This window comes from Protomyctophum bolini (genome assembly GCF_963924005.1).
Source record: "Protomyctophum bolini genome assembly, chromosome: 19".
Lineage (NCBI taxonomy): Eukaryota > Metazoa > Chordata > Actinopteri > Myctophiformes > Myctophidae > Protomyctophum > Protomyctophum bolini.
The window spans coordinates 32,839,011-33,127,368 of NC_137880.1; the positions used below are offsets into that span (position 1 = coordinate 32,839,011).

At 38.6% G+C, this 288,358-nt stretch overlaps 8 protein-coding genes across 14 annotated transcripts in view; 4 read left to right on the forward strand and 4 right to left on the reverse strand.

The window, feature by feature from the left end:
• Positions 1-128,930: 128,930 nt before the first annotated feature.
• Positions 128,931-129,815, reverse strand: LOC308334682 (hatching enzyme 1.2-like; the record flags this gene model as incomplete). The annotated part of the gene is made up of 1 exon (XM_080791487.1): positions 128,931-129,815. One exon carries the CDS (start codon positions 129,813-129,815, stop codon positions 128,931-128,933), a length of 885 nt encoding a protein of 294 aa, XP_080647613.1.
• Positions 129,816-131,512: 1,697 nt separating this feature from the next.
• LOC308334683 (hatching enzyme 1.2-like) lies at positions 131,513-132,391 on the forward strand (the record flags this gene model as incomplete). Its single annotated transcript, XM_080791488.1, has 1 exon — positions 131,513-132,391. One exon carries the CDS (start codon positions 131,513-131,515, stop codon positions 132,389-132,391), a length of 879 nt encoding a protein of 292 aa, XP_080647614.1.
• Positions 132,392-135,440: 3,049 nt separating this feature from the next.
• On the forward strand, positions 135,441-136,319 carry LOC308334684 (hatching enzyme 1.2-like; the record flags this gene model as incomplete). Its single annotated transcript, XM_080791489.1, has 1 exon — positions 135,441-136,319. The coding sequence occupies one exon, from the start codon at positions 135,441-135,443 to the stop codon at positions 136,317-136,319; it is 879 nt and encodes a 292-aa protein (XP_080647615.1).
• A 3,053-nt stretch (positions 136,320-139,372) lies between these two features.
• Positions 139,373-140,251, forward strand: LOC308334685 (hatching enzyme 1.2-like; the record flags this gene model as incomplete). The annotated part of the gene is made up of 1 exon (XM_080791490.1): positions 139,373-140,251. One exon carries the CDS (start codon positions 139,373-139,375, stop codon positions 140,249-140,251), a length of 879 nt encoding a protein of 292 aa, XP_080647616.1.
• Positions 140,252-144,294: 4,043 nt separating this feature from the next.
• cep128 (centrosomal protein 128) lies at positions 144,295-209,268 on the reverse strand. 4 transcript variants are annotated; one of them, XM_080790175.1, is made up of 28 exons: positions 209,160-209,268; positions 208,428-208,656; positions 207,212-207,298; positions 206,495-206,651; positions 205,763-205,899; positions 204,689-204,780; positions 203,628-203,700; positions 202,305-202,400; positions 195,540-195,620; positions 195,223-195,297; positions 193,708-193,873; positions 192,335-192,474; positions 189,994-190,065; positions 188,084-188,269; positions 185,512-185,700; positions 177,265-177,630; positions 176,833-176,970; positions 172,756-172,803; positions 172,585-172,701; positions 170,796-170,963; positions 165,544-165,603; positions 162,001-162,262; positions 155,292-155,341; positions 153,690-153,713; positions 151,401-151,478; positions 147,598-147,711; positions 146,671-146,779; positions 144,295-145,362 (listed from the first exon to the last, which is right to left on the reverse strand). In XM_080790175.1, exons 2-28 carry the CDS (start codon positions 208,635-208,637, stop codon positions 145,274-145,276), a joined length of 3,384 nt encoding a protein of 1,127 aa, XP_080646301.1. In that variant the 5' UTR covers positions 208,638-208,656; positions 209,160-209,268; the 3' UTR covers positions 144,295-145,273. The 4 variants fall into 4 exon arrangements, with proteins under 4 accessions (XP_080646301.1, XP_080646300.1, XP_080646298.1 ...); XM_080790174.1 differs by having other exon boundaries at positions 172,585-172,803; positions 176,833-176,961; XM_080790172.1 differs by having other exon boundaries at positions 172,585-172,803.
• Positions 209,269-209,928: 660 nt separating this feature from the next.
• Positions 209,929-241,705, forward strand: tshr (thyroid stimulating hormone receptor). Its single transcript, XM_080790849.1, has 13 exons — positions 209,929-210,242; positions 217,558-217,629; positions 218,881-218,955; positions 224,869-224,943; positions 225,748-225,822; positions 226,905-226,982; positions 228,066-228,134; positions 229,449-229,526; positions 235,643-235,831; positions 236,745-237,258; positions 237,685-237,932; positions 238,435-238,741; positions 240,524-241,705. Exons 1-13 carry the CDS (start codon positions 210,031-210,033, stop codon positions 241,076-241,078), a joined length of 2,547 nt encoding a protein of 848 aa, XP_080646975.1. The 5' UTR covers positions 209,929-210,030; the 3' UTR covers positions 241,079-241,705.
• Positions 241,706-249,026: 7,321 nt separating this feature from the next.
• On the reverse strand, positions 249,027-267,769 carry gtf2a1 (general transcription factor IIA, 1). Of its 4 annotated transcripts, none has more exons than XM_080791227.1 (10): positions 267,531-267,769; positions 265,462-265,563; positions 263,349-263,607; positions 262,658-262,722; positions 260,011-260,086; positions 258,709-258,833; positions 255,937-256,044; positions 254,339-254,641; positions 252,505-252,594; positions 249,027-251,157 (listed from the first exon to the last, which is right to left on the reverse strand). In XM_080791227.1, the coding sequence occupies exons 1-10, from the start codon at positions 267,558-267,560 to the stop codon at positions 251,050-251,052; spliced, it is 1,266 nt and encodes a 421-aa protein (XP_080647353.1). In that variant the 5' UTR covers positions 267,561-267,769; the 3' UTR covers positions 249,027-251,049. The 4 variants fall into 4 exon arrangements, with proteins under 4 accessions (XP_080647353.1, XP_080647352.1, XP_080647351.1 ...); XM_080791226.1 differs by having other exon boundaries at positions 258,691-258,833; XM_080791225.1 differs by having other exon boundaries at positions 265,462-265,590.
• Positions 267,770-272,182: 4,413 nt separating this feature from the next.
• ches1 (checkpoint suppressor 1) overlaps positions 272,183-288,358 on the reverse strand; it is a 101,531-nt gene continuing 85,355 nt past the window's right edge. Inside the window, exons 5-7 of the mRNA XM_080791491.1 lie at positions 280,518-280,565; positions 279,328-279,440; positions 272,183-277,475 (exon numbers count right to left, since the gene is read on the reverse strand). Of these exons, the coding sequence (XP_080647617.1) occupies positions 276,719-277,475; positions 279,328-279,440; positions 280,518-280,565 (918 nt within the window). The 3' untranslated portion in view covers positions 272,183-276,718. The remainder of the gene's footprint in view (positions 277,476-279,327; positions 279,441-280,517; positions 280,566-288,358) is intronic.

A 288,358-nucleotide genomic window follows, 5' to 3' on the forward strand; every position in this document is an offset into this window, starting at 1 on the left:
TTGGGAGGCAAATTATTTAAATTATTTACACTTTTGGTTATTGAGAAACAGCTCCTAAAACATTATTTGACACTTTTGGTTGTTGAAAAACAGCTTCTAACCATTATTTGACACTTTGGTTGTTGAGAAACAGCTCCTAAAACATTATTTTACACTTTTGGTTATTGAGAAACAGCTCCTAAAACATTATTTGACACTTTTGGTTGTTGAAAAACAGCTTCTAACCATTATTTGACACTTTGGTTGTTGAGAAACAGCTCCTAAAACATTATTTTACACTTTTGGTTGTTGAGAAACAGCTCCTAAAACATTATTTGACACTTTTGGTTGTTGAAAAACAGCTTCTAACCATTATTTGACACTTTGGTTGTTGAGAAACAGATCCTAAAACATTATTTTACACTTTTGGTTGTTGAGAAACAGCTCCTAAAACATTATTTGACACTTTTGGTTGTTGAAAAACAGCTTCTAACCATTATTTGACACTTTGGTTGTTGAGAAACAGCTCCTAAAACATTATTTTACACTTTTGGTTATTGAGAAAGAGCTCCTAAAACATTATTTGACACTTTTGGTTGTTGAAAAACAGCTTCTAACCATTATTTGACACTTTGGTTGTTGAGAAACAGATCCTAAAACATTATTTTACACTTTTGGTTATTGAGAAACAGCTCCTAAAACATTATTTGACACTTTTGGTTATTATTATTGGTGATTATTATTATTTTGGGAGGCAAATTATTTTGGGAGGCAAATTATTTTGGGAGGCAAATTATTTTGGCAAATTATTTTGGGAGGCAAATTATTTTGGCAAATTATTTTGGCAAATTATTTTGGCAAATTATTTTAGGAGGCAAATTATTTTGGCAAATTATTTTGGGAGGCAAATTATTTTGGGAGGCAAATTATTTTGGGAGGCAAATTATTTTGGGAGGCAAATTATTTTGGGAGGCAAATTATTTTGGCAAATTATTTTGGCAGGCAAATGATTTTGGGAGGCAAATTATTTTGGAAGGCAAATTATTTTGGCAAATTATTTTGGGAGGCAAATTATTTTGGCAAATTATTTTGGCAAATTATTTTGGCAAATTATTTTGGGAGGCAAATTATTTTGGCAAATTATTTTGGCAAATTATTTTGGGAGGCAAATTATTTTGGGAGGCAAATTATTTTGGCAAATTATTTTGGGAGGCAAATTATTTTGGGAGGCAAATTATTTTGGGAGGCAAATAATTTTGGCAAATAATTTTGGGAGGCAAATAATTTTGGGAGGCAAATTATTTTGGCAAATTATTTTGGGAGGCAAATTATTTTGGCAAATTATTTTGGGAGGCAAATTATTTTGGGAGGCAAATTATTTTGGGAGGCAAATTATTTTGGCAAATTATTTTGGGAGGCAAATTATTTAAATTATTTACACTTTTGGTTATTGAGAAACAGCTCCTAAAACATTATTTGACACTTTTGGTTGTTGAAAAACAGCTTCTAACCATTATTTGACACTTTGGTTGTTGAGAAACAGCTCCTAAAACATTATTTTACACTTTTGGTTATTGAGAAACAGCTCCTAAAACATTATTTGACACTTTTGGTTGTTGAAAAACAGCTTCTAACCATTATTTGACACTTTGGTTGTTGAGAAACAGCTCCTAAAACATTATTTTACACTTTTGGTTGTTGAGAAACAGCTCCTAAAACATTATTTGACACTTTTGGTTGTTGAAAAACAGCTTCTAACCATTATTTGACACTTTGGTTGTTGAGAAACAGCTCCTAAAACATTATTTTACACTTTTGGTTGTTGAGAAACAGCTCCTAAAACATTATTTGACACTTTTGGTTGTTGAAAAACAGCTTCTAACCATTATTTGACACTTTGGTTGTTGAGAAACAGCTCCTAAAACATTATTTTACACTTTTGGTTATTGAGAAACAGCTCCTAAAACATTATTTGACACTTTTGGTTGTTGAAAAACAGCTTCTAACCATTATTTGACACTTTGGTTGTTGAGAAACAGATCCTAAAACATTATTTTACACTTTTGGTTATTGAGAAACAGCTCCTAAAACATTATTTGACACTTTTGGTTATTATTATTGGTGATTATTATTATTTTGGGAGGCAAATTATTTTGGGAGGCAAATTATTTTGGGAGGCAAATTATTTTGGGAGGCAAATTATTTTGGGAGGCAAATTATTTTGGGAGGCAAATTATTTTGGCAAATTATTTTGGGAGGCAAATTATTTTGGGAGGCAAATTATTTTGGGAGGCAAATTATTTTGGCAAATTATTTTGGGAGGCAAATTATTTTGGCAAATTATTTTGGGAGGCAAATTATTTTGGGAGGCAAATTATTTTGGCAAATTATTTTGGGAGGAAAATTATTTTGGGAGGCAAATTATTTTGGCAAATTATTTTGGGAGGCAAATTATTTTGGCAAATTATTTTGGGAGGCAAATTATTTTGGCAAATTATTTTGGCAAATTATTTTGGGAGGCAAATTATTTTGGGAGGCAAATTATTTTGGGAGGCAAATTATTTTGGGAGGCAAATTATTTTGGCAAATTATTTTGGGAGGCAAATTATTTTGGGAGGCAAATTATTTTGGGAGGCAAATAATTTTGGCAAATAATTTTGGGAGGCAAATTATTTTGGGAGGCAAATTATTTTGGCAAATTATTTTGGGAGGCAAATTATTTTGGCAAATTATTTTGGGAGGCAAATTATTTTGGGAGGCAAATTATTTTGGCAAATTATTTTGGGAGGCAAATTATTTTGGGAGGCAAATTATTTTGGGAGGCAAATTATTTTGGGAGGCAAATAATTTTGGCAAATTATTTTGGGAGGCAAATTATTTTGGGAGGCAAATTATTTTGGGAGGCAAATAATTTTGGCAAATAATTTTGGGAGGCAAATTATTTTGGGAGGCAAATTATTTTGGCAAATTATTTTGGGAGGCAAATTATTTTGGCAAATTATTTTGGGAGGCAAATTATTTTGGGAGGCAAATTATTTTGGGAGGCAAATTATTTTGGGAGGCAAATTATTTAAATTATTTACACTTTTGGTTATTGAGAAACAGCTCCTAAAACATTATTTGACACTTTTGGTTGTTGAAAAACAGCTTCTAACCATTATTTGACACTTTGGTTGTTGAGAAACAGCTCCTAAAACATTATTTTACACTTTTGGTTATTGAGAAACAGCTCCTAAAACATTATTTGACACTTTTGGTTGTTGAAAAACAGCTTCTAACCATTATTTGACACTTTGGTTGTTGAGAAACAGCTCCTAAAACATTATTTTACACTTTTGGTTGTTGAGAAACAGCTCCTAAAACATTATTTGACACTTTTGGTTGTTGAAAAACAGCTTCTAACCATTATTTGACACTTTGGTTGTTGAGAAACAGCTCCTAAAACATTATTTTACACTTTTGGTTGTTGAGAAACAGCTCCTAAAACATTATTTGACACTTTTGGTTGTTGAAAAACAGCTTCTAACCATTATTTGACACTTTGGTTGTTGAGAAACAGCTCCTAAAACATTATTTTACACTTTTGGTTATTGAGAAACAGCTCCTAAAACATTATTTGACACTTTTGGTTGTTGAAAAACAGCTTCTAACCATTATTTGACACTTTGGTTGTTGAGAAACAGATCCTAAAACATTATTTTACACTTTTGGTTATTGAGAAACAGCTCCTAAAACATTATTTGACACTTTTGGTTATTATTATTGGTGATTATTATTATTTTGGGAGGCAAATTATTTTGGGAGGCAAATTATTTTGGGAGGCAAATTATTTTGGGAGGCAAATTATTTTGGGAGGCAAATTATTTTGGCAAATTATTTTGGGAGGCAAATTATTTTGGGAGGCAAATTATTTTGGGAGGCAAATTATTTTGGCAAATTATTTTGGGAGGCAAATTATTTTGGCAAATTATTTTGGGAGGCAAATTATTTTGGGAGGCAAATTATTTTGGCAAATTATTTTGGGAGGAAAATTATTTTGGGAGGCAAATTATTTTGGCAAATTATTTTGGAAGGCAAATTATTTTGGCAAATTATTTTGGGAGGCAAATTATTTTGGCAAATTATTTTGGCAAATTATTTTGGGAGGCAAATTATTTTGGCAAATTATTTTGGCAAATTATTTTGGCAAATTATTTTGGGAGGCAAATTATTTTGGGAGGCAAATTATTTTGGGAGGCAAATTATTTTGGGAGGCAAATTATTTTGGCAAATTATTTTGGGAGGCAAATTATTTTGGGAGGCAAATTATTTTGGGAGGCAAATAATTTTGGCAAATAATTTTGGGAGGCAAATTATTTTGGGAGGCAAATTATTTTGGCAAATTATTTTGGGAGGCAAATTATTTTGGCAAATTATTTTGGGAGGCAAATTATTTTGGCAAATTATTTTGGGAGGCAAATTATTTTGGGAGGCAAATTATTTTGGCAAATTATTTTGGGAGGCAAATTATTTAAATTATTTACACTTTTGGTTATTGAGAAACAGCTCCTAAAACATTATTTGACACTTTTGGTTGTTGAAAAACAGCTTCTAACCATTATTTGACACTTTGGTTGTTGAGAAACAGCTCCTAAAACATTATTTTACACTTTTGGTTATTGAGAAACAGCTCCTAAAACATTATTTGACACTTTTGGTTGTTGAAAAACAGCTTCTAACCATTATTTGACACTTTGGTTGTTGAGAAACAGCTCCTAAAACATTATTTTACACTTTTGGTTGTTGAGAAACAGCTCCTAAAACATTATTTGACACTTTTGGTTGTTGAAAAACAGCTTCTAACCATTATTTGACACTTTGGTTGTTGAGAAACAGCTCCTAAAACATTATTTTACACTTTTGGTTGTTGAGAAACAGCTCCTAAAACATTATTTGACACTTTTGGTTGTTGAAAAACAGCTTCTAACCATTATTTGACACTTTGGTTGTTGAGAAACAGCTCCTAAAACATTATTTTACACTTTTGGTTATTGAGAAACAGCTCCTAAAACATTATTTGACACTTTTGGTTGTTGAAAAACAGCTTCTAACCATTATTTGACACTTTGGTTGTTGAGAAACAGATCCTAAAACATTATTTTACACTTTTGGTTATTGAGAAACAGCTCCTAAAACATTATTTGACACTTTTGGTTATTATTATTGGTGATTATTATTATTTTGGGAGGCAAATTATTTTGGGAGGCAAATTATTTTGGGAGGCAAATTATTTTGGGAGGCAAATTATTTTGGCAAATTATTTTGGGAGGCAAATTATTTTGGGAGGCAAATTATTTTGGGAGGCAAATTATTTTGGCAAATTATTTTGGGAGGCAAATTATTTTGGCAAATTATTTTGGGAGGCAAATTATTTTGGGAGGCAAATTATTTTGGCAAATTATTTTGGGAGGAAAATTATTTTGGGAGGCAAATTATTTTGGCAAATTATTTTGGGAGGCAAATTATTTTGGCAAATTATTTTGGGAGGAAAATTATTTTGGCAAATTATTTTGGGAGGCAAATTATTTTGGGAGGCAAATTATTTTGGCAAATTATTTTGGCAAATTATTTTGGGAGGCAAATTATTTTGGCAAATTATTTTGGCAGGCAAATGATTTTGGGAGGCAAATTATTTTGGAAGGCAAATTATTTTGGCAAATTATTTTGGGAGGCAAATTATTTTGGCAAATTATTTTGGGAGGCAAATTATTTTGGCAAATTATTTTGGCAGGCAAATGATTTTGGGAGGCAAATTATTTTGGCAAATTATTTTGGGAGGCAAATTATTTTGGCAAATTATTTTGGCAAATTATTTTGGCAAATTATTTTGGCAAATTATTTTGGGAGGCAAATTATTTTGGGAGGCAAATTATTTTGGCAAATTATTTTGGGAGGCAAATTATTTTGGGAGGCAAATTATTTTGGGAGGCAAATTATTTTGGCAAATTATTTTGGGAGGCAAATTATTTTGGGAGGCAAATTATTTTGGGAGGCAAATTATTTTGGGAGGCAAATAATTTTGGCAAATTATTTTGGGAGGCAAATTATTTTGGCAAATTATTTTGGGAGGCAAATTATTTTGGCAAATTATTTTGGGAGGCAAATTATTTTGGCAAATTATTTTGGGAGGCAAATTATTTTGGGAGGCAAATTATTTTGGCAAATTATTTTGGGAGGCAAATTATTTAAATTATTTACACTTTTGGTTATTGAGAAACAGCTCCTAAAACATTATTTGACACTTTTGGTTGTTGAAAAACAGCTTCTAACCATTATTTGACACTTTGGTTGTTGAGAAACAGCTCCTAAAACATTATTTTACACTTTTGGTTATTGAGAAACAGCTCCTAAAACATTATTTGACACTTTTGGTTGTTGAAAAACAGCTTCTAACCATTATTTGACACTTTGGTTGTTGAGAAACAGCTCCTAAAACATTATTTTACACTTTTGGTTGTTGAGAAACAGCTCCTAAAACATTATTTGACACTTTTGGTTGTTGAAAAACAGCTTCTAACCATTATTTGACACTTTGGTTGTTGAGAAACAGATCCTAAAACATTATTTTACACTTTTGGTTGTTGAGAAACAGCTCCTAAAACATTATTTGACACTTTTGGTTGTTGAAAAACAGCTTCTAACCATTATTTGACACTTTGGTTGTTGAGAAACAGCTCCTAAAACATTATTTTACACTTTTGGTTATTGAGAAACAGCTCCTAAAACATTATTTGACACTTTTGGTTGTTGAAAAACAGCTTCTAACCATTATTTGACACTTTGGTTGTTGAGAAACAGATCCTAAAACATTATTTTACACTTTTGGTTATTGAGAAACAGCTCCTAAAACATTATTTGACACTTTTGGTTATTATTATTGGTGATTATTATTATTTTGGGAGGCAAATTATTTTGGGAGGCAAATTATTTTGGGAGGCAAATTATTTTGGGAGGCAAATTATTTTGGCAAATTATTTTGGCAAATTATTTTAGGAGGCAAATTATTTTAGGAGGCAAATTATTTTGGCAAATTATTTTGGGAGGCAAATTATTTTGGGAGGCAAATTATTTTGGGAGGCAAATTATTTTGGGAGGCAAATTATTTTGGCAAATTATTTTGGGAGGCAAATTATTTTGGCAAATTATTTTGGCAGGCAAATGATTTTGGGAGGCAAATTATTTTGGAAGGCAAATTATTTTGGCAAATTATTTTGGGAGGCAAATTATTTTGGCAAATTATTTTGGCAAATTATTTTGGCAAATTATTTTGGGAGGCAAATTATTTTGGCAAATTATTTTGGCAAATTATTTTGGGAGGCAAATTATTTTGGGAGGCAAATTATTTTGGGAGGCAAATTATTTTGGCAAATTATTTTGGGAGGCAAATTATTTTGGGAGGCAAATAATTTTGGGAGGCAAATAATTTTGGCAAATAATTTTGGGAGGCAAATTATTTTGGGAGGCAAATTATTTTGGCAAATTATTTTGGGAGGCAAATTATTTTGGCAAATTATTTTGGGAGGCAAATTATTTTGGGAGGCAAATTATTTTGGCAAATTATTTTGGGAGGCAAATTATTTAAATTATTTACACTTTTGGTTATTGAGAAACAGCTCCTAAAACATTATTTGACACTTTTGGTTGTTGAAAAACAGCTTCTAACCATTATTTGACACTTTGGTTGTTGAGAAACAGCTCCTAAAACATTATTTTACACTTTTGGTTATTGAGAAACAGCTCCTAAAACATTATTTGACACTTTTGGTTGTTGAAAAACAGCTTCTAACCATTATTTGACACTTTGGTTGTTGAGAAACAGCTCCTAAAACATTATTTTACACTTTTGGTTGTTGAGAAACAGCTCCTAAAACATTATTTGACACTTTTGGTTGTTGAAAAACAGCTTCTAACCATTATTTGACACTTTGGTTGTTGAGAAACAGCTCCTAAAACATTATTTTACACTTTTGGTTGTTGAGAAACAGCTCCTAAAACATTATTTGACACTTTTGGTTGTTGAAAAACAGCTTCTAACCATTATTTGACACTTTGGTTGTTGAGAAACAGCTCCTAAAACATTATTTTACACTTTTGGTTATTGAGAAACAGCTCCTAAAACATTATTTGACACTTTTGGTTGTTGAAAAACAGCTTCTAACCATTATTTGACACTTTGGTTGTTGAGAAACAGATCCTAAAACATTATTTTACACTTTTGGTTATTGAGAAACAGCTCCTAAAACATTATTTGACACTTTTGGTTATTATTATTGGTGATTATTATTATTTTGGGAGGCAAATTATTTTGGGAGGCAAATTATTTTGGGAGGCAAATTATTTTGGGAGGCAAATTATTTTGGGAGGCAAATTATTTTGGCAAATTATTTTGGGAGGCAAATTATTTTGGGAGGCAAATTATTTTGGGAGGCAAATTATTTTGGCAAATTATTTTGGGAGGCAAATTATTTTGGCAAATTATTTTGGGAGGCAAATTATTTTGGGAGGCAAATTATTTTGGCAAATTATTTTGGGAGGAAAATTATTTTGGGAGGCAAATTATTTTGGCAAATTATTTTGGAAGGCAAATTATTTTGGCAAATTATTTTGGGAGGCAAATTATTTTGGCAAATTATTTTGGCAAATTATTTTGGCAAATTATTTTGGGAGGCAAATTATTTTGGCAAATTATTTTGGGAGGCAAATTATTTTGGGAGGCAAATTATTTTGGGAGGCAAATTATTTTGGGAGGCAAATTATTTTGGGAGGCAAATTATTTTGGGAGGCAAATTATTTTGGGAGGCAAATTATTTTGGGAGGCAAATTATTTTGGGAGGCAAATAATTTTGGCAAATAATTTTGGGAGGCAAATTATTTTGGGAGGCAAATTATTTTGGCAAATTATTTTGGGAGGCAAATTATTTTGGCAAATTATTTTGGGAGGCAAATTATTTTGGCAAATTATTTTGGGAGGCAAATTATTTTGGGAGGCAAATTATTTTGGCAAATTATTTTGGGAGGCAAATTATTTAAATTATTTACACTTTTGGTTATTGAGAAACAGCTCCTAAAACATTATTTGACACTTTTGGTTGTTGAAAAACAGCTTCTAACCATTATTTGACACTTTGGTTGTTGAGAAACAGCTCCTAAAACATTATTTTACACTTTTGGTTATTGAGAAACAGCTCCTAAAACATTATTTGACACTTTTGGTTGTTGAAAAACAGCTTCTAACCATTATTTGACACTTTGGTTGTTGAGAAACAGCTCCTAAAACATTATTTTACACTTTTGGTTGTTGAGAAACAGCTCCTAAAACATTATTTGACACTTTTGGTTGTTGAAAAACAGCTTCTAACCATTATTTGACACTTTGGTTGTTGAGAAACAGCTCCTAAAACATTATTTTACACTTTTGGTTGTTGAGAAACAGCTCCTAAAACATTATTTGACACTTTTGGTTGTTGAAATACAGCTTCTAACCATTATTTGACACTTTGGTTGTTGAGAAACAGCTCCTAAAACATTATTTTACACTTTTGGTTATTGAGAAACAGCTCCTAAAACATTATTTGACACTTTTGGTTGTTGAAAAACAGCTTCTAACCATTATTTGACACTTTGGTTGTTGAGAAACAGATCCTAAAACATTATTTTACACTTTTGGTTATTGAGAAACAGCTCCTAAAACATTATTTGACACTTTTGGTTATTATTATTGGTGATTATTATTATTTTGGGAGGCAAATTATTTTGGGAGGCAAATTATTTTGGGAGGCAAATTATTTTGGGAGGCAAATTATTTTGGCAAATTATTTTGGGAGGCAAATTATTTTGGGAGGCAAATTATTTTGGGAGGCAAATTATTTTGGCAAATTATTTTGGCAAATTATTTTGGGAGGCAAATTATTTTGGCAAATTATTTTGGGAGGCAAATTATTTTGGGAGGCAAATTATTTTGGCAAATTATTTTGGGAGGAAAATTATTTTGGGAGGCAAATTATTTTGGCAAATTATTTTGGGAGGCAAATTATTTTGGCAAATTATTTTGGGAGGAAAATTATTTTGGCAAATTATTTTGGGAGGCAAATTATTTTGGGAGGCAAATTATTTTGGGAGGCAAATTATTTTGGCAAATTATTTTGGCAAATTATTTTGGGAGGCAAATTATTTTGGCAAATTATTTTGGCAGGCAAATGATTTTGGGAGGCAAATTATTTTGGAAGGCAAATTATTTTGGCAAATTATTTTGGGAGGCAAATTATTTTGGCAAATTATTTTGGGAGGCAAATTATTTTGGGAGGCAAATTATTTTGGCAAATTATTTTGGGAGGCAAATTATTTTGGCAAATTATTTTGGGAGGCAAATTATTTTGGCAAATTATTTTGGGAGGCAAATTATTTTGGGAGGCAAATTATTTTGGCAAATTATTTTGGGAGGCAAATTATTTTGGCAAATTATTTTGGGAGGCAAATTATTTTGGGAGGCAAATTATTTTGGCAAATTATTTTGGGAGGAAAATTATTTTGGGAGGCAAATTATTTTGGCAAATTATTTTGGGAGGCAAATTATTTTGGCAAATTATTTTGGGAGGCAAATTATTTTGGGAGGCAAATTATTTTGGCAAATTATTTTGGCAAATTATTTTGGGAGGCAAATTATTTTGGCAAATTATTTTGGCAGGCAAATGATTTTGGGAGGCAAATTATTTTGGAAGGCAAATTATTTTGGCAAATTATTTTGGGAGGCAAATTATTTTGGCAAATTATTTTGGGAGGCAAATTATTTTGGGAGGCAAATTATTTTGGCAAATTATTTTGGGAGGCAAATTATTTTGGCAAATTATTTTGGGAGGCAAATTATTTTGGGAGGCAAATTATTTTGGGAGGCAAATTATTTTGGCAAATTATTTTGGGAGGCAAATTATTTTGGCAAATTATTTTGGGAGGCAAATTATTTTGGCAAATTATTTTGGGAGGCAAATTATTTTGGGAGGCAAATTATTTTGGGAGGCAAATTATTTTGGGAGGCAAATTATTTTGGCAAATTATTTTGGGAGGCAAATTATTTTGGCAAATTATTTTGGGAGGCAAATTATTTTGGCAAATTATTTTGGGAGGCAAATTATTTTGGGAGGCAAATTATTTTGGGAGGCAAATTATTTTGGGAGGCAAATTATTTTGGGAGGCAAATTATTTTGGCAAATTATTTTGGGAGGCAAATTATTTTGGCAAATTATTTTGGGAGGCAAATTATTTTGGCAAATTATTTTGGGAGGCAAATTATTTTGGGAGGCAAATTATTTTGGCAAATTATTTTGGGAGGCAAATTATTTTGGCAAATTATTTTGGGAGGCAAATTATTTTGGCAAATTATTTTGGGAGGCAAATTATTTTGGGAGGCAAATTATTTTGGGAGGCAAATTATTTTGGGAGGCAAATTATTTTGGCAAATTATTTTGGGAGGCAAATTATTTTGGCAAATTATTTTGGGAGGCAAATTATTTTGGCAAATTATTTTGGGAGGCAAATTATTTTGGGAGGCAAATTATTTTGGGAGGCAAATTATTTTGGGAGGCAAATTATTTTGGCAAATTATTTTGGGAGGCAAATTATTTTGGCAAATTATTTTGGGAGGCAAATTATTTTGGCAAATTATTTTGGGAGGCAAATTATTTTGGGAGGCAAATTATTTTGGGAGGCAAATTATTTTGGGAGGCAAATTATTTTGGGAGGCAAATTATTTTGGCAAATTATTTTGGGAGGCAAATTATTTTGGCAAATTATTTTGGGAGGCAAATTATTTTGGCAAATTATTTTGGGAGGCAAATTATTTTGGCAAATTATTTTGGGAGGCAAATTATTTTGGGAGGCAAATTATTTTGGCAAATTATTTTGGGAGGAAAATTATTTTGGGAGGCAAATTATTTTGGCAAATTATTTTGGGAGGCAAATTATTTTGGCAAATTATTTTGGGAGGCAAATTATTTTGGGAGGCAAATTATTTTGGCAAATTATTTTGGCAAATTATTTTGGGAGGCAAATTATTTTGGGAGGCAAATTATTTTGGCAGGCAAATGATTTTGGGAGGCAAATTATTTTGGAAGGCAAATTATTTTGGCAAATTATTTTGGGAGGCAAATTATTTTGGCAAATTATTTTGGGAGGCAAATTATTTTGGGAGGCAAATTATTTTGGCAAATTATTTTGGGAGGCAAATTATTTTGGGAGGCAAATTATTTTGGGAGGCAAATTATTTTGGGAGGCAAATTATTTTGGGAGGCAAATTATTTTGGCAAATTATTTTGGGAGGCAAATTATTTTGGCAAATTATTTTGGGAGGCAAATTATTTTGGCAAATTATTTTGGGAGGCAAATTATTTTGGGAGGCAAATTATTTTGGGAGGCAAATTATTTTGGCAAATTATTTTGGGAGGCAAATTATTTTGGCAAATTATTTTGGCAAATTATTTTAGGAGGCAAATTATTTTGGCAAATTATTTTGGGAGGCAAATTATTTTGGGAGGCAAATTATTTTGGGAGGCAAATTATTTTGGCAAATTATTTTGGGAGGCAAATTATTTTGGCAAATTATTTTGGCAGGCAAATGATTTTGGGAGGCAAATTATTTTGGAAGGCAAATTATTTTGGCAAATTATTTTGGGAGGCAAATTATTTTGGCAAATTATTTTGGGAGGCAAATTATTTTGGGAGGCAAATTATTTTGGCAAATTATTTTGGCAAATTATTTTGGCAAATTATTTTGGGAGGCAAATTATTTTGGGAGGCAAATTATTTTGGGAGGCAAATTATTTTGGCAAATTATTTTGGGAGGCAAATTATTTTGGCAAATTATTTTGGGAGGCAATTTATTTTGGGAGGCAAATTATTTTGGGAGGCAAATTATTTTGGCAAATTATTTTGGGAGGCAAATTATTTTGGGAGGCAAATAATTTTGGCAAATAATTTTGGGAGGCAAATTATTTTGGGAGGCAAATTATTTTGGCAAATTATTTTGGGAGGCAAATTATTTTGGCAAATTATTTTGGGAGGCAAATTATTTTGGCAAATTATTTTGGGAGGCAAATTATTTTGGGAGGCAAATTATTTTGGCAAATTATTTTGGGAGGCAAATTATTTAAATTATTTACACTTTTGGTTATTGAGAAACAGCTCCTAAAACATTATTTGACACTTTTGGTTGTTGAAAAACAGCTTCTAACCATTATTTGACACTTTGGTTGTTGAGAAACAGCTCCTAAAACATTATTTTACACTTTTGGTTATTGAGAAACAGCTCCTAAAACATTATTTGACACTTTTGGTTGTTGAAAAACAGCTTCTAACCATTATTTGACACTTTGGTTGTTGAGAAACAGCTCCTAAAACATTATTTTACACTTTTGGTTGTTGAAAAACAGCTCCTAAAACATTATTTGACACTTTTGGTTGTTGAAAAACAGCTTCTAACCATTATTTGACACTTTGGTTGTTGAGAAACAGCTCCTAAAACATTATTTTACACTTTTGGTTGTTGAGAAACAGCTCCTAAAACATTATTTGACACTTTTGGTTGTTGAAAAACAGCTTCTAACCATTATTTGACACTTTGGTTGTTGAGAAACAGCTCCTAAAACATTATTTTACACTTTTGGTTATTGAGAAACAGCTCCTAAAACATTATTTGACACTTTTGGTTGTTGAAAAACAGCTTCTAACCATTATTTGACACTTTGGTTGTTGAGAAACAGATCCTAAAACATTATTTTACACTTTTGGTTATTGAGAAACAGCTCCTAAAACATTATTTGACACTTTTGGTTATTATTATTGGTGATTATTATTATTTTGGGAGGCAAATTATTTTGGGAGGCAAATTATTTTGGGAGGCAAATTATTTTGGGAGGCAAATTATTTTGGCAAATTATTTTGGGAGGCAAATTATTTTGGGAGGCAAATTATTTTGGGAGGCAAATTATTTTGGCAAATTATTTTGGGAGGCAAATTATTTTGGCAAATTATTTTGGGAGGCAAATTATTTTGGGAGGCAAATTATTTTGGCAAATTATTTTGGGAGGCAAATTATTTTGGCAAATTATTTTGGGAGGCAAATTATTTTGGCAAATTATTTTGGGAGGCAAATTATTTTGGGAGGCAAATTATTTTGGCAAATTATTTTGGCAAATTATTTTGGCAAATTATTTTGGGAGGCAAATTATTTTGGGAAATTATTTTAGGAGGCAAATTATTTTGGAAAAATTATTTTGGGAGGCAAATTATTTTGGGAGGCAAATTATTTTGGGAGGCAAATTATTTTGGCAAATTATTTTGGCAGACAAATGATTTTGGGAGGCAAATTATTTTGGAAGGCAAATTATTTTGGCAAATTATTTTGGGAGGCAAATTATTTTGGCAAATTATTTTGGGAGGCAAATTATTTTGGGAGGCAAATTATTTTGGGAGGCAAATTATTTTGGGAGGCAAATAATTTTGGCAAATAATTTTGGCAAATAATTTTGGGAGGCAAATTATTTTGGGAGGCAAATTATTTTGGGAGGCAAATTATTTTGGCAAATTATTTTGGGAGGCAAATTATTTTGGCAAATTATTTTGGGAGGCAAATTATTTTGGGAGGCAAATTATTTTGGCAAATTATTTTGGGAGGCAAATTATTTAAATTATTTACACTTTTGGTTATTGAGAAACAGCTCCTAAAACATTATTTGACACTTTTGGTTGTTGAAAAACAGCTTCTAACCATTATTTGACACTTTGGTTGTTGAGAAACAGCTCCTAAAACATTATTTTACACTTTTGGTTATTGAGAAACAGCTCCTAAAACATTATTTGACACTTTTGGTTGTTGAAAAACAGCTTCTAACCATTATTTGACACTTTGGTTGTTGAGAAACAGCTCCTAAAACATTATTTTACACTTTTGGTTGTTGAGAAACAGCTCCTAAAACATTATTTGACACTTTTGGTTGTTGAAAAACAGCTTCTAACCATTATTTGACACTTTGGTTGTTGAGAAACAGCTCCTAAAACATTATTTTACACTTTTGGTTGTTGAGAAACAGCTCCTAAAACATTATTTGACACTTTTGGTTGTTGAAAAACAGCTTCTAACCATTATTTGACACTTTGGTTGTTGAGAAACAGCTCCTAAAACATTATTTTACACTTTTGGTTATTGAGAAACAGCTCCTAAAACATTATTTGACACTTTTGGTTGTTGAAAAACAGCTTCTAACCATTATTTGACACTTTGGTTGTTGAGAAACAGATCCTAAAACATTATTTTACACTTTTGGTTATTGAGAAACAGCTCCTAAAACATTATTTGACACTTTTGGTTATTATTATTGGTGATTATTATTATTTTGGGAGGCAAATTATTTTGGGAGGCAAATTATTTTGGCAAATTATTTTGGGAGGCAAATTATTTTGGCAAATTATTTTGGGAGGCAAATTATTTTGGGAGGCAAATTATTTTGGCAAATTATTTTGGGAGGCAAATTATTTTGGGAGGCAAATTATTTTGGGAGGCAAATTATTTTGGCAGGCAAATTATTTTGGCAAATTATTTTGGGAGGCAAATTATTTTGGGAGGCAAATTATTTTGGGAGGCAAATTATTTTGGCAAATTATTTTGGGAGGCAAATTATTTTGGGAGGCAAATTATTTTGGCAAATTATTTTAGGAGGCAAATTATTTTGGCAAATTATTTTGGGAGGCAAATTATTTTGGGAGGCAAATTATTTTGGCAAATTATTTTGGCAGGCAAATGATTTTGGGAGGCAAATTATTTTGGAAGGCAAATTATTTTGGCAAATTATTTTGGGAGGCAAATTATTTTGGCAAATTATTTTGGGAGGCAAATTATTTTGGCAAATTATTTTGGGAGGCAAATTATTTTGGGAGGCAAATTATTTTGGGAGGCAAATAATTTTGGCAAATTATTTTGGGAGGCAAATTATTTTGGCAAATTATTTTGGGAGGCAAATTATTTTGGCAAATTATTTTGGGAGGCAAATTATTTTGGGAGGCAAATTATTTTGGGAGGCAAATTATTTAAATTATTTACACTTTTGGTTATTGAGAAACAGCTCCTAAAACATTATTTGACACTTTTGGTTGTTGAAAAACAGCTTCTAACCATTATTTGACACTTTGGTTGTTGAGAAACAGCTCCTAAAACATTATTTTACACTTTTGGTTATTGAGAAACAGCTCCTAAAACATTATTTGACACTTTTGGTTGTTGAAAAACAGCTTCTAACCATTATTTGACACTTTGGTTGTTGAGAAACAGCTCCTAAAACATTATTTTACACTTTTGGTTATTGAGAAACAGCTCCTAAAACATTATTTGACACTTTTGGTTATTATTATTGGTGATTATTATTATTTTGGGAGGCAAATTATTTTGGGAGGCAAATTATTTTGGGAGGCAAATTATTTTGGCAAATTATTTTGGGAGGCAAATTATTTTGGGAGGCAAATTATTTTGGGAGGCAAATTATTTTGGCAAATTATTTTGGGAGGCAAATTATTTTGGGAGGCAAATTATTTTGGCAAATTATTTTGGGAGGAAAATTATTTTGGGAGGCAAATTATTTTGGCAAATTATTTTGGGAGGCAAATTATTTTGGCAAATTATTTTGGGAGGCAAATTATTTTGGCAAATTATTTTGGCAAATTATTTTGGGAGGCAAATTATTTTGGCAAATTATTTTAGGAGGCAAATTATTTTGGGAGGCAAATTATTTTGGGAGGCAAATTATTTTGGGAGGCAAATTATTTTGGCAGGCAAATGATTTTGGGAGGCAAATTATTTTGGAAGGCAAATTATTTTGGGAGGCAAATTATTTTGGGAGGCAAATTATTTTGGGAGGCAAATTATTTTGGGAGGCAAATTATTTTGGCAAATTATTTTGGGAGGCAAATTATTTTGGGAGGCAAATTATTTTGGGAGGCAAATTATTTTGGGAGGCAAATAATTTTGGCAAATAATTTTGGGAGGCAAATTATTTTGGCAAATTATTTTGGGAGGCAAATTATTTTGGCAAATTATTTTGGGAGGCAAATTATTTTGGGAGGCAAATTATTTTGGGAGGCAAATTATTTAAATTATTTACACTTTTGGTTATTGAGAAACAGCTCCTAAAACATTATTTGACACTTTTGGTTGTTGAAAAACAGCTTCTAACCATTATTTGACACTTTGGTTGTTGAGAAACAGCTCCTAAAACATTATTTTACACTTTTGGTTATTGAGAAACAGCTCCTAAAACATTATTTGACACTTTTGGTTGTTGAAAAACAGCTTCTAACCATTATTTGACACTTTGGTTGTTGAGAAACAGCTCCTAAAACATTATTTTACACTTTTGGTTAGTGAGAAACAGCTCCTAAAACATTATTTGACACTTTTGGTTGTTGAAAAACAGCTTCTAACCATTATTTGACACTTTGGTTGTTGAGAAACAGCTCCTAAAACATTATTTTACACTTTTGGTTATTGAGAAACAGCTCCAAAAACATTATTTGACACTTTTGGTTGTTGAAAAACAGCTTCTAACCATTATTTGACACTTTGGTTGTTGAGAAACAGCTCCTAAAACATTATTTTACACTTTTGGTTGTTGAGAAACAGCTCCTAAAACATTATTTGACACTTTTGGTTGTTGAAAAACAGCTTCTAACCATTATTTGACACTTTGGTTGTTGAGAAACAGCTCCTAAAACATTATTTTACACTTTTGGTTATTGAGAAACAGCTCCTAAAACATTATTTGACACTTTTGGTTGTTGAAAAACAGCTTCTAACCATTATTTGACACTTTGGTTGTTGAGAAACAGCTCCTAAAACATTATTTTACACTTTTGGTTAGTGAGAAACAGCTCCTAAAACATTATTTGACACTTTTGGTTGTTGAAAAACAGCTTCTAACCATTATTTGACACTTTGGTTGTTGAGAAACAGATCCTAAAACATTATTTTACACTTTTGGTTATTGAGAAACAGCTCCTAAAACATTATTTGACACTTTTGGTTATTATTATTGGTGATTATTATTATTTTGGGAGGCAAATTATTTTGGGAGGCAAATTATTTTGGGAGGCAAATTATTTTGGCAAATTATTTTGGGAGGCAAATTATTTTGGCAAATTATTTTGGGAGGAAAATTATTTTGGGAGGCAAATTATTTTGGCAAATTATTTTGGCAAATTATTTTGGGAGGCAAATTATTTTGGCAAATTATTTTGGGAGGCAAATTATTTTGGGAGGCAAATTATTTTGGCAAATTATTTTGGCAAATTATTTTGGGAGGCAAATTATTTTGGCAAATTATTTTGGCAAATTATTTTAGGAGGCAAATTATTTTGGGAGGCAAATTATTTTGGGAGGCAAATTATTTTGGCAAATTATTTTGGGAGGCAAATTATTTTGGCAGGCAAATGATTTTGGGAGGCAAATTATTTTGGAAGGCAAATTATTTTGGCAAATTATTTTGGGAGGCAAATTATTTTGGCAAATTATTTTGGCAAATTATTTTGGGAGGCAAATTATTTTGGCAAATTATTTTGGCAAATTATTTTGGGAGGCAAATTATTTTGGCAAATTATTTTGGCAAATTATTTTAGGAGGCAAATTATTTTGGCAAATTATTTTGGGAGGCAAATTATTTTGGGAGGCAAATTATTTTGGGAGGCAAATTATTTTGGGAGGCAAATTATTTTGGCAGGCAAATGATTTTGGGAGGCAAATTATTTTGGCAAATTATTTTGGCAGGCAAATGATTTTGGGAGGCAAATTATTTTGGCAAATTATTTTGGGAGGCAAATTATTTTGGCAAATTATTTTGGCAGGCAAATGATTTTGGGAGGCAAATTATTTTGGCAAATTATTTTGGGAGGCAAATTATTTTGGCAAATTATTTTGGCAGGCAAATGATTTTGGGAGGCAAATTATTTTGGGAGGCAAATTATTTTGGCAGGCAAATGATTTTGGGAGGCAAATTATTTTGGGAGGCAAATTATTTTGGGAGGCAAATTATTTTGGGAGGCAAATTATTTAAATTATTTACACTTTTGGTTATTGAGAAACAGCTCCTAAAACATTATTTGACACTTTTGGTTGTTGAAAAACAGCTTCTAACCATTATTTGACACTTTGGTTGTTGAGAAACAGCTCCTAAAACATTATTTTACACTTTTGGTTATTGAGAAACAGCTCCTAAAACATTATTTGACACTTTTGGTTGTTGAAAAACAGCTTCTAACCATTATTTGACACTTTGGTTGTTGAGAAACAGCTCCTAAAACATTATTTTACACTTTTGGTTGTTGAGAAACAGCTCCTAAAACATTATTTGACACTTTTGGTTGTTGAAAAACAGCTTCTAACCATTATTTGACACTTTGGTTGTTGAGAAACAGCTCCTAAAACATTATTTTACACTTTTGGTTGTTGAGAAACAGCTCCTAAAACATTATTTGACACTTTTGGTTGTTGAAAAACAGCTTCTAACCATTATTTGACACTTTGGTTGTTGAGAAACAGCTCCTAAAACATTATTTTACACTTTTGGTTATTGAGAAACAGCTCCTAAAACATTATTTGACACTTTTGGTTGTTGAAAAACAGCTTCTAACCATTATTTGACACTTTGGTTGTTGAGAAACAGATCCTAAAACATTATTTTACACTTTTGGTTATTGAGAAACAGCTCCTAAAACATTATTTGACACTTTTGGTTATTATTATTGGTGATTATTATTATTTTGGGAGGCAAATTATTTTGGGAGGCAAATTATTTTGGGAGGCAAATTATTTTGGGAGGCAAATTATTTTGGGAGGCAAATTATTTTGGCAAATTATTTTGGGAGGCAAATTATTTTGGGAGGCAAATTATTTTGGCAAAATATTTTGGGAGGCAAATTATTTTGGGAGGCAAATTATTTTGGGAGGCAAATTATTTTGGGAGGAAAATTATTTTGGGAGGCAAATTATTTTGGCAAATTATTTTGGCAAATTATTTTGGGAGGCAAATTATTTTGGCAAATTATTTTGGCAAATTATTTTGGGAGGCAAATTATTTTGGCAAATTATTTTAGGAGGCAAATTATTTTGGTAAATTATTTTGGGAGGCAAATTATTTTGGGAGGCAAATTATTTTGGGAGGCAAATTATTTTGGCAGGCAAATGATTTTGGGAGGCAAATTATTTTGGAAGGCAAATTATTTTGGCAAATTATTTTGGGAGGCAAATTATTTTGGCAAATTATTTTGGGAGGCAAATTATTTTGGGAGGCAAATTATTTTGGGAGGCAAATTATTTTGGGAGGCAAATTATTTTGGGAGGCAAATTATTTTGGGAGGCAAATTATTTTGGGAGGCAAATTATTTTGGGAGGCAAATTATTTTGGCAAATTATTTTGGGAGGCAAATTATTTTGGGAGGCAAATTATTTTGGCAAATTATTTTGGGAGGCAAATTATTTTGGGAGGCAAATTATTTAAATTATTTACACTTTTGGTTATTGAGAAACAGCTCCTAAAACATTATTTGACACTTTTGGTTGTTGAAAAACAGCTTCTAACCATTATTTGACACTTTGGTTGTTGAGAAACAGCTCCTAAAACATTATTTTACACTTTTGGTTATTGAGAAACAGCTCCTAAAACATTATTTGACACTTTTGGTTGTTGAAAAACAGCTTCTAACCATTATTTGACACTTTGGTTGTTGAGAAACAGCTCCTAAAACATTATTTTACACTTTTGGTTATTGAGAAACAGCTCCTAAAACATTATTTGACACTTTTGGTTATTGAGAAACAGCTCCTAAAACATTATTTTACACTTTTGGTTATTGAGAAACAGCTCCTAAAACATTATTTGACACTTTTGGTTGTTGAAAAACAGCTTCTAACCATTATTTGACACTTTGGTTGTTGAGAAACAGCTCCTAAAACATTATTTTACACTTTTGGTTAGTGAGAAACAGCTCCTAAAACATTATTTGACACTTTTGGTTGTTGAAAAACAGCTTCTAACCATTATTTGACACTTTGGTTGTTGAGAAACAGCTCCTAAAACATTATTTTACACTTTTGGTTATTGAGAAACAGCTCCTAAAACATTATTTGACACTTTTGGTTGTTGAAAAACAGCTTCTAACCATTATTTGACACTTTGGTTGTTGAGAAACAGCTCCTAAAACATTATTTTACACTTTTGGTTAGTGAGAAACAGCTCCTAAAACATTATTTGACACTTTTGGTTGTTGAAAAACAGCTTCTAACCATTATTTGACACTTTGGTTGTTGAGAAACAGATCCTAAAACATTATTTTACACTTTTGGTTATTGAGAAACAGCTCCTAAAACATTATTTGACACTTTTGGTTATTATTATTGGTGATTATTATTATTTTGGGAGGCAAATTATTTTGGGAGGCAAATTATTTTGGCAAATTATTTTGGGAGGCAAATTATTTTGGCAAATTATTTTGGGAGGCAAATTATTTTGGCAAATTATTTTGGGAGGCAAATTATTTTGGCAAATTATTTTGGGAGGAAAATTATTTTGGGAGGCAAATTATTTTGGCAAATTATTTTGGGAGGCAAATTATTTTGGCAAATTATTTTGGGAGGCAAATTATTTTGGCAAATTATTTTGGGAGGCAAATTATTTTGGGAGGCAAATTATTTTGGGAGGCAAATTATTTTGGCAAATTATTTTGGGAGGAAAATTATTTTGGGAGGCAAATTATTTTGGCAAATTATTTTGGGAGGCAAATTATTTTGGCAAATTATTTTGGGAGGCAAATTATTTTGGCAAATTATTTTGGGAGGCAAATTATTTTGGGAGGCAAATTATTTTGGCAAATTATTTTGGCAAATTATTTTGGCAAATTATTTTGGCAAATTATTTTGGCAAATTATTTTAGGAGGCAAATTATTTTGGCAAATTATTTTGGGAGGCAAATTATTTTGGGAGGCAAATTATTTTGGGAGGCAAATTATTTTGGCAAATTATTTTGGGAGGCAAATTATTTTGGCAAATTATTTTGGCAGGCAAATGATTTTGGGAGGCAAATTATTTTGGAAGGCAAATTATTTTGGCAAATTATTTTGGGAGGCAAATTATTTTGGCAAATTATTTTGGGAGGCAAATTATTTTGGCAAATTATTTTGGCAAATTATTTTGGGAGGCAAATTATTTTGGCAAATTATTTTGGCAAATTATTTTAGGAGGCAAATTATTTTGGCAAATTATTTTGGGAGGCAAATTATTTTGGGAGGCAAATTATTTTGGGAGGCAAATTATTTTGGGAGGCAAATTATTTTGGCAAATTATTTTGGGAGGCAAATTATTTTGGCAAATTATTTTGGCAGGCAAATGATTTTGGGAGGCAAATTATTTTGGAAGGCAAATTATTTTGGCAAATTATTTTGGGAGGCAAATTATTTTGGCAAATTATTTTGGGAGGCAAATTATTTTGGCAAATTATTTTGGGAGGCAAATTATTTTGGGAGGCAAATTATTTTGGGAGGCAAATTATTTTGGGAGGCAAATAATTTTGGCAGGCAAATTATTTTGGGAGGCAAATTATTTTGGCAAATTATTTTGGGAGGCAAATTATTTTGGCAAATTATTTTGGGAGGCAAATTATTTTGGGAGGCAAATTATTTTGGCAAATTATTTTGGGAGGCAAATTATTTAAATTATTTACACTTTTGGTTATTGAGAAACAGCTCCTAAAACATTATTTGACACTTTTGGTTGTTGAAAAACAGCTTCTAACCATTATTTGACACTTTGGTTGTTGAGAAACAGCTCCTAAAACATTATTTTACACTTTTGGTTATTGAGAAACAGCTCCTAAAACATTATTTGACACTTTTGGTTGTTGAAAAACAGCTTCTAACCATTATTTGACACTTTGGTTGTTGAGAAACAGCTCCTAAAACATTATTTTACACTTTTGGTTAGTGAGAAACAGCTCCTAAAACATTATTTGACACTTTTGGTTGTTGAAAAACAGCTTCTAACCATTATTTGACACTTTGGTTGTTGAGAAACAGCTCCTAAAACATTATTTTACACTTTTGGTTATTGAGAAACAGCTCCTAAAACATTATTTGACACTTTTGGTTGTTGAAAAACAGCTTCTAACCATTATTTGACACTTTGGTTGTTGAGAAACAGCTCCTAAAACATTATTTTACACTTTTGGTTATTGAGAAATAGCTCCTAAAACATTATTTGACACTTTTGGTTGTTGAAAAACAGCTTCTAACCATTATTTGACACTTTGGTTGTTGAGAAACAGCTCCTAAAACATTATTTTACACTTTTGGTTATTGAGAAACAGCTCCTAAAACATTATTTGACACTTTTGGTTGTTGAAAAACAGCTTCTAACCATTATTTGACACTTTAGTTGTTGAGAAACAGCTCCTAAAACATTATTTTACACTTTTGGTTAGTGAGAAACAGCTCCTAAAACATTATTTGACACTTTTGGTTGTTGAAAAACAGCTTCTAACCATTATTTGACACTTTGGTTGTTGAGAAACAGCTCCTAAAACATTATTTTACACTTTTGGTTATTGAGAAACAGCTCCTAAAACATTATTTGACACTTTTGGTTGTTGAAAAACAGCTTCTAACCATTATTTGACACTTTGGTTGTTGAGAAACAGCTCCTAAAACATTATTTTACACTTTTGGTTGTTGAGAAACAGCTCCTAAAACATTATTTGACACTTTTGGTTGTTGAAAAACAGCTTCTAACCATTATTTGACACTTTGGTTGTTGAGAAACAGCTCCTAAAACATTATTTTACACTTTTGGTTATTGAGAAACAGCTCCTAAAACATTATTTGACACTTTTGGTTGTTGAAAAACAGCTTCTAACCATTATTTGACACTTTGGTTGTTGAGAAACAGCTCCTAAAACATTATTTTACACTTTTGGTTAGTGAGAAACAGCTCCTAAAACATTATTTGACACTTTTGGTTGTTGAAAAACAGCTTCTAACCATTATTTGACACTTTGGTTGTTGAGAAACAGCTCCTAAAACATTATTTTACACTTTTGGTTATTGAGAAACAGCTCCTAAAACATTATTTGACACTTTTGGTTGTTGAAAAACAGCTTCTAACCATTATTTGACACTTTGGTTGTTGAGAAACAGCTCCTAAAACATTATTTTACACTTTTGGTTGTTGAGAAACAGCTCCTAAAACATTATTTGACACTTTTGGTTGTTGAAAAACAGCTTCTAACCATTATTTGACACTTTGGTTGTTGAGAAACAGCTCCTAAAACATTATTTTACACTTTTGGTTATTGAGAAACAGCTCCTAAAACATTATTTGACACTTTTGGTTGTTGAAAAACAGCTTCTAACCATTATTTGACACTTTGGTTGTTGAGAAACAGCTCCTAAAACATTATTTTACACTTTTGGTTAGTGAGAAACAGCTCCTAAAACATTATTTGACACTTTTGGTTGTTGAAAAACAGCTTCTAACCATTATTTGACACTTTGGTTGTTGAGAAACAGATCCTAAAACATTATTTTACACTTTTGGTTATTGAGAAACAGCTCCTAAAACATTATTTGACACTTTTGGTTATTATTATTGGTGATTATTATTATTTTGGGAGGCAAATTATTTTGGGAGGCAAATTATTTTGGGAGGCAAATTATTTTGGGAGGCAAATTATTTTGGGAGGCAAAAATTATTTTGGGAGGCAAATTATTTTGGCAAATTATTTTGGGAGGCAAATTATTTTGGCAAATTATTTTGGGAGGAAAATTATTTTGGGAGGAAAATTATTTTGGCAAATTATTTTGGGAGGCAAATTATTTTGGCAAATTATTTTGGGAGGCAAATTATTTTGGCAAATTATTTTGGGAGGCAAATTATTTTGGGAGGCAAATTATTTTGGGAGGCAAATTATTTTGGGAGGCAAATTATTTTGGCAAATTATTTTGGGAGGCAAATTATTTTGGGAGGCAAATTATTTTGGGAGGCAAATTATTTAAATTATTTACACTTTTGGTTATTGAGAAACAGCTCCTAAAACATTATTTGACACTTTTGGTTGTTGAAAAACAGCTTCTAACCATTATTTGACACTTTGGTTGTTGAGAAACAGCTCCTGAAACATTATTTTACACTTTTGGTTGTTGAGAAACAGCTCCTAAAACATTATTTGACACTTTTGGTTGTTGAAAAACAGCTTCTAACCATTATTTGACACTTTGGTTGTTGAGAAACAGCTCCTAAAACATTATTTGACACTTTTGGTTGTTGAGAAACAGCTCCTAAAACATTATTTGACACTTTTGGTTGTTGAAAAACAGCTTCTAACCATTATTTGACACTTTGGTTGTTGAGAAACAGCTCCTGAAACATTATTTTACACTTTTGGTTGTTGAGAAACAGCTCCTAAAACATTATTTGACACTTTTGGTTGTTGAAAAACAGCTTCTAACCATTATTTGACACTTTGGTTGTTGAGAAACAGCTCCTAAAACATTATTTTACACTTTTGGTTATTGAGAAACAGCTCCTAAAACATTATTTGACACTTTTGGTTGTTGAAAAACAGCTTCTAACCATTATTTGACACTTTGGTTGTTGAGAAACAGCTCCTAAAACATTATTTTACACTTTTGGTTATTGAGAAACAGCTCCTAAAACATTATTTGACACTTTTGGTTGTTGAAAAACAGCTTCTAACCATTATTTGACACTTTGGTTGTTGAGAAACAGCTCCTAAAACATTATTTTACACTTTTGGTTAGTGAGAAACAGCTCCTAAAACATTATTTGACACTTTTGGTTGTTGAAAAACAGCTTCTAACCATTATTTGACACTTTGGTTGTTGAGAAACAGCTCCTAAAACATTATTTTACACTTTTGGTTATTGAGAAACAGCTCCTAAAACATTATTTGACACTTTTGGTTGTTGAAAAACAGCTTCTAACCATTATTTGACACTTTGGTTGTTGAGAAACAGCTCCTAAAACATTATTTTACACTTTTGGTTATTGAGAAACAGCCCCTAAAACATTATTTGACACTTTTGGTTGTTGAAAAACAGCTTCTAACCATTATTTGACACATTGGTTGTTGAGAAACAGCTCCTAAAACATTATTTTACACTTTTGGTTATTGAGAAACAGCTCCTAAAACATTATTTGACACTTTTGGTTGTTGAAAAACAGCTTCTAACCATTATTTGACACTTTGGTTGTTGAGAAACAGCTCCTAAAACATTATTTTACACTTTTGGTTAGTGAGAAACAGCTCCTAAAACATTATTTGACACTTTTGGTTGTTGAAAAACAGCTTCTAACCATTATTTGACACTTTGGTTGTTGAGAAACAGCTCCTAAAACATTATTTTACACTTTTGGTTATTGAGAAACAGCTCCTAAAACATTATTTGACACTTTTGGTTGTTGAAAAACAGCTTCTAACCATTATTTGACACTTTGGTTGTTGAGAAACAGCTCCTAAAACATTATTTTACACTTTTGGTTGTTGAGAAACAGCTCCTAAAACATTATTTGACACTTTTGGTTGTTGAAAAACAGCTTCTAACCATTATTTGACACTTTGGTTGTTGAGAAACAGCTCCTAAAACATTATTTTACACTTTTGGTTATTGAGAAACAGCTCCTAAAACATTATTTGACACTTTTGGTTGTTGAAAAACAGCTTCTAACCATTATTTGACACTTTGGTTGTTGAGAAACAGCTCCTAAAACATTATTTTACACTTTTGGTTAGTGAGAAACAGCTCCTAAAACATTATTTGACACTTTTGGTTGTTGAAAAACAGCTTCTAACCATTATTTGACACTTTGGTTGTTGAGAAACAGCTCCTAAAACATTATTTTACACTTTTGGTTATTGAGAAACAGCTCCTAAAACATTATTTGACACTTTTGGTTGTTGAAAAACAGCTTCTAACCATTATTTGACACTTTGGTTGTTGAGAAACAGCTCCTAAAACATTATTTTACACTTTTGGTTGTTGAGAAACAGCTCCTAAAACATTATTTGACACTTTTGGTTGTTGAAAAACAGCTTCTAACCATTATTTGACACTTTGGTTGTTGAGAAACAGCTCCTAAAACATTATTTTACACTTTTGGTTATTGAGAAACAGCTCCTAAAACATTATTTGACACTTTTGGTTGTTGAAAAACAGCTTCTAACCATTATTTGACACTTTGGTTGTTGAGAAACAGCTCCTAAAACATTATTTTACACTTTTGGTTAGTGAGAAACAGCTCCTAAAACATTATTTGACACTTTTGGTTGTTGAAAAACAGCTTCTAACCATTATTTGACACTTTGGTTGTTGAGAAACAGATCCTAAAACATTATTTTACACTTTTGGTTATTGAGAAACAGCTCCTAAAACATTATTTGACACTTTTGGTTATTATTATTGGTGATTATTATTATTTTGGGAGGCAAATTATTTTGGGAGGCAAATTATTTTGGGAGGCAAAAATTATTTTGGGAGGCAAATTATTTTGGCAAATTATTTTGGGAGGCAAATTATTTTGGCAAATTATTTTGGGAGGAAAATTATTTTGGGAGGAAAATTATTTTGGGAGGCAAATTATTTTGGCAAATTATTTTGGGAGGCAAATTATTTTGGGAGGCAAATTATTTTGGGAGGCAAATTATTTTGGGAGGCAAATTATTTTGGCAAATTATTTTGGGAGGCAAATTATTTTGGCAAATTATTTTGGCAAATTATTTTGGCAAATTATTTTGGCAAATTATTTTAGGAGGCAAATTATTTTGGCAAATTATTTTGGGAGGCAAATTATTTTGGGAGGCAAATTATTTTGGCAAATTATTTTGGCAAATTATTTTGGCAGGCAAATGATTTTGGGAGGCAAATTATTTTGGAAGGCAAATTATTTTGGCAAATTATTTTGGGAGGCAAATTATTTTGGCAAATTATTTTGGGAGGCAAATTATTTTGGCAAATTATTTTGGCAAATTATTTTGGGAGGCAAATTATTTTGGGAGGCAAATTATTTTGGGAGGCAAATTATTTTGGGAGGCAAATTATTTTGGCAAATTATTTTGGGAGGCAAATTATTTTGGGAGGCAAATTATTTTGGGAGGCAAATAATTTTGGGAGGCAAATTATTTTGGGAGGCAAATTATTTTGGCAAATTATTTTGGGAGGCAAATTATTTTGGCAAATTATTTTGGGAGGCAAATTATTTTGGCAAATTATTTTGGGAGGCAAATTATTTTGGGAGGCAAATTATTTTGGCAAATTATTTTGGGAGGCAAATTATTTAAATTATTTACACTTTTGGTTATTGAGAAACAGCTCCTAAAACATTATTTGACACTTTTGGTTGTTGAAAAACAGCTTCTAACCATTATTTGACACTTTGGTTGTTGAGAAACAGCTCCTAAAACATTATTTTACACTTTTGGTTATTGAGAAACAGCTCCTAAAACATTATTTGACACTTTTGGTTGTTGAAAAACAGCTTCTAACCATTATTTGACACTTTGGTTGTTGAGAAACAGCTCCTAAAACATTATTTTACACTTTTGGTTGTTGAGAAACAGCTCCTAAAACATTATTTGACACTTTTGGTTGTTGAAAAACAGCTTCTAACCATTATTTGACACTTTGGTTGTTGAGAAACAGCTCCTAAAACATTATTTTACACTTTTGGTTGTTGAGAAACAGCTCCTAAAACATTATTTGACACTTTTGGTTGTTGAAAAACAGCTTCTAACCATTATTTGACACTTTGGTTGTTGAGAAACAGCTCCTAAAACATTATTTTACACTTTTGGTTATTGAGAAACAGCTCCTAAAACATTATTTGACACTTTTGGTTGTTGAAAAACAGCTTCTAACCATTATTTGACACTTTGGTTGTTGAGAAACAGATCCTAAAACATTATTTTACACTTTTGGTTATTGAGAAACAGCTCCTAAAACATTATTTGACACTTTTGGTTATTATTATTGGTGATTATTATTATTTTGGGAGGCAAATTATTTTGGGAGGCAAATTATTTTGGGAGGCAAATTATTTTGGGAGGCAAATTATTTTGGCAAATTATTTTGGGAGGCAAATTATTTTGGCAAATTATTTTGGGAGGCAAATTATTTTGGGAGGCAAATTATTTTGGCAAATTATTTTGGGAGGAAAATTATTTTGGGAGGCAAATTATTTTGGCAAATTATTTTGGGAGGCAAATTATTTTGGCAAATTATTTTGGGAGGAAAATTATTTTGGCAAATTATTTTGGCAAATTATTTTGGGAGGCAAATTATTTTGGGAGGCAAATTATTTTGGCAAATTATTTTGGGAGGCAAATTATTTTGGGAAATTATTTTGGCAAATTATTTTGGGAGGCAAATTATTTTGGGAGGCAAATTATTTTGGCAAATTATTTTGGCAGGCAAATGATTTTGGGAGGCAAATTATTTTGGAAGGCAAATTATTTTGGCAAATTATTTTGGGAGGCAAATTATTTTGGGAGGCAAATTATTTTGGGAGGCAAATTATTTTGGGAGGCAAATTATTTTGGGAGGCAAATTATTTTGGGAGGCAAATTATTTTGGGAGGCAAATTATTTTGGGAGGCAAATAATTTTGGGAGGCAAATTATTTTGGGAGGCAAATTATTTTGGGAGGCAAATTATTTTGGGAGGCAAATTATTTTGGGAGGCAAATTATTTTGGGAGGCAAATTATTTTGGGAGGCAAATTATTTTGGCAAATTATTTTGGGAGGCAAATTATTTTGGGAGGCAAATAATTTTGGGAGGCAAATTATTTTGGGAGGCAAATTATTTTGGCAAATTATTTTGGGAGGCAAATTATTTTGGCAAATTATTTTGGGAGGCAAATTATTTTGGCAAATTATTTTGGGAGGCAAATTATTTTGGGAGGCAAATTATTTTGGCAAATTATTTTGGGAGGCAAATTATTTAAATTATTTACACTTTTGGTTATTGAGAAACAGCTCCTAAAACATTATTTGACACTTTTGGTTGTTGAAAAACAGCTTCTAACCATTATTTGACACTTTGGTTGTTGAGAAACAGCTCCTAAAACATTATTTTACACTTTTGGTTATTGAGAAACAGCTCCTAAAACATTATTTGACACTTTTGGTTGTTGAAAAACAGCTTCTAACCATTATTTGACACTTTGGTTGTTGAGAAACAGCTCCTAAAACATTATTTTACACTTTTGGTTGTTGAGAAACAGCTCCTAAAACATTATTTGACACTTTTGGTTGTTGAAAAACAGCTTCTAACCATTATTTGACACTTTGGTTGTTGAGAAACAGCTCCTAAAACATTATTTTACACTTTTGGTTGTTGAGAAACAGCTCCTAAAACATTATTTGACACTTTTGGTTGTTGAAAAACAGCTTCTAACCATTATTTGACACTTTGGTTGTTGAGAAACAGCTCCTAAAACATTATTTTACACTTTTGGTTATTGAGAAACAGCTCCTAAAACATTATTTGACACTTTTGGTTGTTGAAAAACAGCTTCTAACCATTATTTGACACTTTGGTTGTTGAGAAACAGATCCTAAAACATTATTTTACACTTTTGGTTATTGAGAAACAGCTCCTAAAACATTATTTGACACTTTTGGTTATTATTATTGGTGATTATTATTATTTTGGGAGGCAAATTATTTTGGGAGGCAAATTATTTTGGGAGGCAAATTATTTTGGGAGGCAAATTATTTTGGCAAATTATTTTGGGAGGCAAATTATTTTGGGAGGCAAATTATTTTGGCAAATTATTTTGGGAGGCAAATTATTTTGGCAAATTATTTTGGGAGGCAAATTATTTTGGGAGGCAAATTATTTTGGCAAATTATTTTGGGAGGAAAATTATTTTGGGAGGCAAATTATTTTGGCAAATTATTTTGGGAGGCAAATTATTTTGGCAAATTATTTTGGGAGGAAAATTATTTTGGCAAATTATTTTGGCAAATTATTTTGGGAGGCAAATTATTTTGGGAGGCAAATTATTTTGGCAAATTATTTTGGGAGGCAAATTATTTTGGGAAATTATTTTGGCAAATTATTTTGGGAGGCAAATTATTTTGGGAGGCAAATTATTTTGGCAAATTATTTTGGCAGGCAAATGATTTTGGGAGGCAAATTATTTTGGAAGGCAAATTATTTTGGCAAATTATTTTGGGAGGCAAATTATTTTGGGAGGCAAATTATTTTGGGAGGCAAATTATTTTGGGAGGCAAATTATTTTGGGAGGCAAATTATTTTGGGAGGCAAATTATTTTGGGAGGCAAATTATTTTGGCAAATTATTTTGGGAGGCAAATTATTTTGGCAGGCAAATTATTTTGGCAAATTATTTTGGGAGGCAAATTATTTTGGCAAATTATTTTAGGAGGCAAATTATTTTGGCAAATTATTTTGGGAGGCAAATTATTTTGGGAGGCAAATTATTTTGGGAGGCAAATTATTTTGGCAAATTATTTTGGGAGGCAAATTATTTTGGCAAATTATTTTGGCAGGCAAATGATTTTGGGAGGCAAATTATTTTGGAAGGCAAATTATTTTGGCAAATTATTTTGGGAGGCAAATTATTTTGTTTGGCAAATTATTTTGGCAAATTATTTTGGGAGGCAAATTATTTTGGGAGGCAAATTATTTTGGCAAATTATTTTGGCAAATTATTTTGGCAAATTATTTTGGGAGGCAAATTATTTTGGCAAATTATTTTGGGAGGCAAATTATTTTGGGAGGCAAATTATTTTGGCAAATAATTTTGGGAGGCAAATTATTTTGGGAGGCAAATAATTTTGGCAAATAATTTTGGGAGGCAAATTATTTTGGGAGGCAAATTATTTTGGCAAATTATTTTGGGAGGCAAATTATTTTGGCAAATTATTTTGGGAGGAAATTATTTTGGGAGGCAAATTATTTTGGGAGGCAAATTATTTAAATTATTTACACTTTTGGTTATTGAGAAACAGCTCCTAAAACATTATTTGACACTTTTGGTTGTTGAACAACAGCTTCTAACCATTATTTGACACTTTGGTTGTTGAGAAACAGATCCTAAAACATTATTTTACACTTTTGGTTATTGAGAAACAGCTCCTAAAACATTATTTGACACTTTTGGTTGTTGAAAAACAGCTTCTAACCATTATTTGACACTTTGGTTGTTGAGAAACAGCTCCTAAAACATTATTTTACACTTTTGGTTATTGAGAAACAGCTCCTAAAACATTATTTGACACTTTTGGTTGTTGAAAAACAGCTTCTAACCATTATTTGACACTTTAGTTGTTGAGAAACAGCTCCTAAAACATTATTTTACACTTTTGGTTAGTGAGAAACAGCTCCTAAAACATTATTTGACACTTTTGGTTGTTGAAAAACAGCTTCTAACCATTATTTGACACTTTGGTTGTTGAGAAACAGCTCCTAAAACATTATTTTACACTTTTGGTTATTGAGAAACAGCTCCTAAAACATTATTTGACACTTTTGGTTGTTGAAAAACAGCTTCTAACCATTATTTGACACTTTGGTTGTTGAGAAACAGCTCCTAAAACATTATTTTACACTTTTGGTTGTTGAGAAACAGCTCCTAAAACATTATTTGACACTTTTGGTTGTTGAAAAACAGCTTCTAACCATTATTTGACACTTTGGTTGTTGAGAAACAGCTCCTAAAACATTATTTTACACTTTTGGTTATTGAGAAACAGCTCCTAAAACATTATTTGACACTTTTGGTTGTTGAAAAACAGCTTCTAACCATTATTTGACACTTTGGTTGTTGAGAAACAGCTCCTAAAACATTATTTTACACTTTTGGTTAGTGAGAAACAGCTCCTAAAACATTATTTGACACTTTTGGTTGTTGAAAAACAGCTTCTAACCATTCTTTGACACTTTGGTTGTTGAGAAACAGCTCCTAAAACATTATTTTACACTTTTGGTTATTGAGAAACAGCTCCTAAAACATTATTTGACACTTTTGGTTGTTGAAAAACAGCTTCTAACCATTATTTGACACTTTGGTTGTTGAGAAACAGCTCCTAAAACATTATTTTACACTTTTGGTTGTTGAGAAACAGCTCCTAAAACATTATTTGACACTTTTGGTTGTTGAAAAACAGCTTCTAACCATTATTTGACACTTTGGTTGTTGAGAAACAGCTCCTAAAACATTATTTTACACTTTTGGTTATTGAGAAACAGCTCCTAAAACATTATTTGACACTTTTGGTTGTTGAAAAACAGCTTCTAACCATTATTTGACACTTTGGTTGTTGAGAAACAGCTCCTAAAACATTATTTTACACTTTTGGTTAGTGAGAAACAGCTCCTAAAACATTATTTGACACTTTTGGTTGTTGAAAAACAGCTTCTAACCATTATTTGACACTTTGGTTGTTGAGAAACAGATCCTAAAACATTATTTTACACTTTTGGTTATTGAGAAACAGCTCCTAAAACATTATTTGACACTTTTGGTTATTATTATTGGTGATTATTATTATTTTGGGAGGCAAATTATTTTGGGAGGCAAATTATTTTGGGAGGCAAATTATTTTGGGAGGCAAATTATTTTGGGAGGCAAAAATTATTTTGGGAGGCAAATTATTTTGGCAAATTATTTTGGGAGGCAAATTATTTTGGCAAATTATTTTGGGAGGAAAATTATTTTGGGAGGCAAATTATTTTGGCAAATTATTTTGGGAGGCAAATTATTTTGGCAAATTATTTTGGGAGGCAAATTATTTTGGCAAATTATTTTGGGAGGCAAATTATTTTGGGAGGCAAATTATTTTGGGAGGCAAATTATTTTGGGAGGCAAATTATTTTGGCAAATTATTTTGGGAGGCAAATTATTTTGGGAGGCAAATTATTTTGGGAGGCAAATTATTTAAATTATTTACACTTTTGGTTATTGAGAAACAGCTCCTAAAACATTATTTGACACTTTTGGTTGTTGAAAAACAGCTTCTAACCATTATTTGACACTTTGGTTGTTGAGAAACAGCTCCTGAAACATTATTTTACACTTTTGGTTGTTGAGAAACAGCTCCTAAAACATTATTTGACACTTTTGGTTGTTGAAAAACAGCTTCTAACCATTATTTGACACTTTGGTTGTTGAGAAACAGCTCCTAAAACATTATTTGACACTTTTGGTTATTATTATTGGTGATTATTATTATTTTGGGAGGCAAATTATTTTGGGAGGCAAATTATTTTGGGAGGCAAATTATTTTGGGAGGCAAATTATTTTGGGAGGCAAAAATTATTTTGGGAGGCAAATTATTTTGGCAAATTATTTTGGGAGGCAAATTATTTTGGCAAATTATTTTGGGAGGAAAATTATTTTGGGAGGCAAATTATTTTGGCAAATTATTTTGGGAGGCAAATTATTTTGGCAAATTATTTTGGGAGGCAAATTATTTTGGCAAATTATTTTGGGAGGCAAATTATTTTGGGAGGCAAATTATTTTGGGAGGCAAATTATTTTGGGAGGCAAATTATTTTGGCAAATTATTTTGGGAGGCAAATTATTTTGGGAGGCAAATTATTTTGGGAGGCAAATTATTTAAATTATTTACACTTTTGGTTATTGAGAAACAGCTCCTAAAACATTATTTGACACTTTTGGTTGTTGAAAAACAGCTTCTAACCATTATTTGACACTTTGGTTGTTGAGAAACAGCTCCTGAAACATTATTTTACACTTTTGGTTGTTGAGAAACAGCTCCTAAAACATTATTTGACACTTTTGGTTGTTGAAAAACAGCTTCTAACCATTATTTGACACTTTGGTTGTTGAGAAACAGCTCCTAAAACATTATTTGACACTTTTGGTTGTTGAGAAACAGCTCCTAAAACATTATTTGACACTTTTGGTTGTTGAAAAACAGCTTCTAACCATTATTTGACACTTTGGTTGTTGAGAAACAGCTCCTGAAACATTATTTTACACTTTTGGTTGTTGAGAAACAGCTCCTAAAACATTATTTGACACTTTTGGTTGTTGAAAAACAGCTTCTAACCATTATTTGACACTTTGGTTGTTGAGAAACAGCTCCTAAAACATTATTTTACACTTTTGGTTATTGAGAAACAGCTCCTAAAACATTATTTGACACTTTTGGTTGTTGAAAAACAGCTTCTAACCATTATTTGACACTTTGGTTGTTGAGAAACAGCTCCTAAAACATTATTTTACACTTTTGGTTATTGAGAAACAGCTCCTAAAACATTATTTGACACTTTTGGTTGTTGAAAAACAGCTTCTAACCATTATTTGACACTTTGGTTGTTGAGAAACAGCTCCTAAAACATTATTTTACACTTTTGGTTAGTGAGAAACAGCTCCTAAAACATTATTTGACACTTTTGGTTGTTGAAAAACAGCTTCTAACCATTATTTGACACTTTGGTTGTTGAGAAACAGCTCCTAAAACATTATTTTACACTTTTGGTTATTGAGAAACAGCTCCTAAAACATTATTTGACACTTTTGGTTGTTGAAAAACAGCTTCTAACCATTATTTGACACTTTGGTTGTTGAGAAACAGCTCCTAAAACATTATTTTACACTTTTGGTTATTGAGAAACAGCCCCTAAAACATTATTTGACACTTTTGGTTGTTGAAAAACAGCTTCTAACCATTATTTGACACATTGGTTGTTGAGAAACAGCTCCTAAAACATTATTTTACACTTTTGGTTATTGAGAAACAGCTCCTAAAACATTATTTGACACTTTTGGTTGTTGAAAAACAGCTTCTAACCATTATTTGACACTTTGGTTGTTGAGAAACAGCTCCTAAAACATTATTTTACACTTTTGGTTAGTGAGAAACAGCTCCTAAAACATTATTTGACACTTTTGGTTGTTGAAAAACAGCTTCTAACCATTATTTGACACTTTGGTTGTTGAGAAACAGCTCCTAAAACATTATTTTACACTTTTGGTTATTGAGAAACAGCTCCTAAAACATTATTTGACACTTTTGGTTGTTGAAAAACAGCTTCTAACCATTATTTGACACTTTGGTTGTTGAGAAACAGCTCCTAAAACATTATTTTACACTTTTGGTTGTTGAGAAACAGCTCCTAAAACATTATTTGACACTTTTGGTTGTTGAAAAACAGCTTCTAACCATTATTTGACACTTTGGTTGTTGAGAAACAGCTCCTAAAACATTATTTTACACTTTTGGTTATTGAGAAACAGCTCCTAAAACATTATTTGACACTTTTGGTTGTTGAAAAACAGCTTCTAACCATTATTTGACACTTTGGTTGTTGAGAAACAGCTCCTAAAACATTATTTTACACTTTTGGTTAGTGAGAAACAGCTCCTAAAACATTATTTGACACTTTTGGTTGTTGAAAAACAGCTTCTAACCATTATTTGACACTTTGGTTGTTGAGAAACAGCTCCTAAAACATTATTTTACACTTTTGGTTATTGAGAAACAGCTCCTAAAACATTATTTGACACTTTTGGTTGTTGAAAAACAGCTTCTAACCATTATTTGACACTTTGGTTGTTGAGAAACAGCTCCTAAAACATTATTTTACACTTTTGGTTGTTGAGAAACAGCTCCTAAAACATTATTTGACACTTTTGGTTGTTGAAAAACAGCTTCTAACCATTATTTGACACTTTGGTTGTTGAGAAACAGCTCCTAAAACATTATTTTACACTTTTGGTTATTGAGAAACAGCTCCTAAAACATTATTTGACACTTTTGGTTGTTGAAAAACAGCTTCTAACCATTATTTGACACTTTGGTTGTTGAGAAACAGCTCCTAAAACATTATTTTACACTTTTGGTTAGTGAGAAACAGCTCCTAAAACATTATTTGACACTTTTGGTTGTTGAAAAACAGCTTCTAACCATTATTTGACACTTTGGTTGTTGAGAAACAGATCCTAAAACATTATTTTACACTTTTGGTTATTGAGAAACAGCTCCTAAAACATTATTTGACACTTTTGGTTATTATTATTGGTGATTATTATTATTTTGGGAGGCAAATTATTTTGGGAGGCAAATTATTTTGGGAGGCAAATTATTTTGGGAGGCAAAAATTATTTTGGGAGGCAAATTATTTTGGCAAATTATTTTGGGAGGCAAATTATTTTGGCAAATTATTTTGGGAGGAAAATTATTTTGGGAGGAAAATTATTTTGGGAGGCAAATTATTTTGGCAAATTATTTTGGGAGGCAAATTATTTTGGGAGGCAAATTATTTTGGGAGGCAAATTATTTTGGGAGGCAAATTATTTTGGCAAATTATTTTGGGAGGCAAATTATTTTGGCAAATTATTTTGGCAAATTATTTTGGCAAATTATTTTAGGAGGCAAATTATTTTGGCAAATTATTTTGGGAGGCAAATTATTTTGGGAGGCAAATTATTTTGGCAAATTATTTTGGCAAATTATTTTGGCAGGCAAATGATTTTGGGAGGCAAATTATTTTGGAAGGCAAATTATTTTGGCAAATTATTTTGGGAGGCAAATTATTTTGGCAAATTATTTTGGGAGGCAAATTATTTTGGCAAATTATTTTGGGAGGCAAATTATTTTGGGAGGCAAATTATTTTGGGAGGCAAATTATTTTGGCAAATTATTTTGGGAGGCAAATTATTTTGGGAGGCAAATTATTTTGGGAGGCAAATAATTTTGGGAGGCAAATTATTTTGGGAGGCAAATTATTTTGGCAAATTATTTTGGGAGGCAAATTATTTTGGCAAATTATTTTGGGAGGCAAATTATTTTGGCAAATTATTTTGGGAGGCAAATTATTTTGGGAGGCAAATTATTTTGGCAAATTATTTTGGGAGGCAAATTATTTAAATTATTTACACTTTTGGTTATTGAGAAACAGCTCCTAAAACATTATTTGACACTTTTGGTTGTTGAAAAACAGCTTCTAACCATTATTTGACACTTTGGTTGTTGAGAAACAGCTCCTAAAACATTATTTTACACTTTTGGTTATTGAGAAACAGCTCCTAAAACATTATTTGACACTTTTGGTTGTTGAAAAACAGCTTCTAACCATTATTTGACACTTTGGTTGTTGAGAAACAGCTCCTAAAACATTATTTTACACTTTTGGTTGTTGAGAAACAGCTCCTAAAACATTATTTGACACTTTTGGTTGTTGAAAAACAGCTTCTAACCATTATTTGACACTTTGGTTGTTGAGAAACAGCTCCTAAAACATTATTTTACACTTTTGGTTGTTGAGAAACAGCTCCTAAAACATTATTTGACACTTTTGGTTGTTGAAAAACAGCTTCTAACCATTATTTGACACTTTGGTTGTTGAGAAACAGCTCCTAAAACATTATTTTACACTTTTGGTTATTGAGAAACAGCTCCTAAAACATTATTTGACACTTTTGGTTGTTGAAAAACAGCTTCTAACCATTATTTGACACTTTGGTTGTTGAGAAACAGATCCTAAAACATTATTTTACACTTTTGGTTATTGAGAAACAGCTCCTAAAACATTATTTGACACTTTTGGTTATTATTATTGGTGATTATTATTATTTTGGGAGGCAAATTATTTTGGGAGGCAAATTATTTTGGGAGGCAAATTATTTTGGCAAATTATTTTGGGAGGCAAATTATTTTGGGAGGCAAATTATTTTGGCAAATTATTTTGGGAGGCAAATTATTTTGGCAAATTATTTTGGGAGGCAAATTATTTTGGGAGGCAAATTATTTTGGCAAATTATTTTGGGAGGAAAATTATTTTGGGAGGCAAATTATTTTGGCAAATTATTTTGGGAGGCAAATTATTTTGGCAAATTATTTTGGGAGGAAAATTATTTTGGCAAATTATTTTGGCAAATTATTTTGGGAGGCAAATTATTTTGGGAGGCAAATTATTTTGGCAAATTATTTTGGGAGGCAAATTATTTTGGGAAATTATTTTGGCAAATTATTTTGGGAGGCAAATTATTTTGGGAGGCAAATTATTTTGGCAAATTATTTTGGCAGGCAAATGATTTTGGGAGGCAAATTATTTTGGAAGGCAAATTATTTTGGCAAATTATTTTGGGAGGCAAATTATTTTGGGAGGCAAATTATTTTGGGAGGCAAATTATTTTGGGAGGCAAATTATTTTGGCAAATTATTTTGGGAGGCAAATTATTTTGGGAGGCAAATTATTTTGGGAGGCAAATAATTTTGGGAGGCAAATTATTTTGGGAGGCAAATTATTTTGGGAGGCAAATTATTTTGGGAGGCAAATTATTTTGGGAGGCAAATTATTTTGGGAGGCAAATTATTTTGGGAGGCAAATTATTTTGGCAAATTATTTTGGGAGGCAAATTATTTTGGGAGGCAAATAATTTTGGGAGGCAAATTATTTTGGGAGGCAAATTATTTTGGCAAATTATTTTGGGAGGCAAATTATTTTGGCAAATTATTTTGGGAGGCAAATTATTTTGGCAAATTATTTTGGGAGGCAAATTATTTTGGGAGGCAAATTATTTTGGCAAATTATTTTGGGAGGCAAATTATTTAAATTATTTACACTTTTGGTTATTGAGAAACAGCTCCTAAAACATTATTTGACACTTTTGGTTGTTGAAAAACAGCTTCTAACCATTATTTGACACTTTGGTTGTTGAGAAACAGCTCCTAAAACATTATTTTACACTTTTGGTTATTGAGAAACAGCTCCTAAAACATTATTTGACACTTTTGGTTGTTGAAAAACAGCTTCTAACCATTATTTGACACTTTGGTTGTTGAGAAACAGCTCCTAAAACATTATTTTACACTTTTGGTTGTTGAGAAACAGCTCCTAAAACATTATTTGACACTTTTGGTTGTTGAAAAACAGCTTCTAACCATTATTTGACACTTTGGTTGTTGAGAAACAGCTCCTAAAACATTATTTTACACTTTTGGTTGTTGAGAAACAGCTCCTAAAACATTATTTGACACTTTTGGTTGTTGAAAAACAGCTTCTAACCATTATTTGACACTTTGGTTGTTGAGAAACAGCTCCTAAAACATTATTTTACACTTTTGGTTATTGAGAAACAGCTCCTAAAACATTATTTGACACTTTTGGTTGTTGAAAAACAGCTTCTAACCATTATTTGACACTTTGGTTGTTGAGAAACAGATCCTAAAACATTATTTTACACTTTTGGTTATTGAGAAACAGCTCCTAAAACATTATTTGACACTTTTGGTTATTATTATTGGTGATTATTATTATTTTGGGAGGCAAATTATTTTGGGAGGCAAATTATTTTGGGAGGCAAATTATTTTGGGAGGCAAATTATTTTGGCAAATTATTTTGGGAGGCAAATTATTTTGGGAGGCAAATTATTTTGGCAAATTATTTTGGGAGGCAAATTATTTTGGCAAATTATTTTGGGAGGCAAATTATTTTGGCAAATTATTTTGGGAGGAAAATTATTTTGGGAGGCAAATTATTTTGGCAAATTATTTTGGGAGGCAAATTATTTTGGCAAATTATTTTGGGAGGAAAATTATTTTGGCAAATTATTTTGGCAAATTATTTTGGGAGGCAAATTATTTTGGGAGGCAAATTATTTTGGCAAATTATTTTGGGAGGCAAATTATTTTGGGAAATTATTTTGGCAAATTATTTTGGGAGGCAAATTATTTTGGGAGGCAAATTATTTTGGCAAATTATTTTGGCAGGCAAATGATTTTGGGAGGCAAATTATTTTGGAAGGCAAATTATTTTGGCAAATTATTTTGGGAGGCAAATTATTTTGGGAGGCAAATTATTTTGGGAGGCAAATTATTTTGGGAGGCAAATTATTTTGGGAGGCAAATTATTTTGGCAAATTATTTTGGGAGGCAAATTATTTTGGCAAATTATTTTGGGAGGCAAATTATTTTGGGAGGCAAATTATTTTGGCAGGCAAATTATTTTGGCAAATTATTTTGGGAGGCAAATTATTTTGGCAAATTATTTTAGGAGGCAAATTATTTTGGCAAATTATTTTGGGAGGCAAATTATTTTGGGAGGCAAATTATTTTGGGAGGCAAATTATTTTGGCAAATTATTTTGGGAGGCAAATTATTTTGGCAAATTATTTTGGCAGGCAAATGATTTTGGGAGGCAAATTATTTTGGAAGGCAAATTATTTTGGCAAATTATTTTGGGAGGCAAATTATTTTGTTTGGCAAATTATTTTGGCAAATTATTTTGGGAGGCAAATTATTTTGGGAGGCAAATTATTTTGGCAAATTATTTTGGCAAATTATTTTGGCAAATTATTTTGGGAGGCAAATTATTTTGGCAAATTATTTTGGGAGGCAAATTATTTTGGGAGGCAAATTATTTTGGCAAATAATTTTGGGAGGCAAATTATTTTGGGAGGCAAATAATTTTGGCAAATAATTTTGGGAGGCAAATTATTTTGGGAGGCAAATTATTTTGGCAAATTATTTTGGGAGGCAAATTATTTTGGCAAATTATTTTGGGAGGAAATTATTTTGGGAGGCAAATTATTTTGGGAGGCAAATTATTTAAATTATTTACACTTTTGGTTATTGAGAAACAGCTCCTAAAACATTATTTGACACTTTTGGTTGTTGAACAACAGCTTCTAACCATTATTTGACACTTTGGTTGTTGAGAAACAGATCCTAAAAAATTATTTTACACTTTTGGTTATTGAGAAACAGCTCCTAAAACATTATTTGACACTTTTGGTTATTATTATTGGTGATTATTATTATTTTGGGAGGCAAATTATTTTGGGAGGCAAATTATTTTGGGAGGCAAATTATTTTGGGAGGCAAATTATTTTGGGAGGCAAAAATTATTTTGGGAGGCAAATTATTTTGGCAAATTATTTTGGGAGGCAAATTATTTTGGCAAATTATTTTGGGAGGAAAATTATTTTGGCAAATTATTTTGGCAAATTATTTTGGGAGGCAAATTATTTTGGGAGGCAAATTATTTTGGCAAATTATTTTGGGAGGCAAATTATTTTGGGAAATTATTTTGGCAAATTATTTTGGGAGGCAAATTATTTTGGGAGGCAAATTATTTTGGCAAATTATTTTGGCAGGCAAATGATTTTGGGAGGCAAATTATTTTGGAAGGCAAATTATTTTGGCAAATTATTTTGGGAGGCAAATTATTTTGGGAGGCAAATTATTTTGGGAGGCAAATTATTTTGGCAAATTATTTTGGGAGGCAAATTATTTTGGCAAATTATTTTGGGAGGCAAATTATTTTGGGAGGCAAATTATTTTGGCAGGCAAATTATTTTGGCAAATTATTTTGGGAGGCAAATTATTTTGGCAAATTATTTTAGGAGGCAAATTATTTTGGCAAATTATTTTGGGAGGCAAATTATTTTGGGAGGCAAATTATTTTGGGAGGCAAATTATTTTGGCAAATTATTTTGGGAGGCAAATTATTTTGGCAAATTATTTTGGCAGGCAAATGATTTTGGGAGGCAAATTATTTTGGAAGGCAAATTATTTTGGCAAATTATTTTGGGAGGCAAATTATTTTGGCAAATTATTTTGTTTGGCAAATTATTTTGGCAAATTATTTTGGGAGGCAAATTATTTTGGGAGGCAAATTATTTTGGCAAATTATTTTGGCAAATTATTTTGGCAAATTATTTTGGGAGGCAAATTATTTTGGCAAATTATTTTGGGAGGCAAATTATTTTGGGAGGCAAATTATTTTGGCAAATAATTTTGGGAGGCAAATTATTTTGGGAGGCAAATAATTTTGGCAAATAATTTTGGGGGGCAAATTATTTTGGGAGGCAAATTATTTTGGCAAATTATTTTGGGAGGCAAATTATTTTGGCAAATTATTTTGGGAGGAAATTATTTTGGGAGGCAAATTATTTTGGGAGGCAAATTATTTAAATTATTTACACTTTTGGTTATTGAGAAACAGCTCCTAAAACATTATTTGACACTTTTGGTTGTTGAACAACAGCTTCTAACCATTATTTGACACTTTGGTTGTTGAGAAACAGATCCTAAAACATTATTTTACACTTTTGGTTATTGAGAAACAGCTCCTAAAACATTATTTGACACTTTTGGTTATTATTATTGGTGATTATTATTATTTTGGGAGGCAAATTATTTTGGGAGGCAAATTATTTTGGGAGGCAAATTATTTTGGGAGGCAAATTATTTTGGGAGGCAAAAATTATTTTGGGAGGCAAATTATTTTGGCAAATTATTTTGGGAGGCAAATTATTTTGGCAAATTATTTTGGGAGGAAAATTATTTTGGGAGGCAAATTATTTTGGCAAATTATTTTGGGAGGCAAATTATTTTGGCAAATTATTTTGGGAGGCAAATTATTTTGGGAGGCAAATTATTTTGGGAGGCAAATTATTTTGGCAAATTATTTTGGGAGGCAAATTATTTTGGGAGGCAAATTATTTTGGGAGGCAAATTATTTAAATTATTTACACTTTTGGTTATTGAGAAACAGCTCCTAAAACATTATTTGACACTTTTGGTTGTTGAAAAACAGCTTCTAACCATTATTTGACACTTTGGTTGTTGAGAAACAGCTCCTGAAACATTATTTTACACTTTTGGTTGTTGAGAAACAGCTCCTAAAACATTATTTGACACTTTTGGTTGTTGAAAAACAGCTTCTAACCATTATTTGACACTTTGGTTGTTGAGAAACAGCTCCTAAAACATTATTTGACACTTTTGGTTGTTGAGAAACAGCTCCTAAAACATTATTTGACACTGTTGGTTGTTGAAAAACAGCTTCTAACCATTATTTGACACTTTGGTTGTTGAGAAACAGCTCCTGAAACATTATTTTACACTTTTGGTTGTTGAGAAACAGCTCCTAAAACATTATTTGACACTTTTGGTTGTTGAAAAACAGCTTCTAACCATTATTTGACACTTTGGTTGTTGAGAAACAGCTCCTAAAACATTATTTTACACTTTTGGTTATTGAGAAACAGCTCCTAAAACATTATTTGACACTTTTGGTTGTTGAAAAACAGCTTCTAACCATTATTTGACACTTTGGTTGTTGAGAAACAGCTCCTAAAACATTATTTTACACTTTTGGTTATTGAGAAACAGCTCCTAAAACATTATTTGACACTTTTGGTTGTTGAAAAACAGCTTCTAACCATTATTTGACACTTTGGTTGTTGAGAAACAGCTCCTAAAACATTATTTTACACTTTTGGTTAGTGAGAAACAGCTCCTAAAACATTATTTGACACTTTTGGTTGTTGAAAAACAGCTTCTAACCATTATTTGACACTTTGGTTGTTGAGAAACAGCTCCTAAAACATTATTTTACACTTTTGGTTATTGAGAAACAGCTCCTAAAACATTATTTGACACTTTTGGTTGTTGAAAAACAGCTTCTAACCATTATTTGACACTTTGGTTGTTGAGAAACAGCTCCTAAAACATTATTTTACACTTTTGGTTATTGAGAAACAGCTCCTAAAACATTATTTGACACTTTTGGTTGTTGAAAAACAGCTTCTAACCATTATTTGACACTTTGGTTGTTGAGAAACAGCTCCTAAAACATTATTTTACACTTTTGGTTATTGAGAAACAGCTCCTAAAACATTATTTGACACTTTTGGTTGTTGAAAAACAGCTTCTAACCATTATTTGACACTTTGGTTGTTGAGAAACAGCTCCTAAAACATTATTTTACACTTTTGGTTAGTGAGAAACAGCTCCTAAAACATTATTTGACACTTTTGGTTGTTGAAAAACAGCTTCTAACCATTATTTGACACTTTGGTTGTTGAGAAACAGCTCCTAAAACATTATTTTACACTTTTGGTTATTGAGAAACAGCTCCTAAAACATTATTTGACACTTTTGGTTGTTGAAAAACAGCTTCTAACCATTATTTGACACTTTGGTTGTTGAGAAACAGCTCCTAAAACATTATTTTACACTTTTGGTTGTTGAGAAACAGCTCCTAAAACATTATTTGACACTTTTGGTTGTTGAAAAACAGCTTCTAACCATTATTTGACACTTTGGTTGTTGAGAAACAGCTCCTAAAACATTATTTTACACTTTTGGTTATTGAGAAACAGCTCCTAAAACATTATTTGACACTTTTGGTTGTTGAAAAACAGCTTCTAACCATTATTTGACACTTTGGTTGTTGAGAAACAGCTCCTAAAACATTATTTTACACTTTTGGTTAGTGAGAAACAGCTCCTAAAACATTATTTGACACTTTTGGTTGTCTAAAAACAGCTTCTAACCATTATTTGACACTTTGGTTGTTGAGAAACAGCTCCTAAAACATTATTTTACACTTTTGGTTATTGAGAAACAGCTCCTAAAACATTATTTGACACTTTTGGTTGTTGAAAAACAGCTTCTAACCATTATTTGACACTTTGGTTGTTGAGAAACAGCTCCTAAAACATTATTTTACACTTTTGGTTGTTGAGAAACAGCTCCTAAAACATTATTTGACACTTTTGGTTGTTGAAAAACAGCTTCTAACCATTATTTGACACTTTGGTTGTTGAGAAACAGCTCCTAAAACATTATTTTACACTTTTGGTTATTGAGAAACAGCTCCTAAAACATTATTTGACACTTTTGGTTGTTGAAAAACAGCTTCTAACCATTATTTGACACTTTGGTTGTTGAGAAACAGCTCCTAAAACATTATTTTACACTTTTGGTTAGTGAGAAACAGCTCCTAAAACATTATTTGACACTTTTGGTTGTTGAAAAACAGCTTCTAACCATTATTTGACACTTTGGTTGTTGAGAAACAGATCCTAAAACATTATTTTACACTTTTGGTTATTGAGAAACAGCTCCTAAAACATTATTTGACACTTTTGGTTATTATTATTGGTGATTATTATTATTTTGGGAGGCAAATTATTTTGGGAGGCAAATTATTTTGGGAGGCAAATTATTTTGGGAGGCAAAAATTATTTTGGGAGGCAAATTATTTTGGCAAATTATTTTGGGAGGCAAATTATTTTGGCAAATTATTTTGGGAGGAAAATTATTTTGGGAGGCAAATTATTTTGGCAAATTATTTTGGGAGGCAAATTATTTTGGCAAATTATTTTGGGAGGCAAATTATTTTGGCAAATTATTTTGGGAGGCAAATTATTTTGGGAGGCAAATTATTTTGGCAAATTATTTTGGGAGGCAAATTATTTTGGCAAATTATTTTGGCAAATTATTTTAGGAGGCAAATTATTTTGGCAAATTATTTTGGGAGGCAAATTATTTTGGGAGGCAAATTATTTTGGGAGGCAAATTATTTTGGGAGGCAAATTATTTTGGCAAATTATTTTGGGAGGCAAATTATTTTGGCAAATTATTTTGGCAGGCAAATGATTTTGGGAGGCAAATTATTTTGGAAGGCAAATTATTTTGGCAAATTATTTTGGGAGGCAAATTATTTTGGCAAATTATTTTGGCAAATTATTTTGGCAAATTATTTTGGGAGGCAAATTATTTTGGGAGGCAAATTATTTTGGCAAATTATTTTGGGAGGCAAATTATTTTGGGAGGCAAATTATTTTGGGAGGCAAATTATTTTGGCAAATTATTTTGGGAGGCAAATTATTTTGGGAGGCAAATAATTTTGGCAAATAATTTTGGGAGGCAAATTATTTTGGGAGGCAAATTATTTTGGCAAATTATTTTGGGAGGCAAATTATTTTGGGAGGCAAATTATTTTGGGAGGCAAATTATTTTGGCAAATTATTTTGGGAGGCAAATTATTTAAATTATTTACACTTTTGGTTATTGAGAAACAGCTCCTAAAACATTATTTGACACTTTTGGTTGTTGAAAAACAGCTTCTAACCATTATTTGACACTTTAGTTGTTGAGAAACAGCTCCTAAAACATTATTTTACACTTTTGGTTATTGAGAAACAGCTCCTAAAACATTATTTGACACTTTTGGTTGTTGAAAAACAGCTTCTAACCATTATTTGACACTTTGGTTGTTGAGAAACAGCTCCTAAAACATTATTTTACACTTTTGGTTGTTGAGAAACAGCTCCTAAAACATTATTTGACACTTTTGGTTGTTGAAAAACAGCTTCTAACCATTATTTGACACTTTGGTTGTTGAGAAACAGCTCCTAAAACATTATTTTACACTTTTGGTTGTTGAGAAACAGCTCCTAAAACATTATTTGACACTTTTGGTTGTTGAAAAACAGCTTCTAACCATTATTTGACACTTTGGTTGTTGAGAAACAGCTCCTAAAACATTATTTTACACTTTTGGTTATTGAGAAACAGCTCCTAAAACATTATTTGACACTTTTGGTTGTTGAAAAACAGCTTCTAACCATTATTTGACACTTTGGTTGTTGAGAAACAGATCCTAAAACATTATTTTACACTTTTGGTTATTGAGAAACAGCTCCTAAAACATTATTTGACACTTTTGGTTATTATTATTGGTGATTATTATTATTTTGGGAGGCAAATTATTTTGGGAGGCAAATTATTTTGGGAGGCAAATTATTTTGGGAGGCAAATTATTTTGGCAAATTATTTTGGGAGGCAAATTATTTTGGCAAATTATTTTGGCAAATTATTTTAGGAGGCAAATTATTTTGGCAAATTATTTTGGGAGGCAAATTATTTTGGGAGGCAAATTATTTTGGGAGGCAAATTATTTTGGGAGGCAAATTATTTTGGCAAATTATTTTGGGAGGCAAATTATTTTGGCAAATTATTTTGGCAGGCAAATGATTTTGGGAGGCAAATTATTTTGGAAGGCAAATTATTTTGGCAAATTATTTTGGGAGGCAAATTATTTTGGCAAATTATTTTGGCAAATTATTTTGGCAAATTATTTTGGGAGGCAAATTATTTTGGCAAATTATTTTGGCAAATTATTTTGGGAGGCAAATTATTTTGGGAGGCAAATTATTTTGGGAGGCAAATTATTTTGGCAAATTATTTTGGGAGGCAAATTATTTTGGGAGGCAAATTATTTTGGGAGGCAAATAATTTTGGCAAATAATTTTGGGAGGCAAATTATTTTGGGAGGCAAATAATTTTGGGAGGCAAATTATTTTGGGAGGCAAATTATTTTGGCAAATTATTTTGGGAGGCAAATTATTTTGGCAAATTATTTTGGGAGGCAAATTATTTTGGCAAATTATTTTGGCAGGCAAATGATTTTGGGAGGCAAATTATTTTGGAAGGCAAATTATTTTGGCAAATTATTTTGGGAGGCAAATTATTTTGGCAAATTATTTTGGGAGGCAAATTATTTTGGCAAATTATTTTGGCAAATTATTTTGGGAGGCAAATTATTTTGGCAAATTATTTTGGCAAATTATTTTAGGAGGCAAATTATTTTGGCAAATTATTTTGGGAGGCAAATTATTTTGGGAGGCAAATTATTTTGGCAAATTATTTTGGGAGGCAAATTATTTTGGCAAATTATTTTGGCAGGCAAATGATTTTGGGAGGCAAATTATTTTGGAAGGCAAATTATTTTGGCAAATTATTTTGGGAGGCAAATTATTTTGGCAAATTATTTTGGGAGGCAAATTATTTTGGCAAATTATTTTGGGAGGCAAATTATTTTGGGAGGCAAATTATTTTGGGAGGCAAATTATTTTGGGAGGCAAATAATTTTGGCAGGCAAATTATTTTGGGAGGCAAATTATTTTGGCAAATTATTTTGGGAGGCAAATTATTTTGGCAAATTATTTTGGGAGGCAAATTATTTTGGGAGGCAAATTATTTTGGCAAATTATTTTGGGAGGCAAATTATTTAAATTATTTACACTTTTGGTTATTGAGAAACAGCTCCTAAAACATTATTTGACACTTTTGGTTGTTGAAAAACAGCTTCTAACCATTATTTGACACTTTGGTTGTTGAGAAACAGCTCCTAAAACATTATTTTACACTTTTGGTTATTGAGAAACAGCTCCTAAAACATTATTTGACACTTTTGGTTGTTGAAAAACAGCTTCTAACCATTATTTGACACTTTGGTTGTTGAGAAACAGCTCCTAAAACATTATTTTACACTTTTGGTTAGTGAGAAACAGCTCCTAAAACATTATTTGACACTTTTGGTTGTTGAAAAACAGCTTCTAACCATTATTTGACACTTTGGTTGTTGAGAAACAGCTCCTAAAACATTATTTTACACTTTTGGTTATTGAGAAACAGCTCCTAAAACATTATTTGACACTTTTGGTTGTTGAAAAACAGCTTCTAACCATTATTTGACACTTTGGTTGTTGAGAAACAGCTCCTAAAACATTATTTTACACTTTTGGTTATTGAGAAACAGCTCCTAAAACATTATTTGACACTTTTGGTTGTTGAAAAACAGCTTCTAACCATTATTTGACACTTTGGTTGTTGAGAAACAGCTCCTAAAACATTATTTTACACTTTTGGTTATTGAGAAACAGCTCCTAAAACATTATTTGACACTTTTGGTTGTTGAAAAACAGCTTCTAACCATTATTTGACACTTTAGTTGTTGAGAAACAGCTCCTAAAACATTATTTTACACTTTTGGTTAGTGAGAAACAGCTCCTAAAACATTATTTGACACTTTTGGTTGTTGAAAAACAGCTTCTAACCATTATTTGACACTTTGGTTGTTGAGAAACAGCTCCTAAAACATTATTTTACACTTTTGGTTATTGAGAAACAGCTCCTAAAACATTATTTGACACTTTTGGTTGTTGAAAAACAGCTTCTAACCATTATTTGACACTTTGGTTGTTGAGAAACAGCTCCTAAAACATTATTTTACACTTTTGGTTGTTGAGAAACAGCTCCTAAAACATTATTTGACACTTTTGGTTGTTGAAAAACAGCTTCTAACCATTATTTGACACTTTGGTTGTTGAGAAACAGCTCCTAAAACATTATTTTACACTTTTGGTTATTGAGAAACAGCTCCTAAAACATTATTTGACACTTTTGGTTGTTGAAAAACAGCTTCTAACCATTATTTGACACTTTGGTTGTTGAGAAACAGCTCCTAAAACATTATTTTACACTTTTGGTTAGTGAGAAACAGCTCCTAAAACATTATTTGACACTTTTGGTTGTTGAAAAACAGCTTCTAACCATTATTTGACACTTTGGTTGTTGAGAAACAGCTCCTAAAACATTATTTTACACTTTTGGTTATTGAGAAACAGCTCCTAAAACATTATTTGACACTTTTGGTTGTTGAAAAACAGCTTCTAACCATTATTTGACACTTTGGTTGTTGAGAAACAGCTCCTAAAACATTATTTTACACTTTTGGTTATTGAGAAACAGCTCCTAAAACATTATTTGACACTTTTGGTTGTTGAAAAACAGCTTCTAACCATTATTTGACACTTTGGTTGTTGAGAAACAGCTCCTAAAACATTATTTTACACTTTTGGTTAGTGAGAAACAGCTCCTAAAACATTATTTGACACTTTTGGTTGTTGAAAAACAGCTTCTAACCATTATTTGACACTTTGGTTGTTGAGAAACAGCTCCTAAAACATTATTTTACACTTTTGGTTATTGAGAAACAGCTCCTAAAACATTATTTGACACTTTTGGTTGTTGAAAAACAGCTTCTAACCATTATTTGACACTTTGGTTGTTGAGAAACAGCTCCTAAAACATTATTTTACACTTTTGGTTATTGAGAAACAGCCCCTAAAACATTATTTGACACTTTTGGTTGTTGAAAAACAGCTTCTAACCATTATTTGACACATTGGTTGTTGAGAAACAGCTCCTAAAACATTATTTTACACTTTTGGTTATTGAGAAACAGCTCCTAAAACATTATTTGACACTTTTGGTTGTTGAAAAACAGCTTCTAACCATTATTTGACACTTTGGTTGTTGAGAAACAGCTCCTAAAACATTATTTTACACTTTTGGTTAGTGAGAAACAGCTCCTAAAACATTATTTGACACTTTTGGTTGTTGAAAAACAGCTTCTAACCATTATTTGACACTTTGGTTGTTGAGAAACAGCTCCTAAAACATTATTTTACACTTTTGGTTATTGAGAAACAGCTCCTAAAACATTATTTGACACTTTTGGTTGTTGAAAAACAGCTTCTAACCATTATTTGACACTTTGGTTGTTGAGAAACAGCTCCTAAAACATTATTTTACACTTTTGGTTGTTGAGAAACAGCTCCTAAAACATTATTTGACACTTTTGGTTGTTGAAAAACAGCTTCTAACCATTATTTGACACTTTGGTTGTTGAGAAACAGCTCCTAAAACATTATTTTACACTTTTGGTTATTGAGAAACAGCTCCTAAAACATTATTTGACACTTTTGGTTGTTGAAAAACAGCTTCTAACCATTATTTGACACTTTGGTTGTTGAGAAACAGCTCCTAAAACATTATTTTACACTTTTGGTTAGTGAGAAACAGCTCCTAAAACATTATTTGACACTTTTGGTTGTTGAAAAACAGCTTCTAACCATTATTTGACACTTTGGTTGTTGAGAAACAGCTCCTAAAACATTATTTTACACTTTTGGTTGTTGAAAAACAGCTTCTAACCATTATTTGACACTTTGGTTGTTGAGAAACAGCTCCTAAAACATTATTTTACACTTTTGGTTGTTGAGAAACAGCTCCTAAAACATTATTTGACACTTTTGGTTGTTGAAAAACAGCTTCTAACCATTATTTGACACTTTGGTTGTTGAGAAACAGCTCCTAAAACATTATTTTACACTTTTGGTTATTGAGAAACAGCTCCTAAAACATTATTTGACACTTTTGGTTGTTGAAAAACAGCTTCTAACCATTATTTGACACTTTGGTTGTTGAGAAACAGCTCCTAAAACATTATTTTACACTTTTGGTTAGTGAGAAACAGCTCCTAAAACATTATTTGACACTTTTGGTTGTTGAAAAACAGCTTCTAACCATTATTTGACACTTTGGTTGTTGAGAAACAGATCCTAAAACATTATTTTACACTTTTGGTTATTGAGAAACAGCTCCTAAAACATTATTTGACACTTTTGGTTATTATTATTGGTGATTATTATTATTTTGGGAGGCAAATTATTTTGGGAGGCAAATTATTTTGGGAGGCAAATTATTTTGGGAGGCAAAAATTATTTTGGGAGGCAAATTATTTTGGCAAATTATTTTGGGAGGCAAATTATTTTGGCAAATTATTTTGGGAGGAAAATTATTTTGGGAGGCAAATTATTTTGGCAAATTATTTTGGGAGGCAAATTATTTTGGGAGGCAAATTATTTTGGGAGGCAAATTATTTTGGGAGGCAAATTATTTTGGCAAATTATTTTGGGAGGCAAATTATTTTGGCAAATTATTTTGGCAAATTATTTTGGCAAATTATTTTAGGAGGCAAATTATTTTGGCAAATTATTTTGGGAGGCAAATTATTTTGGGAGGCAAATTATTTTGGGAGGCAAATTATTTTGGCAAATTATTTTGGCAAATTATTTTGGCAAATTATTTTGGCAGGCAAATGATTTTGGGAGGCAAATTATTTTGGAAGGCAAATTATTTTGGCAAATTATTTTGGGAGGCAAATTATTTTGGCAAATTATTTTGGGAGGCAAATTATTTTGGCAAATTATTTTGGCAAATTATTTTGGGAGGCAAATTATTTTGGGAGGCAAATTATTTTGGGAGGCAAATTATTTTGGCAAATTATTTTGGGAGGCAAATTATTTTGGGAGGCAAATTATTTTGGGAGGCAAATAATTTTGGGAGGCAAATTATTTTGGGAGGCAAATTATTTTGGCAAATTATTTTGGGAGGCAAATTATTTTGGCAAATTATTTTGGGAGGCAAATTATTTTGGCAAATTATTTTGGGAGGCAAATTATTTTGGGAGGCAAATTATTTTGGCAAATTATTTTGGGAGGCAAATTATTTAAATTATTTACACTTTTGGTTATTGAGAAACAGCTCCTAAAACATTATTTGACACTTTTGGTTGTTGAAAAACAGCTTCTAACCATTATTTGACACTTTGGTTGTTGAGAAACAGCTCCTAAAACATTATTTTACACTTTTGGTTATTGAGAAACAGCTCCTAAAACATTATTTGACACTTTTGGTTGTTGAAAAACAGCTTCTAACCATTATTTGACACTTTGGTTGTTGAGAAACAGCTCCTAAAACATTATTTTACACTTTTGGTTGTTGAGAAACAGCTCCTAAAACATTATTTGACACTTTTGGTTGTTGAAAAACAGCTTCTAACCATTATTTGACACTTTGGTTGTTGAGAAACAGCTCCTAAAACATTATTTTACACTTTTGGTTGTTGAGAAACAGCTCCTAAAACATTATTTGACACTTTTGGTTGTTGAAAAACAGCTTCTAACCATTATTTGACACTTTGGTTGTTGAGAAACAGCTCCTAAAACATTATTTTACACTTTTGGTTATTGAGAAACAGCTCCTAAAACATTATTTGACACTTTTGGTTGTTGAAAAACAGCTTCTAACCATTATTTGACACTTTGGTTGTTGAGAAACAGATCCTAAAACATTATTTTACACTTTTGGTTATTGAGAAACAGCTCCTAAAACATTATTTGACACTTTTGGTTATTATTATTGGTGATTATTATTATTTTGGGAGGCAAATTATTTTGGGAGGCAAATTATTTTGGCAAATTATTTTGGGAGGCAAATTATTTTGGGAGGCAAATTATTTTGGGAGGCAAATTATTTTGGCAAATTATTTTGGGAGGCAAATTATTTTGGGAGGCAAATTATTTTGGCAAATTATTTTGGGAGGAAAATTATTTTGGGAGGCAAATTATTTTGGCAAATTATTTTGGGAGGCAAATTATTTTGGCAAATTATTTTGGGAGGAAAATTATTTTGGCAAATTATTTTGGCAAATTATTTTGGGAGGCAAATTATTTTGGGAGGCAAATTATTTTGGCAAATTATTTTGGGAGGCAAATTATTTTGGGAAATTATTTTGGCAAATTATTTTGGGAGGCAAATTATTTTGGGAGGCAAATTATTTTGGCAAATTATTTTGGCAGGCAAATGATTTTGGGAGGCAAATTATTTTGGAAGGCAAATTATTTTGGCAAATTATTTTGGGAGGCAAATTATTTTGGGAGGCAAATTATTTTGGGAGGCAAATTATTTTGGCAAATTATTTTGGGAGGCAAATTATTTTGGGAGGCAAATTATTTTGGGAGGCAAATAATTTTGGGAGGCAAATTATTTTGGGAGGCAAATTATTTTGGGAGGCAAATTATTTTGGGAGGCAAATTATTTTGGGAGGCAAATTATTTTGGGAGGCAAATTATTTTGGCAAATTATTTTGGGAGGCAAATTATTTTGGGAGGCAAATAATTTTGGGAGGCAAATTATTTTGGGAGGCAAATTATTTTGGCAAATTATTTTGGGAGGCAAATTATTTTGGCAAATTATTTTGGGAGGCAAATTATTTTGGCAAATTATTTTGGGAGGCAAATTATTTTGGGAGGCAAATTATTTTGGCAAATTATTTTGGGAGGCAAATTATTTAAATTATTTACACTTTTGGTTATTGAGAAACAGCTCCTAAAACATTATTTGACACTTTTGGTTGTTGAAAAACAGCTTCTAACCATTATTTGACACTTTGGTTGTTGAGAAACAGCTCCTAAAACATTATTTTACACTTTTGGTTATTGAGAAACAGCTCCTAAAACATTATTTGACACTTTTGGTTGTTGAAAAACAGCTTCTAACCATTATTTGACACTTTGGTTGTTGAGAAACAGCTCCTAAAACATTATTTTACACTTTTGGTTGTTGAGAAACAGCTCCTAAAACATTATTTGACACTTTTGGTTGTTGAAAAACAGCTTCTAACCATTATTTGACACTTTGGTTGTTGAGAAACAGCTCCTAAAACATTATTTTACACTTTTGGTTGTTGAGAAACAGCTCCTAAAACATTATTTGACACTTTTGGTTGTTGAAAAACAGCTTCTAACCATTATTTGACACTTTGGTTGTTGAGAAACAGCTCCTAAAACATTATTTTACACTTTTGGTTATTGAGAAACAGCTCCTAAAACATTATTTGACACTTTTGGTTGTTGAAAAACAGCTTCTAACCATTATTTGACACTTTGGTTGTTGAGAAACAGATCCTAAAACATTATTTTACACTTTTGGTTATTGAGAAACAGCTCCTAAAACATTATTTGACACTTTTGGTTATTATTATTGGTGATTATTATTATTTTGGGAGGCAAATTATTTTGGGAGGCAAATTATTTTGGCAAATTATTTTGGGAGGCAAATTATTTTGGGAGGCAAATTATTTTGGCAAATTATTTTGGGAGGCAAATTATTTTGGCAAATTATTTTGGGAGGCAAATTATTTTGGGAGGCAAATTATTTTGGCAAATTATTTTGGGAGGAAAATTATTTTGGGAGGCAAATTATTTTGGCAAATTATTTTGGGAGGCAAATTATTTTGGCAAATTATTTTGGGAGGAAAATTATTTTGGCAAATTATTTTGGCAAATTATTTTGGGAGGCAAATTATTTTGGGAGGCAAATTATTTTGGCAAATTATTTTGGGAGGCAAATTATTTTGGGAAATTATTTTGGCAAATTATTTTGGGAGGCAAATTATTTTGGGAGGCAAATTATTTTGGCAAATTATTTTGGCAGGCAAATGATTTTGGGAGGCAAATTATTTTGGAAGGCAAATTATTTTGGCAAATTATTTTGGGAGGCAAATTATTTTGGGAGGCAAATTATTTTGGGAGGCAAATTATTTTGGGAGGCAAATTATTTTGGCAAATTATTTTGGGAGGCAAATTATTTTGGGAGGCAAATTATTTTGGGAGGCAAATAATTTTGGGAGGCAAATTATTTTGGGAGGCAAATTATTTTGGGAGGCAAATTATTTTGGGAGGCAAATTATTTTGGGAGGCAAATTATTTTGGGAGGCAAATTATTTTGGGAGGCAAATTATTTTGGGAGGCAAATTATTTTGGGAGGCAAATAATTTTGGGAGGCAAATTATTTTGGGAGGCAAATTATTTTGGCAAATTATTTTGGGAGGCAAATTATTTTGGCAAATTATTTTGGGAGGCAAATTATTTTGGCAAATTATTTTGGGAGGCAAATTATTTTGGGAGGCAAATTATTTTGGCAAATTATTTTGGGAGGCAAATTATTTAAATTATTTACACTTTTGGTTATTGAGAAACAGCTCCTAAAACATTATTTGACACTTTTGGTTGTTGAAAAACAGCTTCTAACCATTATTTGACACTTTGGTTGTTGAGAAACAGCTCCTAAAACATTATTTTACACTTTTGGTTATTGAGAAACAGCTCCTAAAACATTATTTGACACTTTTGGTTGTTGAAAAACAGCTTCTAACCATTATTTGACACTTTGGTTGTTGAGAAACAGCTCCTAAAACATTATTTTACACTTTTGGTTGTTGAGAAACAGCTCCTAAAACATTATTTGACACTTTTGGTTGTTGAAAAACAGCTTCTAACCATTATTTGACACTTTGGTTGTTGAGAAACAGCTCCTAAAACATTATTTTACACTTTTGGTTGTTGAGAAACAGCTCCTAAAACATTATTTGACACTTTTGGTTGTTGAAAAACAGCTTCTAACCATTATTTGACACTTTGGTTGTTGAGAAACAGCTCCTAAAACATTATTTTACACTTTTGGTTATTGAGAAACAGCTCCTAAAACATTATTTGACACTTTTGGTTGTTGAAAAACAGCTTCTAACCATTATTTGACACTTTGGTTGTTGAGAAACAGATCCTAAAACATTATTTTACACTTTTGGTTATTGAGAAACAGCTCCTAAAACATTATTTGACACTTTTGGTTATTATTATTGGTGATTATTATTATTTTGGGAGGCAAATTATTTTGGCAGGCAAATTATTTTGGCAAATTATTTTGGGAGGCAAATTATTTTGGCAAATTATTTTGGGAGGCAAATTATTTTGGGAGGCAAATTATTTTGGCAAATTATTTTGGGAGGCAAATTATTTTGGCAAATTATTTTGGGAGGCAAATTATTTTGGGAGGCAAATTATTTTGGCAAATTATTTTGGGAGGAAAATTATTTTGGGAGGCAAATTATTTTGGCAAATTATTTTGGGAGGCAAATTATTTTGGCAAATTATTTTGGGAGGAAAATTATTTTGGCAAATTATTTTGGCAAATTATTTTGGGAGGCAAATTATTTTGGGAGGCAAATTATTTTGGCAAATTATTTTGGGAGGCAAATTATTTTGGGAAATTATTTTGGCAAATTATTTTGGGAGGCAAATTATTTTGGGAGGCAAATTATTTTGGCAAATTATTTTGGCAAATTATTTTGGCAGGCAAATGATTTTGGGAGGCAAATTATTTTGGAAGGCAAATTATTTTGGCAAATTATTTTGGCAGGCAAATGATTTTGGGAGGCAAATTATTTTGGAAGGCAAATTATTTTGGCAAATTATTTTGGGAGGCAAATTATTTTGGCAAATTATTTTGGGAGGCAAATTATTTTGGCAAATTATTTTGGCAAATTATTTTGGGAGGCAAATTATTTTGGGAGGCAAATTATTTTGGGAGGCAAATTATTTTGGCAAATTATTTTGGGAGGCAAATTATTTTGGGAGGCAAATTATTTTGGGAGGCAAATAATTTTGGGAGGCAAATTATTTTGGGAGGCAAATTATTTTGGCAAATTATTTTGGGAGGCAAATTATTTTGGCAAATTATTTTGGGAGGCAAATTATTTTGGCAAATTATTTTGGGAGGCAAATTATTTTGGGAGGCAAATTATTTTGGCAAATTATTTTGGGAGGCAAATTATTTAAATTATTTACACTTTTGGTTATTGAGAAACAGCTCCTAAAACATTATTTGACACTTTTGGTTGTTGAAAAACAGCTTCTAACCATTATTTGACACTTTGGTTGTTGAGAAACAGCTCCTAAAACATTATTTTACACTTTTGGTTATTGAGAAACAGCTCCTAAAACATTATTTGACACTTTTGGTTGTTGAAAAACAGCTTCTAACCATTATTTGACACTTTGGTTGTTGAGAAACAGCTCCTAAAACATTATTTTACACTTTTGGTTGTTGAGAAACAGCTCCTAAAACATTATTTGACACTTTTGGTTGTTGAAAAACAGCTTCTAACCATTATTTGACACTTTGGTTGTTGAGAAACAGCTCCTAAAACATTATTTTACACTTTTGGTTGTTGAGAAACAGCTCCTAAAACATTATTTGACACTTTTGGTTGTTGAAAAACAGCTTCTAACCATTATTTGACACTTTGGTTGTTGAGAAACAGCTCCTAAAACATTATTTTACACTTTTGGTTATTGAGAAACAGCTCCTAAAACATTATTTGACACTTTTGGTTGTTGAAAAACAGCTTCTAACCATTATTTGACACTTTGGTTGTTGAGAAACAGATCCTAAAACATTATTTTACACTTTTGGTTATTGAGAAACAGCTCCTAAAACATTATTTGACACTTTTGGTTATTATTATTGGTGATTATTATTATTTTGGGAGGCAAATTATTTTGGGAGGCAAATTATTTTGGGAGGCAAATTATTTTGGGAGGCAAATTATTTTGGCAAATTATTTTGGGAGGCAAATTATTTTGGCAGATTATTTTGGGAGGCAAATTATTTTGGGAGGCAAATTATTTTGGCAAATTATTTTGGGAGGAAAATTATTTTGGGAGGCAAATTATTTTGGCAAATTATTTTGGGAGGCAAATTATTTTGGCAAATTATTTTGGGAGGAAAATTATTTTGGCAAATTATTTTGGCAAATTATTTTGGGAGGCAAATTATTTTGGGAGGCAAATTATTTTGGCAAATTATTTTGGGAGGCAAATTATTTTGGGAAATTATTTTGGCAAATTATTTTGGGAGGCAAATTATTTTGGGAGGCAAATTATTTTGGCAAATTATTTTGGCAGGCAAATGATTTTGGGAGGCAAATTATTTTGGAAGGCAAATTATTTTGGCAAATTATTTTGGGAGGCAAATTATTTTGGGAGGCAAATTATTTTGGGAGGCAAATTATTTTGGGAGGCAAATTATTTTGGCAAATTATTTTGGGAGGCAAATTATTTTGGGAGGCAAATTATTTTGGGAGGCAAATAATTTTGGGAGGCAAATTATTTTGGGAGGCAAATTATTTTGGGAGGCAAATTATTTTGGGAGGCAAATTATTTTGGGAGGCAAATTATTTTGGCAAATTATTTTGGGAGGCAAATTATTTTGGGAGGCAAATAATTTTGGGAGGCAAATTATTTTGGGAGGCAAATTATTTTGGCAAATTATTTTGGGAGGCAAATTATTTTGGCAAATTATTTTGGGAGGCAAATTATTTTGGCAAATTATTTTGGGAGGCAAATTATTTTGGGAGGCAAATTATTTTGGCAAATTATTTTGGGAGGCAAATTATTTAAATTATTTACACTTTTGGTTATTGAGAAACAGCTCCTAAAACATTATTTGACACTTTTGGTTGTTGAAAAACAGCTTCTAACCATTATTTGACACTTTGGTTGTTGAGAAACAGCTCCTAAAACATTATTTTACACTTTTGGTTATTGAGAAACAGCTCCTAAAACATTATTTGACACTTTTGGTTGTTGAAAAACAGCTTCTAACCATTATTTGACACTTTGGTTGTTGAGAAACAGCTCCTAAAACATTATTTTACACTTTTGGTTGTTGAGAAACAGCTCCTAAAACATTATTTGACACTTTTGGTTGTTGAAAAACAGCTTCTAACCATTATTTGACACTTTGGTTGTTGAGAAACAGCTCCTAAAACATTATTTTACACTTTTGGTTGTTGAGAAACAGCTCCTAAAACATTATTTGACACTTTTGGTTGTTGAAAAACAGCTTCTAACCATTATTTGACACTTTGGTTGTTGAGAAACAGCTCCTAAAACATTATTTTACACTTTTGGTTATTGAGAAACAGCTCCTAAAACATTATTTGACACTTTTGGTTGTTGAAAAACAGCTTCTAACCATTATTTGACACTTTGGTTGTTGAGAAACAGATCCTAAAACATTATTTTACACTTTTGGTTATTGAGAAACAGCTCCTAAAACATTATTTGACACTTTTGGTTATTATTATTGGTGATTATTATTATTTTGGGAGGCAAATTATTTTGGGAGGCAAATTATTTTGGCAAATTATTTTGGGAGGCAAATTATTTTGGGAGGCAAATTATTTTGGCAAATTATTTTGGGAGGCAAATTATTTTGGCAAATTATTTTGGGAGGCAAATTATTTTGGGAGGCAAATTATTTTGGCAAATTATTTTGGGAGGAAAATTATTTTGGGAGGCAAATTATTTTGGCAAATTATTTTGGGAGGCAAATTATTTTGGCAAATTATTTTGGGAGGAAAATTATTTTGGCAAATTATTTTGGCAAATTATTTTGGGAGGCAAATTATTTTGGGAGGCAAATTATTTTGGCAAATTATTTTGGGAGGCAAATTATTTTGGGAAATTATTTTGGCAAATTATTTTGGGAGGCAAATTATTTTGGGAGGCAAATTATTTTGGCAAATTATTTTGGCAGGCAAATGATTTTGGGAGGCAAATTATTTTGGAAGGCAAATTATTTTGGCAAATTATTTTGGGAGGCAAATTATTTTGGGAGGCAAATTATTTTGGGAGGCAAATTATTTTGGGAGGCAAATTATTTTGGCAAATTATTTTGGGAGGCAAATTATTTTGGGAGGCAAATTATTTTGGGAGGCAAATAATTTTGGGAGGCAAATTATTTTGGGAGGCAAATTATTTTGGGAGGCAAATTATTTTGGGAGGCAAATTATTTTGGGAGGCAAATTATTTTGGGAGGCAAATTATTTTGGGAGGCAAATTATTTTGGGAGGCAAATAATTTTGGGAGGCAAATTATTTTGGGAGGCAAATTATTTTGGCAAATTATTTTGGGAGGCAAATTATTTTGGCAAATTATTTTGGGAGGCAAATTATTTTGGCAAATTATTTTGGGAGGCAAATTATTTTGGGAGGCAAATTATTTTGGCAAATTATTTTGGGAGGCAAATTATTTAAATTATTTACACTTTTGGTTATTGAGAAACAGCTCCTAAAACATTATTTGACACTTTTGGTTGTTGAAAAACAGCTTCTAACCATTATTTGACACTTTGGTTGTTGAGAAACAGCTCCTAAAACATTATTTTACACTTTTGGTTATTGAGAAACAGCTCCTAAAACATTATTTGACACTTTTGGTTGTTGAAAAACAGCTTCTAACCATTATTTGACACTTTGGTTGTTGAGAAACAGCTCCTAAAACATTATTTTACACTTTTGGTTGTTGAGAAACAGCTCCTAAAACATTATTTGACACTTTTGGTTGTTGAAAAACAGCTTCTAACCATTATTTGACACTTTGGTTGTTGAGAAACAGCTCCTAAAACATTATTTTACACTTTTGGTTGTTGAGAAACAGCTCCTAAAACATTATTTGACACTTTTGGTTGTTGAAAAACAGCTTCTAACCATTATTTGACACTTTGGTTGTTGAGAAACAGCTCCTAAAACATTATTTTACACTTTTGGTTATTGAGAAACAGCTCCTAAAACATTATTTGACACTTTTGGTTGTTGAAAAACAGCTTCTAACCATTATTTGACACTTTGGTTGTTGAGAAACAGATCCTAAAACATTATTTTACACTTTTGGTTATTGAGAAACAGCTCCTAAAACATTATTTGACACTTTTGGTTATTATTATTGGTGATTATTATTATTTTGGGAGGCAAATTATTTTGGCAGGCAAATTATTTTGGCAAATTATTTTGGGAGGCAAATTATTTTGGCAAATTATTTTGGGAGGCAAATTATTTTGGGAGGCAAATTATTTTGGCAAATTATTTTGGGAGGCAAATTATTTTGGCAAATTATTTTGGGAGGCAAATTATTTTGGGAGGCAAATTATTTTGGCAAATTATTTTGGGAGGAAAATTATTTTGGGAGGCAAATTATTTTGGCAAATTATTTTGGGAGGCAAATTATTTTGGCAAATTATTTTGGGAGGAAAATTATTTTGGCAAATTATTTTGGCAAATTATTTTGGGAGGCAAATTATTTTGGGAGGCAAATTATTTTGGCAAATTATTTTGGGAGGCAAATTATTTTGGGAAATTATTTTGGCAAATTATTTTGGGAGGCAAATTATTTTGGGAGGCAAATTATTTTGGCAAATTATTTTGGCAAATTATTTTGGCAGGCAAATGATTTTGGGAGGCAAATTATTTTGGAAGGCAAATTATTTTGGCAAATTATTTTGGGAGGCAAATTATTTTGGGAGGCAAATTATTTTGGGAGGCAAATTATTTTGGGAGGCAAATTATTTTGGGAGGCAAATTATTTTGGGAGGCAAATTATTTTGGCAAATTATTTTGGGAGGCAAATTATTTTGGCAAATTATTTTGGGAGGCAAATTATTTTGGGAGGCAAATTATTTTGGCAGGCAAATTATTTTGGCAAATTATTTTGGGAGGCAAATTATTTTGGCAAATTATTTTAGGAGGCAAATTATTTTGGCAAATTATTTTGGGAGGCAAATTATTTTGGGAGGCAAATTATTTTGGGAGGCAAATTATTTTGGGAGGCAAATTATTTTGGCAAATTATTTTGGGAGGCAAATTATTTTGGCAAATTATTTTGGCAGGCAAATGATTTTGGGAGGCAAATTATTTTGGAAGGCAAATTATTTTGGCAAATTATTTTGGGAGGCAAATTATTTTGTTTGGCAAATTATTTTGGCAAATTATTTTGGGAGGCAAATTATTTTGGGAGGCAAATTATTTTGGCAAATTATTTTGGCAAATTATTTTGGCAAATTATTTTGGGAGGCAAATTATTTTGGCAAATTATTTTGGGAGGCAAATTATTTTGGGAGGCAAATTATTTTGGCAAATAATTTTGGGAGGCAAATTATTTTGGGAGGCAAATAATTTTGGCAAATAATTTTGGGAGGCAAATTATTTTGGGAGGCAAATTATTTTGGCAAATTATTTTGGGAGGCAAATTATTTTGGCAAATTATTTTGGGAGGAAATTATTTTGGGAGGCAAATTATTTTGGGAGGCAAATTATTTAAATTATTTACACTTTTGGTTATTGAGAAACAGCTCCTAAAACATTATTTGACACTTTTGGTTGTTGAACAACAGCTTCTAACCATTATTTGACACTTTGGTTGTTGAGAAACAGATCCTAAAACATTATTTTACACTTTTGGTTATTGAGAAACAGCTCCTAAAACATTATTTGACACTTTTGGTTATTATTATTGGTGATTATTATTATTTTGGGAGGCAAATTATTTTGGGAGGCAAATTATTTTGGGAGGCAAATTATTTTGGGAGGCAAATTATTTTGGGAGGCAAAAATTATTTTGGGAGGCAAATTATTTTGGCAAATTATTTTGGGAGGCAAATTATTTTGGCAAATTATTTTGGGAGGAAAATTATTTTGGCAAATTATTTTGGGAGGCAAATTATTTTGGGAGGCAAATTATTTTGGCAAATTATTTTGGGAGGCAAATTATTTTGGGAAATTATTTTGGCAAATTATTTTGGGAGGCAAATTATTTTGGCAAATTATTTTGGCAGGCAAATGATTTTGGGAGGCAAATTATTTTGGAAGGCAAATTATTTTGGCAAATTATTTTGGGAGGCAAATTATTTTGGGAGGCAAATTATTTTGGGAGGCAAATTATTTTGGGAGGCAAATTATTTTGGCAAATTATTTTGGGAGGCAAATTATTTTGGCAAATTATTTTGGGAGGCAAATTATTTTGGGAGGCAAATTATTTTGGCAGGCAAATTATTTTGGCAAATTATTTTGGGAGGCAAATTATTTTGGCAAATTATTTTAGGAGGCAAATTATTTTGGCAAATTATTTTGGGAGGCAAATTATTTTGGGAGGCAAATTATTTTGGGAGGCAAATTATTTTGGCAAATTATTTTGGGAGGCAAATTATTTTGGCAAATTATTTTGGCAGGCAAATGATTTTGGGAGGCAAATTATTTTGGAAGGCAAATTATTTTGGCAAATTATTTTGGGAGGCAAATTATTTTGGCAAATTATTTTGTTTGGCAAATTATTTTGGCAAATTATTTTGGGAGGCAAATTATTTTGGGAGGCAAATTATTTTGGCAAATTATTTTGGCAAATTATTTTGGCAAATTATTTTGGGAGGCAAATTATTTTGGCAAATTATTTTGGGAGGCAAATTATTTTGGGAGGCAAATTATTTTGGCAAATAATTTTGGGAGGCAAATTATTTTGGGAGGCAAATAATTTTGGCAAATAATTTTGGGGGGCAAATTATTTTGGGAGGCAAATTATTTTGGCAAATTATTTTGGGAGGCAAATTATTTTGGCAAATTATTTTGGGAGGAAATTATTTTGGGAGGCAAATTATTTTGGGAGGCAAATTATTTAAATTATTTACACTTTTGGTTATTGAGAAACAGCTCCTAAAACATTATTTGACACTTTTGGTTGTTGAACAACAGCTTCTAACCATTATTTGACACTTTGGTTGTTGAGAAACAGATCCTAAAACATTATTTTACACTTTTGGTTATTGAGAAACAGCTCCTAAAACATTATTTGACACTTTTGGTTATTATTATTGGTGATTATTATTATTTTGGGAGGCAAATTATTTTGGGAGGCAAATTATTTTGGGAGGCAAATTATTTTGGGAGGCAAAAATTATTTTGGGAGGCAAATTATTTTGGCAAATTATTTTGGGAGGCAAATTATTTTGGCAAATTATTTTGGGAGGAAAATTATTTTGGGAGGCAAATTATTTTGGCAAATTATTTTGGGAGGCAAATTATTTTGGCAAATTATTTTGGGAGGCAAATTATTTTGGGAGGCAAATTATTTTGGGAGGCAAATTATTTTGGGAGGCAAATTATTTTGGCAAATTATTTTGGGAGGCAAATTATTTTGGGAGGCAAATTATTTTGGGAGGCAAATTATTTTGGGAGGCAAATTATTTAAATTATTTACACTTTTGGTTATTGAGAAACAGCTCCTAAAACATTATTTGACACTTTTGGTTGTTGAAAAACAGCTTCTAACCATTATTTGACACTTTGGTTGTTGAGAAACAGCTCCTGAAACATTATTTTACACTTTTGGTTGTTGAGAAACAGCTCCTAAAACATTATTTGACACTTTTGGTTGTTGAAAAACAGCTTCTAACCATTATTTGACACTTTGGTTGTTGAGAAACAGCTCCTAAAACATTATTTGACACTTTTGGTTGTTGAGAAACAGCTCCTAAAACATTATTTGACACTGTTGGTTGTTGAAAAACAGCTTCTAACCATTATTTGACACTTTGGTTGTTGAGAAACAGCTCCTGAAACATTATTTTACACTTTTGGTTGTTGAGAAACAGCTCCTAAAACATTATTTGACACTTTTGGTTGTTGAAAAACAGCTTCTAACCATTATTTGACACTTTGGTTGTTGAGAAACAGCTCCTAAAACATTATTTTACACTTTTGGTTATTGAGAAACAGCTCCTAAAACATTATTTGACACTTTTGGTTGTTGAAAAACAGCTTCTAACCATTATTTGACACTTTGGTTGTTGAGAAACAGCTCCTAAAACATTATTTTACACTTTTGGTTATTGAGAAACAGCTCCTAAAACATTATTTGACACTTTTGGTTGTTGAAAAACAGCTTCTAACCATTATTTGACACTTTGGTTGTTGAGAAACAGCTCCTAAAACATTATTTTACACTTTTGGTTAGTGAGAAACAGCTCCTAAAACATTATTTGACACTTTTGGTTGTTGAAAAACAGCTTCTAACCATTATTTGACACTTTGGTTGTTGAGAAACAGCTCCTAAAACATTATTTTACACTTTTGGTTATTGAGAAACAGCTCCTAAAACATTATTTGACACTTTTGGTTGTTGAAAAACAGCTTCTAACCATTATTTGACACTTTGGTTGTTGAGAAACAGCTCCTAAAACATTATCTTACACTTTTGGTTATTGAGAAACAGCTCCTAAAACATTATTTGACACTTTTGGTTGTTGAAAAACAGCTTCTAACCATTATTTGACACTTTGGTTGTTGAGAAACAGCTCCTAAAACATTATTTTACACTTTTGGTTATTGAGAAACAGCTCCTAAAACATTATTTGACACTTTTGGTTGTTGAAAAACAGCTTCTAACCATTATTTGACACTTTGGTTGTTGAGAAACAGCTCCTAAAACATTATTTTACACTTTTGGTTAGTGAGAAACAGCTCCTAAAACATTATTTGACACTTTTGGTTGTTGAAAAACAGCTTCTAACCATTATTTGACACTTTGGTTGTTGAGAAACAGCTCCTAAAACATTATTTTACACTTTTGGTTATTGAGAAACAGCTCCTAAAACATTATTTGACACTTTTGGTTGTTGAAAAACAGCTTCTAACCATTATTTGACACTTTGGTTGTTGAGAAACAGCTCCTAAAACATTATTTTACACTTTTGGTTGTTGAGAAACAGCTCCTAAAACATTATTTGACACTTTTGGTTGTTGAAAAACAGCTTCTAACCATTATTTGACACTTTGGTTGTTGAGAAACAGCTCCTAAAACATTATTTTACACTTTTGGTTATTGAGAAACAGCTCCTAAAACATTATTTGACACTTTTGGTTGTTGAAAAACAGCTTCTAACCATTATTTGACACTTTGGTTGTTGAGAAACAGCTCCTAAAACATTATTTTACACTTTTGGTTAGTGAGAAACAGCTCCTAAAACATTATTTGACACTTTTGGTTGTCTAAAAACAGCTTCTAACCATTATTTGACACTTTGGTTGTTGAGAAACAGCTCCTAAAACATTATTTTACACTTTTGGTTATTGAGAAACAGCTCCTAAAACATTATTTGACACTTTTGGTTGTTGAAAAACAGCTTCTAACCATTATTTGACACTTTGGTTGTTGAGAAACAGCTCCTAAAACATTATTTTACACTTTTGGTTGTTGAGAAACAGCTCCTAAAACATTATTTGACACTTTTGGTTGTTGAAAAACAGCTTCTAACCATTATTTGACACTTTGGTTGTTGAGAAACAGCTCCTAAAACATTATTTTACACTTTTGGTTATTGAGAAACAGCTCCTAAAACATTATTTGACACTTTTGGTTGTTGAAAAACAGCTTCTAACCATTATTTGACACTTTGGTTGTTGAGAAACAGCTCCTAAAACATTATTTTACACTTTTGGTTAGTGAGAAACAGCTCCTAAAACATTATTTGACACTTTTGGTTGTTGAAAAACAGCTTCTAACCATTATTTGACACTTTGGTTGTTGAGAAACAGATCCTAAAACATTATTTTACACTTTTGGTTATTGAGAAACAGCTCCTAAAACATTATTTGACACTTTTGGTTATTATTATTGGTGATTATTATTATTTTGGGAGGCAAATTATTTTGGGAGGCAAATTATTTTGGGAGGCAAATTATTTTGGGAGGCAAAAATTATTTTGGGAGGCAAATTATTTTGGCAAATTATTTTGGGAGGCAAATTATTTTGGCAAATTATTTTGGGAGGAAAATTATTTTGGGAGGCAAATTATTTTGGCAAATTATTTTGGGAGGCAAATTATTTTGGCAAATTATTTTGGGAGGCAAATTATTTTGGCAAATTATTTTGGGAGGCAAATTATTTTGGGAGGCAAATTATTTTGGCAAATTATTTTGGGAGGCAAATTATTTTGGCAAATTATTTTAGGAGGCAAATTATTTTGGCAAATTATTTTGGGAGGCAAATTATTTTGGGAGGCAAATTATTTTGGGAGGCAAATTATTTTGGGAGGCAAATTATTTTGGCAAATTATTTTGGGAGGCAAATTATTTTGGCAAATTATTTTGGCAGGCAAATGATTTTGGGAGGCAAATTATTTTGGAAGGCAAATTATTTTGGCAAATTATTTTGGGAGGCAAATTATTTTGGCAAATTATTTTGGCAAATTATTTTGGCAAATTATTTTGGGAGGCAAATTATTTTGGGAGGCAAATTATTTTGGCAAATTATTTTGGGAGGCAAATTATTTTGGGAGGCAAATTATTTTGGGAGGCAAATTATTTTGGCAAATTATTTTGGGAGGCAAATTATTTTGGGAGGCAAATTATTTTGGGAGGCAAATAATTTTGGCAAATAATTTTGGGAGGCAAATTATTTTGGGAGGCAAATTATTTTGGCAAATTATTTTGGGAGGCAAATTATTTTGGCAAATTATTTTGGGAGGCAAATTATTTTGGGAGGCAAATTATTTTGGGAGGCAAATTATTTTGGCAAATTATTTTGGGAGGCAAATTATTTAAATTATTTACACTTTTGGTTATTGAGAAACAGCTCCTAAAACATTATTTGACACTTTTGGTTGTTGAAAAACAGCTTCTAACCATTATTTGACACTTTGGTTGTTGAGAAACAGCTCCTAAAACATTATTTTACACTTTTGGTTATTGAGAAACAGCTCCTAAAACATTATTTGACACTTTTGGTTGTTGAAAAACAGCTTCTAACCATTATTTGACACTTTGGTTGTTGAGAAACAGCTCCTAAAACATTATTTTACACTTTTGGTTGTTGAGAAACAGCTCCTAAAACATTATTTGACACTTTTGGTTGTTGAAAAACAGCTTCTAACCATTATTTGACACTTTGGTTGTTGAGAAACAGCTCCTAAAACATTATTTTACACTTTTGGTTGTTGAGAAACAGCTCCTAAAACATTATTTGACACTTTTGGTTGTTGAAAAACAGCTTCTAACCATTATTTGACACTTTGGTTGTTGAGAAACAGCTCCTAAAACATTATTTTACACTTTTGGTTATTGAGAAACAGCTCCTAAAACATTATTTGACACTTTTGGTTGTTGAAAAACAGCTTCTAACCATTATTTGACACTTTGGTTGTTGAGAAACAGATCCTAAAACATTATTTTACACTTTTGGTTATTGAGAAACAGCTCCTAAAACATTATTTGACACTTTTGGTTATTATTATTGGTGATTATTATTATTTTGGGAGGCAAATTATTTTGGGAGGCAAATTATTTTGGGAGGCAAATTATTTTGGGAGGCAAATTATTTTGGCAAATTATTTTGGGAGGCAAATTATTTTGGCAAATTATTTTGGCAAATTATTTTAGGAGGCAAATTATTTTGGCAAATTATTTTGGGAGGCAAATTATTTTGGGAGGCAAATTATTTTGGGAGGCAAATTATTTTGGCAAATTATTTTGGGAGGCAAATTATTTTGGCAAATTATTTTGGCAGGCAAATGATTTTGGGAGGCAAATTATTTTGGAAGGCAAATTATTTTGGCAAATTATTTTGGGAGGCAAATTATTTTGGCAAATTATTTTGGCAAATTATTTTGGCAAATTATTTTGGGAGGCAAATTATTTTGGCAAATTATTTTGGCAAATTATTTTGGGAGGCAAATTATTTTGGGAGGCAAATTATTTTGGCAAATTATTTTGGGAGGCAAATTATTTTGGGAGGCAAATTATTTTGGCAAATTATTTTGGGAGGCAAATTATTTTGGCAAATTATTTTGGGAGGCAAATTATTTTGGCAAATTATTTTGGGAGGCAAATTATTTTGGCAAATTATTTTGGGAGGCAAATTATTTAAATTATTTACACTTTTGGTTATTGAGAAACAGCTCCTAAAACATTATTTGACACTTTTGGTTGTTGAAAAACAGCTTCTAACCATTATTTGACACTTTGGTTGTTGAGAAACAGCTCCTAAAACATTATTTTACACTTTTGGTTATTGAGAAACAGCTCCTAAAACATTATTTGACACTTTTGGTTGTTGAAAAACAGCTTCTAACCATTATTTGACACTTTGGTTGTTGAGAAACAGCTCCTAAAACATTATTTTACACTTTTGGTTGTTGAGAAACAGCTCCTAAAACATTATTTGACACTTTTGGTTGTTGAAAAACAGCTTCTAACCATTATTTGACACTTTGGTTGTTGAGAAACAGCTCCTAAAACATTATTTTACACTTTTGGTTGTTGAGAAACAGCTCCTAAAACATTATTTGACACTTTTGGTTGTTGAAAAACAGCTTCTAACCATTATTTGACACTTTGGTTGTTGAGAAACAGCTCCTAAAACATTATTTTACACTTTTGGTTATTGAGAAACAGCTCCTAAAACATTATTTGACACTTTTGGTTGTTGAAAAACAGCTTCTAACCATTATTTGACACTTTGGTTGTTGAGAAACAGATCCTAAAACATTATTTTACACTTTTGGTTATTGAGAAACAGCTCCTAAAACATTATTTGACACTTTTGGTTATTATTATTGGTGATTATTATTATTTTGGGAGGCAAATTATTTTGGGAGGCAAATTATTTTGGGAGGCAAATTATTTTGGCAAATTATTTTGGGAGGCAAATTATTTTGGGAGGCAAATTATTTTGGCAAATTATTTTGGGAGGCAAATTATTTTGGCAAATTATTTTGGGAGGCAAATTATTTTGGGAGGCAAATTATTTTGGCAAATTATTTTGGGAGGAAAATTATTTTGGGAGGCAAATTATTTTGGCAAATTATTTTGGAAGGCAAATTATTTTGGCAAATTATTTTGGGAGGCAAATTATTTTGGCAAATTATTTTGGCAAATTATTTTGGCAAATTATTTTGGCAAATTATTTTGGGAGGCAAATTATTTTGGCAAATTATTTTGGCAAATTATTTTGGGAGGCAAATTATTTTGGGAGGCAAATTATTTTGGGAGGCAAATTATTTTGGCAAATTATTTTGGGAGGCAAATTATTTTGGGAGGCAAATTATTTTGGGAGGCAAATTATTTTGGCAAATAATTTTGGGAGGCAAATTATTTTGGGAGGCAAATTATTTTGGCAAATTATTTTGGCAAATTATTTTGGGAGGCAAATTATTTTGGCAAATTATTTTGGGAGGCAAATTATTTTGGGAGGCAAATTATTTTGGGAGGCAAATTATTTTGGCAAATTATTTTGGGAGGCAAATTATTTAAATTATTTACACTTTTTGTTATTGAGAAACAGCTCCTAAAACATTATTTGACACTTTTGGTTGTTGAAAAACAGCTTCTAACCATTATTTGACACTTTGGTTGTTGAGAAACAGCTCCTAAAACATTATTTTACACTTTTGGTTATTGAGAAACAGCTCCTAAAACATTATTTGACACTTTTGGTTGTTGAAAAACAGCTTCTAACCATTATTTGACACTTTGGTTGTTGAGAAACAGCTCCTAAAACATTATTTTACACTTTTGGTTGTTGAGAAACAGCTCCTAAAACATTATTTGACACTTTTGGTTGTTGAAAAACAGCTTCTAACCATTATTTGACACTTTGGTTGTTGAGAAACAGCTCCTAAAACATTATTTTACACTTTTGGTTGTTGAGAAACAGCTCCTAAAACATTATTTGACACTTTTGGTTGTTGAAAAACAGCTTCTAACCATTATTTGACACTTTGGTTGTTGAGAAACAGCTCCTAAAACATTATTTTACACTTTTGATTGAGAAACAGCTCCTAAAACATTATTTGACACTTTTGGTTGTTGAAAAACAGCTTCTAACCATTATTTGACACTTTGGTTGTTGAGAAACAGATCCTAAAACATTATTTTACACTTTTGGTTATTGAGAAACAGCTCCTAAAACATTATTTGACACTTTTGGTTATTATTATTGGTGATTATTATTATTTTGGGAGGCAAATTATTTTGGGAGGCAAATTATTTTGGGAGGCAAATTATTTTGGCAAATTATTTTGGGAGGCAAATTATTTTGGGAGGCAAATTATTTTGGGAGGCAAATTATTTTGGCAAATTATTTTGGGAGGCAAATTATTTTGGCAAATTATTTTGGGAGGCAAATTATTTTGGCAAATTATTTTGGCAAATTATTTTGGGAGGAAAATTATTTTGGGAGGCAAATTATTTTGGCAAATTATTTTGGGAGGCAAATTATTTTGGCAAATTATTTTGGGAGGAAAATTATTTTGGCAAATTATTTTGGGAGGCAAATTATTTTGGGAGGCAAATTATTTTGGCAAATTATTTTGGCAAATTATTTTGGGAGGCAAATTATTTTGGCAAATTATTTTGGCAGGCAAATGATTTTGGGAGGCAAATTATTTTGGAAGGCAAATTATTTTGGCAAATTATTTTGGGAGGCAAATTATTTTGGCAAATTTTTTTGGGAGGCAAATTATTTTGGGAGGCAAATTATTTTGGCAAATTATTTTGGGAGGCAAATTATTTTGGCAAATTATTTTGGGAGGCAAATTATTTTGGGAGGCAAATTATTTTGGGAGGCAAATTATTTTGGGAGGCAAATTATTTTGGGAGGCAAATTATTTTGGGAGGCAAATTATTTTGGCAAATTATTTTGGGAGGCAAATTATTTTGGGAGGCAAATTATTTTGGGAGGCAAATTATTTTGGGAGGCAAATTATTTTGGCAAATTATTTTGGGAGGCAAATTATTTTGGGAGGCAAATTATTTTGGCAAATTATTTTGGCAAATTATTTTAGGAGGCAAATTATTTTGGGAGGCAAATTATTTTGGGAGGCAAATTATTTTGGGAGGCAAATTATTTTGGGAGGCAAATTATTTTGGCAAATTATTTTGGGAGGCAAATTATTTTGGCAAATTATTTTGGCAGGCAAATGATTTTGGGAGGCAAATTATTTTGGAAGGCAAATTATTTTGGGAGGCAAATTATTTTGGGAGGCAAATTATTTTGGGAGGCAAATTATTTTGGCAAATTATTTTGGGAGGCAAATTATTTTGGGAGGCAAATTATTTTGGCAAATTATTTTGGCAATTTATTTTGGGAGGCAAATTATTTTGGCAAATTATTTTGGGAGGCAATTTATTTTGGGAGGCAAATTATTTTGGGAGGCAAATTATTTTGGCAAATTATTTTGGGAGGCAAATTATTTTGGGAGGCAAATAATTTTGGCAAATAATTTTGGGAGGCAAATTATTTTGGGAGGCAAATTATTTTGGCAAATTATTTTGGGAGGCAAATTATTTTGGCAAATTATTTTGGGAGGCAAATTATTTTGGCAAATTATTTTGGGAGGCAAATTATTTTGGGAGGCAAATTATTTTGGCAAATTATTTTGGGAGGCAAATTATTTAAATTATTTACACTTTTGGTTATTGAGAAACAGCTCCTAAAACATTATTTGACACTTTTGGTTGTTGAAAAACAGCTTCTAACCATTATTTGACACTTTGGTTGTTGAGAAACAGCTCCTAAAACATTATTTTACACTTTTGGTTATTGAGAAACAGCTCCTAAAACATTATTTGACACTTTTGGTTGTTGAAAAACAGCTTCTAACCATTATTTGACACTTTGGTTGTTGAGAAACAGCTCCTAAAACATTATTTTACACTTTTGGTTGTTGAGAAACAGCTCCTAAAACATTATTTGACACTTTTGGTTGTTGAAAAACAGCTTCTAACCATTATTTGACACTTTGGTTGTTGAGAAACAGCTCCTAAAACATTATTTTACACTTTTGGTTGTTGAGAAACAGCTCCTAAAACATTATTTGACACTTTTGGTTGTTGAAAAACAGCTTCTAACCATTATTTGACACTTTGGTTGTTGAGAAACAGCTCCTAAAACATTATTTTACACTTTTGGTTATTGAGAAACAGCTCCTAAAACATTATTTGACACTTTTGGTTGTTGAAAAACAGCTTCTAACCATTATTTGACACTTTGGTTGTTGAGAAACAGATCCTAAAACATTATTTTACACTTTTGGTTATTGAGAAACAGCTCCTAAAACATTATTTGACACTTTTGGTTATTATTATTGGTGATTATTATTATTTTGGGAGGCAAATTATTTTGGGAGGCAAATTATTTTGGAAAAATTATTTTGGGAGGCAAATTATTTTGGGAGGCAAATTATTTTGGGAGGCAAATTATTTTGGGAGGCAAATTATTTTGGCAAATTATTTTGGCAGGCAAATGATTTTGGGAGGCAAATTATTTTGGAAGGCAAATTATTTTGGCAAATTATTTTGGGAGGCAAATTATTTTGGCAAATTATTTTGGGAGGCAAATTATTTTGGGAGGCAAATTATTTTGGGAGGCAAATAATTTTGGCAAATAATTTTGGGAGGCAAATTATTTTGGGAGGCAAATTATTTTGGCAAATTATTTTGGGAGGCAAATTATTTTGGGAGGCAAATTATTTTGGGAGGCAAATTATTTTGGGAGGCAAATTATTTTGGCAAATTATTTTGGGAGGCAAATTATTTAAATTATTTACACTTTTGGTTATTGAGAAACAGCTCCTAAAACATTATTTGACACTTTTGGTTGTTGAAAAACAGCTTCTAACCATTATTTGACACTTTGGTTGTTGAGAAACAGCTCCTAAAACATTATTTTACACTTTTGGTTATTGAGAAACAGCTCCTAAAACATTATTTGACACTTTTGGTTGTTGAAAAACAGCTTCTAACCATTATTTGACACTTTGGTTGTTGAGAAACAGCTCCTAAAACATTATTTTACACTTTTGGTTGTTGAGAAACAGCTCCTAAAACATTATTTGACACTTTTGGTTGTTGAAAAACAGCTTCTAACCATTATTTGACACTTTGGTTGTTGAGAAACAGCTCCTAAAACATTATTTTACACTTTTGGTTGTTGAGAAACAGCTCCTAAAACATTATTTGACACTTTTGGTTGTTGAAAAACAGCTTCTAACCATTATTTGACACTTTGGTTGTTGAGAAACAGCTCCTAAAACATTATTTTACACTTTTGGTTATTGAGAAACAGCTCCTAAAACATTATTTGACACTTTTGGTTATTATTATTGGTGATTATTATTATTTTGGGAGGCAAATTATTTTGGGAGGCAAATTATTTTGGGAGGCAAATTATTTTGGGAGGCAAATTATTTTGGCAAATTATTTTGGGAGGCAAATTATTTTGGGAGGCAAATTATTTTGGCAAATTATTTTGGGAGGCAAATTATTTTGGGAGGCAAATTATTTTGGCAAATTATTTTGGGAGGCAAATTATTTTGGGAGGCAAATTATTTTGGCAAATTATTTTGGGAGGAAAATTATTTTGGGAGGCAAATTATTTTGGCAAATTATTTTGGGAGGCAAATTATTTTGGCAAATTATTTTGGGAGGCAAATTATTTTGGGAGGCAAATTATTTTGGCAAATTATTTTGGCAAATTATTTTGGGAGGCAAATTATTTTGGCAAATTATTTTAGGAGGCAAATTATTTTGGGAGGCAAATTATTTTGGGAGGCAAATTATTTTGGGAGGCAAATTATTTTGGGAGGCAAATTATTTTGGCAAATTATTTTGGCAGGCAAATGATTTTGGGAGGCAAATTATTTTGGAAGGCAAATTATTTTGGCAAATTATTTTGGGAGGCAAATTATTTTGGCAAATTATTTTGGGAGGCAAATTATTTTGGGAGGCAAATTATTTTGGGAGGCAAATTATTTTGGCAAATTATTTTGGGAGGCAAATTATTTTGGGAGGCAAATTATTTTGGCAAATTATTTTGGGAGGCAAATTATTTTGGGAGGCAAATAATTTTGGCAAATTATTTTGGGAGGCAAATTATTTTGGGAGGCAAATTATTTTGGCAAATTATTTTGGGAGGCAAATTATTTTGGCAAATTATTTTGGGAGGCAAATTATTTTGGGAGGCAAATTATTTAAATGATTTACACTTTTGGTTATTGAGAAACAGCTCCTAAAACATTATTTGACACTTTTGGTTGTTGAAAAACAGCTTCCAACCATTATTTGACACTTTGGTTGTTGAGAAACAGCTCCTAAAACATTATTTTACACTTTTGGTTATTGAGAAACAGCTCCTAAAACATTATTTGACACTTTTGGTTGTTGAAAAACAGCTTCTAACCATTATTTGACACTTTGGTTGTTGAGAAACAGCTCCTAAAACATTATTTTACACTTTTGGTTATTGAGAAACAGCTCCTAAAACATTATTTGACACTTTTGGTTATTATTATTGGTGATTATTATTATTTTGGGAGGCAAATTATTTTGGGAGGCAAATTATTTTGGGAGGCAAATTATTTTGGGAGGCAAATTATTTTGGCAAATTATTTTGAGAGGCAAATTATTTTGGGAGGCAAATTATTTTGGGAGGCAAATTATTTTGGGAGGCAAATTATTTTGGCAAATTATTTTGGGAGGCAAATTATTTTGGCAAATTATTTTGGGAGGCAAATTATTTTGGGAGGAAAATTATTTTGGGAGGCAAATTATTTTGGCAAATTATTTTGGGAGGCAAATTATTTTGGCAAATTATTTTGGGAGGCAAATTATTTTGGGAGGCAAATTATTTTGGGAGGCAAATTATTTTGGCAAATTATTTTGGCAAATTATTTTGGGAGGCAAATTATTTTGGCAAATTATTTTAGGAGGCAAATTATTTTGGCAAATTATTTTGGGAGGCAAATTATTTTGGGAGGCAAATTATTTTGGGAGGCAAATTATTTTGGCAGGCAAATGATTTTGGGAGGCAAATTATTTTGGAAGGCAAATTATTTTGGGAGGCAAATTATTTTGGGAGGCAAATTATTTTGGGAGGCAAATTATTTTGGGAGGCAAATTATTTTGGCAAATTATTTTGGGAGGCAAATTATTTTGGCAAATTATTTTGGGAGGCAAATTATTTTGGGAGGCAAATAATTTTGGCAAATTATTTTGGGAGGCAAATTATTTTGGCAAATTATTTTGGGAGGCAAATTATTTTGGGAGGCAAATTATTTTGGGAGGCAAATTATTTTGGGAGGCAAATTATTTAAATTATTTACACTTTTGGTTATTGAGAAACAGCTCCTAAAACATTATTTGACACTTTTGGTTGTTGAAAAACAGCTTCTAACCATTATTTGACACTTTGGTTGTTGAGAAACAGCTCCTAAAACATTATTTTACACTTTTGGTTATTGAGAAACAGCTCCTAAAACATTATTTGACACTTTTGGTTGTTGAAAAACAGCTTCTAACCATTATTTGACACTTTGGTTGTTGAGAAACAGCTCCTAAAACATTATTTTACACTTTTGGTTAGTGAGAAACAGCTCCTAAAACATTATTTGACACTTTTGGTTGTTGAAAAACAGCTTCTAACCATTATTTGACACTTTGGTTGTTGAGAAACAGCTCCTAAAACATTATTTTACACTTTTGGTTATTGAGAAACAGCTCCTAAAACATTATTTGACACTTTTGGTTGTTGAAAAACAGCTTCTAACCATTATTTGACACTTTGGTTGTTGAGAAACAGCTCCTAAAACATTATTTTACACTTTTGGTTAGTGAGAAACAGCTCCTAAAACATTATTTGACACTTTTGGTTGTTGAAAAACAGCTTCTAACCATTATTTGACACTTTGGTTGTTGAGAAACAGCTCCTAAAACATTATTTTACACTTTTGGTTATTGAGAAACAGCTCCAAAAACATTATTTGACACTTTTGGTTGTTGAAAAACAGCTTCTAACCATTATTTGACACTTTGGTTGTTGAGAAACAGCTCCTAAAACATTATTTTACACTTTTGGTTGTTGAGAAACAGCTCCTAAAACATTATTTGACACTTTTGGTTGTTGAAAAACAGCTTCTAACCATTATTTGACACTTTGGTTGTTGAGAAACAGCTCCTAAAACATTATTTTACACTTTTGGTTATTGAGAAACAGCTCCTAAAACATTATTTGACACTTTTGGTTGTTGAAAAACAGCTTCTAACCATTATTTGACACTTTGGTTGTTGAGAAACAGCTCCTAAAACATTATTTTACACTTTTGGTTATTGAGAAACAGCTCCTAAAACATTATTTGACACTTTTGGTTGTTGAAAAACAGCTTCTAACCATTATTTGACACTTTGGTTGTTGAGAAACAGATCCTAAAACATTATTTTACACTTTTGGTTATTGAGAAACAGCTCCTAAAACATTATTTGACACTTTTGGTTATTATTATTGGTGATTATTATTATTTTGGGAGGCAAATTATTTTGGGAGGCAAATTATTTTGGAAAAATTATTTTGGGAGGCAAATTATTTTGGGAGGCAAATTATTTTGGGAGGCAAATTATTTTGGGAGGCAAATTATTTTGGCAGGCAAATGATTTTGGGAGGCAAATTATTTTGGAAGGCAAATTATTTTGGCAAATTATTTTGGGAGGCAAATTATTTTGGCAAATTATTTTGGGAGGCAAATTATTTTGGGAGGCAAATTATTTTGGGAGGCAAATAATTTTGGCAAATAATTTTGGGAGGCAAATTATTTTGGGAGGCAAATTATTTTGGCAAATTATTTTGGGAGGCAAATTATTTTGGGAGGCAAATTATTTTGGGAGGCAAATTATTTTGGGAGGCAAATTATTTTGGCAAATTATTTTGGGAGGCAAATTATTTAAATTATTTACACTTTTGGTTATTGAGAAACAGCTCCTAAAACATTATTTGACACTTTTGGTTGTTGAAAAACAGCTTCTAACCATTATTTGACACTTTGGTTGTTGAGAAACAGCTCCTAAAACATTATTTTACACTTTTGGTTATTGAGAAACAGCTCCTAAAACATTATTTGACACTTTTGGTTGTTGAAAAACAGCTTCTAACCATTATTTGACACTTTGGTTGTTGAGAAACAGCTCCTAAAACATTATTTTACACTTTTGGTTGTTGAGAAACAGCTCCTAAAACATTATTTGACACTTTTGGTTGTTGAAAAACAGCTTCTAACCATTATTTGACACTTTGGTTGTTGAGAAACAGCTCCTAAAACATTATTTTACACTTTTGGTTGTTGAGAAACAGCTCCTAAAACATTATTTGACACTTTTGGTTGTTGAAAAACAGCTTCTAACCATTATTTGACACTTTGGTTGTTGAGAAACAGCTCCTAAAACATTATTTTACACTTTTGGTTATTGAGAAACAGCTCCTAAAACATTATTTGACACTTTTGGTTATTATTATTGGTGATTATTATTATTTTGGGAGGCAAATTATTTTGGGAGGCAAATTATTTTGGGAGGCAAATTATTTTGGGAGGCAAATTATTTTGGCAAATTATTTTGGGAGGCAAATTATTTTGGGAGGCAAATTATTTTGGCAAATTATTTTGGGAGGCAAATTATTTTGGGAGGCAAATTATTTTGGCAAATTATTTTGGGAGGCAAATTATTTTGGGAGGCAAATTATTTTGGCAAATTATTTTGGGAGGAAAATTATTTTGGGAGGCAAATTATTTTGGCAAATTATTTTGGGAGGCAAATTATTTTGGCAAATTATTTTGGGAGGCAAATTATTTTGGGAGGCAAATTATTTTGGCAAATTATTTTGGGAGGCAAATTATTTTGGCAAATTATTTTAGGAGGCAAATTATTTTGGGAGGCAAATTATTTTGGGAGGCAAATTATTTTGGGAGGCAAATTATTTTGGGAGGCAAATTATTTTGGCAAATTATTTTGGCAGGCAAATGATTTTGGGAGGCAAATTATTTTGGAAGGCAAATTATTTTGGCAAATTATTTTGGGAGGCAAATTATTTTGGCAAATTATTTTGGGAGGCAAATTATTTTGGGAGGCAAATTATTTTGGGAGGCAAATTATTTTGGCAAATTATTTTGGGAGGCAAATTATTTTGGGAGGCAAATTATTTTGGCAAATTATTTTGGGAGGCAAATTATTTTGGGAGGCAAATAATTTTGGCAAATTATTTTGGGAGGCAAATTATTTTGGGAGGCAAATTATTTTGGCAAATTATTTTGGGAGGCAAATTATTTTGGCAAATTATTTTGGGAGGCAAATTATTTTGGGAGGCAAATTATTTAAATGATTTACACTTTTGGTTATTGAGAAACAGCTCCTAAAACATTATTTGACACTTTTGGTTGTTGAAAAACAGCTTCCAACCATTATTTGACACTTTGGTTGTTGAGAAACAGCTCCTAAAACATTATTTTACACTTTTGGTTATTGAGAAACAGCTCCTAAAACATTATTTGACACTTTTGGTTGTTGAAAAACAGCTTCTAACCATTATTTGACACTTTGGTTGTTGAGAAACAGCTCCTAAAACATTATTTTACACTTTTGGTTATTGAGAAACAGCTCCTAAAACATTATTTGACACTTTTGGTTATTATTATTGGTGATTATTATTATTTTGGGAGGCAAATTATTTTGGGAGGCAAATTATTTTGGGAGGCAAATTATTTTGGGAGGCAAATTATTTTGGCAAATTATTTTGGGAGGCAAATTATTTTGGGAGGCAAATTATTTTGGGAGGCAAATTATTTTGGGAGGCAAATTATTTTGGCAAATTATTTTGGGAGGCAAATTATTTTGGCAAATTATTTTGGGAGGCAAATTATTTTGGGAGGCAAATTATTTTGGCAAATTATTTTGGGAGGAAAATTATTTTGGGAGGCAAATTATTTTGGCAAATTATTTTGGGAGGCAAATTATTTTGGCAAATTATTTTGGGAGGCAAATTATTTTGGGAGGCAAATTATTTTGGGAGGCAAATTATTTTGGCAAATTATTTTGGCAAATTATTTTGGGAGGCAAATTATTTTGGCAAATTATTTTAGGAGGCAAATTATTTTGGCAAATTATTTTGGGAGGCAAATTATTTTGGGAGGCAAATTATTTTGGGAGGCAAATTATTTTGGCAGGCAAATGATTTTGGGAGGCAAATTATTTTGGAAGGCAAATTATTTTGGGAGGCAAATTATTTTGGGAGGCAAATTATTTTGGGAGGCAAATTATTTTGGCAAATTATTTTGGGAGGCAAATTATTTTGGCAAATTATTTTGGGAGGCAAATTATTTTGGGAGGCAAATAATTTTGGCAAATTATTTTGGGAGGCAAATTATTTTGGGAGGCAAATTATTTTGGCAAATTATTTTGGGAGGCAAATTATTTTGGGAGGCAAATTATTTTGGGAGGCAAATTATTTAAATTATTTACACTTTTGGTTATTGAGAAACAGCTCCTAAAACATTATTTGACACTTTTGGTTGTTGAAAAACAGCTTCTAACCATTATTTGACACTTTGGTTGTTGAGAAACAGCTCCTAAAACATTATTTTACACTTTTGGTTATTGAGAAACAGCTCCTAAAACATTATTTGACACTTTTGGTTGTTGAAAAACAGCTTCTAACCATTATTTGACACTTTGGTTGTTGAGAAACAGCTCCTAAAACATTATTTTACACTTTTGGTTAGTGAGAAACAGCTCCTAAAACATTATTTGACACTTTTGGTTGTTGAAAAACAGCTTCTAACCATTATTTGACACTTTGGTTGTTGAGAAACAGCTCCTAAAACATTATTTTACACTTTTGGTTATTGAGAAACAGCTCCTAAAACATTATTTGACACTTTTGGTTGTTGAAAAACAGCTTCTAACCATTATTTGACACTTTGGTTGTTGAGAAACAGCTCCTAAAACATTATTTTACACTTTTGGTTAGTGAGAAACAGCTCCTAAAACATTATTTGACACTTTTGGTTGTTGAAAAACAGCTTCTAACCATTATTTGACACTTTGGTTGTTGAGAAACAGCTCCTAAAACATTATTTTACACTTTTGGTTATTGAGAAACAGCTCCAAAAACATTATTTGACACTTTTGGTTGTTGAAAAACAGCTTCTAACCATTATTTGACACTTTGGTTGTTGAGAAACAGCTCCTAAAACATTATTTTACACTTTTGGTTGTTGAGAAACAGCTCCTAAAACATTATTTGACACTTTTGGTTGTTGAAAAACAGCTTCTAACCATTATTTGACACTTTGGTTGTTGAGAAACAGCTCCTAAAACATTATTTTACACTTTTGGTTATTGAGAAACAGCTCCTAAAACATTATTTGACACTTTTGGTTGTTGAAAAACAGCTTCTAACCATTATTTGACACTTTGGTTGTTGAGAAACAGCTCCTAAAACATTATTTTACACTTTTGGTTAGTGAGAAACAGCTCCTAAAACATTATTTGACACTTTTGGTTGTTGAAAAACAGCTTCTAACCATTATTTGACACTTTGGTTGTTGAGAAACAGATCCTAAAACATTATTTTACACTTTTGGTTATTGAGAAACAGCTCCTAAAACATTATTTGACACTTTTGGTTATTATTATTGGTGATTATTATTATTTTGGGAGGCAAATTATTTTGGGAGGCAAATTATTTTGGGAGGCAAATTATTTTGGGAGGCAAATTATTTTGGCAAATTATTTTGGGAGGCAAATTATTTTGGCAAATTATTTTGGGAGGCAAATTATTTTGGCAAATTATTTTGGGAGGAAAATTATTTTGGGAGGCAAATTATTTTGGCAAATTATTTTGGGAGGCAAATTATTTTGGCAAATTATTTTGGGAGGCAAATTATTTTGGCAAATTATTTTGGGAGGCAAATTATTTTGGGAGGCAAATTATTTTGGCAAATTATTTTGGCAAATTATTTTGGGAGGCAAATTATTTTGGCAAATTATTTTGGCAAATTATTTTGGCAAATTATTTTAGGAGGCAAATTATTTTGGGAGGCAAATTATTTTGGGAGGCAAATTATTTTGGGAGGCAAATTATTTTGGCAAATTATTTTGGGAGGCAAATTATTTTGGCAAATTATTTTGGCAGGCAAATGATTTTGGGAGGCAAATTATTTTGGAAGGCAAATTATTTTGGCAAATTATTTTGGGAGGCAAATTATTTTGGCAAATTATTTTGGGAGGCAAATTATTTTGGCAAATTATTTTGGCAAATTATTTTGGCAAATTATTTTGGGAGGCAAATTATTTTGGCAAATTATTTTGGCAAATTATTTTAGGAGGCAAATTATTTTGGCAAATTATTTTGGGAGGCAAATTATTTTGGGAGGCAAATTATTTTGGCAAATTATTTTGGGAGGCAAATTATTTTGGCAAATTATTTTGGCAGGCAAATGATTTTGGGAGGCAAATTATTTTGGCAAATTATTTTGGCAGGCAACTGATTTTGGGAGGCAAATTATTTTGGCAAATTATTTTGGGAGGCAAATTATTTTGGCAAATTATTTTGGCAGGCAAATGATTTTGGGAGGCAAATTATTTTGGCAAATTATTTTGGGAGGCAAATTATTTTGGCAAATTATTTTGGCAGGCAAATGATTTTGGGAGGCAAATTATTTTGGCAAATTATTTTGGGAGGCAAATTATTTTGGCAGGCAAATGATTTTGGGAGGCAAATTATTTTGGCAAATTATTTTGGGAGGCAAATTATTTTGGGAGGCAAATTATTTTGGGAGGCAAATTATTTTGGGAGGCAAATTATTTTGGGAGGCAAATTATTTAAATTATTTACACTTTTGGTTATTGAGAAACAGCTCCTAAAACATTATTTGACACTTTTGGTTGTTGAAAAACAGCTTCTAACCATTATTTGACACTTTGGTTGTTGAGAAACAGCTCCTAAAACATTATTTTACACTTTTGGTTATTGAGAAACAGCTCCTAAAACATTATTTGACACTTTTGGTTGTTGAAAAACAGCTTCTAACCATTATTTGACACTTTGGTTGTTGAGAAACAGCTCCTAAAACATTATTTTACACTTTTGGTTGTTGAGAAACAGCTCCTAAAACATTATTTGACACTTTTGGTTGTTGAAAAACAGCTTCTAACCATTATTTGACACTTTGGTTGTTGAGAAACAGCTCCTAAAACATTATTTTACACTTTTGGTTGTTGAGAAACAGCTCCTAAAACATTATTTGACACTTTTGGTTGTTGAAAAACAGCTTCTAACCATTATTTGACACTTTGGTTGTTGAGAAACAGCTCCTAAAACATTATTTTACACTTTTGGTTATTGAGAAACAGCTCCTAAAACATTATTTGACACTTTTGGTTGTTGAAAAACAGCTTCTAACCATTATTTGACACTTTGGTTGTTGAGAAACAGATCCTAAAACATTATTTTACACTTTTGGTTATTGAGAAACAGCTCCTAAAACATTATTTGACACTTTTGGTTATTATTATTGGTGATTATTATTATTTTGGGAGGCAAATTATTTTGGGAGGCAAATTATTTTGGGAGGCAAATTATTTTGGCAAATTATTTTGGGAGGCAAATTATTTTGGGAGGCAAATTATTTTGGGAGGCAAATTATTTTGGGAGGCAAATTATTTTGGGAGGCAAATTATTTTGGGAGGCAAATTATTTTGGCAAATTATTTTGGGAGGAAAATTATTTTGGGAGGCAAATTATTTTGGCAAATTATTTTGGGAGGCAAATTATTTTGGGAGGCAAATTATTTTGGCAAATTATTTTGGCAAATTATTTTGGGAGGCAAATTATTTTGGCAAATTATTTTAGGAGGCAAATTATTTTGGCAAATTATTTTGGGAGGCAAATTATTTTGGGAGGCAAATTATTTTGGGAGGCAAATTATTTTGGCAAATTATTTTGGCAGGCAAATGATTTTGGGAGGCAAATTATTTTGGAAGGCAAATTATTTTGGCAAATTATTTTGGGAGGCAAATTATTTTGGCAAATTATTTTGGGAGGCAAATTATTTTGGGAGGCAAATTATTTTGGGAGGCAAATTATTTTGGGAGGCAAATTATTTTGGCAAATTATTTTGGGAGGCAAATTATTTTGGGAGGCAAATTATTTTGGCAAATTATTTTGGGAGGCAAATTATTTTGGGAGGCAAATTATTTTGGCAAATTATTTTGGGAGGCAAATTATTTTGGCAAATTATTTTGGGAGGCAAATTATTTTGGGAGGCAAATTATTTTGGCAAATTATTTTGGGAGGCAAATTATTTTGGGAGGCAAATTATTTAAATTATTTACACTTTTGGTTATTGAGAAACAGCTCCTAAAACATTATTTGACACTTTTGGTTGTTGAAAAACAGCTTCTAACCATTATTTGACACTTTGGTTGTTGAGAAACAGCTCCTAAAACATTATTTTACACTTTTGGTTATTGAGAAACAGCTCCTAAAACATTATTTGACACTTTTGGTTGTTGAAAAACAGCTTCTAACCATTATTTGACACTTTGGTTGTTGAGAAACAGCTCCTAAAACATTATTTTACACTTTTGGTTATTGAGAAACAGCTCCTAAAACATTATTTGACACTTTTGGTTGTTGAAAAACAGCTTCTAACCATTATTTGACACTTTGGTTGTTGAGAAACAGCTCCTAAAACATTATTTTACACTTTTGGTTAGTGAGAAACAGCTCCTAAAACATTATTTGACACTTTTGGTTGTTGAAAAACAGCTTCTAACCATTATTTGACACTTTGGTTGTTGAGAAACAGCTCCTAAAACATTATTTTACACTTTTGGTTATTGAGAAACAGCTCCTAAAACATTATTTGACACTTTTGGTTGTTGAAAAACAGCTTCTAACCATTATTTGACACTTTGGTTGTTGAGAAACAGCTCCTAAAACATTATTTTACACTTTTGGTTAGTGAGAAACAGCTCCTAAAACATTATTTGACACTTTTGGTTGTTGAAAAACAGCTTCTAACCATTATTTGACACTTTGGTTGTTGAGAAACAGCTCCTAAAACATTATTTTACACTTTTGGTTATTGAGAAACAGCTCCAAAAACATTATTTGACACTTTTGGTTGTTGAAAAACAGCTTCTAACCATTATTTGACACTTTGGTTGTTGAGAAACAGCTCCTAAAACATTATTTTACACTTTTGGTTGTTGAGAAACAGCTCCTAAAACATTATTTGACACTTTTGGTTGTTGAAAGACAGCTTCTAACCATTATTTGACACTTTGGTTGTTGAGAAACAGCTCCTAAAACATTATTTTACACTTTTGGTTATTGAGAAACAGCTCCTAAAACATTATTTGACACTTTTGGTTGTTGAAAAACAGCTTCTAACCATTATTTGACACTTTGGTTGTTGAGAAACAGCTCCTAAAACATTATTTTACACTTTTGGTTAGTGAGAAACAGCTCCTAAAACATTATTTGACACTTTTGGTTGTTGAAAAACAGCTTCTAACCATTATTTGACATTTTGGTTGTTGAGAAACAGATCCTAAAACATTATTTTACACTTTTGGTTATTGAGAAACAGCTCCTAAAACATTATTTGACACTTTTGGTTATTATTATTGGTGATTATTATTATTTTGGGAGGCAAATTATTTTGGGAGGCAAATTATTTTGGGAGGCAAATTATTTTGGGAGGCAAATTATTTTGGCAAATTATTTTGGGAGGCAAATTATTTTGGCAAATTATTTTGGGAGGAAAATTATTTTGGGAGGCAAATTATTTTGGCAAATTATTTTGGGAGGCAAATTATTTTGGCAAATTATTTTGGGAGGCAAATTATTTTGGCAAATTATTTTGGGAGGCAAATTATTTTGGGAGGCAAATTATTTTGGCAAATTATTTTGGCAAATTATTTTGGCAAATTATTTTGGGAGGCAAATTATTTTGGCAAATTATTTTGGCAAATTATTTTGGCAAATTATTTTAGGAGGCAAATTATTTTGGGAGGCAAATTATTTTGGGAGGCAAATTATTTTGGGAGGCAAATTATTTTGGGAGGCAAATTATTTTGGCAAATTATTTTGGGAGGCAAATTATTTTGGCAAATTATTTTGGCAGGCAAATGATTTTGGGAGGCAAATTATTTTGGAAGGCAAATTATTTTGGGAGGCAAATTATTTTGGCAAATTATTTTGGGAGGCAAATTATTTTGGGAGGCAAATTATTTTGGCAAATTATTTTGGCAAATTATTTTGGCAAATTATTTTGGGAGGCAAATTATTTTGGCAAATTATTTTGGCAAATTATTTTAGGAGGCAAATTATTTTGGCAAATTATTTTGGCAAATTATTTTGGGAGGCAAATTATTTTGGGAGGCAAATTATTTTGGGAGGCAAATTATTTTGGGAGGCAAATTATTTTGGGAGGCAAATTATTTTGGCAAATTATTTTGGGAGGCAAATTATTTTGGCAAATTATTTTGGCAGGCAAATGATTTTGGGAGGCAAATTATTTTGGAAGGCAAATTATTTTGGCAAATTATTTTGGGAGGCAAATTATTTTGGCAAATTATTTTGGGAGGCAAATTATTTTGGCAAATTATTTTGGGAGGCAAATTATTTTGGGAGGCAAATTATTTTGGCAAATTATTTTGGGAGGCAAATTATTTAAATTATTTACACTTTTGGTTATTGAGAAACAGCTCCTAAAACATTATTTGACACTTTTGGTTGTTGAAAAACAGCTTCTAACCATTATTTGACACTTTGGTTGTTGAGAAACAGCTCCTAAAACATTATTTTACACTTTTGGTTATTGAGAAACAGCTCCTAAAACATTATTTGACACTTTTGGTTGTTGAAAAACAGCTTCTAACCATTATTTGACACTTTGGTTGTTGAGAAACAGCTCCTAAAACATTATTTTACACTTTTGGTTAGTGAGAAACAGCTCCTAAAACATTATTTGACACTTTTGGTTGTTGAAAAACAGCTTCTAACCATTATTTGACACTTTGGTTGTTGAGAAACAGATCCTAAAACATTATTTTACACTTTTGGTTATTGAGAAACAGCTCCTAAAACATTATTTGACACTTTTGGTTATTATTATTGGTGATTATTATTATTTTGGGAGGCAAATTATTTTGGCAAATTATTTTGGGAGGCAAATTATTTTGGGAGGCAAATTATTTTGGCAAATTATTTTGGGAGGCAAATTATTTTGGGAGGCAAATTATTTTGGGAGGCAAATTATTTTGGCAAATTATTTTGGGAGGCAAATTATTTTGGGAGGCAAATTATTTTGGGAGGCAAATTATTTTGGCAAATTATTTTGGGAGGCAAATTATTTTGGGAGGCAAATTATTTTGGCAAATTATTTTGGGAGGCAAATTATTTTGGGAGGCAAATTATTTTGGCAAATTATTTTGGGAGGCAAATTATTTAAATTATTTACACTTTTGGTTATTGAGAAACAGCTCCTAAAACATTATTTGACACTTTTGGTTGTTGAAAAACAGCTTCTAACCATTATTTGACACTTTGGTTGTTGAGAAACAGCTCCTAAAACATTATTTTACACTTTTGGTTATTGAGAAACAGCTCCTAAAACATTATTTGACACTTTTGGTTGTTGAAAAACAGCTTCTAACCATTATTTGACACTTTGGTTGTTGAGAAACAGCTCCTAAAACATTATTTTACACTTTTGGTTAGTGAGAAACAGCTCCTAAAACATTATTTGACACTTTTGGTTGTTGAAAAACAGCTTCTAACCATTATTTGACACTTTGGTTGTTGAGAAACAGCTCCTAAAACATTATTTTACACTTTTGGTTATTGAGAAACAGCTCCTAAAACATTATTTGACACTTTTGGTTGTTGAAAAACAGCTTCTAACCATTATTTGACACTTTGGTTGTTGAGAAACAGCTCCTAAAACATTATTTTACACTTTTGGTTATTGAGAAACAGCTCCTAAAACATTATTTGACACTTTTGGTTGTTGAAAAACAGCTTCTAACCATTATTTGACACTTTGGTTGTTGAGAAACAGCTCCTAAAACATTATTTTACACTTTTGGTTATTGAGAAACAGCTCCTAAAACATTATTTGACACTTTTGGTTGTTGAAAAACAGCTTCTAACCATTATTTGACACTTTGGTTGTTGAGAAACAGCTCCTAAAACATTATTTTACACTTTTGGTTATTGAGAAACAGCTCCTAAAACATTATTTGACACTTTTGGTTGTTGAAAAACAGCTTCTAACCATTATTTGACACTTTGGTTGTTGAGAAACAGCTCCTAAAACATTATTTTACACTTTTGGTTATTGACAAACAGCTCCTAAAACATTATTTGACACTTTTGGTTGTTGAAAAACAGCTTCTAACCATTATTTGACACTTTGGTTGTTGAGAAACAGCTCCTAAAACATTATTTTACACTTTTGGTTGTTGAGAAACAGCTCCTAAAACATTATTTGACACTTTTGGTTGTTGAAAAACAGCTTCTAACCATTATTTGACACTTTGGTTGTTGAGAAACAGCTCCTAAAACATTATTTTACACTTTTGGTTATTGAGAAACAGCTCCTAAAACATTATTTGACACTTTTGGTTGTTGAAAAACAGCTTCTAACCATTATTTGACACTTTGGTTGTTGAGAAACAGCTCCTAAAACATTATTTTACACTTTTGGTTAGTGAGAAACAGCTCCTAAAACATTATTTGACACTTTTGGTTGTTGAAAAACAGCTTCTAACCATTATTTGACACTTTGGTTGTTGAGAAACAGCTCCTAAAACATTATTTTACACTTTTGGTTATTGAGAAACAGCTCCTAAAACATTATTTGACACTTTTGGTTGTTGAAAAACAGCTTCTAACCATTATTTGACACTTTGGTTGTTGAGAAACAGCTCCTAAAACATTATTTTACACTTTTGGTTAGTGAGAAACAGCTCCTAAAACATTATTTGACACTTTTGGTTGTTGAAAAACAGCTTCTAACCATTATTTGACACTTTGGTTGTTGAGAAACAGCTCCTAAAACATTATTTTACACTTTTGGTTATTGAGAAACAGCTCCTAAAACATTATTTGACACTTTTGGTTGTTGAAAAACAGCTTCTAACCATTATTTGACACTTTGGTTGTTGAGAAACAGCTCCTAAAACATTATTTTACACTTTTGGTTGTTGAGAAACAGCTCCTAAAACATTATTTGACACTTTTGGTTGTTGAAAAACAGCTTCTAACCATTATTTGACACTTTGGTTGTTGAGAAACAGCTCCTAAAACATTATTTTACACTTTTGGTTATTGAGAAACAGCTCCTAAAACATTATTTGACACTTTTGGTTGTTGAAAAACAGCTTCTAACCATTATTTGACACTTTGGTTGTTGAGAAACAGCTCCTAAAACATTATTTTACACTTTTGGTTAGTGAGAAACAGCTCCTAAAACATTATTTGACACTTTTGGTTGTTGAAAAACAGCTTCTAACCATTATTTGACACTTTGGTTGTTGAGAAACAGATCCTAAAACATTATTTTACACTTTTGGTTATTGAGAAACAGCTCCTAAAACATTATTTGACACTTTTGGTTATTATTATTGGTGATTATTATTATTTTGGGAGGCAAATTATTTTGGGAGGCAAATTATTTTGGGAGGCAAATTATTTTGGCAAATTATTTTGGGAGGCAAATTATTTTGGGAGGCAAATTATTTTGGGAGGCAAATTATTTTGGCAAATTATTTTGGGAGGCAAATTATTTTGGGAGGCAAATTATTTTGGGAGGCAAATTATTTTGGGAGGCAAATTATTTTGGCAAATTATTTTGGCAAATTATTTTGGGAGGAAAATTATTTTGGGAGGCAAATTATTTTGGCAAATTATTTTGGGAGGCAAATTATTTTGGCAAATTATTTTGGGAGGCAAATTATTTTGGGAGGCAAATTATTTTGGGAGGCAAATTATTTTGGCAAATTATTTTGGCAAATTATTTTGGGAGGCAAATTATTTTGGCAAATTATTTTAGGAGGCAAATTATTTTGGTAAATTATTTTGGGAGGCAAATTATTTTGGGAGGCAAATTATTTTGGGAGGCAAATTATTTTGGCAGGCAAATGATTTTGGGAGGCAAATTATTTTGGAAGGCAAATTATTTTGGCAAATTATTTTGGGAGGCAAATTATTTTGGGAGGCAAATTATTTTGGGAGGCAAATTATTTTGGGAGGCAAATTATTTTGGGAGGCAAATTATTTTGGGAGGCAAATTATTTTGGGAGGCAAATTATTTTGGCAAATTATTTTGGGAGGCAAATTATTTTGGCAAATTATTTTGGGAGGCAAATTATTTTGGCAAATTATTTTGGGAGGCAAATTATTTTGGGAGGCAAATTATTTTGGGAGGCAAATTATTTTGGCAAATTATTTTGGCAAATTATTTTGGGAGGCAAATTATTTTGGGAGGCAAATTATTTTGGCAAATTATTTTGGGAGGCAAATTATTTTGGCAAATTATTTTGGGAGGCAAATTATTTTGGGAGGCAAATTATTTTGGGAGGCAAATTATTTTGGGAGGCAAATTATTTTGGGAGGCAAATTATTTTGGGAGGCAAATTATTTTGGCAAATTATTTTGGGAGGCAAATTATTTTGGGAGGCAAATTATTTTGGGAGGCAAATTATTTAAATTATTTACACTTTTGGTTATTGAGAAACAGCTCCTAAAACATTATTTGACACTTTTGGTTGTTGAAAAACAGCTTCTAACCATTATTTGACACTTTGGTTGTTGAGAAACAGCTCCTAAAACATTATTTTACACTTTTGGTTATTGAGAAACAGCTCCTAAAACATTATTTGACACTTTTGGTTGTTGAAAAACAGCTTCTAACCATTATTTGACACTTTGGTTGTTGAGAAACAGCTCCTAAAACATTATTTTACACTTTTGGTTATTGAGAAACAGCTCCTAAAACATTATTTGACACTTTTGGTTGTTGAAAAACAGCTTCTAACCATTATTTGACACTTTGGTTGTTGAGAAACAGCTCCTAAAACATTATTTTACACTTTTGGTTAGTGAGAAACAGCTCCTAAAACATTATTTGACACTTTTGGTTGTTGAAAAACAGCTTCTAACCATTATTTGACACTTTGGTTGTTGAGAAACAGCTCCTAAAACATTATTTTACACTTTTGGTTATTGAGAAACAGCTCCTAAAACATTATTTGACACTTTTGGTTGTTGAAAAACAGCTTCTAACCATTATTTGACACTTTGGTTGTTGAGAAACAGCTCCTAAAACATTATTTTACACTTTTGGTTAGTGAGAAACAGCTCCTAAAACATTATTTGACACTTTTGGTTGTTGAAAAACAGCTTCTAACCATTATTTGACACTTTGGTTGTTGAGAAACAGCTCCTAAAACATTATTTTACACTTTTGGTTATTGAGAAACAGCTCCAAAAACATTATTTGACACTTTTGGTTGTTGAAAAACAGCTTCTAACCATTATTTGACACTTTGGTTGTTGAGAAACAGCTCCTAAAACATTATTTTACACTTTTGGTTGTTGAGAAACAGCTCCTAAAACATTATTTGACACTTTTGGTTGTTGAAAAACAGCTTCTAACCATTATTTGACACTTTGGTTGTTGAGAAACAGCTCCTAAAACATTATTTTACACTTTTGGTTATTGAGAAACAGCTCCTAAAACATTATTTGACACTTTTGGTTGTTGAAAAACAGCTTCTAACCATTATTTGACACTTTGGTTGTTGAGAAACAGCTCCTAAAACATTATTTTACACTTTTGGTTAGTGAGAAACAGCTCCTAAAACATTATTTGACACTTTTGGTTGTTGAAAAACAGCTTCTAACCATTATTTGACACTTTGGTTGTTGAGAAACAGATCCTAAAACATTATTTTACACTTTTGGTTATTGAGAAACAGCTCCTAAAACATTATTTGACACTTTTGGTTATTATTATTGGTGATTATTATTATTTTGGGAGGCAAATTATTTTGGGAGGCAAATTATTTTGGGAGGCAAATTATTTTGGCAAATTATTTCGGGAGGCAAATTATTTTGGCAAATTATTTTGGGAGGCAAATTATTTTGGCAAATTATTTTGGGAGGCAAATTATTTTGGCAAATTATTTTGGGAGGAAAATTATTTTGGGAGGCAAATTATTTTGGCAAATTATTTTGGGAGGCAAATTATTTTGGCAAATTATTTTGGGAGGCAAATTATTTTGGCAAATTATTTTGTGAGGCAAATTATTTTGGCAAATTATTTTGGGAGGCAAATTATTTTGGCAAATTATTTTGGGAGGAAAATTATTTTGGGAGGCAAATTATTTTGGCAAATTATTTTGGGAGGCAAATTATTTTGGCAAATTATTTTGGGAGGCAAATTATTTTGGCAAATTATTTTGGGAGGCAAATTATTTTGGGAGGCAAATTATTTTGGCAAATTATTTTGGCAAATTATTTTGGGAGGCAAATTATTTTGGCAAATTATTTTAGGAGGCAAATTATTTTGGCAAATTATTTTGGGAGGCAAATTATTTTGGGAGGCAAATTATTTTGGGAGGCAAATTATTTTGGCAAATTATTTTGGGAGGCAAATTATTTTGGCAAATTATTTTGGCAGGCAAATGATTTTGGGAGGCAAATTATTTTGGAAGGCAAATTATTTTGGCAAATTATTTTGGGAGGCAAATTATTTTGGCAAATTATTTTGGGAGGCAAATTATTTTGGCAAATTATTTTGGCAAATTATTTTGGCAAATTATTTTGGGAGGCAAATTATTTTGGCAAATTATTTTGGCAAATTATTTTAGGAGGCAAATTATTTTGGCAAATTATTTTGGGAGGCAAATTATTTTGGGAGGCAAATTATTTTGGGAGGCAAATTATTTTGGGAGGCAAATTATTTTGGCAAATTATTTTGGGAGGCAAATTATTTTGGCAAATTATTTTGGCAGGCAAATGATTTTGGGAGGCAAATTATTTTGGAAGGCAAATTATTTTGGCAAATTATTTTGGGAGGCAAATTATTTTGGCAAATTATTTTGGGAGGCAAATTATTTTGGGAGGCAAATTATTTTGGGAGGCAAATTATTTTGGGAGGCAAATAATTTTGGCAGGCAAATTATTTTGGGAGGCAAATTATTTTGGCAAATTATTTTGGGAGGCAAATTATTTTGGCAAATTATTTTGGGAGGCAAATTATTTTGGGAGGCAAATTATTTTGGCAAATTATTTTGGGAGGCAAATTATTTAAATTATTTACACTTTTGGTTATTGAGAAACAGCTCCTAAAACATTATTTGACACTTTTGGTTGTTGAAAAACAGCTTCTAACCATTATTTGACACTTTGGTTGTTGAGAAACAGCTCCTAAAACATTATTTTACACTTTTGGTTATTGAGAAACAGCTCCTAAAACATTATTTGACACTTTTGGTTGTTGAAAAACAGCTTCTAACCATTATTTGACACTTTGGTTGTTGAGAAACAGCTCCTAAAACATTATTTTACACTTTTGGTTAGTGAGAAACAGCTCCTAAAACATTATTTGACACTTTTGGTTGTTGAAAAACAGCTTCTAACCATTATTTGACACTTTGGTTGTTGAGAAACAGCTCCTAAAACATTATTTTACACTTTTGGTTATTGAGAAACAGCTCCTAAAACATTATTTGACACTTTTGGTTGTTGAAAAACAGCTTCTAACCATTATTTGACACTTTGGTTGTTGAGAAACAGCTCCTAAAACATTATTTTACACTTTTGGTTATTGAGAAACAGCTCCTAAAACATTATTTGACACTTTTGGTTGTTGAAAAACAGCTTCTAACCATTATTTGACACTTTGGTTGTTGAGAAACAGCTCCTAAAACATTATTTTACACTTTTGGTTATTGACAAACAGCTCCTAAAACATTATTTGACACTTTTGGTTGTTGAAAAACAGCTTCTAACCATTATTTGACACTTTGGTTGTTGAGAAACAGCTCCTAAAACATTATTTTACACTTTTGGTTAGTGAGAAACAGCTCCTAAAACATTATTTGACACTTTTGGTTGTTGAAAAACAGCTTCTAACCATTATTTGACACTTTGGTTGTTGAGAAACAGCTCCTAAAACATTATTTTACACTTTTGGTTATTGAGAAACAGCTCCTAAAACATTATTTGACACTTTTGGTTGTTGAGAAACAGCTTCTAACCATTATTTGACACTTTGGTTGTTGAGAAACAGCTCCTAAAACATTATTTTACACTTTTGGTTGTTGAGAAACAGCTCCTAAAACATTATTTGACACTTTTGGTTGTTGAAAAACAGCTTCTAACCATTATTTGACACTTTGGTTGTTGAGAAACAGCTCCTAAAACATTATTTTACACTTTTGGTTATTGAGAAACAGCTCCTAAAACATTATTTGACACTTTTGGTTGTTGAAAAACAGCTTCTAACCATTATTTGACACTTTGGTTGTTGAGAAACAGCTCCTAAAACATTATTTTACACTTTTGGTTAGTGAGAAACAGCTCCTAAAACATTATTTGACACTTTTGGTTGTTGAAAAACAGCTTCTAACCATTATTTGACACTTTGGTTGTTGAGAAACAGCTCCTAAAACATTATCTTACACTTTTGGTTATTGAGAAACAGCTCCTAAAACATTATTTGACACTTTTGGTTGTTGAAAAACAGCTTCTAACCATTATTTGACACTTTGGTTGTTGAGAAACAGCTCCTAAAACATTATTTTACACTTTTGGTTGTTGAGAAACAGCTCCTAAAACATTATTTGACACTTTTGGTTGTTGAAAAACAGCTTCTAACCATTATTTGACACTTTGGTTGTTGAGAAACAGCTCCTAAAACATTATTTTACACTTTTGGTTATTGAGAAACAGCTCCTAAAACATTATTTGACACTTTTGGTTGTTGAAAAACAGCTTCTAACCATTATTTGACACTTTGGTTGTTGAGAAACAGCTCCTAAAACATTATTTTACACTTTTGGTTAGTGAGAAACAGCTCCTAAAACATTATTTGACACTTTTGGTTGTTGAAAAACAGCTTCTAACCATTATTTGACACTTTGGTTGTTGAGAAACAGATCCTAAAACATTATTTTACACTTTTGGTTATTGAGAAACAGCTCCTAAAACATTATTTGACACTTTTGGTTATTATTATTGGTGATTATTATTATTTTGGGAGGCAAATTATTTTGGCAAATTATTTTGGGAGGCAAATTATTTTGGGAGGCAAATTATTTTGGCAAATTATTTTGGGAGGCAAATTATTTTGGGAGGCAAATTATTTTGGGAGGCAAATTATTTTGGCAAATTATTTTGGGAGGCAAATTATTTTGGGAGGCAAATTATTTTGGGAGGCAAATTATTTTGGGAGGCAAATTATTTTGGCAAATTATTTTGGGAGGCAAATTATTTTGGGAGGCAAATTATTTTGGCAAATTATTTTGGGAGGCAAATTATTTTGGCAAATTATTTTGGGAGGCAAATTATTTTGGGAGGCAAATTATTTTGGCAAATTATTTTGGGAGGCAAATTATTTAAATTATTTACACTTTTGGTTATTGAGAAACAGCTCCTAAAACATTATTTGACACTTTTGGTTGTTGAAAAACAGCTTCTAACCATTATTTGACACTTTGGTTGTTGAGAAACAGCTCCTAAAACATTATTTTACACTTTTGGTTATTGAGAAACAGCTCCTAAAACATTATTTGACACTTTTGGTTGTTGAAAAACAGCTTCTAACCATTATTTGACACTTTGGTTGTTGAGAAACAGCTCCTAAAACATTATTTTACACTTTTGGTTAGTGAGAAACAGCTCCTAAAACATTATTTGACACTTTTGGTTGTTGAAAAACAGCTTCTAACCATTATTTGACACTTTGGTTGTTGAGAAACAGCTCCTAAAACATTATTTTACACTTTTGGTTATTGAGAAACAGCTCCTAAAACATTATTTGACACTTTTGGTTGTTGAAAAACAGCTTCTAACCATTATTTGACACTTTGGTTGTTGAGAAACAGCTCCTAAAACATTATTTTACACTTTTGGTTATTGAGAAACAGCTCCTAAAACATTATTTGACACTTTTGGTTGTTGAAAAACAGCTTCTAACCATTATTTGACACTTTGGTTGTTGAGAAACAGCTCCTAAAACATTATTTTACACTTTTGGTTATTGAGAAACAGCTCCTAAAACATTATTTGACACTTTTGGTTGTTGAAAAACAGCTTCTAACCATTATTTGACACTTTGGTTGTTGAGAAACAGCTCCTAAAACATTATTTTACACTTTTGGTTATTGAGAAACAGCTCCTAAAACATTATTTGACACTTTTGGTTGTTGAAAAACAGCTTCTAACCATTATTTGACACTTTGGTTGTTGAGAAACAGCTCCTAAAACATTATTTTACACTTTTGGTTATTGACAAACAGCTCCTAAAACATTATTTGACACTTTTGGTTGTTGAAAAACAGCTTCTAACCATTATTTGACACTTTGGTTGTTGAGAAACAGCTCCTAAAACATTATTTTACACTTTTGGTTAGTGAGAAACAGCTCCTAAAACATTATTTGACACTTTTGGTTGTTGAAAAACAGCTTCTAACCATTATTTGACACTTTGGTTGTTGAGAAACAGCTCCTAAAACATTATTTTACACTTTTGGTTATTGAGAAACAGCTCCTAAAACATTATTTGACACTTTTGGTTGTTGAAAAACAGCTTCTAACCATTATTTGACACTTTGGTTGTTGAGAAACAGCTCCTAAAACATTATTTTACACTTTTGGTTGTTGAGAAACAGCTCCTAAAACATTATTTGACACTTTTGGTTGTTGAAAAACAGCTTCTAACCATTATTTGACACTTTGGTTGTTGAGAAACAGCTCCTAAAACATTATTTTACACTTTTGGTTATTGAGAAACAGCTCCTAAAACATTATTTGACACTTTTGGTTGTTGAAAAACAGCTTCTAACCATTATTTGACACTTTGGTTGTTGAGAAACAGCTCCTAAAACATTATTTTACACTTTTGGTTAGTGAGAAACAGCTCCTAAAACATTATTTGACACTTTTGGTTGTTGAAAAACAGCTTCTAACCATTATTTGACACTTTGGTTGTTGAGAAACAGCTCCTAAAACATTATTTTACACTTTTGGTTGTTGAGAAACAGCTCCTAAAACATTATTTGACACTTTTGGTTGTTGAAAAACAGCTTCTAACCATTATTTGACACTTTGGTTGTTGAGAAACAGCTCCTAAAACATTATTTTACACTTTTGGTTATTGAGAAACAGCTCCTAAAACATTATTTGACACTTTTGGTTGTTGAAAAACAGCTTCTAACCATTATTTGACACTTTGGTTGTTGAGAAACAGCTCCTAAAACATTATTTTACACTTTTGGTTAGTGAGAAACAGCTCCTAAAACATTATTTGACACTTTTGGTTGTTGAAAAACAGCTTCTAACCATTATTTGACACTTTGGTTGTTGAGAAACAGCTCCTAAAACATTATCTTACACTTTTGGTTATTGAGAAACAGCTCCTAAAACATTATTTGACACTTTTGGTTGTTGAAAAACAGCTTCTAACCATTATTTGACACTTTGGTTGTTGAGAAACAGCTCCTAAAACATTATTTTACACTTTTGGTTGTTGAGAAACAGCTCCTAAAACATTATTTGACACTTTTGGTTGTTGAAAAACAGCTTCTAACCATTATTTGACACTTTGGTTGTTGAGAAACAGCTCCTAAAACATTATTTTACACTTTTGGTTATTGAGAAACAGCTCCTAAAACATTATTTGACACTTTTGGTTGTTGAAAAACAGCTTCTAACCATTATTTGACACTTTGGTTGTTGAGAAACAGCTCCTAAAACATTATTTTACACTTTTGGTTAGTGAGAAACAGCTCCTAAAACATTATTTGACACTTTTGGTTGTTGAAAAACAGCTTCTAACCATTATTTGACACTTTGGTTGTTGAGAAACAGATCCTAAAACATTATTTTACACTTTTGGTTATTGAGAAACAGCTCCTAAAACATTATTTGACACTTTTGGTTATTATTATTGGTGATTATTATTATTTTGGGAGGCAAATTATTTTGGCAAATTATTTTGGGAGGCAAATTATTTTGGGAGGCAAATTATTTTGGCAAATTATTTTGGGAGGCAAATTATTTTGGGAGGCAAATTATTTTGGGAGGCAAATTATTTTGGCAAATTATTTTGGGAGGCAAATTATTTTGGGAGGCAAATTATTTTGGGAGGCAAATTATTTTGGGAGGCAAATTATTTTGGGAGGCAAATAATTTTGGCAGGCAAATTATTTTGGGAGGCAAATTATTTTGGCAAATTATTTTGGGAGGCAAATTATTTTGGCAAATTATTTTGGGAGGCAAATTATTTTGGGAGGCAAATTATTTTGGCAAATTATTTTGGGAGGCAAATTATTTAAATTATTTACACTTTTGGTTATTGAGAAACAGCTCCTAAAACATTATTTGACACTTTTGGTTGTTGAAAAACAGCTTCTAACCATTATTTGACACTTTGGTTGTTGAGAAACAGCTCCTAAAACATTATTTTACACTTTTGGTTATTGAGAAACAGCTCCTAAAACATTATTTGACACTTTTGGTTGTTGAAAAACAGCTTCTAACCATTATTTGACACTTTGGTTGTTGAGAAACAGCTCCTAAAACATTATTTTACACTTTTGGTTAGTGAGAAACAGCTCCTAAAACATTATTTGACACTTTTGGTTGTTGAAAAACAGCTTCTAACCATTATTTGACACTTTGGTTGTTGAGAAACAGCTCCTAAAACATTATTTTACACTTTTGGTTATTGAGAAACAGCTCCTAAAACATTATTTGACACTTTTGGTTGTTGAAAAACAGCTTCTAACCATTATTTGACACTTTGGTTGTTGAGAAACAGCTCCTAAAACATTATTTTACACTTTTGGTTATTGAGAAACAGCTCCTAAAACATTATTTGACACTTTTGGTTGTTGAAAAACAGCTTCTAACCATTATTTGACACTTTGGTTGTTGAGAAACAGCTCCTAAAACATTATTTTACACTTTTGGTTATTGACAAACAGCTCCTAAAACATTATTTGACACTTTTGGTTGTTGAAAAACAGCTTCTAACCATTATTTGACACTTTGGTTGTTGAGAAACAGCTCCTAAAACATTATTTTACACTTTTGGTTAGTGAGAAACAGCTCCTAAAACATTATTTGACACTTTTGGTTGTTGAAAAACAGCTTCTAACCATTATTTGACACTTTGGTTGTTGAGAAACAGCTCCTAAAACATTATTTTACACTTTTGGTTATTGAGAAACAGCTCCTAAAACATTATTTGACACTTTTGGTTGTTGAGAAACAGCTTCTAACCATTATTTGACACTTTGGTTGTTGAGAAACAGCTCCTAAAACATTATTTTACACTTTTGGTTGTTGAGAAACAGCTCCTAAAACATTATTTGACACTTTTGGTTGTTGAAAAACAGCTTCTAACCATTATTTGACACTTTGGTTGTTGAGAAACAGCTCCTAAAACATTATTTTACACTTTTGGTTATTGAGAAACAGCTCCTAAAACATTATTTGACACTTTTGGTTGTTGAAAAACAGCTTCTAACCATTATTTGACACTTTGGTTGTTGAGAAACAGCTCCTAAAACATTATTTTACACTTTTGGTTAGTGAGAAACAGCTCCTAAAACATTATTTGACACTTTTGGTTGTTGAAAAACAGCTTCTAACCATTATTTGACACTTTGGTTGTTGAGAAACAGCTCCTAAAACATTATCTTACACTTTTGGTTATTGAGAAACAGCTCCTAAAACATTATTTGACACTTTTGGTTGTTGAAAAACAGCTTCTAACCATTATTTGACACTTTGGTTGTTGAGAAACAGCTCCTAAAACATTATTTTACACTTTTGGTTGTTGAGAAACAGCTCCTAAAACATTATTTGACACTTTTGGTTGTTGAAAAACAGCTTCTAACCATTATTTGACACTTTGGTTGTTGAGAAACAGCTCCTAAAACATTATTTTACACTTTTGGTTATTGAGAAACAGCTCCTAAAACATTATTTGACACTTTTGGTTGTTGAAAAACAGCTTCTAACCATTATTTGACACTTTGGTTGTTGAGAAACAGCTCCTAAAACATTATTTTACACTTTTGGTTAGTGAGAAACAGCTCCTAAAACATTATTTGACACTTTTGGTTGTTGAAAAACAGCTTCTAACCATTATTTGACACTTTGGTTGTTGAGAAACAGATCCTAAAACATTATTTTACACTTTTGGTTATTGAGAAACAGCTCCTAAAACATTATTTGACACTTTTGGTTATTATTATTGGTGATTATTATTATTTTGGGAGGCAAATTATTTTGGCAAATTATTTTGGGAGGCAAATTATTTTGGGAGGCAAATTATTTTGGCAAATTATTTTGGGAGGCAAATTATTTTGGGAGGCAAATTATTTTGGGAGGCAAATTATTTTGGCAAATTATTTTGGGAGGCAAATTATTTTGGGAGGCAAATTATTTTGGGAGGCAAATTATTTTGGGAGGCAAATTATTTTGGCAAATTATTTTGGGAGGCAAATTATTTTGGGAGGCAAATTATTTTGGCAAATTATTTTGGGAGGCAAATTATTTTGGCAAATTATTTTGGGAGGCAAATTATTTTGGGAGGCAAATTATTTTGGCAAATTATTTTGGGAGGCAAATTATTTAAATTATTTACACTTTTGGTTATTGAGAAACAGCTCCTAAAACATTATTTGACACTTTTGGTTGTTGAAAAACAGCTTCTAACCATTATTTGACACTTTGGTTGTTGAGAAACAGCTCCTAAAACATTATTTTACACTTTTGGTTATTGAGAAACAGCTCCTAAAACATTATTTGACACTTTTGGTTGTTGAAAAACAGCTTCTAACCATTATTTGACACTTTGGTTGTTGAGAAACAGCTCCTAAAACATTATTTTACACTTTTGGTTAGTGAGAAACAGCTCCTAAAACATTATTTGACACTTTTGGTTGTTGAAAAACAGCTTCTAACCATTATTTGACACTTTGGTTGTTGAGAAACAGCTCCTAAAACATTATTTTACACTTTTGGTTATTGAGAAACAGCTCCTAAAACATTATTTGACACTTTTGGTTGTTGAAAAACAGCTTCTAACCATTATTTGACACTTTGGTTGTTGAGAAACAGCTCCTAAAACATTATTTTACACTTTTGGTTATTGAGAAACAGCTCCTAAAACATTATTTGACACTTTTGGTTGTTGAAAAACAGCTTCTAACCATTATTTGACACTTTGGTTGTTGAGAAACAGCTCCTAAAACATTATTTTACACTTTTGGTTATTGAGAAACAGCTCCTAAAACATTATTTGACACTTTTGGTTGTTGAAAAACAGCTTCTAACCATTATTTGACACTTTGGTTGTTGAGAAACAGCTCCTAAAACATTATTTTACACTTTTGGTTATTGAGAAACAGCTCCTAAAACATTATTTGACACTTTTGGTTGTTGAAAAACAGCTTCTAACCATTATTTGACACTTTGGTTGTTGAGAAACAGCTCCTAAAACATTATTTTACACTTTTGGTTATTGACAAACAGCTCCTAAAACATTATTTGACACTTTTGGTTGTTGAAAAACAGCTTCTAACCATTATTTGACACTTTGGTTGTTGAGAAACAGCTCCTAAAACATTATTTTACACTTTTGGTTAGTGAGAAACAGCTCCTAAAACATTATTTGACACTTTTGGTTGTTGAAAAACAGCTTCTAACCATTATTTGACACTTTGGTTGTTGAGAAACAGCTCCTAAAACATTATTTTACACTTTTGGTTATTGAGAAACAGCTCCTAAAACATTATTTGACACTTTTGGTTGTTGAAAAACAGCTTCTAACCATTATTTGACACTTTGGTTGTTGAGAAACAGCTCCTAAAACATTATTTTACACTTTTGGTTGTTGAGAAACAGCTCCTAAAACATTATTTGACACTTTTGGTTGTTGAAAAACAGCTTCTAACCATTATTTGACACTTTGGTTGTTGAGAAACAGCTCCTAAAACATTATTTTACACTTTTGGTTATTGAGAAACAGCTCCTAAAACATTATTTGACACTTTTGGTTGTTGAAAAACAGCTTCTAACCATTATTTGACACTTTGGTTGTTGAGAAACAGCTCCTAAAACATTATTTTACACTTTTGGTTAGTGAGAAACAGCTCCTAAAACATTATTTGACACTTTTGGTTGTTGAAAAACAGCTTCTAACCATTATTTGACACTTTGGTTGTTGAGAAACAGCTCCTAAAACATTATTTTACACTTTTGGTTGTTGAGAAACAGCTCCTAAAACATTATTTGACACTTTTGGTTGTTGAAAAACAGCTTCTAACCATTATTTGACACTTTGGTTGTTGAGAAACAGCTCCTAAAACATTATTTTACACTTTTGGTTATTGAGAAACAGCTCCTAAAACATTATTTGACACTTTTGGTTGTTGAAAAACAGCTTCTAACCATTATTTGACACTTTGGTTGTTGAGAAACAGCTCCTAAAACATTATTTTACACTTTTGGTTAGTGAGAAACAGCTCCTAAAACATTATTTGACACTTTTGGTTGTTGAAAAACAGCTTCTAACCATTATTTGACACTTTGGTTGTTGAGAAACAGCTCCTAAAACATTATCTTACACTTTTGGTTATTGAGAAACAGCTCCTAAAACATTATTTGACACTTTTGGTTGTTGAAAAACAGCTTCTAACCATTATTTGACACTTTGGTTGTTGAGAAACAGCTCCTAAAACATTATTTTACACTTTTGGTTGTTGAGAAACAGCTCCTAAAACATTATTTGACACTTTTGGTTGTTGAAAAACAGCTTCTAACCATTATTTGACACTTTGGTTGTTGAGAAACAGCTCCTAAAACATTATTTTACACTTTTGGTTATTGAGAAACAGCTCCTAAAACATTATTTGACACTTTTGGTTGTTGAAAAACAGCTTCTAACCATTATTTGACACTTTGGTTGTTGAGAAACAGCTCCTAAAACATTATTTTACACTTTTGGTTAGTGAGAAACAGCTCCTAAAACATTATTTGACACTTTTGGTTGTTGAAAAACAGCTTCTAACCATTATTTGACACTTTGGTTGTTGAGAAACAGATCCTAAAACATTATTTTACACTTTTGGTTATTGAGAAACAGCTCCTAAAACATTATTTGACACTTTTGGTTATTATTATTGGTGATTATTATTATTTTGGGAGGCAAATTATTTTGGCAAATTATTTTGGGAGGCAAATTATTTTGGGAGGCAAATTATTTTGGCAAATTATTTTGGGAGGCAAATTATTTTGGGAGGCAAATTATTTTGGGAGGCAAATTATTTTGGCAAATTATTTTGGGAGGCAAATTATTTTGGGAGGCAAATTATTTTGGGAGGCAAATTATTTTGGGAGGCAAATTATTTTGGCAAATTATTTTGGGAGGCAAATTATTTTGGGAGGCAAATTATTTTGGCAAATTATTTTGGGAGGCAAATTATTTTGGCAAATTATTTTGGGAGGCAAATTATTTTGGGAGGCAAATTATTTTGGCAAATTATTTTGGGAGGCAAATTATTTAAATTATTTACACTTTTGGTTATTGAGAAACAGCTCCTAAAACATTATTTGACACTTTTGGTTGTTGAAAAACAGCTTCTAACCATTATTTGACACTTTGGTTGTTGAGAAACAGCTCCTAAAACATTATTTTACACTTTTGGTTATTGAGAAACAGCTCCTAAAACATTATTTGACACTTTTGGTTGTTGAAAAACAGCTTCTAACCATTATTTGACACTTTGGTTGTTGAGAAACAGCTCCTAAAACATTATTTTACACTTTTGGTTAGTGAGAAACAGCTCCTAAAACATTATTTGACACTTTTGGTTGTTGAAAAACAGCTTCTAACCATTATTTGACACTTTGGTTGTTGAGAAACAGCTCCTAAAACATTATTTTACACTTTTGGTTATTGAGAAACAGCTCCTAAAACATTATTTGACACTTTTGGTTGTTGAAAAACAGCTTCTAACCATTATTTGACACTTTGGTTGTTGAGAAACAGCTCCTAAAACATTATTTTACACTTTTGGTTATTGAGAAACAGCTCCTAAAACATTATTTGACACTTTTGGTTGTTGAAAAACAGCTTCTAACCATTATTTGACACTTTGGTTGTTGAGAAACAGCTCCTAAAACATTATTTTACACTTTTGGTTATTGAGAAACAGCTCCTAAAACATTATTTGACACTTTTGGTTGTTGAAAAACAGCTTCTAACCATTATTTGACACTTTGGTTGTTGAGAAACAGCTCCTAAAACATTATTTTACACTTTTGGTTATTGAGAAACAGCTCCTAAAACATTATTTGACACTTTTGGTTGTTGAAAAACAGCTTCTAACCATTATTTGACACTTTGGTTGTTGAGAAACAGCTCCTAAAACATTATTTTACACTTTTGGTTATTGACAAACAGCTCCTAAAACATTATTTGACACTTTTGGTTGTTGAAAAACAGCTTCTAACCATTATTTGACACTTTGGTTGTTGAGAAACAGCTCCTAAAACATTATTTTACACTTTTGGTTAGTGAGAAACAGCTCCTAAAACATTATTTGACACTTTTGGTTGTTGAAAAACAGCTTCTAACCATTATTTGACACTTTGGTTGTTGAGAAACAGCTCCTAAAACATTATTTTACACTTTTGGTTATTGAGAAACAGCTCCTAAAACATTATTTGACACTTTTGGTTGTTGAAAAACAGCTTCTAACCATTATTTGACACTTTGGTTGTTGAGAAACAGCTCCTAAAACATTATTTTACACTTTTGGTTGTTGAGAAACAGCTCCTAAAACATTATTTGACACTTTTGGTTGTTGAAAAACAGCTTCTAACCATTATTTGACACTTTGGTTGTTGAGAAACAGCTCCTAAAACATTATTTTACACTTTTGGTTATTGAGAAACAGCTCCTAAAACATTATTTGACACTTTTGGTTGTTGAAAAACAGCTTCTAACCATTATTTGACACTTTGGTTGTTGAGAAACAGCTCCTAAAACATTATTTTACACTTTTGGTTAGTGAGAAACAGCTCCTAAAACATTATTTGACACTTTTGGTTGTTGAAAAACAGCTTCTAACCATTATTTGACACTTTGGTTGTTGAGAAACAGCTCCTAAAACATTATCTTACACTTTTGGTTATTGAGAAACAGCTCCTAAAACATTATTTGACACTTTTGGTTGTTGAAAAACAGCTTCTAACCATTATTTGACACTTTGGTTGTTGAGAAACAGCTCCTAAAACATTATTTTACACTTTTGGTTGTTGAGAAACAGCTCCTAAAACATTATTTGACACTTTTGGTTGTTGAAAAACAGCTTCTAACCATTATTTGACACTTTGGTTGTTGAGAAACAGCTCCTAAAACATTATTTTACACTTTTGGTTATTGAGAAACAGCTCCTAAAACATTATTTGACACTTTTGGTTGTTGAAAAACAGCTTCTAACCATTATTTGACACTTTGGTTGTTGAGAAACAGCTCCTAAAACATTATTTTACACTTTTGGTTAGTGAGAAACAGCTCCTAAAACATTATTTGACACTTTTGGTTGTTGAAAAACAGCTTCTAACCATTATTTGACACTTTGGTTGTTGAGAAACAGATCCTAAAACATTATTTTACACTTTTGGTTATTGAGAAACAGCTCCTAAAACATTATTTGACACTTTTGGTTATTATTATTGGTGATTATTATTATTTTGGGAGGCAAATTATTTTGGCAAATTATTTTGGGAGGCAAATTATTTTGGGAGGCAAATTATTTTGGCAAATTATTTTGGGAGGCAAATTATTTTGGGAGGCAAATTATTTTGGGAGGCAAATTATTTTGGCAAATTATTTTGGGAGGCAAATTATTTTGGGAGGCAAATTATTTTGGGAGGCAAATTATTTTGGGAGGCAAATTATTTTGGCAAATTATTTTGGGAGGCAAATTATTTTGGGAGGCAAATTATTTTGGCAAATTATTTTGGGAGGCAAATTATTTTGGCAAATTATTTTGGGAGGCAAATTATTTTGGGAGGCAAATTATTTTGGCAAATTATTTTGGGAGGCAAATTATTTAAATTATTTACACTTTTGGTTATTGAGAAACAGCTCCTAAAACATTATTTGACACTTTTGGTTGTTGAAAAACAGCTTCTAACCATTATTTGACACTTTGGTTGTTGAGAAACAGCTCCTAAAACATTATTTTACACTTTTGGTTATTGAGAAACAGCTCCTAAAACATTATTTGACACTTTTGGTTGTTGAAAAACAGCTTCTAACCATTATTTGACACTTTGGTTGTTGAGAAACAGCTCCTAAAACATTATTTTACACTTTTGGTTAGTGAGAAACAGCTCCTAAAACATTATTTGACACTTTTGGTTGTTGAAAAACAGCTTCTAACCATTATTTGACACTTTGGTTGTTGAGAAACAGCTCCTAAAACATTATTTTACACTTTTGGTTATTGAGAAACAGCTCCTAAAACATTATTTGACACTTTTGGTTGTTGAAAAACAGCTTCTAACCATTATTTGACACTTTGGTTGTTGAGAAACAGCTCCTAAAACATTATTTTACACTTTTGGTTATTGAGAAACAGCTCCTAAAACATTATTTGACACTTTTGGTTGTTGAAAAACAGCTTCTAACCATTATTTGACACTTTGGTTGTTGAGAAACAGCTCCTAAAACATTATTTTACACTTTTGGTTATTGAGAAACAGCTCCTAAAACATTATTTGACACTTTTGGTTGTTGAAAAACAGCTTCTAACCATTATTTGACACTTTGGTTGTTGAGAAACAGCTCCTAAAACATTATTTTACACTTTTGGTTATTGAGAAACAGCTCCTAAAACATTATTTGACACTTTTGGTTGTTGAAAAACAGCTTCTAACCATTATTTGACACTTTGGTTGTTGAGAAACAGCTCCTAAAACATTATTTTACACTTTTGGTTATTGACAAACAGCTCCTAAAACATTATTTGACACTTTTGGTTGTTGAAAAACAGCTTCTAACCATTATTTGACACTTTGGTTGTTGAGAAACAGCTCCTAAAACATTATTTTACACTTTTGGTTAGTGAGAAACAGCTCCTAAAACATTATTTGACACTTTTGGTTGTTGAAAAACAGCTTCTAACCATTATTTGACACTTTGGTTGTTGAGAAACAGCTCCTAAAACATTATTTTACACTTTTGGTTATTGAGAAACAGCTCCTAAAACATTATTTGACACTTTTGGTTGTTGAAAAACAGCTTCTAACCATTATTTGACACTTTGGTTGTTGAGAAACAGCTCCTAAAACATTATTTTACACTTTTGGTTGTTGAGAAACAGCTCCTAAAACATTATTTGACACTTTTGGTTGTTGAAAAACAACTTCTAACCATTATTTGACACTTTGGTTGTTGAGAAACAGCTCCTAAAACATTATTTTACACTTTTGGTTATTGAGAAACAGCTCCTAAAACATTATTTGACACTTTTGGTTGTTGAAAAACAGCTTCTAACCATTATTTGACACTTTGGTTGTTGAGAAACAGCTCCTAAAACATTATTTTACACTTTTGGTTAGTGAGAAACAGCTCCTAAAACATTATTTGACACTTTTGGTTGTTGAAAAACAGCTTCTAACCATTATTTGACACTTTGGTTGTTGAGAAACAGCTCCTAAAACATTATCTTACACTTTTGGTTATTGAGAAACAGCTCCTAAAACATTATTTGACACTTTTGGTTGTTGAAAAACAGCTTCTAACCATTATTTGACACTTTGGTTGTTGAGAAACAGCTCCTAAAACATTATTTTACACTTTTGGTTGTTGAGAAACAGCTCCTAAAACATTATTTGACACTTTTGGTTGTTGAAAAACAGCTTCTAACCATTATTTGACACTTTGGTTGTTGAGAAACAGCTCCTAAAACATTATTTTACACTTTTGGTTATTGAGAAACAGCTCCTAAAACATTATTTGACACTTTTGGTTGTTGAAAAACAGCTTCTAACCATTATTTGACACTTTGGTTGTTGAGAAACAGCTCCTAAAACATTATTTTACACTTTTGGTTAGTGAGAAACAGCTCCTAAAACATTATTTGACACTTTTGGTTGTTGAAAAACAGCTTCTAACCATTATTTGACACTTTGGTTGTTGAGAAACAGATCCTAAAACATTATTTTACACTTTTGGTTATTGAGAAACAGCTCCTAAAACATTATTTGACACTTTTGGTTATTATTATTGGTGATTATTATTATTTTGGGAGGCAAATTATTTTGGCAAATTATTTTGGGAGGCAAATTATTTTGGGAGGCAAATTATTTTGGCAAATTATTTTGGGAGGCAAATTATTTTGGGAGGCAAATTATTTTGGGAGGCAAATTATTTTGGCAAATTATTTTGGGAGGCAAATTATTTTGGGAGGCAAATTATTTTGGGAGGCAAATTATTTTGGGAGGCAAATTATTTTGGCAAATTATTTTGGGAGGCAAATTATTTTGGGAGGCAAATTATTTTGGCAAATTATTTTGGGAGGCAAATTATTTTGGCAAATTATTTTGGGAGGCAAATTATTTTGGGAGGCAAATTATTTTGGCAAATTATTTTGGGAGGCAAATTATTTAAATTATTTACACTTTTGGTTATTGAGAAACAGCTCCTAAAACATTATTTGACACTTTTGGTTGTTGAAAAACAGCTTCTAACCATTATTTGACACTTTGGTTGTTGAGAAACAGCTCCTAAAACATTATTTTACACTTTTGGTTATTGAGAAACAGCTCCTAAAACATTATTTGACACTTTTGGTTGTTGAAAAACAGCTTCTAACCATTATTTGACACTTTGGTTGTTGAGAAACAGCTCCTAAAACATTATTTTACACTTTTGGTTAGTGAGAAACAGCTCCTAAAACATTATTTGACACTTTTGGTTGTTGAAAAACAGCTTCTAACCATTATTTGACACTTTGGTTGTTGAGAAACAGCTCCTAAAACATTATTTTACACTTTTGGTTATTGAGAAACAGCTCCTAAAACATTATTTGACACTTTTGGTTGTTGAAAAACAGCTTCTAACCATTATTTGACACTTTGGTTGTTGAGAAACAGCTCCTAAAACATTATTTTACACTTTTGGTTATTGAGAAACAGCTCCTAAAACATTATTTGACACTTTTGGTTGTTGAAAAACAGCTTCTAACCATTATTTGACACTTTGGTTGTTGAGAAACAGCTCCTAAAACATTATTTTACACTTTTGGTTATTGAGAAACAGCTCCTAAAACATTATTTGACACTTTTGGTTGTTGAAAAACAGCTTCTAACCATTATTTGACACTTTGGTTGTTGAGAAACAGCTCCTAAAACATTATTTTACACTTTTGGTTATTGAGAAACAGCTCCTAAAACATTATTTGACACTTTTGGTTGTTGAAAAACAGCTTCTAACCATTATTTGACACTTTGGTTGTTGAGAAACAGCTCCTAAAACATTATTTTACACTTTTGGTTATTGACAAACAGCTCCTAAAACATTATTTGACACTTTTGGTTGTTGAAAAACAGCTTCTAACCATTATTTGACACTTTGGTTGTTGAGAAACAGCTCCTAAAACATTATTTTACACTTTTGGTTAGTGAGAAACAGCTCCTAAAACATTATTTGACACTTTTGGTTGTTGAAAAACAGCTTCTAACCATTATTTGACACTTTGGTTGTTGAGAAACAGCTCCTAAAACATTATTTTACACTTTTGGTTATTGAGAAACAGCTCCTAAAACATTATTTGACACTTTTGGTTGTTGAAAAACAGCTTCTAACCATTATTTGACACTTTGGTTGTTGAGAAACAGCTCCTAAAACATTATTTTACACTTTTGGTTGTTGAGAAACAGCTCCTAAAACATTATTTGACACTTTTGGTTGTTGAAAAACAGCTTCTAACCATTATTTGACACTTTGGTTGTTGAGAAACAGCTCCTAAAACATTATTTTACACTTTTGGTTATTGAGAAACAGCTCCTAAAACATTATTTGACACTTTTGGTTGTTGAAAAACAGCTTCTAACCATTATTTGACACTTTGGTTGTTGAGAAACAGCTCCTAAAACATTATTTTACACTTTTGGTTAGTGAGAAACAGCTCCTAAAACATTATTTGACACTTTTGGTTGTTGAAAAACAGCTTCTAACCATTATTTGACACTTTGGTTGTTGAGAAACAGCTCCTAAAACATTATCTTACACTTTTGGTTATTGAGAAACAGCTCCTAAAACATTATTTGACACTTTTGGTTGTTGAAAAACAGCTTCTAACCATTATTTGACACTTTGGTTGTTGAGAAACAGCTCCTAAAACATTATTTTACACTTTTGGTTGTTGAGAAACAGCTCCTAAAACATTATTTGACACTTTTGGTTGTTGAAAAACAGCTTCTAACCATTATTTGACACTTTGGTTGTTGAGAAACAGCTCCTAAAACATTATTTTACACTTTTGGTTATTGAGAAACAGCTCCTAAAACATTATTTGACACTTTTGGTTGTTGAAAAACAGCTTCTAACCATTATTTGACACTTTGGTTGTTGAGAAACAGCTCCTAAAACATTATTTTACACTTTTGGTTAGTGAGAAACAGCTCCTAAAACATTATTTGACACTTTTGGTTGTTGAAAAACAGCTTCTAACCATTATTTGACACTTTGGTTGTTGAGAAACAGATCCTAAAACATTATTTTACACTTTTGGTTATTGAGAAACAGCTCCTAAAACATTATTTGACACTTTTGGTTATTATTATTGGTGATTATTATTATTTTGGGAGGCAAATTATTTTGGCAAATTATTTTGGGAGGCAAATTATTTTGGGAGGCAAATTATTTTGGCAAATTATTTTGGGAGGCAAATTATTTTGGGAGGCAAATTATTTTGGGAGGCAAATTATTTTGGCAAATTATTTTGGGAGGCAAATTATTTTGGGAGGCAAATTATTTTGGGAGGCAAATTATTTTGGGAGGCAAATTATTTTGGCAAATTATTTTGGGAGGCAAATTATTTTGGGAGGCAAATTATTTTGGCAAATTATTTTGGGAGGCAAATTATTTTGGCAAATTATTTTGGGAGGCAAATTATTTTGGGAGGCAAATTATTTTGGCAAATTATTTTGGGAGGCAAATTATTTAAATTATTTACACTTTTGGTTATTGAGAAACAGCTCCTAAAACATTATTTGACACTTTTGGTTGTTGAAAAACAGCTTCTAACCATTATTTGACACTTTGGTTGTTGAGAAACAGCTCCTAAAACATTATTTTACACTTTTGGTTATTGAGAAACAGCTCCTAAAACATTATTTGACACTTTTGGTTGTTGAAAAACAGCTTCTAACCATTATTTGACACTTTGGTTGTTGAGAAACAGCTCCTAAAACATTATTTTACACTTTTGGTTAGTGAGAAACAGCTCCTAAAACATTATTTGACACTTTTGGTTGTTGAAAAACAGCTTCTAACCATTATTTGACACTTTGGTTGTTGAGAAACAGCTCCTAAAACATTATTTTACACTTTTGGTTATTGAGAAACAGCTCCTAAAACATTATTTGACACTTTTGGTTGTTGAAAAACAGCTTCTAACCATTATTTGACACTTTGGTTGTTGAGAAACAGCTCCTAAAACATTATTTTACACTTTTGGTTATTGAGAAACAGCTCCTAAAACATTATTTGACACTTTTGGTTGTTGAAAAACAGCTTCTAACCATTATTTGACACTTTGGTTGTTGAGAAACAGCTCCTAAAACATTATTTTACACTTTTGGTTATTGAGAAACAGCTCCTAAAACATTATTTGACACTTTTGGTTGTTGAAAAACAGCTTCTAACCATTATTTGACACTTTGGTTGTTGAGAAACAGCTCCTAAAACATTATTTTACACTTTTGGTTATTGAGAAACAGCTCCTAAAACATTATTTGACACTTTTGGTTGTTGAAAAACAGCTTCTAACCATTATTTGACACTTTGGTTGTTGAGAAACAGCTCCTAAAACATTATTTTACACTTTTGGTTATTGACAAACAGCTCCTAAAACATTATTTGACACTTTTGGTTGTTGAAAAACAGCTTCTAACCATTATTTGACACTTTGGTTGTTGAGAAACAGCTCCTAAAACATTATTTTACACTTTTGGTTAGTGAGAAACAGCTCCTAAAACATTATTTGACACTTTTGGTTGTTGAAAAACAGCTTCTAACCATTATTTGACACTTTGGTTGTTGAGAAACAGCTCCTAAAACATTATTTTACACTTTTGGTTATTGAGAAACAGCTCCTAAAACATTATTTGACACTTTTGGTTGTTGAAAAACAGCTTCTAACCATTATTTGACACTTTGGTTGTTGAGAAACAGCTCCTAAAACATTATTTTACACTTTTGGTTGTTGAGAAACAGCTCCTAAAACATTATTTGACACTTTTGGTTGTTGAAAAACAACTTCTAACCATTATTTGACACTTTGGTTGTTGAGAAACAGCTCCTAAAACATTATTTTACACTTTTGGTTATTGAGAAACAGCTCCTAAAACATTATTTGACACTTTTGGTTGTTGAAAAACAGCTTCTAACCATTATTTGACACTTTGGTTGTTGAGAAACAGCTCCTAAAACATTATTTTACACTTTTGGTTAGTGAGAAACAGCTCCTAAAACATTATTTGACACTTTTGGTTGTTGAAAAACAGCTTCTAACCATTATTTGACACTTTGGTTGTTGAGAAACAGCTCCTAAAACATTATCTTACACTTTTGGTTATTGAGAAACAGCTCCTAAAACATTATTTGACACTTTTGGTTGTTGAAAAACAGCTTCTAACCATTATTTGACACTTTGGTTGTTGAGAAACAGCTCCTAAAACATTATTTTACACTTTTGGTTGTTGAGAAACAGCTCCTAAAACATTATTTGACACTTTTGGTTGTTGAAAAACAGCTTCTAACCATTATTTGACACTTTGGTTGTTGAGAAACAGCTCCTAAAACATTATTTTACACTTTTGGTTATTGAGAAACAGCTCCTAAAACATTATTTGACACTTTTGGTTGTTGAAAAACAGCTTCTAACCATTATTTGACACTTTGGTTGTTGAGAAACAGCTCCTAAAACATTATTTTACACTTTTGGTTAGTGAGAAACAGCTCCTAAAACATTATTTGACACTTTTGGTTGTTGAAAAACAGCTTCTAACCATTATTTGACACTTTGGTTGTTGAGAAACAGATCCTAAAACATTATTTTACACTTTTGGTTATTGAGAAACAGCTCCTAAAACATTATTTGACACTTTTGGTTATTATTATTGGTGATTATTATTATTTTGGGAGGCAAATTATTTTGGCAAATTATTTTGGGAGGCAAATTATTTTGGGAGGCAAATTATTTTGGCAAATTATTTTGGGAGGCAAATTATTTTGGGAGGCAAATTATTTTGGGAGGCAAATTATTTTGGCAAATTATTTTGGGAGGCAAATTATTTTGGGAGGCAAATTATTTTGGGAGGCAAATTATTTTGGCAAATTATTTTGGGAGGCAAATTATTTTGGGAGGCAAATTATTTTGGCAAATTATTTTGGGAGGCAAATTATTTTGGCAAATTATTTTGGGAGGCAAATTATTTTGGGAGGCAAATTATTTTGGCAAATTATTTTGGGAGGCAAATTATTTAAATTATTTACACTTTTGGTTATTGAGAAACAGCTCCTAAAACATTATTTGACACTTTTGGTTGTTGAAAAACAGCTTCTAACCATTATTTGACACTTTGGTTGTTGAGAAACAGCTCCTAAAACATTATTTTACACTTTTGGTTATTGAGAAACAGCTCCTAAAACATTATTTGACACTTTTGGTTGTTGAAAAACAGCTTCTAACCATTATTTGACACTTTGGTTGTTGAGAAACAGCTCCTAAAACATTATTTTACACTTTTGGTTAGTGAGAAACAGCTCCTAAAACATTATTTGACACTTTTGGTTGTTGAAAAACAGCTTCTAACCATTATTTGACACTTTGGTTGTTGAGAAACAGCTCCTAAAACATTATTTTACACTTTTGGTTATTGAGAAACAGCTCCTAAAACATTATTTGACACTTTTGGTTGTTGAAAAACAGCTTCTAACCATTATTTGACACTTTGGTTGTTGAGAAACAGCTCCTAAAACATTATTTTACACTTTTGGTTATTGAGAAACAGCTCCTAAAACATTATTTGACACTTTTGGTTGTTGAAAAACAGCTTCTAACCATTATTTGACACTTTGGTTGTTGAGAAACAGCTCCTAAAACATTATTTTACACTTTTGGTTATTGAGAAACAGCTCCTAAAACATTATTTGACACTTTTGGTTGTTGAAAAACAGCTTCTAACCATTATTTGACACTTTGGTTGTTGAGAAACAGCTCCTAAAACATTATTTTACACTTTTGGTTGTTGAGAAACAGCTCCTAAAACATTATTTGACACTTTTGGTTGTTGAAAAACAGCTTTTAACCATTATTTGACACTTTGGTTGTTGAGAAACAGCTCCTAAAACATTATTTTACACTTTTGGTTATTGAGAAACAGCTCCTAAAACATTATTTGACACTTTTGGTTGTTGAAAAACAGCTTCTAACCATTATTTGACACTTTGGTTGTTGAGAAACAGCTCCTAAAACATTATTTTACACTTTTGGTTGTTGAGAAACAGCTCCTAAAACATTATTTGACACTTTTGGTTGTTGAAAAACAGCTTCTAACCATTATTTGACACTTTGGTTGTTGAGAAACAGCTCCTAAAACATTATTTTACACTTTTGGTTATTGAGAAACAGCTCCTAAAACATTATTTGACACTTTTGGTTGTTGAAAAACAGCTTCTAACCATTATTTGACACTTTGGTTGTTGAGAAACAGCTCCTAAAACATTATTTTACACTTTTGGTTAGTGAGAAACAGCTCTAAAACATTATTTGACACTTTTGGTTGTTGAAAAACAGCTTCTAACCATTATTTGACACTTTGGTTGTTGAGAAACAGCTCCTAAAACATTATTTTACACTTTTGGTTATTGAGAAACAGCTCCTAAAACATTATTTGACACTTTTGGTTGTTGAAAAACAGCTTCTAACCATTATTTGACACTTTGGTTGTTGAGAAACAGCTCCTAAAACATTATTTTACACTTTTGGTTGTTGAGAAACAGCTCCTAAAACATTATTTGACACTTTTGGTTGTTGAAAAACAGCTTCTAACCATTATTTGACACTTTGGTTGTTGAGAAACAGCTCCTAAAACATTATTTTACACTTTTGGTTGTTGAGAAACAGCTCCTAAAACATTATTTGACACTTTTGGTTGTTGAAAAACAGCTTCTAACCATTATTTGACACTTTGGTTGTTGAGAAACAGCTCCTAAAACATTATTTGACACTTTTGGTTATTGAGAAACAGCTCCTAAAACATTATTTGACACTTTTGGTTGTTGAAAAACAGCTTCTAACCATTATTTGACACTTTGGTTGTTGAGAAACAGCTCCTAGAACATTATTTTACACTTTTGGTTATTGAGAAACAGCTCCTAAAACATTATTTGACACTTTTGGTTGTTGAAAAACAGCTTCTAACCATTATTTGACACTTTGGTTGTTGAGAAACAGATCCTAAAACATTATTTTACACTTTTGGTTATTGAGAAACAGCTCCTAAAACATTATTTGACACTTTTGGTTGTTGAAAAACAGTTTCTAACCATTATTTGACACTTTGGTTGTTGAGAAAAGCTCCTAAAACATTATTTTACACTTTGGGTTATTGAGAAACAGCTCCTAAAACATTATTTGACACTTTTGGTTGTTGAAAAACAGCTTCTAACCATTATTTGACACTTTGTTTGTTGAGAAACAGCTCCTAAAACATTATTTTACACTTTTGGTTGTTGAGAAACAGCTCCTAAAACATTATTTGACACTTTTGGTTGTTGAAAAACAGCTTCTAACCATTATTTGACACTTTGGTTGTTGAGAAACAGCTCCTAAAACATTATTTTACACTTTTGGTTATTGAGAAACAGCTCCTAAAACATTATTTGACACTTTTGGTTGTTGAAAAACAGCTTCTAACCATTATTTGACACTTTGGTTGTTGAGAAACAGCTCCTAAAACATTATTTTACACTTTTGGTTATTGAGAAACAGCTCCTAAAACATTATTTGACACTTTTGGTTGTTGAAAAACAGCTTCTAACCATTATTTGAAATTGTTTGGTAGCAACAAAGAAAAGCATGTTCTCAAGTTATAAATGGTACATTAAAATGTTTTACATAAATGACATTGATCAAATGTAAAACAATTATTTGAATACCTTTTATTTTTTAGTGTTGGCTACCGCAGCGTAACCTCACCTGTTTCAACAAATTATCCACTTTGTCTGGAAGATGCTGTAGTGGTGACAACTCCTTCAGCTGAGCTTGGAGTTCTCCCTCTTTGTCATGGCAAACAGTCAGCTCCTTCTTGAGGTTAGTCACCTCTCTCTCAAGGGTCATGCTGTCAATGAGGTCTGGGAAAAATATCATTAATTACGGTACTTTATTTTGTCCAGACTCCATAGATAGTACTGCAGTGGTTAATTTAACATGCTACTGGTCTGGAGTAAAAATAAATATATAATTTGTAGAGTAGGCCCTTCCCGCAAACTTAAGTTATGAAACATGATAAATCTGAATTATGCAAGTTGTTTAACATACTGTAGAGATAATGTGTTGAGAGTGTTGACAAAATCTGTAGGAGTAACAGCAAACAGTTTTTAAGAAATACAATCCACTTATGGTTGCAGAGTTATAGGCCAAAACATGAGGGTTATTATAACCACAAGGTTAAAACAAATTGTGGTGTCTTCCTTGGCAAAATAACACTTACTTTTGGGCACTTTGCCATTCAACAGAGTGGTGAGTTATGTGTTCTCCTCGAAGGCCATGTTCAGTTCTCTCTGGAGGTCAGCCTGCATCTTCTTGTAGCGTGATTTCTCAGTCTCCATCTGGTGGTGCAGGCCACTGACCCCAGCCTCCATCTTCTCATAATTGGCAGTTTGTGCCACCTGGAAAACAGGTTCCATAGGACATAACACTAGTACTTTTGTTCAATAATGGCAATTACATCAGCGAAATACAAATATGAGATCACATATTCCCACGCCGATTATACACATACAATGTCTAAAGTCATAACTAGGTGTGTGTACACTGGTAACTCACATCTCTCTCATTCAGACTGATATTTTGACTGCGCAGAATGGCCCATGTGATTTTTTACAAAAATAAAGAAAGGAAATGTATAGAAAAGGTTCGGAGTATGTGCTCACTTACTGTGTACCAGAGTGCAGGTTAACAAGCAAATGCAGAGTCAGACCGGTAGTCAGAGTGTATGTGAAAGTGGGCCCTATATATAGGGCTGGAAAGAGATTTTCTACAAATGTAGGTGGAGCGAATAGTTCAAATGAGCTGTTGTTGATGGCTCAGTTGATAGCAATTAGTCCTAATGATCTCTTTGTTCAGTTTCAGAGATACAGTCTGATTAGTGTGCCAACTAAAACACAGACAGAAGACAAAACAGATAGTACAAAAATAAATAAAGGAAATGTATAGAAAAGTTCAGAGTATGTGCTCACTTACTGTGTACCAGAGTGCAGGTTAACAAGCAAATGCAGAGTCAGACCGGTGACCCATGTGTCGTTTGTGGAAAGAGGACTTGCCTCAAACTCCTGGCATTTGTACTCAGCAAGAGCTGAAGAGGGACATTTCTTCCTTGAGAGCACGCAAGTATAGTGAGTGAGCGTCACAGAACATCATTTTATGGCTTGAAATCACATATCATTGAATGGTTGATCAACAACCATTTACAAAACGAGCTTAATGTGGAGGAAAGAAACAAATTGATATTATACACGTTAATTGTTTCATTTTAAAACACTGAAGATAGCAGATCTACAAGTTCATTGCATCATGATGCAAGCTTATAGATGGGCTTTTTCTGTATGACACCGTTTGACACCGTTAGTTGATGTAGGTTCTCATTATTAAGCTTAACCTCATGCACGTCTTTTTCTAGAGAGTTAAACTCTTCCAGGTCTCTCCTCAAAGTTATTCTGACTATTAAGCAGCATGTAATTAACAGGTGTTGGTTTAACAATCGTAGCGATCCTAGTCAGGAGGAAACATTTTTTTGTCTGGTTCATTCAAAAGTTGACCAATTACGTTACATTACCTGATTAGAAACCAGGCTGTCAAACAGCTGCATGGTATCATCAGAACGTTTTTGTATCTGAAAGAAAACTGGGTTACTTTGCTTCACAGATGTTTTATACATGCAAAGTACCATTTATGTAAAGTGACGTGATTAAAAAGGGGGAGGTTGACCTCATCAGCTTTACTGGTTGAGTCAGTCCACTCCTGAAGCTGTCTCTCGAGATCGGCGACTCTCAACTCCAACATCACAACAGACTCCAGCTTCTGCTGAGTCTCCACTTTCAGCTGGAGGTTAAGCTCTACTGCTGCGTTTTCGGCTGCCGCCATCTTCTCCATGGCACCATGGGTCTGCAGAGCTTCAATCGCCAGTAGAGCATCCAACTCCTCAACTCTCCTATGGAGTGTTTCAGCCTTTGCCAACGCCTCCGCTTTCTGATGGGTCTCCGCCTTGAGCCGACACTCCGCTTCCTCCTTCTGGTCGATCTCCGCCTTGAGCCGACTCTCCGCTTCCTCCTTCTGGTCGGTCTCCGCCTTGAGCCGACTCTCCGCTTCCTCCTTCTGGTCGGTCTCCGCCTTGAGCCGACTCTCCGCTTCCTCCTTCTGGTCGGTCTCCGCCTTGAGCCGACTCTCCGCTGCCTCCTTCTGGTCGGTCTCCGCCTTGAGCCGACTCTCCGCTTCCTCCTTCTGATCGTTCTCCGCCTTGAGCCGACTCTCCGCTTCCTCCTTCTGGTCGGTCTCCGCCTTGAGCCGACTCGTCGCTTCCTCCTTCTGGTCGGTCTCCGCCTTGAGCCGACTCTCCGCTTCCTCCTTCTGGTCAAGGACTGTATAAAGAGGACAGGAAGCGAAGAACGTAAGGGCGCCGCCATGTTGATCACATGGTGCTCCATGGAAGGAAAGAAACATGCGCAGTTGAGACCAGGAAGTTGGACATGCATATGGCACAAATGGCCCAGCAGATGGCGTGAGGTGATTAAAGACCTTGCTGAAAGTAGGGACGCTTGTATCTCACACTTCTGCCAGCCTATATGCTGAAGCCAGCTTGGCTCAGTGCTCACCATGAACGGACTGACTGAGACAGCCGTGTCATGATCAGTGCAACTATAATATATCTATATAATTTGTATGTAATACAGTGGTTTTCAACTTTTGCCTGTTGATCAGTCCGTTCATGGTGAGCACTGAGCCAAGCTGGCTTCAGCATATAGGCTGGCAGAAGAGTGAGAAATAACAAGCGTCCCTACTTTCAGCAAGGTCTTTAATCACCTCACACCATCTGCTGGGCCATTTGTGCCATATGCATGTCCAACTTCTTGGTCTCAACTGCGCATGTTTCTTTCCTTCCATGGAGCACCATGTGATCAACATGGCGGCGCCCTTACGGTCTTCGCTTCCTGTCCTCTTTATACAGTCCTTGCTTCTGGTCGGTCTCCGCCTTGAGCCGACTCTCCGCTTCCTCCTTCTGGTCGGTCTCCGCCTTGAGCCGACTCTCCGCTTCCTCCTTCTGGTCGGTCTCCGCCTTGAGCCGACTCTCCGCTTCCTCCTTCTGGTCGGTCTCCGCCTTGAGCCGACTCTCCGCTTCCTCCTTCTGGTCGGTCTCCGCCTTGAGCCGACTCTCCGCTTCCTCCTTCTGGTCGGTCTCCGCCTTGAGCCGACTCTCCGCTTCCTCCTTCTGGTCGGTCTCCGCCTTGAGCCGACTCTCCAGCTCGGACACTTTGATGGATATTTGAGGGCTGGGAAAAAAAAAAGATAGACCAAAAGTTCTCAAGGAAGTCTGGTTAGTGGGGCATTCCATCCCTACAAGTATTTAAACAAAGAGAGAAATGTGTTCTCTACACCTGCAGGGTAAAATTCACCTGTCTCCAAAGGTGGAAAAAGAGTTTTGGTTCATCTCTGAGCAAAAAGACGACTCATAATGACTTTCCCAACGAGACTCAAATTGTGCATGCGGATAAGAGGCATTATAATGCATATGTCATTTAAAAAACGTAAATACGAGCGTTTCCATGGTCCTCCCAATTTTGGATCTTGTGCCGGTTGTACCTTATTACTGGCGACAAAAGATGTACTGGTGACAAGGAGTCTAGTGAGGTTGCGGATCTTGTCAGTCTGTTCTATGCGGAGCTGTTCCTTCTCCTGTAGGAGTAGAAACAGGGACTCTTTCTCCGTTGCTGTCGTCTGGGTAACCGATGAAACCTGCCATGGGAGAGGTCAATTAATTTGCACACAGGTCAACACTGCTGTCCGGGTGTGGAACAGCCTACAAGAGCATGTACTGTAGTTAATTAAATGACAAACATAAAACGGCCTTCAAGCATTAAAGTTCATAGACATCTCCTCATTCTTCTGACCGCCCACAATGACTGTTTAGCTGCTTTTTGTAGAATTAGATAGCATTTGATACAGAATTATAGCATGTTATGTAGACAGCACTAGAATTGCATTGCATGTAGTGATAGCACTTCATAGTACATATATACTGTACTATGCTATACATATGTAGTGTCATTATATAAATATTCCACTGTTACGTTCTTAGCTTACGCATGTTTCATGATAACTACTTTTTACTCTGGATTAAAAGAGTCTGCTAAATGCTGAAATTGTCAATTGTACGATTGGCCAATGGATACCATCTTACTTTGCCATTTTGGGGGGAAAATTGGGTTATACAATAAAGTTTAATAGATTCCTTTATAACCTAGGGGTAAGATCATTGTGCACAGCACCTTCAAGCAGCTAAGACAACGGTCACACTTATCGTTTTCTTGTTGTAAAAATGTATGTTTATTATTAGTGATGTTGCAACAATGCCTTGAAAAAAACGGTTACTATCATTACCAATGTTGCAACAATGCCTCAAGAATGAAAACAATTTGTTCGATTGTTCTGCATTATGCAAGACCTATAAATATAAAATAGCGCAAGGATGTAAACAATGATTGTTTTTTATCATCCATCATCTCCAATCCCAGAAAAATGTTACTTGCCTCCTGAAGCCGTGGCTTCAGGTCAACGATCTCATTGCGATACCTCTTCAGCAGGGCCCCATCATCAGAAACCTCTGTGACGTGAGGATCGTTCTTCATGCATTTTGCTGTACTAGCGAACTAAATAATAAAAATAAAAGTACAGGTGAAGTGAGGCTACAAGAAAAGGGCAACATGCACATCCCCAACCCAAGTTTGGGCAGGTTATGAGCGACGAACAGTATGCACAAACTACAAAACATATAATGACAGATACAGGTATGATGCAACTCCTCATACAGAAGTTGAAAATGAATTTGTCACCAAGTCACTAGTATAGAGCATTGCAGTCCTGCCTCCTTCGAGGGCACACAGTAAAGGATTCCACCCACCTGAAGGGTGCTGAGGGTTTCATCCAGTGTTGCAGGAGTGATGGTACAAATGATAACCGTTTTGGCGTTTCCACCCAAGGAGTTCTGGAGGATGCGGGTGAGTTTGCTGTCTCTGTAGTTTGTGAAGCCACTGTGTGGAAAGAGCATAATTTACAGAAACAATTCTTCTTTAATTTAATGATAAAACCATCAGTAGGGCGGTTATGGAGCTATCCAAGTATCTGAACATATGTGACCAGATTTGACTGAGTGGCTGCCATGATGCAGCTTTTCACCAGAGGAGAAAAACGACATTTATTTTTTTATCCAAAATGAGTAAAGCACAGGCAGATGTAGCTCAAACTGGTTTTCTCAACTCGCCATTTACTGAAAGTCATTACTCTAGAAGTCATATTCCAAAACGAACAAATATATCAATTTTAAAAAAATCCAATGGCAGCCCCTCAGTCAAATCAGGTCCTGTCAGGTCGTATATAAACTTAAAGCACATCGCCTGAAGGGAACAAAGTAAAGGAGAGCATCATGTAAAGGGGAATATTGTCGGCCCAAACAGACAAGGAAAGCGTGCTTTCCCCCCACTAGAATAAAACGTGAGAGTCGTTCACTCACCGCTGGTTCTCCTCAGAGAGCTTTTTGATTACTTGTCCAAGCGTGAAGAGACTTTTATTGATGTTACACGCCTCAATGAAGCGCGCACCTAAGAAATCAAATTATCCTCGTTTGACCATTATGTTATATTGCATGATGCATATAAGTATTACGTTGAATATATCAATGTTATGCTTTTGATGCAAGATTTTGAGATGTTTGAATTTAATGAACATGTAAAGATGCAGTCAGATTTTTAAATTTGTTAGGAATTCCCCAGGCACAATTTGGCTTACCATGCGGAAAATGGTGTGTGACCGACTGCTCCGCTGGTTAATTTTTGTCTTTTCATAATGCCGGTTTTCTGCACAGATGAGTTGAGTAAAACACATACAAATTAAATTCTGTTTCAACAGCTGTGCAAAGAATAGTCTTTACTTTTGTTAAGACCTCTCACTTTCTCCTTTTCTAATCCAGGCCAGGGCTTGAGCAGGGTTTATCACTAGTTCCTCAGTCAGATCAGCCACATACACGGTTTTCTGTCAAGACAATGGATTTGCGAATACACAAGTTAACGCAACACAAAACAATGCACATCTCTTTGCAAACAAAAGCTAAAATGAATCTATGCCACTTACATGGGAGTCCTCACGGACTTCCAACGGCTTCCTCTTCCAGTTATCGACCAGCAAATCAGCTACCGTCTCATTATAGATCTCCATATAGGATACCCTGAGAAGGAACTCCTTCTTAGGATACTACAATGAAGATTTGGCTGCCCCTTGTCCATTACCTGAGTAGAAACGATTAATAGACAGGATACCATTGATATGGTTGACTGTACGCCATTTTCTTTTCAGATGTTTTCCACAAGATTTCTATCATCTTATTATTATAGTATGCAATGTCACTGAGCAGTATGGGTGGGAGGGTTAAGGGATTTCTTTATCTTTTTTGTCTTTATCTTTTCTTTCATTTTGTTTCATAAAAAAAGTATTTCATATTATAATGTTTGTAATAATTTATCTGTTCAATAAAAACATATTTGACAAAAAAAAACCATTCATTTTTGATTAACATCAATGAGGTTTGCACCAGTGTACTGATAACAACCCAAGATTAGAACACCATTTCTAATATTATATGAAAGACTTTTCACCTTGATCTTGATAGTCTTCCAGACATCTTCCATGGCCAGGGGTATCACTCCTGGTGTACCGTCACTGCCCATCATGGTAAATGTCTTGCCAGACGAGGTCTGCCCATAAGCAAATATGGTTCCTAGTGATAAGACAATATGGACAGAAATATATAAGCATTATATACTTTTTGTAAGTGGGTTCTAGGTTGGGGCTAACTTGGGGGTTAAACAACAAACAGTGTAGGGTTTTGTGAGGCAGATCTCAATATGCCTTTCCCCCCCACACACATACCATTGTATCCTTGAACCGCAGATGCAACCAGAGGCATCGCGATATCGTGATAGAGCTGAGCAGTTGATTCGTTAGCTCCAAACACACGATCTGTTGAATACATCAGAGAAGTTAGTAAGACAAACACTTGATTACTTATTATAATAAAACTATGGCTATTCAAATAGAATCATTGACATTTGCCTAAAATATACAGTAACTAAAATACAAAAAACATCAATAATAGCTCAGAGTTATATAGCGCTTTTCTAAATACCCAAAGTTGCTTTAGAAAGAAAGGTGATGAACCAACTTTAAGAACATAAATAAGAAAGATAAGTGCTAGATAAAAAAGGATAAAGGGTTAAGCACAACAAGCAGTCGTTTGTTTATTCAACACTTTTACTACTAGGGATTAAGAGAAATCATGATGCTAGATTTAGATATATACACACTACAGAGTGATCACACAGAAGATTGCTAGACTAGACACGGCTGCCAGTTCCAACAGGAATTTCCTTTGGGATAATAAAACAGTTTCTACAAATGGGTGAACAAATAAAATACCATAATAAATTCAAGGCAAGCAGACATTTATGTCTACTTTGGAATTCCTACCAAAAAGCACAGGCTTTTGGCTCATGAAGCAACAAATGGTGCATTTATAAGACGCCTGTACATAGACCGTGCATTACATTCACCCACACATACACCGATGGCGGAAGAAACCATGCAAGGCACCAACTAGCACATCTGGAGCAATTAGGGGTTCAGCTTGCTCAAGGACACTTGACACCCGGGTTCGAACTGGCAACCTTGCGGTTACCATCCAGCCACATTAACCCTGAGCCGCCACCACCACCACCACAAACTAAGTTGTGGTAGCAGGGCGAGGGAGGAATGCTGGAAACAGGCATTTTGGGGGGATCAAATGCTTTAAAAGTCTGGATGGGTTTAAGTTTCAGAAGGCTGACATTTAAGACTACATCAGACTGACAAAACATAATGGTAAGTTGGTAACATGCAGCTGAGCATATCCTTAGCTCTGGTCCATACTCCATAACTCTAATGCCACCACTTATAAAATGCACGCTGTCCAGAATGGGATTTTTTTCTCACCGGAAGAAAACTACTTTTAGTTACTCCGCTGCACTGCACTCTACAGATATTGAAAATATATTGACGAGAGTAGCATAGCTCTAATGCAAAGGCATTAGAGCCGTGTATGGACCAGAGCTAGCATATCTTCTACCTTGGCTCTGCTTAACTTGACAATGCACAATATAGGTATGGCTTAGTTAAAACATACCAAAGTTAAAACACTTTGTCGCATCAACGCAGTTCTGCACGGATTTATCGTCAGTCTTCCAATACAGCACCGGCTTGGTGCCTTCTTTAGCTGTTGCCTCTTCCCTGGTGAAACATAGCAGAAACGATATTTCAGAATGCAACAAAATATCAGCCATTTGGAAATAGCAATCTAACTTACAAGCTCACAACACATGCAAAATGTGACACAATTTGAACAACTTGTGTGGGGCCAGTCTTGCACCAAATATTTTCGGATCGGGTCCGCACCAAATACACATCAGAGCTTGGCATTAAATTTGAGGCAATTTCCCCTGTCACTTGTCCGGACACAAAAGTCACTTGTCCAGAGCACGAGCACACACAACACATTCATTTTAAATCAACTAACTAAGTTAATTTGGTGAATAAATGTTTGAATTAGGGCTGTCAAATTACACATTTAAATCAGATTAATCACAGCTTCAAAATGAATTAATCACCATTAGAACCATGTCCAAAATATGCCATGTTCTTCTGTATATATTGTTGTGGGAATGGAAGATGGAAGATATTAAATGTCAGCAGGTGGATATACATTTAACATGCGTATGTATGTATATTTGTATTCTTTATAACAAATCCAGTGTGGTAGGATGGTGTCTGTCTCTCACCCTGTAACCAATGTTGGTTATTGCCATGCAGATAAGGCTAGATAGTGCAGAGTCAATAGGATGTATGGGGCGGGGCATCCAAGCATGGATCATCTAATTACTTTCACAAGCCCTGGCCCTGCGCATATACATTTGGAGATCCGATTCCTTGTCTGGCATGTTTGACAACGGTTGAACCACTGTACATAAGCCACTACTATCCTAAGCCTGAGATTTAGAGTAAATAATTTAATGATTTAGACTAGACTTTAGATGATTTTAATCTAATTTCAGGGCTAAGACAGGTGAATGACAAAATACATAGGTCCACAATGGAAACGAGTTGCTGTAGGACGTTTGTGTAACCCGTTTTATTTCAAATGTCCGACTGTACATCGTGCTGTCACACTGCCGTCCAAATTAAAAGTATTCAATCAAGAGTTCAATACTCTTGGTCAGTTTACTGAACCAAACGTGGATCAAGAACGTCTCGGAGTCTTGAATAAAGGCTAATGATAGCATGCTAGCCGCTAGCTAACTTGAACTTCAAAAAAAATAAACTTAAAATAACTGGCACAGTGAGTTCAAGTTGTTTCTGTGAAAAGTAAAAGGTGTACTTAATAGTTCCCATTAAACACTGAAAGCAGCTAGCGCAGGCAACACTTTAAGAGTTGTTAGTGTACAGTCGGTTTGTTAATGTTGGTTGACACGGATGCAGACCTTTACTGCCGATTCCTCCGCCATCATAAACAGTTGCTATATCTTCTGAAATAATAAACGGAGGTACGGACAGTGGGCTATGGAGCCGAACTCTAAAGAGAGGAACTCTGAGGAGATGTTGTTAGAAGATGACCAAAGTAACAAACTCTCGAAGACGCTGCTAACTACCGTGTGAGAATTACAAACAAACACAGTGACAGGTGGCACTGGCAATGCTCTGATTGGCTGCTGATTCATCAGTGTTGCCAGTTTGAGAGAGAAATAAGGAAAAGGGGCGGGGGGTGTGACATATTTTTAACACATTTTAATTGATTGACTGTTGAAATGTTTATTTCACAGTAGGCGGCGGCCTATGTAGAATTTTTCTACTTTCCCTTTGTACTGTAATTCTCCAATCTGTAAAGACGGCTGTGTTCAGATTACCACACCTGAAACCCACTTTTAATAGTGTCTACCAATACAACAGTAATACATAATATAGTTACAAGTTCCTTTCTAATGAAATATCTAAAATGTGCTGTGATATTTAGTTAGTGTTGAATAGTCCTATTTATTTTGATGGTTATAAAATTCTAGTGTTTTTTCAGTAGAAGTCTGCCTGTATCTTCAACTCTTTTTTCCTAAAATGCAACATTGCTTTCTCACTCAACAGTAAACAAACTGACATAAAAGCTCAAAAAGATGCAACACATTGTGAGCTTGTAGATCTGCTATTTTCAAAAGATTCTTTTATATATTTGAAAACTTGAAACGGAACATTCTGCATAATGTAATGAGTAATGAGTACTTTTGCTACTTTAAGTAGGCCTACAGTTAGATGTCAATACTTTTGTACCTACTCATTTTTTAATTCCAGACTTTTACGTAACAGAGTAGGCCTACTATATATTGCAGTATTGGTACAGAATGTGAGTATTCTATCCAGCTCTAGTGGATTTGATGGACTGTGATCTGCAGATCTGTTATTTTCGGAATATACTGTACCTACTACTGTAACTCGTCTCTATGTCATGCTTTAGAGATGTGGTTGAATACATTCAGAATGTTTAAAAAAATGCTGTCCATTTCTGTGATTTTGAGAGTAGGTATATGTATGTGGATACATATATATATATATATATATATATATATATATATATATATATATATATATACTATATATTATTATTATATTGGTATAATTGATTTTATAAATGAAACTTAACTGAGTTTAAATCAAATGAACAGTATTCAGGAGTTAGACAAGATGATTAATAATTTGTTGGTCTCAGGAATACGAATAATATGACACAATTACACTTTGTAAAGTCTATGAACCAAACTTTATTATAGCGACTTGTTGAGAGAAAGCTATATGAGGTAGAAGAGAGGTCAGCTCACATTGCAGTAGATTTGTTTCAATGTAAGTACAGTATCAGACACAGTGTACAGTATGAGAAATGTGATCAGAGAGACAAATCAAACAATCTGGACATGGAATTTGATTCAGCCTTTTCTGCTTTTTTCTTGTCCAGGTTTCCCTGTTTCGCGATTTCCCTTTGCTCAAGGAAGTCTTTGCATTCGTACAGCTTGTTAATCCTCAGGATGTCGATATCAGACATGCCGTCTCTCTGGCCGATCTGCACGTTGGCGTTTGGGAAGGGGGTGATGCTGTCTTTGCCGGACTGGATAGAGAAGGCCGTTTTACCGTAGTGCATGATGGAGGAGTAGTCATAGGGGGTGTCCAGGTTGTTGGTGTTCTGCTTGTGGAAGTTGTATTTCATGTCGTCGTTGATGTTGTCCCAGTTGATGAGGACGTAGTTGTCACGGTCGCTCCTGGTCTGCTCGTGCTGGAAGCCCAGGGCATGGTTGATCTCGTGCTGGATGACGCCATGCCTCATGCAGCTCTTACGGTTGATAGAGATCACTTGCTTGCCTCCTACTCTGCCTAGATCAGACCAGCATCCATCACTGTTCTCAAAGCTGAGATAGTCTTCCTCGTCCTGACGTGGCTCAAAGCGGACACAGGTGCTGTCGGTGAAGGTCTGCATGGCTCTTTCAATCTTCTTCTTGTCCCATTTGTTATAGTCGCTGCTCACGGTGTAAGGGATCGTCACTGAGCCATCAAAGAAGTCTTTGTCCCACAGGCACTTGTAATAGAAACAGTACATGGCGTTTCTGGTTCTGGGAGCGACCATGTCTCCCTCCACAAGGAGCTGCCTGGAGCCGTTGTTGGAAGTCAGAATGATGGTGCTGATGTCTGCCTGGACTCCAGATTCACTTCTTTCTTCCAGGATGGGATGGGCCTGGGAGAGGCCCAGCAGTAGCAGGAGGCTGAAAAAGATCTTCATCTTCTGGGTCCTTCAGGGGTCTTTCTTGGTCCCTGATGGCGCTGGAGAGTCTGTGGAGAGGATGCTGGGAGCTTGGTGAATGAGTCTTCTGAGTCCGTAGCTTTTATACTGACCTATAGGACTGTAGGTGTGTCTGCTGGAGGATTAAGGGTTGTGTCCAGACCACTAAAGCCTAAACAAACCCGATTTTTTATCCTCCCCCATCCATCCTTCCTCTTCGATGTCTCCCTTTTGACTGATACCTGTCCATTTAAACTCTAGACGGGCCTGCCCCAAAGTTATTAGTGCAGCCGTGCCCGGCAGCCGGCGAAAACTAGAGTTCTCAACAGGAAAATGAAGGCCTGCCCCTAGCTGAGCTATCCGGTCTACTGACTCCTTTTAACGATGCCATGGGTGATGGGGCCTTCGCAGCCCGGGCACCAGAACTATGGAAGGCCCTACCACAGAACCTGAGGGACGCAACCTCAGTGGCTGTCTTCAAAACACTTTTAAAAACCTTCCTTTTAACACAGGCTTTCCCACAGATAGCCTGTTTATTGTTTATTATGTGCATGGTGTTGTTTTATTATATTGTCTGTTTAATGATGTTTTGTTGTTGTTTTATGCCACCAAATGCCTTTATTGTACTGCATTTTATATGCAATGTAAAGCGCTCTATAAATGAAGTTTATTTAATGTATTATTAATGTGCCCTCCCCTCATCAAACCCTGTACACTCAAGACACTGCCCCCGCTGCTGCCTGACCTGGCTCCGGGGAGCATTTTTTGTTTTGTTTTCCCACAGCTTCATTTGATTGGTTGATTTAAATGATATATTTGTTGTTGATTGCAGCCGTGCCAAACATGCAAAGCTATTATTACAAACTGAAAGCAAATTAATAATGATTGGTATGCTTGGTACATACAGTAATTACTAATTAGGACGAAAAGAGCTGTGATCTGACCTTATCTGTTTGTACCAGATACTTGGCAGCAATAATATGATCTAATTTTAGTATTTTGAAAAACACAGTCTCAGTTTAAGGTCATACTGACACAGTTAATGTTACACTATGGAAAACTAAACTAAGAGAGTTGTTTAATAACACTTAAACATACTTACGAACGATAAAAAATAGAAGCACACAATACAATTCTATTCTATTTACTAAGTGTAGTAAAAGTAAATGTTCATTGTTTGCTGTATGTCGTTTATTTCTATTATTAAACTTGCAGATTGTTGCTCACTTGGTTGTGTCTGTCATATTAGTAACATGGGATATACTTTTATATACTGTTGTTTTACTTTTGTGTTGGCTAAATCGATAGTCCTACTTCAATTCATGAATGCAACAGTCATGTAAAATATTATGGATATATTAAAATGTTAAAGCAAAATGTAGTTTTCAAATTCAGAGTCAGCTCAATGTCTAAGATGTAATGCAAACCTTCCCACCCCATTAACCAACAGTAGTTGTCCCTGTAATGACTGGGGAATACAGACCCTGTTGAAACAACAGGTTGGTCTGAGGAGTTCTGCCTTCACAGGTTTGTTTAGGCTTTAGTGGCCTGGGCACAACCCTTAATCCTCCAGCAGACACACCTACACCGGTCAGTATAAAAGCTAAGGACTCAGCAGACTCATTCACCAAGCTCCCGGCATCCTCTCCACAGCATCGCCATCAGGGACCAAGAAAGACCCCTGAAGGACCCAGAAGATGAAGATCTTTTTCAGCCTCCTGCTACTGCTGGGCCTCTCCCAGGCCCATCCTATCCTGGAAGAAAGAAGTGAATCTGGAGTCCAGGCAGACATCAGCACCATCATTCTGACTTCCAACAACGGCTCCAGGCAGCTCCTTGTGGAGGGAGACATGGTCGCTCCCAGAACCAGAAACGCCATGAACTGTTTCTATTCCAACTGCCTGTGGGAGAAAGATTTCTTTGATGGCTCAGTGACGATCCCCTACACGGTGAGCAGCGACTATAACAAATGGGACAAGAAGAAGATTGAAAGAGCCATGCAGACCTTCACCGACAGCACCTGTGTCCGCTTTGAGCCACGTCAGTACGAGGAAGACTATCTCAGCTTTGAGAACAGTGATGGATGCTGGTCTGATCTAGGCAGAGTAGGAGGCAAGCAAATGATCTCTCTCAACCGTAAGGGCGGCTGCATGTGGCAAGGCATCATCCAGCACGAGATCAACCATGCCCTGGGCTTCCAGCACGAGCAGACCAGGAGCGACCGTGACGACTACGTCCTCATCAACTGGGACAACATCAACGACGACATGAAATTCAACTTCCACAAGCAGAACACCAACAACCTGGACACCCCCTATGACTATTCCTCCATCATGCACTACGGTAAAACGGCCTTCTCTATCCAGTCCGGCAAAGACAGCATCACCCCCTTCCCAAACGCCAACGTGCAGATCGGCCAGAGAGACGGCATGTCTGATATCGACATCCTGAGGATTAACAAGCTGTACGAATGCAAAGACTTCCTTGAGCAAAGGGAAATCGTGAAACAGGAAAACCTGGCCAAGAAAATAGCAGAAAAGGCTGAATCAAATTCAATGTCCAGACTGTTTGGCTGAATCAAATTCAATGTCCAGACTGTTTGGCTGAATCAAATTCAATGTCCAGACTGTTTGAAGTGTCTCTCTGATCACGTTTCTCATACTGTACACTGTGTCTGATACTGTACTTGCATTGAAACAAATCTACTGCAATGTGAGCTGACCTCTCTTCTACCTCTTATAGCTTTCTCTCAACAAGTCGCTATTTTAATAAAGTTTGCTTCATAGACTTTACAAAGTGTAATTGTGTCATCTATTCGTATTCCTGAGACTAACAAAATATGTTCAATTATTGATCATATTGTCCAACTCTCATGCTGTTCATTTCATTAAAATATTTACACTCAGTTAAGTTTAATTTATAAAAGCAATTATACCAATATGCATGCATGCATGTACATACATACAATCATACATATTTCAAAACCTGTCTGTCTCTGCAAATTATACTCTCTACTCTCAAAAACACAAAAGGACAGCAAATTAAAAAAATCTAGAAAACATTCTGAATGTATTCATCCCCATCTCTAAAGCATGATGTATAGTAGTAGTAGGTACAGTATATTCCAAAAGTAACAGATCTACAGATCACAATCCATCAAATCCACCAGTGCTGGATAAAGTACTCACATTTTGTACTTAAGTTAAAGTACCAATACCAGCGGTGGGACAGTCGGTATAGTGCTGTCGCCTCATAGCAAGAAGGTCCTGGGTTCGATTCCCGCTGGGGACGCTGTGGGCACTGGGGGCATGTTCCCTCCTCCGCGTCATCAGTGCCCATACCCGAGGCGGGGTTGGTGAAAGGGCCTTTCTGTGTGGAGTTTGGAGTCTCCCCGTGTCCCCTAGGGTAGGTACCCTAAAAAAAAAAATGCTGTAATCCTGGACTCTAAACTACCTCCCCCTGGCCAGCCAGGGTGCCTGATAGAGGGGAAAAGAACTGGTCGGAATAACGCGTTCCTTCCACGCGCTACGTCCGGCCAGGGAAACTCTCCCCCGTCAGGTGAAAAGAAGCAGCTTGGACTCCTTATATGCATAGAAGGAAGCATGAGTACCAAAAGTAAAAGTGCTCATTATGCAGAATGTCCCGTTTAAAGTTTTCAAATATATACAAATCTTTTGGAAAATATCAGATCTACAAGCTCACAATGTGTCGCATCGCAATTTGCGGCACATTGTGAGCTTGTAGATCTGATATTTTCAAATGGCCTAAATGTATGGGCTGAAGTGGTTAACTACAAAGTAACTAGTAAGTTTAGTAACTAAAGTTTTCAAAAAAATGTAGTGGAGTAAAAGACAAATTACATTTGTATCCGAGATGTACGTGGAGTAGAAGTAAAAGTGGAAATTCTCAAGTAAAGAACAAATAGCTCAAAGTTGCAGTACTTTTTATTGGAGGGTCAGAGAAGAGTTGTTTAATAATATAGTTAATGGTCAACCGTTTAGCCTATTTGAAAAATATCTATTTATATTGGCAAACTATCTAGAAAAAGTCTGGGACCTGAGGATAAAAGCCATTTACAGCGATTAAGGGATATGTATGTTTAGCTATGCTTTGCTTTGTTTTGTTTAGCTTTAATTTGAATTTATGTTGGTTGTAGGCGATCAGGAATGCCGGTAACCAGTGTAATAAGAAGTGTATATCTGAATAATTGTAACTGTATGAAAAAGGTGTCATATAATCCCATGAGGGATGGGCCACGAGGTGGCATTACACTTAAATAAAATAATTCATTCTTTCATTGTACTTATAGTTACTTTAGACACCACTGAAATCCACAACACGCTGTAAACTTGTAGAGGGTCTGTTTTCGGCGCATGACACCAGCGTACGACGTTGCATAAATGTGGCATCCTGTTGTAATACTGTATGTACAGGCATGACAGAGTGGAATGGAGCCGGACTAACGGAAATATAGGAATGTCTCCGGTGGGAGCTGCAGGACTTTATAAATAAAATGTATTATTATTATTATTATCTATGGGCCTGCATGCTTTAGCAACCTGAAATGCAATGTAAAGCGCTCTATAAATGAAGTTTATTTAATGTATTATTAATGGGCCCTCCCCTCATCAAACCCTGTACACTCAAGACACTGCCCCCGCTGCTGCCTGACCTGGCTCCGGGGAGCATTTTTTGTTTTGTTTTCCCACAGCTTCAATGCTTCATTTGATTGGTTGATTTAAATGATATATTTGTTGTTGATTGCAGCCGTGCCAAACATGCAAAGCTATTATTACAAACTGAAAGCAAATTAATAATGATTGTTATGCTTGGTACATACAGTAATTAGGAAGAAAAGAGCTGTGATCTGACCTTATCTGTTTGTACCAGATACTTGGCAGCAATAATATGATCTAATTTTAGTATTTTGAAAAACACAGTCTCAGTTTAAGGTCATACTGACACAGTTAATGTTACACTATGGAAAACTAAACTAAGAGAGTTGTTTAATAACACTTAAACATACTTACGAACGATAAAAAATAGAAGCACACAATACAATTCTATTCTATTTACTAAGTGTAGTAAAAGTAAATGTTCATTGTTTGCTGTATGTCATTTATTTCTATTATTAAACTTGCAGATTGTTGCTCACTTGGTTGTGTCTGTCATATTAGTAACATGGGATATACTTTTATATACTGTTGTTTTACTTTTGTGTTGGCTAAATCGATAGTCCTACTTCAATTCATGAATGCAACAGTCATGTAAAATATTATGGATATATTAAAATGTTAAAGCAAAATGTAGTTTTCAAATTCAGAGTCAGCTCAATGTCTAAGATGTAATGCAAACCTTCCCACCCCATTAACCAACAGTAGTTGTCCCTGTAATGACTGGGGAATACAGACCCTGTTGAAACAACAGGTTGGTCTGAGGAGTTCTGCCTTCACAGGTTTGTTTAGGCTTTAGTGGCCTGGGCACAACCCTTAATCCTCCAGCAGACACACCTACACCGGTCAGTATAAAAGCTAAGGACTCAGCAGACTCATTCACCAAGCTCCCGGCATCCTCTCCACAGCATCGCCATCAGGGACCAAGAAAGACCCCTGAAGGACCCAGAAGATGAAGATCTTTTTCAGCCTCCTGCTACTGCTGGGCCTCTCCCAGGCCCATCCTATCCTGGAAGAAAGAAGTGAATCTGGAGTCCAGGCAGACATCAGCACCATCATTCTGACTTCCAACAACGGCTCCAGGCAGCTCCTTGTGGAGGGAGACATGGTCGCTCCCAGAACCAGAAACGCCATGAACTGTTTCTATTCCAACTGCCTGTGGGAGAAAGATTTCTTTGATGGCTCAGTGACGATCCCCTACACGGTGAGCAGCGACTATAACAAATGGGACAAGAAGAAGATTGAAAGAGCCATGCAGACCTTCACCGACAGCACCTGTGTCCGCTTTGAGCCACGTCAGTACGAGGAAGACTATCTCAGCTTTGAGAACAGTGATGGATGCTGGTCTGATCTAGGCAGAGTAGGAGGCAAGCAAATGATCTCTCTCAACCGTAAGGGCGGCTGCATGTGGCAAGGCATCATCCAGCACGAGATCAACCATGCCCTGGGCTTCCAGCACGAGCAGACCAGGAGCGACCGTGACGACTACGTCCTCATCAACTGGGACAACATCAACGACGACATGAAATTCAACTTCCACAAGCAGAACACCAACAACCTGGACACCCCCTATGACTATTCCTCCATCATGCACTACGGTAAAACGGCCTTCTCTATCCAGTCCGGCAAAGCCAGCATCACCCCCTTCCCAAACGCCAACGTGCAGATCGGCCAGAGAGACGGCATGTCTGATATCGACATCCTGAGGATTAACAAGCTGTACGAATGCAAAGACTTCCTTGAGCAAAGGGAAATCGTGAAACAGGAAAACCTGGCCAAGAAAATAGCAGAAAAGGCTGAATCAAATTCAATGTCCAGACTGTTTGGCTGAATCAAATTCAATGTCCAGACTGTTTGGCTGAATCAAATTCAATGTCCAGACTGTTTGAAGTGTCTCTCTGATCACGTTTCTCATACTGTACACTGTGTCTGATACTGTACTTGCATTGAAACAAATCTACTGCAATGTGAGCTGACCTCTCTTCTACCTCTTATAGCTTTCTCTCAACAAGTCGCTATTTTAATAAAGTTTGCTTCATAGACTTTACAAAGTGTAATTGTGTCATCTATTCGTATTCCTGAGACTAACAAAATATGTTCAATTATTGATCATATTGTCCAACTCTCATGCTGTTCATTTCATTAAAATATTTACACTCAGTTAAGTTTAATTTATAAAAGCAATTATACCAATATGCATGCATGCATGTACATACATACAATCATACATACATATTTCAAAACCTGTCTGTCTCTGCAAATTATACTCTCTACTCTCAAAAACACAAAAGGACAGCAAATTAAAAAAATCTAGAAAACATTCTGAATGTATTCATCCCCATCTCTAAAGCATGATGTATAGTAGTAGTAGGTACAGTATATTCCAAAAGTAACAGATCTACAGATCACAATCCATCAAATCCACCAGTGCTGGATAAAGTACTCACATTTTGTACTTAAGTTAAAGTACCAATACCAGCGGTGGGACAGTCGGTATAGTGCTGTCGCCTCATAGCAAGAAGGTCCTGGGTTCGATTCCCGCTGGGGACGCTGTGGGCACTGGGGGCATGTTCCCTCCTCCGCGTCATCAGTGCCCATACCCGAGGCGGGGTTGGTGAAAGGGCCTTTCTGTGTGGAGTTTGGAGTCTCCCCGTGTCCCCTAGGGTAGGTACCCTAAAAAAAAAAATGCTGTAATCCTGGACTCTAAACTACCTCCCCCTGGCCAGCCAGGGTGCCTGATAGAGGGGAAAAGAACTGGTCGGAATAACGCGTTCCTTCCACGCGCTACGTCCGGCCAGGGAAACTCTCCCCCGTCAGGTGAAAAGAAGCAGCTTGGACTCCTTATATGCATAGAAGGAAGCATGAGTACCAAAAGTAAAAGTGCTCATTATGCAGAATGTCCCGTTTAAAGTTTTCAAATATATACAAATCTTTTGGAAAATATCAGATCTACAAGCTCACAATGTGTCGCATCGCAATTTGCGGCACATTGTGAGCTTGTAGATCTGATATTTTCAAATGGCCTAAATGTATGGGCTGAAGTGGTTAACTACAAAGTAACTAGTAAGTTTAGTAACTAAAGTTTTCAAAAAAATGTAGTGGAGTAAAAGACAAATTACATTTGTATCCGAGATGTACGTGGAGTAGAAGTAAAAGTGGAAATTCTCAAGTAAAGAACAAATAGCTCAAAGTTGCAGTACTTTTTATTGGAGGGTCAGAGAAGAGTTGTTTAATAATATAGTTAATGGTCAACCGTTTAGCCTATTTGAAAAATATCTATTTATATTGGCAAACTATCTAGAAAAAGTCTGGGACCTGAGGATAAAAGCCATTTACAGCGATTAAGGGATATGTATGTTTAGCTATGCTTTGCTTTGTTTTGTTTAGCTTTAATTTGAATTTATGTTGGTTGTAGGCGATCAGGAATGCCGGTAACCAGTGTAATAAGAAGTGTATATCTGAATAATTGTAACTGTATGAAAAAGGTGTCATATAATCCCATGAGGGATGGGCCACGAGGTGGCATTACACTTAAATAAAATAATTCATTCTTTCATTGTACTTATAGTTACTTTAGACACCACTGAAATCCACAACACGCTGTAAACTTGTAGAGGGTCTGTTTTCGGCGCATGACACCAGCGTACGACGTTGCATAAATGTGGCATCCTGTTGTAATACTGTATGTACAGGCATGACAGAGTGGAATGGAGCCTGACTAACGGAAATATAGGAATGTCTCCGGTGGGAGCTGCAGGACTTTATAAATAAAATGTATTATTATTATTATTATCTATGGGCCTGCATGCTTTAGCAACCTGAAATGCAATGTAAAGCGCTCTATAAATGAAGTTTATTTAATGTATTATTAATGGGCCCTCCCCTCATCAAACCCTGTACACTCAAGACACTGCCCCCGCTGCTGCCTGACCTGGCTCCGGGGAGCATTTTTTGTTTTGTTTTCCCACAGCTTCAATGCTTCATTTGATTGGTTGATTTAAATGATATATTTGTTGTTGATTGCAGCCGTGCCAAACATGCAAAGCTATTATTACAAACTGAAAGCAAATTAATAATGATTGTTATGCTTGGTACATACAGTAATTAGGAAGAAAAGAGCTGTGATCTGACCTTATCTGTTTGTACCAGATACTTGGCAGCAATAATATGATCTAATTTTAGTATTTTGAAAAACACAGTCTCAGTTTAAGGTCATACTGACACAGTTAATGTTACACTATGGAAAACTAAACTAAGAGAGTTGTTTAATAACACTTAAACATACTTACGAACGATAAAAAATAGAAGCACACAATACAATTCTATTCTATTTACTAAGTGTAGTAAAAGTAAATGTTCATTGTTTGCTGTATGTCATTTATTTCTATTATTAAACTTGCAGATTGTTGCTCACTTGGTTGTGTCTGTCATATTAGTAACATGGGATATACTTTTATATACTGTTGTTTTACTTTTGTGTTGGCTAAATCGATAGTCCTACTTCAATTCATGAATGCAACAGTCATGTAAAATATTATGGATATATTAAAATGTTAAAGCAAAATGTAGTTTTCAAATTCAGAGTCAGCTCAATGTCTAAGATGTAATGCAAACCTTCCCACCCCATTAACCAACAGTAGTTGTCCCTGTAATGACTGGGGAATACAGACCCTGTTGAAACAACAGGTTGGTCTGAGGAGTTCTGCCTTCACAGGTTTGTTTAGGCTTTAGTGGCCTGGGCACAACCCTTAATCCTCCAGCAGACACACCTACACCGGTCAGTATAAAAGCTAAGGACTCAGCAGACTCATTCACCAAGCTCCCGGCATCCTCTCCACAGCATCGCCATCAGGGACCAAGAAAGACCCCTGAAGGACCCAGAAGATGAAGATCTTTTTCAGCCTCCTGCTACTGCTGGGCCTCTCCCAGGCCCATCCTATCCTGGAAGAAAGAAGTGAATCTGGAGTCCAGGCAGACATCAGCACCATCATTCTGACTTCCAACAACGGCTCCAGGCAGCTCCTTGTGGAGGGAGACATGGTCGCTCCCAGAACCAGAAACGCCATGAACTGTTTCTATTCCAACTGCCTGTGGGAGAAAGATTTCTTTGATGGCTCAGTGACGATCCCCTACACGGTGAGCAGCGACTATAACAAATGGGACAAGAAGAAGATTGAAAGAGCCATGCAGACCTTCACCGACAGCACCTGTGTCCGCTTTGAGCCACGTCAGTACGAGGAAGACTATCTCAGCTTTGAGAACAGTGATGGATGCTGGTCTGATCTAGGCAGAGTAGGAGGCAAGCAAATGATCTCTCTCAACCGTAAGGGCGGCTGCATGTGGCAAGGCATCATCCAGCACGAGATCAACCATGCCCTGGGCTTCCAGCACGAGCAGACCAGGAGCGACCGTGACGACTACGTCCTCATCAACTGGGACAACATCAACGACGACATGAAATTCAACTTCCACAAGCAGAACACCAACAACCTGGACACCCCCTATGACTATTCCTCCATCATGCACTACGGTAAAACGGCCTTCTCTATCCAGTCCGGCAAAGACAGCATCACCCCCTTCCCAAACGCCAACGTGCAGATCGGCCAGAGAGACGGCATGTCTGATATCGACATCCTGAGGATTAACAAGCTGTACGAATGCAAAGACTTCCTTGAGCAAAGGGAAATCGTGAAACAGGAAAACCTGGCCAAGAAAATAGCAGAAAAGGCTGAATCAAATTCAATGTCCAGACTGTTTGGCTGAATCAAATTCAATGTCCAGACTGTTTGGCTGAATCAAATTCAATGTCCAGACTGTTTGAAGTGTCTCTCTGATCACGTTTCTCATACTGTACACTGTGTCTGATACTGTACTTGCATTGAAACAAATCTACTGCAATGTGAGCTGACCTCTCTTCTACCTCTTATAGCTTTCTCTCAACAAGTCGCTATTTTAATAAAGTTTGCTTCATAGACTTTACAAAGTGTAATTGTGTCATCTATTCGTATTCCTGAGACTAACAAAATATGTTCAATTATTGATCATATTGTCCAACTCTCATGCTGTTCATTTCATTAAAATATTTACACTCAGTTAAGTTTAATTTATAAAAGCAATTATACCAATATGCATGCATGTACATACATATTTCAAAACCTGTCTGTCTCTGCAAATTATACTCTCTACTCTCAAAAACACAAAAGGACAGCAAATTTAAAAAATCTAGAAAACATTCTGAATGTATTCATCCCCATCTCTATTCCAAAAGTAACAGATCTACAGATCACAATCCATCAAATCCACCAGTGCTGGATAAAGTACTCACATTTTGTACTTAAGTTAAAGTACCAATACCAACGGTGGCACAGTCGGTATAGTGCTGTCGCCTCATAGCAAGAAGGTCCTGGGTTCGATTCCGGCTGGGGACGCTGTGGGCACTGGGGGCGTGTTCCCTCCTCCGCGTCATCAGTGCCCATACCCGAGGCGGGGTTGGTGAAAGGGCCTTTCTGTGTGGAGTTTGGAGTCTCCCCGTGTCCCCTAGGGTAGGTACCCTAAAAAAAAAAACATGCTGTAATCCTGGACTCTAAACTACCTCCCCCTGGCCAGCCGGGGTGCCTGATAGAGGGGAAAAGAACTGGTCGGAATAACGCGTTCCTTCCATGCGCTACGTGAAAAGAAGCAGCTTGGACTCCTTATGCATAGAAGGAAGCATGAGTACCAAAAGTAAAAGTGCTCATTATGCAGAATGTCCCGTTTAAAGTTCAAATATATACAAATCCTTTGGAAAATAGCAGATCTACATCGCAATTTGCGGCACATTGTGAGCTTGTAGATCTGCTATTTTCAAATGGCCTAAATGTATGGGCTGAAGTGGTTAACTACAAAGTAACTAGTAAGTTTAGTAACTAAAGTTTTTAAATAAATGTAGTGGAGTAAAAGACAAATTACATTTGTAAAAAGTCTGGGACCTGAGGATAAAAGCCATTTACAGCGATTAAGGGATATGTATGTTTAGCTATGCTTTGCTTTGTTTTGTTTTGCTTTAATTTGAATTTATGTTGGTTGTAGGCGATCAGCAATGCCGGTAACCAGTGTAATAAGAAGTGTATATCTGAATAATTGTAACTGTATGAAAAAGGTGTCATATAATCCCATGAGGGATGGGCCACGAGGTGGCATTACACTTAAATAAAATAATTCATTCTTTCATTGTACTTATAGTTACTTTAGACACCACTGAAATCCACAACACGCTGTAAACTTGTAGAGGGTCCACTTTAAGAGCCAGTGGAATTCGGATCTCAAATCTGATGAACTAACAAGCTGAGCTCCCCGCTCTGTAGTGGGAGTGAAAGTGGACAGTGTGGAGGTGGATGGTTTCGGAGGGAAGGGTGAGGAGACAGGGTGAGGAGACAGGGTGAGGAGACAGCTGCAGAGACCCCTCCCCCCGCTTAGTCCACTAAAATCTTATGATATTTAGTCAACTAAAACTAGACTAACACTAAAACATTCCAGGTGACTAAAATGTGACAAATGAAAACTATATTCAAAAGACTATGACTAGAACTAAAATCAAAATTTGCTGTGAAAAACAAATGTTCGCCATTTCATTGTTTGACATATACTGTACAAGCAGAAAGCAGTGACATATTAAAAATACCCTCTTTGTGTAAACCCAGCCATAATTGTGCTCTGAAGAGTGCATTCTTGCAACATTCCGTTCAATAGAGAAGACCATTTTGATCACTGCAGCCCTCGGCCTAACCCGACCTGATCGCTGCAGCCCCGGCCAGCACACGATGTTGACAGTCATTTTAGCATGAATGTATGACTTTAATTTCTATGGCACGCAATCAAAAACAGACTGGTTTGTTTAGAGGATCAGCGCAGCCAAACGCTTTACCGTTTGATTTCACTGGGGTGTTCAACTGATGTTGACATTATCATGTTTTTCTCTCCATTTGAAAATGCGGCTACGCAGATTTCATATTCAGCACATGAAGTACGTAAAGTAAATCTAAATCCACAAAATGTCATGAAGAAGAGGTCTGATTATTGGTATTTAAATACAGTAAGAGATGATTCACTTCTTTCAGTAAATTATGGGCCGCAGTACAAAAGAAATTCAAGGCAGGATTACATAACTGAGGATTTGGCACTGTGCACTTGGCTTTAAATGTGTTAAAAAAAAATCACTTAATGTACAAAAGGAAAGTATTTAAGGGCCAAAAAACGAAAGCTGCCAGATGTGTTTGACAGTTTCCAGTCCAGTAATTGTTAAAAAAAAAAAAAAAGAGAGAGAGATTTCAGCATGGGATTACTCCAAATAGCATAATAGCACTTGATCAAGTTCTTCACTCTGTCCAAGGCATGATTACCTTGAGATCACCATCACAGGCCCTACAACTGAACAACTAAAAGGAACACTCACCACTTTTCAACCTATATGATTGGTCCTCAGAAAAAAAATCGAGAATTGAAAAAAAAAGAAAACCCTGATGAAAATCATGAAGAAACTACATATAGTTCATGGTTTTCAAACAACATACTATACAACTATAATATGTAGTTTTTCATGATTTTCGACGATTCTAAAAAATGAGGAAAATCATGAAAAACGACATTTTCATCTTTTTTTAATCTCTAAAAAACATAAGGCTGTTTTTAGCTGGGGGTTTATTCCATCAGGGCTCGGTCACACAGCACTTTTATTCTACCTATGAGGGCGGATTTCATGCATTTCAATGGGGAATTGAGCAGTTTGCTGCCATTTGCAGATTTAAAAAAAAGTACACTCCATTCCATTAAAACAGACTCCCCCTGGCCAGCATGATGATGGTGTAAGGAACTGCTTGGAATAATGTGTTCCTTCCTTCCTACATCCAATCGGGGAAACCCCTCCCCCGTCAGGTGAACATTACTTCATTCAATGCTTCCTTCACTGCATAGAAGGAAGCATGAGGTCAGTCCGTTGCTCTCCACAGGTTGGCAGAGGTAGTGTAGCGCCCAGGAATACATACTTACATAGACAATTGACACTGGGTGAATAAATGGGTTACACAAATTTAAATTTTGTTTAAAAAATAAAAAAATAAAAATAAATGCATTGGTCCTAACCGTAGCCCTCATAAGTAGAATAAAAGTGTGGTGTGACTGTGGCCTCAGGGAATAGACCTTAAACCGTTTGACCGCCAGGATTAATTGATCTATCTATTGCACATTGCCAATGTTTTATCGCGCTCAACCCTTATTTTGAAGAGACAAATGAAAATGCTGTGTGCGGTGTCTTGACCGGTTGTTGTTCTCTCGGTCGGTGGTGAAAAAACCAGACCGTGCGTATCACAGCGCCTCCTGCTGTCGGCCGTTGAAAAACCTTGTTTTCACCAGAAACGACATTCATTGTGCCGATTTGGAGATACAGGCCATTGAAAGCAGCACATAGAGTGCAAGTGGATGCGCGCGCATCTTCCAAATGGCCGCGGCCACTTTCCCACTTTGACGGTTATGCTAACGAGCGGCAGCTAACGATTCGATCGGATCAAAACATGGATTAAAGAATACGGTATAAACCCTGGAAAACGTTTAATCCTACGGTTACTACGGTTCTGGCGGGCTCCGTGTTAAGTAACCGATTACCTTCCAGCAGGTTACTCAATACTAACCCTACCGGCGCTAACCATAACCGCACGCGGAAGCCACGGGTGAGTCTTAACCAGCCACACACTGTATGTCAGACTAAGGGGATGTCGGACTAATGCGTAGTCCACAGCAAACCGTCCTCTTTGAAAAGAACGGGACAAACATACTTGTAAAACACACATTTTGCTGCATTTATTTTGTAGTGCATATATTTTCTCTAGATTTCATAAAAAAGATATGTTTGTGCTTGGTAATATATAGATTTTTTTTTACAAATACATGTTGTGTTAAGCACACATTATTCACTCACAGTATAAATGATGAAAAAACATGATAAAAAAATAAACAAAACTATAAATGTGGAAAACGTTAAAAAAAAACTAAAACTAAAATAAATGATATCATGACATGTAGGCCTACACAGTGTTAAAAATGTATGCATTGGGTATAAGTTCAAAAGGCACCATACAGTAGTAAACTCATGTAAAGTTGTAGCATAGCTGCAATTCCATTAAATCAATTCAGCAAATACATTGGCGTGCTAATATCATATGCACCAGTTGAATAGTACACTAAAACATACTTTTGGAGTGGCTTACTGTAACTATTAATGAAATAAAAAAAGCCCTATTGCTACTATTTTGGCTTTCACATGGAGTAACGTTTAAGGTCAAACCCAATTTGTTAATAAATACATTCATTTATTTGTAATAAATAGTATAATAACTAAAATGTATTGGACAGCCAACTAGTGCTACACGATTCTTCACGATCCTTCACGATTCTTCACAAAATGAGATTGCATACGTAAGTGTAAATCTCGATCTTTTTTTCGATTCATTGTGCAGCACTACTTAAAAGTGTCGCTGGAAGTTAGGCTTGATTTAAGCGTATTTGTGCGCGGGGGTGTCGCACACCGAAAACAGCCCCCAACGCGTAACAGCATAAGCGTAACTAAAGCAGGCTTTATTAGTGCTCGTTGGACACCTGTAGGCCAAGCCCTTTTGCGCTGTAGCACCTTCAATGCTTGCCTTGTTGAGGTAGTGGAGAAGGGTTGCAAGGCCTGCGTTTTTGCCTTGGACAAATAAAGCACAGGTAGAGTTCAGTCTAGCTGAGAGCACCATAAGGCTTACACTGCAAATGGCTTCACTTGAGGCTGAGGCGCTCCGAGGGAGTCATGGCCCCGTTCACAGTGGAGACGTCCACGTCGGAGCTGGACGGACACTTCTGCGGAGCTGAGAGAGAGAGAGAGAGAGAGAGAGAGAGAGAGAGAGACAGAGAGAGAGAGAGAGAGAGAGAGAGTATTGAACATATTGAACCCGACAAAATGGCAAGAAACAAAATAGAACAGAAAGGCAGAGAACAACAAAACGTTAAAGGGACACTTCACCCTTTTTGCAAAAAAATATATGTTAATGACGTTTAGAAGCTTTAGATCACTTTCCTGGGGGTATTTATGTGTGTAATATGTGGTTTTAGATATTTTAGATTGTAGCAGTGAGCCTGTTGTCTCTGATGTCATGGACACTGGTCTCACTACCTTCCTGGACTACAATTCCCATAATTATTTGGTGCACTGCTCCTCCTTGTGGATAGGGGGGAGAGCTGTCTTACTGAGACAACATGTAGTCCAGGAAGGAAGTGAGCCCAGTGTCCATGACATCAGAGACAACAGGCTCACTGCTACAATCTAAAATATCTAAAACCACATATTACACACATAAAGACCCCCAGGAATGTGTTCTAAAGCTTCTAAACGTCATTAACATATATTTTTTTGCAAAAAGGGTGAAGTGTCCCTTTAAAACAAAACATAAAAAACAGGAGAGACAGAGACAGACAGAAGAAAGAAAGAAATAGAAAGGTTGTACAACATGTTTGATTCACTGCCACAGATACACACCCCATAGAAAGTACTCGGTTGCTTGGAACAAGTTAACCACTTAAAACCCCATTTAAAAAAAAGGATATAAAAGAAATAGCTGATCTACAAGCTCACAACTTTCCCTAAAATAGGGATGCCAAGTTGAAAGATGTTGCTGCAACCCCCTGCAGCACGTACCAAGTGTAATGTACACATGGACAATAATGCAATATGTGCAATATCTAATAATACTATACAATTACACCAAGCAATATTATTGTTATATGTCCGTTGTCCGTTTCTTTTTTCTTTTTGCATCTAATTTACTTTTTATTTTTCGGTATCTTGCTGCTGTGACTGAAAAACGCTATATTCATTCACTATATTTAATACTTTTGTTTTATCTGGCTGAAAATAATTTGTTATCTGAGAGTCTGAGAGCAAATGCACGTTGGCAAATTCCCTTTATGTGAAAATACTTATTCTGGCACCGCGCAGCACATCGTTGCTATTTGTGCTCACAACGTGTCACAGTGCGACACCTTGTAAGTTCAGCAATTCTTTGCAAGGTTTTTTTTTGTCGTTGCCTAGAACGATGAGCCCCAAAAATAGAGATACGGCAGGTTGAAAACGGTTACCAAACATGCCTCCACACAGCTGTACTGTGTACTGTACTCACACAGTGCGTGTGATCTGTGCGAGGGGCTGAGGAAGGCGCCGGGCCCTTTGAGGGAGGAGCTGAGGGCAGCCAGTCTCAGGCTTCTGGACGTGGCGTCCAGCTTCTCATCCTGGAGGGAGCAGGAGAACAAACACTCAACTGTACTTCACCTAAAACTCACCCAGACAGACTGAATAATGGCACCGCGTTTGGGGCAGAAATGCTCTTATCTCCATATTCTAACTTTTTGTGCTTTGCGCCGCGTTTTGCACTTGCGGATCTGCTACTTCTGAATTTGAATCCCAAAAAGTAACAGTTTTGGACATAATGAATGAATGAATGACCTTTATTTATATAGCACCCTTCTCAGCACGAGTGCACAGGGTGCTTTACAATAATACAAAAGTAAAACAACTATAACAACAGCAGGCAGCCATTATCACAGAGTAAACAGTGAAAACATAGCATCAAAAAGGACAATAAGAACACACAGATAAAAACACAAACAGTAGAAAGTAAAGTGTTATATGTGACCAAAAGCCTGTCTGAACATGTACGTTTTCAATTGTTTCTTAAAAGAGGCCTCAGAAAGAGGTTTCCGTTTCTTCAGTTCAGAGGTAGTGCAGGAAACCCCCTGTTGATACGAGTTGTTGAGCCAACTCTGAGACGAGAGAAAACCGTTAGTGTTCAGGACCGTCTTTGCTGACGGGGTATACGGACATTAGTGTTGCAGAAAATAAATTAAAAAAAAGAAACAAGCATTGCTGAAAGTGATCAAGACGAGAGGCCTCATAAAGACATTCCGTCCATCCGTTTTCCTTAAACAAACGCTGTGTGGGCGGGAGCCATTACGCTAATGCCATCACTGCTTATCGCTCGCTCGTGTGTGTGTGTGTGTGTGTGTGTGTGCGCGTGTGCATGTGTGTGATGTCATTAAATGTGGCATACTCTGTACTCTTGCATCTTGCGTTTGGACTCGTCCAGCTGATGCTGCAGGTCGCAGACGATCTCTTTGTATTTGGCGTAGCGCTGCTGCACCAGCTCCCTCTGTCGCTGGGACTCCTGAGGAGAGAGACCACAACATAGAGGTGACCCCCGGGGTTTGACTCCTGAGGAGAGAGACCACAACATAGAGGTGACCCCCGGGGTTTGACTCCTGAGGAGAGAGACCACAACATAGAGGTGACCCCCGGGGTTTGACTCCTGAGGAGAGAGACCACAACATAGAGGTGACCCCCGGGGTTTGACTCCTGAGGAGAGAGAACCACAACATAGAGGTGACCCCCGGGGTTTGACTCCTGAGGAGAGAGAACCACAACATAGAGGTGACCCCCGGGGTTTGACTCCTGAGGAGAGAGACCACAACATAGAGGTGACCCCCAGGGTTTGACTCCTGAGGAGAGAGAACCACAACATAGAGGTGACCCCCAGGGTTTGACTCCTGAGGAGAGAGAACCACAACATAGAGGTGACCCCCGGGGTTTGACTCCTGAGGAGAGAGACCACAACATAGAGGTGACCCCCAGGGTTTGACTCCTGAGGAGAGAGACCACAACATAGAGGTGACCCCCAGGGTTTGACTCCTGAGGAGAGAGACCACAACATAGAGGTGACCCCCAGGGTTTGACTCCTGAGGAGAGAGACCACAACATAGACGTGACCCACAGGGTTCGCTCTGTCGCTGGGACTCCTGAGGAGAGAGACCACAACATAGACGTGACCCCCGGGGTTTGACCTCTGTCGCTGGGACTCCTGAGGAGAGAGACCACAACATAGACGTGACCCACGGGGTTTGACCTCTGTCGCTGGGACTCCTGAGGAGAGAGACCACAACATAGACGTGACCCACGGGGTTTGACCTCTGTCGCTGGGACTCCTGAGGAGAGAGACCACAACATAGACGTGACCCCCGGGGTTTGACCTCTGTCGCTGGGACTCCTGAGGAGAGAGAACCACAACATAGACGTGACCCCCGGGGTTTGACCTCTGTCGCTGGGACTCCTGAGGAGAGAGACCACAACATAGACGTGACCCCCGGGGTTTGACCTCTGTCGCTGGGACTCCTGAGGAGAGAGACCACAACATAGACGTGACCCTCTGGGTTTGAAATACACAATACACGTCCCTCATCCGGAAATTTGTAATTCACCCGAAAAAGGTATTTCGTTTAACTAAACGAGCTGGGGAAGATGGGAAGACAAAGACAGCAAGACACCAGTAGTCTTCAACCCGTTTTCATAACCCGTTTTATTCCACGGACGAGAGTTAACCGTCACAGACCCAAAAATCCTGGTGTAAAGTTGGTCGCGTCTTTGATAAAATGTCATGGTTGAAACCGACCGTCATTGAAATAACACGCCTTTAACACGCCTTTCGATGTTCTCCAAACGCCCCGATTTTACGACAACCAGAATCCGACAAAACAAACATGTTGAAATCCAATAAGAAAAGAGGTTCCCCTCTCATCTAAAAGAGGTTCCCCTCATATCTCGCTTGCCTGTCATGTCCACGCACGCACGCACCTATGCAAGTGTGCATTTTGGCACACTGGAAAGAAACGCCGGTAGGATTATTCCATGAGGCTACAATTGCAACCTTTGTCATCTTTGTCAAGTAGGAGTAGGCTCAGGGGGGCAGTCAGACAGATATTCTGTGAAGCCCCAAGGAAATCGGGATTTCCTGAAAGTTCATATGTCTGTTGTGGCGCTGTCATTGGGCCCAAAAAAAACCATAGCCCCATAGAAGTCCATGTATTTGGGCCCAACTTCACCTAGACTGTATTACCTTAATAAACATGGTCATGAATACTTTCTGCTTCCAGTCACTAGTTTAAAGTCTCATTTCTAATGTCATAATATTCTTTTTGGAAAATTATGGTCCCATGTATGACCATAAAGTCGCGTATGTTCTGAGGGGCGTGGCTACCGTTACAGTCTATGATTGGGATTCCCCACCCACTCGAGTCAAAATAAAAACCAACGGAGAAGAAGGGGGGAAGTCCCGCCTCGTTGTCTGGGCCAGCCAATGGCCAGCTGGGCCCAAACGGATCTAGAAAGATGGTGATTTACAATTCAAGGACTGACAGGCTTCATTTTACGTTCATGTTAGACCCGGGGAACGCTTTGTCCATATTTTTTACAGTCTATGAGTAGGCTACATGAATCACACACACATCAGTTAAAATCGCCATGAATGGAATACATTTGTAGGCTACAGACTATCGTATATTCATTTTACCCATTAGTGCACGTTATAGAAGTCATGTAGGGTAGGTGATCCCCGACTGCTGTGAGTGAGTGATGCCACGTTAATGAGAGATAGCCTGGCAAGGCAGTCATAATCAACGTTTATGGAGTGATTGATGAATGAATGCATCATTTTTTACACCCATTTCTGGGCGTACGCTGTGTTGATAAATGAGGGCTGTACACTCTCAGAGCTACAGACCCGTTAAGGGTCCTTTTGGAACCCCGTCAAGGTACGCAGTAAGTTTACTATATATGTTTCATTCTAATTATTATATTCTTTGATAAAAATTACAAAACACAAACAGAATTTTAAGTAAGGGAATTCCATGACGAGCAGTGCTGTTATCAAAGAACAATGCACGATTTAGTCACGGTTTCCAAATAGAAACGTATTAGTGTGGAGGACGTGACCTGAATCAAAATGTCGAGAACTGCGGATTAGCTATGATTTGAATGAAACAAACAGAGCAGATCTGCAAAAGGAAAGATAACACAATTAGCTCTATAATCAGAAGACAGTACAAGTACATAATCAAATATATCAGAATAAAATGTCTGTGAGAAGAAGAACTGTCACAGCTTAGTGACAGTGATGTATTCAGTGGCTATTAAATTCAAACCTTTTCACTTGGATTATAATTAATGTAGTGTTTCCTGACTCTTCTCATTGTCAATCCTAACATTACAGATATACTTACTTTAACGATTTTAGATTTATGATATTCAAATCCTTTCACAGTAAAAAGAAATGTCCCTCTGAGTGTTCCTGCAGCACATTTCCAGTGAGATTACTGTATAATATATGCACAAAAAATATATATATGCACCCAAGGTAGTAACCCATTTAGACCTGAGGACGATTATACAAATGTCTTCTAAATCCTGACAGTTTTATGAAAAATCCATGTGTCGTTCTCAAACATTTTCACGTCAAGGACCCCCAAAAATGTATGTATTTGGCCGCCGACACTCATCTGAAAATATGATGTTCCAGGAAGAGACCCCCCAGAAGCAAAGATTTGAGTTAAAAAAGTTCGCTCTGAAAGAATATATTCAAACATTTGGGCCACATTTTCACGATTTTTCTAAAATAGCAGACCTACAAGTTCGTAGCGCGGCACCGCGCTATATGAGCTTGTAGATCTGCTATTTTTCAACATAATGCTTAAAACACCAAAAGGGGTTCCCACCTAAAATGGGTTAAACCTGATTTACACATTACATGGTGTTGTGAGCTTAAATAGTTTTCGTGTGCAACCGTGCGAAGCCGCATACTGTATAAATCAGGCATTAAAGTGAACTCATGGTAATGTGTTCACTTTGGACGGAAGCATTCCGCCAAATGTCACAGGGAGATTATGCAGCATGCGTACTGTACTACTTTTGTAATTTGTTTACTGACATTCTCAAAGAAGGAGATACCGTATAGCTTGCTGGGCCTCACGCAGGCACAACGGTGACTGTAAAATATCAAAAGGTTGAGTCTATGAGGAGGAAGCTTACCTCCAGGTCCTTAAAATCCTCCATCAGACACAGTTTCTCAGGAACCGACTCCAGGTGGTCCAGGGCTAATCTGGTGCTCTGGGACACACACATGCACACGCACACACACACACACACACACACACACACACACACACACACACACACACACACACACACACACACACACACACAAAGACATACACACGCGCAGACCACCATAAGGTTTTGTTATAGGGGCTTAAGTTTCTACACCAGTGATTCTCAAACTTTGTCATGTCAAGGACCCCTGAATTGACATTCCCATCAGAAAAAACATACAGTATGCAAAGATATTAGTTTAAAATGTTCACTTAAAAATTATACATATAATTTGAAAGATTTGCACAAATGAAAAGCCAAACAAAATTAAAATGATTGTGACGCTATATTAACAATTTTTTTCTTGGGACCCAATTCAATTATATCTAAAGGAGCTTTTTTTGGCATTAGAAAACGTACGTTCACATTGCCAAAGCAAGTGTCAAAACTCAAAACATACTGTAATAAAAACAATTTAAGAAGAAAAATAGGTAAATGATGTACAGTTGCAGGGGGTACGGTACAGCATTGTGTTAACCCATTCTAGATGGGAGCCCCTTTTGTTTTAACTATAGCAGATCTACAAGCTCATAGCCCGCCACCGAGTGGCGCGCTACGAGCTTGTAGGTCTGCTATTTCTTTTAAATAGTGAAAATACGGCACAAATCTTTGAATATATATATTCTTTCAGAATACTTTTTTTTTTAAATTTCGAGGCCTAAATGGCTTAAACAGAGCTATATCAAATGAACCCCAGGTACCCTCCCCAAGGTACCCTCCCCCAGGTACCCTCCCCAAGGAACCCTGCTTTGGGAACACGTCCTACACCTCTCCATGCAGTCCAGTCTGACTCTCTTTTCCCTTTCACACTATTTCAACATAAAAAAACTGACAAATGGAGGCATTAGGCCGGCTGATCGCTCTGATGATCGATGTCTGACATGCATGAATAAAACCCTGATGGATGAAGCCTGGTATAGGACAGGAAGAGGAGGGTAAGCAGAAACCATTTGAATTAACGGCGGTCCTGACCCTCTTTCCACCACAACAAGCTAATTAAGACAAGACAAGGCTGAGCGTGTGCCGCGTAAACGTGATGGACGGACAAAAGATATGCTGGACAGCTCCTTTTGTTTTGGTGTGTGAATGACTGTAAATAGTGCTCAGGGTCAATATGCGCTTTCAATAGTCTTAATTAACGGCGCGCTGTCTCTTCTCTTAATGGCATGACATCTAATAGCTAATTAAGAAACGCCAGGCCAACGCAACGGGCCTTTACATTTTGAGGTGCGGTAGGAAGTCAATATGGGACCGGCGGTAAACATGGGATAGTGCCCGGTCAGCGGTGGCCTTTTTTAGTTCAGGGAGATATATGATGATTAAACGCTCCTCTGAGCCTTGACTAACCCGTTTAGACCTTCTACAAAGGCCCTCTAAAATCAGTAGTTCTCAGAACGGCAAAATTGTAAATGGTGCATTTATATAAGCGCTTTTATCCAAAGCGCTTTACATAGATTGTGCATTACATTCACCCATTCATTCATACACTGAGGGCGGAGGAAACCATGCAAGGCACCAACCTGCACATCGGGAGCAATTACGTAGGGGCTCAGCTCAAGGACACTTCGACACTAACTCTGGGAGAGCCCGGGATCGAACTGGGAACATCACGGTTCCGGCCACTCTACCCCTGAGCCACTGCTCAAGACAATTATATATCGCGGACCTCCCATCGGAAAGTGTTTTGTGCCAGGGACCCCCAGAAGAGAAGATTTGTGTAAAAGAAAAGCACAATATTTTTCAAACAAAAATAGCTGATGTAGAAGCCTGCAGAGCGGCACGAAGTGACGTGCTATGAGCTTGTATATCTGCTATTTTTTAGAACCACTGTTCTAAATCCTAAGTGTTTTCTGGTATTTATTTTTTGCTGTATATGCTTACCCGGTTTGAATGGGCTAAAGCAATCATTTGGGAGCCAATAGCCCCACGCCGCCTCCCTCCTCCAGAAAGCCAACATGGGTTGATGAACAAACATGCGCCACGCTGAACCGGCACAAGTAACGACGCTACGGCACGCGGAGACGGGAGCGGCGGGCCAAAGAGTCAACATCAGTTATTAAAATTAATAAACCGTGGGGCCCTCCCAGAAACCTTCCTCCAGAATGTACTTAACATTTTGTCTAATCCCGGTGTTATTAACTGTGATTAAAAAAAGCAGTTGAACCTCACCATTTCCAGATCCAGTATGCGATCCTGTCGAGACACAGAATGTCACAGAGTTAATGTTACGGGCTCAGGCTAAGTCGGAGCGCCCTACATAGACCAGCAAGAATAATAGAGCGGGGGACAACTTTAAGTGTGAGGAGATTACTCAGTGATGAGCAGAGTGTGTGTGTGTGTGTGTGTGTGTGTGTGTGTGAGGTATAGCACTTCAACAAATAGCTGACAAGGGAAGGAAATGAAGGGGCTGTGGAGAGACTGCACCAGGCGTCAAGCTTGTTATTAGAAAGACACAGCAGGACAGAGACACACACACACACACACACAACCCTCCCTTTCCTTTCATGTAGCTCCTATTCCGGTGATGTTCTCATTCCTAAAATGCATAAGTAAGTGGTACGCACGCACATGCACACGCACACGCACACACACCCTACTCTCCCTGCTGTTGTGCACACTCTCCAGGTGTGTTGATGATTACCTTTTATCCTGAACTCTCTCCCTACACACAGTGCTTGGTTTCCCCACTTCTCCGTCTCCTCATCGTTCTCAATTAAAAGCTCGGTTGGCTCGGAGAAAGCATGATTAATTGCACAGCGGTTCTGGCAGGTGCCAGCACACACACACACACACACACACACACACACACACGTTTGCGTTCCTATACTTGTGAGGACTTACACAAAGAACGTCTTAAACCTGCCAATGTCTCACACACACACTCTCACACTCACACACAGGTAAGGTTGTTGCAGGGTTTTAAGCACTTAACAACCCTATACTTGGTTGACCGGAATCCCTCAGGGCTCTATACTAGCGACTATTCTGTTTTTGTTCTACATTAAATATCTTCGTTGGAGATCTGCCGTTTTATGCAAAAGTATAGCAGTCCACAGAATATGCCAGAAGTTGTACAAAACATCGATCTTCAAGAGTGTACTACATCTAAAAATCTATTACTGAAATATACCCCTCCCAAAAGCCAATCATAATTAAACAAGTGCGGTCAGAGGGAACAGAATGTGTGCAGAAACATTATGTTCAGGCTGTACTATTAGCTGGGCCAAGGTCTACTGCACAGAGCTTACAACACAGGAGGACAGAGAGTATGCAGAGAGGCGGATATTGGGTTCTAACACATCTACTGGACTTTAAGCATACACATCGTTGCTGTCGGGTTGGAAACCTTGCATGAGCATGCAGAGCTGTTGCTTCTCAGGAAATGGAAAAGATAGGCTGCGTTCCAAATGATCCGTTGTTATATCGTTCTCTCTGGACTCTACGTTGTTGCTGTTGTTGGCGATAAAGAGTCCATGCTTCTTACTCACACATACATAATTAACCACATTCACTTTCAAAAGTATAGAATGAAATAGCCAATCTACAAGCTCAAAAGACGCAAAGACGCAAAGTGTTGTGAGTTTGCAGATCGGCCGATTCTTTTCGCTAATCTTGTGTGAAACTGAAAGACGAAAATATGCTGTTAATTTAGGGAAACTCCAAAAAAGTTGAAATATGGAGATACAAGATTTCTGCCCGGCAGCAACAGTATATGAATGGTGCATGGACGCCTTGGACGGATAGAGAGCAGAGCAGAGTAAAAACACTGACCTGAAGGATCCTCACTTCCTCCTCCTTTCTGCGACTTCTCTCCAGCAACTCTGGAACGAGAGAAGTAGTTGTACACGTTAAGTCACAAACGTTACCGCAGTGAAATTTGTCCTCCGCATTTGACCCATCTCTCGGAGCGGTGAGCCGCAGCTCGGGAATCATTAGTTGATTTGACCCCCAATCCAAGCCATTGATGCTGAGTGCCAAGCAGGGAGGCATTAGGTCCGGCCACTGTCTGGTAGCAACACACGTGGTGTGTAGCTATACAGTAGCAAGTTAGCAACACACGTGTTTATACAGAGTGTATTATACAGAGTATACACTTGCCTGTTGTAAAGGCACATGCCCAGATAAATCACTGATACTACCTGGGTCAGCCACTCAAAGAGGATCTGTGTAGTTTGAATTTTCTGCATAAATACGTCCTAAAAGTAGATAAACAGAACCCGATAAGAAAAGAAGAAGAAGGGGGAAAGAGAGAGACTTGAATACTTGGTAATTTACTTTTATTAAAGAAGAAAGAAAATGTATTTTCTTCAATACCATTAGCTTCCACAAAGTGATTATTAGACTTCCTGGGGTCCACACAAAAACAGTAAAAACAAACAATTAAAGTGGTAAAAGCAAGTGACCATCTGGTTTCAGAATATGCTGAGAGCCCTTTGTTGTGCAGCACTAAAGGTAAAGTGTTTGATCAGTATAATGTCTTGTTAACGCTGCTTTTAAACGAGATACGCATCACATTATAGCGTGATCCATTTTCTACTATCTGATTACAATTAACCGTTATTGGATTACAGTGGTGTGGGTTTGCGTACCGGGATGATGCACTCATGCGTAGCTGAAAGCGTCCATCCAACCGTGTCATGTACCGGTTGGCCGTTGTTTCGTTTTCCTGTTTTAGTGAGAACCAGGGGCGTAACTACCGCGACGCAGACAGCGCCAACTGCGTGGGGACCCAGGGGCAGGGGGGCACACGGCCACGTGGGGGCCCAGAGGCAAGGGAGGCACACAGCCGCGTGGGGGCCCAGAGGCAAGGGGGGAACCCACTGACCAGCCTGCGTGGGGGCCTACTGACGTCTAGTCTGGTCACCCACTGACCAGTCTGCGTGGGGGCCTACTGACGTCTAGTCTGGTCACCCACTGACCAGTCTGCGTGGGGGCCTACTGACGTCTAGTCACACGGCTGGTGAGAACAACACCCTAGAATAGTGGCTTTCAACCAGTGGTCCTTGAGGGGGTTCCAGGTGGTCCACAGCTAAATGATGGGAAAATTCCGGGTTTCATTTTACACTAGACTCAAATTCTCATGTGGTTTGCATGATATATTAACTTCAGGCGGGACTTCAGCGCTTCAGGAGCTGCCATGATGGATGTGGAGATGAATGGGGATTTAGTCATTCCAGACAACTTTAGCAGGACTCTACCAGTTTATTTTAGTCTATACAATTAGAGAATGTAAAATAATTGTTATCTTGGTCAATTTGTTTGCCCTATGGTATCAACATCAATATGGAATTGTGCCCGGACAAACCTTATCCAACGATAACAGTTTATTCCTTAGTTTGCGGGTCTGCAAGGCTAAATCTCATCGAATGGTGGTCCGTGGCTCAAATGCCGATTACATAATGGGGCCTTGACATGAAAAAGGTTGAAAACCTAGAAGGACGAAGCCTCACACCTGAGACCTGTCCTCTCTGAAGCCATCTAAATGCCTCTCCTCACCTGAGACCTGTCCTCTCTGAAGCCATCTAAATGCCTCTCCTCACCTGAGACCTGTCCTCTCTGAAGCCATCTAAATGCCTCTCCTCACCTGAGACCTGTCCTCTCTGAAGCCATCTAAATGCCTCTCCTCACCTGAGACCTGTCCTCTCTGAAGCCATCTAAATGCCTCTCCTCACCTGAGACCTGTCCTCTCTGAAGCCATCTAAATGCCTCTCCTCAGCTGAGACCCGACAGAGAGAGTGTCCTCTCTGAAGACATCTAAATGCCTCTCCTCACCTGAGACCTGTCCTCTCTGAAGCCATCTAAATGCCTCTCCTCACCTGAGACCCGACAGAGTGTCCTCTCTGAAGCCATCTAAATGCCTCTCCTCACCTGAGACCCGACAGAGTGTCCTCTCTGAAGCCATCTAAATGCCTCTCCTCACCTGAGACCCGACAGAGTGTCCTCTCTGAAGCCATCTAAATGCCTCTCCTCACCTGAGACCCGACAGAGTGTCCTCTCTGAAGCCATCTAAATGCCTCTCCTCAGCTGAGACCCGACAGAGAGAGTGTCCTATCTGAATCCATCTAAATGCCTCTCCCCAACCTGAGACCCGACAGAGAGAGTGTCCTATCTGAATCCATCTAAATGCCTCTCCCCAACCTGAGACCCGACAGAGAGAGTGTCCTATCTGAAGCCATCTAAATGCCTCTCCTCAGCTGAGACCCGACAGAGAGAGTGTCCTCTCTGAAGCCATCTAAATGCCTCTCCCCAACCTGAGACCCGACAGAGAGAGTGTCCTATCTGAAGCCATCTAAATGCCTCTCCTCAGCTGAGACCCGACAGAGAGAGTGTCCTATCTGAATCCATCTAAATGCCTCTCCCCAACCTGAGACCCGACAGAGAGAGTGTCCTCTCTAAGGCCATCTAAATGCCTCTCCCCAACTTGTAACAGCCAATAGATTACTGTGACTGCTGCTCCGTTCGTCTCTCTCTCTCAAACTATTAACCGAGTTCGATATTCAATCACCGGTGGATGACTCCATCTCCTCCTGTGCACTCCCAGTGAGAGAGAGAGATAGAGAGAGAGTTTGTGTGTGTGTGTGTGTGTGTGTGTGTGTGTGTGTGTGTGTGTGTGTGCGTGCGTGTGCGTGCGAGACGTTAGCTAGCAGAGAGCAAGTTGCAAATCAGGAATACTCAGAAAGCCGCACAAACCGCCAATTTGCACTTGAAGATTGAACATTGATCACCAGTCACATGGTCCTCCTTCAGCCCAGCGGGTTAAATCTACCTTACAGACGGCAGGCCAGAGCCTGCCCATGCTCTGTTATCAGTGGTACGACGTATACTCACATTTATTACTTAAGTAAAAGTAACAATACCACATTGTGGAAATGATCCGTTACAGGTAAAAGTCAGTGTTTTACTCGAGTAAAAGTACAAAAGTTATTGGCGTCACAATGTACTTAAAGTACCAAAAGTAGAACGTACTCGATACACAATAAAGACAATTTCAAAATGCGAATGTGATTTTTTTGCTATTTTAACATGCTATTTTAGAAACAAGTGTTTTGTGAAAATAGCAGATCTACAAGCTCCACGCGGGTTAATCTGCTAATACAAGTAGTATTGCACTAGTATATTGAGAAATGGAAATAAACGAAAAAAGCACCTAAAAAGTTGTACTTACTGTAAGTACAGCAGTAGAGTAAATGTTCTTAGTTACTGGCCAGCTGCCTATTAAGTAGTACTTTTGAGGTATTTCTACTTTACGTGAGTATTTCCAATATGCAATACTTTTAGTTCTGCAAGAAAATATGGTGTGCCAGTAATTCCACTCGGGCGCTGCGAGGTGATTCTATTATTGCAGAAAGTTCCAGGAGACCTTGGGCATGAATAGCTTAACCCATTCTGACCTGAGATCAGATTCATACGAGGTTTCCACTGGACACACACTGGGTCTGATTAACCCATTCTGACCTGAGATCAGATTCTAAAAAATGTCAGTCGTTCTTCGATTTTTCAAAAATAGCAGACCTACAAGCTCGTAGCGCGCCACTCGGTGGCGCGCTATGAGCTTGTAGATCTGCTATTTTTCAATAGCTAAAGCATAACATGATGCTAACACCAAAATGGGTTCCCGTTCAGAATGGGTTAACTGCTGCGATGAATAGACAAGTAGTTTCAAAAGAGAATTGCTCATAGATGAATAGTGTTTTGAAAACGCAATTCATTTCGCAAATTGATAAGAACATGGTAAACCGCACATCAATGACAGTCATTCAGATTTCATGGGGAACTGTAAACTAAAAAAAGTGAAAGTATACAGTAAACTGTTAAATTCTTTAGCATCTTTGCTTGGGGAGGAAATTACTGCATGTTCCCGACTGCTTGCTATACTGTACATAACTAAGCCAACGCAAATCTCAGACGATGATTGGGAAGATATTTTATACGTCTTGTCCACTCTTCTTCCATTTGTGCGAGGCATGGGCTAATCCAATGCAAAATTATCCATCGTGTGCATTTCACTAAAGTTAGGTTATCCAAAATATATGGCGATATTGATCCCCTGTGTGATAGGTGTCGTTCGGCCCCCGCCACGTATATACATATGTTTTGGTCATGCCCTTCTTTACGTAGGTATTGGACTAAGATCTTTGACACTATGTCGAGTAGTGTTGGGGTACCATTTGAACCAAATGTAATGACGGCTATTTTCGGAATCTCTCCCCCTGATCTATTCCTGTCAAAATACAAAGCTCACTTGGTGGCCTTTACCACTCTCTTAGCTAGGCGTCTGATTCTGATGAAATGGAAGTCCTCTGCTCCCCCAACCCATCTTCACTGGATTAGAGATGTACTCCACTTTATTAAATTAGAAAAAATTAGATGTACCCTGAGAGGCTCTGTATCCAAATTTGAGGACACAAATTTGAGGAAGGGGCCCCTTCCTCGCACTAGTAAATAACTTGCAGTTCCAAGCAATTCCAGATTGAATGAGTTTAATCCTGGATCTGAGCATGCTACTGTAGATTCCCGACGAAGCTGGGTTGTTCAGTATATTTATTATTAGGAGCCATGTGTGGATGCAATACCACGTCTATTATGTTTTGGGTGACCAATGACCATGCCATGTTGTCTTGTCTTGTCGTACGTTTGTCTTGTTTTTGTTTCAAAACTTGATTCAGGTTATGTGGTTTGTATTAGTGTCGCTTCCATGTTAGCATAGGACTATGCAACTTTTTATTTTATTTTCTTATTTTTATTTCATGCTACCACAATATTTTGTGTATGGACTCACAACATTTTGTTATCTTTTATATGTTTCATATGGGTGTGTCACATATACTGTCATTTGATTTACTGTATACCCTGAATCTTGAATAAACAAAACAGTGGGAAAAAAAACTAAGCCAACGCACCACAGAGGTGTGCAAGAGTTTACAGGCTGTGGTCCTTTCTGTATAATTGACAAAAGGAAAAGCTGTGGGAAGGGGACCCTACTGCTAAGAAGACGCGTCTGGCCAGCTCGTTGGTGCTTTTCGCTCTCCTGCGTCTTTCTTGAGTACATCCACATATGTTAATGTGGGACGTCCTCGTGACCGGTGGTGCCCGTGTGTTGGTTCCCACAGCATTAGTTTGCTGGCTGGCAGCTCTTGGTGTCTTTTGGCAGTGGCGTTGCTAGTCTCATTCTGCTGGCTGCTATTTTCTGGCTCCGTACACTGGCCATGACGTTCAGGGCCCTCCATGCAAGTGCCTTTCTCACTTTAAGATCTCACTCCGTTGAGTCGACCCATTAGCCCTGGAGTACTTGAAGTCCTTGACTTCCTTCAGAGCAGAGATTTGACAGAAACTCCCGTCTAGTAAAATCACCGTGTGGATTCTCAACCTATTCTGGCTCAGTCAGGGCCACACTTTAAAGTGTTTGCGGGGCCCACCCGTCTGACCGTCAGTCATGTTTTCTAAAACGTTCTTGAGAGCAACGTTTAGCCGAACATGACACGGTGGGTTTGTTTACACGGCTGCCGTGTTTGTTTGCGGCGTAAACAACATCAAGCAGCACCGCTCCAGCTGAGCGCTCCGAGCCTTTGATTAGACGGCAGAGCTGTCACTGCGCCCGTCCATCATTACTCAGAAATAACACACGGCATGTGAATACAGTGATTGACCAATCAGAATCAAGTGTTCAGCCGAGCGGCGTAATAAGCGGTTACGATGTGGCGTGTCGAGGCGGTGTCATCATGGTGTATGATGCAACACTCTGCCTGCGCAGCGAGCATGCATAATGGATGACAGGTGGCTCATTCTCTCAGTCTGCCCATTTTGACGTTTTCGCTCACCCGCCTCCTTTTTCCCATTATCTTCTGTGGCCTCTGTCTGCCTTCTCTCACATCCCTTGTGTTGTGCATCAGCTCTCTGTCCCGACTCCCTGTCTAGGATCCCCCCCTAATTATCTCTTCCATTTCTGTCCATCTTTCTCTCCTCATCGCAGCTCTCAACTTCTCATATGTCCGTCTTTGTCCGACTCTGTTACAGTCGCTCTTTTTCTTTTTTCCCCCCCATCTATCGCGTTCACCCTCTATCGTTTTTTATTAAACTTCTATTGACATTCTGTGTGCTCATTCCTATAATAAAGTTGTCTATTTCGGTTTTAGGACAAAAGCTCTAGTGCTCTCTACAGATAAACATACAGTATGTCAAAAACTGTAACAGAAAAAGTAGATCGACAAGCTCAAAACACAGTTAGCACCTGTTGGACAGAAAGTGTTGTGCAGGTGCCAGAGAAAAAGGACAAATAAAAAAAATAATAAGCGTCAGTGTGCAGTTGTGCACACAGCGTAAAAAAAACCACACCTAGTTTTTCTTTACATTTTTGAAATAAAAACGTAATATTACGTTCTGGCACAGGAGGGTTGTGCTGCTATAAACAGATTAAAACATTTTGGCACAGAATGTGTTTAAAATATGGAGAAATGAGTTTTGGTGCGTGTCACCTACGTACCTTTCTTGTCTGCACTGAGGGAGAGGAGCAGCTTCTCCTGCCTGTCCAGGCGCTGCAGCAGCACACTCTGCTCTGAGTCTCGGCTCTCTCGCAGGGCCTTCAGCTGATCCCTGGTCTGCTGCAGCAGCATACTCTGCTCTGAGTCTCGGCTCTCTCTCAGGGCCTTCAGCTGATCCCTGGTCTGCTGCTGCTGCTGCTTCCTCAGACGGCGATCACGCGTCTCCCGCTCGCGCACCTCCTCGCACAGCCAGCGCAGCTTGGTCTGGGGGGGGGGGGGGGTTATATATGGGGGAGAAGAAAGGCAAACAAGAGTGTGAAGATGTCGAAATGTTCTCTGATACGTTTCCAACTTGACCTGAAACCAGACCCTGGCGAAGGTAAAACGTCAATTATACAACAGGTCGTTTTGAGGAAGCAATCCGATTGGATTTAAAGCACGGCTTTCTAGCCGTGCTTTAAATCTCGATATTGGAACACCTAATATAAACAAATAATTCAGCAGTGCTTTTCTCCCACAGTGCAGCAGACTCGGCGGCTAGGCTAGCTGGTTTCTTGGGACATTTGTGGTCGTAAAAAAATCTTAGTTTTAAGGGTAACTGTTGTATAATTGCAATATTAAACTCAAAGGTGTTATTTATTGTCATTAATGCACTTCTGCGATGTCCGCGATGCACCGCAGGCGTGCATTAATGACGATAAAGAACACCCTCTCGTGAAATATTGCTTAAGTCATCCACACGCATGCAAGGAAGAACAAGGACATTCTCATCTGCCTTGGAGGTCAACCGTTTACAGGGCAGATTACCTGATGCCCTCTGCAATGCTTTAGAGCCTTTCTGATCGAAATAAAACAACATACGGTAATTATGTTTGATTTGCATAAAATGTAACTGTCAGACAGAATTATTCTGACCTTCATTATCAATGTTAAATTATGGGTGCATTCTCTCTTAGGTTGAAATTTGAATTTAATAGTCATCAGTCTAGGGCAAACAATCATTATAATATTTATAATCGTTATTATTTGATGTGCATAAAACTCCCCAGATAGTCAGAAATCATCTCACCTTCATTATTCTCATTCTCTCTTAAGTTGTAACGCTTGTACAGTATTAATCTAATTAGCAGCCTATAATAAGACAGTCTGGCAGTGGGCGATCACACGTAAAAGCCTTGGGGAGAAAATAATCTACAGTAAGTGATCAAAAACAAAACAACAAAGAAACATTTCTTAAGTGAACTTTAAAAAAAACTCAAATCAAATTTAAAAAAAACTCAAATCTGCGACATCAGATTGCATTTACTATGACATCAGATGTCATATTGATGTCATTATATACGGCTGGCTTTCCATGTATGGGGATTTTGAGTGATATCAGAGACGGGAATTGCACGTTTTCATAGTAAATATGCCCTTCGGGCACAATAAGGATATAGAAGACATTTGTAGAATCGGCTTCAGGTCTTAAGGCTTTACAGAGGGAGTGCCGTGATATTTGTATTTTTTCTGTTTTGGAGGTAACATTACTAATTACTAATAGACCCCCAGGTGTGGTTGGAATATTCAAATATTTCTTCCCTGTGTAATTTTGTTTTCTCGAAAGGCCCAATCGAGGCACTCCATCTTTAAGGAGAGACGCAGGAGACGATTCTACTCTCAAGGCGATTCGGACCTTAGACGACTGATGAAATGGCGCAGAGCTGTATGTGACAAATTAAAGGATGAATTGAAAAGGCTATTCGAGGTAAGAAACAAGCATAAATTAGGCATGGTTACAGGGTGATCATAGGAGGCTGCTCTCCTTCACTGTGATTCAAGTGCATTCATCATGCTGCCCTGATGATGCTTAACCATTCTGACCTGAGATCAGATTCATACGAGGTTTCCACCGGACACACACTGGTCTGATTAACCCATTCTGACCCGAGATCAGATTCTAAAAATTTCAGTCGTTCTTCGATTTTTCAAAAATAGCAGACCTACAAGCTCGTAGCGCGCCACTCGGTGGCGCGCTATGAGCTTGTAGATCTGCTATTTTTCAATAGCTAAAGCATGACATGATGCTAACACCAAAAGGGGTTCCCGTTCAGAATGGGTTAATGCCAACGCCTCCTTCCTAGCCACTTCATTATCCGAAGCGCAGCACAGATAGAGAGCTCTTTTGTGGGAAATTGCCACGTAGATCCGTGGACGATGGCCAGCCTAATTCCTTTATTCATTTTAATTTTAAGAAAAGAGGAGACACGGGACAATACATTGAAAATTCAGTGAACTATTATGCCGACTGCATTATGTATATAGGCCAGGGCAATGAATACGACCACCAACGAGAGCCAGACTGATATATTGGCCAATCAAATATTTATGTGAGTGTTTAAATCGGCATTGAATTTTTCATGCATCTTTTTTTTTGGGGGGGGGGGGGGGGGGGGGGGGTATCTGGTTTGAGGACAGTCCATACGAAAAAATATAAAAAAATTCAAACATTTAAAAAATAGGAGATCTACAAACAGCAGTTATAGCACTGGACATATAGAATTATCTAATTGGATGCCAGAGACTTAATTAACGTGATTTTCAAGAAATCCCATGGCACCAGGAACGCCTTTTACGTGCTTTGGGGCTTTGTATGAATTCATAATCGTCTCGCTAACATTGCATTCTAATTTAATTGAACTTAGATTTAGACAAACAAGTGTCAGTTGTTGTTTTTACATGTTTGGATGTTGTTTTTATGTTGTGATGTTTTGTGTGGACCCCAGGAAGACTAGCGACCGTAGCAGTGGAAGCTAATGGGGATCCGAATAAATCATCAATATGAAGGACTGCCCTGCAGTCTTTGCATTGATTCTGAAATGCAGTTTGTTGTTTCCACACAGTTCTAGACCCTACACCAATGAATTGAGATCTCTCCCGAATCTGTATCTGTGTTAAAAAAAAAAAATCATTCAAAAGTCCAAATTCTTTTGATGTTTTCTGTAATAGGCATTGCGTTCCAAATGTGGATGCTAGGATTGAAGTGGTTAATAATCGGAGGTCTGTATGCTATGGTACAAGATGACTGGCCAGTAATCACTCAAATCAATCAATCACACAACAATGGCACAAACGCCATCATTCCAAACTCTATGCGGCTTGTGCAAGGACGCGCTGTGATTGGCCAGTGCACTTGTACAAGGACGCACGGTACCCGACCCAAGGACCCGACTGCCAGTATGCTACTTTGAGTGGCAGTCTGGGCAAACACACATGATTTACTATTCGCAACTCGAAGGCCCTGAGTCGGCTCAGTCGAGCTACGCAACATTGGACTCGCTTTAGCTCACTCGGTGGTGTCTAACGTGGCTCAAGTTCGCTTGAGACGGCGGGCCTCCGTCGCGGTCTATAGCCCATAGTTATATATTTAGGTCTAGTCCACAGTTGTTGGAAGGCGAGAGGCACTTTCGCGTTGGCGACAGAAGCGGGGCGTGGTTATAAGCACAAGTCGTATAGAGTTTAGAATGTCGCGGCACAAACCACCAACATGTTAAGTGTCGTCATACCTTGGTTTCTGCTAGCCAGCAAGGGGGTTCCTTCACGAGTCCAGGTTTCTGCGAGATAGCCTACAGTATATGAAAACACAAGAGAGAGGAGATAGATTGTGTTTTAAGTTGGTTGGGCTTCGGTTAAGACTAGGGAAGACAAAGCAGTTTGACAAAGACAATGTCAAATAGGGCATTGTTTGCCAGTGAGTGCAATTATGATTACGTATACAAACTATACATGCAGTGTCTCCAGACAGACTGTTGACTCACGAGGGCGCTGTTTTTCCTTTGTTTTGCCAATGGGTTCCCAGATTGCTATACAATACATGTAGTATTTACAGCACATACGACTTCAAGAGGGACAACGCGTGACAGATATAAGCCGATGGATATAAGTCAATAATACACTATCAAAGTCCTAATTGGTTTCAGTGGTGCGTCCTGTGGTACACAGTCACACCATGGCAATAATAATCACACTGTATATTAGACTAGCACAAAATAAATGCACGCACACACACACACACGCACGTACGTTGGGTGTCATCACAAATGAGCTGAGGTATTAGTCACCATCTTTCCTAGACAGTCCTGTCAGCATCAGAAACACAAACCACTTCTGACAACTCATACTGACACAGCTGCTGACACACACACGCAGACACGCACGCACAGACCAGACAAAAGCACACAAAAAGATACACACTATATTAAATCACACCACACAAATTCATGCTGACACTTACACCCACTGAGACAAAACTCACACTGTCTGGGCCGCACACGCACGCACGCACGCACCTCCTAAGTAGGCCCTTGTGGTGTGTCGTTTGTATGCGTAATAGACTGAAGTGGAAGGTATTTTTTCCCCAGTGTGATTTCTGTCACCCGTCTCAGCAAATAACACTCTGCTGTTCTACGATTGGCTCAGAGGTGTCAAGTGACTTTTTTCACCCAAAGCTGCCACTCAAAATCAACTCCCAGCTACTGTGCACTCCCAACTCCAATTACAACAATGAAGTTCTGCCACTCGTGAGAGAGAGTGTGTGTCTGTGTGCGTGCGTGCGTGAGCGTGTGCATGTCTGTGGAGAGTATGCAAAAACTCTCTCTTCCTCTCGTTCAGGAATGATCAAAAGCCGCCACGCGGCCGCTTGGGCAAACAAAAGGGTTGGTGAAAGAGAAAAATGAGGGAGTGGGCTGGGAGTTAAAAACACTGTGTGGGGTTGCAGGGAAAGCAACAGCACAGCATGCAACAGCACTGCTGCCTGCCACAACTAATAGGAGAGAGACACACACACACACACACACACACACACACACACACACACACACACACACACACACACACACACACACACACACACACACACACACACACACACACACACACACACACACACACACACACACACACACACACACACACACACACACACACACACAGTTTTTGTTTGTGTGTGTATTCACAAATGTCTGTTAGTATTAAACCAGCTCAGCTCCCACGGAATGAGAGAAAGAGGCTGAAAAACAGACTAGAGCAGAGAGAGAGAGAGAGAGAGAGAGAGAGAGAGTAGAGATATGAGTAGAGAGATGATGAAAGGGAGTGTCGGACAGGAAGGACCCTACTGTGTGTGTGTGTGTGTGTGTGTGTGTGTGTGTGTGTGTGTGTGTGTGTGTGTGTGTGTGTGTGTGTGTGTGTGTGTGTCACCATTCCTTGCGAAAAACAAAACAAACGTGCATGACATGTACATGCAGGGATGCAAACACATTCAGGGAGAAAGGACAGTGACAAGAAAAATGCAATTTATACAGCATGGGGTTGAGGGGAATAATGGCCTGCCCACTCCGGGAGAACATTTTGAGGAGGCATTTTTACTCTGCAAGGACAAGTTAACTCCGCTCCACTATATATGCACCCGAATAGAAACCTTGAACCTGTGAGGAAACGGCACTCAGACATACAATACTGACAACTCTAATCTAGTCTTGGGTAGCCAGCCACTGCTATTCAGAGGTATCCGCCTACCAATCGATTTGGGAAATCTACATTCAATCTAGGGGGTTCGAACGGAAGAGAACGGTGGCTGACAAACCTACGCCTGCATTGCATATACTGCATCAAAAAGAAACCAGCATCAATATGAAGGACTGCGCTGCAGTCTTTGCATTGGTCCTGCAATGCAGTGCAGTTTGTTATCCAAACTGTTTCCGCCCAGTTCTAGACCCTGCACCGAATTGAGATCTCTCCCGAATCTGTATCCGTGATTCAAAATCTTCTGCACACCATTTTGACACTCGATGTATCGAGTCCTTGAACTGGTTAAACTGGCAAAGGTCACGCCCGTCCCTACAACACTGTGTATATGAAAGCTGCTTTATAATTAACTATAATTAACCTCAATATGGTTTCATGGGAGGAGAGGAATGGAAGCAGTGAGCCTTAAAAAAAACCACTCTTAAATAGGGCATTCACTTCTAGTCATTTTTACTAGTTGACTAGTTGCCTAGTTTATTAGTCGAATAGTTGTTTAACTACCTATTATGTAAAAAAATCACACACATGTGAACTGAGTGGTGCAATCCCCCCCCCCCCTCTCTCTCTCTCTCTCTCATTAGAGACACAGCACTACCCCTCTCTCTGTTTCTGGCGCCCCCTACTGCTATTAATTAAGTCACATACTCGTGCTCATACAGGTACACAAACAAACAGGTACACAAACAGGTACACGCAGAAACAAACAGGTACACAAACAGGTACACAGACATTGCTGGTTGTAGGAGTGGTTGCACCACTCAAAAAATATATATATATACATTTTGGAAATAAATATTTGTACATTTAAAAACTGTGTAAATTGGTGACTATAACTATAATCTACCTGATCTTGAGGCCTACAAAATCAAGAAAAAACTAGTCAACTAGTACCAACAAGGTTGAATGTATGAACCATTGTAAAGCGCTTTGAGCACTTGGAAAAGCGCTATAAAAATGCAATTCATTATTATTATTATTATAAGGTTGACTAGTGGATTTACTAGTCGACTAGTTGAATAGTCGACTAGTTGCTTAAAGCCTTATTTTAATTTGGGGCGACCCCATTTGGGGCACGTCGTTATAGGCCAGGGGTAGGTAGACAACCTGCTGCCATAGGGCAGCTCTTAGGCCCTCTCCCATGGCTCCAGGTTGCTTGGGCAAAGAAGTATTTTGGATACTAAGACGTTTTCGTTTTCTTCTTATTATTGTAGTATAGGCATGAAGTTATTCTTTCATTTTTATATTGCAAAACAATGTTGCCTATACACCAGATAAAAAATAGGGAACCAATTTAATGAAGAAAAATAAAGAATGTATTAATGCTTTGTTTGTTTTCACCACCAAATGCTGCTGGCTTACCGGTATACTTGATTTGCTTTGATAAAATAAAATACAACGACCAGAAAACTCACAAATATTAAAAGGTTTGCTCTGTGAAAGCAAACTTTTGCTATTCTATCTGGAGCCGTTGTTTTGCGGCTCCAGATAGAATTGTAATAATCTTTTGGGCCAAAAATGGCTCTTTTGATAATAGAGGTTGCTTACCCCGACACGTGAGCTTGTAGATGAGTTAGTTTTGGCTGCGCGACACCGTCACACGACAACATGCAAGGGCTTAAGTGGTCCTCTATTAATTATTCTGCTCATTAGGCCAATCGCTGGCTGTGTTTGACTTCTTTTCAATGTGACAGATTGCAGACGAGGTGAGAGGCGTTTTGCTGGGACGCCTGGCTGGCTGCAACGCTGCTCAGGAAGATTGGGAAATCCATGTGAGTAGATAAGGGCTGGCTGGCTTCATTAGTAAGAGCAAAAAAAAATGCCGGTAGAGGTGTAGGTGTGTGTGTGTGTGTGTGTGTGTGTGTGTGTGTGTGTGTGTGTGTGTGTGTGTGTGTGTGTGCGCGTGTGTGTGCAATTGGCGAATTAGAATGTGGTGTATATATGCCCAAGTATTAAGGACCCATGTCGATACCTTTACGTGCGTTAAAGGGAGTTGGCACAGCGGTGTTGTTGTCAAACTAGAAGTGAAGAGAAAACTGCGACGCTTCACTTAAAGGTCAGGCCTCTAATGCATTATAAATGCATCTGGAATGCATTGCGATGCTCTTAGAAGGCAGTAGAACACTCATTGTAAATGTTTGTAATTATGTATGACAACTTATAACGTTTACTTTATATAGACTTAGATAGCATTTTATATAGACTCATAGCATGTTACGTAAACAGCACTAGAATTGCATTTTATGTAGTCATAGCACTTTATAGTATAGTATAATATAGTATAGTATGCATAGTTTATATATATAGTTTCATAATATGGATACTCCACTGTTACGTTCTTAGCTTACCCATGTTTCATGAGAACTACTTTTTATGTATGTGATTTATGCCATGCTTTTTTTGTTATTGCGTAATGTAAGTCGCTCTGGATTAAGAGCGTCTGCTAAATGCCTAAATTGTAAATTGTAATTGTGCTGGTCATAAGGCATTATAAGTTCAGTGGAACAGCACATTATAACTACCTTAACTTAGTTATAAAAATGTCTTTGTTAGAAGTTGTTATGCATAATTAGAAACATTTTTTCTGACACGGGCAGAGTGATCATCATGACCTCGATCCTCTGCTCTTGCATAAACACACTTCACCTCATCAGCACCTCGGCCCTGATCAGAGACGACCTTCGGCCCGTTCTGATCAACACGCCTTTCATATTCCACTCCAGGCTTTTGATCAGGCGGCGCGACCTTCACCACCGCAGTGCCAGAAGCATAATATGCAAGATACACGCTCGTGTACGCTCTGGCCAAGGTCACTCAAGCGGAGAGCTTGAGAGATTTGTTGACATTTTTTTATTTCATTAATTTCCATTCACTTTCCGCACTTCCGTCAAATGTAGCTGTACAAGTCCTGCATTGCGTGGTTTCATTAGCACTGCAGTCGTCTGTGTGCCCCAGAGATGATGGAGAGTGGTCAGGACCCCCCAAGATAATTCCAAAAATATTTTACTTCACTCATTTCAACAAGAGTTTCATTTTTGATTCACCGGATCCTGGAATAATTGAGTTTTCAGTGGGTCCAGAAAACCAGGCCCACTATAATGACATGCCCAAAAAAAAGGAGGCCAGATTGAAAAGAGCTTAATAACACGGGTCACTGTGTTGATAAAAAAGATCTATATACGTATAAATCTAAGCCTGTTAACACGTTGTTACTGTCCGGGTGCATCGTCGTCATTACCTGCAGCTTGTCTTCACTGCCTCTGGCCAGGCTGCGACACGCCACGTCAAGCTCCTCCCCCACGGACGCCAGGAGAGCTTCTCGCTCCGCCCCCAGCCTCGACAGCCTCTCCTCCAGCACGCCGCACTCCGCCTCCGCGTCCCGCCGCCGCTCCTCGCCCGCCGCAGCCTGGTAGGGGGACGGATAGGGTTAGAGAGACTCTTGTTTTGACTCCACAATAAATACAGCTACAAGCGCACAGGGCGGCTAATGTTTCGGGCCCAGAATAGGAGCGCTATAGGGTTCAAGTGGTTAACCTATCCCTAAATGAATAAACCCTCGACAAATTGAGGATTGACCCCACTTACCCAACTTCTACTCAAACACACACACACGCTCACACATGTGCGCACACGCACCATTGGTCAACAACAGAGTTACTCAGCTCTCCTCCCAATGCAAACAACAGCGGCTAAGCCTGCCCTCCATTGTCCCGTGTCCCCATCAATAGTGTCAGGGACAGCTGGGTCCCTGGCGGGACGCGGGCCAGTCGATACGGCCGAGGAGCAGGAACCATCAGATCAGTGATGCCTAGTGGACCGCGGATCATTACCTCGTCCCCGAGATAATAAGCCGCCGTTGTTACGTTAATAAGGGCTTATTTTTCTTCATTCACCTCCACTGCAGATCAATACATGGATATCCCCCCGGCGGGTAACGCCATCCTTCCATGCCTGAAAAGAGCTTCCGCTACTTATCACAGGCCTGTCATTGAGGTGAATGGGTGAGAGTGTGCATGTGCGTGTGTGTGTGCATGCTTGCGTGCGTTCAATACTTCATCTGCTTTTGGAAAAATCACCTAGGGAGCCGTATTGACGGAGTACCCTTACAAATAGGAGGCGCCGAATTGACACGAGTTAACCTCCTGAGCCGTGTTTAAAGTTGGTATGATCCTGTGAACTAACTAGACAGACTCTTCATCAACACTGGGAGGGAGGAAGATAACATGACGTTTATTTAACCACTTAGTACCCTATACCCTATACACTATGGTGATATGACGGATAGCATAAATAGCCAATCTACAAGTAAGATTCACACAGCATATATGGTGCCGGCAGATTGCGACACCGGTTGAATATTGGCCAATATTGTTTTTTTTTTTTACCTTTTTTCCCCACACATGGCATCCAAAAAGTAAAGGTCGTCCCCCCTGCTCTCAGATGTTTTACAGTTGGGGCTGATCTGCTATTCTAGCAATTCTTCTAAATGTTGAAAATGTAGAACTATTGGAGATAAAATAGGAAAAAAATGCTGAATGTCAAGTCCTGTTAGTGATAGTATAGTTGGATCGGATGAGTCCGCACCAGGGAGTCCTACACTAGATTAAACGGAACCCTTTTCATCCTTTTTTTTGCCATCCGAAGAGGTTGGATGCCTTTGAACTAACGCGCTAAACTGCTGGGATGAAGCCCAGCCATGCAGGCCTCTGGGCTGTTCATTTCAAACACTCTGAACTGAGCATTTGGAGATGGGAGTTCTGCGTTCCCCCTCCCTAAAGCTTGTACAGTACATCACATCTAATCATCAAAGTTATATGGTGAAGGCTGTTACAGTTACAGTAGCAGTAGTCAAGTCAAGTCAAGTCAATTTGATTTATTTAGTGTCCTAGACATGAAATAGTTTGAGAACCACCGATATAGAAACGTTTACGGTACATTTTTCAGAAAACGACTTTTGTCTCCTGCAGGTCTCAACGGTTAGAGTGATGAGATGGCAGGACAGGAGGAAGGAGCTATGGGGGCCTTACCTTGTGGTCCAGGTCCTGTTGGAGCAGCTGGTGCCTCCTCTGGAGCAGCGAGTGCTCCTCCTCCTTGGAGAGCAGCTCCTGGGTCAGTTTGTCACACTGCTCCTTCATCCTGTCCTCCTTGGAGAGCAGCTCCTGGGACAGTTTGTCACACTGCTCCTTCATCCTGTCCACTTTGACACGCAGCGCCCGGCACAGCTCCTTCTCCGCTGCCACGTCCACCTGACAGCCAGAGAGAGAGAGGCAATATGGCATCGTTAAAACACATTCAGGACGGGAACACCTTTTGGTGTTCTGAAGCATCATGTTATACTTTTAGCTAATAGTAGTTAGCTAAAAGCTAGTAGTTACAGGTTCTATACACTCTGAGATTGTGGAATTGCTTACCCCACCCCCTTAGATAGCAATTCTGTAGACTTAGATAGCATTTGATACAGACTTATAGCATGTTATGTAAACAGCATAAGTGCATTGTATGTAGTCATAGCACGTCATAGTACATGTATATCATAGTAGTATAGATGTATAGCTTATATGTATAGTTTCATTATAGATATTCCACTGTTACTTTCTTAGCTTACGCATGTTTCATGATAAATGTTTTTATGTGATGTATTCCCCATGCTTTTTGTTCTTGCTTAATGTAAGTCGCTCTGGATTAAGAGCGTCTGCTAAATGCCTAAATTGTAAATTGTAAATTGTAAATTGTAAGGGAGAAACTGGATCGAACATTGAGGAAACGGACTCGATTCAATCACATTTTTTCATAAAAATAAGTCATACACCCTGACATATGCAGAGTACTGTATGTGAGAGTGCCGTTCACGCCTGTGCTTTGTGGCCGTGATACGTCACCGTCTTGACCTTAACCAAGCTCTGTGGCTGTGCGACTACTGGCCAATCACAGCGGTGACAACTGCAGTGACCACGGAGCACTCTCGCTCTCCTTGGAGTTTGCCTACCTCGCTCTATCCTTGCCCGATTACAGAGCGCCCACACAACCTCCCCAGCATGAACAAAACACGGTCAGTGGCCGGTCGCTGTCTGGCTTCGTTCAAAATACGCTTTGTGTGTGTGTGTGTGTGTGTGTGTGTGTGTCTGTCTCACTTGGACACACGATATTCGTGGAGAAACAACGACACGGACGCACAACGTTAGCCGTGGGCGCGCCGGAGAGCAGGCCATGATGCAAGCCTCCAGTACAGTTACAATACCCACGGTTCTCAAGTCAAACTTTTACATTTCATGGACCACCATCAGTCTGAGAGTGTACGAAGGGAACCAAAATGGACCGTAAGGGTCCATTTGTACACTCTCACAGTTACAAACTGACCTAAGGGTTCATTTGTAACCCCCTCGATCGTTAAAGGGAACCGTTAAGGAATTGGACCGTTAACCCATTCTGACCTGAGATCAGATTCATACGAGGTTTCCACTGGACACACACTGGTCTGATGAACCCATTCTGACCTGAGATCAGATTCTAAAAATGTCAGTCGTTCTTCGAATTTTTCAAAAATAGCAGACCTACAAGCTCGTATCGCGCCACTCGGTGGCGCGATATGAGCTTGTAGATCTGCTATTTTTCAATAGCTAAAGCATAACATGATGCCAACACCAAAATGGGTGCCCGGTCAGAATGGGTTAAGAGGGAATCGTTAAAATCCTAAAGGTTCTGAACCCTAATTCTGGATGTGGCATCATTATGGAGAACATGCAGGACAACACCACTCACGCTGGTCGTAATTACAATGACAGTGTTATGATGCCGATTAACCACATTGGCACAGTGAAATTTATCATTTCACCATCAACATGCACTGGAATTAGTGACATTGCAAATGATGCAATGCAGCTAAGGTTAATAGGGTCCATTATTGTACTAAAACAGTTTTATTTCTTTATAGATCATTTTTAAAAGTTTGACTAATCTGCAAGAAAAGCAGTACAGTGTGTCTGATAAAGGTGGTGATAGAGGTGTCATGTTTAAATTTCTAATCCGCGCTAGAGTGTATTTCCAAATGGAGCTACAGTGAAGTTCAGATACTGTATACTACTACGGAAATACACATTGCAAAGAACAAAGAATATTATTATGTCATTGTTGTTTCCAATTACATTCAGCCCCTACCCTGGAATCCCTCTTCTTTAGGGCAAATTTCCAAAAGCTTAAGAGACAACATCCGATCTACAAGCTCACGACATGTTGTGAGTCTGTCGAGATCGTCTATTCGCACAGTATATATGGCTTAATACATTTAGATCTGCACTATCCGACATCGGTATTGTCACTAGACGGCATCAACCAAAGTGTCTGCTGAGAGCAATATTACTCATGCTGTCGGTGGGTTTGTGAGCACTCAACAGTCTCAGTGCAGCTTATGTCTGTGAAGCCAGTCTGGAGACTGTGGAGTCAGCCAAATTGTAATATTTAATGATCATAAATTATTAAAGAGGAACAGCAGAAGTGGCAGTAATTGCTAGGAGGTGGCCACTGGAGAGAGGAAAAAAGCAAAAGCACACCTTTTTTTCCCCACTCCAACACATCTCTGTGGCGCAAATGTACGAGCTCGCAATGTGCCTGTGAGCTCGTACATCTGCTATTTCTGTTCACCTATTATGGACACTAGTGTTCAAGCGATGAGAGAAAGAGAGACAGGGAGATTGAAGATGAAGCCGTGAGGGGGAGAAATGCACAGTGCGACGACAAGGACAAGAAAATAAGAAATGTGTTCCCTACAGTAAAAAAATATCTATATATATTATGTAAAATCACACATTGCAATCTAGCCTTTTGGCTACACATAATGACGTATCTGAATATGGTTCGGGCTTCTTGGGGACATCGGTGGCAGCCGCGGGCTAGTTCTTAAGAAGCATTCCACCGGACGCCCTTGCCCTCAGCCCTCGTCCAAACGACGGTATTACGATGAGCTACAGTACATCACACGTCCACGCCATTCACCACCAGAGCTAATGGGCCATGCTCAACCGGCCATGGCCCTTTGAGAAACAACAAACCCACGGGGCGCTCATGGCTTGGAGGTAGAGGGGAGAGGGGACGTCCCCCGTCTCCAGTGATGCACTGATTAGACGTTTTGCTCCCCCATCTTGGCAGATGGGACCTCATCCCATCTGACACCGGGAGTGATTCTTTAAATATTCACACACACACACCGCGCGTCATCCATTGGAGTGCGTCGCGAGGGTCCTCCGCGAGACCCGCACCAACACAGCCTCAGCTGTCCTCGCCTCACCCTATAGGACTCGAGCACATAGCACCCCCCCCCCCCTCCCGTGAAGCGAGAAGGGAAAGAATTACGCGCAGAAATGAGAATTTTGTATGCGTCTCGCTGAGTCGGAAATATACCAGATGTTATGCGGTTGAGGCATGTGAACGCCCTGCACGGAATATGAAGTATGAGCCGGCGGGGCTCAAAATGTCAATTAGGCTGCGGTGAGCGCTGTGATCCGTGCCCTGGCAGAAAGAGAAAGAGAGAGTGAGAGAGAATGAGAGAGATGAGGGGATTGGGGGGTGGTTGGGGGGGGCATTGCTTTGGTAGATTTCTGACCTTGAAATCTCTCCTGACTTTCGAGAAATTAGAGCAGGTGCGATACATAAACCATGAGGTAGTAGGAGTTAAACTGCCGTACCGCCGTGTCAAAGACCTCAAGCTATGATTTCGCTTTACATTTTTCATAAGCGGGGCATTCCCCAACGGGGGGAGGGAGAGGGTACTGTTCATTCTGAAGGTCCCCTTCCTTCTTACCTTGGCCTCTTTGACGAAGGCCTGCATCTTCTCGCCAAGGTTATTATAGTTAACTAAAACGGACGAAAAGACTAAAACTAAAATTAAATAAAAACATTTTCGTTAGCTGAAACTTGAACTAGAAAAATTTGAAAAGGAAAAGAAAAACGATAACTAACTGAAACTGTATTGTGCGTGTACAAAGAAAAACTATTCGTGCCGGCATGTTTTTGGGCACCTCAGTAGCCCTTGCCAGGCAAAAACTACAAAATGACGTCTTTTTCTCATGTCACCAAATCTGAGGGTCAATTCTGAGATAAACCCTGCTAAAGATCGCGGCCAGAATGGCATTCTATGGAGGATGGACAGATTATCATTATTTTTTATCATTTATTTTGATTATCATTATTTTGTTACTCTGTGACGACGGCCTGCATCTCCTCCTGTTGGTCTTACCGTGGCCTCTGTGATGACGGCCTTCAACTCCTCCTGCTGGTCTTACCTTGGCCTCTGTGACGACGGCCTTCATCTCCTCGCGCTCCTGCCGACAGAGCCGCAGCGTCTCCTGGAGCTCCTGGTCTCTCTTGGCCCGGTCGTCGCCCGCCGCTGCCCTCAGGTTGTCCAGCTCCTTCTGGTGCACCTTAATAAAGGCATTAATAAAGGCATTTTTAGTAGACACACAATCCAGAGCGACTATACATGCTGGTTCCCAAACCTTTTAACCCATGACCCAAAAGAGAAATTTGATGTCTCCCTCCAAGGTGCCCAAACTAGTGAATATAGCAGCTCTATCGGCTGTTTTCACTAATTCATGAAATCACTTACATTTTTCTCAGATTTATTTAAAAATGTTTTGCGTTTTGCGTTAGCGTGCGAGGTCGTCGCGGCCTCTAGGGCTAAAGTGCCACAACGGGGCAAAGCGGCGCCAACTAACCTCCCTCTCCAGCTGCAGCTGCTGCAGCACGGAGGCCCTCTCGTCCTGGGCGGCGCCCAGCTTGGCCCGCAGCTCCGACGCCGCCCTGTGGAGCTCCTTCCCGGAGCCCTCCTCGGCGGCCAGCTGCCGGGCCGAGTGGGCGCGGGCGGCGCTCAGCTCCTTCACGGCGGCCTGGAGCTCCGCCTGGGCCTCGCGGTCCCGCAGGGAGCGCCGGGCCGCCTGCTCCTCCAGCCGGCGGTTCTCCTCGCGGAGCTGCGCCTGGAGGACCGCCTGCTCCTCCAGCCGGTGGTTCTCCTCGCGGAGCCGCGCCTGGAGGACCGCCTGGCGCTGGGCCTCCTGTTCCAGCGCCGCAGAGGCGTCGCGCACCTGATGATGTTAGGAGTACAGCGTTAGAGCAGTGGTTTTCAACCTGATGATGTTAGGAGTACAACGTTAGAGCAGTGGTTTTCACCTGATGATGTTAGGAGTACACCGTTAGAGCAGTGGTTTTCACCTGATGATGTTAGGAGTACACGGTTAGAGCAGTGGTTTTCACCTGATGATGTTAGGAGTACACCGTTAGAGCAGTGGTTTTCACCTGATGATGTTAGGAGTACACCGTTAGAGCAGTGGTTTTCACCTGATGATGTTAGGAGTACACCGTTAGAGCAGTGGTTTTCACCTGATGATGTTAGGAGTACACCGTTAGAGCAGTGGTTTTCACCTGATGATGTTAGGAGTACACCGTTAGAGCAGTGGTTTTCACCTGATGATGTTAGGAGTACACGGTTAGAGCAGTGGTTTTCAACCTGATGATGTTAGGAGTAAACCGTTAGAGCAGTGGTTTTCAACCTGATGATGTTAGGAGTACACCGTTAGAGCAGTGGTTTTCAACCTGATGATGTTAGGAGTACAACGTTAGAGCAGTGGTTTTCAACCTGATGATGTTAGGAGTACACCGTTAGAGCAGTGGTTTTCAACCTGATGATGTTAGGAGTACAACGTTAGAGCAGTGGTTTTCAACCTGATGATGTTAGGAGTACAGCGTTAGAGCAGTGGTTTTCAACCTGATGATGTTAGGAGTACAACGTTAGAGCAGTGGTTTTCACCTGATGATGTTAGGAGTACAGCGTTAGAGCAGTGGTTTTCACCTGATGATGTTAGGAGTACAGCGTTAGAGCAGTGGTTTTCAACCTGATGATGTTAGGAGTACACCGTTAGAGCAGTGGTTTTCAACCTGATGATGTTAGGAGTACACCGTTAGAGCAGTGGTTTTCACCTGATGATGTTAGGAGTACAGCGTTAGAGCAGTGGTTTTCAACCTGATGATGTTAGGAGTACAACGTTAGAGCAGTGGTTTTCACCTGATGATGTTAGGAGTACAGCGTTAGAGCAGTGGTTTTCACCTGATGATGTTAGGAGTACAGCGTTAGAGCAGTGGTTTTCAACCTGATGATGTTAGGAGTACACCGTTAGAGCAGTGGTTTTCACCTGATGATGTTAGGAGTACAGCGTTAGAGCAGTGGATTTCACCTGATGTTAGGAGTACAGTGTTAGAGCAGTGGTTTTCACCTGGTGATGTTAGGAGTACACCGTTAGAGCAGTGGTTTTCAACCTGATGATGTTAGGAGTACACCGTTAGAGCAGTGGTTTTCACCTGGTGATGTTAGGAGTACACCGTTAGAGCAGTGGTTTTCAACCTGATGATGTTAGGAGTACACCGTTAGAGCAGTGGTTTTCACCTGGTGATGTTAGGAGTACAGTGTTAGAGCAGTGGTTTTCACCTGATGATGTTAGGAGTACACCGTTAGAGCAGTGGTTTTCACCTGATGATGTTAGGAGTACAGTGTTAGAGCAGTGGTTTTCACCTGATGATGTTAGGAGTACACCGTTAGAGCAGTGGTTTTCACCTGATGATGTTAGGAGTACAGTGTTAGAGCAGTGGTTTTCACCTGATGATGTTAGGAGTACACCGTTAGAGCAGTGGTTTTCAACCTGATGATGTTAGGAGTACACCGTTAGAGCAGTGGTTTTCAACCTGATGATGTTAGGAGTACAACGTTAGAGCAGTGGTTTTCAACCTGATGATGTTAGGAGTACAACGTTAGAGCAGTGGTTTTCACCTGATGATGTTAGGAGTACACCGTTAGAGCAGTGGTTTTCACCTGATGATGTTAGGAGTACAGCGTTAGAGCAGTGGTTTTCAACCTGATGATGTTAGGAGTACAGCGTTAGAGCAGTGGTTTTCAACCTGATGATGTTAGGAGTACACCGTTAAAGCAGTGGTTTTCACCTGATGTTAGGAGTACATCGTTAGAGCAGTGGTTTTCACCTGATGATGTTAGGAGTACAGCGTTAGAGCAGTGGTTTTCACCTGATGTTAGGAGTACATCGTTAGAGCAGTGGTTTTCAACCTGATGATGTTAGGAGTACACCGTTAGAGCAGTGGTTTTCACCTGATGTTAGGAGTACATCGTTAGAGCAGTGGTTTTCAACCCTTTTCACATCAAGGTCCATTATTTATTCAGCATTTTAGCCACCACCATTTGATGAGATTTCGCCTCCCAGACCCAAAACTTGCAATATGTTGTTGTTGTTGAATAAGATGTTGTCCACAATTCCATGCTGTATTGATGTGTTGCCATATAGAGATAACAGGCAAACATTGATCAAAATAACAATTCTTCTCTCTCTTCTGACGTTTTTTAAACGTCCGAAAATGTTAGGCTACAATGACATGAAATGACCGAAAGTGGTTCAATATTCTGGACACAACGGCTGCATAACTGCCGATACCAATTTCTTCACATTTTATCATCTTTCTTTTTCAAAATGATTGAAAATAGCAGATCGACAAAATCTATAAATCTCACTATTAAGGCAACCGGCCGGTTCCACCCGCTGCACAAGGTGCCCTTTTTTCACTTGAGCACCTGCCCCTCTAAATGTCTGTGCACGCCACTGATGCAACTCATTGTGAGTTTGTAGATTGACTATTTTCACTATTCATCAATCATACAACAGTATTTACATCAAGTATACACTGTGCGTACGGTTGTTAATCAATTATGGATTATTCTTCATTGACGTTCATCAAGCTTAACAATTAAAGTTATTCATTTTATTCTGGGTCGCCTAACACAAAAAGTTATAATATTTAAATTGTTTAGCAGACGGCGCGGTATGTATGCCTGCTATTATGCAGAAGGCAGTCACAGGCAGGCAGCAGCTCTTGTACCGATTATGCCTAATTAATGCTCTGTCGAGCATAGAAAAATAACCGATCTACAAGCTTGTGGATCGGTTACTTTTGGCAGGTGGAATCGTATCGTCGACGCCGACAAGGTGTTAATCAGCGCTATAGGAAAACGCTAGCGCAGTCAGGCCTGCTGGAGGCACACTGGCTACATGAACCCATTAAGACCTGGAACGCATCTGTGTCGCTTTAGCTTTTAACCACTTTAAACCATTAGGTTGTACTTGCAAATACTTAATAGCCTTGCCTTGTAGATCATTTTTTTCTACCGTTTCGGACGCGGGGCGGCTCGCCGGAACCGGGTGCGTTCCTGTGGATCTGGGATTTCATGAGCATGTTTTAGACTAGAGCAAATAAAATAAGTCTTTTTTGCCACTTGTGATGCGTGTGCAAAGTTCATTTGAGTACGTCTAGGCCCTTAACCCATTCTGACCTGAGATCAGATTCATATGAGGGTTTCCACTGGACACGCAATGGTCTGATTTACCCATTCTGACCTGAGATCAGATTCTAAAAATGTCAGTCGCTCTTCGATTTTTCAAAAAATAGCAGACCTACAAGCTCGTAGCGCGCCACTCGGTGGCGCGCTATGAGCTTGTAGATCTGCTATTTTTCAATACCTAAAGCATAACATAGTGCTAACACCAATATGGGTTCCCGTTCAGAATGGGTTAAAACTGCGATGATTTATGCATATTAGAATCTAGCCCTGGTGCAGTGCTCATGCAGGCCCTGATACAAAATGTGTGCATTTCAATAGGGCTTCACTGGTGCAGTGCTGCTTGGGCCCAAAAGATACTTTCTATATACTCTATATATGGGAAGCTATGGACTGAAAAAGCTTTTCTCTTTTACAGTAACTGGCTTATTTAATCTGTTACACATGGCCTGAGTTAAACTAATTAGAATCTGAGATGGGTGTGATAACACACATGTGCATCAAGCCTATCGATGCACAGGATATATCAGCAGCACACGCACACGCGCGCACACACACACACACACACACACACACACACACACACACACACACACACACACACACACACACACACACACACACACACACACACACACACACACACACACACACACACACACACACACACACAACTATTAGCGATTATACTGTACCAAATCCTAAGGCCCATCATGTGAATGAATGTAGCTTTCAGTTGCTGTACATAAATAATACACAGAACTAGCTGCTGTTGTCTGTCCCCTAGCTGGCAGTGAGGCCGTTAGAAAGACCAATCACTACATAAACCAGCACGTAGGCTCATCGCTGTCAACTGCAACCTTGCATGAACACCGTTACCTTTCAGGAAAATGTAAGAAAAACAAGCTGTGTCCCCCAATGGATCCAATGTAATGTTGGTTATTATTTTGTTTAGTCAGAAGCTCTTGAAGACCCGGAGGCCTGCGTTCAATGATCCCCAGGACTGCCCTTCACATACTTTTTTAACCATGGCAGCACTCAATTAAAAACACACTAATGTGCCATTGTAATGTTATACACATGTCTCTCGGTCTCTCTAACTCTCTCTCTCTCTCTCTTTTCACCACATGCATCTGTCTGTGCGAGGGAGATACGGAGGGGATAGCTAAGAGCAAGCGAACAATGCGAGAAAGGAAGAGAAAGAGTTGCTATTTAATATTTTTAAATAAGACTGGGGCTGTCACGATTATGTAAATTCTACTGTACGTGACGATTAATTGTCACACAAACAATTGCGATAAGCAATTTAATTGTGTTTTTGTCATTGGAAACACTGGAACTGGAACTAGCTAAACATAAAATACTTTTCTGTTTAGCTTTTAGGCTATGAAAATATGACAAATAACCTAAATATTCAAAGAAATTACATATTTAATAACTTTAAAAAACACAAATCGTGGAAATAGCCGATCTACAAGCTCACAAGTTCACAACGTGTTGCATCGTGACACGTTGTGAGATCTTGCCGTTTGCTTGCTTGTAGATCTGCTACAAAATGTATGAAAATATTAAAAAAATAAATCAACATGTTAATGATTCGATTACGAGGGGCTCTGTGGCACAGTCGGTAGAGGTGTTGCCTCACAGCTTGGAATAGCGTGTTCCTTCCACGCGCTACGTGACTGTCCTACCGGGTAAACTCGGCCCTGTCAGGTGAAGACAAGACAAGAAGCGCCCGGCTCACTCCTCATGCCTTGAAGGAAGCATGAGCTCAGGTTGGCAGAGGGAGAGTAGCGCCCAGGATTACAGCTGAGGCAATTGGCACAAAGTGAAAATTGGGTTACGAAAATCGTAACTTCTCGTCTAAAACTAAACTTAACACATGATGACGATTATGCAAAGATAATTGTAATAATTTTGAAAGGCCTAAAGTATACAATATAAAAATTTGACGTAATATGAACTGTAATTGATCTCTCCACTCGACTGATTGATAGGATTGTCACCGTCCTGGGGGCGGGCCCTGTCTGCTGTTTTAACCCTGATTAAAATGTCTTCTTCTAAATCCTCACAGTTTTCTGAAAAACATTATCAGAGGTGCTCAAACCTTTTCATGTAAAGCACCCCTAGAATTATGATGAATTTGTCTACGGACCCTCCCTCCCCTCACCCACCCGTCTATTCACTTCAGCATCTGAACAACCGTTGTTGAGCAACGTTACGGAATAATCCAACAGACATTTAGGCCCGTCTCAGATGCAATTATCCTCTCCAGGAGACATCCTGTTTCCAGCGCGTGTGCCTGTTGCTCATAGAATTACATGACAGGTAGAGGCTCACAATGGCCACATTATACTGGCTGACAGGTTCATAATCATCTGAAGTAACTCGGCGCGATTGTGTGTGTGATTCATTGAGGGCTATAAATATGGACAGCCTTGCGTAACGTACACGTGTAAATGTGGTCTGTTCCGTTTACACGATGACTGAGATAAATACATGCCGAATCACAACAACATCCTGTATCGGTTATTTTACAATCATTGATTGTTTCTGTCAAAGAGGGAGGGCTTTGTTTCTGTTTAGGCTAATCTAGAGAGCTGTTGTGTGCATGAGAGCAGCCAATGCACCAGGGAGGGAGTCTAGCTATCCCGTTTTAGGTGGTGGCAAAAGTACTCAAATGTTTTACTTAACCCATTCAGATTTAAAAAATAGCAGACTATGAGCTTGTAGATCTGCTATTTTTCAATAGCTAAAGCATAGCATAATGCTAACACCAAAAGGGATTCCCGCCCCAAAATGGGTTAAGTAAAATAATCAATACTGCAATATAGAAATACTCCGTTAGAAGTCTGGAATAAAAAATGTACTATTGATCAAAATTTAGTTAAATTATGTTTTCAAATGTATAAAAATCTTTTGCAAATAGCAGATCTACAAGCTCACATTGCGTTGCATCGGCTATTTTCAAATGGCCAAAATGTATATATGGCTGAAGTGGTTACTATATGTTTTGTTTTGTAATAATAATCTAAATCTAACTAAAGTTTTCAAATAAATGTAGTGGAGTAAAAGTACAATATTTGCCCCCGAGATGTAGTGGAGTTTAAGTAAAAGTACTGGCAAATTGAAATACTCAAGTAAAGTAGAAATACCTAAAGAAGTACAGTACTTAAGTAAATGTATTTAGTTACTTTCCCCACTGCCCATTTGTCTTGCTCAAACTCCTTGATTTGAACTAATGCAGTTGTGTGTGTATCATGGCATTCACAAAATTGGAGAAAAAAAAGTTCTCTTTTGATAATAAAGGTTGTCCACCCTACCCTGACATCGTGGACATAAAGGGTAGTAGACCATGAAATGCAAGATATCGTCACAGAAGGCAGGTGAAGAAAGAAAGTCCCAAAAGAAACTTTGTGTCTTTGGCCGTTTGACTTTCCAGTTCAATAACGTCAGACCATTTAACCCATTCTGACCGGGCACCCATTTTGGTGTTAGCATCATGTTATGCTTTACCTATTGAAAAATAGCAGATCTACAAGCTCATATCGCGCCACCGAGTGGCGCGATACGAGCTTGTAGGTCTGCTATTTTTGAAAAATTCGAAGAACGACTGACATTTTTAGAATCTGATCTCAGGTCAGAATGGGTTCATCAGACCAGTGTGTGTCCAGTGGAAACCTCGTATGAATCTGATCTCAGGTCAGAATGGGTTAAAGCTACACTAAGCAGAATCCTTAATTTGAGCTGTCGTCTGGCCAGCCACACTCTCTCACAGAGGAGACTACCGATGAGCGGAGCCGTTATTATGGCCAGGGAATGATGCCAATTAAGGCCTGGCCCTACCTGGGCCAAGCCCTGTACACTCAAGAGAATGTCCCCGCTACCACCCTTACAGATCTCCATATACTGTATGGAGCTGACGTCACCTGTTCTGACATTGGTCTGTTGATCAAACACTGTACACTCAAGACATGCTCCTTATAAGGCCAGTACAGAATTCATTCCATGTTGATCTGACCCCATCAAACACTGTACACTCAAGACATGCTCCTTATATGGCCAGTACAGAATTCATTCCATGTTGATCTGAGCCCCCCCCATGCCAAAGCGCCAGCACACGCCCATCAGTCTGATACCGATACTGGTACAGATTAGGCTTTTTTATTAACAAAATCAATAGCCAAAAACAATGCATAGCCAACTATTTTTCCTTGATAAATTCAAAAACCTTTTCATGAATATCATGACCGTAGGAACCCTGGAAAGGACTAAATTGCAAACAAGCAATGCAAACATTGTTTGTCATGGCCTCTCTGACTCTCCATTTTCCTCACGCCGTGAACACAAGAAAGCAGCTCCGTTTAGATCCCGTTCATCCCATAGCCCGAGGGGGGTGGGACGGTCAGTGCAGACTGTGACACGCTGAGACAACACCAGACACGATTTCACAAGAAAACGTCGTAATAAAAGGTTGCAAAAGAGCCACTGCAGCTGGACTTTTTAAAGAAGTGCTCGAGATACATCTATGACTTATATGTTGGTGTTTTTGTGAGCGGCTCCAACAGCTCACCTCCCGGATCTCCTGCTCCAGGGACAGGTGTCTCTGGCGCGTCTCCGACAGCTCCACGTCCTTGCGGTGGACCTCGTCTTCGCGCTGGGCCAAACGGCCCAGGACCTCGCTCAGCTCCCTGCGGGACACCTCGCTCTGCTGACTCAGAGACTTCAGGTGGGCCTGGGAGCTCTCCCTCTCCCTGGACACCTGGAGAAGGGGGAGAAAATAGCAATGAGGGAAACGGAAAGAGAGACAGAGTTGGGACAGAAAGAGAGGCCAGGTAGAGAGACGAGTGAGAGAGATGGAGACGGAGAGAGAAAAAGACCGAGGGGGAGGGGGCATGCGTTAGTCCAATGTCCCGTTAGTCTGACATACAGTACGTGGCTGTGAAAGACACAGCGAGACAAAGCTGGGAGAGAACGAGAAAGAGAGAGAGAGAGAGAGAGAGTGCATTGGAGAGCCACATTATCCCATTATAACCAGGAAAGCATCTGCTTCAGTTTAGATTTTTTTGCGTTGGCAGATGTACAAGCAGACATACAAGCTAAAAAAAATTAATCGTGAAAGTGTGAGAACTACTGATTCAGACGGCATTTGTAGAACGCTCCGGTCTTAATGGGTTATGCTGCAGGCGGGCAGACATGTACTGATAGGAGAACGCTAGCGCTCAGCGCTACGATAAGGGACGACGATTTGGGGGCCTGCAAGCAGGCAGATTGGTCCTAATGCTCAGCCTTATGACTGGAATCTGCAGAAAGACTTTGTCAGAGCCCGGTCCCTAATCATTTAATTGAGCACTTAATTCTCCTTCCTAATTCATTAAGCGTCGCAGAAATGATTATTTTTTTGGGCTATTAATTTGCATCACGGACGTCTGGCGCACACGCGTGCGTGCGCCACCCAGGTGGGAGTCCGTATGTCTGTCTGATTGCTGACTGTGATTTTGGAGGTGACTCACTGGGAGGTGACTTTCAAGATAATGAATAATACTAATAGGCGGAGGATGATTAATTATCAAGTTAGCGCGCACTACATATGATGTGTTAAAATAGTATTAAGAGGTGTAGCGAGCGGCGCTACGCGCTCATTATCGCTCACCCAAGGACAACACTTGAGTAAGAGTTCTGATAATTACCATAGAGCGTAGATGGATAGGTTGGTATAGAATGAGAAAACTGCTAACTTAAGTGAGCAGATAATTATACAATTATTCTACAATCAAGCAAGAAAACTAAATCCTAGAGGGGCTGTAGTGAATGCTTGGGGGTACAGCGCTGGTGTCCCTCGAAGTATACTAAATGCATGTACTGTATGTACGCATGAATTTATGTTCTACAGAAATACTCTGACTTGAGATCAACCACCCTGGAACTGTGTATCCGTGCTAATAAGCACTGGTTGGATTTGTGAGAAAACATTAAAAAAGAAAACACTGAAAACCCACAGGATGAATAGTCTTAATTATAAAACGTCTTGTTTCAATCCTGGATGGCGATTTGCTGAGGCCTCGTTCTACAGTGACAATATTCCTACTCACGGCTAAATGGAACATTCAGATCATTGTGTTTTTCTTTTTTTTAGCCCACGGTTTTGTAACTCATTTTTCACCCCTGTGTCAATTACCTAATGTGATCCTGGGCTCTACACACCCTCCGCCAACCTAGTCCCCATATATGGGGGACATGGGGAGAGCAACAGACTTGAACTCATGCTTCCTTCATGCCTGAGTGTCCAAGTTGCTCCTTTACACCTGACAGGGGGGAGTTTCCCTGGTTAGACGTAGCGCGTGTGGAAGGAACACGTTATTCCAACCAGTTCCTTTCCCCTCCATCAGGCGCCCCGGCTGGCCAGGGGGAGGCAGTTTAGAGACCAGGATTACTGCATGTTTTTTGTGAGGGTACCTACCCTAGGGGACACGGGGAGAACATGCACAACTCCACACAGAAAGGCCCTTTCGCCAACCCTGCCTCGGGCACTGATGGGAAACACGCCGCCAGCACCCACAGTGTCCTCGAGCGGGAATATCATTCACACACATCATTGTGTTTTTCAACACAAACATGAGCGATCCTCCTAGCCTAGCATAGGTTTCTAGCTCAGCATTCAGTGTCTGGTCGATATACCGCTCTCTCACACACAGTGTGTGTGTGTGCGCGCTCTGGTATCGACCCATACAAATCGGGAAAAGAATCCGCGTCAGACTAATTCTTGATTTTAAACACTAACCATTATTTTATACTTATACTATTCAAACATAGCAGATCTACAAGCTCCTCACTGTATTGCATTACTGCTATTATTTTAATGTTTTATGCCTTGCTTTTTTTTTCTCCGTTACTCTGCAAAGCACTTTGAGCTGCATTTCATGTCATGAAAGGTTTTGGTGTTTGGTGTGAAAAATAGCAGATCTACCACCGAGTGGTGCGCTACGAGCTTGTAGGTCTGCTATTTTAAAAAAATCGAAGAACGACTGACATAGAAACATAGCTTTTTCAGAAAACTGTCAGGATGTAGAAGACATTTTTAGAATCTGATCTCAGGTCAGAAATTGGTTTAACAGTAGTAAATCCAGCCATGGCACACGGCTGACCTGCGAGGCCTTGTCGGTGTGTTCCTGGGCCTGTGTCCTGGCCTCGTCCAGCTCCTTCTGCAGCCTCCTACACTTGGCCCTCCACTGGCGCACCGCCTCCTGGGCTCTGCTCTTCAGCTCCTCCCGGCTCCGCGCGCTCTCCTGGAGCAACGTCTCCGTGTCGCTCCTCTCCGTCTGGCCTCGGCCCTGGGAGGGAGACGCGACACACAGTATGGGCAAAGAGATTCTATATGAAGAGAAGACACTCCCATTAAGTCCCACAGTAACAACCAGTGCCTCCACCATATTGGAGTGATGACGTAACTTCCAGTTGCTTTGAAAAACATAAAAAGGTCACGCTGTACAAAACAAGAACTTGTTTTAATCCCATCCCATTTATGTATCATATTTATGAATGGATCAAAGAAGAAATTAGTAACATATTCATTCAGAATGTAAGGGTGCATGTGTTAGTCATTAGGAAAGGCAATGGCTTTTGTGTTCTTTTTAGATTACTGTGTTTCATGCCGTTTTAATTCAAAAGATGTGGCACCAGGAACAGTTCACCTGTGGTGATATTATGAGGCTAATTGATGTCATTCCCGTTCCTATCACGATCCCGGGATTAATACAAATTTTAATCCCATCCCGCGGCAATCCCACGGGATACGCGGGAATACAGAAGAAAATAAATTAATCCTCTAGTGTGCACTACCATCCTCATGCTATAGTAGTGAACATAGAGACCCCTCATTACAATGATAATGGAGGGGCAGAGCTCAGAGCTCTGTCTACACTACTGCACATACTGTAGGTCCTGCAGTAAAAATCTCCCATAGGTGATCAGCTGGCTTCGATTTAAAAAAAATAGCAGACCTACAAGCTCGTAGCGCGCCACTCGGTGGCGCGCTATGAGACTGTGAAGGCCACAGCATACGATTCACATCATCCAGTGACCCCCTCCCCCCATGTCCTGTGGGTGTTTTAATACATTCTTTGATATACCCTTGTCGAAATGTGTCCTCTGCGTTTATGTTGACCCATCCTAAACTAGCCGGGCGCAGTGAGCAGCCACCAGTGTAGTGTCCAGGGACCCACTCCAGTTGGAATGCCATGTAGCTTAGTGGTCAAGGGCAGTTTGTACCTAGGGGTCAGTGGTGGAACAAGTACTCTTTTTTTTATTTTACTTAAGTAAAAGTAGCAATACTGCAATATAGAAATACTCTGTTACAAGTAAAAGTTCGGAATTAATGACAATTTTACACTTGCTGAAAATAGCCGATCTCCGGATCTCTTGTCCACTAGTGGCATCCTGACATTTTAGTCTAGTTGTTATTTGTTGACGAAATTGTCAATATACAGTATTTAGACTTAGTTTTAGTCATCATAGCTTAGTTTTCATTTAGATTCAATTTAGTTTTCGTCAGTGAAAAAAGGTAGTCGACGAACATGTTTTGTCATAGTATTATCGGTAGTTGACGAAATCACTGGTGCTAACAACGTCACAGACCATTCCCACCAGGATAGAGATCACTGGTGCTAACGTCACAGACCATTCCCATCAGGATAGAGGAGATCACTGGTGCTAACGTCACAGACCATTCCCATCAGGATAGAGGAGATCACTGGTGCTAACGTCACAGACCATTCCCATCAGGATAGAGGAGATCACTGGTGCTAACGTGACAAATTAATTGTCAGTGATGCTGGAAAACAATACTTTCTAAAAAGGTCTGGGGCCAAAAGCTTGACATTAACTGTACTATTGTTAATATCAATAATGTTAAATAATGGTGTGTCTTCCTTGGCCTACTGGCCTGAGTAAGTTCACGCTGATCAGTCCAGCCATTTCTAAGACTAGCTGCACGCAGACAGACACACAAACCAGGAAAGATGTCAGATTAAAACCTAAAACGTGTATATATTAATACCTGTATGTCCTTCAACTGCTCCAGCATGCGCAGCTGTTGCTGCTCCCGCCTGGTCAGGTCAGAGGTCAGCTCCTGAGATACAGAACCATAGAGTTATAAAAGGATAGGGGGCAGACTGGGAGTGACAATGTGTCACGATGTGACGCATTGTGATCTTGTAGATCTGCTATTTTCAAAATAGTTTTATACATCTGAAAACTCTAAAATGGGACATTCTGCATAGCGAGTATACTTTCTACTTGGTGGTACTTTAATGTACATTTTTATGCCAATACTTTTGTGCTTTTACTCAAGTACATTTTGAAATCTGGTACTTGTAACGGCGTGGGTGCAGGTCTTTTTTTTTCCGACAGCATATTGATCCGAAACCTCAATCCTAACCTAACCCTAACCGCAAGCACGGGAGCAGCGCATGTCGGACCATCGCTTTTTCGCATCGCAGCGAATGTCCCCCCGCTGCGGATCGGATCGTTGCCCCGTCGGCTAGAATGCTGTCGGAAAAAAGGCCGCATCCCAACGGCGTATAGTTCTACATTGCAGTATTGATACTTTTACTTAAGTAAAGCAACTGAGTGTTTTTTTCCCACCACTGCATGTATATGTATACTGCAGATGGTGTGGAGGGAGTGAGGCAGGACAAACACAGAGACACAAAGCAGCGTAGCGCCATGTCAGGAGGATATGGCTGCTGTTCGGTGACGTCATCTCTGTGGGGGCTGCGGAGCTCGAGCGGCCATGAATAATTTGTAACACCTCTTTTGTCCTGAACCCCCGTGACAATTATCTCTGCTGCTGTTTATACGCAAGGTTTTTATTTCGGATTTTCTGAGAAAAGTGCTTTGAAAAGTTGTGCCGGATTAGTCACACCGTCCACAAGAAAACCACGGTCAGAACTGAAAAAATAAGTTAAGTCCCGGGCACTCCGAAAGTATCAGGAGGAGGAACGTCAATACAATTTAAAAGCCTTTAGAAATCAGTCACTTTGAAGTCTACAGTTTGACTCACAGTAAAGGCCTATTCAAATTTCATAGTCCAGTTTGATGACCACCGAAAACGACAACCTGACGACACGCCGCGGTGGTCACCGCTCACACAACACAATGAACACATCTCTCTGTTTTTACTAACCACCGAAACGGTGGTCACCTCTTCACCGAAAACTGGACTATGAATAGGCCTCAAGTCTTCAGTTTGATTTAAAGGTTTCATGACATTCATTTTCATTTATTTTTTCTTTTTCTTTTAGGTTTTATGACCTCAATTACAAACAAACAACCTGAACTTTGAACATTCAGTGGATGTTCTGTGGTCTGGGGGTTTTCTCTGTGTGTTCTGAAGCCTTTTGAGCTGGACGATAACAGGCAAAATCAGTGACATCTGCTGGCAAATTGTTATGTCATATATGGGATTTGTGGACAAGGCCAATCTTGTTTGAGCCTAATTATTCAGAAAAGCCCAAACCACAAAATTTACTGAATGTTCAAAGTTCAGGTTTTTTGGGGTGCAATAGAACTCAGAAAACCTAAAAAGAAATAAGAAAAATTACAAAAAGTGCTGACATTGCTGACATCCGTTTAGATCTCAATATAAAATCATACGAGACATCCCAGATGGTACCGTACCCATTCATAAACGAGTGGAGTCAGTGTGGGACTTTAACCAAAAACACACTCCTCTCTCTCTCTGAGAAAGTGAAATCACAGACTGTGATTGCCAGCCCTTACAGCATCGTCATTTCTACGGAGTGCTTCATTGATATGCACCGCAGCCTTGGGTGCCCCTACTTGACGAGGTCATGCTTTTTTTATTGAAACGTCTCGTTAAAGTGACGGGGGTGTGAGCGTGTGCAGTATAACAGACGTTCTGTTCGGCCTCTGATCTGCTATCTGGTGCTGCACCTGTACAGTGTTTCATAATGTATAATAATGTTCTGCTTGACTCCTGTGAAGACCTGATTTCCACCGTACACCAAGTCAAATTCCTCGTACATGCAAATGAATAATGGTGGTACTTTAACTGTATGGTCTTTATGATTCTGGCAGCGTGTCCCATGTGTAGAAGACAATCAAGTGATATTGAGTGGCGCTGTGCTGGGGGCACGACCAATGTCGGACCTAGAACACAGTTTACCCATGTTTTGACCGATATACATACAGTATATAAGTAACGGCTCCATGCTAGTGTCTTTTATGTTTTCTGTTATTGTCGCGCTGCGGCGCGTTGTAAGCTTGTCAATCGGCAATTTTCAGCAAAAGCTTTCCCCACAATGCGGATGCTGGTTTAAGTAGTTAAAGGGATATTTCACTTTCACGGTTTTTAAGCAGCCATTAAACAGCCTCACCTCAAGCCGAGTGCACAGTTGAATCCTCTCCTTCTCACTGCGCTCAAGAGTGCGTTTCAGTTCGTCCACCTCGCCGAGAACTGAGGCCTTGCGCAGCTCGCCTCGAAGCTCTGCAACTTCTTTTTCCAGGTCCGAACGATCTATGCACACACACGCACGTCACACACACACACACACACACACACACACACACACACACACACACACACACAGTCACAGTCAGTCAGTCACAGTCACATTTAAGGTAGAGGCAAGAGATGATAAGACAATAGACAAGGCAAAGAGGAGACGAGAGTCTGAATGCGTGTATAAAAGAGAGAATGCCTACAGTGTGTGAACAATTCAGGCTCAGAGGATATTATGTAAAGCTTTTTTTCTTTTATTATTATAATTATTTAATTTTTTACTAACTCTTATTTAATTCAGGAAATTCAGCCTACCACATCACCAGGACGTGAACAATTATATAAAATTGTATCTCTGAAATGCCCTGAAGTTGACAGCGGTACGCTCCACTATACTAGACTGGTATACTGAAAGACAAGGTTTTCGTGATAATTTCCCCCTACTTTTATCCGAGTTCTCTTTTCCCTTTGTCTCATCATTGTTGCATAGCACAATTAATCTCTCACCATGACTCCGTCTACCACTTACTTATACGAAACAAAAGGCTTTGTATCCGCTTTGAAATGATAGGAAATCATTTAGAAATTACTTTGGAATTCGTTTCTTGTCACTCAAGAATTGACTCTTAATGGATTGTATTTTTGTTTGTTTGTGGTTTACTGTGGCGTGCTGTTTCATGTGGTTTTATCGTACTGTGGTTTATTGTGATTCTATAGTAAGGCTGAACAAAACAAAACATATTTTCACTGAAAATGAAGGCTTCGGTTCTTTTAATCCCATTACTAAAGCCCGACCGAGACTCAGAGACCACCAATTACCGTTGTTCTGTCCGTTATTTTGTTAAAAATAAAAAGAGACCGAGAGAAGTGAATATCGATCGATCTCTACTTTCCACCATGCCAATTCCTTTTCCCATAACCAGGCGCTCACTCTTTCTTTCCACCCCTCCTTTGTACATTTGCATTCGCTCATTCCTCTCTTCTCTATGATCTCTGCCTCGCTCCCCTTTACAGGATCTCTATCCCCTCTCTCCCAACTCCTTTATCGGTAACATGTCATTGCTCCGAAATTACTAACCCTATCTCTAACCCTAACCCTAAACATAACCGCAAGCACGGGAGCAGCGCATGTTCGCCAACCTTTCCGCATGTTCGGACTAACGGGACTTGGGATCTATGGGCACATTGGGCAGTCCCCCCTTTATCCACCAACCCAGCTCTCAACCCAGCTCTCAACACGGTACCTACCTGGCCCTACTACTCCTGGCCTGCCCCTGTCCTCCCTGTCGGCGTACGGGGGGCGGGGAGGAGGCACCGACAGCTGGCTGATCTCCCGCTGGAGGTCCTGCTGGCTCCTCCGGAGCTCCGCGGTCTCCTTCCCCGTCCTCTGGAGCTCCCCGCGCATGTCCTCCACCTAGCAGGCAACGACCCCCCCCGCGCACAGGGACCCATTATTCTACTGCAAACAATGAAACCATGCGCAAGCCGCACAGAAGGGTTAAAACAAACGTGCGTGCGCGGTTTCCAAATCAGTTGCTTTGGCGAGCGGTCGTTTTGGTCAATGGCCTGCGTATGAGGCTCTCATCTTGAGGGACACACAGGCCTCTTTTCCACCGGTCGGTTCCATACGAGCCAGAGACCCAAAATTGGAACGTTAAGTGGGCAAAACCATACCTATATTAGATTGTTATCTCGATGAAACTTCCCCAATTGAGTTCTTATACGAAGACAATGGTAGTTTGGTATTACAAACTTTACATTTTTAAATACCGGTATGCAAATGAGGCATTATATAGGAAAATATGCAAAATAATCGAAAATATGAAAAAGCTACTACTGTGGAAGGGTTATCATGTATTAATTTACTTGTATTGATTCTATAAACAATTTAATATAGGTATAGTTTTTCCCACCAATTTAGGAGCTCTGGCTTATGGACTAAGAACCAAAAAGAACTGAACCAACCGGTGGAAAGGGGGTCACAGAGCTGCCAATCAGGATCTGTGGGAGTTTTGAGGAGAACTAGTGTTTGGCACAGATTACATGCAAAATGTAAATAGCTATAATATCAGTATGACGGAACTAGGGTCCACGATTAGTGGTGAATTTGTGATTTGTAAAAATGTTTGTTTGGGTATTGATTAAAGGGTTAATTAATGATGATCTAGACAGGTTAAAATAGATTCAAAATAATAAAACCAGCACCACCATCAACTGAAACGGGATTTAGATGGCAGCCGTGAAGTGAGGCTTATTATAATCATTGATCAGTATTGGGTCATTCATAACCAATGGGCGATTGAAATGGGTGTGGCCTCATGATGGTAGTGGCCGTTAGCGAGATGGAGCAAGCATCTCATAAATATAGCCTTACATTACGAGCATTTCTTGCTGTGAATTGGATAATTCACTATACTAGGAAGATGGCCTGTTAAGACAGAGAGCCTACGGGGACGAAAGTAATTTCATTTCAAACAATTAAGACCTCTTTTAACTACTTTAACCATTATTTTATACTTTTGCTATCGACATTGTAATTTCCCGGGGTCCTTGACATGAAATAGTTTGAGAACCACAGATATAGAAACATAAAAAACTGTCATGATTTATAAGACGTTTGTAGAATCTGGTCTCAGGTCTTGATGAGTTAAACCCGCTCGACAAGATGGGTGTTATTTATGTATTACATAATACACAGCGCACACACGCACACACGCACACACACACACACACACACACACACACACACACACACACACACACCTGCTGTTCGAGGGACTCCCTGCTGTCCTTTGTCTGTTCCAGCAGCCGCCTGGTTCTGTCCAGCTCCTGTTCCATCTGAGGAGCAGAGAGACTGCATTATCACATCTCTCCAGTGCAGTTGTTTTCAACCACTTTCATATCAAGGTCCATTATTCATTCAGCATTTGAGCCACGGACCACCATTGGACGAGATTTAATTTAGCCCCTCAGAACCCAAAACTATAAGAATATGTTGTCGCTGGATAAGATTTTGTCCACAATTCGATGCTGTATTGATGTTGGGACCATAGGAAGAGACTACATGTAATCAAACACACCTTGGTTTTATCTTGCTCTGACCTCAGCAGTCTGGCCTTGACGGCTTCATCTCTCTCCTGTGTCTGCTGTCTTCCCAAAGCCTGCACCACACACACACACACACACACACACACACACACACGCACACACACACACACACACACACACACACACACACGCACACACACAGAGACCATGGAACGTGTCATCATGATAGCACGCCACGTGCAAACACGAGCAGCACCACATTGCCATTGAAGGGTCACTTCACCCCCTTTTGCAACCAGATCTTTCAGCATTTCAAAGTGCCAGTGATGTCATGGACACTGGGCTCACTTCCTTCCTGGACTACATGTTGTCTCAGTAAGACAGCCCTCCCCCCTCTCCACAAGGAGGAGCAGTGCACCAAAGTATTATGGGAATTGTAGTCCATGACATCACACATGACACTTTGAAATACTAAAATATCTAAAAACTCAATTATTACCCGCATAAAATGTTGTTCCTTGTCTCCCAAACATCATAAAAATAAGATCTGGTATGCAAAAGGGGTGAAGAGTATGGGGTCATATTCATGCCATTATTATTCGTATCTGTAAACCCCTTTAAACAACTTGAGCCAGGCCGCCGTGGGAGTGGCGTGACGTGGATGCAGAGCGAGAGGCATCATGGAGTCACTGGGTGGCATCCATCTTGTCTGCTTGCCTGGAGGAACGCTACGCCGCCTGGCATCGCGGTGGATTTGTACCAGGGCTTAAAAGATCGATCCCACTCACTCCGTAGCAGGCTGCGGTGATGAATTACCGGCTGCTAGCAAATAACATCTCCCCAAGTGACTCATCATGTGTTAGATTCACATCGCATGCAGCGAGCGGGCGGGCCCACCGGTGGGGAATGGAAAAGCCCCTGGACCGCTCTCCTCCTCCTCGCCCGCCTCCCCCCCCCCCCCACCCCCCCTGCTCTTTAGTAGTAAAAGAGATAATTTTCCTCTTAATTTCCTCCTGCCTGTTTATTCACCCTTAATTTTGGGACAAATGCATTATTTCCCATTGCCCTGGGCCCCCGCTGCTATCCCATTAGGGCACTGCTGTGGATAGGGATGCAAATGAATCGGCAGCTCCTATTATCACACAGAAACACAAACTCACTTACACACACACACACACACACACACACACACACACACACACACTGCAGAGGGAGTATAGGGAAATCTCGCCTCTCATGGATCTTCCTACAGCTAAACAGCACCACTCTGTGGTTTACTATTAAACTGCAGGGAAATGGCAAGTGAGAAAGAATAGAAAGTGGTAAATGGTGCATTTATATAGCGCCTTTATCCAAGGCGCTTTACATAGATTGTGTATTACATTCACCCATTCACACACACATTCATACACCTTTACATAGATTGTGTATTACATTGACCCATTCATTCACACACACATTCATACACCTTTACATATATTGTGTATTACATTCACCTGTTCACACACACATTCACACACCTTTACATAGATTGTGTATTACATTCACCCATTGACACACACATTCACACACCTTTATATAGATTGTGTATTACATTCACCCATTCATACACCGATGACAGAGAAAACCATGCAAGGCAAAACCAGCACATCGGGAGCAATTAGGGGTTCAGTGTCTTGCTCAAGGACACTTCAGACACTAACTCTGGGGGAGACCGGATTCGAAACTGGAAACCTTGCGGTTACCATCCGGCCACTCTACCCCTGAGCCACCGCCGCCCTAGTGAAGACAACTGCTCATAATTAGGTTTGGGGGTGGCTGAATTACTACTGTGAATTACTACTATGACTAACTGCATGAAGCTGGTCTTCTTTCGTATAGCAACAATATTATTCACATTCCAACATAATTCTGGAGGCTAATTCTTGGAATGTCTTCCAAAAGGAAAATTATGAATGAAAACATGAAGTCAGTCAGGAATGCTGCTGATCATGTAACCCCTTTAAAGGTAGGCTATTAACATCGGCTATTCTATATAATATTCTAGTCTAAAAAGGATGCTAAAATCCAATTATGGCTGGGTGACAATGTGACGAGTAAACACAGCTGAAGATTTGTGGCAAATAACTGCCAAAGACAGCAAAAATAAATTACAAAAATGTCCCCCATGCATGCGTGAAAGCTCGTCTCCACACTATGGGCTTCTGGCTAGGGGAAACACTGGACAGTTTCATGGAGTACAGTTATTATAATAAACAATCTCTGGATTCTACAAATGTCTTCTAAATCATGAGTTTTCTGAAAAACCTGTTTCTATGTCATTGGTTCTCAAACATTTTCATGTCAAGGACCCCAGAATTATCTGCATTTGGCCACGGACCTCCATCTGAAAATATGTTGTTCCAGGGACCACCCCCCCCCCCCCCAGAAGCAAATATTTGAGTTAAAAACATTCACTGTGAAAGAATATATTTTCAAAGATTTGCACACATTTTCACGATTTTCCAAAAATAGCAGACCTACAGTATAAGCTCGTAGTGCGGCACTCTGTGCCACGCTATGAGCTTGTAGATCTGCTATTTTTCAACAGCTAAAGATTTAAAATAATGGAATGGTCAAAGTGGTTAAAAGCTATGAGGTGAAACAGAGACCCAGTGCTGTACTGTACACTGTGATCAGCCAGGCACGCAGCTGGTGCAAAGAATATACTGTAACCTCCTGGCCAAAACCAGTGAAATAAATAATCATAGACTTCTTGGATCTGAGAAACAACACAACTTATACAAGCCCTATACATTCCCTATTATTCACATCGATGGCGATCCCATCACCATAACAGAGTTCAAAGACCTTGGAAGTTGGAACTCACATCAATCCTTCAAAAGGAATACCCCATCAACAAAGAACAACACCTGCATTTCTTCAGTAAAAACGTAAAACTTCTACAGTTGTTTAAAGCCAGTATTATAGCATCATCCATCACAGTTTTGTGCAGTATATGAACTAATAACAACACATACTACACTCAATTATATAAGCATCCAATGGACGATAAGTGTTGTAGACAACATCATCTCTAGCCCACCATCTGTTTCAGCTGTTGCCCTCAGGGAGGCGCTACAGGCTATTATACCCCAGATCTTCCAGCTTTGGGTCAGATGTGCCCATCAGGGGAGGCGTGCCTACACCCCCCAAACACAGACTTTTCAGTTCTCAGAACAACCTTATAAACTAATTGACCGCCAACAGCCCCATCTAGTGGTGGCTCAGAGCGCCAGTCATATAACTATGGCCGATTTGGCCGGAAACTGAGAATCAAGGACTGTCTAAAGAGGACGAGACGCGAAGACTGTATGGGCGACGCCATGTTGCTCCATGTTGCTCCATGGAAGAAAAGAAACATGCGCAGTTGAGACCAAGGAAGCTCTGAGAAGGACATGAAGTGGTCACGTGACTGGGCTGCGCCATGACACTTTCATGGGAGCCAAACTCACACAGGAAGTGCAATGAATACATGGCAGTGAATGGAGCCGGCTGGACCAGCTCATAACAAACATTATTCATGAACAATTGTGACCTTTTGAAAAGTAATCACTTCTGGAAAATAACAGAAGACATATCACAGGTTGTTTTCTAATCACTTACTTTTCGATGTGCACAGAGTGCACAGTATATCATTTTATCTGAGGATCTAAACAGCAGCAGGTATCGTTTCTGGCTCCGAAGTATCGCGATATTTGGCTGCCAGACAGGAAACGGTGCGAAGTCTCACGATACTTGGTGCGTTCAGAAATGTACTTTGTGGTATCTCTATTTTTATAGAGATACCATACCTCTATAAAAATGACACAGTGTACACATCGAATAACAACACAGCAGACAATAATGTGTTATTTTCCAGAAGTGATTACTTTACAAAAGGTCTCAATTGTTCAGAAATAATGTTTGTTCATGAGCTGGTCACTGAGCTCTCATTGACTGCATTCTGCCAAACTTCCGGATAGTTTGGCTCATGGCGCCGCCCGTACGGTCTTCGCGTCTCGTCCTCTTTAGACAGTCCTTGCTGAGAATCAGGAAGTAAAAATCTGCAATGTGACATGTCCGCGGCATCCGGGGCCTTTGTAAAACAGGTGTCAAAAGGCGATCTGTGACACTGTCTGACACATGCCAAGTTTGAAGTTAAACAAACACATAATGCAGGTAAATAAATGCATTTAGTGCATGTCACTTTTATAATGTTGTGAAGTTATACACACGCACACGGACACGCACACGCACACACACACACACCCAGCTATATGATGCTCGCAGCTCTCTTTTTGATCCCTGCAATTTTGCAAGTTTACTTTGATAAAAGTTATCCGCCAGTGAGTTGATGCCGATGGCCTATATGTAACGATATTGTGTGAACTACCCAATTCTTCAGCCCACGTGGATATCTGTACAAATGGAAGCCACCAAGAGCCTGGAGGCTTTAATACCATTTATTGTAATTTGTCTGGGTGCATCTGTCTGTACAAGGAAAAGTGTGGGTGTAATTATATTCTTCTAGTTCTTTCCACAACCAAGTTAGATAAGAATGTGTCCCTTTGTGGTTAATTGTGTCTGAAAATGTTCCTTGATTGGAATAATTTCCCTTTGTCGCGCCGATGATCAGTACAACTTGAGCAACAAAAGACAAATTATTTTGCATTTTGATAGAATTCCATATTAAATTACGTTAAATGTGACACAGGCAACAATGCGTCTGGTGGTTGCTCTAAATAGATCAGTACTAAAATGGCATGATACGGAGGGGGCACAGCAAAACTTTTGAGTCACGTGAAATCTGAATTCCTCCCATGAGAAGTCGCAGTAAGTTAGTTGAACTGCGTACCAGCATTGGATGATGGAACATCGATTGGTTAGAATGTAACTAATTTCTCTACCTATTTGCACGCATTCCCCTGAGTGAAATGTCTACACTACACTATACAGTATGTATACGGTAATTTTTTTAATAAAATATCTATTGTGTACAATACCCGTAAGCCGTAACTTAAAGCTGCAATAAGCAATATTATGTCTAAACTCTAAAGTTAATTTTTTTTGGTATTCAGACAGCCAGCAATGATTAAAACTCCCCAAAAATGTAGTCTCTGCGACACGTCTAGGGGCCACAATCTGCATTCAAAGATTTTCCTAGAAGCTTTGCCATTGGTCGATTTGCCTGGTTAGTCATTTCGACATATTTTTTACTCATTGCTGGCTGTCCGAATTTAAAGAAAAGTCATTAAAACTTTGACATAATATTGCTTATAGCAGCTTCTGCAATATTACTGCTATAGGCCAATAACAGCTGTGCAATAGACGATGCATGACTTGTCCTACCACACATCTTAATACAACACTGTTCACACTGGTCATACTGCTCTGCTCATACCTGGTCTGACCCAACGATCATTGTTGATCTTATTACTATTACTAATGTTTTTACTTTTCTACTTATGCAAGAATAAAATGCTGTGCTTCGCGCCACTTGCTCAACTCACCCGGTGACAGTGTTGTGGCTACACTTTAATAAACCAAATAGCTAATATGCTCTCTTGTTGGGAGCCTGGCTGCATTCGCAGTTTTCGCACATGCCTTATTTTCTCTGCTTGAAGCAGTCAGACTAACACAGGGAAATAACAGCAGGGGATAGGATGTTATGAAATTTGTTAAAGCAAAATAAAATACTTTAGGCATTATCATTCTAAACATAATGTTCCTGCTGTTCTATTATATGGCCACCAGGAAGAAATAATGCGCTGTATTGGAATCCAAATGTCATTGTGACTGAGAACTTTGATCCATGTGAAATGGTGAGAGGCCGTGGTCAGGGAGGGAGCAGAAAACAAGAGGAACGCCTTACCTCCAGAATGTGGTCAGGGAGGGAGCAGAAAACAAGAGGAACGAACGCCTTACCTCCAGACTGTGGTCAGGGAGGGAGCAGAAAACAAGAGGAACGCCTTACCTCCAGAATGTGGTCAGGGAGGGAGCAGAAAACAAGAGGAACGAACGCCTTACCTCCAGACTGTGGTCAGGGAGGGAGCCGAAAACAAGCCTTACCTCCAGACTGTGGTCAGGGAGGGAGCCGAAAACAAGCCTTACCTCCAGACTGTGGTCAGGGAGGGAGCAGAAAACAAGAGGAAGGCCTTACCTCCAGACTGTGATCAGGGAGGGAGCAGAAAACAAGCCTTACCTCCAGACTGTGGTCAGGGAGGGAGCAGAAAACAAGCCTTACCTCCAGACTGTGGTCAGGGAGGGAGCAGAAAACCAGAGGAAGGCCTTACTTCCAGACTGTGGTCAGGGAGGGAGCAGAAAACAAGAGGAAGGCCTTACCTCCAGACTGTGGTCAGGGAGGGAGCAGAAAACAAGAGGAAGGCCTTACCTCCAGACTGTGGTCAGGGAGGGAGCAGAAAACAAGAGGAAGGCCTTACCTCCAGACTGTGGTCAGGGAGGGAGCAGAAAACAAGCCTTACCTCCAGACTGTGGTCAGGGAGGGAGCAGAAAACAAGCCTTACCTCCAGACTGTGGTCAGGGAGGGAGCAGAAAACAAGCCTTACCTCCAGACTGTGGTCAGGGAGGGAGCAGAAAACAAGCCTTACCTCCAGACTGTGGTCAGGGAGGGAGCAGAAAACAAGCCTTACCTCCAGACTGTGGTCAGGGAGGGAGCAGAAAACAAGCCTTACCTCCAGACTGTGGTCAGGGAGGGAGCAGAAAACAAGCCTTACCTCCAGACTGTGGTCAGGGAGGGAGCAGAAAACAAGCCTTACCTCCAGCCGCTCCTCAGACATGAGGACACTCTGTCGCTCCGTGGCCGCCATCTCACGCTCCAGATCCTGCAGGCGCCGCTCCACGCGCGACGACACCTGCAGACAGATAGACAGACAGACAATTCAATTTTCAATTCAAAGGGCTTTATTGGCATGAGAAAACATATGTTTACATCTGCCAAAGCAGAAAGAACAATACAGTAATACAATCAAAACAAAAAGGATATTTGAAAGTCAGAATCTTCAATAGATCAATTTTCAAGATGTACCAAGATCACTCGATGCATGTATAGTGCAGGAATATACACAATGATTAGTCTTTAGGGTGGTTGTGTTCCATTTGATATCCTTCTCCTATCACAGCAAAATCTCTCTCTCAAAAACTCACAAATCTTGCTGTGTTTGCACATTGTTGTACTTCGCCCAGCAGATATGGGAGTTTTTTGTCATTGGTCATGTTTTCAAAATCTCCGTGTGTGGTTGTAATCTGTGGGAAGTATGTGTCTCTGATGTCTTGGTACAATGGACAGATGTTTAGGAAGTGTAGCTCGGTTTCCACATAATTTTGTGTGCAGTGGGTGCATAGTCTGTCTTCTCTCGGGATACAGGTCTACCTATGACGGCCTTTCTCGATCGCGAGACTGTGCTCGCTGAGTTAAGATTTTTCTTTGTTTTGGGTCGGTCACGGTGCTCAGGTATTCTGCCACTGTGTATTCTCTGTTTAGGGCCAGATAGCATTCTAGTTTACTCTGCTTTTGTGTTGCTTCTTTCCAATGTGTCAGATAGTTTTCCTTTTGCTGTTTTATAATTTGGTTTAGTCCAATGGGTTTTCTATCTCGTGGCTCTGTTTGTGTCCGGAGTTCCAGGCTGAGGGGGCATATCTCTAGAGTTTCGCTGTGTGTGAGTGCCTTGTTATGGAGTGCATCTAGGTCACTTTCTTTTAGGTGGTTGTAGAACTTAAGTGCTCTCTTTTTTATTTTGATTACGAGTGGGTATCGTCCTAATTCTGCTCTGCATGCATTATTTGGTGTTTTTCGCTGGGTACGGAGAATGGATTTGCAGAATTCTGTGTGTAGGGTCTCGGTTTGGTGTTTATCCCATTTTTCAAGGTCATGGTTTGCTAATGGTCCCCAGATCTCGCAACCATAGAGGGAAATTGGTTCTATCACAGAGTCCAGTATTTTAAGCCAGGTTTTAAGCCAGACAGACAGACAGACAACATTGATTTCGTTAAATTCAAATACCTTTTCTAATGCCATAAGTAGATGTACTGCTGTACATGTCATACACTCAGACACGAGAGTGGAAACAGACACAACTCACCAAGTCCTGTTTCGGTGGAGGTGACAAGTGCTGCGAGAGACTTTCCATCGCTCGCCTGGTTTCAATTTCAGACCTACAAAACAACAGATCAAATTCAGCCAATTCATAATTGAAGAAATATTTACATATCAAGAGTTTCTGCTCTTTTCTTGTTACGAGGAATGGTTTTACAGCGTCTCTGCCGGGTGGAAACCTCGTATGTCCAAAACAGGATTCTAATAAAACAATAGTTAAGGTAGCAGATCGTCAAGCTCTGGTACTTTTGATGCTTTGGCGTGACTCTGTAGTATGATCAAGTAGGGCATTAATTCACAAAACAAATTTATATATTGAGGTAACAAACAGCAACAATATAACCATGGCATGCATTTTAAAATGCTGGAGTATGCTGTCAATTTCTAGGCAATTTCTAAGGTTTGAGAATGTGAACACCGTTTACAAATTTGCAGTAAATCCTTTTCCCTCACAAGGCACTGTATGTCTTTTAATTCACGACAGACAGACCAACAGCTTTGTTTACTGCAACAGCCCGTTTGGCAGACACCAAGCCACCATTACATTCTGTACTCAAACGTTGGCTGATAAACCACACTGTACTGAACGCTAGTTGTACTGAGCGCTAGTACTGTACTGTATATGCAAAGAAATTAGCTAAAGGCATTGGTGGACTTGACTTAATCTATTCAGAACGGGAACCCCTTTTGGTGTTTTAAGCATTTATACTTTAGATATCAGAAAATAGCAGATCTACAAGCTCATAGCACGGCACTGAGGGCAGCGCTATGAACTTGTAGATCTGCTATTTTTGATCGGAGCGAACGTTTTAACTCAAATCTTTACATCTGGGGGGTGCCCTGGAACCACATATTTTCATGGTGGTCCGCAGCCAAATACAGATAATTCTGGGGGACCTTGACATGGAAAAGGTTGAGCACCACTGACTTAGAAACATAGTGTTTTTCAGAAACTGAAAGTGAAACTGTTTAGAAGACATTTTTTTAGAATGGGGTTAAAAGAATACAGTGTTTGCTATTGTCAAGGCTTTGACTCTGCATGGATACCTGTTCCTCCTCACGATCTCTCTGTCCAGGTCATCGGACAGCCTCATCTGGTCACTGCACAGGTCCCTCAACGACTGGTGTAGTCTCTGGACCTGTGGACCGAGAGCAACAGACAGACGCTGCTTAAAAGACACACTCAACATGCTGAACTACACATATGATTTTGATTTTGATTTTATTAAGGATCCCCATTAGCTGGTGCCATAGCAACCAGCTAGTCTTCCTGGGGTCCACATAAGAATAAACATTACAGTAGTACAAATACACATTTGTTAAAAAGTCAGTATTCAACTTACATTAGTTCGGATAAAATAAAAATAAAATTTGCTAAGATTACAAGTGAGAGCGTGAAAACTAAAAAAAACTAAAAACACAATTTTAGATGCTTTTTAAACGTTAGTTTACTGTAAACGAGGCAGGTTATTCCAAAGTGACAGCAGCCCATTACTGGAACCTCTAGTGTCATGATCATGCACAGTATTACTAAAAACAGGAGTTTTACTACTCATGACTGTTTTGAAATGGGAGAGGCTAAGGACACGTAGTGTATTGGACAAATATCAATCTGAATAAGCGGGGTCTCACATGAAAATAGTACACCTCTGTATCACATCAACATGAATAGTTTAGTAGCCGATGGTATAACTGGTGGATCAGCCACACACTGCGATTGCAACATCGTGAGTTTGAATCCATCTCAGGGCGTGTGTCTTCCTCTCTCCACCACTATGCTATGTGACAGGGCAGAGATTCCATAAGAAATGCCATAATATTATATCACTTATAATGGAGTAAGTGGCAGGCCCCAGAGGCATCAGTGCACCCTCTTGTGGCAGCTATCTGTAAGTAACCATATCTTGAGGTTATACATTTGAAATGAGACATTCTGCATGAGTACTTTGCACTCTTTGTACTTGGCACTTTAAGTGCATTTTGATGCCAATACTTTTGTACTTTTACTCAAGTAAATGTTGAATTCCGGACTTGTACTTGTAACGGAGTAGTTCTTACATTCCAGTATGTATACTTTTAGTTAAGTAAAACATTTGGGTACTTTCCCCACCCACTGCTTACATGTGCCTCTGGGTGTACGGGGCAGGGGTCACTGAAGCGCACCGTGGCCGCGGACAGAGACCTCCTTCTGATTGGTGGAGCAGATTCAGTGCCGGTATAGTCCTTCAGATGGGAGGTTGGGATGAAACGTGGGCCCTCTGAAAAAAAACATGTACAACATGTAATTATAAGGACAAACGGTTCATCTTCACGGTGATTGCAGAGAGAGGCGGAATGTTTAAGGCCTCACTCAGACCTTCGCAACAGACTGATGTATGCTTGTTGTATACAAAGGGTGTGATACATCTTGCCCCAATGCATTTCCAATGGGAGTCACATGGTTTGACACAACATCTGTGTTGTATGAGGGGGAGGGGGGCAGTCGAAACACAGCCGAAAGCCATATAACAGCTTGTAGTCCAAAATGTTGTATCAAATCATGTGACTTCCATTGGAAAATGCACTTACATCTAGCATGCATCAATGTTGTATGCTAGATCGAAAGGTGTGAGTGAGGCCTAAGGAGTAGAAGAGTAGACAGAGAGATTACATGGGATGATCTTTGCATCTTCAGTCAGTGCTCCTTCTCCCAAGTCACACACAGACGTCTCTCTCCTCACCTTGTCACTGTTAACCAGTGACAAGGTCAAGCTCACCAAACCATGTATGAGATCCTATAGCTATTAGAGGAAAGGAGTGTGATGGGACGGGAGTGAAAATCCACCCCCGTATTTGTCTCGCTCTACTCCATACCTGGGCCGGAGCCAGAGGCAGAACCAGCCTCCAGGTCACTGGTGTGCAGGGTGGATGCCGAGGCAGAGTGCGTCCTGTGGCTCCGGGACTGTGGCGAGGGCCTCCTGTGCCTCTGTGACTGCAGCTGGCTGATGGACTCCTCCAGGTTCTCCTTAAGCTGACGTACAAAAGCATACAGGAGGTGATCAGCCAAGAAAAGGCCTATTAGAATGGCAGGAAATACTGTAGGTAAATGGGAGAAGAGCAGCAACAACAACAACAGCGATATTCATTGGAGATGAAATGCTTCCAGGAGATAAATCACCTCAGGGAGTTTAAGTTAGAGAAGGGGGAGTAAGGCCATGTAAGGCTAAAGGAAATTAGCAGAACCGCTGTGACAGTATTTTCAGCACGCTGCATCGTGGTAATAGGAACAGCAAAAGCCTGATTCCAGCAGCACCAAGGTCAGGCACTACTGAAGCTCAGTACTTGTTGATTTCCTATGTTGCATCCAATTTAACTGTGTTTTGCTTTCCTTGCTTTTTAGTTTGTAGATTTGCTGTGCAGCACTTTGCGAGTTGTGACCTCGTCTAGAAAGGTGCTATATTATTATTATTACTTCCATCCACTTGAATAAAAATCAATGGCTAGACGGTGAGCCAACAAACCAAATGTACAGAGAATGATATGTACCCCCACTATGGGGGCACGTTGTGACTTATTGAGGGACTCACTCACCATTGCCATGGCTTCAGCCTGGTCATCTGTGTGCTCCCTGTACTGGCCCAACATCTTGTCTACTTTGTTCAAGTTCCGACTAGTATCCTATAGCAGAGAAAGTAAGGTATTATTTAAAGGTATCAGACATACGTATATGTTTTCTGAGCATCATGTATTAAATAAATGAAACAAAAGTAACATCTCTTATGCCCCACATCTCTATAAGCGTATAGTGTACATTGGGCAATTATTTCTATTATCCTTAGTATAAATATCACACTTGTGTCGTGTGAAGTGAGGGACGCCCACTGTATTTATATGGGCCAGATGACGTCTTACATCGTCATTTAGGGCCATAAACACACATTAAAGTCTGTAGACTTGGCTGGCAAACGATTTAAATCATAAGTGCTCTAAACAAACTAATCATTACAAATCCCATAGACTTGGCTGCCATATGATGTAATCTTCAAAAGACATGCATTGGAAAGAAATACAGACTATTTTTCTTCCAAGATCATCGGACTACCCACACCCACACTTTCTGATGTGAACAATAGGGCCATTCATTACACGGTTGGCACTTTCAATATCAAATGACACTGATCATCCTCTGTATCGCTGTTTTAACCTCATGCCATCTGGACAAAGATACAGAACCTTGCCATGGAAAAAGGTCTGGTTCAGTAGGAGTTTTGTCCCCTCAGCCAAACTGCCCCGCCGATAGGATGGTTCTGTATACATTGTACATGTCTGACGGGATGGTTCTGTATACAGTGGGGACCTCATGTTATTGTATCATCTTGGTGTTATGATAAAGTACTTTATTGTCAGTTTGTGTTATGTGCTATGTGTTGTTTTTTATGTTGGTGTTGAACAGTCTCACTGTGAAGACAAATATCCTTCGGGACAATAAAGATTATTATTATTATTTCTACTCATGTTTTTTTTCTTCTATTTCACTAATCCCACGGCTATGCCTGTGCTGTGCACAAGATGTAACAACCAGGATTCGAACTTGAAAGTCCAACATCTTAACCAATAGACTAGACCAAAGGTATATGGACTGGGGGAGATATTAGACTTTTGAGGCCATCAGGCAGCGGCTCTGAGCCACTCTGCTACAAAGACATAACAACCTTGAACTTAAGTTCCATCTACATTCAATGAGATGCCATTCAGAGTGAGTCTGCTTTCTTTCAGTCAAGCATAGTGTAGTGTAGTTATAGCCTACCTGCAGAGTGCTGGCCAGGGTGCTGATCTTCTCAGAGATGCCAGCTGATCCAGCAGCTGCACTCCCAGTAACTCCATTGACTAGTCTGTGACCACCACCACCACCATTGGCCCGAGACTCCCGAGCGGGTCTGCGCTGAGCCTCACGCCCCCGCGGCCTGCGTGCCCTCTCCCTGTCGTAATAACTGTCCGACCCGCTGGATGAATCCATTGTTGCCGACAGGGGAGGTCTGCGGAGAGAGGGGCATACATACAATACAAATAATAAACACACTATAGTAGTGCAAACCTGGCGAGATGAGCCACACATACTAGTTGAGAATGCTGTCTGCTGCGTTCGACATCGCATATATATTACATGGCAATAAGATTAGCCTACAATCTGTTTGGTTCCGAGGGGTTTCCGTTTAATAAGTTGATAACAAAGTAAGATTTGTCACCACGCCGCCGCCCGTCACCCTGACAACTGCTAGAGTCACAAAGCTATTCGGCTGCAACAACCACAACAACTGAAAGTGCTCCACTGCCACTAAAACTGGCCATAATAATGGCCATTGTTGTTGATGATGATGATGCTCCTCCACCCTGGTTAGCAACAATTGGCAACTAACTTTAGCTAAGCTAGCTAATGCAACATACTTAGCCAACTATATTAGCTGCAGGCTAACGTGTGTCGTTGTCGTTAACAGAAGCATTCAAGTGAAAAGATAATAAACGTGTCGATCGATCTCACCAGTACAGTTTTTGCTACATGGGACCTGTTGGCAGGTCGCTTTAGTGATAAGAGAAGTTTGCCTGGTGGCGGCGTCTCCTCTCTGCTATGGCAACTAACTTAAACTAGCCGCCTCTAGGACAGGAACACAACAAACCCAAACCAAAGCACGCCGCCTTCAAATGAAACCGGGAATTGTAGTTTATCAAAGGTGCCGTTATGTCGCGATGTATTTACTCGAGAACTACATTGTCCGAAGGCAAGCGTTTGCGTTTGCGCCACTACTGCCGCTCGCAAATATTCAAAAAGTTTGTATTGCTCTTTCCTCCAGTCACACGCGCACTTGTTGACATCCAATCGTATAGCTGCCTACATTATTATAGTGTTGCTGTTGTTATATTATTACAAAATGGTTTATCGATCAAACAAAATATGGCTGTGCCAAATCAATAATAATAATAATAATAAAAATCATAGCCTAATATATATATATATATATATATATATATATATATATCCTATAGGCTACTCTATGTTGAATAAAATAGCATACGGGAGTGGGATGGTAGGCCTATACGACTAGGCCTATATCTTAAAATAAGACCAATTCGGGCCATAGGTTAAAAAATAAATAAATAATAAAAATCACTACTCGTGTCTAACACAAGAGTGCCCCAGAAGTCTACCCACTCCTCAAAGCAGACCACCTCCACAGAGGAGAGCTGTCCTGTCCTAGTGCAGCAGCATCCCTTGCTTCACTGCTCACATGAAACCTATGGGGCCACAGAACTCTCATCTCAGACAGAAACAACACTCCAGTAAAGTTCACTTGTTCCGATCTGAGGGTTGCCTACACAGGCATTGATCTGCTGGTGTGCGTCCATTCAGCAGCATGGATTCTTTTAAACAGCCTGTCAACGAGCAACAACGCAGCATGCAAGTGATAACGTGTGCTCTGTTTACACTCGTCACGTTGCCTGTCAATACCTTGGCGGAGCCTGCTTTTTGCCCAGACGTCTGCGAATGTACCGAGTGGAAGACTTATACCATCTCCTGCTTTGACATTGACAAGCTCCCCAGATTTCCTGCCAGCACGGAGACATTGTAAGTATAGGCTATACTGAATTATAACTTCCAAATAAAACAATGAATAGAATGCAATGTCTCTCAATTTTCCTACACTATAGCCTATCGAATGACTGTGAAAGAGTTGACAATTAAATTGTTATTATTGGCCAAATAGAACTTTACTCTCACTAGTCACTTGCTTTACCAAATTGAGTCTTGTTTTTAATTACATTTTTAATTCTCTTCATATTTTAATTGGTGTTGTGCACAGAGAGAGAGAGAGAGAGAGAGAGAGAGAGAGAGAACAGGAACACAGGTCTCCTAACTCAGTGATCTTTAGTGAGTCTTGCAGGATTCTGCATGGATGGAGACAGGCTTAGATTAAGACCAAACCTGGACCTGATCAGGCTGCTTTCAGATGAACATGTATAGGCTAATGAATAATAAAGCATTGTATATTCAGTTTATATACTGGGCGTGGACAGCTCTGCTCTGAATGATGGGTTTGTGGAAAAGGTGTGTACGGTAAACGATCATCTTAATTTAAGTCAAGACTGAGTTCAGAGACACTCATCAGGATTTACTGTGTAACTACTAACTATACTACTGAAAACTACTGAAAAATGCACTGCATTATGGGTGATATATAGGAAACCTGTCAGCTGTGAGATGTAACTACTTCACTTACTTAACTTCAATAGGCTAACCTTCCATCTTACTATGTATGGTGAAACCACCTTCACATACCTTCTACCTTACTGGCATGACGCCCATTTCAAATCACACAATTACAGTAATAATGGCAGAAGCCTAGATGATTGTTCTGATCTGTGTAGACTTTGTTGTATATAAATATAAAATTGAATTGAATTTGTCTGCCTGAAATTATCTGAGAATTCGGGGCCCCAAACTATGGTTATAATCGCTATTGGATCTGTCTCGTTGGATTGGATGGGATTTGTGTCATTATACTTTTGTACCCCCAAAAAGTCAGTCAAGGATTTGGGGCAGCAGACATGATGTAATACCTTGTCAGGATCGCTCCATCAGGATCTGTGCAGATGTAGTGGTGTTATTATAGACGGTATAAAAGGAAGAAATAGCTATACTGTAGACTAGACTCTACAGTGGTTCCCAAAGTGGGGTCCTTGAGGGAGTTCCAGGGGGTCCCCAGCTAAATGATAGTTAGGAACCAAATGGACCCTTATGCAGTCTGTAACTCAGAGAGTGTACAAATGGAACGGGTCCATTTGGTTCCATTGCGGTGCACTCTTAGAGTAAAATTAATTTGATTGTACAATATACATTGGGGTCCCAGAGATACAAATGTGGGACCGTATAGCCGAATTCAGGTTCTTAAAATGAAAATGGTTGAAAATCACTGCTGGAGACCTTCGGAGGCACGCGGTGGTTGATGGGGAAACACAGAATTGGAAAAGACAGAAATTACATTCAGACCTTCTTGAACATTAACTGAGTATACTTAAGATGGACAGGCCTAGAACTCTTTGCTAAAAAAAACACAAGATGGGAATAATCAAATCGCTACACTGCCTGAGACTAATTAAAACATTTATAAGGGCCTATTATGGAATAGTTTGACTGAAAATTTGGCAGTTGCTGAACATTCCAGCTCTGAGTGTCGATGCGATGAAAGACATGCTTGTTGCATTAGACACACGGACATTCCCATTCTCTATTCTATTCCCTATGTGTGAAAATACCTTGCCATTGATTAAAGCCAGAGGATGGGAGTGTCGATGCAGGATTTGAGACAAACAGTGAAAAAACAAGACAGGGACTTCATGTGGCCAGTCTATGACGTGTGTGTCCCAATCAGGAGTCAAGCACAGATATTGCACTTAAGCACTTGGGTTGTAATGACCCCTTTGTGTGTGTGACGTGTGTGTGTGTGTGTGTGTGTGTGTGTGTGTGTGTGTGTGTGTGTGTGTGTGTGTGTGTGTGTGTGTGTGTGTGTGTGTGTGTGTGTCCGTGCGTGTGTCCGTGCGTGTGTCCGTGCGTGCATGCGTTGCGACCCATGTGTGCGACCTGACCCCAATCAGCATCCGCCGCAGGGGTCAATAGGTCATACTTGGACATAGGGGAATACATGCAGACAGACAGACACACTCCGTCACTTAAAGGAGCGCTTGGCACCACTCAGAAATATGTAGAAGATTCCACTCCGCGGTTTGTGAGATTAGCCCCAGACACAAAGACAGACTCCCACAGACCCATTTCTAGATGGCTTGCCACAGAGCCACGGCATAGAAAATGTGGACAGCAGCAGGTCTAATGTCCCAACTCTGGTTTGACAATTACAGTATATATACTTATACTATACATCAGGGACAAGTGTATAAAAGAGCAGACTCTGACTGTGCTACGATGGCCAACTGTATATGGGGATCACTTGAGGTAAACCAGAGACCGTGTTAAGGGAAGCGTGAGATAGACAATACTTCATCTGTACGCTGATAGTACACAGTAAAATCCTGTATTGATTTAATGATTTAATCCTGTTAGTGTACAAATGTAATCAAATGGACCCGTAAATAGTTACAAATTGATGCATTAACACTGGGTTTGACTGTGTAACACTGCACTCATAAATGGTGCTGGTGTATACACGATGCTGTAACCTACATGAAATGTATTCTAATGTAAGTTATGTAATGTAAGTGTTGTCTTTTTATTCTTCATGATTGTACATAATAGCTGGAATGATGTAGTACCTGTTTGATTGTTTGTTTGTTTTTGTTCAGGTCTTTTGAGAATGTCATTAATATATGACATAATTAGCATTGTGGCGATATACCATAATTGTTTTCCTGGTTTTAAAGGTGCATTACAGTCAAGGAATGTAATTTGTTGAACTTTACTGACTGTTCTATAGCTGTACTGTAAGGGTATTACTGATTATTACTTATCATAAATTACAATATGTAAATATTTCTTAAAGTACCAGTAGCCACACTATCGTCTCTATATGATCACAATATCTATCTAATATCGTTGCCGTCGAGAGTAATTAACCACCTAACTCCATTTTGACATTTTGGATTAGGCGGTTTCTTCCTGCACGACAGCAGAGATATGAAGTATTTGGTAAAAAACAGTGTGATTTTGAACAGATCGCCCGGCCCCTTCTGTCCATCCCCTCATTTGTACACTTTATTTAGTCTGACACCACTGCTTCCCTTGACCCCAACACCCCCAGCCCCCACCCCTCTCCCCAACCCCGCCTCTCTCAGACGCTACCTTGCAACGCCTCGCATGGCACCTATCACATGAGATTATCCACCTATCACATGAGATTATCCTCCAGCCAGTGCTCCAATTCAGACGTCCCTGTGGCCATACGTCCCCACGATGCCATCGCATTCCTGGACAGAATGTTTATCCAAGGCCCACCGGTGGGAAGAGAAAGACATGAAAGCATGCCCTGGCTGCCGCCAAGCCCTGGCCGGCCTTATCCCGGATAAAAATATCTCCAAAACAAGATTCAAAATAGGACTGTTGTGGACTGGCCTGGCCTCCATGGTGTCTGGCCCGGCTCAGCTGATTTAGTAGGATGTCCTGGCAGGTGAGGCGTGAGGAGGCTTGAATGTGTTGTACGCACGCCGAAGAATGCTTGACCTGGTGTGAGCCCGTGCCCTGGCTCACACCAGGCGCTTTAACCTGCCGTCGCTATTTTGGGCGATTGGGCATGATGTCATTATTGTCAAAAGAAATGTCAAAAATAGCTAAAACAACTTCAGGCGGTAGATCGGCTATTTTCATTATTTTTCATGCAACGAAATAGTTTAAGGGTAAACGTCATGAACCCTTGCATCCCATGTTCTGGCCAATGGGCATGTATCATAATAGCTGATCACTGGCCAATGGGCGTTGTGAGCTTGTAGATCTGTAGGCAATGTTCGGCGAAGAGATTTGGTGTAGACAGAAAGAAGGGCCACATGCAGACCCCTGAGGGACCCTGCAGGTCAATAAAGTATAAAAGGGGTTTAATTGGTTAAGTGATTAACCCTGCTGACTCAAGCCCACGCAGGATGTCAGTCCATTATTAACGCTGTCGCCTGTCTCACACTGTTTTCTTGCTGACGAGACGATTGTCGGTCACGATGATTGCGTCGTCAGCGTAGACTAGAGTACGACAGCGATATGAAGGAAGTTGTCTGCACTCATTCTATTGTGATCCTGACAGTTAGGTTGAAATGTCGTGCGTATTAAAGGAACGCAAACTGTACTCAACATGTGAGTTGTCAAATGTAACTTAATAGTGCATGCATTCTTGAACGTGTAGGGAATGTCTAGGTGTGTGTGTGTGTGCGTGCGTGCGCTCCGAAAGTGCGAGTGCGTGTGTGCGTGCAGGTTGCTCCGTGTGTTGGTGCGTAACAGAGAGGTGGAAAGGAAAGCACAGACGCTCTTAAAAGCCTGCGTAGCGTAGCGTGACTCCTGGCTGCGCCTGGACGACGCATTCAAATACAATATTTACCTTTTACAGCACAGTTCTCAAACACCCGGAGAAAGAGCTCCATTTGAGAATAATTAGGGAGGGAGGGGGGGAAACACACACTTCAATACAAGAGGGGGGGAAAACTACAATAGATCCAGTCTTTCAAAAAAGCTCACAATCTTTGGATTCTTGGCACATGAGATAATTCATTGGAGTCAGTCAAGGCACCGGGCCTTCAGCAGACCGCTCATAGACTAGGGACGAAATTGACCAATTAACCTTTAAATTATAAGAGTGAAATCCCGTCACTATTTCCTGAGTGGTCACAGTCTAGATGAGTACTATAGGATTAATTGTAAAACTAGAGGTGTAGCTATGGTTAGTGGAAACACTGATACTACCCTGCTAATAATCATGGACAGTGTAATGGAACCGTTCAGGGTTACTAGGCATTCTGAAGTAATTAGATTAGGGGCACAGTCAGTTAGTGGGATCTATTGTATAGTTCAAATTATAAATTAAAGTGTTGTTATAAATTATAACAACGCTTTTATTCTAATGTGAACCATACATTAACTTATAATACGTAATGTTGTCAACCACATATCCTCTACGCTAGTCTTTTACCCTATAGCGCGCCTATTCTGGGGCAAATCTTCAGTGGAAATAGCAGACCTATACCTATCTATTTGTAGAGGGGGGAAATGATTGGACCAAGTACAGAGCCCTGGGGGACCCTGTTGAACTAAGTATGTGGTTTAAGTGTTTCATTTCACACAATATAGATAATGTTGATGAGTAACATTGAACAACTTTCCCATGAGGGGAATTTAGATACTCAAAGTCCATCTTGAGATCCTCTGCTTTTGGTCAACGTTGCTGAACAATGCTTAAACACTTAAACAATATTTACTTCACTATGAGGGACGGGCCCAGAGCTGGGACGCTCTCAAGACGCTTTCAAGATTCATGTAGTTAAATATTGCATAACAGAGCCTCTCTACCAATACCATTCACCCCAAGGCTAGGTGTCACACTTCAGAATGTGAGAGGAATTAAGGACAGAGTCCTCAGGAAACAGAGCAATTTTGTCTGCCCATCGCTGACACCATTACGAATTATGTGGTTTCTCCCTACTTCAAACTCAATTCCGTGACCTGTTTGTTTCTTGGCACACTATCTGAAGTGACAAATTAGGGGGGGAGTGTGTTTTACCCAGCAAAGCCTGTGACATGCAGGCTTTGCCGACTAGGCAGCGGCTTCCCTCCGCTCCGCGCTCCTGCAGGGAAATCGCATGCTGATTATTTGGGTTTGAGGCAGCAAGGAAACGGCATGAGTCGTCAGGGGGGGAGTTAGTGTTGGGGGCCTGCTCTGTGTCGCTCTGTTTGTTTGGGTTTGTCAAAATGCAGAGTGCCATGCTCCCACTTACCCCCTGCCTCCCCATGTGATCTAGATCCAGGTCTGTAAGCCAGTTCTCAGCCCCTGAATTAGTCTATTGTTCCCCCTAATGGACCAGAGGAGGTTAAAGATATAGCAGCCTGCCGTTTTGATAGAAGTACTGTTTTCGTTTCGTTCATATCTGCTCCTATAGTGTTTATAGTGGCTTCCAAACAGCAACATCCTCTCTTTAGGAGGTTTCAGGCAGAATTAGACGAAAAGAACTAAGGTCGTGCGACAGAATAGCATCAACTCAGGTATAGGGTATTACCACCATCTTGATGCACCATCAGTGTTTACTCAGTATCTACCGTCCGTCGGAATTCATGATCACATCCAATAAATCTTCTGTCTTGCTATTATATGTTTTATTCATCCTACTTGTTATTGCAAGGATACATGTGACACGATGCATTGGCAGAGGCACCGGACACATGCCTCTCCAGAATAATCACGGGATCCATTTCAATCTCCTTCCAACCCACCTATACGGGTCCTGAACCCGGTCTTTGAAAAGCCCTGCTGTCCTAAGCAGACCCAGACCATGTTTGGTTTGGCTGTGGCCTTTTTGTCCAGTCCGGTCCAAAGCTTTTGTTTTCTCCCATATTCCAGAACATGGGGGGTTGGGGAGGTTACACTATGCACTTCAAAGAAGCCTTTTATCCAAGTGCAAGAGGGAAGTTGAAACGGACAGTCTATCACTGAGGGGCAGTGATTGCCTGTGTTCTGCAGATGGAAGATTACATTTGATTATAATGACAACTACACTCTTTTTTCGCCTTGAACCCATTATAACCGGGAAAGTGTCATTTTACATTTTAACTTTAACCGTTATTTTATGACGTCCATATTCAAAAATAGAACGGTATAGATCTGCTATTTTTGAAGAATTGTGAAAATGTGTACAAAATATTTTGAGATGGGGGTCGGTGGCCAAATACATATAATTTTGGGGGTCCTTCACAATTGACATGAAAAGGTTTGAGAACCACTGACATACAAACATGACTTTTTCAGTTTTTTATTTTATTTAGAAGATATGTAGAATCGGCCTCAGGTCTTAATGGGTTAATTTACTGTATTGGGGCGAATAGGTGGAATATATTTATACTGCACATCTTATTCAATACACACCGCTGCATTTTCGGACTTCAATATCGGAGCGAATTTTGGGTGTGCCGTTTTTTCTGAAAGAGCCTAATTTAAAAAAAATGCGTTGTGCAAGCTCCTTAAAGGTGTTTGCACACTGGTGCGTTTTTTCGGCCAAATATTGGAGCGAATTTTGGAGGACGTAAAAGAAGAATCGACCTCACTTTACTTGAACTTACGGGAACTTTTAACGAGAAAGAGAAAACGACAGTATTATCACATCTGAAAAAGTGTCTTCTTGTCACTGCTTTGTTGTTGTTCTGAACATACTATAATTGATGGCTATTTTCTCTTTTTATTAACCAGATGGTTACTGGAGACACGTCTGCCCTCGGTGCCAGCAGATGCCTTCGCCCACATGGTCAACATCTCAAGGATGTGAGTGGTGAAGTGATCCCATGAGATTACTCCATTGCATTCACTTCTCATTAGCCTCCACTACAGACAGACTCCAACTCGCCGCAGGGCTGATGCACCTGGTGTCTCTCATCTGCCTGCTGTTTTCCTTAAAAGTGTGAAAACATCCCAGAATCAAACTGCACGGCCCCTGGCCCCTCGCTTCCCTCACTCCCCTCCGCCTGTCTCCCTCCCACACCCAAGCAGGTGATGGTATCCTCTCTGTTTAGCATCACTGCCGTCTGCTAATCACACTTGGAAGAAGAAAAAAAACAAAACGCTAATGCGTTCCTAGAATATAGGAATGTTGGCGCTCCCGACCGCAGAAGCGCCCATGCAGCGGCGGCGAGCAGACAGAGCCCTTTGGGTGTGTGTGTGTGTGTGTGTGTGGTGATTTAGCCAGACATCGGACAGAGGTGCTGGCTGTGGTAAAATATACACCCGAGCCCTTGATCCGCAGTCGGTCATCCACGTCCAAGTCATGCGTGAGAAGACACAGAAGTGGTTGTAAAGTTTTCTTTTAGACTCAGCCAGCAGACAGGGCTGACTTCCAGGGCTGCCATGCAGTGTGACTCCATTGTGGGCACTATCTTTTTGAGTCTCAGGCGACACATCACAACATGTCAGTTAGAAGGTCAATGCTCTAAAGATTTTGGGAGGACTGTAATGACACCTATACGTATTAGGTTATTTGTAGCTATTAATACCTTGCAAAATCTTTCAAAGTAGCACAGTATTATTCTGTTTGCCCTACATGGGTCCCACCACAAAGACAGGATTCTTTGGCATTTTTATGGAGATACCACGGTAAAGGCCAGGGTTTATTTTATGAGCAATTATGTACATAGTAATTACCAAGTAATAACAAATGAAAGCAAGCAGTGACTGATGACTAGGTAATGTATATGTAGGGGCACATACCTGTAAAATTACCCATGGTTTAGAAGCTTTAGCTAAAGGTGGGCTGATAGTTTCAGGGAGCTTTTATGGATTTTTTTTTAACCACATACTTTCACTGATTTTATGAAAACAGATCTTATGTGTCACTTTCAGGAACACTGACACACTGCCTCGTTTGTGCCTGACTATTAACCATCACACCACGCATGGATATTGAACAAACACATCGTTATTTCGTGATTAGAAAGATGACTTGTATGTGTATTCATTTGATGGCCTAGTATTATGGATGAATGTGAGATCTAACGTGACTCATGTTTGATTTTGTTCCAGATACATATCAGTGGACATGACACTGGAGAGGTTGGAGAGGCACTCGTTCTACAACCTGAAGAAAATCACCCACATGTGAGTTGTTGAAGTTGAGGGCATGCCGGGGCACGGTGGAGCAGTCGGTAGTGATGTCTCCTCACAGCTAGAAGGTCCTGGGTTCGATTGGGACGCTGTGGGCGTGTTCTCTCCTCTGCGTCATCAGTGCCCATACCCGAGGCGGAGTTGGCGAAAGGGCCTTTCTGTGTGGAGTTTGCATGTTCTCCCCGTGTTTTTCTTTTTTTTTTAGATGCAATTGTGAACAATAGCCAAGTAATACATAGTAAGATACATATCCATTGGCCAATCAAATGGTTCACTGCAGCTCAACAGTCAGTGTGAGGGGTGGTCAGGAGATGTCTGTGAGCTGAGAGCATGTTCTGGTGTGGCTGTGCATCGGCGGGTGTTTCGCCGCCTGGTGTAAGGTGGAGGGAGCATGTCCTGGAGGTCCCTATGGCAGTGGGGGGGGGTGCATTTTGTACAGGACTGTAGCGGCGGCAACGTGTCTTCTGTGGCTAAGGCTGTCGATGAAAAGTGTCGTACTGGCAGTGTCTTGGTCAACTCCAATTATTTTGAGGGCCTTCCTCTGAATATTGTCCAGCAGACCAAGATGTGTCGGTGGGGCACTCATCCAAGTGAGTGAGGCGTACTCCATGACACTGCGGACCTGTAACTTGTAGACCGTTGCACGGCTCTCGGTGGTGAGTTTACTGGCCACTCTCCTCAGTGCTGCCAACTTCTGACCGGCCCGGATGGAGATTTTGGTCAGGTGTTTCGACCAGGACAGCTTGGGGTCTATTTTGACACCCAGGACGTCAAGCTCATTTGTGGAGGAGAGCCGGTGCCCATTGAATTGTAGGTCCAGCTGTGATGGGATCCTCTTTCTTGAGATGGTCATGGACTTGCACTTCGATGGTTCGAAGGTGGTCTTCCATCGATCTCCCCAGGTTGATATTTGGTGGAGATCACGGTTCAGGCTAGCCTCCACTTCAGCCCTGTCCCTAGGGTATAGGTACCCTCACAGGTGCAGTATAATCCTGATCTCTAAACTACCTCCCCCTGGCCAGCCGGGGCGCCTGATGGAGGGGAAAGGAACTGGTCGGAATAACGTGTTCCTTCCACACGCTACGTCCGGCCGGGGTAACTCTCCCCTGTCAGGTGAAAAGAAGCAGCTTGGACTCCTCATGCATAGAAGGAAGCATGAGGTCAGTCCACTGCCCCCCTCAGGTTGGCAGAGGAAGTGTAGCACCCAGGATTACATTAGATAATTGGCACTGGGTGAAAAAAATGGGTTGCAAAATTGTGGGATAAAAATTATATATAAAAAAGGTTGAGGGCATGCACTTTATTCAACATTTCGGAGCTGCCCCCGTGGCGCAGTGAAGAGAAAGAAATACAGCTCGACTTTGAATCTCGATGACAGCAAATGGAATGCATTGATGGAAACATAGTGGAAAGATACCGTCCATCTGACATGCACTCCGAATAACACCGCTCGACACTCGGAAGCAGTCCATGCGATTCAGAAATCATCCTTTTGGTTGGACAACCTGGGCTGGGCTGACTGCAGTGCCAGTAAGATAAGATCAGATATAGGATCAGATAAGATCAGATAAGATCCTGATACTGATAGGATTTAATATGATTAGATTACTGTGTAAACTATGTAAAATATGGCGTGGCTTGGATTTGGTCCATGCATTATAGCTATCAGTGTCGGTCGAAACAGACATAATCATAATGATAATACCCATGTTAGAAATGTGAGGCTAAACCACAACCAACATGTGGTTCTGCTCTCCGTGCTCAACTTCTTGTTCAAGTATCTCAGGGGGGGGGGGGGGAAGGTCCGTGCAATATGCTCAATTATGGGATTGAGATTTACTAGGAGTTGCTGCGTCGACGTCGACCACACATCATTTCTTACTTGTCTGCAGCTCGTTGAACTTCACATAATTCACTGCAAGCTGTCGTGACCAGTAACGGTGTCCTATAAACAGTGTAATTGTGTGTGTGTGTGTGTGTGTGTGTGTGTGTGTGTGTGTGTGTGTGTGTGTGTGACTGTGTGTGTGTGTGTGTGTGTGTGTGTGTGTGTGTGTGTGTGTGTGTGTGTGTGTGAGATAGAGACTTGGCTTAGCACGTGATTTGTTAATTAGCCTTTGTTATCCCCGTTTTGCTCATTAGCACCCTCGAATCCAGTTAAGAAAACACAGACAGAGATAACGAGAGCGAACCTCGCTATAGTATGTGGGGAGGGCTGGGTCTCTGTTTTTGTTTTTCGCTGCACCTCCAGTGCCAATTTCCCACTGATTTCTATGATGGTGGTGGAGGGCCATTCCACAGATAATGGCATCTCTCTCAGGTTTCTTCTGGGGTCAGACACAAATTAATGCTCTGCTTCCTGTCGGGCTGCCTGCGGCGGACACCAGATGTGGATCCGCGCCGCTGCAGGGCCGAGGCTGTGCGTGTGCAGCCCGGAGGGGGGGGGGGGGGGGGGTGCAGCCCGGAGGGGGAGACATGCGAACCTCCCGTAACTCCCGCTCTGTCTGTCTGAGCGCCGCTTTTCACAGCGTCGCTCCTCAGAGGCGAGCCATCTATAGAAGAGGGTCTGTTTGTCTGTCTGTGTGTTTTTTAACAAACGCACTGGATCAGCCACATATTTGTACTTTTCTCAGTTTTGTGTTAAGCATTTAAATGTCTTAGTTTTCCTAAAAGAAAAGAGTAATGATCCTGCACTGGCACGCACCCCATGTGGTTCAACGCAATTCAAAAGTCCCAACGACTCCCAAGTATTTTATGGCTACCCAAACTGAAGTCACACAATCTCATTGGCTAAGGGCCCTCTCTGATCCTTAACCACACCAAACCCAGGCCTAAACGTATAATCATCATTATAACCTAATGACGACGCACAACTATTTTAACCTTATACACAAACAAATCTTCTGTAACAGGTAACAATGCCTTGAAAAAGGTTCCTCTCACCGTTCTTCATATTTTAACTTGCAGCATTAATATAATAGAGGACGTTTTGCAGTGTACCTATACTGACTGACCGTCTAGAATTTGGGATAACAGGTGTTATCGCTGATACTAATGAAGTCTCAGTTCCATTCTGGTCCAACGGAGTCAGGGTTCTGCTATTGTGCACGTTGGCTCACTGGACACACCAGTGGGTCTCCTTGAGCGTGTTCCAAAGGTCAAAGTCGTACGATTTGTCACACACGTACGTTACCGCAGTGAAATTTGTTCTCCGCACATTTGACCCATCTCTTGGAGCGGTGAGCCGCAGCCAAATGGCCCTGTAGCAGCTGTGTTTCTCTGAGAGTGTATACAAATGGAACAGAGAAGCGGCTTGGAAACTATAGGAAGCATTATTCTGTGTGCATATATAGCATTGATCAGGCTTGAACCTAGATAGATAGATCTAGGTTTCAGACATAGATATCATATGACAGATGTGTGACAGATGACTGACGTCAACGATGACTGACGTGACAGGCTGAGGCTGGCCACATTGGAGCCACGCCCACGTTCCCACGTGGATCTCCAGATTATGTCCACAAAGTATTAACCCATTCTGACCTGAGATCAGATTCATACGAGGTTTCCACTGGGACACACACTGGTCTGATTAACCCGTTCTGACCTGAGATCAGATTCTAAAAATGTCAGTCGTTCTTTGATTTTTTTCAAAAATAGCAGACCTACAAGCTCGTAGCTTGAGCTTGTAGATCTGCTATTTTTCAGTAGCTAAAGCACGACATGATGTGGACACCAAAATGGGTTCCCGTTCAGAATGGGTTAATTCAAAGTCCAATAAATTAAACGCTACCAGTGGTTTAGGGGTCGCACCAGCTGTAATAGTTCCAAGTAGGCATACGGTACATTACAACTTAAATTTAGACCTAGTACATAGCAGGGTGTAAAGCCCCTTCTTAAAATACTCTTTGTCTCATGGTGTGTCGTTTGGATATAGCTTGAAGGATAAGGAGAAGTGAATTGTACCAGCTGTTTTGCATCGGCAACACGCTCTCCGTGACAGATTACACCCCGTAGAAATGTATGATGACATAGTGTTATTATACGCTTGCTTTCATTTTCCGTGAGCAGAGATACCTCGAATTACTGACCTATCAGAGACAACTGCCCTTGCGGGCAGCGGGAGCTAATCCCTGTGATTGAGTGATTGAGCACCACAGGTTGAAAAAAAAAACAATAAACACAGTGGCTCCGTAACAGCTGTGTTTCTCTGAGAGTGTACGAATGGAAACCAAATGGACCTTTACAGGTCAATTTGGTTCCATTTCTACACTCTCAGAGTATCAGGGTCCTTAAGTTGAAATTAAAACGTTTGAGAACCACTGCACACACTAAATGGAACAGAGAAGGAACTAGGAAGCATTATTCGGTGTGCATATAGCCGCAAAGGTCACATTTAAGTATGGAATCATGCATTTCCCATCAGTCAGTCAGTGTATAACTCAAAATCCATTCCCAATACAGTACATGGTACATGGTACATCATCAGGGATGGAGATAAACAATAAATGCGACCTGCTGTCACAATTAAGCCCATATATGGAGATCCCTGATGTCATCAATTAGTATTATGGATCATATGTCAGACTCAGAACCTGTTCTGACATTCCATATGTTGATTGTTCCCCATCCATCCTCCCTTTTCGATGTCTCCCTTTTGACTGATACCTGTCCATTTAAACTGCCTGCCCCAAAGTTATTTGTGCAGCCGCGCCCGGCCTGGCCCTATATCTGGGCCCTCATCAAACCCTGTATATTCAATACCCCACCCACACTGCCACCCTTAGATCTCCATATATGGAGCTGACCTGTTCTGACATTCCATATCTTGATCTGACCTCATCACACCCTGTACACTCAAGATACGCTCCATACTGTATATGGCCAGCCCCTGCAGGCGTCTTACTGGTACATTCTGTCTAATAAACTATTCAATCAATCAATGGACTTCTACTCCTACATACTCCGCGAAATGTACCCCCTTTAGGCACATCACCTCCTCCTACCAGGAAACGCAATTGGGACAAGAAGCCCCCAGAATATAGCAACCCGAACTCAAGCCCAGGTGTCCCACACACGGGATAGCCAAACATCTACGGTCTAATCCAAAAGGGAATTCCTTCCCTGGCCAAGGGGGATATGAGGCCTCCAAGCACAGCCCTAGAGGTTGTGCGGCTTTCGGAGATATGAGGTTTCTTTTTCCACCAGCAGGGTGGCTCAACACACAAACACTACGGGAACTTCCACTGGCCCCGACATGCCCGTCTTCCTGAGTTGTTGGGTGCGGTTTTGCTGCCAGGTGTGTGAAGAGGTGCCAGCTATGGGCCCACGTTCCAGAGCACCACATGGGTTGTAAAAGCAGAAGATCGGTGCAGGGTTGCCGGGCCCTGGTCCTCTCTCTCTCTCTCTCTCGGGCCTAGCCGGTGTGGACGGGAGTAAACACACTAATGAAATGGTAATTGGACCGTACTTCCGGCCTTGGCAGCGTGCTCGCAGGAGTTTTCCCCCCTGTCTATTTGTCTGAGACACGCACCTTTGCCCCATTCGGTGTCAGCAGTTTTCGATGTCCAAGCAATGCGCACGCACGTTCGTGCACATCGCCATGTGCTAATGCTTGTGTTTTACACTGGCCATGTCGGTGCACTATAGGGGCATTCCTCTGACCTGTAGCAAACACGAAAGGGATCTACTTTTGTGTGTGTGAATCAAATCTGCATTTTCAAGTGTATAATGTACTGTGTACAATGCTGCCCGCATGTGACTCAGCGATGTTAGGCAAGTAATACTTCCAATAACATTGTTACCATGAGTTACTGTTACTGTTGTTTCTCCATCTAGACTGCATGGCACACGCTTTCCAGGCATAAATTAAGCTTTTTATGTCTTTTGTTTATCCATTTGTTTTCACAGAGAGATACGGAACGCAAAAAAACTGACCTATATTGATCCAGAAGCCTTTAAGAGCCTCCCAAACCTCAAGTACTTGTAAGTAACTGCTACAAAACAGTAGGGTTTTTTTTCAACCGTAGTTGAAGAGAAAATTCCTTTTTATTCCAAATATTTTCTACTTCCACTATACTCCTTGTTAGACTACACCTATCATGGCGTTGAAACCCTGATGATACTTAAACCTAAGGACAGAGAAATGGGACTTTGCCCTTCAAAATGTTTAGCCCAGACAGATAATTGAACCATTATAATCTATTCGGGATCCTAGCAGCTCGCGGTGCGTTTGCCAGTACTGGCAAAGACTGAGTCGAGTTTAAATTTCATGTTGTGGTACGCTCTGATTTCAGAAAGAGTTACATTAAACCACTTTTTCCAGAGCCGTATCTTGTTCGACGCATCAACTGTGCATTAATGTAGGATTTGCTACCTAGAGTGGGGGAAATTATGCTTCGCTGTTAACGCCATCCAGTTTATTTATCATTTTAGGAAATGGATAATGTCGACTGACTTTGTACAGCCTGAAGTCACCTCCGTTCTAATCTCTTAGAATAAGCGCCAGCCAAGTATAGAACTAAGACCGTGAGTGAATTATAATCTTTGCAAACAGGAGTTGCGTTGAACTTTAGAAGTTGAATATGATTTATTTTTCGAATGAAGTGTGAGTGCAGACGCTATTGTGCTATACCTCCGTGCGCTCTGCGGTGTTTGTGACACACATTTTAGAAGTTTGGCTCCTTTTACTAAAACCAAGAGCAGAAAGATATATATCATTATTCAGGATGAAACCCAAGAAGCAACACAGAACTCTTTGTCCATGACTCTTATCCCTTTTCCACTCAGGGGGATTTTCAATACTGGCCTGAAAGTCTTCCCCGACCTCAGCAACATCCAGTCCAATGACATGAACTTCATATTGTAAGTTGCAGTTACTGCACTTGGCTTTATGTAACATTTTCAATATTCTGTGTGTGTGTGTGTGTGTGTGTGTGTGTGTGTGTGTGTGTGTGTGTGTGTGTGTGTGTGTGTGTGTGTCTCTTTCTCTCTTACGTGCACACATACGCACACACGCACGCACGGAGTGTGAGAGACTACTTCTGTCTGTGCTATGTATATCTGGAAGGTGAACAGTCATAGAAACATTTTCAATAAGAAATGTCTGTGCACGTCCAGAGTGGAAGCTGCTGCTGGCATTACAGCATAATAAAAGATGAAAAACGCATTAGACCTTTATTGGGTTCATCCCTCAGAGGTGTAATAATATTAATGTACTAACTGGATAACTATTTCATTTCTCACGAGTGTGCAGACACTGACTGTATCCTATGGATGTGAATCGGTATAGAAGATTTATATATATATATATATATATATATATATATATATATATATATATATATATATATATATATATATATATTTTAATATAAAAATATAAAAATCATTTTCACTTGACACACAAGCTTGTATAGTTTGCCTAATGTTTGCCCCCAGAATAGAGACATTTAGGGATCATGATGTGGTTAACGTTGGCTCTCCTGCCACCGGACTGGAGAGAGCATTCATCAATGCTGCATTCCTGTCCTTCCCACCACTGGGACAAGTGGTGCTCCAAGAGTTTAGGCCCTATTAGAGGCACAATATACCCAAGTAGGAGAAGTAAAAGTAGCCTATACTCAGAATGTCCAAAATAATCAAATATAGCATATATTATCGAATTATAATTATTTAATGATGATCATTAACCACCTCATTGTGGCACGTTGTGAGCTTGTAGATCTTCTACTTTTTAATTATTAATATCCAAATCTGCAAAGCAACATGCAGTGGAGTAAAAAGTACAATATTTAAGTAAAAAGAACCAAAATTGCACTTAAGAACAGTACTTGGTTACTTTCGCCATGCAGCGCTGATCGCTGGCCCAGACCAAACGTCTGTGTTTGCATCGGCACTTCATTTCCCCCTTAATCTGCTGCTGTCTGTCATCTGTTGCCTTGCAGGGAAATCACTGATCACCCCTACATCACCCACATCCCAGCCAACTCCTTCCGCGGTATCACCAATGACGTGCTGACGGCGTGAGATATGCACACACACACACGCACACGCACACACTCTCTCACACACACACACACACACACACACACACACACACACACACACACACACAGGGCTAAAAAAGAAATAAGGTAGTATGCAACCTTGAATGTGTGTACAAGTACATGCAAACACACATACCGGCACGTCCAAAAGCAAAGATAGTATATATGCAACCATGTAAACTAATCTCTCGAATGCATGCGCGCACACATGTACGCACGCGTGCACACACACACACACACACACACACACACACACACACACACACACACACACACACACACACACACACACACACACACACACAGCTATACAGTTTAATTGGCCCCGTTCCCTCCCTCGTAAATATTTGCCAAGTTATGGGCCACCTTGGCCAGAGACTCTTAGGACTAAGGCTAACAAGCAGTTACACATTCGAGTGGTTTACGGTTGGAAGGATTTAATGTCATAAACAGAATAAACGCGGTAGAGGAACTCTTGCGTTAATGACTGCAGAAATGAGCAAGGAGAGTTAAATCCTCAGCAGTGCAATAAGTGGCCTCCTCCGCTGAGGAGCGCTTCTATTTTTAGTGCAGATTAAAAGTTATAAAGACCGAGATCTAATGGCGGCATGACTTCATGATGTCACTAGTCTATGACAGTGTTTCTCAATATTTCATTTCATTCATTCATTTCAAGGACCCCTTAGTTTTTTATGCATTATAGGCAGAGGACCTCCATTTGATATAATTTTCTATCTCTACATTATAAGTCAGGCCAACTCATTCCACTGTATCACCAATGACGTGCTGACGAAGATATGTACACACGCACGCACGCACGCTGATTGGTCCACCGGTTTCCGAGATATCACACACACACACACACACACACACACACACACACACACACACTTATAGCTTATCCTCTTTCAGAGCCACACCCTAAAAATAGCAACTGATGGGAAAACAGCTTTCATTTCTATATAGATGGTTATCAGATATACCGTAATAAATTGATTTTTTCGCCGCTGCTTTTCATTTCAATTCATGTTATGTCAATTTGTCCCTGTTTGCTCCCAGGATGCTGTACGGGAACGGCTTCACAGAGATCCACCATCATGCCTTTAATGGGACCAAGCTGGACCAAGTGTACGTTTCATGTTTTGTTACTGTGCCTCAACACTGTTCAACAACAGAACCTGTATATTCGTAACAGAACTGAATTGAAAAGTACTGACAGAAAATAATAAAATGTTGTTGATTAATCCAGACATGGTGATAGTGCTATTTTCATATGTATTCTGAAACTGTTTTGATGACGGTCCATGAAGCCAATTCTGGGGACGTTTTTCTTTTTCTTCCTTTTTTTCTTTTTTAGTTGTATGAAGGAATGAGGATATCTTTCACTGGCATACAGCAAATCAGTCCATCACAGCAGCATCGTGTTCTGTCTATTTCCCCAACAATTAAGTAGTTTGGTATCTTGCCTGGATTAAACCGTTTCTGACATCTGGCATGCGTATCCCTTTCCGCACAAAACCACGCTACAACCACGCTCCCAGTGGGAGCACGGCTGGGTCACCGCCGGCCATCTCAAATGTACTTATAGTCTGCTTAACCCAGCGGTCTTCCTCCATGGTGGAGCTCTCACGGGACAAACTAGTCTCCAGAAGTGGTTATGAGGAAGTCCTACAACAAAACAATCTCCATCCACTAAACCTAGAACTCAGTCATACTCGGAGGGAGTTGATTTAATCTCTAAAGTTAAACACAAAAGACAAAGCATACTTTCTGTTACATTCAAGTCTTTTCACCACTGGTCCAAATCCCTCCGCCGAAAATAGTATAGATCTACAATCTGTGTGCTTGCAGGTCTGACGAATGTCCCCCCACACCTCTGGGTCCCAAGCCCTGAATGGTCAGGATATGAGATATTAATGCTATTAAACCAGCCCTCCCCCCCCTCCCCCCCTCTTCTCTTTTACAACACCTCCACACAGCCCGGGTCCTTATGGGGGCCTAATTAGCCCTTTGCTCAGTCACTTTAGTGTGTCTTACCACACGGGTGTTTGCATTGGCGCCGGGGCACACTCTGAGGGGAGAAGTGATCCCAGTGGCGCGCCCTGACCAAGACAAACACTCCGCTCACAGGTCTATTATCCTTATTGGATTTAAGGGATTCTGGGGGATATGTAGTGAAGGTGCAGCGTGTTTTAGAGGCACCCCCACCCCACACCACCACCGTTATCTACCTTGAGTCAACAACGTAATTTTCGCCGTAGTGCTTCACCCCCCGTGAAAACGAGAGAAAATAAACACAGGAAGGCATAGTGATGAGGAGGCACGTGAAAATATTATCAGGCCGTGCCTCGCGTCCACTCGGTCCTGATTGAAATGTTATAAGTGTGACTTATATTCCCCTTAATACTACCAACCACCAATCTGTGTGTTCCTGCCCCGCAGGTACCTTCACAGGAACAAATATCTGACCAAAATGGACGACAAGGCGTTCGCCGGTACCATCAGCGGGCCCATACTTCTGTAAGTACCCGAGAGGGTAAAGATTTATTTTGGCCTTATTGCTTTGACTATATCTGTGTACGTGTAGCTATACTCGTGGTTTTGGTGATTAGGCGTCAGGTGCGGTTCAATTATGCAAAACAAGTTGTTTGACTAGATTTGACACAGCTGCATAGGCCTAGTAGTAGTTCAGGAAATTAGATAATTACACAGAAATAATCTTTTAATAATAGAGTAAAAAAAGATAAGTGTCCAGACTATACATCACAATCTTATAAACGCCCCGGTCTGCCCCGGTAACAAGATGTGCACTACAGTGGGGGGGACACGCAACAGGCCAACATCACGCATGAAATCACTGAATATACCTACAATAATAGAGTAAAAAAAGATAAGTGCCCAGGCTACATCATAATCTTAATTAAAGACATTGGTTTAAAGGCCTGTTTAAAGGGCACAATAAGGACCAAATTCTAGACATTCTCTATGTTATCACTATTATAATGATTTGATTGCATGTGGCGCTGGGGGGGGGGGGGGACAATTCACAATTGATTTCTGGCCGGATGTATGGAGAACCGGGACGACTGGAGGCGACGATGGAAGGCTCGTCTGAGGACGACCTAGAGAGATTTCTCTTTTCTAATTCATAGCTATAAGTCATAAATCATATTTCCCATGTCTTTCTCACCCAGAGACTGGTTGAGAAGAATGTCTGGAGAAACGTGATAGCGTACATCATCAAAGTGACACAAATCGCTGCTCCACAGCTGCATGTGTCGTTAGCCGCGGGAAATCATGGAACCGCGCGGTTGTGTGCGAATGAGAGAGGGAATTAAGGGGGGGGGGGATTCATTTGTACTTTTTACTTTGAGTAAAATCTTGAGGTACATTTACTTTACTCCAGTATTTCCTTTTTTAATACTTAGTTTAAACTACCACTCCACTATATCTCAGAGGCAAATAAATAATGTACTGTTTACTCCACTGCAAATATTTGGAAATGTAGTTACTAGATCGTTGAAGATTTAGATTATTAAAGGGATTGTGACATTAAAAAAAGTTTTAATTTTTTTAAACGTTTTCTGAGCTCAATTGCACCCAAAAAAACTGAACTTTTAACATTCAGTATAGATTTTCTGTGGTCTGGGGTTTTCTGGCTCAAACAAGTGCTCTGATTTTCCTGCCGATTTGTGAAATCCCATACATGTCAATGGGATTAGCCAGCAGATGTCACTGTTTTCACTGGTTTTGCCTGTTTTCGTTGCAGCTCAAAAGGCTTCCAAACCCCAGAGAAAACTCCAGACCACAGAAAATCCACTGAATGTTTCAAAGTTGAGGTTCTTTGGGTGTAATTGAGGTCATAAAACCTAAAAGAAAAACGAAAAATAAATAATAATTAATAATAATAATAAATTAATGTCATGATACCTTTAATACAAATAACTAGTTGAGTCCTATTTTATACTTTGGCTATTCAAAAATAGCTGATCGACTTAATTGCATACACTGTATATATATATATATATATATATATATATATATATATATATATATATATATATATATTGTATTTTGTAGTTGCTATTTTTACTTAAGCAAAGCCTTTCTTCCACCACCGCTGGTTTTCTCTTTATTACTGTAGTCTTCTCATCTCGGCGTTTGTAACCCTGTGTATATCTGTGTTTACGAGCCGTTTGGCTGCCAGGAGTCTTGAACCTGCAGTTATCGTGCTCCGTGCGGTCGGAGCCGTTAGTGTTGAGTGTCTGCTCCGTGCGGTCGGAGCCGTTAGTGTTGAGTGTCTGCTCCGTGCGGTCGGAGCCGTTAGTGTTGAGTGTCTGCTCCGTGCGGTCGGAGCCGTTAGTGTTGAGTGTCTGCTGCTTTGGAGCCGTTAGTGTTGAGTGTCTGCTGCTTTGGGTAAAATGTGCTCCTTGTTGCGGTTCACGTTTTCCACAGGGGAACGAACGTGTTCGGGGTGAGGTCACCTCCATGATGATGATGAGGTCATGGGCCAAACATCTGGGAATGACAAAATCAGACCGGCAGTCATGGCTGTCTCTCTCCGTCTACATGTGTCTCTCTGTGTGTGTGTGTGTGTGTGTGTGTGTCTGTGTGTGTGTGTGTGTGTGTGTGTGTGTGTGTGTGTGTGTGTGTGTGTGTGTGTGTGTGTGTGTGTGTGTGTGTGTGTGTGTGTGTGTGTGTGTGTGTGTGTGTGTGTGTGTGTGTGTGTGCGCCTCACACAATGTTCCCCCGTGAGGAGATAAAAGGGCGCAGAGGGACAAGGCTGTTTGGGAGAGCAAATGAGCACAAAAACAATAAATACAACAACCGACACTTAACGACGATAGTATGCGATTAAGAAATAGATTTGGCTTTTGGCTTTGTTTTAATTACATTATTTAGCTAACGCGATGACCTTTAGAGATACGATGATAGAATAACGAATCTGGAGGAAATTGAAGAGCACTCGCCCTCCGTCTGACCTCTAGAAGGTGGTGCACGCGCGTGCGCATGTGTGCGTGCGTGCCACCAGTGGCGGAAAAAGTACTCACACGTTTTACTTAAATAAAAGTGTCGAAACTGCAATATAGAAATACTCTGTTACGTAAAAGTCCGGAATTAAAAATGTACTTGAGTAAAAGCACAAAATGTAGGCTATTATTGTCATCAAAATGCACTTAAAGCACCAAGAGTAAAACAAATCATTGATCTACACTACAAGCTCACAATGCGTCGCATCGCGACACATTGTGAGCTTGTAGTTCTGCTATTCAAATGGCCAAAATGTATATAGGGCTGAAGTGGTTAATGTATGCTTTGTAATAAAAAAATAAAAATCTACAAAGTAACTAGTAACTAATGTCGTCAAATCAGTAATTAGTGGAGTAAAAGTACAGTACTTAAATAAATGTAATTAGTTACTTTCCACCACTGTGTATAAACCAATCAGCTGTGTTGTTGCGGGGAGATGCTGGCCCCCATGTGTCTGTCCCATGCAGTGAGGTTGAGAGCATGTGATTGTCTGTCCCAGTCAGGGTGAGAGCATGTTATTGTCCCATGCAGTGAGGTTGAGAGCATGTGATTGTCCCATGGTTGAGAGCATGTGATTGTCTGTCCCAGTCAGGGTGAGAGCATGTTATTGTCCCATGCAGTCAGGTTGAGAGCATGTGATTGTACCATGCAGTGAGGTTGAGAGCATGTGATTGTCCCATGCAGTCAGGTTGAGAGCATGTGATTGTCCCATTCAGTGAGGTTGAGAGCATGTGATTGTCCCATGCAGTGAGGTTGAGAGCATGTGATTGTACCATGCAGTGAGGTTGAGAGCATGTGATTGTCCCATGCAGTCAGGTTGAGAGCATGTGATTGTCCCATGCAGTGAGGTTGAGCGCATGTGATTGTCCCATGCAGTGAGGTTGAGAGCATGTGATTTTCCCATGCAGTGAGGTTGAGCGCATGTGATTGTCCCATGCAGTGAGGTTGAGCGCATGTGATTGTCCCATGCAGTCAGGTTGAGAGCATGTGATTGTCCCATGCAGTCAGGTTGAGAGCATGTGATTGTCCCATGCAGTGAGGTTGAGAGCATGTGATTGTCCCATGCAGTCAGGGTGAGAGCATGTGATTGTCCCATGCAGTGAGGTTGAGAGCATGTGATTGTCCCATGCAGTCAGGGTGAGAGCATGTGATTGTCCCATGCAGTCAGGGTGAGAGCATGTGATTGTCCCATGCAGTCAGGGTGAGAGCATGTGATTGTCCCATGCAGTCAGGGTGAGAGCATGTGATTGTCCCATGCAGTCAGGTTGAGAGCATGTGATTGTCCCATGCAGTGAGGTTGAGAGCATGTGATTGTCCCATGCAGTCAGGTTGAGAGCATGTGATTGTCCCATGCAGTCAGGTTGAGAGCATGTGATTGTCCCATGCAGTCAGGTTGAGAGCATGTGATTGTCCCATGCAGTCAGGGTGAGAGCATGTGATTGTCCCATGCAGTCAGGGTGAGAGCATGTGATTGTCCCATGCAGTCAGGGTGAGAGCATGTGTCTGTCCCAGTCAGGTTGAGAGCATGTGATTGTCTGTCCCAGTCAGGTTGAGAGCATGTGATTGTCTGTCCCAGTCAGGTTGAGAGCATGTGATTGTCTGTCCCAGTCAGGTTGAGAGCATGTGATTGTCTGTCCCAGTCAGGTTGAGAGCATGCATGTCTGTGTCTGTCCCAGTCAGGTTGAGCTGGCTTTGGCACAGCCGGCCGGCGCTCCTCGAGGCGAGCACAAGAAAAGAAAGGCCGCCGTGTGTAATTGCTTAAAGATGACAACGAACGGATCGGAGGGTCTTATTATTCTGTGCGGAAACAGATGGAAGGAAGGAAGGAAGGAAGGGGTCACGTGGTCAGGTTGTCCGTCCACGACAGTGATGGAGAGTGATGCGCCGTGCGTGTCTCAACCTGCTGTGATAGAGACGTAGTAAAATGTCTGGGTTTCCGAGGCTACTTCTGCAGTGGTGGAAAAACTACTCACGTGTTGTACTTAATTAAGTAAAAGTATCAATACTGCAGTGTAGAACTACTCTGTTACAACAAGTAAAAGTCCTGAATTCAAAATGCACTTTAGTAGTAGAAGTTGACTTTATAGTAAAAAGTACCAAAGTATTGGTATCAAAATGTAGGCTATACTTAGAGTACCAAAAGCAGAAAGTACTATCGGCCAACATTTCAAATGATTAAACATATTTTGAAAATAGCAGATCTACAAGCTCACAAAGCATCACATCGTGACACATGGTGAGCTTGTAGATCAGCATTTATTTTTAAAGTGACTGTACACCACTGCACTGCACTGTCAGTGGTTGGTTGAAATGCAGCCAATAAAACAAGTTTCTCTTCAACTTTGATATAGTCAGCTGGACTTGGAGTCATGAGATCATCTGCAATGTGAAACACGCTGCTAAATAAATAAATGCATAAATAAATCCTATCATATCATAGGACAACTAATAGCTTAACCACTTCCAACCTAGCATCCCTATTTTGAGAATGTCCATGCAATGGTCTGTGAAACGTTTGTGATAAACTAAATAAATTGGAAGTGATGAAACAAAGGAATGAGCAGGAAATTGGAACTGGAACGCCATCAATTTTAAGCTGATAAATGGGTTCTCTCTGCCGATGGGACGACATTGGTGTCCCCCCTGAAAACATATTTTCCATTTAACCCATTCTGACCTGAGATCAGATTCATACGAGGTTTCCACTGGACACACACTGGTCTGATTAACCCATTCTGACCTGAGATCAGATTTTAAAAATGTCAGTCGTTCTTCGATTTTTCAAAAATAGCAGACCTACAAGCTCGTAGCGCGCCACTCGGTGGCGCGCTATGAGCTTGTAGATCTGCTATTTTTCAATAGCTAAAGCATAACATGATGCTAAACAACAAAATGGGTTCCCGTTCAGAATGGGTTAATATATCTGGAGAGACAGGGAGACCCTTTTTACTGAATAAACAGTCTAGCATTAATGATTACTATCGGAATAGTCTAGAGAGCTTCAATGTTTTAACAAACACTTTGTTTTAATCAAAAAGCATCGCTTACGGCATCGGTTCCCGACCTTTTCATATACTTAATCAAAAAGCGTCGCTTACATTTATACGGAACCTTTATGTGATTAACTGTATACGCCATCACACACAGTGGGTGTAGCTCACGGACAAGAACTGCAATGCTTTGTTAGATTGAAGATTAGTTCTCAATGGCAAGCAACCCGTATACTACAGAGCCTTTATACTCAATAATGTTAACTTGACATCATCTCTGTATTAATTTCAATTGTATATATGTATTTCCACTTTGGAGCTTAATTGGATTAAATTTAGATCCCCTACAAACCCGCTCAAACCCAGCATGTCTCTCACAGGATGTGCTTTTATCAGTGCTTTTATCTGTACATAGAACACTTGAATTTGTCAATTGGTCAGTTTCCCCTGTGAAATCCCTACATCTGATCTTTTGTTTTGTCATTTTCTATATCCCTTCTCCACTGTTGCGCTCACTGTCTAAATCATTTCTCTCTCTCTCTCTCTCTCTCTCTCTCTCTCTCTCTCTCCCTCCCTCCCTCCCTCCCTCCCTCCCTCCCTCTCTCTCTCTCTCAGAGACGTGTCCCTGACAGCGATCAGCTCCCTGCCTACCGCAGGCATGGAGTCTCTCCGGGAGCTGATGGCACGCCAGGCCTGGGCCCTGAAGAAGCTGCCCCCCATCAAGACCTTCAAGCAGCTCACCATGGCTGACCTCACCTACCCCAGCCACTGCTGTGCCTTCAAGAACCTCAAGAAGAAGCGCGGGTGAGCAGCGGGCACAGCTGGCCAGAAGAACGTTGGGTTATGTTAAGCTAGGGCCCATGAAACCCACTCCTAAAAAACAAAGCTTTAGTCTATGATTTATATTCTCCACCAGTGCTGCTAGGAAACGCACTAGAATCTGTTAATTGTCTTGAGGCGACAGAGGAAACACGGCAGGTGACAGACTACAAATTCATTTGCCGTTTGTAAACAACATGGCGCATACTACACAGTAAACAGCAGTCAGTGAGATGCGCCTGCATAGTCTGTGCATTTCATAATGATTAATGCACAATGCGCCGGTGAATAGCGGCAGCTGCACTTATTATGGTGTGGACCTTGGCGAGGATTAAATCAACTCGCTGACGCGTCTACCTATAACTTCTTACCAAGCTGCCGTCATTACTGTCACTCAAGGCTGTTATTGTAGGAAGGGGGCCGTGCCAGACTCATAATGACTCTCTCAAAACAGGAATCATTTTACTTTAGCTGGATATATAAATAATTTGATTGTGCCACGGGGTGCTCAGGAGGGCATGTGTTGCAGACCAGTCTAGTCTACGTCGGATTTTTTTTCTTTCCATTAACTTGCCTAAATTTGGGGCGTGCCGTATTCCTCATTTACTGTACTTTCAATGAAGTAACATTTTCAGCTTCACTTCAGCCGTATACATTTCCGCTATTTGAATTTTTATACATTTGAAAACTTGTGAAATGGGACATTCTGCATAACGAGTACTTTTATACGAGTACTTTTATATCTTTTTATACTTTTATACTTTTAAGTCATTTTAGAATTCCATACTTGTAATAGATATATTTCTACGTTGCTTTTAAGTAAAAAGAAAACATGGGTACTTTTTCCACCACTGGTTTTATCCAAACTGAATAATGCGTGCGTTTTTGGTTTTTCCAGATTCCGGGAGTACATCATTTGCAACCTGACCGCGTACTACGACCACCAGCACCACAAGCGCTCTGTGGGGCCCCTCCGCATGCCGTCCCTCCAGGGGGGCGACCGAGCCTCCGAAACGGCCCCGGGGCCCCTCCGCATGGTGCCGTCCCTCCAGGGGGGCGACGGAGCCTCCGAAACGGCCCCGGGGCCCCTCCGCATGCTGCCGTCCCTCCAGGGGGGCGACGGAGCCTCCGAAGCGGCCCCGGGGCCCCTCCTCCGCATGCTGCCGTCCCTCCAGGGGAGCGTCCGCGCCTCCGAAGCGGCCCCCGAGGACCAGGAGTCCAGCGACGTCAGAGAGCCGCCGCCGCCGCACCAACAACAGGACTGGAGACGGGGGGACTTCCACTATCACGCCTACTTTGGCGGCCAGCCAGACGAGGACGTGGGCTTCGGGGAGACCCTGAAGAACCCCCAGGACACCAGCCAGGACTTCGACAACCGCTACGACTACGTGGTGTGTGAGGAGGAGGAGGAGGTGAGCAGTGGACCCCCTTGAAAACCAGAAGTATTTGCAGCTTTGAATACGAAAAGCCGGTCAGATAGTTTGTTGTTGATGGGAAAAACAGGCCTCCATTACAATGCGAAACTGCAATAGCCTCCACAGTATGTTGTAGTCCAAACAAACGCCCGTCCACTTGCATTGGGCTCATTTTCCCAGAAGCCCTAGCAGCCCAGAGGATGGCTTGATTTCCAGTTTCGTCATCATAACGCAACGCCTCATCACCAGGTCCGGGAAAAAATCCGCTCTTACTTTTTAATTATTTTAAAACGGCGAATTAAACACATTAAACAAATAGCGGGTTTAGCATATTAAGCAGGGGGGGAATGCTGGATTAAACAATTTAAAGCCCTCAAGGTGCTAAGTACAAAATATATATATACTTTTGTTCCACCACTGTAGGTGACGTGCACGCCGGCGCCAGACGAGTTCAACCCGTGCGAGGACATCATGGGCTTCGGCTTCCTGCGCGTGTCGGTGTGGTTCGTCAGCCTGCTGGCCGTGCTGGGCAACGTGGTGGTGCTGCTGGTCATCCTCACCAGCCACTACAAGCTGTCCGTGTCGCGCTTCCTCATGTGTCACCTGGCCACGGCCGACCTGTGCATGGGCATCTACCTGCTGCTCATCGCCTCCGTGGACCTGCACACCAGGTCGGAAGGGCTTTGGCTTTGGGGGGGATGTTCTATTTTTTGTTCGTGTTTTATCGGCTTGCAGAGCTGATCAATGATCGGACTTTCTTCGTCTAGTCACGTGGTCTAGTGGCGGGATTTTCATGAGCCAATGGGAGACTATAGCCCTATATGCGGCCAATATGGGACACTAAGCCCCACGGCCAATGGGACAAGCTCAAAACGTGTCACAGTGCGCCACTTTTTGAGCTTGTAGATCAGCTATTTTTGCTATATTTGAATTGAAATCCTGAATGATTTTTTTGCTATTTTTTAATTCAAAGGTTTAGTATAGTTATGTTAACTTTCTGAACTAAATACAAATACATTGGACATAAACAAGAAACAATGTTGGGATATTAACCTGCGGGCCGCATTAAGTGATGGTGGGGGCCGCATGTGGCCCCCGGGCCGCCGGTCGCCCATGTCTGACCTAGCCATTCATTATCCGTTGCCTTAAACCGGGCCTTCACACAACCTGCAGGTCCGAGTACTTCAACCACGCCATCGACTGGCAGACGGGTCCCGGCTGCGGCCTGGCCGGCTTCTTCACCGTGTTCGCCAGCGAGCTGTCGGTCTACACGCTGACGGTGATCACGCTGGAGCGCTGGCACGCCATCACCTTCGCCATGCGCCTGGACCGCAAGCTGCGCCTGGCCCACGCCGCCGCCGTCATGCTGGGCGGCTGGCTCCTCTGCCTCCTGCTGGCTCTGCTGCCTCTGGTCGGGGTCAGCAGCTACCAGAGGGTCAGCATCTGCCTGCCCATGGACACCCAGTCCACCGTGGCTCAGGTACCTACTTTATGTGTTGAGTGGTATATATTTTTGGGGGGGGGTTTTGCCTTTGATAGATTACAATAGTTTTTTTACAGCAAAGGTCGTCGGGATTGGGACTCGAACCCGCGACAGCCAGGGGCGGAAACTCCGTGGGTTCAGAGGCACGACTGAACCCCCTGGCATTTTGGCAAAGGCGCGACTGAACCCACTGTTTATCATTGATCATGTTGAAATGTTGCTGAAACAATTTAATGTGTTCTTCGTTCTTCGAACTGAAACACTGTGTTCATTAACAAACTGTAAATAAGGTACCAACCGAAAAGAAAAAAAACTCGTTTTTTTTCCACCGCTGGGGGGGGGGGGAGGGGGCGTGGCTGCATGAACCCCCTGCCGTTATAAGAACTTTCCGCCACTGCTGTCAGCCTAGGCGCCTGGACCACTCGGCCATATATTTTCAACTGTAACTCTGTTACGAGGAAAAGACCGGAAATTAAAAATGCTCTTGAGTGAAAGTACAAAAGTATTGGCATCAAAATGTACTACAAAAGGTACAAAAAGTAGAAAGTGCTCTCTATGCAGAATGTCCCATTACAAGTTTAGATGTATACAAATTTGCCGAAATGTATATACTGTAGGGCTGAAGTGTTTAATGTATGCTTTGTAATAATATCAAAGTAACTAAGGTTTTCAAATACGGTAAATGTATAGTGAAGTAAAAGTACTGGAAATTGGAAATACTCAAGTAAAGTACAAATACCTCAAAATTGTACTTAAGCGCAAGTAAATGTATTTAGTTACTTTTACAGTGTTCCTTCCTGTACAAAAGATGATATATTTAGGGCTAAAATGGTACAGAAGGTTTGAGAAGAAGGCAGCCGCAGAATAGGAGATTTAATTCTCAAGTTACATTAATTGCACAAAGACAGAATACAGCCTGCGTACAGTAGGTGGCCCGGCCGGGAGCAAACAGCGGCCACCGTATAGACCGGCCAAGAGACGGAACACTTGTTGTTAGACACCATAGAGACCGTCTGATCAACTCGAGTCATTTGCAGTTGTTTGTCCTTGATTTGTAAAACATACGGCGAGGCAGGAAGAGAGAAGAACCCAGTGGTCCTGTGATCTCCATGTGGAACAAAGGACATCATAATCCGTATTGACACGTCATCCTGTACGGCTTCAGAGGCTGTCGGCCTCCTCACCCCAGGTGGCATTTGAAATAGAACAGTAGATTACTGTTCTATTGCACAATTAGATCAGGCCTATATGTCAGATGAGGCCTATAGATCAGGCCTATACACAAGAGCGCATAGAACTTTGTACAGACACAACATTATTGAATTTGCTAATTAATTTAGTTATTCTATGATGTGGTCCAGTGTTGTTTTTGCCAGCAAATTTCTATTTTAGTCTAGTCATGGTCTTTGGAATGAAGCTTCATTTAGTTTTACCTGGAATGTTTTGGTGGGTCTCGGTGCCGTCGTAATGTCTTGCTGAAAATAGCAGATCTACAAGCTAACAACGCGTCGCAGCTATTGTCAGCATTCAAACCCAGTGTAAAATTACTTATACTGGATCTTTTGTCCACTAGTCCCTTCCTAACATTTTAGTCTAGTTTTTATTTGTTGACGAAATTGTCAGTATATTTAGTCTTAGTCATCATAGCTTAGTTTCGTTTCCATTTAGTTTTCGTCAGTGAAATAGTAGTCATCTTAGTATTAGTCAACGAAATCAACACAACATTATTGAATATGGGCGTTAGTTATTGAACGATGTGGTCCATCATATTCTACCCAGGTGTACATCGTGTCCGTGCTGGTGCTCAACATCCTGGCGTTCCTGGCCATCTGCGCGTGCTACGTGAAGATCTACTGCGCCGTGCGCAACCCGCACCACCGCTCCCGCTCCACGGACGCCAACATCGCCAAGCGCATGGCCGTGCTCATCTTCACCGACTTCCTGTGCATGGCGCCCATCTCCTTCTACGCCATGTCGGCCGTGCTGGACCGGCCGCTCATCACCGTGTCCAACTCCAAGATCCTCCTGGTGCTGTTCTACCCGCTCAACTCCTGCGCCAACCCCTTCCTCTACGCCATCTTCACCAAGGCCTTCCGCGGGGACGTGTTCATCCTGCTCAGCAAGGTGGGCCTGTGCCAGCGGCAGGCGCAGCTCTTCAGGGGCCAGACCGTCTCGTCCAAGGTGGGCAGCAGCGGCGGGACGTGGCAACAGGGTCGCAGGGACAGGGACACGGTGAGGAAAGGTGGGACAGGCACGCAGGAGGTGGAGGAGGAGGTGCCCATTCACCACCAGCAGGACTGCTCTGGACATACTATTACTGCGTGCCAACAGTGAGTGGAACGAACTGCAGGCGTTGACTTTCGGGGCAGGTGGAGGTTTGCGCTCAGGTTGCCCCGACCGACCGGGCAAGTGCTCGTTGGAGAGGGGACGCAACCGTCTATAAACACAACACGAGAATATCTGTCTAAACACCTGAACGTGGCCAGACTGTTCTGTGGAATGTAAAATAAGAGCACGGCTTACCTATAATCCACTTACAAATATAAAACAACAAGTGTGAACACAGTCATATTCATAGCTACAGTATGTAGGTATTTGGCATAAGAAAATTAGGTATGACATTTGTTTTCGCACAGCCCCAGTAAGTAAAAAGAAAAGTGTTAAATTGAACAGTAATTCAACTTTTACTATATCATTTTATAAAGGACAATTTACTTTTCGGGGCAAGTAAGTGGGCTTGACCTTTGGGCAAGTAAGAACATGACCGGGCACGCTGCCTCTGAGACATTAGTGTCCAGTACGAGGCTGAGGCTGGCTCTGTGGGGACACATGTGTGAGACTGTGGGCCCAAACCATGGCACCAGGGGGCCTGTACGGCGCAGCAGGACTGGTCAAAGCGGGAAAGGAGCATGAAATCAAAGCTGGAAACGTTTGTAGGTTGATCTGGTAGTATATTTAACTGGGGAGGGGGGGGGGGGAGTTGCTGCTGTGAATTTCAGGTCGAGTTCATCTGTTTTCACAATTCCGCCTGTTATGATTTTACGGTTCCAGTGGATATCATGTGTCACTGAAATATGAGATTTTTTTAATCACACTTTTATTCTTTTCTATTCTGAGTATTTTTGTAATGAAAAAAAAAAGGTCACTTTGAGAGAGAGAAATAAAATAACCATATAACCATATATAACCATAACAGAATATTTATTTTAAATATATATATTAATTGTATATTGAATTGAATAGGCTCAGTCTGGCATTGAGAATAGAGTTGAGGACATGATGCTATTAGTAAAACATTACATTCCCCAGTGTGGGAGTGATAAGAAGACATTTTCTGAGGCATTCTATTTATGGGTTGTTGTCGTAGTTTTTTTTTTTTTTACACAAGGACAGTCTACGTCTGGAGGACTTCACAGTGAAAACGCTGCATCCCAGCACCTCTGTACATAATGTAAATACATAACTGCATTTTGGGGATCTATGCATAGAAATGCATTACCCATGGGAATCTTACCTTGTTTTAAAAGCTGTTTATTTCAAGCTGTATAAAATAATAATAATATAAGTGTATATAAGGGGGCGTAAAGACACAATATCTCCACATACATATCCACGTCACTTTCAGTGTAGCTGTGATGTGAAAAGCAGACATGAGTGTTTTTACAAAGGGAGTGGACTCTTTGAACTGTACTTCTATGTGACTTTTAGTCCTGCACCAAAAATATATTGTATTTCCTAGATTCATTAAACATTTTGTCTACTTTGGGTTTTCTATAGGCTGGCCCTGTCGTGTGTGCGTGTGTGTGTGTGTGTGTGTGTGTGTGTGTGTGTGTGTGTGTGTGTGTGGTTACAAATTGTTACAAATTGTTACAAATTATTGTAAAGTGATCCAAAGGGAGAAAAAAAAAAGAATCTCCAGAAATATACCCTAATGCCGAGACAATCCAATCTAATAATTACAAAGGCAAACAACCATTATTTAGATTTTGCACATTCCTAGAAACGGCAGTTATGATAACAACAGAAACCTTTCTCTATGCTTTGGAATGTCATCGTTGTTTTGACTAGCATTACAGTATTTTTCCAACCCCTTATGGAAGCAAGTGACTTATAGAATAAGTCAAGGCAAAACTATCTCTATGTGATTGTATAAGCCTTATACAATCACATAAGATAGTTTCCCCATGTCTTGTGTTTAATAACCACTTAAGCTCCATGTCATACTTCTGCTATTGATAAATATGTGATTGACTATTTTTAGAAAATATTTACAAAATGTTCACCCATGTACGACGTGCCCAAAATAGGAATGCCTTGGGTTAAAGTGTTTAAAAGCAAATTGAGCAGGAGGCAACATTGAACTAACTACTAAATTACGAGTTGGGCTAATCAAATAGCTGAACCCTTCGGCCACATTACAAAAATGGCACGAGGCCAGTTGATAAAATGACAACATTAATGTTGTCATTTTATTTGCTTTAATTCCACATTATGTATGAAAAGACAAGTGCAATGTGTATTCTTTTATGGCTTAGCCTTCCATTTCTATTCTGTCAATTACACAATTTGTAATCAAACATTTCTCTCTTTTTAATAATTCCGTGCAATTAGCACATTCAACACAAACGACTGTTTCCATAAAACTAACAAACATTTGTCGTAGGTCTGTCTGCATCTGTCTGTCTGTCTGCCTGCCTGCCTGCTAAGTCTGCCGATAAAGTCGGAATTTGGAAGGTCCAACCTGGTCAGTTTAAAGCTTGTTGGATGGGTGACTTTGAGGACATTAATTGTGCCGCAGGCCCACAGGCCGGAGTTTGAGTATCACTAAGGACACAGTGACAGCTGGTTAACATATGGTGTATTTCATTTGTTGGGTGACTTTCTTTTTTTTAAAGGAAATATTTGGATGATCAGTTAGGGGAACGTTCCTGGAAAACTGGGGATCATTTCAGGGAAGATTGGAAGATACAGTAGTAGCTTTTTTTTAATCGTCTCTGTTGGGAGGAAACCTCATATGTCCAAAACTGTTACTTTTTAGAATTCAAATTCAAAAGCAGCAAAAAGTAGCAGATCTACAATCACAAAATGCGTTGCGACATCTGCTACTGTAGTAAGAGCATGTAGGGCGTTAATTTATAATAATAGAAAGTTAGAAAATGGAGATAAGAGGTTTCTGCCCAACAGCAACGATATATCGTATAATCAGTGTAGCCCGCTCACTTTTAGAATAAGCGCATCCAAGTGGCTAACAAAACACAGAAGTGGAATGGATTTCTATTCTGGGGATGAACCAATGGAGAGTAAGTGGCATCTGCCCGGTGAGTTCCAGAACTTGACTCATGCCGTAAATTCTAAACAGACTACCAGGACAACGCATTTCAGATTCAGCTGAATGTTTTTCCACAGCTACAAGTCCATCTTTGCCAAATTGCCAGTCACCCATTAAACTGCGTTATGCGTTCAAAGGTTGACCTTTACAACGCTACTGAACGCATGCGCTGGCAGAGCAGAATTATGACCATTTTGGGAGGGAGTCCATCCTTTCACAGCCAAGATAATATTGATTCCATGCAGTGTGTCTGTGCGCCAGAATATTCTGCTTCCACCTGTTTTGTGCATATGGTGTTGGCAAATATCGAGTGAAATTTTGGGGTTAAAACAACACACGTTTTTTTGTATATTTTTGTTAAAAGATTAAATCTCTATATTCTGAATAGTAATAATCTCATTGCTATAATGTCACAGGAGTCTCCCCTTGTGTCATCACTCGTTTCATCTGTATCCTGACTAAGTTCTCCATCAGCTTAGATAAAATTGGTATCCCGTTTTTTCTGTTTAATAAAGAGCTGGAGAGACATGGAGACTCCTGTGAACAAACACTATAGCAATGAGTACAGAATTTGATTTTTTCCACCATAAAACATGATCAGCTATTATTATAATATGAGGCAAAAACGTGTACAGTATTTGTTCAAAATATCATTTTCTTATGTGGACACACCCACCAGTTCATTAAGTATGGCTGGTATGCCTGGTGGGTGGTGATGGATCCACATCCCCAAACAGAGTCACTATCATTGCAATTAAGCTTCAGAAGCTCACAATGCAGTGAAATAACACAAGCATGACCTTTCTGTACTGTGGCACACAAAACAGGCAAAGATTTTCATACTCCAACTAATAGTGGGCAGGTCAAAATAAACTGATTGAGACTTGGATGGGACTTAAATAGACATTCCTCTCCTTCTCCCTGGTTCTCAGGCCACTCATTCCTCTCTGGGTATTTCAAATAAACCCATCTCCTCAAATAAGCAGGGCAGGGCAGGGCCGTGGCGATGAAGCATTGTGCCGCCGGATTAGGTTTCTGAATTCAAATACAGTGGGAACGGAGCACCGGTGGAACTTCACAGGGCAGAGGAATACTGTGGGATAGAATAGATAACCTTGGTCTGAAAAACTGGGTTGAATTCCTCAACACTATCCCTTCCATCTCTCTGGGCCTTTCGGGAACACAAACCCCTTAAGGCCTACTAACCTAGTACCACTGTATCCGGCGATGAAAATGTATGACTTTGCGAAAAACATGGCGTACAGCCCAAGGTAAATAAAGGAAATCAATTTAAATTATATATATATATATATATTATAATGAGCTTGTAAATCTACTATTTTCTACTAAAAGGCTTGCTATTTTTGTGCGACACCTCCGTAGGACAATGTATAAAATATGGTTTACGTGGTTAAATCAGACAAATCTATTTCACATTCTTGTGGCCAAAACACACATCGATTATTCTATTAGTCGAAAAGTAGGAAAATCAGCGATATATAGTTGCCACCCTAGTCTCCTGAACGTTAACAAGAAGGGGACAGTCACAGTCCTCCTGAAGGGTTAAGTTCCCTTCCCTCCTGGCCTCAGAGAATACTCCTGTGGCTACTGGAGTGAGCCACAGTCTCCTACGCAGAGACTATCGAGAGTGGGCAGCCAAAAACACTTAAGGCTCTTTAGTGGTTCCTCAAGGGAATCCAGTCTGTTCAAGCAGATCGAAAACCAAGCAAGCACTGACAAACATTCACGGTTTCCTCTTTCACCGAGGCTTCCAGCGATGTAAATCCCCACCGTGTAGAGCCACCCTGGGCCCGGGGCCATCGCTCTCACACCCAGAAGCCTCTCTTTCAAAAACCATTTGTCTGATCACTTTTCTGCTATAGGAGAACCCGGCACACATGATGTGAGCGAACGGTAATAGACTTTGAGCTGTTCAATGGAAGCAGGGAAGCAAATCGTCGCTGTTGGGCAAAAAACCCTCTTATCTCCATATTTTCACTTTTTGTTATTTTCATAAATTAATGCACTACTTGATCACACTTCTCTGGAGTCCACCCGAGAGACGAAATACAGATGAACTGAAGAAATCACACCATTTCCTTCATGTACTGTACTGTACTGGGTGCAGATAAGCAGGGAACTCTTGGCAGGTCTTAGGCAGCCTGGCTGTCTTGCACACGGTTATAGCCAACAATCAAACTATTTTGCAATACAAGGGCAGTCCACCTCGGTGGAGCGATAATTTATCTTTGGAACCGTTCATATGATAACCATTATACTTTATATTTCCGACTGCGTTGCTGCTCAAAAATATCCGACTTTCCATAAACCAAAGTTATTTTCGGGCACAGTTGAACTCTGTAGTATTGTAGAAAATCATGCTTCAGCAGCGGCTGAAAAACACTTGTGTCTGTTCGAGTGCCCAGGAGTGTCGAGAAGGCTCGCACTTCATGTGGAGCAGGTGTGGTTACATTCTGCCCCGCGCTTCCCAACTCAATGACTGGCTCTTTGTGAGGCGCGTGACGGCCCGCAGAACCGACAGCCCGCCTCAAATACATTTACCACAATCAAGGGTGAAATCCCACCGCCGTCCATGATTCGGCATTAGTCCCAGCCAGTACCACACCTTTATCTCATAATTACCCTTAAGAAAACAGACTGGGCTTGTATCAGTTTGGGTAGGAATTATGGTAAAAGCAGAGAGAGAGAGAGAGAGCAAGAAAGCCCAGGCTATGCTCACCCACTGACTACCATTCCGTTTAAAGCTCAAGTTGATTTTGTAATCACATTCGATGCCGAGGCCCCAATTTACACTGGCAGCCAAATCTAGCCTGAATCAGATTGTTTAAAAAAAAGTCTAAATGCAGACAGGTCACATGGAATCCGATTTTTACAAATGTGATTTGAGTCACATTCAGAGGTGGTTCCAAATCTGATTTGAGGATATCCGTCTCAGTCTGAATGCAACAAGCGGATCTAAATCAGATTCCATGTGTGACTTGTTTGCGACTTGTTTCTGTTTAGACTCATACTTAAACAAAACGGATTCCAATCTGGATGTGACAGATCCGATCTGGTCACTTGCAAATTGCAATGGTTCAGGCCAAAAGAATAGATTTGACTGGATGTGACTGCAGTCTAAATGGGGCCTTAGTGAATGTAATGGATGACGTCTCATCAGACATAAAGCAGCACTTTAAAGGCCAACTTCAACTGTGAGGACATCATGATCATGTCAAAATGATGCGTCTGGGACTCGATACACTCGATACACTCGACACAACTGATTTATGCATTTACACACTGAACCCAATGCTAAGTGTTATGTCAGATGTTCCATTTTGTTTAGCATTCTATTTAAAGATAATCTCAGTAGCCCTTTAAAAGATAATTTAATTTGTATATTAAATTGGGTAAAACTATTCTAAACAGTCAACAAATTACAGCCAAAAATAAATGTATGTTTCTTTTTCTTACTTTAATTTAACTTTTTAGCAAAGGAGAAAAGAAATACTCAATGTCTGTTCAGTAAAACCTCCCTAACTGTATTCAAATCACAGCCCAAGTAATGGTTACAAATCACTTGATAAAAAAAGAAAAGAAATAAAAGATTAACATGATTGATAAACATTTCCCTAACAATTACTCTGACAGCAGTTAAAACACAGAACAATTAAAACGCCAAGAATACATATTTTTCTAATTTAGTTTTTTATGTTTTAAAGAGGCATCCTCTTTGAACGCTCATCTACCATGAAGCTGAAACGATATGGTCACTGTCGTTGGGCGGAAACCTCTTATCTCCATGTTTTAAAGGTTTCATGACATTCATTTTCACTTTTTAATTTTATTTTATCGGTTTTTCATTTTAGGTTTTATGACCTCAATCACACCCCCACAACCTGAACTTTGAACATTCAGTGGATTTTCTGTGGTTTTCTCTGTGTGTTTTGTGCCTTTTGAGCTGCATGAAAACAGGCAAACATCTGCATTATTACGCCCTACACTGAGTATATGGGATTTGTGGACTCTTACCTCACAGTCCACAGGCAAATCAGAGCACAACCCCAGACCACAGAAAATCTACTGAATGTTAAAAGTTCAGGTTTTTGGGTGCAATTGACCTTTTTTCCGTAAATGAATAACATCCCTACTTGATCATACGATAGCATCAACTGTAGCAGATCCACAAGCGACACACTTCAAGCTTGTAGATCTGCTACATTTTGCAGTTTTTTTTTTACTTGAATCCTGAAAGGTAGCCGGTTTGGTCATATTAATGAGGTTTCCACCTAAGACAAGACGGTATATCCACAAGGCACACATGAGAAAGGGCAGGGGGAGGATGAGAAAGGGCAGAGGGGGAGGATGCGGATGAGCCCGACTTGCGCGTCGTCGTATGGCGCATAAATCAGGCATGAAATGTGACATCAGAAAGAGTACAGTGTGTTCATGTGAAATACGGTACGACGAGCTGTGAGGACCTGCTACTGTATAGCGGAGTGCCGCCAAAGGATTGAAAGACCATGGTGATAAAAGAGCTCCTTGAAGCAGCGCTCCACCTGAATCAGTTTGGATCATACAGTTCTTTGGCACCAGACATTTCTCTTCAATTTGAGACAGAGTGTGGTGGTGCGTGCCGTGCGCTGCCGTGCATCAATAGCACTTTGTCACTTCAAAATTGTTTAAAATCAGCCAATATAAGTTGTGACAACGTGATCCATTGCTTTCAGTGAGGAAAGTAGAGTTGGACTGTTAGTTTGGAGGGAGATTCATTTGTTTAATGCGTATAGCAAAAGGCGTTGGGGTGTTAAGTTTGCTTTGATGTTTTTGTAGATTACATCTGGGTCTTTGATATCAACCCCATATCTAATAACAATCCCTTTAGTATCAAAGTTATTTATGAATAAAACCTACTAGTTTCAGACGGCTAGCCAACAACCAAAGCAACAATGTATCTGAAAACATACTTTATTTTAAATTGTTGCAACACGGGGCACAAAGAAAACCAAAAAAAGAAAAAAAACGAAACGACGCAGGGCCCCAAGTGAACCTCGCTTCAATACAAAACAGAACAGTATTTTATGTTAAAAGTCAATTAAAATGAGAGCACAGGAGATTCTCATGGTGGATGAAATGATTCGGGACACACAGCGCGTCTCGGAGCGTTCGTTGTCCAACCAACAGAAAGAAAGGAACACTTATTTGATTATAAGAGCACAGTTCGGTGCAGCTTTCCAACCACTCAGAAGAAAGAAAAGAAAATAAAAGAAAAAGGAAAGGAAATGAAAGGAAAGGAAAGGAAAAAAACCATTGTGTGAACCTTCAGGAATAAATAGAAACATTTAAAATGCCATAAAATCGTAACATTTGGGATTGTGGGGTGTTCAAGAAACTTTGAGCAGCACCCTTCCAGGAGAAAAGACTGCTATAAGTACACAACACACATCATACACACAAGGTCACACACACGCACACACCCACACGGTCACACACACACAAGGTCTCACACACACGGTCACACACACACACACACACACACACACACACACACACACACACACACACACACACACACACTTGAGCACGCTGTGGCTACAGACTATAGTTTGACTGATTTCAACACATTATTTTGATCAACTGACAGTGCAAATATTTAGACGGCTGCAAAGAACTGTATCAAGAGTGAGCAACACGAAAGACAAGAGAACATTTAAATTAGAAATGACAATGCTAGGTTTTCAAGCTGAAGATGGGATGAGGCTCCAGAAAAGTCTATTTTTGGGCATTCAGCGCTCTTGAAATTAGGAATCATTCTACAATTAGCGGTCATTTCACCGCGATTGTAACTTTGTCTTCTTAGTGTTTACCCTTCAGTGAAATACAATTTCTTAAAATGTTTAAAAACAAAAACTCCATAATAAAACACTATATTGGGCACCTGTACCATGGTAAATTATATATAAAGGACAATTTTTAAGTTTATAATCTAAGCCAGCGGCAGGAATCTGTGACATGGAATTACGGCTGATGGATACTTAGTTTGCACGCCAGTGTTGCGTCACGTGCCGAAAAGAGCCGATCCACAAGCTCACAACACGCTGTGAGATCGCTTGTTCGGGTGTGCAACACCCACGCACAACTACGTACAGCTCAGCCGTTTAGGATCCCCGAAACAAAAAGATTGGGGGACGAAACCTAAAAAGTCCAACAATCATTCTTAAAGAAAATAAAAGAAAGAAAGGCAACGACCTTCGACTGGTGGCACTACTGCTTTGTCCCCGACTGGTCGACCCAGTCAAAAGCGACTACAGTGCATTGATCATGGATGAGTTTGATTAATCTTTTGTTATGAGGTTATGCCGGATGCCCTCTGACACACAGGGAAAGCACGGGGGACAATCAAGTCAGGGTCACACTGGTCCACTACGAATGCATGGATGTGAAACGCTAAGAGTTCCAAAAGGAGGTTAGATCAGACACTAAGGTGGAGGGTGCTGATGTGGGGGGCGGGGCGGGGTGGGCGAGGAAGCCTGCAGTGGGTGTAGGGTAGGGAAGCAAAAGAAAGACCACAATCTGTTCCCAGGCGTTTATCCTAACCCTCCCACCTCAAATCATACATACCACACACACACGCACACACACACACGCACGCCCCTCAGAGGTCTCTCATCCTGCAAGGCTAGTTAGGCGTTACGAACAACCCCCCCCCCCCCCCCCCCCCCGCCCAAAAAACACCCAGGATTCTTCCAGTACCTCACAGTTCTTTTGGGTTTCTCAAAGAGTTCATTATGGTTGCATTGTCTCCGTCGGGAGCAGGTCTCCTGAAACCGGAGCCCTTCGCGAGGACAGTGACGTGTCTCCGTTTAAAAGTGGACAGAAGGTTCTTCCAGCAGAGTTCCTGCTCCTGTCTCCTTTTTGTGGATTTTTTTTGTGTTTTTGTGTTTTCCATCCCCACACGGCCACTACTTGCGTTTCACCATTCGGCATCCCCAATGGCCTTGGAGAAGACATAGTCCCTCCCGTTCAGATTCATGATGCCGTCCTTCAGGTGGAATTTCCATTTGTTCTTACTTCTGTGGATCTGGGAAGAAGGAACGAGGGAGGAAATGAACACGGCGTGGGAGTACGAGCGCAGACACGGACACAGTTTCACTTTTACAGCCTCTTAAATCTCACGCTCACGCATGCAGGTGTTGCGTGCGGAGGATCATGCACATAAACGCCACGGGACTAGAATGTTTCACCCGGCGTTTCCGTTTTTATGGCCAGTAACGTCCCAAAGACATCCCAAGGTTTCCAACTCAGTGACATTAGGTTAGAGAATTGATGAGATTCAGAGATACATGCACGTCGTCGTTGCTGTTGAGCAGAAACCTCTTATCTCCATATTTTAACTTTGTGTTTTTTCGTAAATGAATGCCCTACTAAACATGATCATACTACAGTATGACACACAAACATCACATGTAGCAGATCTACAAGCTCCAAACGTGGCGCGAAGCAACACGTCCCAAGCTTGTATTGTATTTGTAGATCTGCTACTTTAGCAGTTTTTTCATTTGAATCCTGAAGTAAAAGTTTTCCTCCCGACGCGAGAGGCGATATATTAATATTAATAATGTCCGGAAGGCGGAGATTATGTTTATGTATGTGTGTGCGTGCGTGTATGCGTGCGCGGCTAATCTCGGAAACCGCTGGACCAATCAGCATCAACCTTTTCATGCACACTGCCAGTAGGCCATGGAAGACACTCCAGTTTGTTTTTAAATAACCTTTACATGTCTGCCTAGAACTGTCACACAATCAAACGTTTTCCCTGAATTTATTGGATCATGAGACAATTCTCATTACAGGCTACGCCCATTTCCCAACTACATGATACAACAGATGATGTAACCTGACACTCAGTCTGAATTTTCATTTCGTTTCACTTCATTATTCAGACTGAAAGCCCTCCCCACGGCAGCAGTTTATGGGATGGGCGTTTTGTTAGCTAATCAAACATAGCCGATCCGTGAGCTTGTAGATCTGATACTACTTTCGCTATTTGTTGAGTTTCAAGTGACGTTGTAGTACGAACCCGCGGCACACTGTGACTGGATTACCAGTCGGGTGCCCAGACGGTTACGCCACCGCCTGGGCTGCCGTAGACCATATTTGGAGTTCCTAGAATGAGCAAGCGTTCCCTCGCCCCGCTCAACCTACAAATACAAATGCAGAGACTAGCGAGACGCTGCATCTGTAAACCATGATGTAAACAAACAGACTTGTGATAGGAAGTACAATGGAAGTGGTTCTTCTGCATGCGTGTCTGGTCTATCTGGCAGTGCGTCAGCGCCACCTAACCACCTGGCATGCACACTACAGCATGTTAAATCACTGTGTGTGTGTGTGTGTGTGTGTGTGTGTGTGTGTGTGTGTGTGGTACCTTGTCATATTGGCACACCACTACATTCTCTGTATCAAACAGTTCTTGGTCCTCCTCGTCACTCACGTCGTCCCCACTGTTCAGAGGCTCCTAGAGGAAGAAACACCAGGATGAGAACAGGTCAACACCACCGCCGGTGACACGTGACTCATGGTCACTTGGCTGAAGCTGAGACAAGCTTACGAATGCAATCTCTCTGTGCAATGCAGTCTCATTCTTCAGGTCGATAGTAATAGTCCATAAAGGACCAATAAAGGTCCCTGCACACTGGACACGTTTTTGGATTTTTAGCTGTGTTTTTCCGTCGGTTTTCCGAAAAACGCGTCCAGTGTGCAACCACCTTCAGGGTTCGTTTTTACACTCTTGAGTGAGGCCGCTTTATCAACCAAATGGACTTGAGTTGATTATCAAGAAGGCGAGCCGGGGCGCCTGATGGAGGGGAAAGGAACTGGTTGGAATAACGTGTTCCAACCAGGGAAACTCCCCCCTGTCAGGTGTAAAGGAGCAACTTGGACACTCAGGCATGAAGGAAGCATGAGCTCAAGTCCGTTGCTCTCCCCTTGTCCCCCATACTGTATATGGGGACTAGGTTGGCGGAGGGTGTGTAGAGCCCAGGATCACATTAGATGATTGACACAGGGGTGAAAAATGGGTTACAAAATCGTGGGATAAAAAAAAAAAAGAAAAAAAAAGAAGGCGATGTCCAGTCCAGAGGCATTTTGGTCATTGTGTTCACTCAGTTTAGACTTTTTGCAACAGTAGTCATCTATCTATAAATGCACCAAGTCTCTGTCTTTCTGTCTGTACGTACGTGTGTAATCCAAGTAACTAAAAAAACGTTCGCCCCACAGACTTCAAATTCGACACACGCGTTCCACACCACCGCAGGTTGCTGTGCCCAGTGTAGAGTCGGTCGGACACACGGCTGCCAGAACCGACCCAAAAAGGCCTCTGCCCGGGCCCCTGCCCAGAACCGACCCAAAAAGGCCTCTGCCCGGGCCCCTGCCCAGAACCGACCCAAAAAGGCCTCTGCCCGGGCCCCTGCCCAGCGTTCCTCTGCCCGGGCCCCTGCCCAGCGCTCATATATGGAGCTGGCCTACTTCGGACCTCACAAACACTCCATATTTTAGCATGCCTGACACAGAACTCCACAAGCTGGCCTGTTCCGACATCCCAACACTCCATATTTGGGCATGGCTGACTACAGAACTCCATATATAGGAATAAAGGGACACAGAGAGACACATACTGTACATAAACCTGACTTCATTCTGACCTCGAGCATAAAAGCAACAGACATAATATCTGGGCGGGGCATGCATTTCCAACCTGCATCGTTCCAAGTAGGCCAAGTGCCCAACGTGCACCGCCATAGAGCCCCCACGGGCACCTCTCTGGTTTGAGTAAAGAATGACGCTCATAGGCTGTGGCTTCATTAGGCTGTGGCTTCATTAGGCTGTGGCTTCATTAGGCTGTGGCTTCATTAGGCTGTGGCTTCATTAGGCTGTGGCTGACTCAATTGGTTGTAAATGTTAGGCTGTACTGTTTTGCATAGCATTTTCACGTTACATCGCCTTTGTGATAATCGACTCGAATACATTTGGTTGATAAAGCGGCCTGACACTCCATATCTTCTCACCAACTGGCATACAGTTGTGATTTGAAACGAAGGAAAACGGAAAGTGATATTGGCTGGAGGAGGATTTAGTAGTAGTAGTACTAGTAGTTGGAGAGTTTAACTCAAGAGTGTAAAATACGTCCCCTGTCCCCGGTGGGAATCAAACCCAGGACCTGGATTCCGCTCTTGGGGGCCAATCCCGACACATTAACGTACCTCCTCCACCTGTCCGTCCTCGCCGCCGTCCTTGTCCTTCTCCTCCTCTTCGTCTTCATCGTACTCCTCCTCCTCGTCCTCGTCTTCTTCCGAGGAGGTGTCGCCCGCTCCGTCCACCTGCAGCATCATGGGAGGCTGCTGCTGCTGCTGCTGTTGGGGCTGCTGGGCCTGTAGCGCAGCTGCACCCTGGGCCTGTTGGGCCTGTTGGGCCTGTTGGGCCTGTTGGAGCTGCTGGGCCTGTTGGAGCTGCTGCAGCTGAGCCACGGTCTGCCCGGGCTGAGCCATGGCTGCTGCCTGCATCACCTGTTGAGAACAACGCAGCAGATTAAATCAGTGCTTCTCAAAACGTTTGTTCATTTCTAGGACATCCCATAACTCTGAGAGTTACAGACCTGTAAGAGTCCACTTGGAACTCCATCATGGACCCCACCTTGAGAAGCTATGCAATAGAGTTAAGGCTCATACATACTTTACATAGTCTGGATTTACGGTGGATGGGTGACCACCGAACTACAACATGACATCACGAGCCGCGGTGACGAGCAAACCACCGCCACCGCTCCAGCCCTTCTCTCTGTTTTTACTCACCACCGCTCAACGTTATTTCTCACCACCGGAGGGGTGGTCACCTCACCACCGAAAATCCAGACTATGAATAGGCCTTTAGTGTTGAAGTGTCCTTGACTCGCAAGATGTGGCTGAACTCCTAATTGCTCCTGATGTGCAAGTTGGTTTCCTCTGCCATCGGGGTGTGTGTGTGTGTGTGTGTGTGTGTGTGTGTGTGTGTGTGTGTGTGTGTGTGTGTGTGAAAATGGGTGAATGTAATATCTGACAATCTACAGTATGTAAAGCGCTATGGATAAAAGTTCTATATAAATGTGTGTCACTCACTAGATTAGTTTCAATATCACCATTATGAATCCATTTCTCATGTACAATTATGACTTATAAACCAAAACAGCATTTTCATTTCATATAATGGGATCCTGTGGACAGAATAATTTAAAATGGGGTCCATGTCCTAATAAAAGTCCATTTGGGTGTCCGTGGCATAGTGATAGTTTGAAAACGCCTGGCCTAAATTACACAGATAATATAATGTGGATGTTGTCGTTATAATAATATCCCGGAGATGCTAGTGGAAATAATAAAACCCCCTTGATTCAATTGGAAATGATTGGAAATTGAAACGCCATGTACTACAGTGCAGGACGTCTCAAAGCCCCCTTTCTGATTGCAATTAGAGCGAGCCACCATTGCCTTTCCTCCGTTTGGCATGGCAGAGAGGCTCAGGTCAGCCAGAGGAATGAAAAGGGTCTGGCTTTAACCCATTCTGACCGGGCACCCGTTTTGGTGTTGGCATCATGTTATGCTTTAGCTATTGAAAAATAGCAGATCTACAAGCTCATAGCGCGCCACCGAGTGGCGCGCTACGAGCTTGTAGGTCTGCTATTTTTGAAAAATCGAAGAACGACTGACATTTTCAGAATCTGATCTCAGGTCAGAATGGGTTCATCAGACCAGTGTGTGTCCAGTAGAAAACCTCGTATGAATCTGATCTCAGGTCAGAATGGGTTAAGGAGGAAGTGGAAACCGACCTGCTGCGCGTTGCCCTGGACTTTGGTTCCCGGGGCGAGGACAAGCTGTTGAGGCTGAATGATGACTCCCGTCTGCTGGGGAAGGCCTCCCTGCATCGGAGCCAGGACCTGCAGCCGTACACAAGTTAGGAAGACATTGTTAAGACTAATTCACGCTTTGATGGATAGGCATTGCGCAAAACAAAAGGTTTTAACCCATTTGGACCTGAGGACGATTCTACAAATGCTGACAGTTTTCTGAAAACCCTAGGTTTCTATGTCGGTGGTTCTCAAACATTTTCATGTCAAGGACCCCCAAAAATATATGTATTTGGCAGCCGACCCTCCATCTGAAAATATGTTGTTCCAGAAGCAAAGATTTGAGTTGAAAACGTTCGCTCTGAAAGAATTCCAAATTTGTGCCACATTTTCACAAATTTTCAAAAATAGCAGAACTACAAGCTCGTAGCGTGGCACTCGGTGCCGCACTATGACATGAGCTTGTACAGATCTGCTATTTTTCGATAGCTAAAGTATAACATAATGCTTAAAACACCAAAAGGGGTTCCCGCCCAAAATGGGCTGAGACAAATTCATGCTTTGATGGATAAGCATTGCGCGACATGTCGCTCAACAAAAGGTTTTAAAACATATTTTCAGCTGCTAAGAAAACCCCTGAATGGTGTTGACAGGACATAGTCCTGGAGGATGTAGCTGTTCAGAATCTCCACCTTTGGAGACTGAAATGTGCACCCATTCCCAGTCAATGATCAAAGTCCTTTCTTCCCCAGTCTACAGTACCCTGCTGTTTCCCCTCAATGTTTTCATATCAACCGCCTCAATAAAAATGAAATAGCATGTGTTGTGGAATGGGATATAGATGTAATTAACCTTTTCTCAGCAGCTCACACACACTGGCAGCGATCCCATATAATAACCCATTTAGGCCTGACCTCGAAATTAAAAAAAGAAAATCTTCTAAATCTTCCAGTTTTCTGAAATATATATTTTCTCGATTTTTCTAAAATAGCAGAACCCACAAGCTCGTAGCACACCACCTAGTAGCGCACTATGAGCTTGTAAATCTGCTATTTTTCAATAGCTAAATTATAACATAATGTTTAAAACACCAAAAAGGGTTCCCGCCCAAAATGGGATAAACCGATTCGGGCATTTCAGGTCACTATCGATCAAACTGAAGGCTTTACTGCTTCGGAGAAGCTTGTGAATCATTAATTATTAGTCATCCTTAAGGGGAGAAACAATTACAAATCTCTGGTGACATTTGAAGGCTGGCTCCCCGAGAGCCAATATTTTCCAGACCCACCAGATTTGATCCTTCGTTTGTCTCCATTTCAAGATAAAAAAACCCCCAATTATTTCAGTCTAGTCTTCCAATGCTGGAAGAAGAGGAACATAATGTATTTAATGTAATGTATGTCTTTCTAACGTTGTACAGCAAGTGAAGTTCAAGCTGAAATGTCAAGTTATGCTTTGCGGGCTGATAAAACACAAGCCACCCATGGCATGCAGCTCAACAGATTTGCTCCACCAAGGTGAAGTAGGGCCAAACATCCAGAGGCTCCACATTCACACGTCCACTAGAGTGCCAATAGCTCCACCTGGAGGACACGCAGTGGCAGTGGAAAGCTTTTTAAACCCTTCACTATATAATAGATACTTTATATCCCAAAGAGTGGGTCGGGGGCCCATTTGTGGGTCACGGACTCGAGTAAATATCCCATTTTATTTTCCTACGTTTTTTTTTTTTAAATTTCTTTCAAAAGATTTTTTATTTTTACATAAAAATCCATTTTATAACAGTCCATACAATCATTAAGTAGTGAAAATAGTCGATCTACAAGCTCTCAATGTGGCGAGAAACGACACATCGTGAGAATGCAAAGCATTTTTTTGCACAAAATAATTATAAAATAATAATGCCATCGGTCTGCACACAATACTGACAAAACCAAAATACTATTTTGCTCTATGCTTTAGTTTACACTAGTATTTGTCTGTGCAAAATGCAAATATATTTAAATTAAAATATAGAGATATAGTGAAGGTGTCTGAATACAGCATATTTTCTCCTCCCTCAGACGGTGTTAGGTTCCAATACCAACAGGAGGATTGTCAAATCCAACCAGGAGGCTTAAACCTTTGCCATTATAATTTATATTAAAAAGAAAGTATTACAATAAAATGCCGATTTGGTGCTCAGCTCCAGGCATATTGAGCACAAATCTTTATATCCTATATAAATGTATACATGTATTATTTAACATATCTGTAATTGCAGTTTACAGGAATTTTCGCTAGTACAGAGGAAACATTAACCAATTTTGGGCGGGAACCCCTTTTGGTGTTTTAAACATAAAAAATTGAGAGCAGGTGCAGGTAAATGAAAAATACCACTGAGTGGTGCGCTACAAGCTTGTAGGTCTGCTGTTTTTGAAAAATCATGAACATGTGGTGCAAAGCTTTGAATATATACTCTTTCAGAGCGAACGTTTTTAACTCAAATCTTTGCTTCTGGGAGGTGGTCCCTGAAACACATTTTCAGATGGGGGGTCAGCGGCCAATTTCATATAGTTTTAGGGGTCCTTGACTTGAAATATTGAGAACCACTGATATAGAAACATGAGGGTTTTCAGAAAGAAATGACATTTAAAAAAAGACATTTTTTAATTTCGACGTCAGGTCTAAATGGGTTAAGTGTAGCTGTATGAGGTTGACATGGTTAAAGTGTGAGAGTGACTGCTGTAGGCCTACCTGCGTGATGGGGCGTACCTGCTGTATGACAGGGGCCTGCACACCGCCCGGCTGCATCTGTTGCTGCAGCAGGATCTGCTGCTGGGGCTGCTGGATGATGTACTGAGCCCCGTTGGGAGCACGCACCACCTGCAGGATCTGACCTGCACGGGAGGAGGGACAGAGCAGGCTTAGAATATATCATCCATGGGAGGAGAGGGACAGAGCAGGCTTAGAATATACCATCCATGGGAGGAGAGGGACAGAGCAGGCTTAGAATATACCATCCATGGGAGGAGAGGGACAGAGCAGGCTTAGAATATACCATCCATGGGAGGAGAGGGACAGAGCAGGCTTAGAATATACCATCCATGGGAGGAGAGGGACAGAGCAGGCTTAGAATATACCATCCATGGGAGGAGAGGGACAGAGCAGGCTTAGAATATACCATCCATGGGAGGAGAGGGACAGAGCAGGCTTAGAATATACCATCCATGGGAGGAGAGGGACAGAGCAGGCTTAGAATATAATCGTCCGTGTCGGGCAGAAAAACGCTCATCTCCATATTTTAAATGTATTGTGTTTTTCTCATAGATTAAGCCATTGATTTTGCCACCGAGATCATCTTTTGACGCCTTTACCCATAATTACTGCATTGGCTTCCTGTTGTTTTTAGGATTGATTTTACTTGTTTACAAAGCTCTCAATGGTCTTGCACCTTCCTACCTACAGTACATGACTGCCTGCCTAGATACTGCCTCGACAGGCAGCCTCTGTAGACACTTTTTAAGCACAGCTCAAGACCTACTTCTACACTCTTTAAATTATTTGTCATATTTAGCATTACAGCTATTAAATTGTTTTAATATGCCTTGCTTTTCTTTTCTTTTTTTCTCCATTGCTCTGCAAAGCACTTTGACCTGCATTTCATGTCATGAAAGGTGCTATACACGTTTTATTTTTATTATTACTACTACTAAAGGTGATATTGTGAGGTTAAAGATATTTGTAAATATCTATATTCTGATTCTGAGTAATTGCAAGTGTTTGTTCAGTAACAGGGTTCTACCCATCTCTCCAGTTCTTTGTAAACAGAAAATAAATGTCAGAGACACCATTTTCATCCAGTCAGGAGAGAACCCACTTATCAGCTTAAATTTATCATATTCCAGTTTTAGTTGTTTTTTTTAGCATGCGTTTCATCACTTAAATCACTTGAAATGTCACTTACAGGTATTTATCTTGTATCAGTCCTCTGCTAATTGGATGAACCCTTCAGCATGATCAATGGTCTAGCTGTGTGCGTGTGTGTGCGTGTGTGTGTGTCTGTGCGTGCGCTACCTTGACTGGTGATAAGCTGCTGGTATGGAGTGACTCCTGTGGGCAGGGCCAAAGTTGCTGCAGTTGCTGCAGCACTCTAGAGGAGAGGAGAAAAGAACACACACACACACACACACACACACACCGTCAGGAAAGTTACTAGACTAGAGAGAGACCCACACACTCAGGCAAAAGGCCTTGGACAACATACAGCATCCGAGTAGAAATGAGCAGAGATGTCTAGGTTGTTGGAGTAGAATGTCTTTAGATGGATGATTTAAGACAGCCAAAGGTGGAAGGGCTGTGTTGAAATGTTTTAACGGACTGCCGTTTTGGCAGTTGGAAATATTGTGGAGAGATGTGGGATTATGGATGGTCTGCTTTTCTTTGTTTAATTGTTTACTTTATTTGGAAAAAAAGCTTTGTACAATAATCTTTCAGATCCGTTGTACAAACAAATCTTTCGTGCAATTCCCAAGGTTCTTGTTTCCCTCATTTCCCTCTATCCTCCCCACATAAAACATATTTATGTAATATTTTGCCTTCCGATTGAATGTGTTAAACAGCAGATATTTTTATTCAATGAGATCGTCTGTAATTAGGTTTGTCTTTGTCAATTTAATTTTCCCTGCTTAGATTAGAAACGAAGGCTTTAGAAAACCACCTGCTCACGGAATTTAAACACAACATGAAACCCGTTTGTAGCACTGTGAAAAAGAAATGCAGGCACAGCTCAAAAAAATAAATCAAGAAAAGGGAACGTGGAACTAGAAAGGAACAGATGTGACTTCTGACACAAACAGATTGCACGTGAAAACGGAGGACGACAAAAAAAATGAAAATCTATCTAAGATGATGGGCGTGACACCAAGGAAAGGTATAATATATGTTTTTTTTTAACCGTTTTTTGTACCATTGCTGTCATGGCCATATACTTATTTTAGAACTACATGATAATGGCAAAAGATATGATTACATTCTGATCACATCATCGCAACAAAACAGTATGTTACGAAAGGTAACCCCGGTTCTTTGACTATTCGGTTTAGTCTCTAAAATCAACCGAACCGAATACCGAATATGCATCTTTTGCGACTACTGGGCGGAATAGTTTTGGTGGCCTAATATTCGGACGGTGCATCCCTAATCTCAAATAATTGCAATTAGGAGATTATGTACTGTAATAATTGTGATAGGCCTTGGTGCAAGAGAGAGAGCCATGGATGGAGGAGAGGACAGGGCGTGTGTTTAGGAAGGGGATGAGTGCTCCCTGATTAAGCTGTCCAGTAAGCCTCAGTCCTGACTGAAAGCCTTGTTTGACGACTTCCTGAAGAATTAGATGACTTCATCCTTTTCTTATCCCGCTTCCATCTGTGAGCTCAACTGGGCCACGCCACGCACTCAAGTGTACAACAGGGATGTCTCTCTCAGGGCCAGTCTGTATGGTGCATTAGCATGGCTGTACAACAGGGATGTCTCAGGGCCAGTCTGTATGGTGCATTAGCCTGGCTGTACAGCAGGGATGTCTCTGGGCCAGTCTGTATGGTGCATTAGCCTGGCTGTACAGCAGGGATGTCTCTGGGCCAGTCTGTATGGTGCATTAGCATGGCTGTACAGCAGGGATGTCTCTGGGCCAGTCTGTATGGTGCATTAGCATGGCTGTACAGCAGGGATGTCTCAGGGCCAGTCTGTATGGTGCATTAGCCTGGCTGTACAGCAGGGATGTCTCAGGGCCAGTCTGTATGGTGCATTAGCATGGCTGTACAGCAGGGATGTCTCTGGGCCAGTCTGTATGGTGCATTAGCATGGCTGTACAGCAGGGATGTCTCAGGGCCAGTCTGTATGGTGCATTAGCATGGCTGTACAGCAGGGATGTCTCAGGGCCAGTCTGTATGGTGCATTAGCATGGCTGTACAGCAGGGATGTCTCTGGGCCAGTCTGTATGGTGCATTAGCCTGGCTGTATAGCAGGGATGTCTCTGGGCCAGTCTGTATGGTGCATTAGCATGGCTGTACAGCAGGGATGTCTCTGGGCCAGTCTGTATGGTGCATTAGCATGGCTGTACAGCAGGGATGTCTCAGGGCCAGTCTGTATGGTGCATTAGCATGGCTGTACAGCAGGGATGTCTCAGGGCCAGTCTGTATGGTGCATTAGCATGGCTGTACAGCAGGGATGTCTCTGGGCCAGTCTGTACAGTATGTGCATTAGCCTCGCGTACTGATACTAATATCACTGCGTGGATATTAGTCTCGTCCTCGACTCCCTCTCAGTGGTCAGTTTTCTTCGCAATGACGGTCATTGCGGGGTCATTGAATGACCCCGCCCCATATTTGAATACTGGGCCCTGGTTGGTTATAGCCTGGTTCCAGACTAATCTGGAGGGGAGGGGCCAGACTTAATCCCACAATCGGGAGGGGCCAGACTTAATCTGCCTGGGACAATATGCATTGCAAAGGCTGGCTATGCGAGGCTATAATGTGCATGTTATAGTTACAATGGGGAGCCGCAAGCAACACTGATCCCCGAACCAGAATCGAACGGAGGATGTTGTACAAATATGGAGCTTTTTGATACATTTACATACATAGAGACGTCACCTGTCGGACCACACACACACACACACACACACACACACACAGGACGAGCGCTTGCATAAACTTTCACTCACCATCCCCGTTGCACTCATATGCTGTAGAATCTTTGGATCCTGAACAATGACTTGCTGCTGGGGAGCTGTGCAGAGATAACAAACAATTCAGACCATGTTAAACATTTTTACAATTTATTTTCTGTTTCTAAATCATGGCAGAGAAGGGGAAATAAATGAATTACTGATGTGATGCCAGACCCACGTTGTTTATTATAACAATTCCTATCCTTAAAATAAAAGTGAAGATAGTTTAACTCGTAGAATCCTCTGCCCCTTTAACATGCCTCTGTGGCGATCAAGTGGACACAGCGGTGTCTACAGTATATGGAGCCCAGAGTAATATAGTACGAGAGTGGCAACACTAGCGTTGACTCCCATTGTAACAATGGAATGCGTAAGTGCTCATTCTATCTCAATGGGATAGTTCCAATGTTTGGAACGATAGCCCATAGACACCCGCTTTGCGGCGAGATCAAAGCGTGTCGCCACTACTCTGATGGAGCCATACCGAGTGTTTATTATTTTACTCTCAGTATTTTAGTATATATATATATTGGTTTACAGAGTGTACAGCACTGGTTCAACGCTGTCATTTTAAACATGCTCTATACGTGCTCTTGCCCTGCTCTCCACTGCACCTGCTCTCAACACGGATTAGACTGCCAGATTAACAGCATTTATAACGTGAGTTCCAACGCTCGGGGCCAACCTTGCTGCTGTTGCTGCATCAGAACTTGCTGGGCCTGCGCTGGCTGTGCCATCTGCTGGATCTGCTGGACCTGGTGGGTCTGGTGTGTCTGCTGCTGATGCAGTTGCTGTTGTTGCTGCTGATGTTGCTGCTGCTGCTGCTGTTGCTGCAGCTGCAGCTGTTGCTGCTGCTGCTGCAGCTGAGCGGCCTGCAGGGCTGCCTGCTCTTCCGTATGGAAGCCCTCCACTGCCTTGGACTGCATTAGTTTGTTCTCCCATAGCTGGAGCGACAGTAGGAAACAAGACAAAACTAAAAACCAATAAACCATATTATGAGCATGAGCAATACAGGCGTAAACATTTTAGATCCTCCATACTTACTCAAAAGGACCGGAGTTGGCCCTATACTAGGTGCTCATTTCGTCAGGTGAAACCTGACCTATGTCTTACTCAAATTTTAGTATTTTGTGTGTACAGCACTGTTTCAACTCTGTTGTTTTAAATATGCTTTATAAATAAAGTGGATTGGAGCTGAACAATGGAACCATTGGTCACTGTGGTGCTAATCGATCACATACTTTGCAACAGGCATACAACAATGCACAAGAAGCTAACTAACAAGAAGCACTAGGGGGCGCACGCTCTTTAGCGGCTGCAGCTCCCAGGCTCTGGAAGAGCTTGCCCCTTCACATTCGTTCTGCCCCATCCATTAATGTTTTTAAGTCTCACTTCAAGACTCATCTTTTCTCACTGGCTTTTAATCCCTCCTGAGTCCATTTTATGCTTTCATGCTTATATTTTTGTCATTTTTTATTGTGTTTTCTCATTTATATTCTGTGTTCTCTTGCCTGTTCTCTGTTTTGCCCACTTTGGTCAACCTTGGTTGTTTTAAAACGTGTTCTATAAATAAAGTTAGATTTGATTTGATTTGAACATGGAGGACGATGCAGTAGACAGTTATAGGACAGAGATAGGGTTCAAGTTGTTAAATCACAGATAAGTCAAGTTACTTCTACATCAATGCATATTGTCATGCTATTTGTCTGTTCACAATTTAAACACTAAAATGTGGGTGCATCCCTTAGATAGGGGGTTTAGAACGTCATTTCGTATAAATGTGGGTGAATCCCTTAGATAGGGGGTTTAGAACGTCATTTCGTATAAATGTGGGTGAATCCCTTAGATAGGGGGTTTAGAACGTCATTTCGTATAAATGTGGGTGAATCCCTTAGATAGGGGGTTTAGAACGTAATTTCGTATAAATGTGGGTGAATCCCTTAGATAGGGGGTTTAGAACGTCATTTCGTATAAATGTGGGTGCATCCCTTAGATAGGGGGTTTAGAAAGTCATTTCGTATTTCAATACGTCACAGACACAGGAAGCGTACCTAGCAGCATCACTAAGTTATGCCACTTTATTCCACCAATGAAATAACAAGCCGCTCTGCTCAAGCTATTTTTAACATGCAATTGCATGGGTGTGAAAACCCAGCAAAGTATAGCCATGGGGACTATGAAAACCCTTAAATTGGCTTTTGCCAACTATAAAGAGAGTGGCCCGCAGGTAATCTAGCATCACTTTGTGAAGCTTACAGGGGGTTTCTTTCCCCCGGGCCAATTTGTATGGGAAATTAAATTAAAAGCGTAATTCTGCCCATTTCGCTAACTGTCAAATTACTCAAATCAAATGTTCAGGTTACATTAACCTTGCTCGTGAAGCCGCTATTGAATTCTACAGTTATTATTGTTATAATTACAAACCAGCGTCTGCGGTCTCTCGTACAAGTGCTGTTCAAGGTCTTGTCTTTCTCGTCTGTGACACATTTTATAACAAATGCCTTTTGCAAAATGCCACTTAATTAATTTAGTTGTACACGGGATGGGTATGAAATCAACCCAAGACGAAGTTTAGAGATTATTTTAATGCAAAGGGTGGAAGTGAACGTTTCCTGGTCGAGTACTATGCAGCCACAGAAAATACGCGTAAGCACTAAGCAGTCACTTCAAACTTTTTAACAACATTTTAATACATAGCCTCTAGCCTGGCTGCAAACAAAGAGAAACATGAAAAGTAACCTGTTATTTTCCCTGGAAGTACATATTAAGCAACAGAAACAGGTTAGGTGGGTGGTTACCGTTTTCAACTCTTGCAAAACCTGCTCGTCCACACCCTCATCCAGGAACAGCTCACGAACCTCATTGATGACATCCTCAATCACAGACTTATACAGTTTAGGCTGAGAGAGGACAGAAGACAGTTTAGGCTGTTGAGAGGACAGAAGACATTGATCTGGGGGTTTAATTTGAACACAGCGGTTATCTGGACACAACACTCACTGGATACGAAACACAAACAGAAGATAATAATTGTGCTTAAGCTTTGGTTCATCCAAATATTCAAGTCTCATTGCTGAAATAATTGCCAATAGGTATTTCTTTAATATGTTCCATATATATTTTATTTATTTATTTATTATTATATATATTCACCAGGTTATTGTTATGCATATGCACGCAACTATATGTGCAAAAGCCAACTTTCTACAATCTTAAAATGTTGATATTTATTGCCAAATCAGCATGTTGCAGTGTATGAACTATATTATAGCATAAAGTCCGGAAAACACAAGGTCAGCATTTACGCCGTAACAACTACCGATATTACTCTACTATTACACTTCACAACAATCAACTAAGACCCATGCAGTACAGTCTGGTGGTCACTGGTGGTCAGGTAATAATGGACAATGCATTGCTCGCAGTAGCACTGCGCCATATGCTAAAGTGGCTAACATTCACCTCGGTCAGGAGTCTCAGGACTGTATGTATGTAAACAACTCAAAACAGGCACTATACGTTTTGAAATCAAATGGAATTTACTCGTTTACGTGGCACGTATCGAAATATATAGCACACACCCACAGAGAAAACAACACGTACAGCATGAAATGCAGCCAGGAACCAAAGTCCCAATATATATCTATATATGGGGCCATCGACGTGTAACTACGAGCGACTACACGGGACATTGCACTGTGACTGTCCCCCGACCACAGACCAGTGAATGTCCGCAGAGCGGACCTCGGTCTCTCTCCCTCGACTCCTCCACTATTTAAAGGCCGGTGTGGTGTTTATATGTAGAGCCGGGTGACGTAGAGTCCAGTAGCACCTTCCCATCCCCGGGCCAGTCTATATAGAGAGCCAATATGGCTGTATAAAACCCCGCAGCCGAAAGGAGGAGGACCACAACACAGAGCACACACCACCAGAGACGTGGAAGCCATCTTACGGAGCGCCCAACAGTAGCATTTTTTTCTCGAAGTGGCGAATTAGGTGGATATTTATGGAATAAATGTGTGAACGGGTCTTTTTTTTAGTAGTATGGTTGTCGGTGGGGGATATATTTGCTCATAGTTAAGGACTAAGGAAGGAATTAAAACAGTGTGGAGCTGTGTGTGTGGGACAGCTAGCCGTGCCTTGTTCGTTCGTGGAATGGTGGACATTACGAGACTGCATATTCTCACTCTCGATCTGATCAAATGTATGACTTTAATGAATAACTCCTTCCACAAAGTTCGGATTAATTGCCAGTGGATGATAATACAAGGTGCTTGACGTACGTTTTTTGTTTTACATCTGCTATTTTCTACGTGGCTGTAGTGCAAAGCATTTGCCACGGATTCCCTTATCGTGAATACTGACTGACACAGCTAACGTTACCCTTTTCCTCCCCCAACACAAGAAATCCACTAGACTTACAAGTTATTAGTCCCTTAAAAGACAATAAACCACGAAGCACAATTTCCCCTCCCCTATAACTGACTCATTCATAGAAACTGTCCATAAAAAAGCCCACCCAAAAACCCACCTTTGTCATGTCAAAGTCAAATCTATTTTTATGCAGAAGGCACTTTTATTTATTCTCTGTCTCATTTAGTCCCTCGAATTTCGTCTCAATCACTCTAAATGCTTTCAGATTCAGAGACACCTCTCTAGTTTCGAAATCTGGTTGAAATGACCTATTGGCAATTATTTTATTTAAAACAATGGTGAAGTGTTGGCAAAGATACTTCCCCCTTTCTTTTATTTTTTCCCCACATCTTTTTACTGCCCTCAATACAAAGCAGCAGGTTGACAAGATTCTCTTTTTTTTTAACCCTCCCATTTCATTTCCACTGAGTCCTTTTTAGAGATGGAGCCTTACCACTGGGTTCGAGTTAGCCGAGCTCGCCATTATTACGCGCAGTGTTAAAAAAGACCACACGGAAAAATAGGCGAGAAATAAGCCAGAAAAAAAATAACAGAACAAAAAAAACGACTTAAAAGAACTGGGAGCGGTTGTTAAAAGTAGCCGGCATTACTTTTTGTAAATAAAACACAGTTTTTGGCGGTCTTATTTACAATCCGCGGGCTGCTGCCTTCCTCCCAGCCGTCCTCCTCTCGTCCTGGTCCTCCTTTATATACTGAGCGATGGAGCTGCGAGTGCGCGAGACATAGGGCAGGGTCAACCTCCGTCATCTCGCGAGACTTCGCGCGGAGGTTGACTCCCCCCACAGCGACCCCCCCCCCCCCCCCCCCCACTCTACTGTCGGGCAGATACCTTGTATGTTTGTTTGATTGATTGAAGAATGTATTAACAGATTGGAGAATTACAGTACATTTAAAGCACAACTCAATACAAAACTGTTAACTGTGGACGACACCATAAAGCATTACACTTGTTTACAATATAGGGTCCACCGCATGTTCAATTCATCATAACATTTATTTAAGAGACGTACAAATAAACACTTCAAGTTGTATTAAATGTTTTTGTTTTCGTAAATTAATAAGATATGATTGATTGATTGATTGATTGAAAATGTTATTAAACAGTTTGTACTTTGTAGAGTGGAATAGTAAGAGAGAAGCGGGTGCCTATGGGCTATAGTTCCAAACATATTTGGAACTATCCCATTGAGATAGAATGAGCACTTGTCTTCCGCCTTCCATTGTTACAATGGGAGTCAACGCTAGTGTCGCTGCTGTCTTACTAGATTGATCTGAGTTCAACGAAAGTCTACAGGTCAATACAAAATCGGCTTAAAACGAGAAAATACTAAATGTTGCGTTCACACGGGCAGACGCAAAGACGCAGTCAATTACTGAAAAGTATAAGGGTTTTGGACTTACGAGGTTTCCCACTCGACGACACGCCATGTCTTGAGTACTGTGTGTGTGCTACTACTTCGCAGCACATCTCCATTCTCCAAGCTCACGACGGGTTGCGGATGAGACGCGCCATGAGCTTGTACATCTGCTATTTTGGGCGCGCGCCACCGTCTTACGACGGAGCGTACGTTTAGGAATGAGTCAGCTGATGGGAAATGTACCGGTATTTATTTTTTTATATGTTTGATGACTGTGACACAAAAGTTGCAAAACGTTGATATGTATTGTAATATATTATAAACTTGTTTATCGTAAACATTTCCATTGCAGCACATGAGAGATACATTTTTAATATAGGCCTATTAAAATGTTTTGATTTCTTCGAGTGGTCTGCAGTGGTTAGGCTACACCATATTGACCCATGAGCTTATTGATCAGCCTTTGAAATTATTCATCCATTAAGTGATCCATGCTCAACCACTGATTCACATTTCGGAAACAAATAGGAACTCCAGGGCACACGTGAATAAATAGCCTATGTCTATGACATTTGATCATTTGTCCTACTTGATGTACGTATTGTTCTTTATATCGTTTTCTCGACAGAGCAGTAGGCTAGCGCTAGGCTACTCCTCGAAGTCATTTTAGACTAGAGATTAGAGAATGTGCCATTTCAGCTTGACTAAAAACATGCATTGCACACACTAGACGTCAACAATCACAAACGATCATAAAGAACTTTCCCACCAAAATATGTAAATCAAATGAGCAAATCAGCCTATTATTATATGCTCTGTCCTAAATAATGAACCTGAATTCATGTAGTAACTAAGTTAGACCACAAGATGGCGACGACGCCACATAATACCGATTTTAACACGTCCATGCACTTATATGGCATTGATTCTCAAACATTTTTATGTCAAGGACCCCCAAATAATATGTATTTACTATTTAGCCACCCATCTGAAAATATTTTGTGCAAGGAACCTTCCCATACAATTTCGTTTATGTGTGTAATAATGATATTTTGAAAATAGCATAAACTCACATTTCAAATTGCCAATGTATACGGTTAAAGTGGTTAAACGTATTATTTGATGAATTGATTTGTCTGGGAACCACTAGGACCTATAGGGGTCCTTGAGCAGATACCCCTAGGACCTATAGGGGTCCTTGAGGAGAGAGTAGACCCCTAGGGCTTATAAGGGTCCTTAAGGAGAGACCCCTAGGGCTTATAAGGGTCCATAAGGAGAGACCCCTAGGGCTTAGGGGTCCCCTTGGTATATATGCACTTTGAGATCCACCATTGATGTACAGCATATAGAAGAAACCATTTATTGATTTCTCATTCCATGACACGCACACTCTCACACACACGCACACGTACACACACACACACACACACACACACACACACACACACACACACACACACACACACACACACACGCTGACTGCATTCACGATTCAGTTAAGGCGAGAGCATGTCACATATATAATTGCCAAAATGTTAAACTTCAAGAATCGTTTTTGTTTGTCCAAAAACAGAACAAAGCCGCTGCTGCTGCTGATGCTGCTCTCGGACGGACAAACCAAGGGAGATTTCTTCCAAAACATAAAGCCTTTCATGGAGTAAATGAGATCTGACAAGGGAGCCCTACCTCCACTTCGGTCTCCATGGAAACTTGCCTCAATAGACATTGCATGGATGGGGATGATATAGTCCATGCACCACGCAGCCCTCTCCGCATCAATCAGCTTAATACCCCCTCTCTCCCCCCCTCTCTCTCTCACACACACACACGCACGCACGCACGCACACACACACACACACACACACACACACACACACACACACACACACACACACACACACACACACACACACACACACACACACACACACACACACACACACACACACACACACACTGCACTTAAATTGTGTGTGACTATCGTGCATGCATGCATTCACAATTTATTTTATTTCGCAGGGTGTAAATTAAAGGCCTACTTTATAGTCATAAGATTGCCTTTTGGAATTCACGTGTAACCCGTTCCTTTATCACGATGACACGATAAATAAGCTATTGAATATGTGACTCCCCCCCCCCCCTACCCCCCCAGCATCCACTCCATGCACACAAAGTGATTTGTAGACCCCTGCGCCTGCGGTGTATAAGTTGAGCGATGCTTCCAAAGGCACCATTCAAGCAGGGAAACCGTGAGACGATAACAGCCATAAAGCGTCTTCCTTTTTCTTTTTTTTTCCCCTCCTTTTTTTTTAATCTAAAGAGACGTTTGAGTCTCACTCTCAAAGCAACTCCGTGGAATGATGCCCCCTAAAGATGCACAGAACACGCACTTTTCTTTTCTTCCTCCCCTTTCTTTGCTGTAGTTGCATAGCAACAGAGGAGCTGCTGCTGCTGCTGGCTCCAGTTGTGACTCCGTCGCACAGCGGTGTCGCGCCTTCAAAATAGCTGACCTACAAGCTCACAACGTGTCACACCCGGGATGCGCGGTGAGCTTACAGTTCACCTATTTTCGACACGGTCGTGCGGCGAAGTATGCATAGGCGCAGTGTGGCGCAAGGGACACTGGTTCATGATTAGTAAGCCCATCTTGACTTGCAGCTTCAATTATGAATGGGCTTCCCACTTACACATGGCTCCAAAATGGCAACACTCACAGACTGATAAGGCATTAAGGAACTCCATGGTAGCCTACACTTAACTCTTTTACTGTGTTTCCCCAAGGACAAGCTTGAGTATGACTCTAATCAGACATATTGCACGGTCCTTAGTGATTGGAGGAAGTAACTGAATAATTAACTAGTGGAATAAGACTGGTTTATGATAAGGCCCTTGTTGATGGAAGTATGGGAGGTTAATGATTGGGGTCAGCATCAAGAGCAAACTGAAGGGTCTCTCAAAGATAGCTCTAGCTGTGTGCAGTAAATGGAGGAAATTATGAATTGTTGGGACTCTTAAGGCCTATTCATAGTCTGGATTTTCGGTGGTGAGGTGAAGGTGACCACCGAACTACAACATGACGCCACGAGCCGCAGTGAAGAGCAAACCACCGCCACCGCTCCAGCCCTTCTCTGTTTTTACTCACCACCGCTCAACGTTATTTCAGCTCCGGTGGTCACCTCACCACTGAAAATCCAGACTATGAATAGGCCTTTATGTTTACCAAAAATATGAAATCCATAGTATTGGTATTCCTGAGCCTACTTATTATATTATCATCATATAAATTACTCTTAATAGTTAAATAGATGTTATACTGTAATAAATATGTAGATATTCATAGATTTTAATACAAGGGTAGATAAAAGATTTCTTTTATATATTTAACAATTTAATTTTCCAGAATGAAATTGCGGAAATAGCAAATTGCGGAAATTGCGGAAATTGAAAATTGCAGAAATTACGGAAATTGCGGAAATTGAAAATTGCAGAAATTGCAGAAATTGCAGAAATTGAAAATTGCAGAAATTGCAGAAATTCCGGAAATTGCAAATTGCGTAAATTGCGTAAATTGAAAATTGCGGAAATTGGAAATGTTATGTTATGTTCTGTAAATACCAGATGCCCACTGTTCCGAGGCCGTGGGATTTGCGAGGGGCCCAGAAGGTTTTGGTGACCACTGGACCGGTACTCTTAACAAAAACCAAGAGAAAGAGCAGTCAATGTCATCTTTTGCAACTTGTAGTTTTTTATTATTGCAACCAACTGGAAGACAATACATCACATGAACATCATTGTAGTTTTTCAGGGGAGGGGAAGGGAAAATAAAATAAAACATTTATATTTTGGACAACGTTGATATTTACATGTACTGATGAAATAGTTTGAATTCGTTCTTTGGCAATATGATTGCACAATAAGAGAATCGAACATTTACCAAAAAACAAAAGAAAACAAAGAAGGAAAACAAAGAAAAAAAAGAACAGAAACGTACACCAGGGTTTCACTCTGCATCACATCTCACAGGTCAATAATAGGTTTGCATTTTGACATCTCTAACCTATGGCTTTCAAATACTCATCTCAAATAGTCACCAAAAGATAACGGCAGTATTGTTATAAGTACATGTCAAGAGACAAAATTAAACTAAAAATGAAAACGCTCACAAAAACGGCAACAACAAAAAACAAAAAAAAATGGCAACCATTCTATATAGCACTGCACTGTGTTTGGCAGCTTCGAAAGAAACACTCACTTCTAGGGGAGCTTCTCGGGCAGTGAACTTCTGTATATATTTTCCTTTTTTGCTTTTTAAAATGTCCCACTCCGCTGCGTTCTGTTTTTCCAGCCCTAGCAGGTCAGGAGTTCATCTCTCCTGCATGTCACCGTGTGAGTCAGAGGAAAATGGGTATAGTTGCCAAAGCAACACATTCTCCCCTCGACATGCGTCTTGCCTACTGAACACGTTATTAGTCACCACAACAGCAGACTGTTACCACAAATACAGCAGGATGCGTATAAGCTTGGCTGTGGCGAGCGCCTCAGACACACAACAAGACAAGATCAGAATGAGAGATGGATGGCATGCATGCAACAAGGACACATATAGGTGGGGTATCTCTCCTTTTAAGCTTTAGTGTATGTCGGCACACATACATACCATACAAAATGCAAAGCCGGTGATGCATGGTGGTGCTACAGGTTTGTTGGTACAAAAAACCCCCAATATAATAATAATTAAATAACGTACCAGTGAACAGGACATGCAGGACACGTCTGTGTGCCCACTTGGTTCTCCCCACCGTCACACTGTAAAATCCTGAGTGTAAATTGAGGGGTGGTCAATAGCTGAGTGGGTATAAGTAGAGAGAGAGGGGCCGTTTAGTAATCAGAAGTTCACCGGTTGGACCCTCTGCTCGCCCATCTATGTTTGGAAGTGTCCCTGACCACTTGACCTTTACCAGCTCCCTCCTCATCCGAGCAAGCCTCCTCCTGGGCAAAATGCAGAAAAGTAATTTCCTGCTCGGGACACTCCTTTTTGGTTAAAAGTGTAACTCTTAAGCCCCAAACCACACCAATGGGTTTGGTTTGGTTTGGGCCATTGGATTGAACCAGTTGAATCACTTTGGGTCGATGTGCACCAGGACACATCACACTGCTGGGACAAACGCTAAAACTGTCTCGTCCGGTCTCGACCCTTTGGTTTGGTTTGGGTTTTTAGACTGTGTTACGTTTGTAATACAAATGTAAGTGTTACAAACACGTAACACTCTAAAAGGTCCCTGCACACTGCTGCGTTTTTTTGGATCTTTTAACAGCGTTTTCCCACCATTTTTCCGCGTCCAGTCTGCAAGGAACTTAAGAGTTACATTTAACTTAAAAGAAAAGGAGTGCTGTTTGTATAACCGAATGTAATACTCTGTTCAGTGTTACAAAGGGATCAATTAACACTGAGGGTGTCTCCCACAAACAGGTGTTTAGACAGATCACGTGTAGTGTGGGTACATTATCTGTGAGAGAAAGAAACTGAGCTTGTTTCAATGCATCCTTGTTATAGTTTAGGCATACCAAAGAGTAGGCTAGTGGCCGTGCAATAACCATAACATCACTAACGGTCTTGGGGTTCAACTACTGTGTTTGCGTTGTGATGTTTCAATTAAGTCAGATCTCAGTGACCGAGAGTGTAATAGCACAACATGCTGTTGAGGTTAAGTAAGTAATCTTCAGCCCTAACAGTTGAACTCAGTGATGTGTGTGTGTGAGCCAGTAGGAATCTTCAACAAATCCTCACAGATTTGAGGACAAACAAACCTCACATCTCCATGTTCCCTCACCGAAATAGATATGCAATCAACTTTCAAACGATAGGATTTAAAACACTTTCCTAATAATAGAGAAGGTAAAATAGGCAGGTAACAATAATTAAGGGTTTTTTTTTTTGGTTTGGAGATAGGAGGTTTTTTCAGGACACCAACACATGGAGATTCCCCATGCTCAAACTGTTCCGCACATCTACACCAGACATCGTTGATGGAAGAACTGGGACGAGTTTACATACATTTTACACAGAAGAAGAACATAAAAAACTAAAACCACAACACTGTAATAAAGACAAGTGGCGTCCTGTCCAAACATGTCAGAAGCATGATAACAGAGGTATTGAGGGCAGGCAGGCAGGCAGGCACAATGTTAAAGGGGTGTGTGTGTGTGTGTGTGTGTGTGTGTGCGTGCGTGTGTGTGTGCGTTTGTGTGTGTGTGTTCTTGGGCACGCCAAACTCTCACACTAACTGACAGGTTCTGAAATAACACTGGGAGTAACACGGAACACGTTGCAGGTGGAGGAAGACCCAAAGGCCACCAACTGAAGGGTAAACAGCGCCACCTAAAGCCCAGGAATGGTAGTACAGGGCTTCCAAACTCTTCAGTGATCCCCCCCCCACCCCCCACGACCCCCAGACTTTCCTCCCTGAAGTTTTGACAAATCGCACTCCGAAGAAACACGACATTAAAAAAAAAAAGACTAAAAATTAAATCAAAATGAAAATTTCAACATAATTGAGGGTACAAGAATTGGCGGCAAAACATTTTTTTTTCCTTTTTTTTTTTAGCTTTCTTCTAGGATCAAGGTTTATATGAAAATAAGTCATGCTTCATGCTAAATACATTGTTTATCTTACATAATCTTTGAATAAAAAAACATTTTGCTTTGTATCTTATTTACAAGCACCCATGCAATATATAACTGAGAAAGTCCTGCAGGTCAAATTGCTTCAATTAAGAAAGGAAAAAAATAAAATAAAAATATTTTCTAACCTTTTTACAGAGTTGTCCGCACGGGACAAATTGCTTATATCTTTATGAGGGTAGAGTGAGAAGGGGGGGGGGGGGGGGGGGGGAGAGGTAACGGATACAAACGAAAAACATAAACTCCACAGTTCATGTATACGTATAGAATTCTTTGATGCAGTAAAATGAACAGGCGGTTTTCGGGTGTGATTAGCTACTGGCAGCTTCTAACCAGGTGTCTACAATCTACAGTATGGACGGGCGTTTTACAGTAAAAGGTTTTAGGGAGGTTTACATTATGCAACAACAACAACAACAACAACGACAACAAAAAGAAGGAGATATTGCCTCAGACCCGGCGCACATCTGATCCGTCCGTCTCTGTGAAGATAAACATGACCATGTCTTTTTTTTCTTCTTTTTCTTCTTCTTCTTTTTAATATAATATAACTATTCTTAAATACTATGAGTGCTCCTGAAACACACTGCGTCTTCCCCCCCCCCCCCCCCCCCCCCACCCCCAGCCCCCCCCACCCCCCATGACAGTCGTTCTTTTGTAGAAGTGGCGCAAAAATAATCGGGAAGTGCATGAGTACACGTCGCGTTGGGTCGTACAATTCTTTTGACACTTTACGGTAATTTTCACCTCTCTAACTCTGTGACCTTTTTGCTATGCCCTTAGCGTCGTTTGTATGTAGTTTTGTTTTAGCTGTCATGTCGGCTACTATCTTTGGCACAGTCTCACATTTGTGCTCGTGGATGTAGAGAGAGTGCGGCTAGGGGGCAGCAGAGAGCTCTCTAAAGTCTGTCAAACAGGCTTGTCTTGCTAGCTCAGCGTCCTAGCTTAGCGTCACCGCAAGGTTGCTACAGATTCACATAATTATAGACAAACAGATAAGACAAACGGCCATCCTCCCACTCGGATATGTTCCTCAATGTGATTCCGTTCCGTCACGTACGTCCAAGCTGTCCCAATTTAGTGACAAAACACGTTTTTTATGGCTTTCATCCCCTTTTTAAACAACAAAAACAACAAAGACAAATGGAAATTAATCACCCACAGTTGTTAAGTGTTGCTGAACATGTAGGAAAACAGAGATTTTTGATATTGCCACATATAAGTAGGATTCACCTAATGCCCTGCAGATAGATAGATAGATAGATAGATAGATAGATAGATAGATAGATAGATAGATAGATAGATAGATAGAGGGAGATGAGAGGAGTCCATTGAGAGACTAATGCTTTAGTAACATTACCTGTTGACCTGTTTTATGTGCATCTGTATGTCGTTTATGCATGTTTCCGTATGCATGTGCTGTGTATATATATTGTACTGTATGTATGGTACATGTGTGCAATGGGTGCAAGTGTAAATATATCATGTACGTGTTTGTCTTGGCATGACGTTGTTTATATCTATGATGTAGGTGGCGTGCGTGCGTGCGTGTGTGTGTGTGTGTGTGTGTGTGTAATGGGTCTAGTTCCTCAGGGCGTCCTTCTGTTCCTTCTTGGCGGTGCGGTTGGTGATGTTGTTGAGGCAGGCCCGGACGCCGGCCAGGTGGAGCAGCGACCCCGCCGCCTCCTTCATCTCCTCGTCGTCGCTCTCCGGCTTCTCCAGCGCCGCCGCCACGCTGGCGGCCAGCGCCCGCCGCTTCTTCAGCGGCAGCGTGTCCACCCCGCCGCCCGCCGCCCCCCGCAGGCGGTTTTTGGTCCAGCAGGGCAACAAGCTGCTACTCCCGCTCGCCACCATCAGCGTCCCTCCCGCTGCCGCCGCCGCCACCGCGCCCCCCACTATCCCCGTCGTCGTCCCCGTCCCTCCCCCTCCTCCTCCCGAGCTGTGTCTCTGTCCGCCCCGCTGCTGGGAAGAAGCGTTGGCCGCCGCCGTCGTCGTCGCCACTGCGTGCGCGTCCAGCGGGATCTCGCGCGGCTCGGGCTTGACGTCCGACTCGATCTCGACGGCGATGATGTCGTCGTCGTAGGCGTCGTCGTCTGGGTCGTCGTGGCCGACGTCGTGGCCTATCGGGGAGCAGAAGGACGCGGGGGGGCTGAAGCCCGCGCCCTGCGAGGAGCAGGGCCTGCTGGGGGACTTGGCCGTGCTGTAGGTGTGGTCCAGGTCCTGGAGGTCGTCGTCGTCCTCCTCCTCCTCCTCCTCCTCGTCCTCCTCCTCACCGGGCGGCGGGCTCTCGCAGGACGGGCTGTCCTGGCCGCGGCTCAGGTAATCGCCCAGCGCCGACCTGTGTATGTACGAGGAGGAGCAGGGGCGCACACACACACACACACACACACACACACACACACACACACACACACACACACGAACACGCACATACACACACGTTTTTGCAAATGTTAGGGTCACAAAATTAACCCAAATAAAATGATACATGGGTTATGTGATGAGTCAAGTAAAAAACAACGTTGGCAGCAAGCCAAGTGCGTGCGTGCTTCTGCACTGCACTCCACCGCAACCTACAGACTGCAGGCGGGGGCGTGGGGCGGGCTTGGCTTGTGTTTACCTAGTTAAATCCTAGAGCGTTAATTCAACTCTGAAGTGTACACTCTCAGAGTGAAATGATCACTCAGGATTGTACGGTGTACACACATTCCACTGCGAAGGCAGTGAATGGTGTTTGTGAAGACCTGCCTGTGCGTGCGTGCTTCTCTCTGACGGTTTGTTTTGCTGTAGCGTCTCAGAGTCAACATCAGTTGGGCGGGCACGCACATAAAACTTTTAGGTGATCATTTATCACACGCTGTAACGCTCCCTCGGCTTAGGCCTCGTCTGCATTAAGCTGCCGTGGGCATCGTATAACCTTGTAACCGCCTCTAAGGACTGAAGAAAAGCAGCCACACATTTTTGTGTGTGATGTTTTCTCTCCATTTTATGCAGTGTATATTTTGAGCAGGGTTCACTGGGTGGCCCGAGGTCATCGTCACATAGAGGATGTTTTCAGCGTTTCAGACCACGTAATGGGGGGGAAGTGAAGTGAAGCCACTTAACTTCCCATATACTAAAATGAGATCAAGTACAGCTAGTTCATTCACACTACAATGTTGAAGATCTGCTGCTTGTTCAGACGATAACAGCTGTTCCTCTGTGAGAGGTCATATCCTAATACTCCTTTCCTTTGCAGAGAAATGAAGGGAGGCATATTAATATCACAGCAACCACGAATCCACTCCTCGTCTTTAATAACCTATTACAAAGCTGTACAAAAAAATAATAATAAAAAAATGTCATTACACTACCATCCAATCAGAATCGCTCTTAATGTCCCATCCAATCACATTTGCTGTTATCAACCATCCAATCATGGGTGCCGTTACAAGGCCATCCAAGTACAATCTCCATTACAAAGCCACCCAGGCTGAATTCCCATTAAAAAGCCATCCAATTAGAATCATGGTTACAGATAGTAGCAGCGTCCGTTGGTGTGGGCCATAAGAAGTATAGTCGAACAAGGGTGATGACAGGGAGACAGTGACCAACGCCTTACAAAAGCGGCGAATGCATCAAAAGCCAACAAAGTTTGACTGTGTTCAACTTTATTCGAACACAAATCCGAATGCTTGGGGACCTGAAATGTCAACCATGTTGAACTCCACGCGAATGCTTCGCGTCCGGAAACTCCACCCTTTATTCACTGGCATTGAATGGAAGTGAAGAGGACGCCAACTGTTTCAGTCACTCAGAGTACACTTAATGCTTAAACTGTCATGATGCCCTGATGTGCATGTCCACGCACGTTGTGAGGCTTGTCCCACAAATAAAGTGTGCGTGTGTGTGTGTGTGTGTGTGTGCGTGCATGCATGTGTGTTACATAAACACACCTGGATAAGATGTTAGAAACCAAGGGGGAGTGTGCATCAAACCCCTTTGTTTGACTTACGTGCACAATAAATGTAAACTTGTGGAAACTTTTGTGGAAACCTTTTGTGTCTGTCAGCGTCTGTTTTTCTGTGTGTTTGTGCCCAACCCTGTATATGAACATGTCGTGCACGCGCGTGCGTGTGCGGTGCGGTGCGTTGCGTGCGTGCGTGCGGTGCGTGCGTGCGTGCTTGTCAAAAGGTGACCAGCGCACTGACCTTATAGCGGAGGTTCTGCTCCCTACCGGACTGACTGGTAGGGGTCTGATGACGGGAAACAAGGCCTGGTTCCTGACACGGACGCCATTTTGGATCACACCGCGGGGAACTAGAGAGAGAGAGAAAGAGAGATAGAGAGAGAGAGAGAGAGAGGAGAGCAGACACAGGTGCTTATTATTAACACAAAGATACACACAAGCGGCCCGGTGCTGATCCATGGGAGATTACTGGCACATTACCATGGTCAACAGTACACACACGTTACGGATGAACACATACTGAAATACTGGGGAAAAAACACAAATAAACAGTTATGTGCTTAACCCATTCTGACCTGAGATCAGATTCATACGAGGTTTCCACTGGACACACACTGGGTCTGATTAACCCATTCTGACCTGAGATCAATTCTAAAAATGTCAGTCGTTCTTTGATTTTTCAAAAATAGCAGACCTACAAGCTCGTAGCGCGCCACTCGGTGGCGCGCTATGAGCTTCATCTGCTATTTTTCAATAGCTAAAGCATAACATGATGCTAACACCAAAAGGGGTGCCTGTTCAGAATGGGTTAAACCTCATGCAGCATCCTTGTTGTAGGGAAAGCTTTGGCTGAAAACAGCAGATATGGCAGGAAAAGCGACCAGTACAGAGCCCTGAGGGACTCCACTCAACTATAATGGGATTTAAGTGGCTGACGTCGATTCAGCGCGTGGGAGAAAACAGTGGTCTAAAGTAACTAAGTACATTTACCTAAGTGAATGTATAAAGTACTCACTGCATAGTGAGTATACTTTATATTTTTGGTACTTTAAGTAGATTTTGATACCTTTGTACTTTTACTCAAGAACATTTTGAATTCCGGACTATAACTTGTAACGGAGTATAGTAAGTACGTTCTGCAGTGCAGTATTGATGATACTTTTACTTGAGTAAAACATGCGTTTTTCCACCAGTGAACGCGTGGGAGAAACACGGCGGACGGCTCTCTGACGATCACTGTCAGGCCTCTCTCCGTTAGAGGCCGGAGCAGCTCGATGAGGGGGAGGGGAGGGGAGGGGAGGGGAGGGGAGGGGAGGGGAGGGGAGGGGAGGGGAGAGGGCCCCACAGTGCAGTATTGATGAGCAGGGCCAGGTTCAATTGAGCGGCAAAGCGTCATAAATGAGTTAAGGCTGCTGCAAATCATTCAATTACCAACGACCGCTGGGCTCGGGCTGAGTCAAGACCGTCCGTCTCTGTTCTCTGGACGCCACAGAACGCAGCGTGGGCTTACGGGGATAGAACGGAGCGCGTGTTCCTTTAATTCCTCTCCGTTGTTCCAAGGGGGTCAACGGTTGCTCTGATCAATGTGTGTGAGCATGAAGAAAAACTAAAACTAAAGAAAACCCCAGATATTACAATGAAATGTATTATTGTGACGTAACATGTCGATTTGCTCAGACACGTGAACTCTCCTTTCATTGTCAATGACGAATGTGGCACGAGTTAGGACAAAAAGGTATATAGGAGGCCCTAAAAAATGCAGCCACTGCAAATGTAGCCACTTGCTTATGACCTTGAGGAGGGTTCGGGGACCCCCGAGGTCCCCACTAAGGTTGGTTTCCAGGAAGTCTCCAGCAGAATTATTGATAATTAGGAATCAAATGGACCCTTTAGAGGTCTGTAACTCTGACTGACAGTGTACAAAATGGAACCATTACGGACCCTTACACCGTCAAAGTTATGGGGGTCCACCACCTAATGCATAACAAACTGGGGGTCCTTGAAATCAAAGTGAGAAACACAGCTGCTCTAAATGAATGTTTATGGGGTGTTCTTAGAACGTACATCACAGGTTGGAATCTCGGTTCTCTGTATTCTGGCTTTGTGCCCAAACTTGGGCGAGTGGGAGTCTGGACAAATTAAATTACCTCTCTGTCTCTGCAAGAAAATACAACTACTAGTCTGCGTGCAATACAAAGACTGAAGCATCTCTACTGATCTCATCACCTGCGCAATGTGTTGTATAATAATTAAATAACTTAGTCGCCTCTCCTTTCCTTTGGTTATACATCTTTTGTCCTCTGATTGCATGATGCATTCACGGTACCCGTCCTAACCATTAGGAGCAGTGGCTGCTATTAATGCAGCACCTGGGGAGCAGTTAGGGGTTAAGTGCCTTGCTCAGAGACACTTCAGCACGTGGGTGAGCCGGGGGACGAACCAGGTGAACCAGGGACCTTCTGATTCCCATGAGGCCTCTATAGCTATTCAGCCATGGCTGAATGTTTGCGTGCGTGTGTGCGTGCGTGCATGTGTGCGTGGCTGCGTGCATGTGTGCGTGTACGAGTGAGCGAGCGAGATAAATTGTGACTGGAACACTCTGTACTTCACCCTGCCAATCTCACACAGTGTTTGAAATATGGAAGAGAAGAGAGGAGAAGAGAAGAGAAGAGAAGAGAAGAGAAAACAGAGCAGAGATGTGAGTCTGGTTGGCTGCTCTATAGTGTCCACAGCTGTCCCCGTTCAGTAAAACAGCTGTCACGTTCGTGTCTGGGGTCAGTTTGTATCTCATAAATAATGACCTACCTCTTTTCTTGGTTTGCAACGCAAGCATATTTTAAGGTGTTATTATTGCATCACCAACGCTGGCTATATTCACTGCAAAACTTCCCGCACCCGTTTTTAGCCCATGTCCCCGTGAGTCTGAGCATGATTGATGTTATGCAGATATAATTCCTAAGACCTGTTTTTGTGTTTTATTTTTTGGTTGAGAAATATGTTCTCAGCTCAGGGCTAGGAGGCTCATTAAAATGTAGGTTTCACTCTACAGTGAAACCTACAAGAACATTGTCACTGTCGGCTGTAAACGTTGCATGTCCAATATCCTTCAGGACATTTAACCAAGAATTGCAGACAAGCTCACAATCAACACATCAAGATCAGTTTCTTCTCTGCTACCGTGGAGTCTGTCCTCCTCTACGGCTGTGAATGCTGGACACTAACACAAGCCCTACAGAAATCCCTGGACGGGTGCTACACCAGAATGTTACGTGTGGTACTGAACATCAACCAGGATGAGCACATCACCAACAAGCGTCTGTACGGGGCATTACCAAGTGTAACGGAGAAGATAGCAGTAAGGAGGATGAGACTAGCTGGCCACTGCCACCGACATCATGAACTCCCGGCCAAAAAGCTTGTACTGTGGGAACCAACACACGGGCATCGATCGAGAGGACGTCCCACACCTACATACGTGGACGTACTAAAGAAAGATACTGGTGCGGAAAGCACAAATGAGCTGGCCAGATGTATGGAGAACCGAGATGACTGGAGACGACGATGGAGGGCTCGTCTGAGGACGACGTAGAGAGAGTCACAATGCATCATGGTGCGACACATTAAGCTTGTAGAACGAATATTTTCACTACTTGAGAGACCTAGATGAGTAGTTTTCACACTTTCAAGATTTTTCGCTAAACTCTAAAATGACACATGATAGGGTGCGGTCACATCCAACTTCCATATTTTCTACCTGTGCGTGCTCGCAGACTCTGCCAATTATTTTCAATAGGAACGGAGCGGCCATTCACGGACTACTACCAAAAAAAACTAAACAAAAAAAACACTTGAAAAGCTTTGGCAGAATCCACCCACATAGGTAGAATTAAAGCTCAAGTGTGACCACACCCGTGGGCCTAAAAAATTAAATAAATACCGGTACATAAATAAATAAACACAACACGATGTATCATCACAGAAGGTCAAAAAATTAAAACACAATCCTATATAGAGCCTTTATTCTAGGTGAATAGTACAATATGGTTCATTCTGGGGTGTACTGTAGTGTACAGTATGTCATGTTTGTGTTGCTGCAGCATGAAGTTAGTCACTGTAGAGAGGAGATGTACAGCAAAACGAAACACACCCACAATTAACGTTATTACCTTCAGCTGTGCTTACACGTCAAAATGTCTGCTGTGAAAAAGGGTCTATTGCCATTGTGTGCGTGCGTGCGTGCCGTGCATGCGTGTGCGTGTGTGTGCATGTGTGTGTCCAAACAGTAATCTTATTGAGTGTGGTGGTGAGGGTGGGTCTGCCTCTCTGATATCTCCAGCCCTGCTCTCCGTAACCTTATAAGTAAGTCCCTGCACAGTGTCTTGTCTGTAATCTTGATCACTGACTGCAAGGTTGTGCGTGCGTGCGCGTGTGCGTGCGTGCTCGTGGTCGAGCCTGTGTGTGCGTGTGTAATTGTAGGTCTCCCTGGGTTAACCCATTCTGACCTGAGATCAGATTCATACGAGGTTTCCACTGGACACACACTGGTCTGATTAACCCATTCTGACCTGAGAACAGATTCTAAAAATGTCAGTCGTTCTTCGATTTTTCAAAAATAGCAGACCTACAAGCTCGTATCGCGCCACTCGGTGGCGCGATATGAGCTTGTAGATCTGCTATTTTTCAATAGGTAAAGCATAACATGATGCCAACACCAAAATGGGTGCCCGGTCAGAATGGGTTAACATGCCTGCCCCCCCACCACCACCACCACCCTCACTCCAGTCAGGCTTTGGGTTGCCATAGCGACGGCTCCCTTTTCCACATGCCACAGAGTGGTAGATCATGCTTTAGACAAGGAGGGGGAAGGTGCAGCGAGAGAGAGAGAGAGAGAGAGAGAGAGAGAGAGAGAGAGAGAGAGAGAGAGAGTGAGTGAGAGAGTACTCCTTATGTCAGCGATTCCCAACCCGCAGGTCGGGGCCCGTTGGCTGGCCGTGAGGATATTGCATGCGGGCGCACCCAAAGAATTCCAAAACACTATGACTAACTTTTTTCCTGTAAAGGATGTTTTTTGGCCACGGACAACCTTCAGATTGTTGAGGGGCGCCAGCCTCTCCTATATTCAGCTTTAAGTGTGTGTTGTTCACAAACTTTGTCCTACACAAACATTTCCATTGACAATGAATAGAGAATTTCACGTCATAGTGTCTGAGCAAAAAGGCATAGTATCTATTTTAGGTCATGATGATGTACGACGATAAGAGCGCCCCTCACTTCACAGGGGTGTGATCTTTTTTAAACAAAGCTCGCAGCGCGTACAGTACATCTGCCAACAAACGTATAAAGCATGGATGAAGTGGTTCAAATGATTGTGATGCTGAATTAAACATGTTTTATGGAGGGACAGACAGTAGGCTGACAGGAGATGGGGAGAGAGATGGGGGGGGAAGAGATGCAGTGAAGGCTGTCAGGATCGAGAGTTGAACCCACGGCACACTGCCAGCCAAGGTGCCTGGACCGCTGAGCCATGGCCCAGGCCTGAATTAAACATTTTGCTGGGAAAGAACCCAACTTTGAGAACCACTGGTATTGATAATATGACATTCTTATCAGGAATATTTGAAACTTCCGACTGAACTCTGAACTTTAAAGTTAAGTCAGACGTGTGAGTGAAGTTGTTTCGGGGAGCGCTCGTTTCATATCACTCAACATCCTGTGCATCACTTGATCTAAATGATATATCGTCTCTGTTGGGCGGATTTGGGATTCAAATTCTAAAGTAACAAAAGTAGCAGATATACAAGCTCAGAATGTGTCTCTTTGCGGCACATTTCGAGCTTGTAGATCTGCTTTTTTTTAATGCTTTTGTGTAATGCTGTAGTAGTGTGATCAAGTAGGGCGTTCATTTACGAGAAAACACAAAAAGTTTAAATAATGTGATTAGGCACTTTCTGCCCGACGGCACAAGTATATTCTGGTCATTGAGTGACATAATAGGAGCGCTATACCCAAAACAACTTTCTTCTGACTCTCGCGCAGGTGTAAAACGCAGCAAAAAGGAGACACAACCAGCAGTTATCTTCAAGGACAGCTGGTGGACTGGAAGTACCACAGACACATGACTGCCGTTGTTATACTTGTTATAGACTCTGAACTCTGAACCAATGTGAAAATACCCTCCTCCAGGTTCTGCTCCTCTTAGAAGTACAGAGCTACGTTGAAGTCGAATACAAAACAAAAGTCAACACAGATAATACTGACCGCGAGTTTACACAGGTGCGGGCAAAAGACTGCCGCAGTATCGGACTGCCCTTGAATTAGTACTGCTCGCTCACTCACTGGCACCGTTTCCCATGGCCTAGTACTGGGATGAAGGCCTACATAATGTTCAGATGATGGAAATGCTTTGGTCAATAGATTATTGAGCGTACCTCCCAGCCCTGGCAGAGTAGTTCTGGAGTAGTTCCAAAGGGATTGTGTGGCCTTGGTCTTTCCCTAATGGGATTGATCGAGGGAAGCTAGTGGGACGTAAGTCGGGACTTGATCAACCCCGGCTGGGTCGCCTGAGTGAGGGGTATGATGTTGGAGAGACCCGAAACCATGATGACCTTGGGATACATCACTGAGGATACGTCCCAGGTGCATCCATGTAATGTTTTTTTGTTATTTATTGACCGTTATCGTTGTGGGCAGAAACTTGCTGACAGCTGAGCTGGTCAATCTGCTACGATATACTGGCATGTCCACCATAATTAGAGGCCTGCTTAGGCTAACTGCTGTAAATGTTTCCGTCGATAGATTGCATATTGCTCACTATATTATCCACAGAAGATTGACCTCACGGTATTGATCTATATTTAATCCATATCCTTAATTATCCTATATTATATAATCATGCAGATATTTATATCTGTAAATGGAAATGGTTCACTTTATGTTAAGCCCGGGCAGCCCATACTGCTGGCGAGAGCTTGTGACATGACACTTTACTTTGTGCCTGTATTTATGTATTAGTTAGTATGTTCGGATCGCTAAATGATTCATACACTATATGCAATATTAATTACATTTTACCGCCCCAGCTGTACACGTGTGGTCTTTGTGAAAAGGGCCCTGACACTTTGAAATGTCATCACACTACCGCATGGTGTGCCGGTTTGATCGCTAATGCCTGAGTAGTCAAGACAGCTAGCCCCCCCGTTAACATATAGGTGAACAGATATAGGAATAAGTATTAACATATAGGTGAACAGATATAGGAATAAGTATTAACATATAGGTGAATAGATATATGAATAAGTAGTTAACATATAGGTGAACAGATATAGGAATAAGTATTAACATATAGGTGAATAGATATAGGAATAAGTATTAACATATAGGTGAACAGATATAGGAATAAGTATTAACATATAGGTGAACAGATATAGGAATAAGTATTAACATATAGGTGAACAGATATAGGAATAAGTATTAACATATAGGTGAATAGATAAAGGAATAAGTATTAACATATAGGTGAACAGATATAGGAATAAGTATTAACATATAGGTGAATAGATATATGAATAAGTATTAACATATAGGTGAATAGATATAGAAATAAGTATTAACATATAGGTGAATATAATAGAATAAGTATTAACATATAGGTGAATAGATATATGAATAAGTATTAACATATAGGTGAACAGATATAGGAATAAGTATTAACATATAGGTGAACAGATATAGGAATAAGTATTAACATATAGGTGAACAGATATAGGAATAAGTAGTTAACATATAGATGAATAGATATATGAATAAGTATTAACATATAGGTGAACAGATATAGGAATAAGTATTAACATATAGGTGAACAGATATAGGAATAAGTAGTTAACATATAGATGAATAGATAAAGGAATAAGTATTAACATATAGGTGAACAGATATAGGAATAAGTATTAACATATAGGTGAATAGATAAAGGAATAAGTATTAACATATAGGTGAACAGATATAGGAATAAGTATTAACATATAGGTGAATAGATAAAGGAATAAGTATTAACATATAGGTGAACAGATATAGGAATAAGTATTAACATATAGGTGAATAGATAAAGGAATAAGTATTAACATATAGGTGAACAGATATAGGAATAAGTATTAACATATAGGTGAATAGATATAGGAATAAGTATTAACATATAGGTGAACAGATATATGAATAAGTATTAACATATAGGTGAATAGATATATGAATAAGTATTAATATATAGGTGAACAGATATAGGAATAAGTATTAACATATAGGTGAACAGATATAGGAATAAGTATTAATGTATAGGTGAACAGATATAGGAATAAGTATTAACATATAGGTGAACAGATATAGGAATAAGTATTAACATATAGGTGAATAGATATATGAATAAGTATTAACATATAGGTGAACAGATATAGGAATAAGTATTAACATATAGGTGAACAGATATAGGAATAAGTATTAACATATAGGTGAACAGATATAGGAATAAGTATTAATGTATAGGTGAACAGATATAGGAATAAGTATTAACATATAGGTGAACAGATATAGGAATAAGTATTAACATATAGGTGAACAGATATAGGAATAAGTATTAACATATAGGTGAACAGATATAGGAATAAGTATTAACATATAGGTGAACAGATATAGGAATAAGTATTAACATATAGGTGAACAGATATATGAATAAGTATTAACATATAGGTGAACAGATATAGGAATAAGTATTAACATATAGGTGAACAGATAAAGGAATAAGTATTAACATATAGGTGAACAGATATAGGAATAAGTATTAACATATAGGTGAACAGATATAGGAATAAGTATTAATGTATAGGTGAACAGATATAGGAATAAGTATTAACATATAGGTGAACAGATATAGGAATAAGTATTAACATATAGGTGAACAGATATAGGAATAAGTATTAACATATAGGTGAACAGATATAGGAATAAGTATTAACATATAGGTGAACAGATATATGAATAAGTATTAACATATAGGTGAACAGATATAGGAATAAGTATTAACATATAGGTGAACAGATAAAGGAATAAGTATTAACATATAGGTGAACAGATATAGGAATAAGTATTAACATATAGGTGAACAGATATAGGAATAAGTATTAACATATAGGTGAACAGATAAAGGAATAAGTATTAACATATAGGTGAACAGATATAGGAATAAGTAGGGAAATGGAGTATAAGAAGGCAATAGAATTTCA

Bases quoted from the DNA above. Each gene is read 5' to 3' on its own strand.
- cep128 (XM_080790172.1), bottom strand. From the start codon at position 208,637: ATGGATTCATCCAGCGGGTCGGACAGTTATTACGACAGGGAGAGGGCA. The intron at 177,631-185,511 runs GTGAGCTGTTGG...TAACATCATCAG, and splicing joins TGGAGCAGGAGATCCGGGAG to GTGCGCGACGCCTCTGCGGC. The intron at 176,971-177,264 runs GTTAGTTGGCGC...GCCTTTATTAAG, and splicing joins AGCTGCAGCTGGAGAGGGAG to GTGCACCAGAAGGAGCTGGA.
- tshr (XM_080790849.1), top strand. From the start codon at position 210,031: ATGGATTCTTTTAAACAGCCTGTCAACGAGCAACAACGCAGCATGCAA. The intron at 210,243-217,557 runs GTAAGTATAGGC...TTTATTAACCAG, and splicing joins CCTGCCAGCACGGAGACATT to ATGGTTACTGGAGACACGTC. The intron at 224,944-225,747 runs GTAAGTAACTGC...TTTTCCACTCAG, and splicing joins CTCCCAAACCTCAAGTACTT to GGGGATTTTCAATACTGGCC.
- gtf2a1 (XM_080791224.1), bottom strand. From the start codon at position 267,560: ATGGCGAGCTCGGCTAACTCGAACCCAGTG. The intron at 260,087-262,657 runs GTGAGTGAAAGT...CCTCTCCTCTAG, and splicing joins ATATGAGTGCAACGGGGATG to AGTGCTGCAGCAACTGCAGC. The intron at 258,834-260,010 runs GTAGCGCACGCA...CCTCCCGTGCAG, and splicing joins GCAGCTTATCACCAGTCAAG to GTCAGATCCTGCAGGTGGTG.